Here is a 288,358-nt window from a genome sequence, read left to right as displayed (position 1 = left end):
GGCTACACATGGCTGCCCCTGCCCCCCCCCAATTAGCTGGGTGCTCAATTTACTAACCTCCGAGGAAGGAGGGCTGAGTCAACCTTGAGCTGGCTACCTGAGCCAGTCAGGATGAACCTCAAGATGTGAGCAGAGTCTTTCACGGCAGTGCTTCAGTGTAACCACTTTACCACGACTCATTGAAAGATAATCTGAACCTGTCAGAGATGATGCTGCAGTTGTCAGATTCTAGCATTGTCAGAGGACTGGACTAGATGAAAGCCAAGGTCCCTTCCAGCTGTGAAATTGTTTAATTCTATGATTTTTCGGCTTTGAATTTTTTTTAAAGAGTTCTCTTATCATTAACTCCCGCCAACCTAGCGGTTCGAAAGCATGCAAGTGCAAGTAGATAAATAGGGACCACCTCGGTGGGAAGGTAACAGCGTTCCGTGTCTAAGTCGCACTGGCCATGTGACCACAGAAGATTGTCTTCGGACAAAACGCTGGCTCTTTGGCTTGGAAACGGGGATGAGCACCGCCCCTTAGAGTCGGACACAACTGGACAAAAAAAATTGTCAAGGGGAACCTTTACCTTTTACCTTTACCTTATCATTAAAGGTGCAAAATGAAGGGAAAATAGAAGCAGTAATTTTCCTGTGAAATAAATTTGCTCCTGGCTTCTGACAATAGGATTACTTAGCAAGCACTTTGCAACTTTTGCCAACATTTTTTTTTTAAAAAATTGCCCTAAGGATATTAGGCATGAAATTACTCATATTTGGAATTTATTGGTTTCTCGCAGTGACTTGCGATGTCTCCTCCTTTGCCTTTCCCCTGCACTCCTTGGACTCCTTTGCCAGCGGAGTTATAGGGACAAGTGTGCTTATGCTACCTGCAAGATCCTCTGTCTTTAGAGATTTCACATCCCCATGCATTGGCCACACGTTTTTAAGTTCCTCTTTGCAAACATAGGCGCTGTAAAACCTGTCTGTATAAATGAAAGCTGGGATCCTCTGGGTGTTGAGTTTAGTGACTGCTATTAAGGGTACGCAACTACATCATTTCCCAGGTTTGTATTGTTTTCATGTGGGATCACTCAAATTCATTTCTTTTGGTTTCTGCATCAATTTGTGATTTAAAAAAAAAGCTACAACACTTAACATATTGTATTGGAATTTCTTTTTCAGAAAATATTCACTCATTACAAATTTTTACTCTAAACTCGTTAGTTTTGCAAAAGTGGAGTGCACATTGACATATTTTACTAGTTTTTGAGCTCAGAGACCACTGGTAATGGCACGGCTAAAAAAAAATCTTGTAAATAAATAAATAAAAACTAAAAGATGGTTGATGAGCATACTAGTCCAGGTAGTGTCAATCAGGTCAGTTGTGCCTTAAAATATGTGCCAAACAAAATCTTTTTAAGCATCCCTCCTAGAGATGGGCACGGGCTGCCAGTTCGGCGGTTTGTGCCGATTCATTTATTGACCCACATCTTCTGGCAGGTGCCTACTCAGAGGCAGCACATCTGAGTGGGGCTCTGCATCTATGTGGGCAGCAAGCTGCCAGAGGAGGCAGGGCTGGGAAGCACTGAACACCTGTTCGGCCAATAAACAAACCACCGAATCGGCAGTTCATGCCCATCTCTAATTCCTACCTACTTCCATGTTTTCCATATCTTGTATAGTATACAACTCTGGTTGGACTTCTCCCACGGGTACACCAAGTAAGAGTACAAAACTGTTTCAATGCCACTAGTGCTGCAGCTGAAAAACTAATTGTTAGCTCCAGGTTTGCTCCTTCCCAGCCATAGTAAGGGAGAGGGCCAGAAATGGATGTATTCAGGTCTACAGTTCTGGAACTCCAGATTTTTTTTTAAAAAAAAGGTGGCCCATTCAACGTTCCCTCTCTAAGCTGTACAGCCGTGCTGGTGCAAAAATTGCTGCTGTTTAATTACATTCAATTTTCCACCAGCAGAAATCCCACCCCATGTGCGCAAAGTTCTGGCCATTTGGCTGAAACCAAATGGGCTGCAGCACTGCCTGCACAGCTTGGAGGGAATGTTGGGCCCACTGCATGCTGGCTCCACAGGAGCGCTGGAACAGAACTTAAATGAACGAGTTAATTTATGCATCCATTATATTTGTATCAGAGCCTTTAGTAGCTGAGCCCAGACCAGACTGCATTGGGGAGTTCCCATTCAGGACAGAGATTAAGTAAAGGTAAAGGTTCCCTTTGACATTTAGTCTAGTCTGGCCTAATTTTATGAATATAACTGTACCAGGTATCCTCAGACCTGCAATTGACAGATCAGTTTCTTGTACTCTGCATATATTTCCTCTTTTCCTCAAGTATGCCCTGCCTGGGGAATAGGGAAAGGGGTTGCTTCTGTAGAAGGGCTCTATCTGGCCTGCCTTCTCTAACGGGGAACTTCCTTCCGGCTGCTCAACGTGAGTTAGGGTGGAAGCTTCCTTTTCTTCCTTACATTTAATAAGCCCATACAATGCCTCATTAAAGTTAATTGAAAGGTGGTGGTGATTGAGCTGGTGCCACTGTCTCCCGCCCCCACATAGGGAAGGGTGTGTGTATGTCTTTCTACCTGCTATTTTCCCTCCCCAGATTGCATCCAGATTCTTGCCTGTCTGTCTGTCTGTCTGTCTGTCTCAGGATGAAGGAGCATGGTCCTGCTGCTGCTCATATGATGGGCCTCTGTTGTCTAGCAGTCACAGCAAACCAAATGAAACTGTTTTCTATGTATGCCTGTAAGGGAGAGGTTCACCATTCCATTTCGGCCTGGAAGGTTCTCCCTGATGTCCACTGTTCATCTAAGCATTGGGTGCCATTTGGCGTACTCGTAAAAATGTGAACATATGCATGTGAGAAAGATGTGTTTACAGGAGTGTGTAGCAGACTCATGAGGAATCCACGACTGGCTGCAGCTCCTTGTTAAGTCTGTACTCCCGCTTTCCCTAGGCTGGCACCCTCCAGAAGTTCTGAACCACAACTCCCAGCTCCTGGATAACAGGTCATAGGAATTGAAATGTAAAATATCTGGAGAGCAACAGGCTGAAAAAGACTGATATATTCTGTGGGAAACCCATATTATCCCCTAGCTGTGGGGAACAAACCAGAGATGTTTATTGGTAACAACCATATTTCACCTCAGGGCAAGGTGAATGAGCATAGACACAACACCCAGCCATTTATGTGTTCCTCCAAGGAAATCAGCCTCAACTGCTCTGACTTAATTTAGTTGTTTGAACGGAAGTAATTAACTCTTGTGTCATAAAATAAACCAGTCCCAGAAACTGGGGGTGGGGGACATTGAAAGATAAGTTGAACTACAGGTGAGATTTGTCACCTTCCTTATTTCAGCTTCTAATCACGTCCAAAATGTCTCGTGATCTCAATCTCTTGCTAAAGACTTCAATGATGGAATGCACATCAATCCAGAAAACAAAAAGTAGAAAAAGATAAAAACGTGGTGACACTTTAAAGACTAACTTTTATATTTTCTAATGTGAGCTTTTGTGGACAAGTCCACGTCATCAGAAAATAAATACCTGTGCGTGGAAAACTGGCATGTTGGGAAGAGGTCCAGAATTCCTCTGCCTGATATTAGTTCCTATCTATAGGAATGTAGTTAGTTAGTTCTAAAGGAGGATTTAACCAAATCTTTCTTCTGAAATAGTTTATTCCCTTAGAATGCTTAGTTTCACTTAGCAAATCTAGTGATCATTCAGTATCGTGAGGAAAATATCGGTTTTTATAATTCAGTCTACCCCGGAACATCTAGTTAGGTTTATGGACGTACTGTAATTCAAGGTTATAAGGAAACATTAGGATAAATTTATATTCGTCTAGAAACACGCAGGAGTTCCTAGAGTGGGTGCTGCCACCTGCTGTCTCTTATTTCATTCAAATTTCTTTTTAAAAAAGGAGGGGGGGGAACAGTCTTGCCTGCTTTCTCTTCCATTCCCTCCATGTGATGACATCATCCAGATGGCGCCTCTTGCCTGAATTCCTTGTTTCACCCCTGCCTCCTTCCCCAGGTCTCCAAGCACTCCCTTTTGTGCCACCCACGCAACAATTTTCAGTCTTGCTTTCTGTGTCTGCAGAGCAACTCTGCCCTGGTAGTGGCTCTTGGCTCATACTTGAAAAAACAAATCAAAGGATTTAGGGGGAGACTGAGGGAGGAGAAGGAAACTCGTTTCCCAGTAAAAAGAGGCCATGTTGAAGAGCTCTTCGGATAGGAGCGAGTTTGGAAGAACCACTAGGAATACTAGTGGTGGAGACAAAATACAAGGTTCTTGGGCTTTGTGCTTGTTTTAAGGACTGCATTAAGGATCTAATTTTTCCTCCATGGAGCTTTTAAAGAATATAGGTGGGATGTTGTTACAGTATATGAAGGTTAGTTCTAATAATTGTGTCATAGCCTAAACTCATTCGTCTCAGAAGCCATGATGGGGTTCTGCAGGGGAAGAGATATGACGGAAGCAAAACTAGGTCTCTGTGGCTAGAACTACCAGGGGATGAAAGCAGGTTCTGTATTTTTCAAAAAACGCAGCTGAGGTGATAGCCTCCAACAGAGTTGGTCACCCTCGTCTTTCTCATCTGTATCCACTACCGGGTAGACCCTTAAATAAGGATGTAAATCTTCATATATCTTGTTCTGGATGGTGAGAATAAAGAATACCAGAAGCTTTTTCCTTTCTGGGTGAGGTGAAGAGAGCTTTGATCTACCTTTTTCATCTTTTGGATCTTCTTTTTGCAAAGTATTTAAGTGTTATTTGCTCAGAAAACCTGTTGTTGTTTGCAGAATCAGTTTTTGGTGAACAAAATACAAATTTGCTGTGCAACCCATCCTCTAAAATTGTTGCTAACAAAAGAAGTGCAGAAGTGAAAAATCTCTTAGTATTCTGTGGGGTGTCTTGATGTGTCAGATACCTTTTTGGGGGAGTCAAGGGTGGGAACATTTGCAAGCATTCATCACATCCTTTCATTAGAGCTTCCCAGCTTTGTGCTTTATTGTGAAGGATGACAAAATGGGCTTATGTATTTATGACATCCTTATATATAACATAAGAAGAGCCCTACTGGATCAGGCCAAGGGTCCATCTAGTCCAGCTTCCTGTATCTCACAGTGGCCCCACCAGATGCCTCTGGGAGCACAAGAGACAACCAAATACTTGTCTCCTGATACCCCTCCCCTGCATCTCGCATTTTGAGGTACCTTCCTTTTAAGCCTGAAGATTATACATTTCCATCATGGCTTGTAACCTGCATTTCTATGCAGTGGTGCCCCGCTTAACGATTACCCGACTCCACGACAAAATCGCTTCATGACAATGTTTTTGCGATAACTTTTGTGATGTTTAAATAGGAAAAAAAGTTTGACGATCGGTTCCCTGCTTCAGGAACCAATTTTTCACTTAACGACGATCAGAAAACAGCTGATTGTCTGGTTGCAAAATGGCTCCCCGCTGTCTTAAGGACACGGATTCCTCGCATTACAGGGACCAGAAAATGGCTGCCTTATGGAGGATCTTCGTTGGACGGTGAGGTATTTCGCCCATTAGAACGCATTAACCAGTTTTAATGCATTCTAATGGGTTTTTTTACTTTCGCTTGACAACGATTTTGTTGTACAGCGATTTTGCTTAAACGGATTATCATCATCAAGCGAGGCACCACTGTATAGTTATCAGTTAATATGGTGCCTGTTGTAATACAGTAGTATTCTACCAATGAGGAGTCTCCTTTCTGTTCAGAATTCCATTGTGAAGGCTTGTGGTTGCCTCAATCTCAGACTGTTGTAAACCACAGGCTGTGGAGCTGCTTTTCAGTTGGGGGGGGGAATATGCTGACGCCTCTCCTTGTTTTATTCATGTGAGCTTTCAGCAATTGACAGACTGCTGAGAAAGGAACTTTGAAGGGGTGGGTGCTGTACTTTTCTGCACATGCACTTTTAGAGCTACTTTTAATTCAATTGGGCTTTAACATTATCTGTTTTGAAAATTGCTTTTAAGTCCATTTATATCTTACAGTTACGTAATTATGTAATTTGGGGTTGTTGTTTTTCCCCCAGTACCTTTTTAGTTAAAGTTGTTGTGAGGTACCTTAAGTCCTGTTTCTGGAAGAAAAGCAGGAAATAATTTAATCCATCTTTTGGTCAGAGGAGCAGCAGGATGGGAGGCCACCAGTTACAACTGGAGTGTTGCTTTTGTTAATGTAGATGTGAGGAGGACGGGAAACAATTGGCAGTAAGGTAATTTTTAATATGACTGTACATTCTACCAGGGAGATTTAATTGTGAGACAGATTTCCCTGGCAAGGAATGGATCTTATCTGTGAAGCTCTGGAAAGCTGAAAACAGAATGTTCTGTGAATCTAAAAGGAATGTCTTTTAAGTTTAATAATCAAAAGATAAGGTACACCATGTTGTATTGGCCGATTGTGTTCTTCAAGAACATTATTCCTAAATTTGAGATGTTGTTACTCTGTATGCAAGATCCAGAAGCTGGAGCGTATGTTAGCCACTGACTTTGGAGTTTTCATATTCTCTTTCTCCTTTCCACAGCCTGTCAGCCAGGTTTCTACCGCCACACCCTGGAAGCTGAGCGGTGCTTCAAATGCCCCCCAAACAGCTCCTCCAGTTCTCCTGGGGCCACAAGCTGTCCCTGCCTCAAAGGCTTCTTTCGGACACCCACTGAAGACCAAACGGTTGCCTGCTCCCGTAAGTCCCACGCTGAGGGATGCTGTTTCTAGAGATTAAAATTGGGTCCTGTGAGTGATGAAGATCTATGCGTGCCTACCTTAAAATCAGGGCTTAGGAGAGTGATGTAGTCAAAAAGAGAATCTTTGCAAGGTCTGCTTAACATGCATAGACTAATCTTGTGGCAGGGCTGCAACATTGCACCAGCTTCTCTGTTCTGCTGATTCCCTCATTTTATTCATTAGGGTATTTTCAAGCCTATGGATAAGACTGTTACCTGGAAAACCAACAGTAAGCGTTATGGCATGTTGAGAGCAAACCAGTGTTACTTGGTTGACCTTTTTTAAGGACTTTGGGCAATTTTTCATACACAGGTGGGCCATGAAAATGTATGCCACATGAAACTTGTTAGCCTTTAACATGCTACAAAATGTCTGCTAAAATCCTGTTGAGTAAATTATATTTGCATAAGGAGGATGACATCCCTGGCAGGGGGACATTATGGGCATTTAAAGAGTTCCTCCTTAGGTCCCAGGGCTCCTCTGACTCACCTGCAATTTGCCTGCAGTCACTCTCATTATGGACAAGTTGGGTGAGCCCCGAGATCTGAGCAGGAGATCTTTAATTACTGTTAGTATACCACTGCCATCAGGAGAGAGAGATTGCTGATAATTAAAGAGTTCACATTTTGTTCTCGGGGCTCGCCTGACTCACCCGCAGTGGGACTGATTGTAGGGAAGTTGCAAGTGAGTTGGGGGATTCCCCAGGATTAAGCAAAAACAGCTTAATTACCAGCAGTCACTCCTTGCCAGTTATTCTTATAAAGGCATCATTTACTTGACTGGATTCTGACCCTATATTTCTGTTGTTACAACAGACAAACACAGCCACCTTTCCACCCCACTCCCTCTGAAAATATTACATGGCACAGTTATGTGTACAGTTTAACACATGGTAGACTCAGAAACCTCTTATTTAACACTCTGCCATGCATTCTTCTTCTTAAGGCTCTCACTGTCCTTTATGTACATAGGAATGAATTCAGCACATTTTGTTCATTGCTTTTAGCAATCTTTGCTCAGGAGCAAGGCAAGAAAAAGCAGAATAGCCCAAGAATCAATGGAGAACATTGAAGATATATGCTTTAATGTCTGTCTGAATAGGAAGACTGGCATTTTTTTTAAAAAAAAGTTGTCTACTTGTTTGCTTGCATGCTTCTTTGCAAGATCACACTGTTAACTCTCTCTCTCTCTCTTCTTTGCCTTTTCTAGGCCCTCCTTCTGCACCCCAGAATGTCACCTTCTCCCTTGTGGGGAGCCAGGTCTCCCTCTCGTGGCAGCCACCCATCGATCAGGGTGGGCGCAAGGATCTCTCCTACAACGTCTTCTGCCAGCGCTGCAATTTCCTCGTGTGTGAAGCCTGTGAGAGTGGCGTAACTTTTTCTCCCAGTGCATTCAGCCTCACTCGGCCCAGTGTGGTTGTAGATGGGCTGGAGGCTTACACCAATTATAGCTTCACCGTGCAGGCTCATAACGGTGTGTCCGCGCTGAGCCCTGCTTTACGCAAGAGCACCAGCTCTCCTGTCTGGGTGGCTGTGGGTCCCGCAGGTGAGTTGCTGTCGTGAATCCGGGGAAGGGACCTTTCCAACCTGAGGGCATGAGAGGCTGCAGTTGTTCTTGAACTGTATTTCGTATCAGCGTCAGTGTGTGTCCCGGTTACAGCAGTAGCCCAGTGGCTGCAGCCCCATCTCCTTGCTTGCCCTGCCACTCCGTGACTGAGCAGGGAGACTCGTCCTCCTGCCCCCTTGCTGGCGTGGCCGGGTGAGCAGGGAAATGGAGCTCCAGCCGCTGGACTGCTGCTGCTGCAACTGGTGATGGTGATGATAGTGATACCGGTCACACGCGCCACACTGGAAGCGGACCAGCAGGTTCTCAGGGTGGGAGGTCATCGGGTCTGCCACCAGTGCAGGTGGGCTTCCTATTCGTCTACGAATAGGAAGCCCCATCTCTATTTGTAAGGTATAGGAACAAAGATTGGATACATTCCTCTTTTGGGGGGGGCAGGTTCTAACTCCCAAAATGCGTCATCTGTACTTGAACAGCAGGTTCTGGGAGTTGGTTCGTCAGCCTTGGCTAATCATGAATCAAAACAAATCACCCTTTTTCTGATTCATGCCCATCTCTAGTCTATAGAGCAATAAGACAAGAAAGGAATTTCATTTTTGTTTCTGTGTCTACAAAGGGCTGCTCAGAAAGGACTGTACAATATCTTAAATTTGACCACAGTCATAAACACCGATTCATTCTGATAACGCGCAAACCACCACACACACACCCTTTCTAAACAAGCAGACCTTAGTTCGCCTGAAATCTTAATTGGGCAAAAGCCCTGCAGATCTGTAGGTAGGTCAGAGTTTGGAAATAATTGTCCGTGGAATGGTTCCTTTTGATGTTAACTAACCAAGCCGAGACACTAGAGTCATGACTAAGGTCCTTATCTTTTCCATAAACCCATTTCCCCAAGGCAGGGTTGCACCCCTGTGCTAACAGTTCTCCCTCCCCTGGCTGTTGTTCCTTGGCAAGGCTGTGCTCAGCCTTTAGGTCTCCATGGCTTCAGCTGGCATGGCTCCACACGTTGCCCATCCTCTGTCCCTTCATGATGTAGTCGGATACTTTTTACTCCTGTCCCTAAAAATCTGGGGTCTTAATTATTGCTCCAGTACATCACGTACAGCATCCCTGGAGAAGTAGCTACATAAGAGACATGGGAACTGCATCATGCCTCAAAGCCTTCAGCAAATGGTGCCCCCTTGTTTCGGCTTCATTTGGTTTTTTGTTTTGTTTTGGGAACAGAAAGGGGAGGAAGTTAAAGGGGAGGAAATGAATGCTGACGGATTGGGTCTTATCCCCTGTGGCTAAAATCTTTGGGTCCTCTACTCGACTGCCCTTGGGGCATCCAGAATCTCTTCCATTTGCGGGTAATCGCTTCACTTTGTCTCAGGGCAGCACCTCCTCTATGTAGGATTTTTAAAAGAAAGGATTAAGCCAGGGGGGAGCAATCAGCAAAGAGTCAAGAGAAACAATGACCCCTACAGGCTTTCTGGGGGTAATATGCATCCTGAATGGATTGTCGTCTAGCTCCAGAAGGGACGTCACACATTGACCCTTTCCCTTTCGTTATGTCTAGCCCCAATCATGGTGACTAATCTCATCCTGGATCGGCAGAACGAAAGCAGCCTGTCTGTGAGTTGGCTACCACCGCGGCACCGCAGCCACATCCCTATCACCTACGAGGTCATGTACTTTGAGAAGGTGAGGTGTGATCTTCTTCTTTCCACCTGCCCATTCTCCAAACTGTTCTCTCTTCCCCCCCCCCACGGCCCCGTTCCCTGCTTTGTTCAAATCCTAGAAGACCTTTTGATTCTTTTGATCCTTTTTATAGGGGGAAGAGAAACACTACACAGTCCAGCATCTTCAGGAGCCCAAAGTGACGCTGGCCAATCTGCAGCCTGACACGGCTTACCTGCTGCGTGTCCGTTCCATCACGCCAGTAGGGGACGGGCAGTTTTCCCAGGAGCAGGAATTCCGCACTCTTCCACAAGGTAGGTGGTCTTGGTTCTCCCGCCTGCTTTGAAGAAGAGGGATTCTTGCCAGGGGACTGGAGGGACCAACCCAGTGGGAACTCCTGTGCCAGCCGTGGCGCTTTTTTGTGGTTTCCCACCTTGCATTTTCTCATGGGGAAGAAGGGATATAATTTCCAAATTTAAAACTTCCTCTTTTCTGAATCTGATGTTTCCAACAACAGAGGGAACATACGTATACTAATATGTTTTTCCTTCCTGAAACAAATAGAAGAAGCCGTTTTACCAAAGAAAGGGTGCAGGGGAAAAGGCACCATTTAACATTGTGGCACCTTAAAGACTAGCTGCTATATTTTAAAATTAGCTTAGAATGTTCCTGATGCCTCAGTTCTTTGCTAAAAGGAACATCCGAAGCACCAGTGTGAATAATAATGCTTGGAGGCCGATTACCTAGGATGAATTAGCTTCCCTAATCCAGCAATTACTTGTGGTTGTGGAAGCTCTGCTAGGAATCTGTAAGTTTGGAAATTCCCCATTCGCAGCAGTGAAGAAGGCAATACGGTATCTGCAAAGGACTGTGGGTGTAGAGCTTTCCTCTCCATAGCAGGAGGCAGAGATACCCATTTGTGCCGGGGGTTAATGTATGCATCAGATCACACACTATTCGAGGGGGAGGACTTAAGCTATTTTTAAAGCTAAACAGAGAATGGTAAGTATGTTTTTCATGATTGGCTCGTTTAGTGGAAGATAATAAAATAAAATATTCCCTCAGTTCTAGAGCTATTTTGGTATGAAATTTTATTTGACAAACAATGACGTTGTTCTCTGTGGTGTGTAAAGACAAGGCAGTAGACAAGGCGGATGTCTTCTGAGCATACCAGGTAGAGACAAAATGACTGGCCTTCCCATCGGACTTCCTTTTCCTTTGCATCCATTTCTGTGCTTCCAGATAGCGGGAAGAATACAGAACAGGCTGCTGAGCTGAGGAATGTCAGAATGTAACAACAGAAGGGCCAGACGTGAATCTGTACTTCATATCTTGCAGTGCCCCTGGGGTGTTAACCAGAGCCTCTTTCTTGTATCTTACATTTCTGTATTACAGAGATGCACATCTGCAGTCAATTGCTTTCCTCTGTGAGAATTTCAAAGAACTGGTACAGATCTATGTCCAAAGGAGCCATAAATGTGTTTCGGACCATCTTTCTATATTTTGTTTTAGAGAGGGCTGAGAATGATTTGACTGCTGTGCTTTGAGCAGATTTTAGAAAGAAGGAGCCAGCTAAAAATAAAGGGTAGGGGACTCGCAAGACTAGAACAGAAGGTTGCTCTCTTAAAATGTTAAGAGGAAGTTCCTCCCTCCATGGCTTGATCCAGGAATCGCCTTTGAGAACAGACAAACTTTTCACACCCCACAATATTAATTCATGTGCATGCACATCTTTCCAGCCCCCACCTTCTCAGCTGATCTGTGCATGTCTAGTAATATTTACTATGTATTGCTCTTCCTAGAAAAAGATCTGTGAAGATGAGAAAATAGAATTTATACTGCATTGGTAAAGGCTTGCAGGTCAAATTTTCACTATCCACTATACAGGCAGGCCCCTTCTCATTACTTGGGGCAAAGAATAGTGTGCAGTATACCGTTCACCAGTATACCACCATTCACTGTGGCAGTGGCAAGGGGGCAGAGCTTGTCAAAGGATTTCGGCAGCCTGGACAGAGAACTCTTGTGGGTTACATCCAGACCACAGGCTGGAATTGCCCTATTTCTGAATGCAAGGATGAAGGCAGGGGCATTACATACTGGAATTCCAGTTGCTTCTAATTATGTCTCAAGCATATTGTCCCAGCAGGGGTTGCTGGATTTTATGGTTCCCATGTTTTGTTATGTCATCTTATTGTACCCCCTACATCCTTCCCAACTCCATGGAATGTTCAGAGGGAATATCATTCCATTTATTACTGAACTGCCTTTTGCAGGAATTTTTGTGCTCTGCACACTGTCCTTAAGAAGAATAGGCTGATATAACAGTCTTGTTAAATTGGTTACCCAAAGTACGGGGGATTTTGCTGATGGGCAATATGAAAATGACATGACATAAATAAATCACAAATGGTTTCCATAGTAAAAGCACAGCTTGGAGTTAACTACAGTGGACCCTCGACTTACAGACGGCTCGACTTACAGACTTTTCGAGTTACAGACTTCTCTGGCTGCAAAATTTAGATTCGACTTGCAGCCAGAGAATCGACTTACAGACCAGAAAAAACCAAAATGGAATAAAAATAGGATAAAAACCACTGGTTATGGGATTAATTGGTTTTCAGTGCATTGTAGGTCAATGGAGATTCGACTTACAGACTTTTCGACTTGCAGCCACCATTCCAATACGGATTAATTCCTTAAGTAGAGGGTCCACTATGGTTAAATATAATCGCTTGTATGCTAATTAGTTACCCCCTTTAACCCAACAAGACACTACTAGCTAATTTGTTGGTTAAAGACATTTGTTAGAGCTCAGAAACAAATAATTAAATTTTATTTCTTACATGTTAATTTATTTTGCTCTTCCCCCAGTATACTTCTTTAACTTGAGAAGTAAAGATATTAACAGCATCTGTGCTGCATCAAGTAAGAAATTTTGCCCCATGCTTCGTTCACTGTAGAGGGAGGCCTGAAGAGGAGGAAGATAGTAAGAGAGCACGGAGATTGTTGGAAACTGGAGGTGTCAGTCCCTAAATCTGGGTCCCCTGTGGCTCCTGCATGCAAAAGAGGTGCTCTAGTGACAATCTTTGTAGACCATGCTTCTTGATTCGAAGTGAGTGAGGAGTTAAAGGATGAAAGGATCTAGTGGTGCAGAATCCCTTTGATTAACCCATTCCCCCTTGTCAGAGATTTATGGTAGAGGCATTCTAGAGAAAACTGGACAATTATCCATCAGATCTGCTTTGATTTGGATTCCTGCCTTGAGCAGGGGGTTGGACTCAGTGGCCTTATTAGGCCCCTTCCAATTCCATGGTTTCATGATTCTAAGGCAGCCACTTGTTGCTGCACTTCACTATTAGCGCTACAGAGGACCATGGCCTGTAACTGGAGGCACTACATCTTTCCTTCTTAGCCTTTTCTAGACTTTTCAAGCAATCCACGGTGTTTGTAGTGTGACAAACAGCACATGCGTTGGTGGAAATAGAAGGAGATTGCTATCAGGAGCAAAACTTAGCTGGGCAGTTAGGGCCAGTATTTTAGGACAACCTTCCCTGACTTAATAGTTTTGCTTTTACAAACCCCATCATCCCCATCTGTCAATCAGATTGTAGGATTTGTAGTCCAGGGCCACTAAACAGTATCAGATGAGCAAGGAAACGTCAAAACAAAACAAAAAATCCAGAAGGAGTGCTTTTGTTCAGCCAGAACTGAGCAAAATGTTCCACCACAGGGGTAAAGGTGACAAAGAAGCCATTCTCTGAAAATCCCATAGTTCCCATAGTTTAATTAACACACTAATTCACAATAACATAGTGAATTAAACACCAATAGATCCTCAACCAGGGGACGTGGTGCCGCTGCGGGTTAAACCGCAGAAGCCTCTGTGCTATAAGGTCAGAAGACCTGCAGTTATAAGACTGAATCCACGCAACAGAGTGAGCTCCCATCACTTGTCCCAGCTCCTGCCAACCTAACAGTTTGAAAGCATGTAAAAATGCAAGTACACAAATAGGTACCACCACGGTGGGAAGGTAGCGGCGTTCTATGTCTAGTCGCGCTGGCCACGTGACCACGGAAAGTGTCTTCGGACAAACGCTGGCTCTATGGCTTGGAAACAGGGATGAGCACTGCCCCCTAGAGTCAGATACGACTGGACTAAAATGTCAAGGGGAACCTTTAGATCCACCAACAGGAACAACACATTAGTTTCTTCATTTCTATCTGCATTGATTAATTAAAGCATAATGTTTCAAGTTCTAGATAAAAGGAGTAATGAATTATTTTCAATCTGTGTTGCAAAAAATAAAAATGCATGCAGATGCATTCCCTTTTGTGACTAAGAGTTGTTTCACAATTTACACAGCAGTCATGTTTGCAGCTACTCTGACTGCTACGCTGGTGTTACTCTAGTTTATTTCACTTGTGTGTAAAGGGTAGGTATGTCCCAGAACTCCCTGAGGACGTGAACCTGTGATTTCTATGGTGTTCCGGTGCTTGCCTGCTACAAATTTAGGATTGTTTCTGTGCTTTTTCACACTTTGTCCATGGCCTGTGGGATATACGAGTGTAAGTGTCTGGAAGAAGCATTACTGCAGTGTGACAGTCCTTTTTGACCCATTTACGCCATCTATGTGGCAGAACGAATAAAGGACAGCAGAGACATTAAAGAAACAGGAACAGAGGAAATGGCCAGCTGTGGTTTCTTTAAAAGGAAAAGAAAAGAAAAGAAAAAATAGTGCAAATGATGTTAAGGGCTGGAAGAAATACATGTATATTGGAAAAAATGCCCACATAGTACTCAGTGGTGAGAGTGTAACTGGGATATAGCCAAACGATCCACTTGCAGGTTGTCCCACAGCTATTTTTAATACTAAATATAGCCTTTTGGATACATTTTGCCTTTAAATATTGAACATACACTTCATAACTGCCCATCACCTACAGTCCTTCTAATGACCTTCTAGGTAAGGAATCCATAAACAAGAACTTGCTGTTGAACGTTGGAGGGAAAGAGCACACCCAGAGTTGTCCTGCTCATTGTGTTGGGTTTTAACACTTGCTCTGCTCACAGGTATATGAAAACACATAGGGCAGCAGGATTGTGAGGTTCGCTTGTGCTATTTCAGGTCACATCCAACAGTCAAATAAAATAAAACAAAATCTGGCTCCCAAGAGCTCCAGTAATGGAAAGTCCATACTGTCTGTGATGTGAATTGAAGGTTATTCATTAGCCAACTACTTACACATCATGAAAAAGAGGATGAATGGGGACAGCCATCGGAATACAATTACATATACATTAATGTATATGTGCAAATGCAAAGCTAGAAATCATTCTTTAAAAAAATTCAACAAAAAACACTTTCAGAAAGAGAACTGTCCCCTGAGGATGGGAAAGATATACATTACAGGATATTTGGTTCTATGCAGTAAGGAAGCCTCCACGTTACACTCGGTGCCAAGTGGGCAACACAGAATCTGTGGCAGGAGGCCACATCCCCTTGGTCTGCCATAAATTAGTCAAATGTGCCTTTATCTCTGTGTACCAGTGGGGTGAATCTAATGCCAGAAAGATGCCTCTAACTGGTCCTCTGTCCTTGCAGATACTGGGATGCTCTCGGGAGGAGTGATTGTCGCCATCATCTTTGGAATCCTGGTGTCTGTTAGTGTGGTTCTAGGAGTCTTCATTTGTCGGCGAAGGTAAATATATGCCCTTGTTCAAGGGTGGAAGCAGTGCAGGAAAATCCTCTTGGCATTTTTATCTATTTTGTTCAGTTCTCTGGCGAAAGGTAGGGTGAGAAGAGTTTGTGGGCTTCATCCTGATGCTCTTTCTTGTCCCTTCTAGGCAAGCTCACCGTCGTGCACGGCCATGCCAGAAATACTCCAGCTACAACCGAGGTGAGACCCCCGAGGTCAGGTGTAGCAATTACACACACGAGCAGGTTGGGTGATCTGAGGTCCCTACAATAGGCTTGCATGCAAAGGAGGCAGAAGACCATATCGGGCTATCAAAAGGCAACTTGAGTGCAGTGATCAGGGAGGAAGATGATTGGAGAGGGATAGAGGTGCTACTCTTTCCTCACTGGTCCCAAGAATATTTGCAAAGACAGGCGCAGATTGGAAAGGTGGCAGAGGGCAAGGTGGGATGGGTGGATAAGGATTGGTATGCTGAAATGGGCCGTGGGAAAGTGAGGTGCCACCTCCCTTGCCATTTCTCTGCTCCTTTTTAGTCCCACCAGGAGCCGTGCTTGCTCTTCTGAAACAGTCTTAGATTTGCTGTTGTATACCTTTGGCTGGATAGCTTAGTGAGTTAGCTCCCTGACTGTAGAGCCAGAGGTTAGGAGTTCTTCTCCTGGAGGTCCACTGTGACCTCCAGGGGAGGAGCTAGCCTTGGTATCCTTGGGGGAACTGCAGAATCCCAGAGTGTCTCCAGAAGAAGGGACTGTTGAGTACTCTTGAGTGCCTAGAAAACTCTGGAAGGGATCACTATAAGTCAGAATTGACTTGATGGCATGTATAACTCTGCACAAGGAAACTTTCAGGAATTAGGTCTTTACTGATGTCAGCTACGTAGTTGCCAATTATACCCCTTGTAAGAGTGTGGAGGGCAGCCTGCATAAGCAGAGTGTATTAGTATTTGATGGTTATTAAAGTTGATAATGAGGCAGGCGGTGGGAGTAGCATGCCTAGTGGAACACTGGATGAAGTTGTGAAGTTCTCCTATTCCCCCCCACACACACACACACAATTGTCTGTCTGATATTCCGTTCCATTCTCCAAGCTTCACATCGTGCATCCCTGTGCATCGTTGCTTGAAAGCAGATTCTGTTTACCTCCAGGACATCTGCTTCCTTATCTATTCAGAATGGGGAAGTTATTTTTTTTTCTGCTTCTGAAGCCATGAACATATTCTGCCCTTCAATAGAAAACAAAATCATTTACAAAGATGGCTCTTATTTGCAGATGAGATCTGGTTGAAGCCTTATGTAGACCTCCAGCCCTATGAGGATCCCAGCAAGGGAGTCTTAGAATTCACCAAGGAACTGGACCCATCTGTTGTCAACATTGAGACTGTTATTGGTGAAGGTAAGTGTCAATGGGCCTTAATGTTTCTCTCTTGGGGAGTGCCATTTTGCTATTCTTCTATATAACCTTCACCCACCCACCCTTTTGTATATTCCATAGGAGAGTTTGGCGAGGTCTACCGGGGGACCCTACGCTTCCCAGGAAAAGAACGTATTGTTGTAGCCATCAAGACACTGAAGTCAACTTACTCGGATTCAACCTGGTGGAACTTCCTGCGTGAGGCAACCATCATGGGCCAGTTCAATCACCCCAATATTGTCCGCTTGGAAGGCGTGGTCACAAAACGTAAGAGCTCAGTGGCGATGCTGTGATAGTCTATAATCATCCATAGGGGGAATGGGATGGGAAAGGCTTGCAGCAAATAATCACCAAGGATTGTGAGGCTCCTGGAGATGAACCTACCGCAGCTCAAAGACGTAGATCACAAGCTTTGCATTCAGAATATCTGCTAAGAGGATCTCGGGTTGCAGATCCTTTTGTTTTGACCTTGAAGAGCTGCTCTTAGCCAGGAGATGTATCACTGTTCCTAGAGGGATGGATCTGTTTGATGGATGGGCACAGCAGGTTCACAGAGCCAGAAAGGGAGGGTGGTTAAAGCCTCTGCCAAACTGAAGGTGAGGGAAACTTGAAGAACCAAGTAGTAAAGTTATTCTCCCTTCCCCCCCCCAGGAAATCCAATGATGATTATCACAGAATACATGGAGAATGGTGCCCTGGACACTTTCTTACGGGTAAGAGGCTGGACTTTGGTTTGTTGCAGGAATTTGTCAGCTACTTCTTCCTAGTCTTATCTGAGCTGATATACCCATGCTTTGTCTATCCCTCTCCCATTCTGCTAGCATTCTATAAATGCAGCAAGTTTGTTTGCTTGTTTAAAAGATAGAAAACAGTTTATGTGTATCAGCCCCCACTCTCCTCTGAACAGATTCTACCCAGAGGCGATTTCACTACCTCAGTGAGAATGACACCTGTTAAGAGGGAAAGAAACTGGGTGTTTTTTCCCCCCTCACTGAATGTCTGAATGTCATCAGCCTTGTTTGGTGGCCCACTAGCAACTCTGTAAACTTCCTTGTGATCTGTCTGGTATGATCAAACTAAGTGGCCACTTACCAGGCAGATCACAGTCTGTGGATATTAGTACTCTCATCTTGTTTCAGTAAATCACAAATTGTGCGTGCTTGGTTTAGACGAAGCCTTTAGATGGTTCATATTTCTGAATGAATGACCTTCTTTTCTTGGGTAAGCAGAGTAAAGCATGAAACCATACAACAGAAAAAAAATATATAAATTACACAAAAACCTTTACAAGTTGCAGACAGCAAAGTAATACTGAAGAAAGATCCAGCAGCAGTATGAGAACTGAAAATGTCACACAGCTTTAAAAAGCCAAAATGGATCAGTGCCAATAAAAAGCCAGGAACATAAAAATGGATGGTTGCCAATAAGATTGCAATGCAAGCCTTTTTAAGGGAAGGCATGCCACAACTTAACTCCTCTTACATGTGACATTTCCCAGAATTCCGTTGGGATCTTACTTTACAGTAAACAAGATCATGGAAGTCAAATGGCAGCACATTGCAGCTAATTAACAAGGTGTCTGATCACATCACATCATGCATGCTACTGGCAGCTTGCTAATGGTGGCTGTTTGCCACAGTTTCACTTTCTTTGACATACAACTCCACTGGGATTCTGGCCAGTAATTCCAGAGGGCTTTTTGTGCCATGAAACAACCAGTTGAGCTCATTTTTGTGTCTTGCATGTATTTCAGGAGAACATGGACAAGTTCAGTGCAGTACAGTTAGTAACCATGCTACAGGGTATCGCCTCCGGGATGACCTACCTCTCTGACCGCAACTATGTACACCGGGATTTAGCTGCCCGTAACATTCTGGTATCTCACAGCCTTCAGTGCAAAGTGTCCGATTTTGGTCTTTCACGAATATTGGAAAATGATGTAGAAGGAACATACGAAACAAAGGTAATGTGGAAGCAAGCCAAGTGGGATGCTCCTTGCTGAAGGGAATATTGGCGGTGGCAGTCTATGCAAGAATAAATGAAAAATCTGTGAACTGAAGAGAGTTTGTTTCAGTTCAGTATTTTCCATCAGTTGTACCTTTCCAGAACCTAAATCACATAGTAAGGAAACAGCATGTTGGTCTCTAGTATGTAGAAAAATCGAAGTGAGAGAGTGGTCTACTGACTCATTTCAACTGATGTTTTCCTGTTGGCAGTTATACTTCATATACAAGAGAAGCATACTGCCTGTTCCCGTATGTTTTCATGTAGCAAGCCTTCCCTTAAATCGGGACAAAGACTTTGATATCCCTCTTGGAAATATCGATAGGCCACTGGGTTTCCTGTTCTCAGGTTGGGGACTAAATGTTGACTTTTCTTCACTGTTATGGTACAAAACTGGGTTTTACTCAAAACATAGGAAACTTTTGTTTAGTCCACCAGCATTTGAGGATAGCCCACAGAAGCCAAGTACTGTAGTCACTTCACAATGTCAGTATTGCGCAACTACTAAGCTTCTTGGCCCACAGCATCACATCCTGCATTTGAAGGCATCATGATGTCGTAAAGGCAAAGGCGTTTTTTAGTTAAACATGCTTTGGTCCCATCATCTCAGAACTGCTTCATTTCTGCTGTTGCTTTTTATTCTTAAAACGACTGATTTTGTTGTCTGGCTGCTTTTGTTGCATACTTTATTATTGCTCACCTGGGGCATTATGCATGAAAAAAAATGGGGTTATAAATTCAGTAAATTTAAAGAAAGAAATGGTAGCAGCCTCTCTCCTGCTGTATTCCTTTGAGCTTTGCAGTTTGGGTAACAGATGTACACACTGTCAGAGTGAACTCAGATTCAACCCCTTCAGTTCAAGTGGGCTTCTTGACTGCATACTTTTTTTGGGGGGGGGGGGAGGGAGCAGAATGGAAAGCAACATGTTTTCTCTTTTTCCCTTTATATATTCATTCCTGATATACCTCTAAAAGGGTTACGGAAAAACTGCAGGGTGGAGGAGGCAGGTTTGTTGTATCAAGTGCACAGGTGACCCCCCCCCCCAAATGATTATCCTCATTTCAGAAGTACCACAAGGATTAAGGGGAAAAAAAACACCACCTAAACAGTGTTATTCTGCTATTTCTGGAAGTGCTCGCCTCATTTTACAGTCAGTCATTTTACAATTTTACATTTCAGTAAAAAGACTGAAGAGTTGTATTTCAGTGGGGGTAGGACCCTCACAGTTTGTAAGGGCCACGTTTCCATTTAAAGAGACCGCTTTCCTTTCAATAGGGCGGCAAGATCCCCATCCGATGGACAGCCCCTGAGGCCATTGCCCAGCGTATCTTCACCTCTGCCAGTGATGTCTGGAGTTTTGGCATTGTCATGTGGGAAGTGTTGTCATACGGTGACAAGCCTTATGGGGATATGACCAATCAGGAGGTAAGAAAGGAAGGGAAACCAACAGCTGTCAAGCAGGCCAGAATGGGAATAAAGATAGATCTGCCTCAAAACACAGAATATGTGCTTTTGGTTTTCCACAGCCAAACCGTTGCCTCTTCTAGGTCCTGATTTTGCAGTGAAACATCCATAGTTGGGAAGCCCTACTTAAAAGATCTGCCAGCAATCAGTACTGAGCTTTGGGCAATTCATCAATAACTAAAGTTTCATAAATTTCCAAAGGATGAGCAACACTGGGCTTGGGTCTGCACTGAACATTTCCAAACAGGTCCACTCACAACACGTCCAAGGGTGGAATCGGAGGGCGGGGTCGTGACTTGCCAATTCCCTCTTCCTCCCCTGGTAGCCCCAAGCATTTCTCCCTCTCTTTTCTCAAGGGTCCCCCAAACTCCAGAAAAGCATTTTTTTTGTTACAATATCAAGGGAAGATGAAACTGCTGAAATCTCTCTTCCTCTGCTGTACAGCCAGCAGAAAACCTCTGCTGAATCGGATCACAAGAGACCTTCTGACCACAGAAATTTTGCTGGATCCAATTTGGTACTAGAAACAAAGAAACGTTGGGTGGGGGTGTTTGTTTTTTTCAGTGATTCGCTCATGTCACAAGATATATAATCTGAAAGGATGTGTTTTACCTTCTCAAACGCAGGTGAAGATGCTGGCATCGTGTACAGTGTTCACACCTATGTGTATAATTATTTTTAAATTTTACTTGGAAGTGATTGCAGGTTGATGACACCCTTTTTCTAAACTGATTTATCTGACTTATCAACACAACAGTGTAGCCCCAGTCCCAAAGGATTCCCAGCATTTTGACTTAACATGCTTGAGAAAGTGAAGCCTCATCAGGAATTCCAGCTTCCCTTTGAAAATGTTTAGGGAATAGCCTGTATAATTAAATTGTAAACCGCTCGGAGAGTGCTTGTAGCGCTATGGGGTGGTATATAAGTCCAAAAAAAAAAAAAAAAAAAAAAAAAAAAAAGCTTCAGTGATCTCTTTTCTTTTACCTGGGCAGGTGATGAAAAGCATAGAGGATGGATACCGTCTCCCCCCACCTGTAGACTGCCCTTCTGTCCTTTATGACCTCATGAAAGTGTGTTGGTCTTACGATCGGGCACGCAGGCCCCGCTTCAGAGAAATCCATGCTCAGCTGGAGCACTTTATTTGCAACCCACCTTTACTTCGAACTGTGGCTGACTTTGATCCTAGGTAAGTGATTCAACAGGGTGATCGGAGCAGTGGGAACTCCACCTTAAGAACAATTCTTCCAACAGCCTATAGTAATTATACTTAATTCATTTTCTGCCACTGGAATTCTATATATTATCACCCTCTGTGTTTTCCTGCAGTTTTGTAGAACCATACCTTGCCTGAAATAGCACTTCTTTTTAAGCCCTTCCTAGATAATGTGGAAATGAGACATTTTTTACGCATTTCCTATGGAGCAGAAAAAGATAAAAATTGTAGCTTCAGCCTGCCAGAGCAATGGATTGTCAATAGACAAAAAAGCACCAAAATGCTCTCCCTCTGATTAGTTTGAAGGGCCTCCTGGTCCCCTCATGCACACTGTTAACTTGAAACGGCATATTTGTTCTGATAATAGCTGTCGTTCTGTAGGGTGACCCTCCGTCTCCCCAGCTGCAGTGGGTCCGATGGGATTCCTTATCGGTCTATCCCAGAGTGGTTGGAATCTATCCGCATGAAACGCTACATCATCAACTTCCGCACTGCTGGCCTGAACACCATGGAATCCATCCTGGAGCTTTCTGCTGAGTAAGTGCGGGCCGCCCAGCTTGGGGATTCTGCTTTGCTAGCTTAGGAGAGAATAGCAAACATGGAGACTGCAGATAAAATGCCAGGGCATGATTTAAAATCGAGTTGCAAGGGCCTTTAGATGCACAGGATGAAAAACTTGTAACAATCTTTAGTTTCCTGTTCTTGCCACATTGGAAGGGTAAGCTTACAGTGAGATCCTTAAATGTGTGGTCCCTTCTGTGGCTCTTGCCCAAGCAAGTACTGTCACAGCTGTTCTTGCCACCTTCTTGCTGGCCCTTTCTATGCCTGAAACAGCAGTGTGATGCCCAGATATTCAAACAAGAGAAAACTTTTCCCAGGATGAATATAAGTGACTCCAGGTATTTTCGCTGCTTACTGAATTGTGGTTCGAGAAAAGGTGACAAGAGTAGTTTAGAATAAATAACACACACACACACACACATGAACATTAAACTACTATTGCACAGTCCTGTGAATATCTGAAGTCCTTCTAGCGATTCCATGTGCTCTGGAAATCTGCTTCTTGTTCAGAGCAGGACATTCAATCCAAGGGCAGCCACTCTGTGGAACAGCCTTCCGGCACCAGAAAGGAACCACCAAACACTATTTTTTTTGGATGCATATTGAAGACTTGCCTATTTTTAATAAACTTTCCTGGTCTGGCTCTGCTTCATCATCTTTTAAAAGAATAGTATGTATATTGTATACAGTGGTGCCTTGACTTACAAACTTAATCCATATTGGAATGGTGTTCATAAGTCAAAGCACCATTTCCCATAGGAATGCATTGAAAACCAATTAATCCGTTCCAGCTGTTTTTTGTCATTATGTCAAGGCATGGTTCGTAAGTCAAAGCATTAGCTCTACCACTAGGGGGAGAATTTTTTCTTTTAACCTAAGATGAACTTAGGTAAAAAAATGGACAGGCATTTTTTTTTCATTTGTAAGTCAAAGCAATATTTCACGTCCAGAGCTGTTCGTAACTCAAAACATTAGTAGTTTAGGGCGTTCGTAAGTCAAGGCACCACTGTATTTAATTAAGAACTACATGTATATAGTACCTTTATCTGTGTGTGAAACATCACTTTGAAATCTTCAATCTTAAGGTATTTATAAAATTTTTAAATAAATATCCAGGCAAAATTAATTCTCAGTAATTTAAACTGTACTTCCTTCTTAAGGCATATGCTTAGGAGCATGCCTGAATCATTAAAAAGAATGAAATATGCAAGAAATAATGGGGCATATCCGCTTGAAAAAGACCAATTGAAATAACTGCTGAAAGAAACATAATCACTTAGCAAATACCACTGAGTTAGTGGGATTGCTCTCGTTGGGACTAGCACTAGGATATGGTCTATTATATAGAAACAATACATACATATTTCTATTAAGGCCCAGTACATATCTGTCACATTTATTCAGACTAGAGACTAGCTATATGAAAGGCTGTGTCTCCCTTTATGAGCTGCCTGGGTTTTAAAATCAAAATCACCAAAGGAGGCATTTCTGCTAGTCCTGTTAACCTCACAGGAGAGGGCCTTCTCTGTTGCTGCTCCCAGACTCTGGAACTCCCTCCCACAGGAGGCCAGGCTGGCCCCATCTTTGCTGTCCTTTCTCTTCAGTCTGCCTCCCCCCCCCCCCCCCAATAACTGGCTGCCTAAGAAGGGCTATTAAAAATAGGTCTCCCTGGATTTTTTTAATGCATTTTAAAAACAAATTTAAGCTGTCTTTATCCACTAGTTTTTAATTTTAATCTCTTTTTTTAGCTTTTAATATAGTTTTACAGTAGTATTGTAAGCTGCCTTCGGTCCTCTTTAGAAAAAAAACACAGAATTTTAAAAAACTAAATAAATAATAGAAATGGGACACTTTGAAGAGTCTGGATTTTTGTTTTCTCCTCCCAGGACCCACTAGTGGCCACACCAGCCCCCAAAATAATAGTTATGAAGAAATTAAAACCAAATGAAAATAATATCAATATAACCACATTTGTGTGAGTCAAAAACTGTTTCAGAAATGTTATTTTTGTTTGTCCAGAATATTTGGAATTGGTTACAGATTATATACTATGACTGTACCTGAAATAAATGTCTTTTTTACTGGTTCGCTACTTTAAAACAAAACAAACTCGGCTTTCTAATGGTCTCACCCAAGTAAAAAACCTTTTGGGAAGGGGGGGTCTGTAATAATATATTTAGTTCTCTGAAAGACAGTTGTCTCTCTCCACTTGCAATGACTTTGCCAACTCTTAACTTGTAAGATAGAAAGTGATGAATTTTAAGTCAGTTTCTTCTTGGTATCAGATTAATTTTCTTGGAACAGACTTGAGTAGAGCAGCTTCTGCTGAACCTCTGGGCCCAGCAAGTGGGGACTGAATTTGGGCTATTAGAGAGAGTGCCAACGTGCTTTATATGTGTAATAGCCTTGTCCCCTCCTCTAACTAATCTTTCTCCTCCATTTCTTCAAAGGGACTTGAAACAAATGGGAGTAACTCTTCCTGGACATCAGAAGCGTATTCTGTGCAGCATCCAAGGCTTCAAGGAGTGATAGGTCTCACACGATGAAGCCCGTGCTAGGCTCAACCCTTGTGGGGCAGGACTTGGCACTGTGCCCTGCAGCACAACGAGAGGAGAAGAGGAACCGATGGAACCATCTTTGCACCAACTTCTGCAGGGGTCCATCTGGTTAGAAGTGCTGTCAGCCTGAAGCTGTGCCAAAAACAAATGCAAAAACAAATCACCAAAGAACTTGGCGGCAGACACTGCAGCCTGTGCAAATGGAACCATTCCCTACATCTGACAGTGCGCCTGCTGGGATCGGGACCGCCTGGGACAAGCAGCAGCAATCCAAGAGGCTCCCTTGTCTTGACTGCAAAATTGGCAGGTGCTTGAAAAGCAGAGTCTGATCCGTGCCATGCTGTCTACCCATGACTGTTCTTTCATTCCCGCGCTCCTTCTCTCGCAGATGAGCCTCTTTCCATTTCCGTCCATAGCTTCTAAATTTATACTATTATATTGCTTTCTTGAGCAAAAAGTTTAGCTATTCTGCCAGTAAAAGCCATAAGGATGCTCCCACCCTCCCACCCCAATCGTTGCAAAACCAAGATTTATCTGGAGGAATAGGAGGAGAGTCTTCCATTTTGTTTGCACAGTTCTTTGTGGGTGGGGCAAGGGAGGTGGAGAGAACATCCACTTTCTGTCCTGGCTCATTAGGCCATGCCTCTTTTTATTACACATAATTTCCACTGGTTTATTCCTTTGTTTGTATGCTTTGTCTCCTACTCCATGGGGCGGAAAGCGATTGTTTACAGCAGGGCATCACTTGCACCCGGGAGCTTTGCTTCCTCATGGTGAGGGCCTGCCTTATGTATTTAACATGAGAGGAAGAGGGCAGGGGGGGCAAAGTCCCAGGCCTGTAAATTCCCATGTGTTGTATGTATGATTTTGTAAATAAATTCATGGTACAGACAGGATGTGGCATTTCCCTGTTTCATTTACTGGTGTCCTTTATATGTTGGGAAATGATGTCTGCAGAACGAGTTTTCTCTAACGGAGGAATGAGCTAAATGCTAGCCGCCTACTATACCTTCTTCAGAAGGAAAGGGGATGGGAAAGCTGAAAAGGTCAAGAAACCATGATACAGGCAGCGCCCATTCAAACAGTTATGGGCAAGCCAAGAACAGAAACGCTCGCTGGGTGCCAGAGGCACTGGAAGGGGGGAGTACAGGAGGACTTAAGAACAAGCATCTGAGGCAGAAAACTTTAGCACCAGCAGAGTTCAGGCAACTTCACTTCCTCCCCCCCCCCAAAAAAAAAGAATACTTCAGTAGTCAAGATTAAGGAGGAAATCTCAGTAGGGATACTTTTGCCAGGAACAGGAGGTCAATTGGTGAACAGTACATTGGCAAACCCACATTGCTGCTTGGAAGATTAAGGAGGTGCTAGGCAGGCTGGCAGGGACTGTTAATGCTTCTTTCCTCCAGGCTGCTACTAAGCGTCTGGTACAAACGACACCCCATCCCCTCTCAACCCAATCCCCCAGCAGATAATAGCAGCTTGGGAGAAGGCAGGAATGGGGAAGGTTTGAACACCCACATCTACCTTATTAATCCTCCATTCTTCAGAAAGTTACATGAAGTTGCTTATTAAGGGCCAGAATCCTATTGCTTACATACTTGCACATTCAGCTGCATAAAGCACAGGGGGAGAACTGTGTGCTGTTAAGAAGGAGTCCCCGCTTGTATTCTTCATCATGCATCAGCTGTGTAATTTGGTACATGACAATTAGTACATGCAGCAATTCAACAGCAACTTATCACTGTGATAACCACCATTGTAGGCATTGCAAGTAACTATTAATATTCTGACCATTAAAAAAAAAGGCAGAGGAAAAACAAGCCGAGTTGTGAAGCTTCCAATGGAACAGCCCATTGTGCCCCTAGAGAGCTGAGCCAAAGGTATGGCACCATTTTGGAGCCTTTCTTTTTCACCATTCCTGGCAAACCGCTGGGGAGCAAAGACAGAAAGTAAACAGAAAATGAAGTTTACCAAAGAGTGCATGTACAAAGCCCAATAATGGAGCATGGAATTAATTGTTTTGAGAAGGTTATGCAAAACGTGACACAACAGCTTACTGGAAGCCCTAGTTTGAATTTTAAAAAAAAGACCCTCCAAAATATATTTACCATTTATACACAAGGCATGAGCTACTCTGGCAAGGGTTATAACAGGGAGGTGGGTTAATGTAAGAACATAAAACAGCTTTATATTTCCCTCCTATGCATATATGTAGATTTGAATCCCACTCTGGCCACTGGGGCGTACCCCCTGGCCTCAGGTAAGCATCAGCATAACTACAACCATTTGTATGTAGCATCTGTCTGACTGCCATCCAGACCGTGTAGAGGCACTACGATGGGTAAGCACAGACTTGGCTTTCTGTTGGATTTTTTGTTTAATGGAGTCCACTGGTATTAAATACCTGAATTACTATCATACTAGTTCCATCACTCTAAAGTTTCAAGGCCAAGCCTAGTAGGAGGACAACACAAGAAGACAGTAACAGTGATCAGTCCTGGAAAATTTACTAGTACTGAAGTCTCAATAAATCACATTGGAGAGCAATAAGTTACTGCCGAGCACATGTTTTGTTCTGCTGCTTTCTGGATGACCTCCACTAATTTTACTTCCAACATTTTCTCTTCCCTCTGATATAGGTAATGTGTCCTTGAAAAGAACGTAACATTCCTTGAAACTGTATTTCTTAGAAATGGCTGCTTGACTCTTGTGGTAACCTTCCGTGTTCAAGGATTCCAAATTAAGCATAGGTTAACAAGCTAACCAAAATGCTAAAGAAGCTTCCTCCTCAAAGCAAAGCAGGAAGATCCTGGTAAGATAAGCCAGAGATGTTTGAAGAATTGGCTGAGATGGATAGAATGAACCTGTACTTAAAGACTTGACTTGTCTTATGCAAGGGTCTCACCTAAGAAACCTGGTACAAGACAGCTAACTAGGTTATAGTTCTCTCAAACTCAAGGAAACATGCATCTGGCACCCAAAAGAATGAGCAATACTGAACAAAAGAGCAATTCATTCAAACAGGCTAGAAGCTAGGCAAATATTTGCCAGCTTTCCTCCACTTGAGACCTATTTGCAATATAGCAAATATATTTCCTAAAGTGGAGATAAAATGACTGGCACTGGCAGACAGCTGTGCTTAATCTGCCCCTCCGCCATGCCTGAGAAAGGAGGAAAGCCCAGAGGTAAAGCACCCTAGGAAGAACAGTCCTTTGTCAGAATCCATATTGGAGACATCAAATGAGCCTACAGACTGAGAATACAAAGCCTCTTGTAAGCCTGTTACCATGAAGGGCAAAATGAAGCTTTGATGAGAATGAAAGCCTCTGTGCAGTCTAAGTTCCCCTTTATGGATAAGGTGCCCAGATGTTGTGAGATCCACTGAGGTCGAAAATAAGCACGTTGATCTGAGCAGCATCCTAACACTGACACAGTTGGTTCAGTCCCTCCTCCAGAAAAGGTCTGGAAACTGGGTAGTATTATCTTAAGAAAGGTCTAGGTAACTGTCTGAGTAATATGTTGTCAAGCTGTTCCCAACCTCTATGAATCAAAGGCTTCTAAAAGGTCCTACCTAAAACAGCCCTGCCCAGGCTTGTAAGCTAAAGGCCATGGTTTCCTTTATTGCGTCAGTCCATCTCATGTTGGGTCCTCCTCCTTTCCAGCTACCTTCAATTCTTCCCAGTGTTGTTGTTTTTCTCAACGAGCCTTGTCTTTTCATGACATGCCTCAAGTACAGTACTTTGCTTGAGGATTTTGGCTTCTAATGAGAATTCAGGCTTGGTTTTATCTAGAACCCATTTATTTGTCAGCCAGTCCATGGCATCTGTAAAGCTCCAATCTCTCTCTCTTCATGTCTAGCTTTCACATTTGTGCACAGTAAATAGAAATACCGTAGCATGGATGATCTTGGCCCTACTCTCCAGCAACACATTCTTACTCTTCAGTATCTTTTCTAGTTCCTTTTGTAACTGCCCTTTCAAGACTCCGGCTTCTCCTGATTTCTTGGCTGCAGTCTCCATTTGTACAGATAACTAGTGTACATGGAAAAATTTACAATTTTGATTTCTTCATTGTCAGCATAAAAGCTGAAGCACTTCCATAGTTGTTACTTTTATCTTGCTTCCTATTCAACTCCAATACTTCTTCTGTACTTTATTTTGAAAAATGGTCATCTCAAGTCTCTACTGTTTTCTTACAAGTAATGTGGTGTCATCTGCATATCTTAGTGATGCTCTCACTACTATTTTAACTTCTCCTTCATCTGAATCTAGGGATTCTATGATATGTTTATGCCTATACCTTGAACACAAAGATAAAATGCACTCTTGTCTGACAGCCTATCAAAGTGCATTCTGTTTCTCCATGTCTGGTTCCTAACAGCAGCTTCTTGCCCAGAATAGAGATGGTACATCAGGACAATCAATTGTTCTTGTGCCCCTGTTTCTTTTAGAAAAAGTCCCTAGCTTTTCATGATCCACACAGTGAAAAACTGTACTGGAATGGATTAGCTATAAATGAAATTCTCAAACTGTTTAGCATGCTTCAGTAGCCCATGTACATTTCCTGTACAGTCTGTTTCCTTTTCTGAATTCAGTTCAAACATCTGTCAGGTCTCGCTCTATATATATGGTAAATACGGTACCTTTTTTACAAAATGCTGAGCATCATTTGGCTTGCTTAGGAAATTAATACAATTTGTCCTGTACTTCCTGTACTCTTTGGCATCTTCTTTGGCCCTATTCCCAAGCCTCCTTAGCTCATTCACACCAAGTATTACAATGGATAACAGTTCCATTTCTTCTTTTTGAACTTGACCATATACTTCTTACAGTTGGTGTTCCAATTACTGTGTATGTGTCATGCATCATCAAGACTTACCCTTCGCCTCTGTGCACATAAACAACTACACATCCTTTCGCCTTTATACCTGCCTCACTAAGCAACATGATTTCAGCCAGTGAGTCCCTTGTTAGAGAAAAAGAAAAAGAAAGTCCTGTGCTCCTTGCACACCATCTTTATGATTTGAAAGCTAGCTCTGTTTATGAATTTGTAGTGGTCTGATAATGGTATCACTCACTCTTCTCTTTTAGAAAAGTGATTATTTTGTTGCAGTTCCCTCCTCCTCCTGCTGACTGAAGCCATCCAACCTGTATTCACACAACAGTATTCTGTCACCAACAGATTTGAATTTCTTCCTCCAGTAAGAGGAGCAGCACCCATAAGATTGTGGTTCTAGTTCATGTGCTACAGCACTTAAACTTCTCATCTATCCTGTAATGTATGAGAGGGTCGGAGTCCATAACCCACAACAGGTTGGAACCAACATGCTTCATGCATCTCAGAGTCCCTGAAAGACGGTAAAATGCTGCTAGTACGTGAAGCAAATTGGAAAGGAAGACAGCTGGTTTTCAAACTGAAAAACTATTTGAGGCTCTGACAGGCCAAGAGAAGTTTATTAAAGGCAGACTGGGGAAAATAAGGAGGAACTGAGAGTCATATAATGGTATCTGCTTTTGAAAAGGGAGTGGAGAGCCACTAGGCCACCAGCTCAAAAATATTTAGACACGAAATGCTATGGAGAACATAATCAATAACCTAAAGAAAGGGGACGGGTGGGGGAGCTAAGAAGTACCTACTGTATTTTCTCACATCAAAATGGTATCTCAAGCTAAGGTAACAACTTTTTCTCCCACTGAGGGTGAGATTCCTTCAGCTGTACTATTTCACGCCACCAGCATGAACTTAGGTGAACAACCAGGGAATCTCCACCCTATGTCAACACTGACTCAGACCGAAAGTTGTAGATTGGATGTGTGGGTGACTTATCTTTAATAATTCTTAAGCCATGAACTATACAAAGTAAATATTTGAGAAATAACCTCTCTTCTCATTTCCTTCCCATGAGCTTCAAGGCAAGACATTAGAAAATGGATGATTGGTGCACAATTTAGGCATGATACTACCCCCAAACACACATCCTCCGTGTTGTTTTCATTCCTGTCTCTTTTATTGACCTTTAAGCAACTGAGTCACCTCCTCAAGAGAAAGGCAGCACAGAAGCACAGTAAATCCATCCATCCAGTACACACATACATGAATGCAAAACAGTGGCTGGGACAGGACAATATGCAAGATGGTCAAACATGCCAACCTAATTAATTTCAGGCTTTGCTTCACTTACTGAGCCAAAGAAATCCTACAAGTCGCCTAAACAAATAGCTGCAAATAAAACTCTCCAAAGAAGGTCTCTCTCTCATTCTCTCTCTCTCTCTCTCCCAACATCAGTCAAAAGCTGGCCTTAGTCACACTATCTCTCCCCCAGATGCTCTCTATGTCAACAGATGGACAGTCATATGACCAAGCCAATACTGTATAACTAACCGTCCAAAGTCCCATAAAGGATAAACATTGCAGAACAGAAATTGGAGAACAAAACAGAAGGAAAGTACTAGTTCCCCAAGTCAGGATCGAAAGGTTTACTTACAGTCAAGGAGAAGGGCTCGGGCAAGTGAGCCCTTGTCAGGTTTCATGTTGAAATGCTTCAATAGACTAATATGGCTACAAAAACTTGACAAAAGAAGTGACAATAGGTAAATATATATCGTTATATATCACCAACCTGAAGAGTGAAGATTCTTTCCCCAAGTAGGCAAAAGGACAGAGATTCCAGGGAGCTATCGCTTGTTCTTAGTCTCAACACAGGATACTGGAAAGCTCCCACATTGTAGGGACATAGATGAAAAAAGCAGTTTGGAAGAAATTCAGACTTGTGGGTGGGTTTTTTCCCTTTCCAGGATTACTTTATTAGTAAGACAGACAACTGTAGAAGTTATAGCAAAACAAGTCACTTTCCTGCAGTCTGTAGAATAATATACAGCGGCCAAAGTAAGGAGTTCAGGAAAACCCTGTTTTAAGAAAGGGGGAGTATAACAAAAAGGAAAGGGAGACCCTTGGGTAGGAAAGAAAATATATTGCCAGACATAACATGTTGTAGGTAGAAATGCACTATGATTTTGAGAAGAGGGAGGTGGGGTGGAGGGGTCATCACAAGAAGAACACAGAGAACATCAGTCTCATGGCTTTCTTCATGCGGGGCAGGAAGTGGGTGTGGGGGGGTACACTGATAGAATATGCTGGACGAAGGTCCTTCTCAGACAGCAGCTTTGACACGTGTGGTGTGACACTTCCTACACAGCACATGGCCATCGAGAGGGAAACAGCCATTGTCATCTGCTTCAATGGAGAGGGATTTCCCACAATCCTGAAAGGTGACAAGAGGAGAGGGAGACAGAGAAAAAAAGGAGGGGAAAACCATCAATGCCAAGGAGCTGATAACATCACTGAGGGATAGAGGGAGAGACAGGAATTTGCCTACCTCACATTTGTAGCATTTCATGTGGAAATTCTTTTCCAGGGCCACCACACGGACGGTCTCGTCCTTCCCAGGTTCTGGCATGATGGGCTCAGCGCATACCGAGCAGCGAGGGGCGTATTTTCTGGAAGCATGTAAGAGGAAAAAGTTTACAAGGGGATCAAAAGCTGAGGTTTCTGTATTTCAGCTGACAAAAGCTGAAGAGAACACAGAGCTATTCCGGTCAGTTATGAAGGACAAAGATGCTGTTGAAGAACGGGGCAAGAGCAGAGGCAGAAGCTGAGCAGAAAGGGGAACCTACCTATGATAATCATCCACACAGTGTGGCTGGTTGGCCTTGTCCACAATGAACGACGCTCCCTCAAGGGGTTTATGACACACCACGCAGGTGAAACACTGGGGGTGGTAGGAATTGCCTGTAGCTCGCAGCATCCTGTCTGTGATTGTCTGCTTACACACACAGCACTTCTCTAGGGTGCCCTGAAGAACAAAAGGGAGGGTCAGAGAGGAAGACCCAGCGTGCAACTGGTCATGATTGCAGTGATTTCTCAACTTCAGTTTTGGCTGCTGCTTGGTGGAGGTCAAGCGGTGCTTCACTAGACCAAAAGAACTGGGCAAGATAACCCGAAACAAAACCTGGTCACATCTTTTAACATGGAGACCTTAATGATTGTGCTCTGCAATATATCATGCACAAAAAAAAGTTGTATTATGTACACAATTGTATTGTGTACCAAAAAAAGGTCATCCTTCCGAGCTGAATAACTGTCTCAAAGAAATCATCTGGCCAACTAACTAAACAGGATAAATGGATTCGTAACTAAGAATTCCCTTAATGTAAGAATACCTATATTTTCTTTTGCTTTTAAATGAAAATTCTTCCCCTGGTAATGAACAAAGGCATCTTTGAATTCTCTCTTTTTAAGACATGATAGAGAACTAGATGTTCAAACCCTGGAAACTACCCCCCCTTTTTTTTTTTCTTGCCAGGCAGTTGGCCAAGGGAACAAAATCTTTGACAAGGCATTAAAGTCTTGCTTTTGGGCGAACCAATACAGGAAGTAGCCACATGATCACCTCAGGTGGCTCTCGTTTTCAGACACTACAGAACTGTTTGAAAAGGAGCCATGTGGGGGAAAGGCCTTCACCTTGCAAAGACAATAAAAGGCCTCTGACCCAGACCTCAGGCTGCAACAGTGCCCTGCCTGGGCCCACAAATTGCCATGGCCATCACCCTCACTCGACCCCTCCTTGTCATTTTACTCACAGCATAGCATTCCTCACAGAAGGGCTTTTCGTCCACATTGTAAAACTGCTGCCCCTGCAGTTGCTTCTCACACTTGAAACAGGTGAAACACTCCACGTGGAACAGCTTGTCCAGGGCACGGACAGCCGGCTGCGTCCGGGACAGGGCCCTGTTGCACAGGCCACAAAACTCTTCAGTAGCAGGAGGGGGGGGGGGAGAGAGAGAAACAAAAAATGTTTAAGTCCCAGCACTACGGATAGGGACCTCCCATGTAACATTGGCTATCATGGTAGTACAGGTGTAGGCAGCATGGTGTCCTCCAGGTATTTCAGACTAGAACTCCCATATGCCCCTCCTAGAAATGGGTCAGAATTTCATTTCAGTTTCATTTTTTGGTCAAAAGATACCAACATCTGTGAAACTGAAACGCGGTAAAGGTGAAAACTGATAGCTTTGTCTTTTTTTTAAAAAAAAAGTTTGAATTTCAGTTCAGTTTGATTTTTTTAAAAATTGGCCAAGAAGCTGCAGTCCAAAGAATCTGGATGGTACAAAGTTGTCTGCCTCCCTTTTGTCCATGCTATTTAGTATACAAAGCTTTTCTGGACAGAGAGATAAATGACCAAGAAAAAGCCCTGTTGAATGTCTAGCTGGATTGTTGCAAAACGTTAAGCATCCATTTTTGTAAAGAAAAGCAGACAGAGCAAGGTGGCAATTTTGGACTGAATTCCTGTACCTTGCCACCCACTGGGACCACACACACCCAAGTGCCCACTTACACATACGGACACACAGAGACAGACACACCCGAAGTAGATGCTTCCGCGTGGGGTGGGTGATCCATATCCTTCATGAGCTTCTGGGTGAGCAACTCCAGCTCTTCGACCTCCTTCATGGTCAGAGCAGATGTGCCCCTGGGAGGATCTGGTCCGGCATTTGCAAGGGATAAAGGATTGCGCTGTACAAACAAAACAACAAGTCACTGAGACACGTATAACACGGGTTTCCTCTTCTGTCTTTAAAAGGCCCTACACTCAAGATGATTTCATTTGGGTTAGTATCCCTTTAAAGTTATTGAGGAGAAAAGGGGGGGGGAGACCCTTCTCTTGTTGCCCACCCATGTTCTCTCACATTATTCAGCCTCCCTCTCTTCCCACAAATCCCTGTTCTACAGCTAGAGCAACCAGATGCTTTTGAAAGCCTCTTTACAACCTAAACGGTCATACTGGTGAATACACTTTCTTTTAAGGGGCCCTGTCCTTCTTTGGGGTTGTCATAATTTTGTTGTGGGGGGGGGGAAAGGATTCAACTATTGGATTTTACCTCTGGAATTTTTTTTTCAAGTTTCATGTTCTGGATGACTATTTTTTTAAAAAAAATCACAGCATCACCATACACTTTTGCAACTGGCTGGTCATCTTAAATTGTTAATGATAGCAAAGCTTGGGGGGGGGATGCCTCTCCCTTAACAAGAAGCTGAGCTTCATCTTTTGAAAAAAAGTGAAAAAAGACTGACATCCCCCCCCCAAACTCATTAATCCCACTAAGGCAGGTAAAGAACTGGCTTGAGGCTGCAGGCTGGATCCCCATTCCACTGACAAATGACCAGTAAGAGCTGTGACCACACCTCTGATGTCACAGTCACAGCCATGCCTCTTGTCCTGTTCATGGGCTCTCCCTCCAGACTGCTAACTTGTGCTTCCAGCTGATGCTTTGGTCAGGGACCCAGCTTTTCTCACCCCACCACCGCCAGCAGAGGGAAGGAGAAAGGGAAACAAAACAGTATGCACTCAAACAACACTTTGAGGGCTGGCTGATTTTGAGAGGAATCCAGCTGGATGTCAAAGTGCTGGCCAAGTGCCCTCCGCCCCATACTTGCCTTCCCCATGTGAGGAACACGAGCAGGGAAGTGAGTTGACCTCATGTTTACAGAGCCAGCCGAATCGCAAGGCTGTGATCCGGCTGGATCTCAAAGCGCAGCAGACTGTGCTTTGCTCTCCTCCTTCCCGCTCCCAGCAGGGAAGGCAATGGGGTGGCCAAGCCATGTCCCAGCCAAAGAGGTCCTGCAGTTTCACCCTGCCTCCCACTGGAGCTGGCATGGCAAATGAGGAACTTCAATGGCTGTGCTTTCATCCCCAAGGCCAGCTTTGTAGCCTTTAGAATACCCGTCAGATTACTGAGAAAGCTCTGGTGCCCATTTTCACTGAAGAGATCCTATATAAATACAGGATGGCTCTGCTCTGCACATCTCTTTCCTTCAGCCCCTTACCATGTCTCGTGGGGCAGGTGGCTGTGCAGCAGGATGTGGCTTCTCCTGAACCTGGGGCTTTTCCCGCTGCTGTGCATAGGTGAAGGTGGGAGGCTGCGGCTTCCCAGCCGGACCTGGAGTTGGGAAGCGAGACTGTGCAGGGGCAGCCTGTCTTGAAAAGCTTGAAGGAGCTCCAGCAGCAGCTGGTTTGGGTACAAACTTGGGGCCGGCGGCAGTGGGAGAAGGGGTGTATTTAGGGGCTGATACGGCTGGAGGCGGAGGGGCAGGAGGTGTCACTGGTTGCTGTGCTGACGGCAAGTCTCTGTGATGCTTCAAGGCCATCCATGGCGGAGGGACAGGAGTCGTTTCCCCTTGGGGTTTAGGTACATAGCTTCCACTGGGATTGGGGACAGCGCTGGAGGGAAAAGACGCAGGAGCGGAAACATCTGCGGGTGGTGCCATAATTTCTGGGGAGCCTTTAGAAGCTGCTCCTGCAGAAGCCACAGATCCGGGAGGTATCTGCAAGAGTAAATATGGTCATCCAAGATGAGAACAAGGGGCTAACATTAACAGCATCTGCTGCCATCCAGGTTCAGGATACATCGGATTCACCTGCTCTTGAGTGTGAACAGTGAGAACAAAGAGGAGATCTGAGGCCACAGCAGAGGTACATCATTTCAGCCATCCATGCATTGATACTTCTGCATTCAGCATGCAGTAAAATCCCCTTTAGTGCTTGGCAAAATTAATAGAAGGGTCCATCGTTAACACAGGGCTGAGAGCACCAACTAGAATGTTTGTTTGTCTAACAGTCCATCACAAAATCAGATTCCTTGTCACAAATTCAAGCACAAGTCTGATCCAATGCCCCCCCACAAAATCTCCTAGACCACTGTCTCAGTGCAGGGATGATCAACCACTCTTGGTGCTGCAACATTTCTGAGTCAAAGCTGACACAATTGAATATCCTATCATTAAAAACAGAGAGAGAGAGAGAGAGAGAGAGTTCCTTTTATATAAAAGGCTGGTATTTCTAGAAGGGTTCTAACCTATTCTTCTCCACAGCATGTTTGTTTCTAACGGCAGAGACACTGGAAAAGTCTAGGGACTAGCACTGGCTTCAGTCTAGGGGCTAGCAACGTGTGGTCTTCTAGATTTGATTGGAACACAGACCCCATCATCCCTTACCCCTACCTATGACGATCATCAGGGCTGACAGAAAATTGCAGACCAAAAATACGCGGGACATCTCAAGCTGCCCATGCCTGATCTTCAGTCTGAAATAACCAGACCCATATTGACTACCTCTATGAAACCTAGGATTTGGAATGGCCATCTTGTATTCAAATCTCACCCGGGATTTGAAGGGATCATTCTTCTCCATGTCATCCAGCATTGAAGACAAAGAATCAATCTCCAAATCAATGCTGCTCATCTTTCCACGGCCCTGCCCCTTCCACCAGGGAGGAGAGAGGAAGTTACATGTTAGAGAGGATACTAAGCCTTAAGCTTTGAGGCTATAAATGACTATGTTAGTCAGCCACAGACGTGTGTATCGGTGAAGTCTGGCAGTGAAGCAACTAGGTTTAGCAACAGAGCAAGCTGAAGAGATGGAGAAGGGCTCATTGTTCCATTTCACCATTTCCAGGAGACCTCCATTTCCATGGGTGTGTGTGTGTGAGAGAGAGAGGAGAACATCTAGCCAACAATCTTGTTAAGATGGACTAATCTATTCAAAGTGGACAGACAAGGGTGAAATCCAAAATTCAGAAGTACAAAGCTTACTACTATTATTTCCTTCCGGTGACAAACTGGGTATAATTAAGTTTCATTAATTAAATAATGTATATCTAACTAATACATATTATGTTACCCAAACGTAATTTTTAAAAATTTAACTGAACATTTAACTTTAAAAAATAAATTAAATTAATTTTAGGTACTGGTAGTTACTTTTAGGGGCTGGCTGGATATCTCAGTGAGTTATATATCTGACTCTGGAACCAGAGATTGGGAGTTCAGTTTCCCACTCTGCCTCCCAGAATATCCAGCCTGTGTGGCTTCAAGTATGCTGCACACTTCCAGGACACCCCTAGAAGAAGAGAATGGCAAACCACCTTCTGTGTATTCTCTACCTAGATTCTTAAAATTCTAAGTACTTTTAAAATGAAATTTTCCAAGAGCCAGTGAAATAATAGGCTTTTTAAAGGAGAAAGTCAGGGTAGAAATATTTTAAATAAATAAATAATAGAAAGAGGTGAATGAGACCCACTATCAATGCTCTCTAGAAAGAAAGCACAGAAGCAGAAATGTGCAGCACAGTAAAAAGCAAAGGTCACCAAACATTCCAAGCAGGCAATGCAGATGCTTTTATCTTTGCATAATTTAAAGCTTTGCAAATTTCTTGGTGCAGAATTTGAATTAAAGATAAAGAGGGCACAAGACACACAATCTTGGACAACCCCAGCAAGGTCAACCTCCATTCCCGAGATGGTCTGACTGCTTGCTTGCTCTACAGACTTGTGCCCCAAGGCTATTTAGCATAGCCTTATTGGAGTCTACATAGGACAAACATAATGGAAACAACAGCCCACTCTTGCAATAAAACCATGCCTCCCCACCACCACCACCACCACCAAGATTTGGTGTAGACTCACCTGGGGAGCAGGCAATCCACTCAGAGCAAGAGGTTCCTCTTCCTCCAGCATGGGAGGAGGAGGGGAAGGGAAGACATCTCCTGGCGCTGGGGGAAATGGTTCCTCAAATGGGGGAGGTGGTGGAGGGAATGCACTGTTGGAGGAAACCATCAGCTCTTCTCCTGGAGGGGGTGGGGGTGGCAGGGGAAGCTCTGCAGAGAACAACAAGAGATAGGGACCAAGTCAGGAGATCACTATAGGAATCTTGGATCATGACACGACCTATCAAGAGAAATCCATTTTCTCCCAGGGAAGAGGAGAGCACATGTCTCACAACATCTGGTAATGGCAGGCAGAGGAAATCGGCACTTGGGAGCTATTTCCACAATATGCATTTTTAAAGCAATCTTCCCCAACCTGGAGCCCTTAGATGCGTCGGCAACAACTCTCATCCCTCGCCCAGCCAGCCTAGTCAATGGATGTATTGGTTGCAGATAACGGGATTAGTGGGCAACATATCTGAAGGATGCCTGACTGGGAGAGGTTATCCTGTAGCCAACACCTTCAAGGTGTCCCAGTATATCACAACAACTCCTGTACATGCAGTAACACAACAAGCTGACATCACTTCCTTCGTGATTTATTTCATTTTATGATGTTCCAAGACACACTGGGAAAACTTCCAGCCGGGCTACAAATTGGGTTTAGCTTTTTAGCACCTTTAACATAGAAAGAAACAATATGCACTTAACCAGGTGGAAGGTTTTGATTTATTTAAAGCAATGCTTCGCTGCAATTGAGGTATATACTGACTGCAATTGGTCATTCCATGTATGTTTTGTTTACAAACAATTGATGGGTTATGAGTGCTACGTATCTGAATAAGAGAAGTCCAAGAGAGGGGAAAGTTGTATCTAACAAAGCCTGTCACTAACATGACAATTTTCATTGAAATCAGGTTCTATTCAAGCTTCTACAGATTTGTATTCGTAAAGGCTTTCACGGCCGGGATCTAATGGTTGTTGTGGGTTTCTCTGGCTCTTTGGCCGTGTTCTGAAGGTTGTTCTTCCCGACGTAAATACTATTCGACAAACACCAACAGAGCACGGACAGAGTTCCGGCTCCTGTCCTCTGAAGATGCCGGCCACAGAGACTGGTGAAACGTCAGGAAGAACAACCTTCAGAACACGGCCAAAGAGCCCGGAGAAACCCACAACAACCACTTCTACAGATCTGATTTTCCTTAGGAAAGACATTTTATTCCAATCCTATTGCACAGCATTTTCGAAACATTCCTTTAGCGGTGTGGGAGCACCTATGGATGAGGGAGAGCAATAACATATGTAAGGAGACTTTAGCTAATGGTACCTCATGCTTTTACAAGAATCCTTGCTTTTTCACAACTGAATCTAAACCTGAAGCCCAAGGAATCGGCCAGATGCTCTTAATGTACACTCTCCTGTTTACAAGTCTGCAGCATAGCCAAACAAGTCCTGCCACATTCCTGTACCATCCTGACAGGTAAAAGCAGCTTTGCCCTTTGGGGACAAAAAAAAGTGACCCTGCCTAGCCAAGGATTAAGACAAATTACAGTCACCGGTAAACAGAACCAATATATCGGAATGTACTTGTAAACGAAAGCGAGGAACCTAAGGGTTGGCCCTCAGAGCTCACTTCACGTAGGCAGCGAGTCCAAATAAGCTATAAACGAGTTTATTGTTTGGCTTTCCCTCTAGCCACATGGCTTAAAGATCGTTTTGCTTCACTTAACTGGGCTCCACTAGCCAAACTAGCCTCACCCGCTCCAACTGCAGTACATGGTGCTCCAGCCTCAATTGACTGGAGCTGATTTGTGAAGGGCCTATTCCTTCTTACAAGAGATCTATCAGTGCAAGTTATCCATGAGCCATGGAAACCACCTCCAATTTGGCAGTAGGAAACCACCACCATTATTTTAATACCAAAGTACAAATATCTCTGATGATTTCCAGGCTCCCTGCTTTCTCAGAATTGTGCCCCTCTTATCCAACTGCCACTGGTGGGTTCAAAAGGCTCTCTTACCTAATCTCTCCTGCATTTGAGGCCTTGGTCAGGCAACTACAGTACTTTTTTTTTTGAAAGGTTTGAACCAAAGAAAATAAAAGACTAGATTAACATCTGAATGGAGGACCCATTCTGAGTCAGGCAAGCAGAGCACTCTAACCCCTTTCTTGCCACAAACATAGCAATGAAGCTTTCGGTGTGTTTTGTATAACACAGCCATTACCTGGGCCAACTAAGGTAAAAAGAGAAAGAGAAGATGCCTTTTGTCTATGCATGAGCTCCCATGGGAAAACACAGCCCAGGCAACGTGTAGGAGGGAGTCCCTGGGTTGGAGACTACACTGGAAACATCTGGGAAGAGACTGACAGGTAGGCTGTGCTCCTAAAAAGCTGCCTGTCTCTTCCTCCATTAGGAGAAAATGAAGACTGCAGAATTGAACTTCCATGCCAAAACAACTACAGACCTCTTCCTCCTTGGGAAGGCATCAAAGTAATGCTTCTTGATTTTTTTTTCCAGGCATATTAAATTCCTGCTCACATACGAAACTTAACACTGTCCACAAATCAAACCCAATGAAAGTTTTCCAGCTGTGTTTAATCTGTGATGGTGAAATGTTTGCTCTTGGTGTTACATGCTGGCAACCTCTTTTATCACCCAACAGCCGGACAAGCTACTCATGATCAAAGAACATAGGACTGACTGCCCTGTCCTTGACAAGTGCCCAGCTTTTTCAGAGATACAAAATCACGATGGATTCCAAGAAACCTCACGTTCCACTTTGCTAGGAGACACTCCTTGTTTTGGTAAAACGAGTCTCTAAAAACCACAGCAAGCGCCTTCCAAAGACTCAAGAGGCTTCACAAAGGTTCAGGTTTCACAAGAGCAACTTGGCTACAATTTTCACTTTGCAGCTGAGCAAGGCAAGGCTTGTTTAGCAACTCAAGAGTTCATAGCCCAACCCACCTATCTGCAAGAATCTTATCTTCACATCCTTTCCCCTCCTCGAAAATCACTTCCAGATGGGAGTGGGGGTGGGGGAAAGGGGAATATAAGCTCAGGGAAGACCGCTCCTTTCCAAGGGGCTGCATACAGAAAAGCAGAGTTGCAGCATTCCAGAAAGGTGGGGTGGAAAAAAATTTTCCTTATATTTTTCTATGTTATTTTTTTCCATAGAAATTTTTCCACACCTATATACATATTTATCCATTATAATCCAGGCTGTTATACTGCAATCAATCATATTAGATGAGTAGTAGGATAGTGGTAGCTTTATTCAATCTCAATTTTGACAGGTGCCACGCCCCCTTTTGGGACCCTGGACCGGAAGGGGAGGGACTTCCGGCGCCTAGGCTGGACCCAGGCCCCTTCCGGCGGAAGGGGTGGTCCGAACGGTGACGTCAGGGGTTGTGGGGGTCCCCGTGGGCCTATAGGGGTCTTTCCCTAGAGGCCGGGGTCCCCCGTGACCCTAGGGGTGCCTGAGGATTGGACCCCGAGGGGTTGTGCCACCCCACGAACCCGTAGGCCAATGGGGAGCGGTTGGATGTCCTTGGCTAGAAAAGGGGTGGTCGTAGACCATGTCTCGGCTTGCCCCAGCCCCCTGCGTGACGTCAGGGATTTCGGGTGGGCCCGTGAGCCTATAGGAGCCTTTTCCTAGAGGCAGGGGTCCCCCGTGACCCTGGGGTGGCCTGAGGATTGGTCCCCGAGGTTGCGTGCCACCCCACGACCCCGTAGACCAATGGGGAGCGGTTGGAGGGCCTTGGCTGGAAAAGGGGTGGTCGTAGGACATGCCCCGGCTTGTCCCTAGGCCCTGCAAGGGTGGGAAAGCCCCGGGGAGTTTGCTGAGAGGCTATAAAAACGTGGTTCGGGGACACTTCTGCGCGCTCTGTCAGCTCTTTGCAAAGGTCCTGCGGTTTTGTAGACATGGCGGAGAAGGAGAACAAAGCTCCGGAGCCCGTCCATAAGCCAGAGGAGCAAAAGGTCACGGCCTGCATGACCCTTTCCAAACCCCGAAAGCGTTACATGAGTTCAGATTCCGACAGTGAAAACGGCCCTCCAGGAGCATTAAAACGGCTTGAAGAACCCGACGGACAGTGTCATCCTAGGAAAACATCATGTTATAATGAGAAAACTTCTGAAACGCAGGTAGGTAACCCCTGGGGTAAGGTGTTGATAGAGGAGCGCTATAGATGTTTATTACGTGTGCTAAAAACCCCTTTTTGAATTTTTTTTTTTTTTTTAGGAGATGCGGTACTTCCAAGCCGGAGGCTATTCTCTGAAAAAACACAAGGACATGCAGGCCCTTACAAGGGCCTGTCTCTTCACAATGCTAAAAGACGCTTTGTCTGAACATCTGATTCAAAGGTGCTATGGATGCCAGGAAGATCTGTGTGGGCAACAAGCGCACCCGTGCATAGGTTGGAACGATGCTGACTATTCCAAGATGTTGAACGAGATATGTTCGAAACTTTGCTATAAAAAAGTTATCCTTGTTATCACCATTACAGCTTTCCAAACTAAGAAGCTCTGCATGACAAATCGAACCTTGATCTACATACACAAGATTATTAAAAGCTTAACAGCTTCTGACGAGTCATATAACTTTTTAAAAAGACTATTGAGGTCGACAGATGAACAATATCTAGACATTGTTAAACGAACACTACAACAAGTATACGATTGTCATTTTTACTGTTGTCCAAACATGCGTGATTGAATAAAAACAAAAACAAAAAATGTATAATTTTTGTAATATACTGATTTGTTTTTAATAAAGAGCATTTATTGTACCATACATTGATCATATTAGTGCTAATGGCTGAGCAGGATGCACGGGAAAAATTACTGCACAATATCTATTACACACCCTCAGCAGCGGGGAGTTTTGGAGGTCTCAAGCCTCTCTTTAGGGAGGCCAAAAAACAGGTCAAAACCTTGAAGCTCGGAGATGTTTCACGATGGCTGTCTGATCAGGATGCCTATACGTTGCATAGACCTGCTAGAATTCATTTTAAAAGAAATAAGACCGTGGTTTCCAAAGTAGATGCTCAATGGCAGGCAGATTTGGTTGATATGCAACAATATGCCCGGCACAACAATGGTTACAAGTATATTCTGGTCTGTATAGACATTCTGTCTAAGTACGGCTGGGTAAAAGCGCTCAAAGGTAAAACAGGCAAAGAAGTGGCCAGCGCCTTTGAAGCCGTTTTCAAACAAGACGGGAGAAAACCTGACAAAATACAGACGGATCGTGGCGGTGAATTTCTAAACAAACCTGTAACCGGTTTATTCAAGAAATATGGAATACTGCATTTTGTCACCAATAATGAGGTCAAAGCGGGGGTTGTTGAGAGGTTTAACAGAACATTAAAAACAAAAATGTGGAGGTATTTCACGGCTAAAAACACCTACAGGTATGTGGATGTATTGCAGCAACTCCTTAAAAGTTACAATCATAGCATTCATAGAACTATTAAATGTAGGCCTGTAGATGTGAATCATCATAATGACCTGTTGGTCTGGAAAAGAGTCTATGAGCCCTCTGTTGGAACCAAAAAAGAAGTTTCAAAACTCAGAAAAGGGGACCTTGTGAGGGTTTCTAAAAGCAAAGGCGTATTTGATAAGGGGTATGAGCAGAATTTCACCACCGAGATATTTATCGTAGATCGTGTTGTCAAAGGTAAAGAGAGGCCTGTATACCATCTGACGGATTATGATGGGGATGCCATAATCGGTACTTTCTATCCTGAAGAATTGCAGAAGATCAATGACCGGGAAGATCGACTGTACAGAATTGAAAAGATTTTGGACACAAAAGGCCGTGGTCGAAGAAAACTCCACTTAGTGAAGTGGTTAGGTTGGCCTAGCAAGTTTAACAGCTGGGTGTCTGCCTCAGAGATTTCTAAGGTTGTTTAGGCGCTGAGAAGCAAAATGGGGGATCATGGTTTTTACATCACACTCCCGAGTAATGCCTGTAAGAAGGTTTTTCCTCAAAATACAAACGCCAGTTATACGACAATGTTGCCCAAACCCTTAGATTTGATCGGTGTTTGGGAAGTTGGTCTAGCAGAGATACAGTATCCTCGGAGTTGGTACACACTCCTTAAAAATACACCGTTTTCAATTTTTGAGGGGCCAAAGAAATGGACCTTTCATTTACACAGGGGCTATTACAAGGACATTCCTGATCTTCTGAAGAACATGAATGATACGATAAAACAAGCTATAGACCTACAAGAAACGTGGTTGACCTACGACACCGTCATGGGCAAAGTTAGATTCACAGGCCCTGAAAATTACTTATTCTCGGCGGGGACGGAGTTAGCCCACATTTTGGGGGCCCCTCCGTATGTGGCTGTCAGGAAAATACCGCATGCTGCAGACATTAACGGCGGTTTCAGCTCCTTGTACGTCTATACAGATATCATCGAGCACCAAATCGTGGGAGACCACTCTGTACCTCTGTTACGCTGCATCCCCGTCAAGGGAGAAACCTACGAATGTGTTACAATTACTTACGACAAGCCGCATTACGTGCTGATGAGCAAGAATCACATCAACACAATAACCATTGAAATAAAGACGGACCAGAACCAACCCGTGCCATTCACTCTGGGGAAAGTTGTTGTGCGGTTGCATATTCGCCCCCGAAAGGGTTGTGTTTAGAAAGAGAACAGCAGAACGTTAAAATGGTGGTGCTGAAAGACTACGGAGATGTCAATGTTTATAGGGCGTACTATAAGGCCCAGGCAGGGCGGGGCATCCCTGGCTTTCACGGATCTGTAAACATGTACGGGGCGGGGCTGGGCGGCATTTTTCGTGGATTGTTCCGAAAGGCTGTTCCCCTCTTGAGGAGAGGCTTTGAGTTCATTAAGCCGCACCTTAAGACCGCCGTGCATAATATCGCCGGAGACGTCGTGGGTCATGTTATGAAAAAAGTGAGACCCCAAGAAGGCTCAGGACTCACATACCTGAAAAGAAGGGGTGGAGTTAAGCGAAAAGCGGGTCATCTACGCCTAGGTCCTCCTAAACGGTTAAACAGCGGATTACCACCCAAAAAACGTCAGAAGCTTGAGAGCAAGAAGAAGAAAGCAAGCCGTAAGATTAGGGGTCTGAAGCGCGGCCGCGGAGACATCTTTTAAAATGGCTTTCATTCACAGCTCCTCCGAAGAGTGTGCCAAATCTGAATTGGATATTTTTCAACTATCGCCTACACAAACCAGCGTGGAAAGCTGTATGTATATAGAAGTCCCCCCTCTAGCGGCCATAACCCCCAACGGTCAAATAGAATTTTATGTAACAGGCAACAGTGAAGATTATCTCGATTTAAACAATACCTTGCTCTACGTGGTGTGTAAGATCACAAAAGCAAATGGGACAAACATCGCCGCGGATGCTAAAGTGGGTTTTGTAAATTATCCCATTGCAGCGCTCTTTAGCCAACTGGACGTCACCCTTGGGGACCGGCTCATCAGTCAGAGTAACAACTGCTACCCCTATAGGGCCATGATAGAGCTGCTTATGAATTACGGCTCCGACAGCATGAGTACCCAATTCGCGGCAGGCGGGTTTTATAGAGATGGTTATACAGCCATGGAACAAACCACCGTAGCCAACAACACTGGAAACTGGGGCTTTAGAATGAGAGCAGAACACACAGGGAACAGCAAGAAATGGAATCTGATGGGGCCGTTGCATAATGAGCTATTTTTTCAGGAGAAAATGTTACTGAACGGTGTAGATGTGAAAATCAAACTTACCCGTAGCAAGGATACGTTCTGCCTGATGAGTGGTGATGATGGAGAGAGGTACAAAGTGGATATTTTAAACGCCTCTCTGTTTGTCAAAAGGGTGAAAGTGTCCCCGGGGGTTCGCATAGGACACGCAGAGGCCCTTCTTGCATCTAATGCAAAATACCCCGTTGAACGCGTGGGAATGAAAGTGTTCAGTATACCGGCAGGAAGCCTTGTGTGCAATCAAGAAAACCTTTTTCTGGGACAGTTGCCGAAACAGCTCGTCATTACTTTTGTTGACAATGATGCTTTCAGCGGAGCCTATGACAAAAACCCTTACAATTTCCAACATTTCAATGTTAATTTTATCGCCTTGTACGTTGATGGGGTGCAAGTTCCAGCAAAGCCCCTCCAGCCGGATTATGCAAACGGCCTTTATGTCCGAGAGTACATGCAGTTGGTACAAACCTCCGGAAAAGCCATGAAGGACCAAGACATTTTCATCACCCCTAACGAATTTGGACACGGATACACCCTATATGCCTTTGATCTGACACCGGATCATGGCTGCTCGGAACATTATTCTCTGATCAAGACTGGAAATCTTCGAGCAGAGATCCGCTTTGCCCAACCCCTAGCGGCAACTATTAACATGCTCTTATACGGGGTATTTGACAACGTGATTGAAATCAACCATAGCAGAAACGTCCTCTTTGATTATATGTGAACATGAACACGCTGCAGCTATTAAGCGTATTACAACGAGATAAGACCTTTCTAGATGTCTATCCCTGCGACCTTTTACCAAGGGCCCTTGTTACCAAAAGACCTACCGGAATAGTGGTGAACACACACCCCCACACGATGCCTGGGGAACACTGGCTGGCCCTCTATCTACCAGTTAATGGTCCTGGAGAGTTTTTTGACTCATACGGCATAGACCCAGACAACCCGCGGATACCTGAAACAATTACAGGTTTTTTATGGCGTCAGGGCAATGAAATAATATTCCAGAAGAGACAGCTACAACACCCTTCGGCAGTGACCTGCGGCTATCACTGTGTGTTCTTTTTACAGAACAGAACAAAAGGCCTGAAGTTTGATCAAATTTTAAAGTTGTACTCGGATGATACTACCAAAAATGACCGCATGGTTGTAGAGTTTGTCAAGAACAGGAAAATTCAAAGAGCACCCCCCGCATGCCACCCGTTTCATCATATTCAAGCCTGCGGACCCCTGTGTAAAACATAAAAAATGTAAGCTGTGCATAAATAAAATAAAAGACAAACGTTAAATGTTTTATCTGTCATGGTTTTTATTAATGTATTTTATAAAGTGAGCCATTCAGGCTTCTTGACCACGGGTCTCCAAGGGGTTGTTGGAAGCTCCTTGACGCGCAGCCATTCCGGTCTCTTGAACTGTTTCTTGGGTCGGACAACAGCGGATGTGGCAGGCGGGGAGGAAGAAGACGGCGGTGCTGTTTTCAGCGCTTCTAATTGTTCTCTAACGGCTGAATTTCCCGCGATAGATGTGGGGATGTTCAGTTCGGCCAGAGCTTTAAGAAAAACGTCCCACCCCTTGGGTTTTCTCTTATCAGAAAGGGTTGTAGACTGGGTGATGCCTCTGACCAGGTCCAGAATATTAGAGCCAGGTAAGAGCTCCCCCCGGTACCGGAAGGCCCCTTTGTCATCCCATGAAGAGATGTCTTGATGTCGCCTTAATTTACTTAGCAAAATCTCTGCATTTTTCTTGTAACGGTTGGGCAGACTGTCTAACACCTCTTGAATAACCTCGGGTAGGGCCTCTTGAGGGACCGGTGACGAGGGGGGAGGAGCGGCGGGCTGTGGGGGCGGTTGCATTGTTTTTTCCATATCCTCCTGCCTGGTCAGCGTTAAAAACCGCTGTAGAACGCCATTGTAAAGCTTAGCTTTTTCATACTCTGACAAGTCTGACCTTAAGAGAATCTCTCTCATCTCAGAATCCAAGCGTCTGACCGTGGTGGCCCTGATGTTTTCTGGTACACCCCTCAGCTCTTGTAGCTGAGCACTGGGGACCAGATACATCTTTTCAGCATAATCCATTACTTATTAGTTAAAAGACTGGTTATTAGAGGGACAGCGATGCCCAATAAGGGTCCCAGGAAACCTCCAGACTGCTTCACCAGGTATTTTTTCCGCCGTAGGGGTACCCTCTTGTTACTCAAGGTTTTAATTAGTGTTCGTTTCTTCTTTAAAACACGTACCTGATTAGGCGTTAGAGCTATCTTTCCTTTTAAAGTATTCAGAGCAATCTCTGAAATGGCAGTGACCAGATCATCCGAAGCAGCACATAAAATGGCTTTTCTCTGCCGCAGGGGGGCCTTAATAAGGAGCTTCAAAAGTGGCAGGTTTCTCCTTATATGTTCAGACATGTTATCCGACTGCTGAATCGGCTTCAATGAAGAAAAGGGTTTCAAAGCAGCCGTCTTTTGTTGCCTGGAGCAGATTTCTTCAAGGTATACACAGCAGGCCAGTCCGGTGGGAAAAGGCCTGTTCTCAGTCTGTAAGGTTCAGGGGTATTGGCGTTTAAATCTACCAACAGATAACCGTGAGGAGGAGTTGTGGCATCTGCAAAAGCTTCCATGAAGAACTGTACATTTCGCGGATACATCTGACGGGCTAGTGTGGCAATTTGCTGCTTATCCCTGGGGTTTTTAAAGAGGACTAAAAACTTTGCGTTCAGACTAATGGATCGGGCAGATTTTCCCTGGGAAAAAATGTTCTGAGTAATTAAAAAAACACTTACGTTCCTGTGATGCACATATTGTGTAAATAACTTTTCCACTTCCTTATTATCAGAGGCAGACTGCATCAAATCGTCTAAAATCAAGAAGTTTATTTTAGTGGGGGGTAACAGAACATCATCATCAAACTTTTCCGGCAAGCCTTCTACAAAACGAATACAGGGATATTTACAGAGAAGAGTCTTATATACAGGTTGCCAGCATCCATAACACCAGATAATATTTTCAGGCATGTCAGAAAATACATTGCGCGCGTTGTCAAGCATATTCTTAATAAAAAATGTTTTTCCACAACCACTGGGTCCTGCTAGGATAGCTGAAAAAGGATGAACCCACAACGTATTTAGTTCAGTAGCCATAAGGTAGGGTTTTAAAGTCTTCGACAATCACTCTTTTGTCATAAACCACCTTTTGAGTTTTCCTTAAAAGCTTTGTATGAATCAACCACTGCCGCTTATCCCTGACAATGCCTGGCTGCTCTACCACTATTTCACGGAGCGAACCATCTCGGTTGTCAGAAGCGTACGTAAAAACCAAATCCTTGAGACTGTCAAAATTAATTTTTTCAGAGTTAGTCACATTCAGTGTGATCCCTTTGACCTTCATGCACGCACTACCGTCACAGATTTTATACCCGTACGTTTTTGGTCCTCCGGACACAAATTCTGTAATATGCATGCCTTCAGGAACCTCACTCGTGAGGTCCCCCAGGTAGTCCCCTAAGGAGGGTTTCCATTCACCCTCCCGTTGTACAAAAATAACAGAGTCAGTATCGTGATAAAGAACTCTATCCTGCAGTTTGTCAAGCAGGTTGTAAAGCTCAAGACGTGCATAAGCTGTGGTAAAGCAGGCTATGAATTCATTTTTCCTACCCTTGGTGGTTAATCTGTCAGTCGCATGTTTCCATGACACACAGACAGCATCATCCGCCAAAAATTCAAACATGGACACTTTGTAAGACTCTGAAAATAAGAGGTTGAAATATTCATCCGGATCTCTGACCACCTGAGTGTTAGGCAGATTCGTTCTCTGACCAAACTTACCCCACAGAGAGTTTAGAAACAGCTTGGCAATCTGTCTTTTTGCGGGGTTTACAGCAATTTTATCTTTACGTAGGGTTATACCCTCTTTCTGTTCATAATCAGCAATATATTTGTTTTTATCTGCCTCGCTGACACACCACGAGGGATAGCCTGATGCCTCCTGTTTGTGGCGAAGGTGCAGCTTCATGTAATCTGAAAACAGTTCATCCGATCTGTTTTCAAAATGCCATACCTCAAAGATTTTCACAACCTTGTACCCCTTATTTATGGCTACATTCAGTTCTATAGTACACCAGGTCCCCGTCAAAGCTCTCTCCTCATCGGTATGTTCACAAGGGGTTCTCTGGCTGCTTTCTGCACAGGCGGCACACAGCACAAACATAAGTTTTCCACCAATCCTGGCTGGCAAAACTGGAAAAAAGAGGCCTCTAGGTGGTGAGATTTTTGCCTTTACGATACCAAAGTAGGCAGTCACAGGCTCAAAATTCTCATATATGATTTTGGGGTGCCCCAGAGGGTACTCTTTAGTTTTGTTGACATAGGGGTAAAGGCTGGTAAAATCATAGTAAAGAATTTGCTCTCCCGGTTTAGCTCTGTAGTACAAACGGATCGCGTTTGTACGACCACCAAAGAGAGCATCCCTAGGTGCTAAGGGATCTGGAAAATCAGCTGTAGCAAGGTAATTTTTGACATCGTTGTCGTTTCTCACCATCTCTTTCCATTCGTGCTCCCAAATTGATCTGACTTCAAAGCCCTTGCTTCTCAAAACGGCTGTCCTTTCCTGTGTGGCATTGAAAAGAGCCCCATAGGTTTTCCCTAACAGAGGATTCCAATCCTCAGAATGGTAACAGAGGGCACAGCCGTGGAAAAAACACCCCAGGAACTCTAAACATATGCCCCTGCCATTAACAACCATATAACCATCTACATAAAGAGAACCGATACAAAATTCCCCACCATTCAAAGCATGCTGAACCCTGGTTTTTTCTTTATGTGCAATATAAGACAACCACTGGATCGATGCAGATGAGAAGCGCTTGCACTGGCGATGATAGTTGTCTGGGTGCGGGATTGCTATTTTATTTTTCGGCAGAAATTTGAACTTGTACATGCTAAGACACACACCCGCTAGGGTGGGGTATTGGAGAGGGTCTATGGCAAACCAATCATGTCCCCCATCGTACACTTTCACCTTCTTCTTTGTCAGGGTCATAATTTCATGGCGATACTTTGTGCAGGCCTGTTCCAGGATATTAACATCCTGCTGGCAGTAGGCAGCCAATTCACGCTGCAGGTTAAAGGTTTTTGTCTTATTCTCTTCATGCCATTTTAAGAAAGCCTTCTGCTCAGAAGGCATCATGTGCTGAACTCCATAAGCTTCGGGGGGTGGCAAGGGTCCCTCATACTGTTCGTTTTCAGGGGTGTTGAAGTAATGAGGGAAGTATCCCTTAGACTCCTGATTGAGCCCTAGACATTTGGGTAATTTTGCCAGGGCCATGGGGAGATGGCATAGAGAGTCCAGGAATTTTATATCAAGAGCCGGCACGGATATTGTTATGAGTTTACCCCCTTGAGTAATAAGTTCTACCTCCAGTTTTTCTTTGACTAGCTGGTTGAGAATGAAATAACCGTCATAACCTTTTGAATTATGGGCTATGAACGTTGTTCCCCCGAAAACACTCCCTTCTGTGAAAGTCCGAATGAATTCCTCAATGCAAGCCTCACCCCTAAACTCCCAGGATTTCCCATAAGGCCATGTCTTTTTCTCCTCAGCTTTTTTCTTAGTTTTCCCAGAGCCAGTCTCGCTACATGAACCGTCGTCCTCATCATATTGTTCACTATCCTCCACCCCCTCTTCCTCAGCATCCTGTTCAAGGATCTCCTTTATCCAATCGGGCATACTGCTTTTCACAGCAGCATCTTTTTTAAAATGCCGCACAGTCTCACCCCAAAAGGCTCGGGCATAACAGTAATTGGGGATGTGTAACCCCGTGTCTTGTCTTGATTCTATATCATAAAATATATAATGGGTTGAGATCTTTGGCTCTTTAAGTGGGCGCATGAAACAGAAGTGGTTTACCTCTTCTCCCCTAGGAGCCCAGCAGATATTACATACCCTGCCTATACAGTCCTTTGTGAAATGCTCTGCATTTTGAAAACGACCGCAGTCCTCACAAAACTTTCTATAAGTACAGGGTACCTTGTTCTCTGCCGCCAGCTTGGTGTGTAATTCTAAGCATTCTCTCGACCTGCATTTCATTTTGCAACACTTACACTTCTTCATGATGTTCACATTAGAAGCGCAATCTTTTCTTAGACAGAGTCTACAGAAAAATATACAGTCATGAATATGAGAGTACAATTTGTGGCAATATTGACAGTAATTACGAGCCCCAAAGAGTCCCTTTATATTAAGAACTCCATAAAAGTGATTATCATGGAGAAGCAACGTATACGTTTGTGTATACTTGTGTCCTTGTGGTTTAAACAAGCCCCAGCCTTTGTCGCCATAGTGTGCAATCTGGATATTGACCTGTAAGTGGTCCTCAAAAAGAGGGATGTCAGACAAAGAAACCTCTTTGTCTACAGGCCAGTGGACTGCCTGATACAATTGCAGAGCTCCATGTGCCAACTCTGCATCTGTTGGGACCTTTTTAGACATTACACGAACTAAGCTTGCTCCAAAGCATAGTTTACTGTTTACATCAGTGAAATCGATTAGATGTTTCCTTTTCTTATTTATAATTGCACTATAGGGGATAGAGCGTAAGGCTCTTGGGCGGCTGCCCCCCCTAGGAGGTCTCACAATGGTTACAACTAATCGTAAAACACCGTCTAAACAAAGTTCCATATTACTCTGCAAAAGATTTGCTAAGTTGGAGAGAAACTCGTCAGCGTCTAGAGCACCCTTGACCTTTTTCACTGAAAAGAGAGGCTTATGCATGTTCCCACCCTCAAATCTCAGCTGCACACAATCCCCCGTCTCCAAGCTTTCATTAACATGATCCAGTACCTCTTGAACAGCTAAATGTAATGCTGAAACGGCTTGTGCATAGCTGGTCACATGTTCTAGATTTACGAACCGGAATTCTTGCGCTATGTGTAGGGTGCTATATCTTTCATTTTCCCACTCCCACCTATTTGTGACTTCGGCATACACCGGAGGGTTCTCTGCCTCATGTTCAGGTGTCTGCAGGGCAGCGTCTGGAGATTGCTCCTGAGACAGGGCCCAGCTAGAAGGTAAAGAGCACCCTGGTGGGTATTCCTGCGACTCTCGGCTGTTAACCCCAATCGCCCCAGAGTTCTCTGGTGTCTGCAGGGTAGCGTTTGGAGATTGTTCTTGAGACTGTGTGCAGCTAGAAGGCAAAGATAACCTTTTCCTACGTGCAAGCAGTTTCTTGGCCCCTTGTAACAATTTAACAACTCTATTGTGCCAGTACAGTTTAGCTGTGCTTGGTTTCCTTCTTTTTCTCCCCCTAGACTGACGGCCAGGGTGAGCCCTTCTCATTGTATACTTCCTGTTTGTCTGTTTAACATCAGGATAGCCTAGGCCTGTTTGAATTTTAAAGGACATTGCACAAGAAAAATGATCCATTTTTTTAATAGCATCACAAATGGCATTTATATCAGGGACCTCGTCCATAATTTGGTTTAGACTTGCTCTGGCCGCATTAACCACATTGAAAATCATCATAAAATTTTTAAACCAACATTCAACTTTAGAGGTGTATACAGCTAAAGCCTTTCCATCAATTTCAACCAAGCCCTCTTTTTTCCTACCCTCCACAGCTTGAGGATTTGCAAGCTTTTTGCTACCATCTCCATTAGTTGACTTGGCCTGGGGACTCCACGGTTTGCTGCCGTCTGATCTTTCGCCATACTTTGGATCCATTGCCATCTGAGGGGCCGCTGGATTTTGGCCACCATTCCCGTCAGCAACCGGCTTGGGTCCCTTCAAGACCTGTGGGTTTGCGGATTTGATACCGGCCGGTCTTTCATGTATCTTGGGATCTGTCGTCATCTGAGGGATCGCTGGGGTTTTGCCCCTACCCCCGCTGGCAGCTTTGCCCCCCTTCAAGGCTGGGATGTTGGCTGATTTTCCAGGAACCGGTCTTTCAGCTTCCTTGTATCTTTTGGGGGGGGTCGTCATATTGAGGCCTAGAAAAGAAATAATGGGTCTTGTAAAGGCTGCATTTCAGCGCTCTCTCTCTCTCTGTATCTCTCTCTCTCTCTCTCTCTAACAAACCAACCCACCTCCCCCCCCCCACACACACACACGCACAAACTTGTTTTAAAGGGGAATGACCCCCATGCTGCCTCCCCTTCCCTCCCCTGTTAAAATCGCTGCTGTGTAAAAAAAGGGTCTGCCATGAAAATTACACTTACTCTGATTAGCACTTCTCTTAAAGGTATATCTATGAAACAGGGCCCTGTCTGTCCTTGGTATATTGTAGCTAGTCGATGGCACCACAGCTTGATTTTGTGTAAAAAATTCATTATCATCAGAGTTGCGAAAATATTTCTCTGAAAAAGAAACAGTATTTCTAAATCATTAGGGATTTTAAAAGTAAAAAAGTCCTCCTTAAACCCCCAATATGTTAATGAGCTTACCCAGGGAGTCATCGGATGCTGGGCTATTTTCCTTGGAATTCCCGGCTGTAGAGAACAGAAACATGTTAGGGCATGCCTGATGAACATTTGACATCCCTGTTTTTAAAAACTGCAAGATGGATGCTATTGAATCACAGCTGTATTGTCTGGTTCTAAATTATCTCAAAATTAATTGCAGAGAATCTGAAAATACAGAGGCTAAATCAGAAATGAGTCTTCAATTAAAAAATCTAGACTCTTTGATTCAAATACAATTGGAAGGAGACATAAAAGAATTTTTGGCGAAAATACAGATAAGCAGTCTGCCAGATGTTACTTCTGCAATTTTTTTAACTGGACAATACGTTTTTCAGGATAAAATTAATTATGGAAGAATTTTTACATTTTTATCTTTTGCATCATACATAATCAGATTTTTTCAGAAGAAGATACGGCTTTTGGCAGAGAATGAAATGGATTTTCTATCACGGCATATCATGACATGTGTAACTCAGCGACAAGGGAATTTGAAATTCATAACCGTAAGTATTGTTCCTAAATTCAAATTTAATAACAGCTTATAAATATCTATTCTATAAAATCATAAAATGCTTCATATTTCTGTCTCCTGCAGGAAAGAAGTTTAAATACCTTTCTAAGACAAGCTATGACCCCGCCATCAAGATGGTATTATTTATTCAGCTGGCTGCTTGCAATACAAAAAAAAATATTCTCTGCCATGCAGTAAATAAAATATATATTTAAAACTCTACGCAATGTCTATAAGTTTTTTTAAAAGAACAATCTCTTACCCATCTCGGCGTGTTGAGTTATTAATGCTGAAAGCCTAGGGAAAAAAAAAAAAAAGTCACATAATGAATACATATTTTAAAAAGGACAGGTCTATTTTTAAAAAGAATTAAATCTCATAGATGTATAAAGTTACTCACCTATTAGCTTGTCTTGGCAAGGGACAGAGAAGATCGGATAAAAGACAGCTCAAAACTCTAGTTTATATACCGTTTGAAAGGGAAGCAAAAGTTTTTCTGATCACGACTCATGCTGCTTCAGGAAACAACAGCCGATCATGATGTGGATTGAAAGATACACAATTACCGTGAAACAATGGCACCTCATTAACAACCCATTTGAAAGGAAAGGTAGAGAATACACATGCTGTCTTATCTATTCAGCTACCTGCTGAAGGATGTGACTATGTTAATCTACTCAAACAGATGCCTCCAGGCCTTTGCTTATCTAAGCCACAGATGTCCTGTTATTTTACAGGTCAGCAGGATGACCCCTATTCTTTCAGAGTTCAGTTTAGGAGTGGCATTTAGATCCAAAAAAAAGTGATTCTTTGATATTAGAACGCTAATCAGAAAGGGTAAATTAATAAAAGAACAGTGTATGGCGGATTTATGCTCTTTATTAAAAGGATGCTGTACAAATTTTTAGGAGCCTCAATATGTCTTGACAGATTTTCATTGGGAAACAGAAATGACTTATTTTTTCACCTTACAGCCAAACTGAGTTGCTTCCTTGTGATAAATAAAAATGTTTTATACTATTCTAAAATGTATACAAATACATAAACTGTTGCTGCTGTGACTTTGAGGTTCTATAACGTCTGTTTGCCGATCCAACCGCCTAATATGGCGGGGAGTTCGTTTGGAGTCAAATGCTGTATTTTGAAATTTAGTTTCACATGTATTTTTAAAAAGGGGCAACTTGTTTATCATTTATCATAACTTTTTTTTTTTCTTTTCTTTTAATTATTGGTTATAAAAATTTTGCGAAAATCCATGATCTTTACAGTCCATTTAAGGGTGAATTTCTGTATACTTCTAATGAAATCATCTGCTTTTTAATTCAAGCATTTTTACATTTGTGGCATAAATTTATTCTGTGACCCCTGCCTGTAAATAGCTGACCTGTGTTTCTGTGTGGTTAGCTGAGGGAAACAGCAGTCTACCCCTGCTGTTTTTCATGATTTACAGTGATTACCCATTATCTCAATGACACATCATTTGAAAAGGAAAGGAAGAGAATACACATGCTGTCTTATCTATTCAGCTAACTGAGGAGGACGTGACTATGTTAATCTACTCAAAACAGATGGGGTCTGTATTTTGCAGGCCGTCAGGACTATGTTTTATCTAAGACACAGAGGTCCTGTATTTTTTACAGATCAGCAGGATGACCCCTATTCTTTCAGAGTTCAGTTTAGGAGTGGCATTTAGATCCAAAAAAAAAAAAATGTGATATTTTTGATATTAGAACGCTAATCAGAAAGGGTAAATTAATAAAAGAACAGTGTATGGCGGATTTATGCTCTTTATTAAAAGGATGCTGTAACGCATACATTCTTAAATCACAGGGCTTTTAGAAATAATAATCTCAAAGAATTTTGAAACACACACACACACACACACACACACACACACACACACACACACACACACACACACACATACACAGAGAGATTCTAGGAATCTTCCTTGGGTATAAACACGTGGAAAACTTTTTTACTTTGAATGGTATTAAAGACATTTACTAAAACATGGGTTTTTTTTATACTGCTCAACTTATTGCTCTTCACTATTTCTAGCTTACTTACTAAATCTGCCTTCAAGCGTCTGAAATTTTCATTTGGGAAACAGAAATGACTTATTTTTTCACCTTACAGCCAAACTGAGTTGCTTCCTTGTGATAAATAAAAATGTTTTATACTATTCTAAATGTATACAAATACATAAACTGTTGCTGCTGTGACTTTGAGGTTCTATAACGTCTGTTTGCCAATCCAACCGCCTAATATGGCGGGGAGTTCGTTTGGAGTCATATGCTGTATTTTGAAATTTAGTTTCACATGTATTTTTAAAAAGGGGCAACTTGTTTATCATTTATCATAACTTTTTTTTTTTCTTTTCTTTTAATTCTTGGTTATAAGATTTTGCGAAAATCCATGATCTTTACAGTCCATTTAAGGGTGAATTTCTGTATACTTCTAATGAAATCATCTGCTTTTTAATTCAAGCATTTTTACATTTGTGGCATAAATTTATTCTGTGACCCCTGCCTGTAAATAGCTGACCTGTGTTTCTGTGTGGTTAGCTGAGGGAAACAGCAGTCTACCCCTGCTGTTTTTCATGATTTACAGTGATTACCCATTATCTCATTGGCACCTAATTTGAAAGGGAACACGACAAAGGGAAGTGTCTACACATCCTAAGATTGTTACTATTTTTATCTACTCAAACAGATGGGTCTGTATTTTGCAGGCCGTCAGAACTATGCTTATCTAAGCCACAGAGGTCCTGTTATTTTACAGGTCAGCAGGATGACCCCTGTTTTTAAAGATTTCAGTTTTTAGGAGGGTATTTAGATCCAAAAAATGTGATATTTTGATATTAGAAAGCTAATCAGAAAGGGAAAATTAATAAAAGAACAGTGTATGGCGGATTTATGCTCTTTATTAAAAGGATGCTGTAACGCATACATTTTTTTTTTTTTTAAAAATCACAGTGCTTGTATAAATACACAATACATGTTATGAACACAATAAAGTGAGTATTATGATATACAGTAAAGTCCATATTGTAACGCATACATCTAAATCTCAATGTTTGCAGAAAAGCACAATACAGTATATATCTTATTGGTTATTATGTTGTGAGAAATAATAATTTCCCTCCTGAAGCAGAGAAGGACATGACAGTGCATTAGATCTGCATTCTCTGATACCTGAAATCCTAAGAATGCAATAGTTACATCATTTGACTACCCCCGATGAGGGTTTACAATGCATATTTATTAAAAGCATACATCTAAATAACAGAAAATATAGGACAGGCATTTTAGTTTTTACAGAAGGTAGAAACACACAATACAGGCTTTTTAAAGGTTATATATTCATTTAGGATGGTTTCTCTCTTGAAACAATGAACCCTGATGATTCCAGATGAGCCGTGGGACCATAAAAGCAATCACACTCAAGGCCATCTTCCAAGATAAATGTCTTATCCTGTGTTTGGGAATGAAACATAATTTCAGTAAGTTTTAAAAGAACTTAAAGCCACATCACTAACATAGCCATAACTACCGGTTTTAAAACACCCCCCCTCCCCTCCCCCCCCCCCACCCCCTTATAACAGAGGTTTAAATGTCCATCTTTTAAAAAGAGAATTGTTCTTACCAGAAAGCTTGCATTTTCTTCAGCACTCTCAAAACCTTCATCAGGAGGCTGTGCCAACACTTGCTGCTCAGGACCATTGCCATGGACCGGTAAATCTCTTTTTATACCTTGTTCATCATCTTCCTCATCGCCCCACAACATGGTACAGGCCAGTTTTCTTGTGTTTTTCTGCTTCGGGTTCGCCTTTGCAGAAAAAACAAAAACGTCTTCTGCAAGCTTGACTTCTCTTGTTAACTTTTCTGGGTCTTTGGGTAGGCTATTCTTTAGGCTTGCCGGATTTCCTAATGGACACAAGGGGCTAGAGAACCCCACCGGTCCGTTGTAATAAGCTTTGGGCTGCAGGCGTCTCCTGGTTTTTCCCGCAGGCTTATGGACGGGCTCCGGAGCTTTGTTCTCCTTCTCCGCCATGTCTACAAAACCGCAGGACCTTTGCAAAGAGCTGACAGAGCGCGCAGAAGTGTCCCCGAACCACGTTTTTATAGCCTCTCAGCAAACTCCCCGGGGCTTTCCCACCCTTGCAGGGCCTAGGGACAAGCCGGGGCATGTCCTACGACCACCCCTTTTCCAGCCAAGGCCCTCCAACCGCTCCCCATTGGTCTACGGGGTCGTGGGGTGGCACGCAACCTCGGGGACCAATCCTCAGGCCACCCCAGGGTCACGGGGGACCCCTGCCTCTAGGAAAAGGCTCCTATAGGCTCACGGGCCCACCCGAAATCCCTGACGTCACGCAGGGGGCTGGGGCAAGCCGAGACATGGTCTACGACCACCCCTTTTCTAGCCAAGGACATCCAACCGCTCCCCATTGGCCTACGGGGTCGTGGGGTGGCACAACCCCTCGGGGTCCAATCCTCAGGCACCCCTAGGGTCACGGGGGACCCCGGCCTCTAGGGAAAGACCCCTATAGGCCCACGGGGACCCCCACAACCCCTGACGTCACCGTTCGGACCACCCCTTCCGCCGGAAGGGGCCTGGGTCCAGCCTAGGCGCCGGAAGTCCCTCCCCTTCCGGTCCAGGGTCCCAAAAGGGGGCGTGGCACCTGTCAAAATTGAGATTGAATAAAGCTACCACTATCCTACTACTTAGATGGACTAGTACAGGATATGAAATTCTATGTTATACTTCTCCTGAGACAAGCACTGGCCAGCCCTAGTGTTCAATTGCCCAGGGCAGTTGAAGGAGAAGCAACTGAAAAATAATGGATGACAACCTTTTCCTGTTCACAATTCAGTTGGCTTCTGACTTGGTCTGAACCGGACGTATAGGTAGTGTATTCATCTTCAATAGACTAAAAAAAAATAACACACTGTTCCATCTTATTTTTATTTCACAAAAGCTCTTGCTTCTCAATTAGCCACAAATATAAGCAATCAAGACAAAACATGGTAAATTGCCTGTAGACTCATGTCCATCCTTCAGTGAAACAGGATGTCCAACTAGTTGTACTGAATCAGAGATTTCACAACTTGAAATGGAACTGAAAACTAGTGCAAAGATTGAGTGAGTTAAACTGAAGGTACTACAGTTACTGTATATTGTCTCCCTGCTTATTTAACTTATTTGCAGAATGCATCATGAGAAAAGCTTGGATGAATCCCAAACTGGAATTAAGATTGCCGGAAGAAATATCAACAACCTCCGATATGTAGATGATGCCACTCTGATGGCGGAAAGTGAGGAAGAATTAAAGAACCTCTTAATGAGGATGCAAGAGGAGAGCGCCTAAACTGGTCTGAAGCTCAGTATCAAAATGTAAGCCAATAAAGCAGTTGCCTCACTTGGAAACCAGACAAAGGGGGAAGCAGCAGCAGGTAGGAACATTTGTAATGGGGCAGAGGTGTGTTTTTCTGCTTCTTAGCTGAGTTGTGAAACTAACTGGGGTGGGAGTGGGTCAGGAAGGAATTATCAGTGTCTCTAAATGAATACCTGCTTAGTCTGCCTCCCCCCCCCCCCGTATTATGAATATCCTCTTTAGTCCTTGACTCTGTCCATCAACCCAGTCCCACTTATCATTGGCTGCTATGCCTTCCAGTCTACCAATCACAATGGGCACAATACATGTGGTATTGAAACAGATACCTTGCAGAATAAGAGAGGGGAGGAAACAGTATCAATTTTGACCACTAAACTGATTAGAAAAGGAGTGAATTTCAGATGGCTGGTACCTGAAGGGATCCTGGTCAATTAGAACTCAAGAAGACACAGACTTGACTCCATCCAAAAAGCAAGAGAATTCCTTGAAAGACATATAACCTTCTTTGAAGCAGCAGCACAGGGACAAGATATAAATGAAGAAAAAAGTAGAAAACAGAGAGAGAAAACACCAGAAGAGGAGAGTGAGCTAAGTGAAGAAGAGAGTCAGAAAAAGGATACTAAACAAGATTTGAACAAAACAGAAAGAGAAAAAAGGAATACTGGGGCAATAAAACCTAAATACAGTGGTGCCTCGCATTACAATGTTAATTCGTTCCAGTGAAATCGCTGTAGAACAAAAATGTCGTAATGTGAAAATAAAAAACCCATTGAAACCCGTTTAATGCGTTCCAATGGGCGAAAAACTCACCGTCCAGAGAAGATCCTCCACAGGGCGGCCATTTTTGGTGGCTGTTTTGCAAGGAATGTGTCTCAGAAAACAGCAGGGAGCCATTTTATTTACCTGGCGGCCATTTTGAAACCGGCAATCAGCTCTAGGAAAATTGTCGTTTTGCATAGAATCGGTTCCCAAAGCAGGGAACCGATCATTGCAAAGCGAAAAAAGCCTATTCAGGACCATCGTTTTGCGATCACAAAAGCGATCGCAAAAACATCATCGTAATGCGGTTTCGTCGTAATGCGGGACAGTCGTAAAGCAGGGCACAACTGTACAAGTAAACAAGATGGAGAATGAAACTGGGATCTTCTCAGTGAATATTAAAGGTTTGAATGCACCAAGAAAAAGAAATCATGTTTTTTTCATAACTACAAAAAACTAAATCTGTCTTCAAGAAAAACACATTAAAAGCAGCATTACAAATATCTGATTCACCTGAAGATTGGGAAACTCTACTACTCAGCCACACAACCAAAAAAAAGAGGAGTAGCTTTATATGTGAAAAAAAAGTTAAACTCTAAACATGTCTATCCTGATGAAGAAGGGAGAATCTTAACGGTAGAAATAACAATAAATCAAAAAAAGGTCTTGATGATAGCAATATATGCACCTAATAGTAAACAATGGGCACAATACACCCCTTGGGGGGAAGCAGCAAGATAGGTTAAAAACCCTTTCTGCCCTCTGTGTCACTTCTTTCACTTCTTAGAAGCACCCATGACTTCCACTTCTTGTTTCTTTGCCTCTGTAGCCCTCCTGAAGGCCTTTCCAAAGGGCACATCCTGCACAAACACTGCTGTTCTTGCTGACAACCTACACATGCATCTATTTGTTTCTTTATGGATGAGACACAATGCCTGCTTCCCACAAGAGAAGGACGATGTCTCACAGGCAGGGCCCAACACTGCACGAAGCCACAGTTGCTGAGAGATGTACAGCTAAGCTCTAGATTTTAACTTCATGCCAGTTATCACTCCCACACACCTAAGACGTTGGCAGTCCTCGGCATGGCTATTTCCTGGGCCTCAATCCATTGCAGGGCACCAGTTCTGTTTCGTTTTTCTTTGGTCTGAAGTGATCAAGATACAAATAAGATCCTTCTGTCATAGTGATTTTTTTGCCAAGATACAACCTTCTGCTGAGGGTACATTTTAGCTAAAATGTCCTGTGCTTTCCAAAAGCTACCACTAATATTGCTACATATTGATCCAAAATTACTTATCTACACACAACAGTCACACAGTTCCTTTGGTGAGAACAGGAAACAGAAGATCCAGAAAAGTATACTTCAGACACAAACAGGTAAGAATGCCAAAGGGGCAGCTTTCTTTTTCTGTAGTCACCAAGGATTTGTGGCACCTTAAAGATCCAGATTGATTGTGATACAATGGTCGCTTGAAGGGCAGATCAACTCACACGGTACCAAACAGACAGCATGCAAGCAGAATTTTTTTTAAAAGCTCATTAAGCAGTGAAGCCAGAGTACCATGAAATGCAAGAGATAATGGTAAGTGCACCTCATGGACAAATTCTTCACAGTTTATAGAATCAAGCAACACTCTTAAGGCAATGCAGTCACCTAGTGGCACAACATTTTGGCTGGATTCCTCATTCCGAGTCAGGCTCTTCTTGGCACTCCTACAAGAATCCAGACACCTGTTCTCCCACAGAAAATGCAAGGGCTGGAGATAACAAGTTTGGAGATAATGACAAGAGACACACAAAATAGCTTAGCATCAAATGAATGGCTTAGCATTGAGGTTGCATTCCTAGTAGATGGCAACAGCCTACTTACTAAGGAAGGTTAAGCTACTGGTGAAGCTTACCGAGCACATCCACATAACCTATTCTGGACTTTGCAAGCATGCACAACTAAACTCTGGGCTCCTATGAGTGCAGAGCAAGAACAAGCTAGTCTGAATTTGTGGCTAAAGTAATACAGAAAGATAGTATTAGTAACTAATGAAGGAACCCATTTTAATATCTGTTAAAATGGTAAAGATATACCTTTTGTCACATTATGTGACAAAATTATGTGTTAAATGACTCATGATCTCCTAATTCTTTCTACTGTAAGCTAATCATTTTTCATTCCACTGTTAGTTCAGGCTAATGTAAGATTAAATCTGTTTTCTTCACATTGCTACAGCACCCCCAAAATGCTCTTCCTGTAATTGGGTGGATGGAGATACAAAGCTTCCCCCCCCTCAACACAGGTTTACCACTTCCTCTTTCTATCTTGAGAAAAAAGAACTGTAACATCATGGTAGAACTGCTGTGAAAGTCAAGGACACAGTGAGTTGCTGCCAAGTGTATGAGACAGAACCAAGAGAGCTCAATTTCTAGGAAGCTTTCGAACTGAAGAAAGAAGAAGAGTCTCCAGTTGAAGGCCATCTTTAAAGCCCACCAAGCCCTCTGGCAAAAAGGGGGGGAAAAACCCTAAATGGGAAGGGAGAAAGAAAAAGGAGGAAGTCAAGCGAATGCGACCTTGAAAAACATTGTGTGGGATAGAAACATGCATACCAGAAATGGGGACTCGGAAGGGTAAACAAAAAGGTAAATCAAAGTACAGTATGTGCATGCCTATCAGCTCTTGCAAACATACATTAAAGAAGCACAACAAAGAGCATTGTGACAGCTTAAAGGCAACAAGTTTAATTTGACATAAGCTGTACTACATTTCACCAGATACCCGGTACCAATAGCCATTTGATGAAGTGGGCTGAAATCCAGAAAATCTTATGTCAAGTAATACTTGGCAAAGGTACCACAACATGCTTTGTTTTTGTTTTGTTTTTGCCTGAACAGACTCACACAGCTGTTCTCATGGAGCAACATAATAAGCAATAACTAAATACTTCTGAGCACATGGAGAGAGCCTTTCACTCCACCACTGAAGAACTGGGATTCCTTCCAGGGCGGAGGCCAAGCCTCCCACACACAGGCCCTTAGCCTCGCCATCTCTCCCTTTTTAAAGAAATCCAGCATGGCTCCCACATTCCTTGCCAACATGTTAAAAGTAGAGTCCAAAAGCGGTTCTCAAACATAAGTGGTTCTGCTGAATCACCACTAAACAACACATCCCAGTTTCATTACTAATCACTTTCACCCCTGGTATGCTCAAGCTTAGCCAAGGCCGCCTGTTAAATTCCACATTAACACTCTAGCACGTCTTCCCAGAAAGGCAGTAATTTTATGCCAACCAACTGCTCCTTCTACAAATCTAAAGTTGCTCTTTTGAACCACATGGCATTCCAGAAGGTTCAGGCAGACACAGCGGAAAAGACAGACCTTAACTCTCGCTTCCCTGAGATTACTTCCTCTTCCATCACTTAGGGCAGTGGTTCTTAACCTTTGCTACTCGGATGCTTTTGAACAGCAACTCCCAGAAACCCCAGTCAGGACGGCTGGTGGTGAAGGCTTCTGGGAGTTGCAGTCCAAAACTCCTGAGTAACCCAAGGTTAAGAACCAGTGACTTAGGGGAAACCACATCAAACAGACAGAATAATTCCAGCTTGATTCTACACAAAACAGGCCCTTCCCAAGGAACTAGCTATAATTTTTAGAAGCGTTCTCCCCTCAGAGGTATCTTTTCTACATACCTCTATGTGAGAACACTTCCAAAATGAATGCAAGAGAAGCTTAGAGACTTACCTTCAAGGGGGAGTCCTGAAGCTATTGGGATTTCTCCCACCTTCCCTATTTGGGCACATGCCCCAGGAGGGGGAGGGGGAGGGGGAGGCAGTGTCTGCTCGGCAGCATTTTCAGGAGTGGTTCCACCTGCCTTGAAGGGGTTTACTTTGGGCTTGGGAGCAACAACCGGTGCAAATTTCTTTTGGGGGCTGTAGAAGCTTGGAGTGGAGATGTTGATGCTGACAGTGGAGGTCATACGGGTTCCTGGGGCTCCCGAAGAGGCCATCTTGCTGTGAGGCGATTCAGGGCCTAAGGAGGAAAACACACATGTTATGATCAGACAAAATGAGGTGAGGGAGAAAATATTGGCCCTTGTACTCAAACAGCATATACACAACTACAACTAGGGCATTTAAAGTGGCAAATGGGGGGGGGGCGGCAGAAGTGGAAAGGGAAGGTAGAAATGGGAGATGAGGACAATGAGAATGTAAGATAAGGGCAATCAGAGCGTGAGAAACGAATATGAAAAAGAAAAAAAACAGACAACCCCCCCCCCTCTCTCTCTTTCTCTCTCTCCCCTATGGAGAAGAAACAGCCAGGTTCAATCATATTTTCCCTGTGCACACTCTGCAGCGACTGAAGCTGCACTTTTTGGGGCAGGAGAAGGAGGGGGAAGATAAGATGGCTATTACAGGCGAAATCAAGTTCACACCACACAAAAGATAAAGAGGGCTGATCCTGAGGTAAAGTCAGCCACAGACATCATATATATTAATCCCTCCTGCCCTCACAAACACAAAGTACCTGGGGGGGGGGGGAAGAGAGGTTTCTAAGGACTGTGCTGAGTCCAAGCATTTGTTTCCATTTTAAAGCAAACTGGGAGAAGCCTGTGACAGAGAGCTTTTGGCCGGGCTACTTGCCCTTCCTCCACTCACAACATTCTCTACCCTCTATTTCAGGTTACCTCCAGGCCCCTGGCCCTGTCTTCTGATCAGCAGAGAAGCAGCATAGACAGGAAAAGCAGAACAAAAGGGAGCCTGGTAGATTCTTCAGTGGTGTCATCTGCGAATGAGCTGTCAATGGCATCCCTTGTATATATAGATATAGTATAAAAACAAACAGACTCTCTCTCTCCCTCTCGCTCTCTAAGGCGCATACAACCTCCTTCTGCCCACGGAAGCAGTGGTTCTGTCCTGCCGATCCTTCCTGTCACAGGGGCCAGGGACCAGCGTTCCTGTACAGCATCTCTGCCTGCTCAGCTCTTCTCTGCCTCGCCGTGCCGTTCTCCCGCCCTCAACCCCCCCCCCGCCGCCGCCACATGCGCGAGCACACACAGGAAGCAACTCCTGGACCCCGCCAGCCTTGCTGACACGTTCCTGGAGTCACACGCCTCCTTTCCCAGCCTGAGCTACATAAAGATTTGCCTGACAGCCTGCTCACTCTCTCCCCCCCTCCCGACTCCACTCCCAGCCTGTTTTTTTTAAAGGAGAACGCCAAAAGTACGTCACAGAAAACAGCACTCTGGTGTGTGTGCATAACAGATCACTCCAGCTACAAGCCTGACAAGGACATTTTGTTAGCAGAGAGATGACTTTGGATAAGGTGAGCCCACGGCTCCTATATTGGTGCAAACAGATAAAACCTAGGATTTGCAAGAACCACCTATCAAAAATTAGAACAAAAAAAACCCCTTGATGTGGGACTTTCTCCTGTAGTTTCCAATGCTGCAGCTATGGGCAAAGGCAGGAGGGCATGCACACACAGGCTTAAACATGAAGGGAAAAGGCTTAAATATATTATTTGTCAATATATGTACTGTATTATTTTATTACTTCGCTGCCATTCACATGATTCACAACTAAGCCTTTCTAGACCAGAGTAGTCATGTTCTCTGGAGCAGAAAGCCATTTTCCACATTGGGCAGCTTTTAAAGGACAGAGTTGAAATAGCTAAATGTAGCTAGAATCCAAACAGAGGGTACTCTGCCCTCCCTGTTCCACTTGCCTACCAGGGACACCAAATCAGCCATTAGAACCTCCACACCACAGCATGCTATACAAGAGAAGCTCACTTCAAGATATTCAAGAAGTTAAGAGCCACATTAATATTTTAAGGGGCCACATTCTGCTTTCAACATTCCCCTATTAAGTGAAGAACTTGGAAAAAATGAGGGAGGTTCGCAATGACCCAATGATTGAGTCAGAGGATCTGTCTTATCAGGCTTGGGACCCAGCACCCAAAGGGCTCTAAAGTGGGCTCAGGCAGAGGATGCACCATGAAGCCTATCATAGCCCAAGGATACTCCCAGATGCATCCATGTGCTGAATGAGTGACATCCTCACTGAATGAGTAACATCCTTGAAACCACACAGGAGGGCCAAAGCCCACAGTGGTTTGTGGGATCTGTGGCAGAATGGAACCAGTCTCTTCTGGAGAGACTGGTCATCAAAGTATTTTAGCAATAACCCATCTGTAAGAAATTGAGTAGAATAAGGGCTTCCCGCACAGGGACTTAAGTTCCGCAATGTTTTTGCTCACTGCATTCTGCCTTATGCAAGAGTAAGGCCAGGTAATCTCAAAACCAAATAATACAGTAAGACAGAGGGGTGGGTCCCCTGGATGATCCAAAAGATGCACTAACAGAAATGGAACAGATTAAAATGGAAGCGCAAAATATGGCCGCAAAAAGGCTTGGGCATCAGCTGCCCCATAAAGATGCTTGCATAGCAGGAGCAGCTGTTCCCATCTCCTTGACCCCAGAACAACCCCCCTTTCCTTCATGCTCTTTCAACAGCTTCCCACTTGCAGCTGCCCTGCCCATCTTCTCGGTCCTTTCTCTTCTCAGTGACCTCAGGCACACACACCCCCAGGCCAGTCAAAGGCTACTTCTTCCATCTCTTCCCTGAAGTGACGCTTGAAATAAAGTGTCAGCTGAAGAGAAAAAGATTCTTAGGGTCTAAGGCTCTAGACTGGGTGCCAGTCAAGCAAACCATTGAGCACAGTTCAAAACATGTGCAGCATGTATCAAAAAGGAAAAGGGAATTAAGGACCAACAGAAAGATAACCCCTCGTGTTCACCATGGGCAAGTAGCAAACAACAGCATCCATTGGGCAGGCTCCAACCTGTTATCAATCCTGCCCCAGGGAAGAAGACGTTCCCTGCATACTGTTGCAAAATGTGGTACACTCCAGGACAACTTTGGCACTCCCTCACCTTGCAGCTATTCAGGAGGGCAGCTGCAATGCTATCCCTAAGTATCCAACTGGGGCTTTCACGAAGCCAGGGAAAAGGATTAAATTCCAGGTCACATTTGACACAAAAAGGAGAAAATGGGAGAAGCAGGAGGCCCGAAGGCATTAGAAGAGGTCACAACCTGAAGAGATCATGCAAAAATGCATGTTTTTCTGTGCGGAAATAGCTCATTTTTAATGGTTCAAATTTCTAAGAAAATGCCAACACTGTGAACACATTCCCCACACCCAAAAGTGGCAAAACCAAATTTCTCCCATCCGAGGCAAACAGCACTCATAAAAAGCTGCATCTAATGGATAAAAAAATCTTCTTCCAAGAGTGTTCAGTCAACGAAAGGTGATACTATCATCTTGCATATACTGTATGTAATTCCAATTCCTATTTAATTGCTACAATTGACTATTCCCTGTTCTTACAGCTCTAATATCAGCTACCTTGAAGACTATCTCTCATGTGCTGAAAGGACAAGATAACATGTTCCCAACAGGCTACTGCAGCAGTCTGTTACAACAAGTACTGTATAGCAGTGATCCTGGCTAATGACAGCAATGCTGAGAGATTGCAGTGTTGAGGGAAACCTGTGCCGCCTAGGAGTTACCAACACTGTTGTGAGCCATTGTGATGGTCGCCAGTTTCCCAAGGTAACACGACTAATGAGGCAGGATGTGTTCCTGTGCATTTCTTGGATCTGATGATCCTTGGTTTCCTGATCACAGTTGTCTTGGGTCTTCTCTGGTAGGCCCGGTCTAACCCCCCCCTCCCGGAAAGCTGCCTCCGCCTTCCCTGCCACCTATTTCAGTTCCCAAACTGTTAGAATACTTTACGTGGTAATGGTGTTATGCCTCTGACTCTTTTCCCTCTTTGGAGTTGTCATCAATTGCCAGCCCTGTTGGTGATTTCGGTGGAGAGACACAAATGCAACATAAGCAGCAAGTTAGAATGAACTTCCCTGCCCTGGATCTCTTGCTCGAGGAAACGTCTTCTGGGGTCTTTTCCTCTCTCTCTTTTTTCGTTATGCTGACAGCGAGCCTCTGCTGCTTTCCAGATTCTTGTCTCTTGAGGACAACATGGCTCTACCTCAGAGAGGGGCAAAAAGTCTCTGCTGGACCAGATATTTATAAAGGTGATGAACTGCATCAGAAAGTGGGATGACAGAGTTTGGTCAAGGTATTGTTACCCGGCAGGCCAAACATGGGAGGCCTGCCTTGATTTTCTTACCGGTAGCAAATTGGAAACAAGGACACAAGTATACAGAAAGCACTTGTCTTTGCTTTGGAACCATCATTTTTAAAATTCTTTGGACTATTGGGTCCAAAGCCTGGAAGGCAGCCCATCTAGAAGAAGGAAAACTCTGATTTCAAACCTCCACTGCCTTGTGGCTATATCCACTTATGGAAAAGGCTTCAGGAGTTAACCTCAAGGTAAAATCCAGAGCTGGAGTCCCAGAGGCAGTTCATGTCATTCTGTCAACTCCTGCGACGTCGCTGAAACCAGTTGTATTGGCTCTTGCCTTTCCATTGGACTATTTCAGTGACGTGGAGAGGTGGGATTTGCTGCTTGGGTAACAGCCTATCCTCCATATTATTTTACCCAGGCTTCGTGCCCTGGGGAGGACACTCCAACTTCGCATACAGTGTCAAAACACTAGACGTTGTTCCAAGTCCTCCATACAGAGCATGTTACCATAGTCTCTCGAGACTGAAGGATGCCTATGATGCCTATGATGTATAGCAGACAACAACATCCTGTGGCACCACAAGATTCTGTATTTTGTTGCTGTCCTTTTGTTACATGGGGCTATATATTAGCTTTTTTCTAAACTCATGGCACTATGAATGGGGCTAGAGGCAAGTGCCTAGCCTTGCTTCCTCTATAGCAGCGATGACAAACCTATGGCACGTGTGCCACAGCTAGCACGCAGAGCCCTTTCTGCGGGGACACGAGCCGTAAGTCGCCTGATCACTACTCCCCCCCCCCCCGGCAGCCAAACCCAGACGGCCGATGCAGCTGCAGTGCTGGTGCTTCAACAGGCAGCAGACCAGGATCCGGAGTAGCTGACATTGGCAGCGGATCCAGAGTGGGGTCTTGAGGCATTGCTGTGCCCAGGATTCCCCCTTCTGTCACCACTTCCACTTCTGCCGCAGCCCACTGGGTTCCCCCCAGTTTGGGCACTCGGGCCCAAAAAGGTTCACCACCTCTGCTCTGTAGCAAGGGTCTCTAAACTAGGGCCCGCAGGCCACATCTGGCTCATCTTGCCTTTTTATCCAGCCCGGGCATAGGAAGAGGAAAGAAGGGAGACCCAAGTGACTCCCCCACCCCCGCTGTCTTTGCAAAGACAACAGGGGTGGGGGATTGCTTGGGTCCCCCTTCCCTCTTTCAGCCATCGAAAATGTGTAAAATATATGATGTGGCCCTAATACTTAAAAGTTTGGAGACCCCTGCTCTATAATAATGGTTTCCAACCTTAGGTCTCGAAATGCTCTTGAACTACAACTCCCAGAAATCCTGGGCCAGCTCAGTTTATGGTGAAGGCTCATGGGAGTTTTAGTCCAAGAACATCTGGGGACCTATGGTTGGGAACCACTGCTCTACAGGTACATTCTTCAAACTTCCAGAGCCAACTTGGAAAATGAGAGGTTCCTGCTGGCTTGTAGGTTCTACTTATGAGTAAGAGCCCTGGAAAATCTGGTTTCTTGCTCCTGGAGAGAGCTTACATGCAAGCAGAAGCTTCTCTTCTTCTCTTGCATTCTCTTCGGACTTGGCCCTGGAAGAATGGAGAACATGGTGAGGCTGGGTGTTCCTCTCCAAGTGTGTTCACGGCTCCAGCTTTAACAACACCTGAATAGAGCTATTGTTATATTTAATTGCTTGTTCACTACCAGGAGCTCCTGGAGAAGTTGTACAAAGGTATTTTAAAGAAGACACTGTTCCTATGTCCCTATTTCAATATAGAGTGTTGAAGGGAGGAGAACTGTATTAATCACCGTCAACCACAATTCCCGCGGATAACTGTAATCGCATAACACATCTTGTACCAAATTATGCAAGCAATAAAGTCAACACAGACACGCCCACTCAGTGTTTTGTAGTAAAAACAGCAATTGATACAACCCATTAGGAACTGTCAGGCTTTAGCCATGCAAGATGCAGATTTGTGTCAGAAACTATTGCCTAATGCATGATGTTTTCTACAGTAACTTTTGTGGAAGAGCCAATCATCAATGACATGATGGACAAGCTCCATCAGATTATGAAAACTATCAATAAAGGGATTAATACATGTACAAAGAATATGTGTGCTGGTCCCAGTATTTGGTCAGTCGGAGCAAATGTTAAAATAAATAAATAAGAATACTTCTAGGGTAGCACATTTCAGTGTGTGTGTGTGTGTGTGTGTGTGTGTGTGTGTGTGTGTGTGTGTGTGTGTGTGTGTGTGTGTGTGTGTGTGTGTGTGTACACATGCAGAGAGGGAACATATGGCTGTCTAAGTGCTACTGGATTGCAACTCCCATCAACCCCCACCTGCAAATCGATCATAAGAGATACCGGGAGCTGCAGCACAACACCACCTAGACCAGCAGTCCCCAAACTTTTTAGCCCCGCAGACCTGCTGGGGAACGTGAAGCACCCCCCTGTGCGTGCACACATGCACAAAGGAGTGTGCATGCTCTTGCACATGTGCAAAGGAGTGAGGGGCGCTCATGCAGGCACACTCATGCTAGTGCACATGCACAAAGGATGGCACAGCGCTCGTGCGGGCGCACTCATGCACAGGCGCAAATGGGCTGTGCAAGGGGGAGTGTGTGCAGGGGTGTGGGGGGAGGTCTATCTCCGTGGCCTGGCCCAGCTCAGGCCATGGACCAGCACTGGGCCGCAGACCAGGAGTTGGGGACCTCTGACCTAGACAACCACATTTTCCCACCTCTGGCACAGAAGGGCAAATGTGTGTGAATCATAGTGGGAAAGAGATATACATTTAAAATGGCCTTCTCTACATGTCCTGATTTTACCTCCTAAAAAAAGGAAATTCAAAAATTAAAACCATTATATATACTTATATTGATTCAGTAATAAAAAATTTCTGATCACCCAAACATTGTTTATAAACAAATCTGAACCATTTTCTAAAAAGCAACACTTTGTGACACTACAGTCTTAGCTAGACATGGGATATTTATATTTATATCCCTGGGGATACACAAATACGAATAGCAGCACCACAGATGCCTGAGAAGTCAAGACCTTCCTCCCGGAACTGGCAGGTTCAATTAGTGGTCACCATGTGACAGACGTGCCTGGCATCGTTCCCGTCATGCCAACCATGGAAGTACCCCAGCCAGCACTTCCCGCTTCCCCGCACAGCCATCTGCTCAACAGCTGAGCGGGGAGACTTGTCATCCCGCCTCCACACTGAAGTGGTCGGCTGTGCGGGGAGGCAAGGAAGTGCCAACCAGGCTACTTCTGTGATTGGCGAAACATCAGTCGTGCACATTGCATGGCGACCAGTAATTGGACCTGCTGGTTCAGGGAGAGGGACTGGACTTCCCAGACACCTATGGTGCTGATATTCATATCTGTATCCCCAGGCATATAAACACAAATACCCCATGTTTAGTCTTAGCTATCCATCTGGTACTCAGCAGAGATGGAGCCTGCCTAGGTTCTCTCAGGGAGGCGGCTCACAATTGGGATGCTACTGCAGGGAGGGGATCCATCTCTCTGGTACCCAGCAACCCAGCTTCTCAGGACAGGAAGATGCAAAAAAAAAGGGGGGGGGCTCATGAGAACCTTAAAGTGCAGGCAGCTGCATACAAAAGCATGTGATCTCTTAGATATCCTGGCCCCAGCATACTTAGGACATTACAACATACAAAACCAGTATTAACTCAACCAGCTTGAACTGAGCTCTGAAGCAAGCCGGAAGTCAGTGCAGTTGGTTCGAGGTGCATGTTATACGGTGTCTAAAACACATACCGGCCAACAGTCTGGCTGCTATAGTTTTTCAAGGTGAGCCCCCCACTGAAGTAATTATAGGAAGTAATTAAGGCATGGATCACGGCAGTCAAATAGGCCTTCCTCAGTTTTAATTTCTGCAGATTTTAACTGGAAAACCCATTGACAAAGACCCCCAAGAAATGTAAATAATAATAGCAGCAACCATTACTATTATTATTTCTCCCGCTGACCGTATATAACTAGATCTAACTCCTGCCACTCCCAAACAGTTTCCAGGAATACAGAAGGAATTATTTCCAGAGTGGTCACTCATGACTCACCTTACCAGGCATAGCCCACCCACCACATAACGCAGAGTACTAGAAGCTTGATTCAGCATCCTGTTAATGCCTGCCTGGACATGCAAAATCTAAAGGACTGTGTAGCCTCCAGCAAGCCACAATAGATGACAGCTGAGCAGACCAGGTGAGCACCCCCAGGTCTGCGAGAACCAGACACTGAATCCAAGAGATTTATACATTCGCCCAATTCTAGAAAGACTGTCTGGGGCACTTCCACACAGACAGTTCCTTACGTCATCCAAGCTGGCTTCTCTCCCAGGAGGTACAGTGAGGAATCAAACTCTCAGGGGCTCCAACAAACTGAGCTATCCAGCCATAGGGACCACTACACAGTTTAACTACTGGAGTGCGAAGAAGACAGCATGAGCTATAACCAGCAGGGAGTAAAACGGGGAAGCAGAGCAAAGAGGTTCTGTTTCTTAAAACGAGCCTACACTGTCCCAACTTCAGATCACGCTTGTATGCATTACTGCATAGTATTTCTCTTACATTTTGAAAGAAAACTTGTGCCTATGCTCTGTGCAATGAAAAGGGTGGCTCAGCCATTGCAGGCGACAGGCAAAGTAGTACAGAGCTTTCATTGATGCAGATGTGCGAAAGCATGGCTCTTTCAAATGGAGAACATCTCAGAACTTTTGAGAAATTCGGTCAGTCGCCTCCTATCACATTCTAGTATTCTGCACTGATAATAGAGCAACTTTCCCAAGCCTAGAGTACTCCACATGTGTTTGCTGATGGTGGCTAGTGGGAGTTGTAACCCAGCACATCTGTACAGCACCACACTGCGGAAGGAAGAACTGAAATCATCTGTGTTACATTGTGACGGTTGCTTGGGGGTGGGGGGGATCCAGCTATGCTTTTTCTACTGTGAGCAAAACGATTCCTTTTAAACTTGTAGTGACAGAGGATGGTGTAACACAGCTTTCCCTGGCTTGGTACCCCTACCCATTTCGAACTATGACCTCGAGTGCCCTGGCTGTCACTTTTTCCAAGGGGTCCTCCTTCAGATGTTTTAGATTACAATTCCCATCATTCCTGATCAGTCTGTGGTCCAAAACAAGTAGAGGGTATCCTATTGGGGAATGGCAGTATCACTGCAACATCCAACATCACACAGCAGGATGCAATCAAAGGTTATGTTGGTTATGATCAGATTTGAAACAAAAGCCAGTCAAGACACTGCACAGAAGGAGGCCACAAACATGGCACGGTCCTCTTTTCGTGACTGCCAAAGCATTTTATATTCAAAGGTATACTGCCTCTGGCCGAAGACTCTCTCTCTTTTTGCTGTTGTGGTTAAAACTGGGCAAGCTTCCAAATAGGAGAAACAAAAGTTACAAGGATAATTCTGTAACACATTATCTTATTTCTTTCCCTTGTGCAAGTCACCACTACTTATCTTGCGCTTTTTGGCTTGGCCTCAACAAAGAAAGAAAAGACAGTCTTACAAAGGTCCAGCACAAAAGTAATTTCCTGTGAAAGTACTACAAAGTCAGCAGCAAAAGTAACAGCGAGGCCTATAAGTGGGTCTAGCGTCCTTAACAAGCAGCTCACACTGAAAACCAGAGGACTAAAAGACAACAAAAAAAGCAGAAATCTCATATCTCCCTGCGAAGAAAGCAGAGATCATACAATAGCTGCATTCCCGCAGGAATTTGCAGATTCCCCCCCTCAACCCAACCTAAATGCACACATCTGGAAAAATGCTCGGAGAAGAGGCGAAGGCAGCGCGCACACGACTTGCTTCGATGCAAAGCAGGCAACGACTCCCAGTCCGCATCTCAGTTTTCACCAACTGCCAGACTTTTACAAGAGAAAGGAGGAGACTGCCGCCGCCGCCGCCGCTGCCGCCAGAGGTCCGTTCCCTGAAGTAGGGGAGGAGGCTCGCCAGAGAGAGCAGGGAGGTAGCCAGCCAGCCACCGCGGCTTGTCGCCCTTTTCCTCAAAGAGGCGCCGCTGTCACCCCACTCCGGGCGTCCACCCCACATCTCGTTGAGTCAACCCCACAGAGACCGAGCGGGCTTCCCAGGGAAACGCGGTGGCCGCCCCCCTCTCCCTCCCGGCCGCCTAGAGCCGCAGCCCCGGTCCCGCTCTCTCTCCGCGCCCCTCACCTGGGAGCCCGCCCGCTCCCCGGACAGGGCGCGCGAGGAATGCCCGCGCGAACACCTGGGAGGAGAGGAGCGCGAGGCGAGCCGGAGGTCGGCAAACGTGGCTTGCCACCCCCACCCCCACATACACACACAGCCACCAACCCGTGACCGGCTGGGAGAGGGGGCTGGAAACCAGTGGCACCCGCTCCCCCCCCCCCAATAAAGCCAGGCGCCTGAGGGACCTGCACAGTTTTTAAAAAAAGAAGCGCGAATTGGCTGGGGCGAGATTTTTAGAGGGCAAAGAGGGAGAAGCAGGGCGTACCTTGGGTCCCGGAGGCGCCCGCTTCGAAAGGGAGCGAGAGGGCGGCCGCTCTTCGACCCCGGGGAACCGGACTGAGCAAGGGGTATGACGGCCCCGGCGACCTCTCCCTCCTCGCCGGCTGGCTGGCTGGCTCGCGCTCTCTGCCCGGAGGCGGCGTGCGGCTCGCAGCCTGGTGCGACTCCTCCTCCCCGCGGCCGGGAGGCTCTCCTCCTCTCTTTCTCTCTCTCTCCTTCTGCCTCTTCTGGCCGGCGCGCAACTTTCCGGAGCTGCCAAGAGGGGTGTTGAGGAAGTTCGGGCGGGGAGGGGCGAGAGGAGTCGCCGCCGGAGCCCCAACAACTGGGGGAGAAAAGGCAAAGCCTCGCCCTGCCCGGGCTGTTTGACCATAAAAGGAGAGAGGCTGCTCTAAGCTAACAGCTGAGCTCACTCAACGCGGAATGTGGCAACGAGGGGAGGCCGGCGACTCGAGGAATGGGATGGGGAGGGGAGGGGGCGGGGCCCCCCCGCGAGGGCCCGAGGCTGCCTCTCCTCCGGAAAGTTGGGCTTGCGGCCCATCCCGACCTCCACGCCGCGCGCGGGCGGAGGGCGGGGATGCGCCCCCTCCGCCCTTCCTTCCTCCCCCACCGCGAGCCCGGGCGCGCGGGGGGGGTGTTGTTTACTCTGGAGTCAGTCCTCGGCCCGCCCCCGATTGCTGTGGGCTTTGCTCCGCCGGAGGAACTGCATGCCGCCAGGCGGCCAGCCCCGACGTGCGCCTCTTCCTCTTGGGGGGGGGGGGAGTTGGCCGGGACTTTTACTCCCCGCCAGTAAAAAAAAATGGGGAGAGGGGTTCACTCCCTGATGGCGGCGCGGTAGCGACGTCTTGCCAACATGATGGGGGGGGAGTTGGATTCCGGTCCTAGTCTGTCGCAACAAAAACAACCAAAGAGTCGTATCGGGGCGCCTACAAAACCGAGAGATTTTGTTTTGCAGAAGCTGGGGCGGATCGGGGCCCCCCATCAGCACTTGCCTCGGGCGAAGCGGGCTAACCCCCCTCCCTATTAAAAAGTGGCCCGTTTTTAAAGTGCCCCCCCCCCGCGACCCTTTGTCGTTCAAGGCCCACGGAGGTCATGCTTCTTATTGCTTCAGATTTATTTAAAATCTTTCTATCCCGGCTTTTTAAAGGACCCAAGTCGGAGGGAGAAGAAGGGTCGTCCCAAGTTCGCTGCGCTGGCGGCGCGCCCGGGTCTCTCCAGGCTTGCGCCGAATTAAATCTCATCGGAGTTCCGTCGAGTTTACTTTAGGAATGCCTGAGACGGAAAGAAATGGACGAGTCAGCAACTAGGTACTGAGTTTTCCGCTTGCATTCCACCCCCCCCCACGCGCCCGCCCCGCCGGCTCTGCCCGGCTTTGGTCGCTTGATTTCCCCAAGCATCGACTTGCTCCCCCCCCCCAAAAAAAAGCCTTCCCCTTGGCCCAAAGCCCTGAAGTTTATGATATGGTTTCCTTCGTGGCTTTGCTGGTCTCCCCTCCTCCACAACCACCTTAATCTTGAGCTGGCCTCCTGCAAACCCCCCTGCCTCCCTCCCTTGAAGTGACTTCATTTCCTTTGGAGCCCCCAGTCAGATCCAAAGAAGCTGCTCTTGATGAGTCAGGGTCTGCCTGGGCCTCTTCTCCACCCCGCCACCCACCCATTGGCCTGCCTGAACCAGCGGCAAGAGTCTCTGACTCAGAATTTCCTCTTGAAAAAGATGAGGAAGTTTGTGCTTTCCACTTAAAAAAGAGAGAGAGAGAGAGAGACCCCCACAGTTTAGACTGGCCCAAAAACAACTTTTGTTCCTCTTGGTTTTCTAATAATGGGATTTCATTCCTAACAGGAATGGCGACATTCAGAAGATCAAGAATACAGTAATGTAATTTTTAAAATAATACAGTTATCTGAATTATACATGCAACATTCCCAATGTATAACTATGCTCTTGATCTCTTTCCCATCCCTAGTATGGGATGGCCTTTATAGACATAGATTAATTTCCTCCTAGAAAGAATTCATGGAGACCTTGTGTGTTTCCGTCTCATCCTAGAAGTTTACTAGATGTTATCTGAAGAACTGCTGTAGATTTCCTGTTGTCTCCTGCAGTATTCAGATCAGCAAGAAAGACATACAGAGTGTGTCCATTACACTAGATGTAGCCCTGGTGGAACAGTTCCAAGATAACCATTATGTGTCAGATCCGTTCCAACTCACAGCCACTCTCCAATGGTTTTCTGGAGAAAAAGTCCTGTGAAGTACATCAGTGGTCCCCAACCTTGGGCCTCCAGATGTTCTTGGACTACAACTCCCAGAAGCCTACACCACCACCTCTTCGGCCAGGATTTCTGGGAGTTGAAGTCCAAAAACATCTGGAGGCCCAAGGTTGGGGACCACTGAAGTACATGACCAGACCCTCCTTTTGATGGCGCTCTGGGACGTTCAGCTTGCCCAAGGCCACGCAGGTATCTCATAATAATCTCATCAGCCATGCATGCTAGTCCAAATGATCTTGGCTAGCCCCTCTTCCAACAGGCACAGTGTAGATTCAAACTCCCAGTCCCTGGAGCTGCAGCCAAGCACTCCAACTCACTGAGCTGTGTCAGCTCAAAGATACTTTGGAGAAAAGCACAGAACACAGAAAAGACAACCATGGTGTAAAAAACAAATGGCACCTTCTATGGCCCTAAGAATGTTGCCATATCTCACCAGGTAGCAGGGTATTTAACCCTATCATGTCCCAGTCGATCTTTTCCCCCCCTGCTGTTTTTTTCTTTTTTCTTTATTTCAACTACAAACACACATCTAAAATACAATACAAACACCCCCAACCCTCCCCCCCCCCACTTTGAGGACAGAGATTCAGACCTTCTTGCATTCCAACTTTCTCAAAATCCAGTGAGCATTGAAAGCAAAAAAAAGAAAAACAAAGCCCATCAATCATTTTGCCCAATCTTGAAGTCTGTCCCTGGACCGAAGCATGTATTAAGTTCCAACTTTGTTTTGCATAGTCTCTCAGTTGATCTCGTAGTGCTTCTGATAATACATCTAGTTTGTAATGTCCAACAGCTTCTTCAGGAGCTCCTCCCTTGTAGGTACATCTTCACTTTTCCATTTTTGGGCCCAGAGTAACCTAGCTGCTATCAATATATACATCAAACAATATTTGATTTTCTTATCAGTAATTTCTGGCATAATATTTAATAATCCTATTTCAGGTTTAAAGATTAATCTTTTTTGAATGATTCCTTTTATCATTTCCCACAACTGTAACCAATAAACCCTCGCTTTTTCACATGACCACCACATATGGTAATAAGTTCCTACTTTTTTTTTTACATTTCCAACAGATATTACTGCTACCTTCTGAATTTTTTTTCCAATTTTATAGGAGTATAATGCCATCTATAAAACATTTTGAGGATATTTTCTCTTAGATTTACTGGCTTGATCATTTTATAACAGTCTTTCCACATCATTGTCCAGTGATCAATGTCAATATTATAGCCAAAGTCCCTTGCCCATTTTATCATTGTCTGTGTCCCAGTCGATCTTGAGTGACTCATTTGCCAGATGGTGAAGTGAGGGATTCAAACCTCCAGGCCCTGTCTCTGCAGCCAGACACTCCAACACATGAAAATATACCAGCTCTGTGCAACCAGTTACGGATACATAAACATAATTTTGCCTGTTGGGGTTGGCTGAACTGAGAGGCCCCAGTTTTCTGTGACTCATGATGCAACACCAAGAGGAAGTGAAGTAGGTTTTTTGAGGGCTGAGGCAAAGAGGGAGGGGATAGTGATGACGATGGTGGTGGTGATAGCTCTGCAGAAGGCCTGTGGAAAGGGACAGATACATTGTGGGGTTGCAAGCTAGATCTCCCAGCAGGGCAACTGCACCTGGGCAGTGATTTGATGGACAACACAGTGGAAAGTTCAGCTCTCTGCTGGGAGCATTTTAACCAGGGGCATCATTTTCTGATGTGAAGCATGCAGATGTCCTGAAGCCTGGCTGGAACAAGTAGATTAACCACTCTAATTGGGAAGGAGGGGCGACAGCACTTTAATTAGTGCTATCAGACATGGGCTGGATATTCCTGCGTGGAGCAAAGAACAGGATGGATCCTATACCTGTAGTAAACAAGCAGAGATATAGACAGAATATGTATCCTCTGGACATGAGTGCATAGGAAGTGCCTGTGGGAAGAAGTGAAACTGAAAAGAGGGAAGGGTGTCACCTGAGAGCCCCACCCCCAGGAAGAAAGGGGGAACTGCCGTAACTGAAGCTCTGCTTCCTCTTTCCAGATTGTAGTAAAACACCATGCATGCATGCATGCGCTTGATCTCTGTAGATCCAAACAGTAATTCTGCAAAACAAATATGCCAGGAGTTGCAAAGGCTGGAAGAATCCTTATGTGTGGGAGATTCTGTTCCGTGTTCTTAAAGGAATAGACACATGACAATGTAACTCACAGAAGACACTGTATTCATATACAAGGCAGGGGGTGTGGAGAAACATATGAGACTGTCACAGCACACATTGCACCAGAACCTAATCCAGCTGCGGGAGGTCTCCATCCAGCCTGCAAAGGGCCTTCCCCTAAACCTGCCTTCCAGGCCACATCCACTGGATTGAGGATGCTTTACTATACACCCCTGGCAATCCTACTGATATCACTGATCGTTGATTGGAGATGATAAGTAACTTTCACCCAACATTTTTGTTCACCTTGCAATTGAGAGGGCCAGTGGTGTTGGAGGACGGGGTATCTAGCATTGTCTGCAGTAAGATATTAGAGATAGCAGTGGGTGGTCTTTCATGGCCCCATCTTCCCCAAAGATGGACCAAAAAAATCTGCATCAGACATAGTAGCTATAGGAACACACAAGGTGGCTTCACTTGCCCTTTAACTTAGCTTCCAAGGAGCCACCAGTGCCATACAGTGTAGCCACATCTCTGATCATGGCTACACTTCTGGACATCATCTGGGCCCCTGAAGGCTCAGCAGGAGACACTGATCAGAATTAATTATATAAAAGTGCAGAATAAAAATTAAAAGTTAAAGACAAAAATGTGGTGGCAAAATCCAATTATTTATGGCTATTATAAGCCCAGTGGCACAAAATGCAACTGTGAATTTCTGCTAATTAAGGAGTTGATGCTTGTGTGCTTGTGTCAAATCCATCACTACTGGCAATTTGAAACAGTAGTTTATGCCATTGCACTTACACTGCCATGCACAAGTAACAAGATTCTGGGCTAGACAACCAAATAATAAAGACCCCAAGTCCTGTATTACAGCAGAGATATGGGCAATGGGAGTTGGCCCATCAGGGCAAGCAGCATGCCTGCCCCACCTCTGGCTATGCCTAGCCATCCCATTCCTGCCTGCTTCTTTACCAAAGGGGGAGAGTCTGTATCCTCTTCCTGCTGAACTAGGACAATTTCTGGGGGAGAGATGAGCAGTGTGCAATTGACTTAGGGAAATAAACTTGCAGCATATCTGTGAAATACTGCAAGCTCAGTTTCCTAAGGCAGCAGTATATCCTGCATCTTACAGGCTTAACAGAACATCTTCCAAACCTAGCATCACTTCAGCTGGACTATCTGCAACAGAAGAGTTAACACCCTGTCTTGCAAAACATCACCTCCTTGGTGGCAGTGAACCACCATCAAGAAATACCAAACAGGTCAGCATGGAAGGAATGTTCTTTGGATGCTGCATCCCATAGTTGCCTTGGGTGCTATCACTGCATTGCAAGGCACCAGCTGGTGTGCCATAAGAAAGAAATGAATTCTATATTTATAATTATATAAATATATTATATAAAGGCGGACTCCCCTTGTAGATCTGCATGGGCTACTGTACAAGGTAGGCTTTCTTTACACTTGTGGATAATTCTGATACCCAGTAGCTTCTATGTGGCTAGGTTTTGTGAACTCTACAAGCAGAGCTATTAAGAGGGGAGTCTGCCTCCAATTTTAACTTAGAAAAAAAAATTAGCCCCAGTGATCAGAATGCTAAGAAATGCTATCCCACAGAAGCTAGTGTATCCAATCACTGTGCAATAAAATGCCTGAATGGAAGATACTTCCCAGAACACAGTTTCAGATTTTAAATTAGGAAGGCAAATAATGCACTAGTTTAGTGCCTGTAGGTAAACATTTTCTCCCAGAATGATGACTACTCCCTGTTTGTTATCTTGAGGCTCTAGCTGCAATCTATACAACTCCCGGAAAAGGGTGTGCTTCCTTGGATTTATACTATGTAACTCTTTTTGCAAACGTAAAACATGAGACAATAGGTTAATGGACTGTAGCCCCCTACCGGTCAATGTATTCTGTTATTTGAAATATTGTGCAATTAAATCAAGGGTCACCGTTGACATAAAAAGGGTGAAATGTGATGACAGATCTCTTCTGTTTGTTTATCTCTTGATTCGCGGCCCCATGCAGCTGCCTTAAAGATCAGGAAACAGTGCTAGAAGATAGTATATGCTTTACTATTGCCCTGTTTCTCTGATCTGACTCCTTGTCCCATGAAGCTGCAGACAGCAGATTGGGGGAAATAGACTGGTTTTAAAAGGTGGAAGGGATGGACAGTTGCTTGAGAGAAAAGTGTCCAGAAATGCAGGAGTATGTCCACATTTTCAGATCAGCAACAAAGCAGTTGAAAAAGGCATCATTGTGCTCCAGTGTTTGGGGAGTTAAAAATCCTGAAATCTGAACAAAAATGCTTGGCACCCATTGCTGTGGTGAGAGGAGGAGGTGCCAAAGCAGAAAAAGCCTGAAGCCCCAAGGATATACAAAAGCTCCCTTGGAAATTTCAACCACAGTGCCCCGACCAACCTCACCAGACGTTCACTCCTCAACTACCCAACCAACGATGTTGCATCCAGGCATGGAAAAGGGAGGCTGATATAATGCTTACAGTATTACACTGGCTGCATTCTGGCTGTAATACTCCTACTTTTTCTTTGAAGCAGTTACACTAAATCTTCATTGCATTTAGGGCTGAGTGTGTGAGTAAAGATGAGATGAATGGCACAGACACTCCTGTGCAGGCTTTGATCGGACAGGTCAGTGTCGCTCTATAGGGATCCATCTTTCTCCCCTTCTCACTACTACTGGCATGTCCTATTTTCTTCTGCTTATTTAATGCCTGCTGCTAGCCTTTGTTTGCAGAACCATTTCTTGCTGTGGGTGCCTATGTGTGTTCCTGAGTGGTTGTCCAATGCGTAGCATTGCTTTGGGCTAAGAGGCGGTGAGTGGGCTTGTTTGGGAAGCTAGGCTACTGACTGGGGACACCAGGGGACCCCCTTGCCCAGCAGAAAATCAGTTTTCTCTTATTTTTCTCCTGTCTGAAGCATTGCAAGAGTACTGCAGAAGAAACATCTGCCCGAACTTAGTTGCCTCCTGTTTTTTCCCATGATATGGGGCAGCCTCTCATGTGCTATTGCCACCTGTGTGTGTGTGTTTGTGAGAGAGACAGAGAGAGAGAGGTTCTTGCTATGGATGCACATATAGGTCCCAGAGTAGGTGGGTACCAAAAATGCACTCTGATTTGGACTAGGCAGTGAGTGGCAACACTTGGGCAACCCAGGCTACTAATTAGGGACACTAAGGGGACATCTGCCCAACACATGTCCTTGAACATGGCTGCCAGAGGGAATAGAAGAAAGGAAGCTGGCCAGAATTTGTTCTACACATGGAATAGCCGCCACATTCCCAAAGTGGATGGAGCTACATAGTCCCCTCCACCCCCCCCCGCCAGCTTCAAAGCCTTTGTTTTGCACATTTGCAGTCCCCCCCCCCCCCAAAATCTGGAAACGTGCAAATGTGTTCAGAAGCCTGGCAAGAAATCATTTCAAGGCCACTTGCAAATCAGCTTGGGAAGGGTCAGTCCCAATTTGTAACTTGGTTACAGGTTGGATCATACAAGTATATCTGCACCCTTGTAAAATATAGATATACCCCATATCCTGTATTCCCTAGCAAATTCAGCCCCTTTCCTTTTTTAAAAAAACAACTTCCATTGTTACTCTTCTCAAAAGATTGCAGGGGACATGATTGTCTGAAATGGATGCAGATCAAGTGGGGAAGTTGTAAGCATCAAGTCTATTTCCTTAATTGTCTCCTCCTACATGCCTCCTCTCCAGTCACTAAAGAGCTACCTGGGTTACCTCAGGTTTGGCCCTGAGCGGATTGACTTGGTTTTCACACTTGCGGCTTGAACATCCTCTCAGCTTCTTTCACGCTGTTGGTGTGTATGTGTGAAAGACCCGTTCTAAATGTGTTTGGATCAAGTTGTCAGTAAGCTGATAGTCATGTAAGGGGGCGGATTCACAGTTACGTTGCAACGTTTAGGAAAGAGCTGTATCCCTGTGCTTTCGCAGATGCTTTGCTTATAGCTCATCCTGGGTTAAAAACCTCACAGCAACTCCCTGTAAAGCAGAGATGGGCTCTCATCAGAAACTCTGCAGATATGCTGCTGATCAGTTAAGGCAACAGCAAGACCAATGATCTACCTTCTTCTTGGACTATATATATATATGTTTTTCATGATTTAATTTCCCCCATGTATGAGGACATCAGCCTCAGGTGATGCTAACAACATTTTCCTCCAGCCCGACGGAAGAACTGGGCCATATTTCTATTACCTTCTTTTCTGTCTGCTGAAACAGACAAACCTCAGGAAAGAAAACGCTGCCAGTGTCACCAGGGCAAAAGCTGTTCTTCCCTGTCCTGCTGTCTTTGCTCTCCATCCCATGGCAGCACAGAAAGTTAAAATGGATACCTTCCCAACTCCACCCAAATTTTGTTGCAGGCAGGATCGCCTGTCGATTAGAGAGGTGGGGGGAGCTGGGAGATTGTGCCGTTCAAAGAAAGGGAAAAGAAGCTGGAGTGGTAAGTAAAACACCTTGAAACACTATAACAGCACAATTGCTTCCGTAAGGAGCCACCTTCGTTTTACTACGTACCTGAGCTTGTAGCAATTTCAGCATTCTCTCTGATGAAGACTGCTGTGTTACTCGAACTTTTGCCGCTCTGCATCTGTAGATGCCAATCTTAGGCGTCGTCTATCTTCTTTAGCTGTAGGTTTCAAAGGTGAAGTGTGGCCCTATTGTCTTGGGAAAAGCTGCCTTGCAAGGTCATCTCTTTGAACTGGCTCCTCTTGCTTCAGAGGCAGCTGATACTGTTTGTATACTAAGGAGGGGAAGTGGGCTTCGGCGTCATTGGAGTTGGATTTCCAAACACTCGTGCATTGTTTGCTGGGATTAATTCCTTCCTTAAACCACTTTCAGTGGGGTGCTTTTGCAACAGATTTATAAATCTAAAGTATTATGAGTAGAATCTGTTTAGAAGAGGTCAGAAAAGAGCAGAGGTAGGCAGCCACCACTTGTGTGTGGTATGTTTTGGAATTTACTCCCATACTCCTTTATCATTGGACTGGGGCTGATGGGAGTTGGGGTGCAGGAATTCCTGGAACCCACCACGTTGCCTGTCCTTATTGCTGTGGAATCCAGGCAACTCCATTGGACCAGTTTTCAAAAAGGCAGCAGCACTGGTCTGCTTCAGCACATGTAGCAATGAGACATCTCATAATGTTTGTCCTGAGCACAGCTTTTTGAACTCGTGCCCAGATGACAGCAGACAGCAAGGGAACTGGCCAAGCCTAGCAGAGGTATAGGACCCTTGGTTCCTGAAACAGGAATAATTTTAGCTCACTTCATGTGTAACTTATTTGTAGTAGCAGTCATGCTGAACCATCTCGGTGCGGACATTTTATGAAATAGTCAGGTGCCTCCTTATCTCCGTAGCGCAAAAAATTCAGCTCTGGCTGGATACGGCTCCTGGAAGGTTCAGTGCATGATGTAATGTCTTTAGATTTCATGCATTCCTGGAGAATCTGCAGTTTCATTGGTTTTGGAAAAACAAAGACATGAAGGAAACTAACAAGGAGCCAGAAACATCAGTGATTCCTTTTGACTGCTGGAACAATTCTCTATGATGTTTCCCCCCAGTTATTTGCAGACCAAGTTAGTCCAGGAAAAAATGTCTTCGGTTCTTGCAAACTGCAGAACAGCAGGGAAGGCTTCAGAAGATCTAGAGAATCATAGGATTAAACTGAATTTGTTGGGTAAGTACCATCACAAGCGCTGCAGTCTATGCAGTAGAACACATATCTGATGGCTCTCTGATTCAAGTGGCAGTGAGTTCCAAGGGGGGGAAACTTCTACAGAATCTGTTTTCTTGTGAGCAGAGTGTTCTGCCAGCTTAATGAAAAATCTTGTACTCACAGTATGCTAGGCTGAAGTTATGCTGCCACTGTGCCTGCAGTCAGGCATGACATTGCTAGCTGTGCCACAGGAGTTCCAGTGGCACAGCCAGCAGCTACCACCCTGCTTCTTCCACTACTCAGGCATTTCTCCAGCTATGGGCTGCAACTCAAAATCCCATTATGCTCCTTATCACCACTATTTCATAAACAGAAGGGACAGAAAGGAAGGAGAAGACATAATATATATTTGCAAGGATTCCAGAACCTCTACAGCTTAGAAATCTCCTAGTCCTTGACTCTACGCCACCCTACTGTGCTCGCTCTCACCCTCCCTCCCTCTCTCCCTCTCCCTCCCCTTTCTCTCTTTTCCATTGCAATCTCTTTATCTGTTGCTGGTCTGCCACATCTCTCCTTATTCTGCTTTTCCCCTGCTCATTCTCTTCCCTTCCCCGTCGTTAAGCAGGGAACATTTTCCCTTTCTCACTGTGGAGCACAACCCCGTGCAAGGTCCTTGAAAAGAGAAGTACCCCTTGAAGCTGCTCAGAGGTCATCTGGAGGAATGAATATGTCAGGCTTTAATGCAGGTTAGCCTTTAGGGACACTTAAGAGCCTTCCACCTAATGACTAAAGATAATACTGCAGGCTATAGGCAGAATTAAATGAACTTAATTTTCAATTAAAAATTCTCTTGGTACTACCTGTATCAAGTTTGAGGGCTCTAGGTTTCATGGAGCTACATAACAGACAGACTCAGAGGGTAGCTTGACAGTGGACCATCCTAGCAGTCCGACGCCGCTTTAATCTCTCTTGGGAATTCTGAGATTTGTAGTATGGTGAGGTGCTTAGAATTCTCTGTTCTTGTATACTTCCCTGAACTACAGCAGAGATGTCTAAGCACAATACCAAACTACACTTCCCAGAATTCCACAGGATAGAACCGTGACAGTTAAAGCAGAATCGAACTGCTCTAACTACAGTATTCTTTGGTTCTTTCCTAGGGCGTTTCCAGTCGTGGGGATGCTAACACTATATTCAATGACAGATACATGCACACACTTTTCTTGTTCTTATTATAGATGGCCTTCTTGGGTCAGGGGTTTTATTTTCAACCTACAGAGGGCAATAACCTTTTGTCAAGAGCCAAGAGGACACACGACAAGGGGAGTCACAGGCACATACTAACAAAAGCAACTTCTGCTAGTGCTTTGCATGGGGGCATATTGTGGGAAGCAACAGAGGGGAAAACTTGAATTTCCCAGGGAGAAAGGGACATAAATCCAGTACACCTACAAAGACTTTAAAGGTGTGTTTGATTTATGTTCTCCAAAATATAAATCAAACAAACCCATCTAGCCTTCCAATGGCTGTTGTTTCTTAGTTGAGGAATATGGGTAACTCCCACCTAAGAAATGTTCCTGGTGACCTATAAAACCTACATGTCTCCTTCCCCTCCCTTAATATGCCAAACCTCCCAAGTAGCATCCCAGCAGACCTCAGGTCCTCCATCCGTCAAGTCATTAAACTGAGAGGAACCAGAGCCGAGTTGATGGCTCCTGGAATGGTTGCATCAAGTGATCCTGTCATCCATCTGGCAAGAGCGTTCATCCTGTGTCAGGAGTACCTGCACCAGGTCCATCACTGTTTGGAATAGAGTGTGCCTGGACCAAAGCAGTTTAACAGCCTTACTAAGGTACAGTCAGGAGCATCCTGCTAACAGCTGCTGGCAAGAAAACTTATTCAGACCACTTCCCTACCTGGCTGGCCCTTGCCTCGCTGGACTGAGACAAGCTGTGACGGTCCAGTCCCAAGCCAAGTAAACTCTTGGGTCCGGATATTGAGCTGATAAGCAACGGTGGGCTTGGTACAGTTGTTAGAACCTGCACCTGTACAGACTGTGGGATGCTGGGCATTGCAGTCCCCCTCAAACCCTACTAAGTTTCCCCGGCAGGAATTCAGCGTTCGCTGTCTCCACCCCAGGCTTTCATCCTTGCACCTTCCACTTGGGCCCCTTGCCTTTGGATCTTTGATTGTCCTCATGGGAAGGGTTTCTCCTTCTTTTCCAAACTTGTTTTTCAAAATCTGGAGTCCTGGTTTGCCCTCCACTCCCGATGGGCTCTGCCGTCGTGACCTCCATCTTGCTTCTCAACACAAACTCCTCGGTATCCTTTGGTTCTTTCCTGGGGTGTTTTCAGATGGGAGTCTCCCAATACTATTATTCCTCTTTCCCTACCCTGCCCTTCTCCCCTCCCCCAGGATACTTTTGGAGAAAGAAAATAAAAGAGGAATAAAATAAAAGTGCTAGGAAACCAGAGGACGGTTATGAATTGGATTTGTCTACGCTTCCTTTTGTAATTCTGTAAACGAGGCAGGGTGCTGATGCAATACATCTGGAAGCACCCTTGGCAATTTCTTGACCCCACTTAATTAAAAGCATTGTCTCACAGCTGCTGGGTCCTACTGGCTCGTTTCAATCCACCAGCTGCCCATGGCACAACTTTGGTAGTTTCTTTTCATATATACAGGATGAACTTGCACCAGATAGGCAATACTAGGGTGGGAGCAGCATCAGTTCTCTAAATGCTACTTAAATAACCCCTTGCCCCTCCCCACCATGTAGTGTGTGCCTTTGCTAATAACACCAGCATCAACTCTCCAATGTTTTTAGTGAATATTACAGTAACACATTTGACTATTGTGCTTGGCTTATTGTTCCTTGATTTGCTACATGAATACATCACCTTTGTGCTCCTGTGCTCAAGGCCTCCTCTGTATTTTAGCTTCACAATAACCTCCAGCGGTAGTTCAGGCTGTGAGGGCATGCCTGGCCCAAGGCCACCCAGTGAGCTTCATGGCCAAGCAAAGATATGGACCTCAAGTATCCCTGGGTAACATCCTAGCCACTCCACCCCACGGCTTCAGTGTGACACAGTGTGTGTTTTGGGCCCTATCTCATTCCAAGGATCAGGTCGAGTTATTAAATGTGTCCTGGGCACAGCAGGGTGTCACATGTCTTTTGGAGCACAAACATTATCTTAGAGCAATCTTTTTTGAGTTGTGACCCCCCCCTTTTATAATAGCCAAGCAACCTGTGACACCCCCCAGCCACATTTGCTTAAAAAGGCATTTTAATAGGGTAAAGAAAACACATTAAAGCCGATTTTTCAGAATATCGCCCTAATAATTAATATTAATGTAATAATGCAACATTGTTTGGGAGGTTGTCAATCTGATTGTACAAGATTTGGGAAGGAAAAAAAGTCAATACAACTTCATTTTTGGGTGTGTGTGTGGAAATGACCCTTCATATCTCCTCCCCCAAAAGCCCCCTCAGTGAAGAGCCCCTTCCCCTCAAGCCCAAATAAACACCCTCTCCATGGGACCCCCTCCATGCCTCACCCCCTCCTTGATTCTCTTCCCTCACCCTTTTGCCCCTCTTGCCTTTCTTCTCCATGACATCGCCCTGTTCAGGTCTCCCTCCCTTCCATGCACTGCCATTTGCCACACCCAGATGAACTGGAGACTCAGGTGGAATGAAAGGTGCCACTACCAGGGTGGCAACAACTTTTCAATCCTGCCGCTACCTTAGGTATCAGCATTCCTGGTGTGCACCATGTGTCCGCCTCATTCAGGACTCTTTGAGCTGGGGTAACGCTCTGGTCCAAAGGGCTGACATTAGTTCTCCAAAGGTGGATGTGGATGACCATAGAGAAATTAGGGAGAGAAACTCTTTTGGAGGGGGCAGGGGTGATGTGCAGACAGAAAAGGAAAATCCAGCCAAATGGGTACAGAAATAGAACTCTAGGTTGCCTGCAATTCCGGTTCAGAGTAAATGTATCTATCTGTGGGCTGAGACAATTAAAATAAAACACAATTGTGCATACTATATTTAATATAATAGATATAAAAATAATTGCAACTAAAAATAATCATGCCTTGTTGTGGCGGAGGGGCTTGAGTAATTCAGAGAAGCTATGGGCTGTGCCGGGCAGAGACATCCAAGACAGACCGGTCATAGTGGAGAGTTCTGCCTAAACACGATCCACGTGGAGCAGGCATTGGCAAGCCACTTCAGTATCTTTGCCAAGAAAATCCCATGGAAAGAAACAAAAGGCTAAAAGATATGATGCTGGAAGATGTGCCCAATAGATGGCTACTTTGGCCATCTCATGAGAAGACTCCTTGGAAAAGACCCTGATGTTGGGAAAGAGTGAAGGCAAGAGGAGAAGGGGACAACAGAGTACGAGATGGCTGGACAGTGTCATCGAAGCTACCAACATGAATTTGACCAAACTCTGGGAGGCAGTGGAAGACAGGAGGGCCTGGCATTCTCTGGTCCATGGGGTCGCAAAGAGTTGGACTCAACTAAACGACTACACAACAACAAAATAACCATGACCCTCTTGGGGGTCCTGACTCCCAGGCTGGGAACCCATTTCTTAGAACACTTAGATAATACTCTTTTGTGATAAATCAGTGGAAAGCCTAGGCAGTAATAAATCTTGTCAAGTCTGGAAGATATGACAAGATTGTTTTGTTTCTGCAAGAAACTGACATGGTTATTTTGTAGACCAGTCTTTGCCCCGGCCCACTGTGGATTCACAAGAGAAGGAGGATAATGGCTAACCTAGTAATTTCTCCCCCTGTGACCGATGAGAAGGCAACCATGTTTGATTTCTATGTCTTTGCCATTTTTTCACGTATAAAATAAGGGTGTGGGCACATGTCTGACTTGGAGGTCAAATGGGACATGAAAACTGGGGGAGCTGAACCCCTCCTTATTCCTACCCTTATCTCCCCACCCTTTAAATCCCCCAACCTTTCTCCCTAGGCCAGATCTAATATCAGAGAGAGGTGGGGGGGAACCCAACAACACATGGAGTGATAAGATCACAAAGAAGGAAGGCATGTAACAGAAATTCAGCTGCCTCTTTGATATAAAAAGCCCACATGAGCATCAATGCACACACACTTCGTATATGAGCAAAGCAGAGCAAAAACCCAGCAGCAAGATTGCTTATTCATATCCACTTTGGCCCTAAAACCTTGGGAAGTACAACTGGTCCAATACAGTGAGGTTGCCTCCACCATTTGGCCATGATTGTTGCCCACAAACCTATTCCTCTCTATGATGTGCACGAGAAGGCACTCAGTCTTCATACTCCAACAACACTGCAACACTTACTTGAAGGAGAGCATTGGAGCTTTAAATAAACAATATCCTGAGATGGCAGGGAGGGATTGCTAAAGAAATCCTGCTTCCACTGGTTTGCAAAGAAGTCCTTGAAGCTTGCAGATGACTGTTGACTGAAATGCAAACTCAACTGCAAGAATTTTTAGCTACACTGTCATTTCTAGGCTGCTATACATGTATCTTCTTTAGGAAAGAGGAGTGCATGCATATACATAATTATGTGTGAAGAAAGGAAAAAGAAAAGAAAAAGATCAGATGCAAATTCTACCAAGTGTTCTTACATTTGGAAGCTACTACATGCAACACACACTTTATTGTTTTTATGCTTGTATGTAAGGCTGCCGTTACATGTTGAAATATTCCTGGGTTTGCATTGGGTTGTATACTTGAAATCGATTTTAAAAGATACATTCGCACAACTTACATGAATGTGATTTATTTTGAATACTTTTTTTTTATGTGTGCTTACCTGCGTTGGAGTAAATTGATTTCCAGGCTACAGGGGAACCTTCTAGTCCAAACTGCTTTTCTTCCTACCTGTAACACTGATCTAGCACTACCCCAGTTTGGAAAAAAATAAATTAAAACATGACAAGGGACCCAGAAAAAAAAAACTTTTAATGCCCCCTCCAACCTGTTCTTTCTCTCTCCCTCCAGGGAAATGGAGCAACTGGGGCAGCTGGCTTTGGATGAGGAAGGTGGGGGGGAAGGAGAGTAACCTTGCAGTCTTATCTTTTATATTTATTAAATCTTTAATACTGATCTAGTGCTATTCTGGTTTGGAAAAAAAAGAAAACAAATATTTAAAAAATCACACCAAAACAGAAGAACATGGCTGTGGTCCCTGTCACCCAAGTCAGTGCAAGGACAGACGGATGCAGAACAAAAGCCTCAAAAGCGGTTCCAGGACAATGTGCAAATAACTAGAGTTTCTCCTTGTAGCTGCAGCAGTGCAGGGTTTTATTTTAGGTTTTTCTTTCTTTGTTTGTTCGTTTCTGATGCAGACATTTCACTCTGGGAATGCATGGCCTCAGGAGGACAAAACACAGGAAGTCGGAGCCCCCGTAGTGCTAATTTTAAAATGATTTTTAAAAGCCCATGTCGCCCCCTCAACTGAGATACCATACCTATCACACACAGGTTGAAAGTTGTCCTGAGAGGGCACACCCACCCCAACCCCAAAACCACAAGACTTTAAATGGACTTTTAGAAAAAAACCCAATCCAGTTCCCGATTTATCTAAAGCATCTAGCCCACTCCGAAATTCCTACAGGGATTGTCTGTATCCTGCTTCCAGTCCCCTCCCTCAAAGGCTTGAAATGTATGGTGAATAATAGTGGCAAACTTGTGAGGGGGAAGGCCTAAGATTAAAATGCCTGCCACTTTCAAAATCCAGTGTACATGATTTGATGGCTGAGCCTCTCCATTACACAGCAATTCACCTTTCACATTACATGCAGTCTCTACCCACACAAGCTTCTGTCATCTCCCTCTGCTGTTTACTATGATTAGCTTGGAAATCCTTTGACTTCTCTCTCTTTCTCCCCCACCCCTTTCCCCTTCCTGGGTCCTTGGAAGACGTCAATGGTCCACCTCCTCCTCAATTTTCTAGACATGCCATCTCCCAAGTGTCAGGATAGCACTCTGTTTTTTTGGCTGTTCAGCTTGGTTTAAACTTGTTTCTTATCTATTTTCAATTTTTTTCCAGCCACCTTCACTGCTGTTTCTTAATGAAAATGCAACGTACGAAAACTCTCAGTCAATCAATAAGCATGCAGACTTGCCCAGCCCGATTTCATATTTCTCCATTCTAATCTCAACAAATCTTGATTTTGGGGCAGTCTACACATTCGACCAAGGAGCTGGAGAGTAAACAGCTCAACAAAAAGAGGACTCTGGTGATGGGGGAGGAGTGGTGGTTAACTGGTAGTTAGTCTCTTCTTCGTTGACAATTAATCTGCAACTCATGCTCGGGAGTTAAGGACAACTGAGAGGTGGTGCCCAATACATTACTGAGTTTTCCACGGTGGCAAAAACCTCAAGGCCCTGGGCAATCTCCAGAGGCAATCTCTCTCTCTCTCTCTCTCTCTCAGGTAAAAGGTAAAGGTTCCCCTTGACAATTTTTGGTCCAGTCGTGTTTGACTCTAGGGGGCGGTGCTCATCCCCGTTTCCAAGCCATAGAGCCAGCGTTTTGTCCAAAGACAATCTTCCATGGTCACCTGGCCAGTGCGACTTAGACACGGAACGCTGTTACCTTCCCACCAAGGTGGCCCCTATTAATCTACTCGCATTTGCATGCTTTCGAACCGCTAGGTTGGCGGGAGCTGGGACAAGCGACGGGCGCTCACTCCGTCGCGTGGGTTTGATCTTACGACTGCTTGGTCTTCTGACCCTGCAGCACAGGCTTCTGCGGTTTAGCCCGCAGTGCCACCACGTCCCTGCAAAAATCTCTTAGAGATGGGCACAAATCAGAAAAATGGTGATTCACTTTGATTCATGATTATTCAAGGCCGATGAATCACAAACTATGAATTTACAATTTGGGGGGGGGGATAAAGACTGAGGTTCAGATATCCAAGTTATACATCCACAAAGTGGGTCCCTTCAGGAAAGTGCCCTTTAGCAGCTGGCTTGGGGAAACCCAATATCCACCAAATTTGGAGGGATTGTAGAGGAGAGTCAGAGGAAGCTTCCCTGCAACGTTGATGTCTCTAGGTGCCTTGGGGGCTGTTTGATAGACAAAGAAATTGACAAATCACAAAACGTTCATTGATTCATGATTCATCAGGGGCATTGATTTATACACATACAAGCTGACAAATTAGTGATTTTTGAATTTGTTTGGTGATTTGTTTTTTTTAATTCATACCCATCTCTACTCTCTCTCTCTCTTTCTTTCCTTGTCCTGGCAGCAACTAAATAAATTCATTTTTCAATAAATATATGATTCACTTTCGGTGCCCAGAGTAATTTATTGATTATTATTATTGGGTTTTGGGCTCAATGACGTGTTTCGTTTAGTAATCGTGTTTTAGTGATGTATTATGTCTGCTTCTTTAATTTGTAAGCCACTTTGGGACATTCCTTTTTTTTGGAAGGAAAAAGCCAGAGGTACATTTTTGTATAATTAAAATACATAGGACTGTACGCCTGTGTCCACTGCTCCTTTGTCTGAAGCAGTCCTCCACTGGAATAATGGACTCTCCTCCTTCACCAGAAAGGCTGAGTCGAGCCTCTTGCCAAGACCTTGCTCATATATCAACATTACCTAGGTTAAATGCTCTGTGAGCAGAGAAGCAGGGAGGGTCACCTGAAACAATAGGCTAGACTAAGTGCTTATACAGCAGTGTCCAGTTCACTGGGGAACAGCAAGCAAAGGTCAACGGTCTCGTGGGCCATGCCTCTGCATGAGGCTTCAAGGGAAACCTGCACTGCTCCAAATGTAATGGCAGGGGGAGGTGAAAATCAAACTTCAGTGGAAAAAGCGCACCCTTTTTATTATTTTCGGCCATTGGGACTGGGAAACTCCTCAGCCTGGGCAATTTCTGTCAGCCAGATGTTGTTGGCCAAGGACGTCAGTTTCGCATGCTCCCATCCACTTTCAACCTATCTCTGGAGATCATACTTCATTGGTTATAGGAAAACTGGGTGGTCCACTGATCTGTTGAGCCTTGCCCAACTTATTTTCACAAGCAGCACCTTACTGAGATCTGTGACTTGCTGATGCTGGAGATGCATGGGTTTGATCCTGAGGTCTTACACCTTTAAAACATGGACCCCACTTTTGAGCTCTCTTTGCTCCCAGCCCGGCAAGGGATGTCAAAACAGGGCGATTCTTATCTGTCCCATGGACCCCTGGGAAGGCGGTGTGAGCTGAGCGCAGGAGCCACATGGCCTGATGGGATCCAATGGGCAGAATGAAAACTGGAAAGGAAGGAAGGGAGAGGCAGCTGTGCGATTTGCTGCCAGGATGCCAGCTGGCACTTCCCCAGGTTCCACCGTGGTGCTGTCAGATTGATCTTCTTGATTTCGTGGCTAGATCCTGTCACTGCAAATGGACAGAAGCCAAATGTAAAGACAGGGAAGGGCAGGCAGAAAACCTCCAGGATCCTTGAGTTCTTGTGAATAGTACCATCATCACCAGCCCCCTTTGTTCTTTCTGGGTCTGTGCCATCAAAAGCAAAAAAAGCAAAGTGTGCTCCTTATAAACCACCCCGTAGTGCTTAAAGCACTCTCTGAGCAGTTCGCAGTTTTATTATACAGGCTACACATTGCCACCCCTCACCCCTCCAGTGAGCTGGGTATTTATTTTACTGATTTCAGAAGGATGGAAGCAGGCTGCCTGAATCCGCTGGGGACTGAGTGCAGGCCATGAGCAGTTTTGACTGCAATACCACAGTTTAACCACTGTGCCACAAGGCTTCCTCAGCAACATGTTTTTGTTTTTAATGTTTTAAGGATGCTTACTTGATGTCTTAGAATCATTTTCTACTGAGGGGTAAGCAACTTGCTGCCATCCAGATGTTTTACCACTTCTTCCTCCACCCCCAGCCAGCATGGCTAAGGTTAAGCATTATGGGAACTGCAATTCTAAACACCTGGAGCGTGCTCGGATAACTATGTGGCCTTCAGAAAACAGGGGAGCAATCTCCTTACCTATATGTTCTTCCTGGATTCCAGTTCCCAGTATTCCTAATCATTTGCTATACTGGCTAGAAGGGGTGATCTTTAGACTCAAGACACATCTGGAGTGCTACACGTTGCTTGCCCTTGCTTCAGGACATGAATGGGCAAAATGCAGCCTCCAGATGTTGCTGCATCACCAGCTCCCCTATTCCACCTCATTGCCTGTGTTGGCTAAGGTTAATGGGAGTTAGAATCCAACAATATCTGGAAAGCTGCACTTTGCCCACCTGTGCTAACACTTTCCTGCTAGGCTGAAAGCATGGCAAGGAAACTATCTGGAGTCAGATCTGCACTTTAAATTTGGAGGCAGGTAGAGAACCATGAGATTTCAGCTGCAATTATGAGGAGAGCCAGCAGCACCTTAGCAAAGCCCCTGTTTTGCACAAAGAAGTTCTGAAGTTTAACTCCTGGCATCTCCATGTAAGGCAGGAAAAGCTCCCACTTGAAATGCTGGAGCACAGCTTTCAGTCAGAGATCGAAAGTCCTGGGCTACATAATAATAATAACCTTTATTGTCAATGCACAACATGGACCAGCTGTTGGACAGTCTAAGCACATTTCTATGCTAAAGTTTTGGAGGGTGGATGGACTGAAACAGTAGCTCCCTGGAGATCAGACACAAGGCCTGCAGTCTGGCCAAATTTTAAAGAAGGTGGTTTGCTTCCAACCTTGTTGACTTTTGACTTCTAAACCAATCAAATTCAAAGAACATGTGTCACCTCGTGTAGATGGCTGGCTTCCCTTGCTGTATACGGGGTTTAAGATCACTAACAAATGGCTGTAAACCATGCGGTACAGAAAAAAAAGGAACAAGAGAAACACAGTTCCATAGTCAGGCTGCACACCGACTATTAAAAGGCAAGTTGTAATCAACATGATACTTAAGAGAGGGCAGTGTGTGGCTACTGATAAATATCACGAGAGGTCTCAGCAGAGAGCAGTAAAACTGGTGAAGGCCAATGGCCATAAAACACCAAATCCAGCTGTCAAGGGTATGTCAAAGGGCTGCCAGTCTTGAAAATTCCTTTTATAATGACAGGAAGCTCAAAAGATCTTGGCTGACCATAAAATCAAGGCTAATGTTGTTTGCACTGCCCTGGCAACATTAAGAAAACAGTTACTCAAAGCACGCCTCTGCAGTAACAAATGTTCAACACAGGACAGCTTGATCTGTATGGGGTGGGGGAGCCAGCGCTGGAGAGAGTTGTGTGCCAAATTAATTGTGCTGAATGCAACCAATTTCATATAAGGGGGACAGAGTGACCCTTGCTGATAAGATATGAAAAACATCTAGCAGACATTCAGCACGATGAAATGCAGTCAATGCCATGGCCAGTACACGAGAGAGATAAACATGATGGCAGAATAGCCCCAACACAGACTTCGATGGAGCGAGATCTTTGCAAGAGACAAATCGAAGATTGAGTGGTTGAACGCAGAAGGTTAACTAAAATAAGTGATGCTGATCTTTAATGGCATCTAAATGGCAGGTGCTTCAAATCAAGCATCTCATCCCTCCTTGATGTAAAGTGTCATGTTGCATTCCATCCACGTGATTGAAGCAGATGCATTATATTGTAAGCTGAGCTCCCACCACTGTTTTGGTTGGGCTTTGTTTCACTGAATGTTAGGCACACCAGCTTGTCACGAGTTTGTCTGTTTGCCCATAGGATTGGCGATGGATGCATTGCATCACCAACATACTCGCTTTTATGAATAAATATTGCAAAACCATTAGGAGTGCAGACTGTATGATCAGTCACCAGACCCGTTGGGCTCTTTAAGTGTGCTCGGAATGGCAACCCAAGTCTCTAGTGGTCTCTCTCTCTCACCCAACGAAAACCAAACACTTCAGGACATCCAGAAGTGGCGCAATCCCCACAAATAGCCTGTGCGAGAACAATGCTTTTGCAAAGCATTCTTGATTGATAAAAGGTTTTAGGGATTTTATATTACAGTACTTTTGAATTATCCTGAGCATTTTACAGAGAGGCCCAGCTATGTATTTTCAAATAATGCACAGTCAAAGTGGGGCCATGACGTTCTGGGCAGCCTCAATCCTTCAGTGACTACTCATGAGAAACAACATATAAGAGAAATAAGTAGACAGAACATGCACAAGATGGACGGGAACACACACACACACCTTGTCACCAGGGAAGATTTTGCTTTTATTCAGGTGAGTTCACACACCCTTCATTTTTCCCAGTAGATGATGATGGAACTGGGACACTCTGAGGTCTCCTAGACTCTTCTGTCAACTGTGGAAGAGGCTATGGTGCACTAGTGTATACCAACACCCAGCAATAAACAGCATCCCCAAACTTCCAGCAACTCTTATCACTAAGTTGGGCCTATGTACAAGTTCGGCAAAATGGATGCCTTTCTAAATAGCTGAGCCTCATTTACCTACGTTTTGTGGAGTTTAACGCAGCTTTTGGTTTATTGATCCTAACCTGCAAAAACAGGTCTCTCCAGTAATCGTCAATGTTGTTGAGTCTAGAGCAACCTTTAACCTTGATGGTGCTCCTCCAGACCTGCAGAGAAAAAGCCGCAGGGGCACTTGTTCTCTGTCCCTTTTGGCAACATCTTTTTGGCTAGAGTTTCCAGCTAAGCAAACTTCTGTCACGATCCATGTGTTGAGGTCTTGAAAGCATCAAATGCCTGCTCCCCCCCCCCCCCACACACCATTGCCGTACAAGGCGGCTCCTCTGGGTCATGTGTAAATACGGAAGGCTTCCCTCGGGTCATGTGTGGAGCTTTCAGCTCCTTCCCCTCCCCCGGAGGCCCCGATCTTCATCCTTCTGCGGACAGGCCGCTGACCCTTGCGCCGGCAGGGCAGGGTAGGTGGGTGGCTGGCGCCCTTGGGCCACCATACACGGTGGCGCGGAGGAGGACGCGTTCTGCAGTCTTGACCCGCGCCTCCCTCGCTGCCCGACGTGGATCGGCCCGTCTCTCTTCCTCTCCCGCCGCTGCCCTGGCCGCCTTCGCCGCCCTCCGGCTCCTGGGTGCCCAAGCTTTACCCCCAAGTCGCCGAATCCTCCTCCTGTCTCGTTTGCTCTCCGTGCCCCCTTCCTCAAGCGCTCGCCCCGTCCCGACGACGGACCCGAGGGGACACGCAGGCAGCACGACCACCCGCTTCCCTCCCCTCCTCACCCGCCTGCCCGCCCGCCTACTCGCCAGAGTCCGGGCACTGCGGTGGTCGCGCCGGCGGCGAGGCGCTGCTGCAGTTCCCGAGGGCCGACGCCAGAGGGCGCTGCGGAATTGGTCCCCTCCTGGCGCCGGAGAGGAGGACCCACGTCCGAGGCAGCCTAGGCGCTGGAGCAGAAAAAAGGGGCTCGCTTGCGGGCGGACGACGCTGCGGCTTCGGGCAACGGGCAGGGACGCAGAGCGGCGGAGTTGCTTCAAGCCTCTTGCTGGGCCTCCTCGTCGCGGCTGTGCTTCCTCTCCTGGACTTTGGTTCACAGATGGCACCGAGCCGGAGATCGATCGGGCTTCGTGGCGGGCAGCCGTCGCCACCCTCCCCGTGTCTCTACTCACCTGGCTGGGAGCAAATCCCACGCAGTTCGTGGAGTGCCCCCTTTCCACGCTCGCCCTTCTTCCCCTCCCTGCGACCCGGCGGCGGCCCTTGTGCGCTTGAATTGCCCAGCCCTGGCGGGAACACGGGCGCACTCAAGGTCGCCTATACCTCCGCCCTCCTGAGCGCCATCTGTCCCTCTGCCGTGCCGCAAAATGACCCCTTTTAAGAGGGGAGATGGCTTCCTGCGCCGTTTTCCCCGTGGGGAAAACAAGGCGCCCACTTTGCAAGGTCCCTCTCCTCCTTCTCCCTCCCCTGCCCTCCCTAGCGTGCCAAGGCAGGTGGTGGGCGTGTGCCCTGTGCGTGGCAGGCGAGCGGGCTCGTTGGTTGCTTGCTTGCTTGCTCCGGCGCTCGCTTGCAGCCTCCCCCCAGCAGCAGCAGCAGCAGCAGCAGCAGCAGCAGCGCGCGCGGGGGTCTTCCTCGCCGCCTCGCGCTCCTCGCCCGCTGCCTCCTCGCTCCGAGCCGCGGCTCCGGCTCAGCCAATGGCAGCGCCGCGCCCGGCGCGAGAGAGCTTGTTTACCCAATCTCGGCTGCCTCCTCTCCCTCCCTCCTCTCCCCCCCTCCCCGTCCTCTCCTTCGCGAGCCCCGGGAGCATCTTCCGCGGAGCCTGGCAGAGAGAGAGAGAGAGAGAGAGAGAGAGGGAGGGAGGGAGGGAGGAAAGGAAAGGAAAAGGGACGGCGGCGGCGGCGGCGGCAGAAGCAGAAGGAGGCGGAGACCCCCACGGGTCTGGCCGCACGACCGGGAAAGCCTCTGGCGTCCCTCCCTCGAGGCGCCGCGCGCCGCCCGTGCCCGCGCGCAACCCTCGCACCTGAGCAGGGGGGGGGGATGATGAGCAGCCCGCCTTGGCCCCCCGCGGGCCGCCCTGGAGACTGGCCGTGAGGGGGGGGGGGGAACTCCGCTCCGCAGCCTTGCTGCCGCCGCCGCTTCTCTCCTGCCTTCCCTCCGCCGGCTGCCCCAGCGGCCGCGGCCGTTCCGTCCACCGCCGCCCTTTCGAGGCTGCCTCCCTCTCTCTTGCCGCCGCCGCCCCCTCCTCGCGAAGGGAGCCCCCCTGGCCGGAGGAATGGGCTGCATCGGCTCCAGGACTGTAGGTAAGGAGGGGCGGGGAAGGCCCCCCCCCATATGCCGCCGCTGCCGCCGCTCTGCGCTCTCGAGGCTCTCCTCGGAAGCCAGGCGGGGAAGGGAAGGGCCTGGCGGGCGGGCGGAGAGGCTCCCGGCGCCCTTGCGGTATTCCTGCGGAGCCCGGGCTTGGGCTGAACGGAGAGGGCCACCGCCTCCCTCCGAGCGAAGAAGGGAAGAAGCGGCCCGGGTGCTCGGGCGAAGGGAGCCGAGCCGTTCCCGCGCCCGCGCCTTCGCCTCCTCCCTGGCGCCGCCGATGGGGCGTGCGTGGGGCTGGCCGCTCCCGCCTCGGCTTCCCTTCGCCTGGACGGGTCTCCTTCGTCACCTGGATGAGACCCGCAGGGCGGTCGGGCGGGCGGGCGGGGGAGTTGGTGTTGGTACGGAGGGATGGGCGGCAGGAGGCACCCACGGCCGCGAGGTGTGTACTTCCCTTGTGGGATGACGGCTTGCCAGGTGTGTGTGCGCGGACGTGTCACCGCCTCCCCAGGGACGCCCTTCGCTAGCTGGCCAGGGTCCCATGAGGGGGAGATGGGGTGCCGGAGATGAGATGGATGGCATTGCATCCTGATTGGGGCATCTGAAGAGGAGAGTCAGGGAGGGAAAGTGGGTGGTGGGGTTGCATCCCCACCTCCCCACCCCCACCCCGCCACGGAGCTTGGCGTGAGGGGTTTTTTTTGGGGGGGGGGAGGAGGTATTGACAAGAGCTGCGTGCCAGCCGATGTTCCCTGTCCCTCCACCCCCTTCCTCGTCGCTGTTATTGTTATCAGAATCTCCCTATCACTGCAGTGATGGCTGCACATCCCCTCCTCCCGCCCCGTGGCTGCCCACGCCTCAGCAGAGAGCAGCCTCTGGATCCCTCCCGCAAGAGGAGAGAGCTGTGCCAAGGGCAGCCCCCCCGCCGCCGCCGCCCGCCGCCCCGCGCTTCTACTCTGCCACTCGCTACGACCTCTTGACAATTCAGCCACCTCCGGTCCCCATCCGTGGTGATGGGACTGCTGGACTCGGGCAGTTCATGCCTTCGCGGAAGAATCACAAAAGGAAAATGGCCCCCTTCTCCCACCGAATTCTCTCCATTTCCAAAGGTGGCCCTACTTCTGTACTCAATGTACATGAGGCACATTGAGGGATGGGGGGATAATAAAGAGTTAGGAGGAAGGTTTATTTCTTTCTGTGTGGTACAACCCACTTGGACATTTTCGTTCCATGAAACAGAAGCATCAGAAATCCCATGTCATGAGGCTTGCTCTTGAAAAACCTTCCTCAGCTGATTGTGCCCCAGGACATCAGTTAGTGGTGCTGCGGCATGGGCAGTTGGGTCTACTGCTCTTGACACCAAAATGTTTTGGCACAGGCGTTGGCTTCTTCCTCTGTGTTATGCCCAGACTTCACATAAATTACATATGAGTTTATTGTTTTGCATTTTTCCCTTGCCAAATCTCCAGGGCTTATACAGTTCATGTTGGTGTGCCCAGGATATGGGCACACTGACATGCACTATATATACACTGAAACATGTCATGTTCCAGTGTATCCAGACATCGTATCCAGACAATTGTCATTGTTCACACTAGAAAGTAAGTCCCATTGTGCCCGATAACTTCCAAATAAACAAGCTAGTATTGCAAGCATCAGTGATGTACTAGTTGCTCACCCAAGGAACCCCGTAGCCTGGTTGGAATTTGAACCTGGCTCTTCTGTGTCTTGACAAATTGTCTCTCTTTTGCTTCCCATGTGGCGAACGCTCCGCACACTCAGTTAAGCATATTTCAGTAAACATTGCAGTGGTCAGACTGTTATTCCCCCCTCCCCTCAAGTGAGCTGTCAAAGTGGGGGATAATATGTAGATACTTGGGTACTAAGGGCTCCGAATACCTGACTAATAGATACAGTATTTGTTTCAAACCAGTATGCCTAATTTGAGCAAAACAGGAAGAGATACATCCTCATCCAAGGTTTCTCCTCCTTGCAGTACTGTATAGCCACAGGATCTACATGTATGTGCACACATACAATGTCGGTGTTGTGAACATGATATATCATCAATGCCAAAAGTCCATATGCTTATGCCGGTGTGTCTGATTAACCATTTCTCCTTAAAAGCAAAGATGCAGACACCTTGTCGTTGTTCCATTGTGGGTGGATAAGCAGATGGCGTACTGGAAAAGAAATGGTTAAGCAGCCTTTCAAGTGTACCAAGTAACTGTTTTAATCAAATTTGTAGCCTTCCACAGTTGCATTTCAATAAGGAAGCAGTGCTGGAGAAGGTTCGTGGATCCCTTATATCAAGCCTAGTTTTACATTGCTTAGTGAACAAATCGTAGATGTTTGGTGGGTGCAGTCCTAAGCTATTGACATCTGTGGGTTTTGTGACAGAATTTGATACAATCTTAGTTGCACCCTGAATTTATTTGTAATGGTGGAGTTTTCCTCCATCAGTGCTTGTTTGGCTGTCTCAGTACTCCACACGTTTTCCTTGGAAATGAGATCTCAGAACTTTGCTAGTTTATACTCAGTTTGGGCTTTTACTATAATGCAGCCACCTTACGTGGCAGAATATGATATACCCATTGATCTATAAATTGTGCCACGTAGGAAACACAGGAGTTTCTGTATGAGCTCCTTTAAAGTAGCTGGGAGCTGTTCAGGAGGGTGATGTTGTTGCGTAGCATCTGTTCACTTTAATTAAGCTTGCATTGGATAACTTCATAGTGGATTGTGTTCCATGCTAATTAGTGGCATGGGGTGTCATCTGGAATTTCTGCCTGGCTGCTTCCAATGCTACAACTATCTTGACCTTGGAATCCTTTGGAAAAATATAATGTTGCTGTACTAAGTATCTGTACAGTACTTGACAGGCATGTTGATTTTTAGGGACATAATTATTTGGGGTTTAATTCTAAGTTTTGCTGCCGGATCTCAAAGGAGACTCTTGTTTATTAGCATGTTGAGGTAGTGGCTTTTGTGACAATGCATTTATTAGTTTTTATATGTTTTAGATAGTTAGTTTCAGTGTAACATGCTAAGCAAAAAAGACATGAAAAGCCTTTGGGCTGCTGCCTGCAATCAAAATTATTTGGGGAAGGGTCCATTTGTTCAGTGGACTTGTATTGAAGTATAATCCAAAGCAAGTCTCCTTTAGCTCTATGGGAATTCCATCATAGCTAAATGTACGTAGATGTAAACATTACCCGTATATAGCTACATTTCCCATGCATAGGGATGGAAATGTACAGGGTGGAAAGCACTGGGACTGAGGGAGGGTGGGTGGGGGGTACATACAAAGTAGGCCCTTCTCACTCCCAAAGTACCTTGAAGGTTTTAGATAGGTATAGTTGGCTCATATGGGGGGGGAGCATTTGATTGCTCAATGAATATCAATTGACCAGGCAAATATTTCTGAATATTTGACTACCAACAAGAGTAGTTTAAAAAAATGAGTGTTGTGAAATGAACAAAGAAATTAATTAACATATATTTAAAAAAAACACCTCAAACTCAGTAACAATTACTGTGACATAAAAGATCACAGAATTATTGAATACTAGGGCTGGAAGAGACCTCAGTGGTCACTGAGTCCAGCCTCCCACAAAAGCAGGAAATCCTCAACTGAAAGCATACAGGTCATCTAGCCTTCATTTCAACACCTCCAGTGCTGTGGCGTCTGTCACCCTGTGCAACATTGTCAATCAACTCTCACATATTCACTTAATTTTTATTATTTATTTTATCACATTTTTCTTTTAAGGAACACAGAGTGGTATACAGAGTCCCGCCCACATACTTTCTCTCTCTCTCACACACACACACACACATACATTTTATTTACACAGTTGCAACCATCTTGTGAACCTGAGTTGCATGGTTGACTCAGAATCTGAACCTACATTTCCCTGGTCCCTGTCCAACATGGTAGCCACTGGGCAGTGGCCTTTGTTGCTGATGACTGACTGTGAGTCTGTTGGGAGATGAGTCCAATGATGCAGCCATTGGGTGGGTTTTGCCATGCTGTTGGGCTTGCTCCTGACTACTCTTCTTTTTCTGCCATAAATAACAAATAGAGTAACACTGTACAAGAATAAAAAGAGTAAATTGCTAGCAATACAGTGATGTTGTTAGGATATTTAAAAACAACTGACTACGATCAAATATCTTTTTTTCATTATTTGTGTCAGGGCTTTACACAATTTAAAATTATGAGTGTATATGAAATATAGTAAAGTTCAAACGAATTTAACATATTATAACAATTAGACTATTGCTTCTAATAGAAGGAGCCTCCCTAAAGAGTGGTGTCCCCTGGGCAACAGCATGCAGCTGGCTAATCCTTCCCATCCAGAAGCATTGTGCTGTAAACTTGCTGATGAGTCAAATAATATGTGGTCATTGTACACTATTTGATCAGTCATCACTGGTCATTTGGCCTCTATTTAAGCACCTCCAGTGCTGTGAAGCCCGTTATCCTACAAGACATTGTCAGATAGATCTCACATATTCACTTATTTTTTGCAATTATTATTTATTCTATTACATTTTTACTTTAAGGAACATGGAGTGTAATATACAGTACTACTCGTTTGCTCTCTCCCTTACGCACACTTTTTATTTACACAGCTGCCAGCTCTGTGTTTGACCCTAAGATAGTTACTTTTCTGGAATATGATCTTATTTACTTTGTGTGAAATTATTATACCTGTTTACTTTCCAGCATTTAGTGGAAGAGTCTTTTTCAGGGACCTCCCCTTCTTTCTTTATGTGCTAGATCTAGAAATACTTTTAATAAGGCATTTCCCCTAAAAGGCTTCTAGTATATCTGCAACATGACAGAATTGTGACATCTTTGGGGTTGCTTCTGCCAATAATCTCTTAAATTGATCTGATACTGATACACACTTAAGGAGGGCATGTTTCAGGTATAATCCCTACTAGACTCTTCTCACTCTGACAGGAAATGTCATGACTTCTCCGGGTCTGGAGACAAAGTCTTTATAAAGCAGAGCATTGATAGCCATCGTCTATGTTGTGTGCCAAACATGACAGATTTTTTGGGGGGGGGGGGGCGATAGAGCCTCAAAATTCATGAATTCTTTGCAGAAGCAAGTGAATACATGCAGATGTGGGTTTTTTGTTTTTGTTTTTTTTAGAAAAATGGAGCATCAAATTAATACATGTTATGTTCAAAGCAGTAACAGATTTATGGTAAATGGGACTTTCTTGACTGAAGACAACAGGAGAAAAAAAAAAGAATGACTGTCAGTGTTATTAGCAGTGATAGCTCTGTTGTGCCGGGAGCAGGGAGCAGAATGTTAGTTAGAGTAAGATACATACTGAACATCTGGTAAAAACGGAAGTCCACTGTTTTGTTTGTTGCCCTTCGGATGCAGAATTACGGCACTCAGTTCCTTGAAATATCTGTGGTGAAAGTCCACTACAGTATTTTCAATGGAAAAGCACAGAATTTTGGGACGAGAAAACAAACATGGTGAGGGACTACGACTTCACATTGTCGATACGCACCTATTGCTATAGTCAAATGACTTTGAACTGTTGTGTAAATTGTTCCTTGTTTCTGGTTCTTAGATACTTTCTATCCTGTTGAGGAGAAAGAACCCAAACCTTCTTAGGCTGGTTCAAAATGTACTCTGAGGCAGCATTGTCTGAATATATTAGCCATCAATCTAACCTGACCAAATTCAATCTGTTTTCCAAAGCATACTCCCAGTTCTTTTTCTCACATATGAATTCACAGTATCTGATAATCTTCCCTTCCATATCACCCACGCGTTCTCCTGAAATAACAGATACCATCCCCAATGACACCCACTCGCAGTTGGGCAGGATTTTGCTTAACTACTCATTGTGACTTGTTTAGAGACTTTAAGGCAAACTAGGACCAAATGGCAGAGGGAAAAATTATTGTAGGCATTTTGCATGGCATGTAGTAGCCATAGGGCTTAGTGACAGTGGTAAAATTCCCTAGTAAAATCTTGCTGCTGTCTTGAGCTGAGCCTTAGCTTCCCAACCTACTATTTGGAGATAATAATGTTGATGTATCTTACACAACGGTGGCTCAATTTTTATTTATTTTTCATTCATTCATTCATTCATTCATTCATTCATTCATTCATTCATTCATTCATTCAACTTAGATATTGCCACTTAGTGCAAAGCACTCTATGAGTAATTCACAGAATAAGCATACAAGCAATAAAGAGTAATACAGTGCAGTATACAGATACCTATATCAAACAATAAGATCAGTCAGTTGATAAAACTGCTGAGGCATATAAGTTAAATAAATAAATAAATAAATAAATAAATAAATAAATAAATAAATAAATAAATAAATAAATAAATAAATAAATAAATAAATAAATAAAAGTGTGCTGCTTATATACCGTCCCATAGCGCTTCAAGCACTCTCTGAGCGGTTAGGTAAATAAACAGTTAACATCGAACATCACAGGTTACTAGCACTAATAAAAAGCAGTTTTAAACAATTCTGTTTTAACTAAAGATCTTAAAACCTGGGAGCGGAAGGTACCTCACGAACCTCTGTTGGAAGCTTTTTCCAGAGGTGTAGAGCCACCACTTAAAAAAAAAAACTGGTTCCTGATGTTCCCTCTTTAGTGGCCTCCTTTAGTGTTACCATATTTAACATCCTGGAGAATGTGTAGGACATGTAACTGTTCTGTGGGAGGGAGATTCTGACAGTAATCAAGGTCCTAAACTGTTTAGAGCTTTGTAGTCATGCAACCTCTCTTGGGATATCTTCATGCTCCTTGGTGGGGGGCATGCACACCACTATCCCTTGGAGCTGTGTCAGCTCACTCTCATCAGCTAAGGCTTGTAACAGTTCTCTAGTCAGCTAAGGCTTGTAACAGCTCTCTAGGGTTTCAGCAGCATTATTTGCTAGTTCTTCATGGACATGTCTGATATTCCCATCCACTAACGAGGAGTGACCTCACCTAACTTCACAAATCAGGAAATACTAGTATATTCAGGGTGTTATGATCATAATTAGTCTGGTGATTACCGATTAGTGTGGCAGGGCAGGCTTGCTAAATGCCTGATGGGTGAACTTATCCTCATAGAAATTGTAATTCGTTCATAAAGTTACAAATTTGTTAAAAATTCTTAGTTTTTTGTTGTTGAATAAATTTGTTTATGGATAAATGTGTTAGCACTGACTAACTCAGGTTTAGATATATGAACAATTTATACCATCTGGTTTTTTTTCTCCTACCCTCAGATTGGTACACAATAATAATCTGACTCAAGCATGAAGATTTGCCTTGTGCTGGTCTCTGTACTTGCTGTTACGAGGCATTCTTGGTTCTGCATAGGTAGATAGGGATAAACCTGTACTTTCATAAAATGCAATGCCACTGGGATTTAATAGCACAGAATAGTATGAGTACCTATTCTAGTCAAATAGATAGGATTTAGAGGTTGCTGCTATTGGTGAGCTGTTACTTTTTGTCATCATCATGAGTCTCATATGCAGGGATGATCAGGGTCAGTGAAAGGCCAGAATGTGGAGGGAGAAGGCCTGCAACATAAAGTGGCACCTGGTGATATACTGCAGTTCTGTGCATGTTGGCTCAGAGATACATCTTGCTATACTCAGTGGCTGAAATGCAGTAGTACATTGCAACTATAGTAGGCCCATTGAATCAGCATGGATTTGATGAGTCAGTGTCTCTGTAAGTTCCATTCATTCAATGGGCCTGCTCTAGTTGCAGTTCACTACTGGATTTCAGCCAAATGAGTCTTAGTCGTAGGGAAATAAGTATAGCTGTAACCTTTGTTGGATTCTGATTTTTCCCTATGTTTTAAAATAATGTATACACAGTACCAAGGGTACCAAATACAATTGCAGCTTAGCATAAAATGAAGTGAAATCATCACATTTTCTATTACTGTGTAAGTGAGGCAAAGGAAGAGAAGAAAATGAATCTAGGAAGTTTTACAACATGTTCAGTCAGTGCTCATTTTAATGATGGTGAAGGCAACTTTTAATGAAACGAGCAACATGTCTGCAAAATCCAGCTGTGGCTTCTGTGTACAGTAGAATTATACTGTGGTGTTAATTTAACAAGGGCTGCAATCTTAGGCACACTTGGAAGCAAATTGCATTGAACCGAGTAAACATGCATAGTATATTAAGAGTTCCAACACTTTTTAAAGCCATTTCATATTCTTCAGATTGTCCGTTGCCCGTGTCAATTTGGCAACAGTTAACACATATACAGCAAAACAACTTCCGAATTTGTTTATCTACAATGTAGCTTTAGGCAGTTAAGAGGGTGTATTGTCAGTTACAATACTAACTACAGTAATTTTCATGAAATATATTAACCACAATTTTCAAGAATTAGTGGCGCTTTTCTCCATTTAAAAAACAACAACCTTTTGGTGGCTGAATGGTGTCAATGTCTGTCTTTGGCCACCATGATGCATTCTGTTGCTGCCGCAATCAGCAACTCCTGGCATCTTTATATAAATCATTCCAGTGTATATTCTGTGCCACACACTCTCACACACAAACACACATCATACCTACTCCACACTTTGTATTCACTTTGCTCAGTTTTGAGCTCCTATGGAATGTCAGTTTCATGTGGTAGCTATGCATATAGCCTCCCCCACCCCTATTCTGCTGTTGTTGGCTGCCACAATCCACTCCCCACTGGGTTGAAAATTTGTGGATTAGTTTAATTAGTTTTTAAGAATTCCAGAATCAGAATGGTCACAATGATGTCTAGCCTCCAGTAGGAGAGGAATGGGAAGTTTTTTTAAAAATCTTTTTTTCTGCACTTTGGAAAATATGTCATTATTAGTATTAGAAGTGTCCATGAAAAAAAGATATTCTAAAGCTGTGACACCACCACTGATAAAGCCCTTTGCCCAGTTATCATCTGCCTCATTTGAAGGCCAAAGGGAAAGCATAAAGAAAGGCCATGAAGAATGATGTTAGTGTCCTGGCAGATCAAGGTAAAAGCAGCAAAGTCGATATCAACATCAAGAAATAGATCTTCATAACTATTTATTCATTTTAGGTAAGCTAAATAACATAAAAATGACAATCCAGATTGAAAAATTAATCATGAATTTCAGAAGAGACAAAGGACATAGAATAAATGTTGTCTTCATATTAGTCTCAAATTATCAACAACGTATTTATCAACAGTTAAAACATTTTTATCAGTTAGACTTGCATGTTTACATGAGCTCTCGTAACAGTTATGTTTCTAATGAAAATTTTCTTTTGCAGGGAAAAATATTTTTTTTTGTTCCTTTCTTTCAACTGCCAAGTTAGTCTATTTTTATGATGATGTCCTGTCATTTTTAAAATACCAACTTTTTTATTTTCCTAATGCTTTTGTGAAGTCCTACAATGTTGGCCTTTTGTTGTTCCAGTAGAATCTAAATATTCTCCCTCATTGGCCAAAATTTTCCAAGTGGTAAACAAAAGCTCAGTGTTCTTTTAATTGAGAAGGATGAAGGTAGGGGAGGAAATTGGCATCCTACCAATGAAAACTAAATACAAAAGTTGTTCAGAAATAACTGTTCAGGGGACTAGTGATCCCCTAGTGTGTCATCCATAGGGGTTTGCTTAGCTTGCTGGGTCATAACCTGTGCAGGCCTCTACAATGTTAATTAGGCATTTCAACACACTTCCTCATCCCCACATACATTTGCTGTAATCACAGTGGAGGAGAGAATGGGGTGGTTCGCTCTATTGTGTCTTGTTCAATTGGCCTCTTAACCCTTCTTATTCCCCTATGTCTTTGCACATTGGAAGGAGTCTGAAGCAGGGATTCTGTATTACATAACTTGCCTGCCCAGTCCAGAGTTGACTCACCAATCTTGTTGTATTATACAGGTACTTGAATTCTTCTGTGTAAAATATACCTACATCTACTTCATGGATATTATCTCTCCAGCTTAGTGAAAGCCATGAGTGCACAAAGAAACTGCACATCACATTTTAGATGTAGAATTCATTTACTATCATTCACAAAGTGACACCAAGAAAGGGGAATTCTCACCATATAACTCCCTTTTTCATCAGTTAACCACTTCTCGCCCAAACACAAAGCCATTGTCAGGGCTGCTTTTCAACTGGTGTGAATGGTAGTGAGCTCAAAAGGGGAGCCCATTTTGACTTCTGTCACTGGTGTTGTTAGTGTGCAGGCTGCCCTTTGCTGTGTAAAGCTTGTAAATATTTTTTTCCCTGCTGGCAACGTGGGTAACAACATCAGGCTATTTTCTGAATTTTTCAATCATTGGTACAGAGGAACAATATTCCACATTTATAAGCCAGAGGTCTTTTGAAGAATTAAATTTTCTGGCTTTTTAGAAGGGAAGTTTAAGTATACATATACTACACACAACTTCCAACAGAAACTTCACTTGTGTAGAATTACGGAGTGCAAGAGGATCCCAAGAGGAGATGGCTGGATAGCTGTTGGGGAGTTTGATGTCCCACTGCACCTCCTGTGTGTAGAGCCAGCCTATGTGGCCTCGGACAAGCTGCCCCCAGAAGAAGGGAAGGGTATAAACCATTGCTGAGTATTCTCTACTTCGAAAACCCTAAAAAAAGATCACCGTAAGTCAGAAGTGACTTGACGGCAGATGTTGATAGGATCCCGGAAGATGAGCACATGATCTATAATGTGGTTGCTGGAAAAATATAGAAGCAAGAACAGCTGGGATGTGGCTGCACTCACTCTGCCCCAAAATATTTTTAATGGCTATTTTGGACTTAATGAAATGGTGAAGCCAAGTTGTGAATAAGTGCAACACATACAACGGAGAAACATGCATACCCTTTGACCTTTCAAGTAAACTGATGTTGGCATGACTCTTCTGCATAATGCAGACTAGAAAGCTATGTTTCAATTTCCAAACCCTTTCCTTGCGGTTAGCAAGCTTGAAGAGAAAAGCTATATTGGCCCAAAAGCTCTACAAACAGGTTGTGTGGCATGCTTTCTAAAATATGTCCCCTTGACTTTTGAATTTTTTTTAAAATGGGGGTCATAATTAATAAAGACTGCCACTGGAATCCAAGGTCAAACATCGTCCATACTATGTAAAAGAAACACAGTGAAGGAGAACTGAGAAAAAATAAACCAAAAATGCAGAAAAGTGGATGCTGAAATCAAGTCAAGCCAGAACTCTAACTAGAGCAAAAATGAGAAAACGGAGGCTATCCTACAGTGCCCGTATAATGAAAATACAGAACTGAGTGGAAAAGTCAATATTGTTGGGAAAAGTGGGATTGAGGAGAGCAGTAGGAAGAGAGGAAGACATGATGTGGGACATACTATCTCAGTAAAGGAAGTCACAGTTGTTGGTTTGCAACACCTGAACAAAATTTACTGGAAATGACAGTATTTCTAGGAGGCAATCCTGTTCCACACATGCTCAGTTTACAACAAAGTCACTGTTTTTCCCATTTAAAAGGCCTCTTTTGAGGATCAATTTTTCAACCCCTGCAGCCTAGATTCTTTCCAAATTGAAAAAAAGCAGGTGGAGCCAACCATTCTCCTTCAATATTTTTTTAAAATTTATATGATCTGGGGAACTTTATTTTAAAGCTGGGGACATTTAAGGTCACCTATTTCTGAATGGGGGGGGGGATAGTTTTACTAAAAAAAACCCTCAAAAACCCTTTGCCCAAACATCCCCAAATTTGGTACATAGCAAAAGCAGACTGTTATACCTGTACCAAATGTGGCTGGTTTCAAAGTTATAATTTTTTGTTTAGGTTGCCTCCATTTTTAGAATTACCTTGTAGAATATTGATTTGTTGTGCTTCAGCACCATAACATAGCTTTGCTATCGTGCAGCTATAATGTACTAGGCTACATACAGGATAAAAATGAGCAGGTCCCTGCCAGCAGGCACACAATCTAAATATAGTCAGTCAAATGTTATATTGGAAAGGAGCATTTTTATAGAGGAGATATGTGAACAGAAAACCCAGTTCCTGATTTTAACTGGATCTCCTCTGTATGTTTCATATCCTAGTGAAATGTGAAGATAGAGCTGGCTTTCTTCTGCAATATCAGAAGTCTTGAAACAATACTGGGAAGAGGATGTTCTAGGTTGAGGGGCTGAAATAGTTGGGAAGCAATTGAAATGCGAACAGGAGTTTCATATCAAAATATGTTCATTTATTCACAGGAAATGTAGGACACTTAATCGGTTTGCACATCAAATCTGTACCATGTGGAATACTAGTGAAATCTATCACTGAATATGGCAAGGATAGCTTGTAGACTGAGGAGCAGGACTTAATCATTCCCAATCGATTCATGAAGTACTGCTGATAAATAACAGTTTTTATTCAAACAATAATCGCAATGATACTGAATAGTTCGATTTGCATGATTCTGTTTCCTAAGGATGTTCAAATAATGAGGAAGGATGAAAGTTAAAGAAAACTTAAGAGCTGTGGTTTAAAAATTCTTTCATGTTTTGACATATGCAGTTTCCAAGTTTTGAATAGAATGGTAAACTAGTGTTAGCAAGGGGCTTTCATGATTTATTCTTGCAAAGAGGCTGCATGCATGAGCAAAAGACTTTCGGCTTATATCTTGTCTTAACAAACTGAGATTTGATCATGTGGCAACACATGAAGGATGAAAATTCTGCAGGGAGAATCAGCTGATGGAATCTGACATTGTTAAAGGAGCAGAGTCAGGCACTTAGGCTTCCATAACACATTCAATTTGATAGGTGAGGCAGGACCAAACCATAACAGCCCTCAAACTATGAGGAAGAAGAGGAAATGGAGTCCAGCCAAGGAATAGCAAGCCAGCAGGACTTATTATACAAACTAGCTATGTTGAGTGTGTCATGGCAAGAAGGTAGAAAATGCTGGGTATGAAGAAACTAGAAAAGAGAGAATTAACTCATTCCCTTTATGTCGGTGAAAGTCTGTACTTGACAACTGTAGATGAGTTAGATGGGTGGAGGGAAGCACCTTCATATTAGGAAGCCTAGTATTACCTGTGCAAAAAAGTTTTATCAGTAAAACCTACAACAACCATTTTATCAGTAACCTTGCAGTATGATGAAAAGCCCTTCTGTTTAGATTCTCATGGTACCAAAATTAGTGGCAGCTATGCTATTTGATGAGACTCACTTGTAGAAGTTACCAAGTAGTTAGTTGGGAAAGGACACTATATGATTGGTTGAAAGTGTGGAACCATCCAGTGAGGCAATGATGGGATATAAGGAGAGCCACAAGAATTGTTCCTTTAAGCACTTTCATACAGCTTCTGCTTGCTTGCTTGCTTGTTTGAACATGCAGTTGCAGCCTGTTATTCTGCTGAACTCTGCGTGTGCATTGGAACCATACTACAGTACTTAGCAAGTACAGATTAAGATAAGTTAGCTGTTATTGTTTTCTGTGGGTCTGACTCTGAAGTGCCTAAGTCTCTGAATATGTTTCATATTGCTTTTTGACTTAGAACTACTTCACACCATCATTATTCCTTTAAAAACTGAAATAAAATGAATAAAATAATTTTTACAACTGTGTTTTTACTCATATAGACTAAGGGGCTAGTGGTACTAAAGAACAGTGGCTTGCACGTGGAAGTTTGAATAATTTGTGGGTGTTTGATGTTTTCTACCTTGCAAGATTGGTTTGCAGCCAAAAGCAACAACCTCCCTGTGGGGAGCAAGTTGGCTTAAGGGTGTTAGGCAGCTTTTCCCAGTCACTTAGCTCACTAAACTCACCTGACAAGTGTCCAAACCAGGTTAAGCAAGGGTAGTGGATCTAAGTGGTCAGTGGACCCTCTCTGGGGCGACCCAGTATCCTTCCCACTGGGCAACCCCAGAATCTAAATTAACACTGGCATCCATTCCTTGTTTACGACATCAACCTACTGCATAAGATGTCTGAAGCGAAAGGGAAGCCTTGTGAGCAGCAGCTGGTGATTTTGTTACAGTGGGGTCTTGACTTAAGAACGACTTGAGTTAAGAACATTTTGACTTAAGAACCACTCTCATAGGAAAATATTGATTTGACTTAAGTACTTAGATTTGAGTTAAGAACTGAAAAAAACCCACGTGGGAGGCAGGGAAAGTGCAAAATTTGAACTTTCGGTTAACTGTTGGCCAGTGAAAAGGGTGCCTGTCTGCTTCCTCACTCCTCCCAGCGTTTAGAGAGTGGATTGGGAGTCTTCAGACTGCCTGGTACTGCCTGGGCTGTATTTTCCCTGCCTTCCCTGAACCTTTCTTGACCTAAGAAAAAAAGAAACAAAATATCCCCCTCTAGTGGTCGAAGGCGGAATAGCAGCTTCCCATTAGTTTCTATGGACGGAAAAGAGCAGATACGGATCAAATGGTTTTCAATGCATTCCTATGGGAAATGCAGATTTGACCTGAGAACTTTTTGACTTGAGAACTGCCTTCCAATACGGATTAAGTTCTCAAGTCAAGACCCCACTGTATTGTTACAGTGTCATCAAATTGTCTCCAGCTTACAGAGATTCTGTGAAGGAGTGATCTCCAAATGTCCTGTCCTCAACAACTTTGCTCAGCTCCTGCAAAATCAAGATTGTGGCTTCTTTTATGGAGTCAGTTCATCTTATATTTGGTCTTCCTCTGTTCCTGCTGCCTTTTCTTAGCATTGTTGTCTTTTCCAGAGAGTATTGCCTTCTCGTGATGTGGCCAAAGTATCACGGCCTCAATTTCCACTCCAGATTTGCTCAAGCGCCCACTTGTTTTATCTTTCTGGCAGTTCAGGGCATCTGCAAAACTCTTCTTCACCACCGTATTTCAAATTAATCAGTCCCTCCTCCCCCGCCCCCCCCCCCCGTCAGCCTTCTTCACTATCCAGCTTTAACTGGATGTATCATCTATTCGCAGTGACTTAGAATACAATAGTGTGGTTGAGCATGGCCTTGCTCTTCAGTGACACACCCTTACACTTTATGATCTTTTCTAATCTCATCATTGTTTCCTTCAAAGTCTTCTGATTTCTTAGCTGCAGTCTTTGTTTGGATTGATGACTGAGCCAGGGTATACAAAGTGTTTTAACAATTTCAGTTTCTTCATTATCAACATTAAAGCTGTGTAGTTCTCCTGCAGTCATTTTTTTTGTCTTAATGTTTTACTGCAGTCCTGCTTCAGCATTTTCTTCTTTCACTTCTTTCAAAAGTCATTGTAAGTCATTGCTCCTTTTTGCCAGTAACATAATGTTATCTGCATATTTAAAATTACTGATGTTTCTTCCACCAATTTTCACCCCTCTTTCATCTGAAACTAGTCTGGCTTTCTGTATGATATGTTCTGCATATAGATTGAACCAGATGGGGAGATAAACCTTTGCCGACAAGAAACCTTTCCATATTTTGCCCTAATCGTAGTTTCTAGTCCAGAATACAGATTACATATCAGGACTGCCAAGCACTGAGGCACACCCATTTCTTTTAGAACAACTCATAGCTTCTCATGATCAACACAAAGACTTTGCTGTAATTTTTATACCATAGACTGATCTTCTTCTGAAATGTTTTGGTACATTCCAGCAGCTAGTGGACATTTGCAATATAAGCTTGAGTACCTCTTCCTTTTCAGAATCCAGCTTGAACAGATCATCTTGCGAAATTCTTTGGTGTGCTCCAGTAGCCAGTGGATCTTTGCAATATGATCTTGAGTACCTTTTCCTTTTCTGAATCCAAGTTGAAAATCAGGCATTTCTTGTTCCATGTAAGGTAAAAGCTTTTGTTGCAACACTTTGAGCATCCCACAGGAATCAATCAGATCATTGGCCTTACCCATGCGATTTCTGCATCCAAATATTACCAACATGGGATGGGAAGAAGGCATGGTGAAATGGCTCTAAACCTGTTCAGCTATTATACTGTGTTTCCCTGAAAATAAGAAAGGGTCATATATTAATTTTTGCTCCAAAAATGCACTAGGGCTTATTTTCATGGGATTTTCCCCATGTACAACATTTAGTCAAATACAGTCCTATCATCATCTTTTGGTTGCTGCACAATGGTGGCAGGGTTTCACTTAACTGGGGCTGGTTTATTCCTGTGGGAATATTGCCATCCCTCCCATTAACAGGATGTGTGAAATGACCCAGGGGAAGTAGCTTTCATGCCCTTTGTCTCAGTTGTACGTTAACAATTCTAGGTGGGCTTATATTACGAGCATCCTGAAAAGTCATACTAGGGCTTATTTTCAGGGAAACAGGGTATGAATAAGTCTTGAATAGGCAGAATCCAGTCATAGTCAAGGATTTCTCAGCCTCAATGATTTAAGCTTTAAGCATATGAAATTGGGGGGCTTCCCTCCCAATCCCAAATATACTTACTGAAGAAGAGGATAATATGGGAAGAAAGGCAGCATAGTGTTATTGTGAAGGAAAGCTGGAGGAAAGTGAGCCGTCCTCAACAATAGAAACAGCTAAAGAGGAAAGAGGGAGTTGTAGGATGGAGACTTCAGAGGAAAAAAGAAATCTTAATAAAGGGAAAGATAGAAGAGATGAAGGGGAAAGTAGAAATCTGCCTAGTAGAAGAAGGACAGAAAGGAAAAGAGGAGGAGCTTAAGATATCAGTTTGAGAGGAGGGTATAAATACTCAGGAGGAGATTAGGTTAGATTTGAAAATGAGGGAAGAAGGTGGGAGACAGAAAGGAGACGGAGACAAGTTATGAAAAAGCGTGCGGTCTCCTAAAAGATTTTCTGAACTTGAGAGTTGGAGGGTTGTCGCCTGATCCACAGCCTAAGAAGGAAGGAGAGACGGTGTACGAGACCCAAGAGTGGACTGTAATTGTCTTCCGGAGGGGCGAGGCAAGAAGGTGATAAGACCCGATTCTACCTGTAATATACCACCTAAAGAAGGAGATTGGGCGAGACACCCATGCTGCGGCACCATATGTGCGGTGAGGAGTTCCCCTCTACAGACCCCACCGACCACGAACATTTTGGCCCAGCACCCCAACGAGCTATCCAGACTTTCAAAGAGAGTTGGCCTCATCTAGTTACAGCCCATTACCGGATTTATCATGTTTTGACCTGGTTGAAATAGTTGTTGAGAAATCAAAGATCAATAAAAGCAAAGTTATGAATATTGCAGACAAGTCTCAGTCGTTAATTCCCGCCAAAAGTGAGGAACTGCCATAACATTCAAACGAACCTGATCACAGTTATAATCAGCCCCACTGATATTAATGACTGCGTTCTCCTATCTGTATGCCAGTGAAGTGTTCCCCTCTGGCTAATGCCCATTCAGTCTGATGTCCAGTCCTTTTCTGCACTGCTAATATGATTACTTCTTTGCTCCAGACGTTATTTCACTTTGCGGCATCTTAGAACTTGCACTGCCTGTTTCTTCTCAGAGCACTGTCGCCCAGGAGACACTAATGTATCTTTTTAATTTCCCATCCCATCAGGAATGCTATCTTCCATTGCTTTGTCTCTGGCTGCTACTAGATCAACACAAAATTATCCCCTCTCATGTCTAAGAGGGATTCTGTCTAGTAATAATCTTAGAATTGTACAGCTGGAAGGGACCCTGTGGATCATCAAGTCCAGCCCCCATCAAGGAAGCACAGTGGGGAATCGAACTCTCAATCTCTGGCTCTGATAGTTAAACCAGCATATGACACTGTTTTGTTTGTGTAAATCAGTTTTTGCTGCAGTGGAACTATTCTACCATTCTTATACTTCTTCTACTGGAGCTGCTACTATTGCAGTTACAGGTACTAGCATTAAGTGAAGTTTCCTCCCACTCTCAGCTATCTCTATCAGACTTCCTAACGAAGCACATATTTCTCTTGGTATCTTCTATATAATGAGAGAGAGAGAGAGAGAGAGAGAGAGAGAGAGAGGAATTTATATTTCCATGATCTTGGAAAACATACTTTTCTGGATCACAGCTCAAGGCTCCCTGAACCAACATGCTGTCATCCAAAAAAGTAACTTTTCCATGCTTTGTATTTTAGTTATGATATTGATCCATTCTTATTCATCATTAAGATCCTAGTATCTCATTCTTCAATCTGAAGAATTCCATAGTTGTATTCGCTTACACAAATTAAGAACAAAAGCAAACTACTGTATCAAAATCACTAAAATTAGCAAAGCAGGCAGACACTAGCATAAAAACAGAGTTAAAGACTAAGAAGTATAATGGTCAAGTGTGGAATGAAGTTGCATTGATAGTAGCAGACCACTTTGATGTAGTATCTCTGTATTCCAGTGCAAATTGAGACATCTTCAGTTTTAAGGAGGACAAATAAGGGTTATTCCACTTGTCAGGTGTCAGTTGCACAGATAGTGGAAGCCCATTTTGCCTTGCTAATATTAACTCAGTCTGGCAGGGAGACAAGGCAAATCAGCAGGAAATGTATCACTTTGGTGAGTCCATTTCGGAGTGTGTTTCTCTTCAGAGTAACTAGAACCAAAAGGTGTCATTTTAATTTTTGTCAAAGTGGTAGTCATCTTAGTCTGTTTCAGCCTGTACAACAAGACCAATACAAAATGGAAGCATTTATGACACCTTTAAGATTAATGGATTTATTCCGTTGTAAGCCTTTTTTAAAAAAAAACGTTGCAAATCATTTCCTCATAATTGGGACTGAGAAAGTAGACCGTAATCCACAAAAGCTCACACTGAAATAAATTTGTTCATCTTTCAAGTGCTATGAAACTCTTTGTTTTGGCTATACCACACTTTTTAATATGTCTACACAGCAGAATAACACTGTATGCACTGTGTAGTTTAAATGTCTCCTTTGCAGTCACTAAATTAGAAACAAAGGAAAAGCGGGTTGGAAAGTGAATGAAACATGCTGGATGAGGCCTTCCTGCCAGACTCAGCGTAAGAAAATAAATGGGTGAATAAGTTCCTTTCTTGTAGAATGGCATGTTGATTCAGCAAAGTTATGTTCCTAAATCTGCATTTATAAAAGAAACATGGACATAAAAGAAACATGGACAGGGGGGCGGGGCTGAGAAGCATTTGTTGGGAAAATGTGCTTAATACAGTATTTAAACCAAAGTCTCTAAGTATTATGAGGTCAACTTGAATCTGGGAGTCCTGGGCTTTTACAATATGACTTTCTCAGACATGAGAAACTAGAGCATGGAAGGATTTAATGCTAAATGTATTTAAAATATATAAATAAAATCTCCTTTACTTAGATCAAAGGAAAAGAATAAATTTTTAGGCTAGTAATTTTTCTGACAAATTTAAAGCAGGTAAAGCAGAATCCTGTACAAAACAATATTCAAAACACAAGTTCTTAATTTTGATAAATTCTCCCTTTTTAAATTTCCTCAAATGGATTTGCACCAAACCAAAAATTACAAGACTCTTCAGTCCTCCAAAAAAATAAAATAAAAAACAACTAGATTCTAAGCATGCCCAAGGGGGGGGGGGACTGCTCATTTGGGTACAGTGAAAGGAGCTGGGATGGCTTTCTTTGGAGAAAGTAAAATAGAAAACCTGATAACGTTTTTGCTGTTTCGGACATTTTGTAATTTGAAAGGCTGCTATTAAAAACAAAACAACAGAGTGCAGATCCTGGAGCACAAGAACTGTGGACTCAAATTGCAGTAAATCAGATTTAGGGTAGATAGTGGAGCTTTCTAATTGCAAGGACAATGGAACAAGCAGGATTAAAAACCTGTAGCACTTCTTTTTCTAAAGATTTGTACAAGGAAAGCTGAATAAGCTTCTGTTTGAAATGGTTATAAAGTCCCAGGAACATTGTCACTGAAGACAGGGGAATTGAGTGGACTTGCATTGAATTCTTTTGTTTGGCCCACTTTTAGTGAGGTCTTGGCTGCCTATAAAGTACCCAGCTGTGACGGATCTGCCATCAGATTTTAAAATCTATAGACCCTGTGCTATTTGCCAGAGTTAAGAGTAAAAAAAAAATTAAGTTTATTGAAAAGCTCAATAAAGAGCAGCACTTGAGAATGTTATTTTTTGAACTACAAATCCAAAATTCCTCAGTATTCTGGGAGATGTAGTAAAAAAAATCAATAATTATTCAACTCTCTGGGAAAAAGAACAATCTCTGTTGTAAAACAAAGCAGGTCTGAGCTGGCCGTATTTTTAAGAAGACCTGTAGAAAGCAAGAGAATTCTGAATTGAATTAATACCCAGTGAATCTCTGCCTGTTCCATAAACTGGATTATTTGCTTTACTTGGATCTAACCTACTTATATTTGTCATTTGATATTGTTGAAAAAGACCAGCAGGGCAAAATGCATCCATCAGCTGTGGCTGTTTTTAACAAGCATTTTTATGAGGAGAACAGAGCAATCTCCTTTGATTTGTACTCTTGTAAATTGATTGACCAACATGTGTGTTGTTATTCCTGTACCATCTTACAGTACAGTTTATGGTTACTACCCTTAGACAGATCACACAGGGGAAAAAACATAGACATTTACAGTTCCCAAAATTTCAAATACCTTGTAAAAACATTTGACATTAAAAGACCATTTAAAATCTAGTAGCTAGCTACCATAACATTTCAAAATTTCAAGTGCTTCGTAAAAAACATTTGGCATTTAAAACAAAATTTAAAATTAAGTATCCAATTACCATGGAATTTCAGAGGCCTGAATGTTGCCATACAAAATCTGGCTGTTTGATAAGTGATCTTCGGGTCTATATCAAGAAACTGAAGTCTATTTTTTTCTTTGATCAGTGGGGTGATGATCTCCTTATAAGCCACCTCATAATCAATCAATTATTTACAGTCCTTAGACCTATCATACAAAGAAGTGGACAACTCAGATCCACACAATCTCTGCAATACGTAAAAACATCAAACAAAGACATAAAACAAACAAACAAGTATACAAGTATGTTATTCCTGGATAAAAACATACACAGGTTTTATAGGAAGCCACCTTGCATTGAATCATACCACTGGCATCTGCTATACCAGGGGCTGTGTGCATCTGCACTCATATGTAGGCTTGCACACATGTAACATGCCCTTCTCCCCATTTACACACACATTATTTAAAACAGTCATTCTCAACCCTTTTTTTTGCCATGACCATAAACACAATATGAAAGAAATATAGGGCAAATCAGGATTGTATCAGTTGTGTAACAAACCTTACAAGGTGGTATGTGAAGAATTGTTTCCAGACTGTGGCCCCCTTCAAATGTGCCATGGCCCCCCAAGAGATTATACAGCCCTCATTGAGAATAGCTGATTTATAACACCAACATCATTTCAGAAGACAGAAATGAGGAGGTTTAACTCATTACACCTTCTATGCTAAAATTACCCTTTTCTTCTAACAACTTGTGGCCCCTTCCATGTAAGAATGCAACTGAAATGAGGAAAATGGCACACAAGGATATGTGTTGTCTTCTCTATTTCAGTGCTTGATTGTCAAGAATATGACTGTGCTGGAAAGCATTTGCCAGGATGACTCAGCACAGAAGGCCTCTGCAAGGCCATAAGCTGCCCATGGGCCATGGGTTACCTGCGTGTGGCTTTACATTTCACTGGTAGCTGGCCATAGGCCTCGGCATTTCCAGGCAGGACTGTTTCCTGGATCTACTTGCAGAAGCCTAAGACACGTGTCGGGTATGCAAAGCATGAGCTGAGCTGCAGAGTTCAGCCCCTTTTAGCAGCCTGCAGAACCATGCAGCATTTTATGTTAAAATGTATATATGTCCTTCAGAAGCAAACTTCCAGTGTGGCCAGCAATCAATAAGAACAATTAAAACATTCCAAGGTAACAAAATAAACATATTGAAACAACAGAGGCAATAAAATATGAGAGCATCACAACAACAGTATAAAAATAGGTTCAGATCACATTTTAAAAGGCCTGGGGAAACAAAACAAAACAGAAAGAACTGGCTTGTTTTGGTGCCAGAAATTGCAAGGATGCGTGTTAGGTAAACATCACAGAGAAGAGGTCCCAAAGGTGAAGACCACTGCCGAAGGGAGTCCTTCAGGGCGTGCAGGTTTCAACCTGCAGAGAGCTTTAATGGTAGGCACTAGCTGTTTGTAGGCTTCATTCAAAACTGATCAGCAACCATGATAGTTGTCTTCAGAATGGCAAGATACATTCCCTTTTGCTGGTCCAGTTTAATAGCCAGGCAATTGCAGTTTGCACTAAAGAATGAACAGATATTCCGTTTCAGTTTTTCCCCAACTTGGGTCTTTCCGATGTTTGAAACCACAACTAAACTCCAAAGGTCATGGCCAGTGTTGAGGGAATATTTATTTATTTATTTAATTTTATTTATGTTACTTCTATACTGCCTTTGTTCCCAAGGTGGCCCACAACAATTATACAATTATACAACTATATAATGGTCATCATAATTTTTAAAATTGCCATTAAAAACAAACATTTCCAATATTAAAACCAAGATTAATAGCAATTAAAAAAGACATTTGAGAAACATTTTAAAAACATGGGAGTTGCACTCTAAAACCCCAGAAGCGCCATCATCTTAGGGAGGGCTGCTCCGTAGCGTGTGGTTTTTGAATAAAACTGGCATAGGGTTGGGCCCCAAGTCCCAAATATTTTAAAGGAAGAATTTATTCTTATAGCACTCTCACCTGCATCTTATGTCCCAGTTGAGCTTCTGAATGACTACTTTTTAACCAAAGGTTGAGAATAACCTTAGAATAATAATAACCTTAGAACTCCAGATCTGGAAGGGACCCTATGGGTCATCAAGTCCAGCCCCTGCCGAGGAAACACAGTGGGGAATCGAACTCCCAACCAGATTTAAACCATTGAGCTATCCAGCAGTTGGACTGAATGTGCTTTAAATTGGAAACTGCACTGAACTTTGTATGGGCAAGTGCTTTTGATGTTATTCTCGTCTTATTTCTTGGCTATAAACTCAATTGCAATCTACGGCTGTTGCCTTATTGGTCGCTGCCTGCAGGCAATTCTTACTTGTCACATGATTGGCTATTGATAAGTGTGTTCAGAGTGGAGAGAAACCCATAGAATAGGAGGAATTACACAATTTCTTAAAACCCATGAGACTTATAGAACACAGTTCAGTTTAGCTGTGCGGTTTATTGTCTGACCAAAAAAAAAAAATCGGTGTGTGGTTCAGACAATTTGCAAAGCATTTCTACAACCAATGGGGGCGGGTCCCAGGAAAGATACTATCTTTTACCAGCTCTGAATTTGGAGTATTTGAAGAAGAGCAAGTAAAACAAATGAGTGGAACATTTACTGGAACCAAAAGGCATAGGATAAGCTTAGCAGTATAATAAACACTTTGCGGGAGCCCTTTTTAAAATGGAATATATTTAGAATGCAAAAATGAATAGAGATTTCCAATGACCTGTTTCAGAAACTAGCAATAACCTGTGGTGTCCAGTGCTAGAACTGTTGTGCCGATTCTTCATAGCCGGTACTAGAGCTGTTAAGATACAGAATAACAGCATGGGTCCTGCTCTTGACAGAGACTGCAAAAATATCAAACAGTGGATCAAGTAGGTAAAAACCATGTGTATTGTGTTTCTCTGTTGTGCTCTCCTGAAAACATAATATTGAAATCCAGGAATTATCTAAAACGCTAAACACTAAAATCAGTCAAAAACTGTGTAATTGAGTGGATTTTTATCATACTTGTGGACTTTTGGAACACAATGTCTTCATATATAAAGGCACAGTGCTGTTGCAGAAGGATCACCAGTCTTTTCCATTCTTGTCGCAAGGACCAGGGCAGTCAAGGAAGTAGGATGTCTATACATCCCTCCAGTATCCACATCCAAGTTTTGTTTCCATGGCATGCAAGTTGGTTAAGCTCAAAATATTGGCTGAAGTCCTGTTGCTTAGTGTAGTAAATCACAACTGCAGTGTTTCCCCGAAAATAAGACAGGGTCTTATATTAATTTTTCCTCCAAAAAACACATTGAGGCTTATTTTCAGGAGATGCTTTTTTTCATGCACAACCATCTACATTATTCAAGTACAGTCATGTCATCATCTTCTGCTTTCACTTAACTGGGGCTTATTTTGGGGGTGGGGCTTATTACGAGCATCCTGGAAAATCATACTAGGGCTTATTTTCAAGTTAGGTCTTATTTTCGGGGAAACAGTGTAGATTAAGCCCATTGATTCAATGTGGATTCTGAATTCTAAGAGAAAAGCAAACAAAAGCTCCCTTTGTTCTCCCTCCTGTCTCTTCCTGCTTCTGGGAGAATGCTTTCTATTTCTCTTTTACTTTTTTAAAGTGATGCAGCACATCTGTTTTGTCCTAATATACAGTACTTTTTAAAAAATCACTTCCTTAGCCTCTCCTTATAGCCAAGGAAGTGTTTCATTTGCCAGTATCCTGAAGTGGCTCTCTTCCTGAAGCCATTTCATGGTGTTGGCAAATTGACAGTGGGCTGCTGCGGACCAAATTGGGTCACATGAGTTCCACATGCCCTTTGGATGTTGAAGATCACAGCAAATGGCAAAACGTATCTCTTACAACCCCTTCCAGTTACGGGTGATATTTAAATGCAGCTGTGCATAGCTCAGTGGGCTGGAGCACCTGGTCACGCAAGATTCTGCACTGCCTTCAGGGGAGAGAGCCAAGCCAAGTTGGCCCAGAGAATTTGTGCCTAATGGGATTTATATGCCCTACTCCGCATGTGTGGCCTTGGGCAAGTTGTAAAGTCCCAGAGTGTCACCAGAATGAGGGACAGGACTTTATACCGCAGAAAAGCCTGGGAGGGTCAGAATCAAATTGAAAGTATGTAATTATAGTACATAAGTTCCCAGAGAGATGATGAATGCACTTTAAAATGGGAAAAGACCTTGCCACTTACCACCAGGTGTTTAAAGATCTTCCAAATGTAAAGACTACAGTGGTATCTAACTCATTGCGACTGTGCTGGAAAGACATTTCCTTGCCGCCTTTGCATGCACAGCATCCTGCCTTCTGTTCTCCCTCATACACACTTGAATGAATTAATGCCAGGAAGCCATTCTTCCTATAAAGTCCAGGGAAGGGCTTCAGAACACATGGATTGGGCCCATCGTATTAAGCTCTTTTTCTTCCATCTCGTTTTTGTTTTGGATTCAACCTATTTCTTCTTTCCTGGTTTCCAGTCTAAGAATACAGAAATCTGCCAAATAGCTGGCGGGATGATTTGTCCACTGGGCTCCAGATAAGTCTACGCAGACGGATCACACTCTTCAAGACCTGACAGTGAATCTTTACCATCCCATTTATATGACTGTTTAAGAAGGAAATGCCACAGATCAACCACGGGAGCTTCTACATGTTAATCAAGTGTGCTCGGAGTTACCGTCACAGCACACGGCTTCCATTTTGAGAGACTGCAGAAGAGATGGCCTTGTATGCAAGTTACTACTTCTAATACCTTTTTCTGCCTTGTCAGCCAGTTCCTGAGAATAACCTGTGTCATCTCTTTCTGGCTTTACCTTCAAAATTACCAAAGGAAATGGAGCCTTTGATGGGGAGGGAAGACTTCTAAAAATAGAAAAGCAGGACACTAGTGTGTGCAGGGGTATGTATCTGCCTGCCTGTAGAAACAACTGGGGTATTTAAAAAAAAAAAAAAGATGCCAGAAATGAATGGCAGACCCCATAAACCAATTGTTATGTTAGGAAACAGAGCCTCTGGACATTTTGAAGCACTGCACATGGGGTTAATTTTATTAATTGCTTTTAAAAAGAGCCTTCATGGGTGCTTCTTGATGATCATGTTTTTTTCTGCTTATATTTGGTTCCTGTTGCTATAATTGTAGCAACGTAGGATGTGTGCAAATGTACTGCTGTGAGACTACTGAAAGGAGTGATGTGGCTTTGTGTAAACGAGCATAATCCTTCTTCTTGGAGGCACATTCATTAAAAAAATGTTCTGCACTTTTGCAACATGATGGAGCTTGCATTGGGACGATGTCCTGAGGACTGGCTCCTTACGACATCATGAACCGGCAGCCATGTTGTAACTTTTTAAAAGACAGTTCTGCGTTTGCATGTATATTTAAAAAATCAGGCAAGTAACTAGTAATTGAGACCAGCCAAGTGTTCTAGTTTGTCATGTTGCTGGAGAGGAAATGATATAAGAGCAGGAAAGAGATTTCTCAGAACGTAGGCCCTAAAAGTCATGACATGGAAGGAAAAATGGGATCAGGAAGAGGAAAGAAAACAAGCAGACTCAAGGTCCATGACTTAGAGTTGAAGAGACATTATAATATCTGGCTGAGATGGAAACGGCTCAGGGACGGGAGGACTCAAAGGGGGCTGATGTCTTAAAAGAGCTGATGCTCTGGCCCTGTGTTGCTTGCCTCCTCCTGCTGTGGGCTGGTAGAATGGGCAGTTGAGCAGAGCCAAAGGCAAACTGTTGGTAACTCTACTGGAATGGCCCTTCTTCCCTCCTCTCCTTCTGCTTCAGATTCAAAGTCCTGACCCCAAGCCTGCTAACTGTTTTGGATTAGTGAGCCAGTAAATTGGCCTTCTGTACGGTCCCAGATGCTATCTGTGTCTACATCCCCTCACTCATTGGTCCATCAATGGTTGAAACCATGGCTTCACCTTCTTCCTCTGATCTGTGGGCTCTCCCCTGTCAGCCTTTCTAGCTGCAGCTAACCTGCAGTCTGTCCTGCTATTCCCGTTCAGATATTTAAAGCCTGCTAAGGAATGCATCATAGTCAGAAGGGGCGGGGGGGGGGATGCCCAGGCTTCAAAGTAAAAAAGGACGGCAGGCAAGGGGGGCCCTAGCAGTTTGTTCATGGGTGATGTCATTTTATTATTTATTTATTTATTTATTTATTTTATTTATATCCCGCCTATCTAGTCGATAGACCACTCTAGGCGGCTTACAACATGGGATAGCACTATAAAAACACCAAATTTACATAATAGAAAACTTTCAACCATTGGGTTAAAACATTAGGAAAGAAAAGAGAAGGGGATCACTATTATCATAGTTCTTCAAAAGTGGCAGATACAAAGCCCAAGAGAAAAGAGAGATGTACGTAGGTTGAATCACACTGTGATACTTAACTAGAGCTGCAAACTTTCAAATGAGCCACTGTGGTTGCCCTTTTAATAGTGGTCTTGATCTGTAGAAATTTGCCAGGGACAGTATTTATCTCCATGCTGCAAAAGGCCCCCTTAGTTTATTGTTAAAGGTCAAACCACTGTTACAAAGGAACAAACAATTCTGTTTCACCACACCATTGAATTGCATAGGTATAAAAAAAGAATAGGAACAGTTAGGGCACCTGTAAAGACTTGTTTGGCAGATTAATGATTCAGCATCTCTTTTCCCTCTAAGCTGTAGCTTGCGGGATGGAAAAAGCGGTAGGACCTCCAACCAGAGGAATGCAACTAGGGGAGAGAGTTGTTCACACTCCCTCCCCATACTGATTGCTAAGCCTCAACCTGATTGAAAGGTTAAGGCCAAGTTGCTCAGCAATGTTACAGAACGGGGGCGGGGGGGCTGTTTAAATCTGTTGCTCCCATGCTACGTGCCCGTGACACAGAGTTTAGAACTGAATATGTGCCAAGTGGTTCCCAACATGGGATCCCCAGGTGTTCTTGGACTACAACTCCCAGAAATCCTGGCCAGCCCAGCTAGTGGTGAAGGTTTCTTGGGAGTTTTAGTCCAAGAACATCTGGGGGACCCAAAGTTGGGAAACACTGTGATAGAGTGTCAGAGTAAGACTCCAGAGATCTGTGTTTGGATCCCTGCTTGACCATGGAAACTCATTAGGGAGTGTCAACAGTAAACCACTCTTTATGCATCTCACATGCCTTGAAAATCCTATTAGGATTACTGTAAATCAGAAGCAACTTGACAGCACATAACATAAAATAGGAGGAACAGTTTGCTCCTCCAAGTGCTACGTATCTTGTTTCTCTTTTAAAAGTCTTTTGTATGTTTTGTTTCTAACTGCAAAGGAGGCCAGCCTAATTAAGCACCTGTCCAGTGTGAAGCAGCAGGATCCTGGGCTTCTCGCTACGGAGTAAAATCTGACCGGGTGGGCTCCTGTCTTCTATTTCTGAGAAAAATCCACTCAATGTAACAGCACAGCATCACCTTTTCTCCTACAGAGAACGTTTACTGATGGGTAGGTCTACTGGCAAGGGGGAGCAGCTCTGTTATCCACTGAAGATCTTGCTAGTCCATAAATCTGCCTGATAAATGGGTGCTGGAAAGCTGCTGGAACTAGTTTTTCTTTTTTCAAGCAGGGAATGGGACTCTTTCTGAGCTGGCAGATCTGATGGTCTCATAATGTTTGTTGTATGGCTTTCATTAATTAAATAGATAGTATACCAAGTGGAACTATGAATCCCAATCCCCTAGTTTAATTTTTGCAGCTTCAGTGAACTAACTATTTAGTTCCATTGAAATAAAAGGGAGCCCCCTGCTCGGTACAAAATACAAATGCAAGAGTAGGTGATACATTTATAGATGACTAAAAACAAAGTCAGACAATCGGCAAGCTTTCATGGATCAGGATCACCCAATTCGTCAGGCATGTGCCAGTGTGAAGAATTTAAAGTCCAAAAGTTTGTGGCAAGATAGATTCTGTTCGGTCAGCGATGGCGAATCTATGGCATGCGTGCCACAGCTGGAACGGAGAGCCCTCTCTGTGGGCACGCAAGCCGTAAGTCGCTGGATCGCTGCCCCCAGCAGCCAAACCTGAGGCGGCGGCTGCAGCCACAGTGCTAGCACCCTGACAGGTAGTGGGCCAGGATCTGGAGCAACTGGCGCTGGCGGGCCTGTTGAGCTATACGTAGTGGTGGGGTTGGGCACGACGGGAGGTAGATCCGGAGTGGGGTCTGGAGACACCTCCGTGCCCAGGATTCCCCCTTCCACTGCCACTTCCACTTCCGCCACCATCCAATGGGTTGTTCCCCCCCCCCCCCCAATTTGGGCACTCGGGCTCAAAAAGGTTAGCCATCATTGTGCTAGGTAGTTTAAGACTATGCAGTTGCGTGAAATGAGGTCCCCAGATCTTTAGGACCTTAGTTCCTATAATCTTACGCTTGACCATGGTCATAGGAGCTTAAATGAGAGCTCCCTTTCAGATCCAATAATAACACTAACTTACCTACATACCTGGAAGTAGGGATGCGAGTCTTGCAGCCTCTATCACTCTTGAAAGGGAATTCTAATAAAAGAAACTGTTATTTTGTCCTTGTACTGAGATTTTTCTATGTGAGCCCCCCCCCCAACACATCTTGCAGGAAATCCAATAGGATTCCTTGAGATTTGGGAATAATTTTTTTTTCTGCAAGAAACATCAACCTGCATAGGATTCTTAGAATTCCTGGGCAGAATTGTATCTTTCCTGTGCAGGGTTCAGGAAATCGGCGAGAATGAGTGATTTAGTGAGTACAGTACTCTTCATATCCTTAGCTGTAAGGGTTACGTCTTTGTAACTTGTATAAGACTTTGAACATTTGAAAATGATGTGAAATGTTTATTATTGCTGTTAAATAATTGTTGACTGGACTCAGTGTACGTATGTGCAAAGTGGTTTAGTTTATCAGAGCGATTTCTTTATAGGTTCAATTTTTTTAAAAAAAATTGCTTAATTGCTTCATTGATAAAATATTGCAGCCCTGCTGATGTGTCATAATTGATCAATGATTCCACTCTGGAATTAATGCCAGTGTCATCGACTGTATTTCATACCAATCTGCGTAGGTGTGGGTGTGCGGTTGTGGGGAGACTGATCTGAAAGTTCTCTATGTGTCCTCGTCATCCTGCCTTTTAGTTTTTATGTTTTCTGTTATCATTGGAAGCTTAACTGCAAAAGCTTCTTTCCTGTGTGACATCTAAAATGTCAGTAATACCCCTCAATTTTCTGGTTCCTTCTGGCTTCACTAATAGCCAACACACTTAATGAGTCAGAAGCTTTCTCCTAATCAGTGGCATCTATGCACATTAGCAATTTGTACTGCTTACTTCTGTGCAATAATTCATGACCAATGTGAAAATTATCTGAAGTGTTGTAATTGCCCTTTTCTTAAAAGAAAACTAATATATTGCAGTTTTAACGGGTATAGGTTGACTCTCAGAGCCCATTACTTGTGTAATCAGACCACAGACAGCTTCATTTTATACTTAACCCCTGTCAATTGTTTTTCGTGTTGGAAAATCAGCTGGGTAGGGTAGACTTAGGAAAGGGACTTTGTAGAATTATGCAGTCATGCAGTCTCTGGGAAGTTCTCTTGCAGAAGCCCCAAGGTTATTAATGAGAGTGTCCAGGTATGAGACACTTTGTTGGACAAACTCTATTTATATATATTTTTAATACAGTTTGTACCACAAAGTGTCTCAGAAGCTGGAATCCTGGGGGTGCTTCTAGATAAAACAGAGGTAAAATGCAGCCCTCAGTGGCAGTTCTTCCAGCCTCCAGTACTTCCTTCTAGCCTCTGAAGGAGGATGGGCAATGTGTCATAAGCAAGCATGAAGAGCCTGTCAGTTGGGGGGTGGGTGGGAAGATGATGATCTTTTAGAGTTAAACTCATTTTTTACTTAACAAAAAAAAAATCATGATTTTTTTTTAAAATAAAGAATAATTTTGGCAAATGTGATACAAATTAGACTTTTAGTCACATTCTTGTCCTGTTAGCCCTTCCTGCTTGGGAGTGTGGACCTTGGCTGCAAACAAGTATTATATTAGCTGAAGAAAACACATTCCTGGTAGGAAATAAAGGTATTGTGGAAAACCCAAATGTGACAGAATCTGGGCAGGGTCCCTTTCTATGGCCTCTCTGACCCCCCCCCCGCTCTTTTTTCTTCTGACGTGGGTAAGCCCAAGGAAGTGATGGTGATGGCTATGGAGCCTGACAGAGACCATTATAGTCTTAAACACTCCACTCTGGCAGGGTCTCCAGAGAGTCTGAAAAATCCACAAGACTAAACACTGAGACACAAGGTGGCTTCCTTGTAAGGGTAAAGCTGCTACCACAACTACACACAAACACCAAAATCCAGATAGCTTGGTCAAGGAAACACTTGGTTTAAGTACCAGTATCATCTCAGCCAAAAATCCAGCCAGCTGTATGAAAGGATATTTTTATTTTTATTAAAAGAATGTCTGTGTGTGTGTGTGGGAGGGAGAAGATTAAAAGGAGAAAAGTTCTAAAATGTTAAAAGAGGGCTGAAAAAGATATCTGTAGCAAAATACAGAGACAGTCTCAGGCAGTTTAAGAGAATCACATCCAAAACCCCCAAAGGCTAATCTTATGTACCTAATATTAACTATCTAACAGTTTTTCCCAATTCCTTTTATACAAGCAATTGGACCATCACACACCTGTTGCCATCAACATCTTAATTCCCTTTCATGTTCTTTCAAGACAAAATCATTTTCCTACCTTTCTCCTTTTACTACAGCTGGAATCTGCATAACTCCCAGGGAAGAAAAGGGGACTGGCTCTTTTCAAGTCAAGAGTTAAAGGGAAAGTGTTAGATCTCTTTTGGGGCTAATTTAATATGTTCTACAACAAAAGATAACCATAGAAGCAACAGTTCTTTTCTCAGTCCTTTCTTTGAAGTGCCCATTAAATGGGAGGCAAAATGAAGGTGTGAATTACCCCTTTACAGCTGACCTCTTGCCTGTTTGGCCAGCTTCCTAGGCACCCACATCAAAGGTTCCAGTAATGGAATTCCATAGTTCATATTCCCAGGTCTTAAGTTTCTTCACACCGTATTGCCATCTTTCCCAGAGCGACTGGATAAAAGCCGCACTCTGTAGCAGCAGGTGACACACATTGAAAAGCCATGATTCTCATGGTATTTATAGAGAGCTCATGCTCTTGTACTCTTTTATGCTGAATTCTGCATTTGCTAATGTTTAATGTCAGTTGCCATTAGGTAAAAACAGAGACAACGGCTATCTTAAGCCTGCCCTCATCTTGCCCCAACTCTGTGTGTAGGAGCATATTTTGGGAAGAATAAACAGAATGCTGGATTTGTAAACATTTGAGAGGACGATTGTGTGATTAGCAGCTGCTGTGTCAAACGAACCTTATTCTGTTCTATTCTATTCTAATGGTCGATTCAGCCTTTTTAAGACCATCCGATAACCGTTGTTCTCTGCATAGTTTACAGAGGTGCCTGAAAATATATGTGTAAAATACAAACAGTGAAACAAACACACCCAAAGTGGCATGTAATAAAATTATCAGCAAAGAGTAAAGACAGAGTAGCGCATAATCCCAAAATAAAAGCAGCTGTGGAAATAGAACGAGTGCTAGGATTCTGAAGTATGCAAAGCTGTTCTTAAAAAAGCCTGGGAGAATAAAAAGCTCTTCACATGATGCTGGAAAGACCACAAAGTAAGCCCCAGGCAAGCATCTCTGGAGAGCAGGATGCTGTAGACAGAGTGTGAAATGCTCTGGGATTTTTTTTCTCTATCAGTGAGAGGCTTATGTTCTCAGCTGTTTGTATCACTTCTCATACGGAGCAGGTCTTCTCAGAGCCGTGGTTCCCAGCCTTGGGTGACCTAGGTGTTCTTGGACTGCAGTGCCCAGAATCCTTCACCACTAGCTGTGCTGGCCAGGACTTCTCAGAGCTGCAGAACACCTGGGTTACCCTAGGTTGGGAACCACTGCTCTAGAGGAAGGTTTTGAATAATGATCTTAGAGCACAGTGGGTAGACATGCAGACTGCAGGCCACATGGAGCTCTGACATAAACACCTTTTTTCTGCTTGCATCCTTTGAACTGCAGAAAGCTCCCCACCACCACCACCAACTGGGAAAAGTGCTGAGCTGTTTCAGGCCTAGAAGGGCTTTCTCCCTCAAAAATGGAAGTGATTCTCCATCATATTTATAGCAAGTCTCATGAATATCTTGTATTTCCAAAGTTTCTCCCTAGCCGGGAAACTGGTAACTTGGTGGTTTCTCTGGAAAATTTGTGATATAATATTAACAATATGGCTTTCCTTAAAGATACCTTGCATGGCTTGGAATCCCCTTGTTGCCATACTTCAAACTCTGGCAATATTTCGCTGATGATTCAGATTAACCATAATTTTGTATTTTGTCTTGTTTTGAAATGATAGAAGCAACTGGTTGAATCACTAACTGAAAAAAAAAGTGTTTAAACACTAAAAAAAAAAATAAAGGACCCCCATTTTTACAGTGTTTCTTTCTAAACAACATTTCAGTCATGGGCTAAAAAAAAAACAAATTGAGTTTGGCCTCTTTTAGGATCTCTGCAGAGAAAGTTTTTTCCTCTCTCTCTCTCTACTGTGTAACTGTAAGAGTTGTATCAGGATACCGTAATTGGTGTTTACTCCCCTGAGGATCTGACATCTATTGAAGTAAGTACCTACTCTTTTTTTAAACATTCCCAAACAAAACTTATTTGTACACATGTTTATTTATGAAGCAAGGTGCACCCCAGTCCTAATCCACAGACTGTCCCTGTTTGGCTCTAGGATTTGCTTACTTGAATACTTGGCAGCAGCCAGCATTCTGTCTGGTTTCTCTTACAACCAGCTAGGGAGAGAATCCGGTATCTGAGTTTCTTATCCTGGCTTGTGGGGGCACTGCCTGCCACTAGGTTAAATACTCACCGTTCGGCTGTTCCCACAGCAATCAGGAGCAATCAGTGGAGTGCCACAGTATGCTACTGGTCCTCCACAAGCCACACAGTACCTGTGATTCTTTTGGTTATTACGATGCCCCAACAATGGCTGATGTGGTACAGTTAGCTGTAGATTGAAAAGGATGAAAGTGGGTCAGGCAAGAAGATCTGGTGTCATTTTTATGGTCTAATAGGGCAACAGTAGTTAAGAAAAAAATGTCATAGAAAATCTTAAGAGTCCATGCTCTTCTAGACAGCATCTGAGAGAGAGCAGGTTACCCACATCATAGGTATATGGCAGCCACTGAATGATGTAGGTTATCAAGATGTGACCCATATCAGCATGCAAGAATGGATCAAAGAAACAGTAATAAGTGATCCAAAGATAATCCGTGGTTACTGCAGCAACACAAGTCTTGTAGCCAGGTCAGTGCACCCGTGTCATCCATTCAACAAAGTTGATGATTTATTTATTTTTATTTTAGTTTTACAGTAGCCATCTTGTACTGACATATTCTCTTTTGAGCTTTTTTAGTTAATCTGTAAAAAAAAGTGTGTAAAGAACCACGTGGATCAAACTAAATGTAGCAGTCAACCCAGATAATGGGAGTGCTATTGATGTTAGATACCATCTGCCATGCTGGGCAAAGAATGTCATGCATGTATTCCTCCTACTCACAGGTATATACCTAAAAAAAAATCTACAGCCTTCAAAGTAGGAAAATCTGCATCCTCTGAATTCATCAGTTTGTGACTCTGAATAAATATATTTCTTAGCATGGATGTTGCAGAAACTGCTTAAGAAAACATCCATGCAGTGACTAATGTGAGCAGTCCATCTATATACCAGAAAATACACATGGAACAACAGGAAGAGAGTGTTATCAGTGGAGACTCCACAGCTGCCACATATAAGCAAATAAACAATTGTGAAAGAGGCCTGTAGCTATGCCTTTGTGACATCCAAAAACATTAATTAATGCATTGACATGAACGAAGAATTTCTATGGCACTGTTAAGGTAATGCTACTGTAAATAAAAATAATTTTAGGGCTACGTTTGTGTAACAAATAAAGAAGGCAAATCCACCAGTCCTTCCTTTGCGGGCTTGACAAATGTTTTTCCATATGGTGAAAATGTCTAGCTATGCATTACACTTCTATATCTGGCAGAGACATAGAATATATTGGTGTTGAGTAATTTGTGGAGTTTGGTCAAGGTGTCCTTTTTTAAAAAACCAAAACACAGTGCTTTAGGACCATATTATTCTCTTGAACATGTGAACCAAAATGACCAACCTGTGACTCTCTAGATATTGTTGGATTGCAACTTTGATCAGTGATGGCCAAGACAGCCAGTAGTGAGAATTCATGGGATTTGCTGTACAAAAAGATATGGAGAGACACAAGTTGCCTAATGTGATGTTTACCCTGGAAAATGAATAGAGTTCTAATTGGCCTTCTAAGAGTTTCATCAGTTCACTCCTAATTCATATGAACAGCACCTGCCATGGCTGTTTTTGTAGCCCAAGACAAAATAAATGGCAAGTGTTATTACCATGCAGTGCCATGGATATCATTAAAATGCCAAGGCTTTTTTAGAATGACAGGTGCATACTGTAGTCTGGCTTGTTGATGTGCATGAAAGTACAGCAAATACATTCAAGGACAAAAGCCAATAGGCTTTTTTACACAGTATGACAAAGGTGCATATGGGTAACAAGGCGAAAAGACATGTAGGACATAAATGTCACCAAGCAGATAGACTGTACAAGGAGCTTGCTGAAATCTCTTAAAAACAAAAAAACAGCACCACAGTACCACCAGTATGTGGGCTTCTAAGAAGAGGATGAAGCTTTGAAATGTGGAAGGCAAATTCTGAGACTGGAGTTGTGACACTACACCCTAAGATACTAGAAATGAAGGAAGGATGTAGATTGTGAGACTGCTGTTAATTGCCATGTCTAGACTAAGCCTATGTCTGGAGAGTACAGTTATACACTTGTCACAGTTCTGCACATGTTCTTGATTGCCTTCTTAATACTTATGAACAGAGGGTGTTTCACCCTTCTTGAGTCTGATGTGGACAATTTACCAGATACATCTCCTCCCACAGTGAGTCTCTGTTTATCCAAACATATGAAGACCTGGATAGTAATTACCTGTATCAGTTACAGCCCAGCTATGATTTCTGTGATGAAAGTTAAGTTCTGTAGCTACGACATTGCAATGTCACTGAAATGTGTTACTCATGCCAAATGCATCATAGCTGTTGCCTACATGGCAAAGACTATACAGTGGTGCCTCGCTTAGCGAATGCTTCGTTTAACGATGAATTCGCATAGCGAGGGGGTTTCTGGGGGAAACTACTGCCTCGTATAGCGAGGCAGTCTATGGAGGAAACTCGCATAGCGATGTTTCCCCCATAGGCCCCCGGCGGGCGCTTCGGAGCGGCCGCGGGGAGACCTCTCCCGCGGCCGCTCCAAAGCGCCTGCCCTGAGAATGCCGGCTGGCTGGCCGGCGCTTTGGAGCAGCCGCGGGACAGGTCTCCCCGCAGCCGCTCTGAATCGCCGGCCAGCCTGCAGGCATTCTCCGGGCGGGCGCTTTGGAGCGGCTGCGGGGAGACCTCTCCCGCGGCTGCTCCGAAGCGCCTGCCCTGAGAATGCCGGCTGGCTGGCCGGCGCTTTGGAGCAGCCGCGGGAGAGGTCTCCCCGCAGCCGCTCTGAATCGCCGGCCAGCCGGCAGGCATTCTCCGGGCGGGCGTTTTGGAGCGGCTGCGGGGAGACCTCTCCCGCGGCTGCTCCGAAGCGCCTGCCCTGAGAATGCCGGCTGGCTGGCCGGCGCTTTGAAGCAGCTGCGGGAGAGGTCTCCCCGCAGCTGCTCTGAATCGCCGGCCAGCCGGCAGGCATTCTCCGGGCGGGCGCTTTGGAGCGGCCGCGGGGAGACCTCTCCCGCGGCTGCTCCGAAGCGCCTGCCCTGAGAATGCCGGCCGGCTGGCCGGCGCTTCGGAGGGGCCGCGGGGAGGCCTCTCCCCGCGGCTCCTCCGAAGCGTCAGCCAGCCCCAGCTGGTAGCCTGCCCGGGCCGCCTACCCGAGCCGTTCTCGGACGCCTGGACGTCCGAGAACGGCTGGGGTAGGCGGCCCGGGCAGGCTACCAGCAGCGGGGACAGAGGGGGGGGTATCCGGAAGGTTTTCAGGTGAAAGCCTGGAAACCTTCCGGACACCCCCCCCACCCTGCAGCCGCCGCTTGAAGCCTGCCCAGGCTGCCTACCCGAGCTGTTCTCGGACGCCTGGACGTCCGAGAACGGCTGGGGTAGGCGGCCCGGGCAGGCTACCAGCAGCGGGGACAGAGGGGGGGTATCCGGAAGGTTTCCAGGTGAAAGCCTGGAAACCTTCCGGACACCCCCCCACCCTGCAGCCGCCGCTTGAAGCCTGCCCGGGCCGCCTACCCGAGCCGTTCTCGGACGCCTGGACGTCCGAGAATGGCTGGGGAAAGCAGCGCGGGGAGGCTTCAAGCGGCGGCTGCAGGGTGGGGGGGTGTCCGCTCCCAGCGACCCCCCACGGCTTGGATCCAAGCTGTGGGGGCAGGCTGAGAGGGTGGTGGGATTGGGATGCCTTTCAGGCATCCCGGGTTTGGATCCCACCCGCCGCCGGTTACCCTAACCGGCGGCGGGTGGGATCCAAGCCCGGGATGCCTGAAAGGCATTCCAATCCCACCACCCTCCCCCCGCGGCTTGGATCCGAGCCACGGCGGCTACCCCAGCCATGGCCGGACTCTAGGGAGTCAAGCCATGGCTGAGTTAGCCGCCGTGGGTCAGATCCAAGCCACGGGGGGAGGGAAAAAACCGGATAATCCATTCCTATTGGAACGGATTAACCGGTTTCCAATGCATTCCTATGGGAAATGGTGCTTCACATAATGATGTTTTCACATAACGATGTTTTGTTTGGAACCAATTAACATCGTTATGTGAGGCACCACTGTACTAGGATCAAGCATGCCTCCCTAACACGAACAAAAATTAAAAGAAAGGTTGTAGCAGAAGAACGTTGACAACTTTGACAAACAGCAGTGACATGTGGAACAATAGTTGTAGACGCTCTTTGTCAACTGGTTGACCTAGGGAGTGCATAAGAAGCGGATATTAAAAGGATGTTTTACGCTGTTGGCACAGTTTCAAAGAAAATGCTACATTCACTCACCCTGATATGGACATTACGCTGCTTCATTGATACATCATATCCCCACAAGCATACATTTCTAGAACTGGGCAGAAAATCTGGAAGTTCTTCTAATCTCTTATTTTTGGTTCTTTAGGATCAAGCATGAAAAGCTAGCTTTTCCATGCTTTTATTGGTTGCAGTACCACAGACAGCTTTGCTAGTAAAAGCAAGTGTTTGTTGTTTTTGTTGGAAGGCTTCATTGTAACCAAATGAACATACTTTAAAGGTTGATACTGGAAAGGAGCAACATCATAAGATGCTACAATTGTTGCATTAGAACATTTTGTGTGCAAACTGTTTATGCCCATCTCGACTAATATTGGGTATGTCAGATTGGCTATGTTCCAGAAGAAGACTGCTGATTCAAAGAAGATGCGACTGGCACAGTCAACTTACTACAGGCACATCTCCGGTGGTAAAATTATGATAGTACTAACATGGACAGCCTGTATCCTGAGGCATGAGGCAGGAGGTTATTCTTCAGTTAATGAAGTCTTCATGTAGGGAGATCCGATATGCTCCTAAACTTCACAGTTGCTTCCACCATGGATGTTTAGATATGTGAAAATGGAGGGGAATTACGTTCAGAAGTATGAGATCAGATTGTGGAGGACACATCAGACAATGATACTGAATATGACTGATACATATAAGGCTTCCAAAACAAACCAACAAAATTCTGCCATATATGTTGGCTCACTGTTAGTGGATTTATTGCCCAAACAATAACAACGAGAGGTGCTGTTTCTTTGTAATCTGTGAAGATGTTGCTTTGTTCGTCTAATGAGTGTTTTGTTTTGTTTTGTTTTGTTCCATTTCATTTTTATGCTGCCCATCCCTACGTGATCAGATAATTTGGGAGGGATGAGATGCCCTTGTAGTGATAGTTATGGGTAGAAAGATTTTGGCGGTTTTATTTGCATATATTGGGAGTGGGTCAACATTTTAACCTCTGTTCCCTCCTGCTATTTTTAAAGATTTCTGATCAGAATCTGAAGTATCACTCAGAAACCCAGATGTGTTAGCATTAGTCATTACCTTTAAGAATTCCTAACGTGTGAATATCTTCTGAGTATTGCTGCATAGTAACGAGTTAGAAAGTTGTTACACATCATAATTTTTTTACAAAACCTTAACAATAGAAATGGGTTCTAAATCTTTCAAGGGATCCTAAATAAGTAGTGGCTAAATGCTGCTCTTTAATCCACAGTCATAATCTTCTGATGTTAAAAGGATTGAAACTAGTTAAATCCCATAGTTGCACCAAAAAAGTAACACTACACATGTTCCTGAAACTTCTATGAGTAATATGTTACTTCCACATTCAGTTCCTGGTTATCTTATTTTATCCAGCTGTCCACTGATTTGCTGCGTTGCTCCTTATCAATCCAAAGCCCAATTCCTATCTGTCACCCTTGGAAAAGCTTTATCTCACCAGCCACAGTGTGTAGGAATTGGGGGGAAATTATCTCTACCAAGTGTGCCCATCTGGATAGCTAAGACTTCAGTATAATTTGGAGGACTGGAGATGGGGAAACCGTTGTCATCTGTAGGAGTTCCAACTCCCTTTCTTCCTCTAATTTGTTTGGGTAGCAAAGTGGAGTGTTCCTCTATTGTGTTGGTCTCTTTGGACCAGTGGTTCTCAACCTTTTCTAAACCGCAGACCGGTTTGGAGGACAGCATCCATGCATGGGATGGGGGGGTGGGGCACCTGTACACATGTGTGGGATGGGCGGGGCACACATGCATACATGTGTGGGTGGGCAGGGCACTTGTACATGCAGTGCATGTGGGCAGGGCACACATGCATGGGGGCCGTGCTTGTGAGCATGCGTGGAGGGGCGTATGTGTGGGGGGGGCAGGAGATCTGTCTCTGCAGCCCAGTCCTGCCAAGGCCATGGCCCAATAACAGGTCGTGGACCGGGAGTTGGGGGCTCCAGCTATGAACGGAGCAGGACTGCTACTTAACAGTATCCCTATCAGAGGTGAACGAGGTGAGCTTAGCAATGGTGTTGGAGATTCCAGCACTGCTATCCCAGGGAACTCCAACTTCAGTGTACAGGCCAGCACTGCTTTTCCTTCTAGGCCATACAGAGCTCGAGGTAACAAAGCAAAATGTGTAATCAGAGCCAAGAGAAATAAGCCTTTCTGTGTAACTAGCTAATGAGCGCAGCCATCTCAACTTTCACAGAGTCATGCAGATTTATAAAACAAATAAGCTGGGTAGATGTTGCAGCTGTGGGAATACTTGATACCTAGCTGGTGTGCAAATAGCTGTTTTGCAAAGTTAACTCCAAACAGTGCTTAGAAAGCAATGTAACTATAGCAAAGAGTGCCAGCTGAGAGATTAGAAAAGGCATAATCCCAAAAGTAACATTTCAAAGCTCTGATATTATTATGTACCTGCTTGTGGCCAGAGGATGGACTTAATGGTGCTCTAGATGTCTTACAAATATCATAAGTATCTCTATTTCAGTTTACTTATACATATATCTATATATGTAAAATCTCTCTCTCTCTCTCTCTCTCTCTCTCTCTCTCTCTCACACACACACACACACACACACACACACACACACACACACACACACACACACACACACACACACACACACATCATAATAAGATAGTTTTAGCATAGATCTAAGTATGTGTTGTTCCCACTGTTCTTCTTTGGGAATTTCAACACCCGTTTCAGCCAAGGTGTTGAAGGCCAATTTTCAGACTGGCTGGCAGCCTGAGGGCTGCAATCATGAAGGGATGGGACTTCGGTGGTGGGGTGGGATCAAACAAGCTAATTTCTGTATTTTGAAATGTTTAGTTGTTTTTTTTTTGAAATCTGCATTGCTGATCAAAATTTATTTTGCTACCTATTCCTCATTGTATGGGTGAGGCTTGCATTCCAAAATACATGATCTTTTTGTGCTATTTTCCTTCTCTTTTTGTTGTTTAGTCATTAAGTCGTGTCCGACTCTTCATGACCCCATGGACCAGAGCATGCCAGGCCCTCCTGTCTTCCACTGCCTCCCGGAGTTGGGTCAAATTCATGTTGGTAGCTTCGGTGACACTGTCCATCCATCTCGTCCTCTGTCATCCCCTTCTCCTCTTGCCTTCACACTTTCCCAACATCAGGGTCTTTTCCAGGGAGTCTTTTCTTCTCATGGGATGGCCAAAGTATTGGCGCCTCAGCTTCAGGATCTGTCCTTCCAGTGAACACTCAGGGTTGATTTCCTTCAAAATGGATAGGTTTGTTCTCTTTGCAGTCCAGGGGACTGTCAAGAGTCTCCTCCAGCACCACAATTCAAAAGCAACAATTCGTTGGTGGTCAGCCTTCTTTATAGTCCACCTCTCACTTCCATACATTGCTACTGGAAAAAACATAGCTTTGGCTATGCGGACCTTTGTCAGCAAGGTGATGTTTCTGCTTTTTAAGATGCTGTCTAGGTTTGTCATTGCTTTCCTCCCAAGAAGCAGGCGTCTTTTAATTTTGTGGCTGCTGTCACCATCTGCAGTGATCATGGAGCCTTCTTCTCTTAGCAGGAAGCATTATAGTGATTTATCTGGTGCTATAACCAGATATATAATTGTTTTGAAGCATAGTATTTATGTTTCCGGTTTTAAAATATTCTCTTCTCATTATGAATTTTCCCACTCCATAAAATACTTTTCCAACTAAGACTGATAAATATTTTACCATCATAATTGTATTCGAACAATTAATTTGGACAGGTATCCCTTCTCAATATTTTTTAAAGTTAAGTGTTTTTTCGTCAATGAATTCATAATGAGACTGATGATTAATTTTGACAATTAATTTGCAACAGTGTTCCCAGCTCCTGCTGCTTTTCTGAATATATTGATGGAGATTCCCACAACTTGCACTTAAGCAGTGGCAGCAAGAACCACAGAGAATCACAACTCTACTGTTATATTTTTCACAAAACAACCCTCATGCCGGAAAGACGAGGAGGGCGGAAGCAACTAGATAAGCATCAGTTGAAACAGGAAGCATAAATGAAATGCAGAAAAGGAGAGATACTGATTATATCTGCAAACAAGGCAGATTAATAATGATTTAAGGCTTTTTTGACATGGTGGCGCAGTGGGCTAAACCGCAGAAGCCTGTGCTGCAGGGTCAGAAGACCAGCAATCATAAGATCGAATCCACACGACGGAGTGAGCGCCCGTTGCTTGTCCCAGCTCCCGCCAACCTAGCAGTTCGAAAGCATGCAAATGCAAGTAGATAAATAGGGACCACCTCGGTGGGAAGGTAACAGCGTTCCATGTCTAAGTCGCGCTGGTCATGTGACCACGGAAGATTGTCTTCGGACAAAACGCTGGCTCAGTGGCTTGGAAACGGGGATGAGCACTGCCCCCTAGAGTCGAACACGACTGGACAAAAAAAAATTGTCAAGGGAAACCTTTACTTTTACCTAAGGCTTTTTGACAAATAAAAACCATTTAAGGAACAACAGGTAACCCTTTTCATCTTCATAATAAAACTTGAGAGAAGCAGGAGAAACCAACCAGAAGTAAACTGTGCCACCAACTTTGGCAGCATCGTTTTCTGCAGTCTCAGAGGGGTGCAAAATGCCTTGGGAGCTGCATTTTTGCAACCCTTTATAAATACTTGAGTGAATGAATATATATTTGGAGAGAGTTTTAGTTATATATTCTTCAAATGGAACAGAGTGGGATTATGACTAAAAACATTTATTTATTTAAATTATTTGTACGCCATCTTGCTCCCCATAGCAGACCCCAAGGTGGCCCACAACAAATAAAATTAGAAATTTTAAAACAATATATATCTGTGAGGAAAAAGTGGACAGGGGAGAGACAGGGAGGCACGACCCTGGGAGACCCAGGTTTCAAGAAGTGTAACCCCTTTTGACGTCTTTGCCTCAGGGCAGGATGAAATGGGGAGCTGAGAACCAAAGGAGTCACTCAAATTAAAAGTTGAAAGACACAAAGGAACTGATAAAGACACCCAAGCTGTGAAGGGAACAGCAGGCATGTGGGGTTTCTCACCAATGTCTGTTAATGGTTTGCCCATTGTGCCTAGTTTAGAAGTTTGTGGACTCCAAAGAGGTGATTGTTGAAAGTCATTATGGAGCTATGAATAAAACAGTTGAGTTGAAAGGGGGGGGGAGGAAGTGTATCTTTCTGTTATTGGAGGTGTAGATCACAGTGGGAATGCAAGGGGAACCCTTCACAATATAACATTTTTAAAACAATTAAACATATGTTAAAGTTAAAGCAATCAAGTAGGGAAAAAAACCAATTAAAAACCATTTAAAACTTATAAGTTAAAAAAACTAAGCATTCCTGAGACAACTTACTGAAGAGGAAGGTCTTTGTCTGACGACAACAGGGAAGGGCCCAGCCTGGCTTCTCGGGGACATGTAAATGTGATACAAACGGGAAATAGACAGATTCACTTATCTCCCTTTTCAGCCATTTTGTTTCACTCTTATTAGTCTGTATATCAGTTGCAACTGGGAAGTCATGTTTATGCTGCATCAGGACAGCAACTTATGGGAAGAGCACATTTACTGCTCTAGCCACTAGAATGATCTTCCTATTTAGGTGACTTTTTTTTCTTTTTCTTTCCCACTTTCTCCAAAGGGCTTTCAAACTTCTATATATGTTTGAAAGCTCTCTCTATATCTAACATTTAAAGGTGTTAAAAGGCATGTCGCTTATACATGGGCTGGAACTGTTGCTATTAGTTTTTTAATGCACTATTGGAACCAAATGCTGCACTTTTCCCATGTATAACACACCCCCAATTTTTACCTTTTGAAGCCCATGTGCCCAAATAAGTGGGCTGCCTCTGGGCCAGCGCATCCTCCAGAGCAGTGGTCCCCAACCTTGGGCCTCCAGATGTTCTTGGACTTCAACTCCCAGAAATCCTGGCCAGCAAAGGTGGTGGTGGAGACTTCTGGGAGTTGTAGTCCAAGAACATCTGGAGGCCCAAGGTTGGGGACCACTGCTCCAGAGGACAGCTAGGGGACACCTTTCTCTCCTCCCCCGCCCCAATATAGGCAGGGCCTTTGCCCGGGCTTCCTGCGCTGCGCTTTGCCCTGCCTCGCTCACTCGCTCTTCTATGGCACTGGAGTTGCAGTCAATGGGCAGCAGTGATTCTGTGCCAAGGGGTGGCCAGGTGCAGCTCCTCCTCCTTCACCTCCGCCTGTTGCTGTTGCTGCCTGATCACTGCGTCCAGGGCCACCTGTGGGCTTCCTTCAGGGGGTGGAGAAGGCAGCAGTGTAAGCTTGAGATGAGCTCTGGCACGAGTGGCACCACACCATGCACCAGGTTGGCATGGGCAGCAGCATTGGCATGGCTCACATGCCCACAGAGAGGGCTCTGCGTGCCAGCTGTGGTACACGTGCCATAGGTTTGGCTTACTTCCGTGTATAAGACGACCCTCGATTTTTAATCTTAACTATTTTAGGAAAAAATAGCGTCTTATGCACAGACAAATATGGTAGTTCTTCTTTTGAGTTCTCTTCTGCAGTGGTGGTTGAAAAATGCTGAACAAAATCCTGTTGAGTAAAGGGAGGTGATACCATTCAAGTAGGAGTTGCCAATAACTGAAGCCCCAAATTCCCTTGGCTAGTTACAGTGATATAACACAAACTGCATAACCTTTGGAGGTAAATTGTCTTAAGCTAAGAAATCACCATAGACATTATTTGTTGCATATGGCTTGTGTGACTCTGGGTGCAAATCTATAATTGCTATGGTGATTTCTTACCTTTGGGTGATTTGCTTCCAAAGCTTAATGCATATGCATAGCTACATAGGAGGATTTGGGACTTAGAGTTCTTTCTTTGCTTCTGAGCTCAGACAGGAACTCTTGACAATTCATCCTGCCAGATGACATCTTCTCCCTTATGTCACAATACTTTACGGAACAGGATTTTGGCCACTGTCGTAAAATTTTTTCTTCCTTTCATCTTGGGTTCAAATGTATTCTCAGTTGGTCTCTGCCAAATATAACCACCACTACTGTTTAATTGACCTATTCTGTAGAGTTCATTTTAATAGTATTTAATTAAATATTAATTTTAATATTAATATCAGTTTTTCCATACTGTCCAATTACTTTTTTTCTTCAAAATGCCACGACAATCCTCTTATGTGTATGAATGAATGAATGTATAGGTTGACTTGCTGGTATATATTTTCATGATACATTATTCTGGTGAGCACCCTATATCTTCAAATACAGATTATAAATCTGTACAGTTAAGCATCACATTAGTGCTGATTCAAATCTGTTTGTCTGTAGATTGAGCAATAATTGTGTATAGAAATCTGCTGGTTGGGTTTTGGTATCTGGCATTATGATTGCATACAGCTCTACATTCTTTAACCAGTGGAGCCATTGTGAAAGTGCACTCACCTGTTTTGGACCAAGTTGTGCCAATTTATAGTGGAGGTTGCTGTGTACAGCACTAGATTCCACAAAGCCACCTCTTTGTCATCTTTAGAATTGCATTACAGGTTTTTTAAAAAATGAATAATAAAAAAAGAATGCCAGACAACTTGTTAATGTTTCAATGCTGCTTAAACATCAACACTGTGCTTTTAAAAATAAAGAAGTTGGACAGCCAGTCTGGAGAATATGGGGTGGGAGAAGAAGGCAGACAAGTGATATATCCTTGTTTCAGTTGCTGTTAAAAGCATGGGAGATGATTTGTGAAGGTGGAGAGAAAGGCATATTTTGTGGGAGGAAAAAGAATGGCATTGACAAGTTCTGTTTATCTTCAAGTACTGTTGGATAGGGTATGTTTTATAATAAGTGTTTAATAAACTAGATCTAAAACAGAACATGTAGATTGTGTATATTCATTATTTGCTAGATGATGTGGGCCCAGTCAGTTCCATGGTTTTGTTTTAAGAACTGATTTATGCTGTGTCTCTCAAAATAGAAGACATACACATATCTGAGTGTTGAGTACAAACCATTTAGCCACACTGCCCAAGCTTTTCCTAGTATACCCCTCCCTCACTTTCATTCACTCTGCCTCAGTGTTCTAGGGCGTTATCAGAATTTACAAAATTGACCATTGTAAGCTGCATGCCTACTCTGCCAGGTAGGAATACCAAAATGCCCACAAAATATATGGAGTCCGATAGGTGGCCAAGTTAAGGCTTTTCTTTAGTACCCCAATCCTCTTTTCTAAAAATAACTAAACTGCTGTAAAAATTCATTACTTTTATTGAAAGTGTGGCAAAATAATTCAAAAGAATAAAGCTCAAACAGTTTTAAAAGGTAGTTCCAGAATTTCCAAAAACAGTTAAAGAAAGGTGTGGAACAAAATATTCAAAATATATTTGAGGCCAAGACAGCTTGAGAACACTTCTCACAGAAAATAAGAAAGCTAGCTTTTCTAAGCTACTACTTACAATACAGCAGAACTTCAGTATGGTTCTAGAACATGTGCAGAGTACAATCAGTTAACAAAACAGCATGTGAGCATAGCATTCGTCTGAGAGAGACTAGGCTAAACTAAGCAAACTCTCTTCCCATTTTATATCCACCATCCTAAATCTTTTGAGGGAGCCTTGTGATGCAGTGGTTATACTGCTGTACTGCAGCCAGAACTGTGCTCAAGAACCCAGGGTTCAATCCCAGGTAGTTGGTTTAAGGTTGACTCAATCTTCCATCTTTCTGAGATGAGTAAAATGAGTACCCAGCTCAGTGGGGGTGGGGCAATGTGTAATCTGCATAATTAACTTGTAAACTGCCCAGAGAGTGCTTTAAGCATTACAGAGTGGTTATAAGCAGCACACTTTGCTTTGCTTTGCTTTTGAGGGAATTAACCAATCAGGCTGTGAGTTGCACCAAACCTTCTCAAAGAGAGTAACTTCTCCCAAAGTAACTTCACTCTTTCCCCTTCCCTTCATTTCAGCTGAAACTTCTGCCAACTCAGTTTTCTTAACTAGCTGATATCAGGAGTAAGATTTGACCTTGAAGTTCCTTCACATGTTGAAAAAGCAGAGCTGACAAAACCTTCCAATTAATAAGCCATTTCTCCCCTCTTTTCTAGCCTACCAATCCCAGTACAGTCTAATGAGTCTGCATTTCAAAAGCAACTGAAACCATTTGCCCATTATTTTCCAGTTATGTAACAATGTTTTTTTCTTTTTTGCTAAATATTTGTGTAATTGATAGATCAATAAACTCCTCTCTCTCTCTCTCTCTCTCTCTCTCTCTGATACGTAAAGCCAGCAGTGATCTGATGTGTCAAAAACTTTCCAGTCACTGGCTGAAATCCTATGCAAAGATGATTTTACTGCTAGCAACCAGTTATTGCCAATTAAAGACTCCCACCCCATCTTGTAGTTCAAACAGCTTTGTCACAATGAAAGGGATCCTAGAGGAGCCTTGAGACCTTTTTTGGGGGTTGGGAGATTGGAAATATTTAATTTCTGAAAAACCACTGCTGGTGGTGATATCAACAGCCTCATGCAATGTAAATTTAGCTATTCAATTTCAGCTGGTATTTTGCAACATCTAAAGCAAAGTCATTTTTCCTTGGGCCTAGATGGTGATTCTGTACTGATATACATTAATCCTGATTTGCCTTCAGTGGAAGGTGAGCCCTGGGATTTTTGGGGAACCGGTTCTTCCTAGCTTTTTGCAGTATTTCACCCAGTACTGCAAAGCTTGTAAGATTCTCAATTATAATAATGTTTAATTTGGTACCACATATCAACATCAGTTCTCATTTTAATGCAAGTGATAGTTATTGCCCTGAATGGATTGGATGCTCTGAAAACCCTATTGAATCAGTAGTTCTTGTTGGGGCTATTGTGGCTTCAATAAACACAGCAGACATTTCTGTGCAAAACCTACAATGAAATCTACAATGATAACAGCAGGAACATTGACTATTTTTTTGTGTGACTGCAGGAAATGAGGTAATTGCTGTGGACTGGAAAGGGCTTAAAGATGTGGACCAGATCAATATGGACAGCACCAGTTCACTCCATGGCAGCAGCATCCACCGGCCCTCTACTGAGGTGAGCATCCATTCTAGATCCACGAGGATCAATTACTGAGACAACTCACTGGCTAAAGCAATGGAACCTACTAAAATAATCTAGGGTATTATGCATACTAGAGATTCTACATCTCAAATGGTCCAAAATTATTTGCTTTGTTTTTAGCACAATAAAACAGTCTTCTGAAACCATTATTTCAGGTTGAAAAGACAATTTATAAACCAAAATATCAAAAAGAACGGTTTGAAAACTTATGCTTAAAGAGATTCTAGGTATAGGAGATTTTACAGCATCTCAAGCATACTCCATTAAAATGCTCGAGGCAATCTGAACAATATGTCCCGTGGTTAAGATGAATCTCATTGTGTCGTTCGCCGTTGTGGCCTCTGCTTGTCTTTCCCTCACTTGTCTTTTCTTCTCACTGCCACCAGTGGATTACCTCAATCCACAATATAAATGACGTTTGTCAGAAAACTTCTCTTGTGAACTGATATAGAACTTATTTACTGGAGTGAAGCAGATTGAATAATAACAGAAGTTCTTCAGATACACATTATACATAGGCAAATCATCAACAGTTCTCTCGGTATATACCTCTTTTTTCTTGCTATATCATTACCATCTTCTCTACCTATTTTTCCTAACCAGCTCTATCTCTCTCTCAGTATCTGTTCCCTCCCTCTCTCTCTCTGACTAACCAGCCCTATCTGACTCCTCCTTCTCCCGCCAAGCCACATGTGTGTCTTCTCTGCCTGTTCAGTCTTCTCAGAGGTTCATTCAAATCAGCTCATGAATATGAATGGCATGAGTGACGTGGGCAATTGCCACATTCCTCACCCCTCGGAAAAAGTTTGTTTCCTGAGGGAAAACCTTACAGTTTATCCTCATGAACAACGGAACATACAGGGAACATTACATACAAAACACCATCATAATAATATGCTTACCAGTTATGTCCTAAATCATATACCATATTTCAACATATAACACATTATATTTGCCATATACTTATACATACCTTACACTTCAATTTTCTCTCTCTATTACTATGTTTACTGGATCAAACTTATTACTTTAAATGATTAAAACAATAAATGCAATTATAAACATTTGCACTACTCACATTAATACAAATTACATTACCTCTACATTAATAACGTTACTCACCATTATTATTTCCCATCTCTATACACCGCTTATTTCATCAGCATTCAATGAGACATTGCATTTAATTGCATTTCATAACTAGAGCACAAACAGAATATTTAATACAACATTACACTCTTTTATCCACCCATTAGTCATTTGGCCTTCGAGACCAGGCGTCAGCAACCATATTCTGAGTCCTTCTTATGCTGTGGCTCCCAAAGTCAAAGTCCTTTAGGTTTAGCATCCATCTTGCAAGCTTATTGTCATTGAATTCACAGTCTGTAGCCTCAACAAAGGGAAATGGTTGATGACTGTAAATAACGAATTTCCTTCCCCAAATGTAGGGCTTCAGTCTTTGCAGTGTCCAAACAATCAATAGGCACGCCCTCTCGATGACAGACAAATGTCTCTCACCAGGTTGGAATCTCCTGCTGATCAGAGTCATCGGGTGTAGATTCCTGCTGTCCTCTGCTTGCACAGCACGGCTCCCAGACCCACGCTTGACAGATTGGTGTACACGTTGAACGCCTGGTCTAAGTCTGGTGCAACAATGCCAGATCTTGAAGTCCGTGCTCTCTTTTGATGATTGACAGTCACCAGGCACTCTGATGTCCACTGGATGTCCTTGGCTCGCCTCTTCTGGGTTAAGCCTGTTCTCTTACTGAATAGTAGCTTAATTTTCTCAACTGTGGGAAAGTTAGGCAGTTTCTTCCCCTTCTCCAGCACAGCATGACCGTGTTCTTCCTTGAGATCTTATTGCTTATGCCTTCCTCCTCGCCAACAAATTCACCCACAGGTACATTTGTTGTGAAGTTCTCCATATGTGGGGGGCTACTATCATGGGTCACCTCCAAATTCACAGGCATCTTTCCTTTAAGTGTAATCTCAAACACTTGGTTTATTTTACATGCATGGAGATTTTCATCATCTGGTTCTATATCTTTAATTGGTTTCTTAAGTAGGGGTTTGCATTGCAAGGCTTTAAGGGCTTTTGCAGCTGCAGAGTGACTTGACTCCTCAGCCCTCCAGCTCTGCTGCAACAGATCCACAGGTTCTGACCCCGCTAACTGCAATTCACTCCCCTCTATGGGTCTCAGCCTCACCACTTTGTCCTAAGGACAGAATGCTCTTTCCTGGGCCTTTTTCATTTCCATGAGTACCCCCTCCAAGCTTGGCTCTGTTACTTCCAAGGACTTCTCCCTATATAACAGGTGTTTATCAACTATGAACCTCTCTGGATGTTCAGGAGATAATGGGAAGGGAGATTCTTTGGCTTTCTTTAAACACGGAATTAGGGTGGTATCTTCCTTTGGTTCTAAAATAAAAGAAATATTATTAGAATTTTCCAGTATAACCACCTCAGCCATTTCTACTATCTCAGGGTTTTCTTCTAAACTGGGGCATCGTTCAGGATTTTCAGGGTTCAGCGGAATTTCCTTAACTTGTGCAAAGCATTCATCTAAGGTAGGGTCTTCCTTTTGTTCTTTGATGAAAGATAGAATTTTAGGGTTTCTCATAGTAACCAGATTAGCCGTCTCTCTCACTTCTCTTAATTCAGGAAGATTTCCATCATTTCCTTCAGTGGCTTCAGTTTGCCTTCCCTGAGAGCAAGTTGTCACAAAAACACTCTGCACATGCTCATCTAAATCCAGACCTATTAAACACGGGGCAGGAATTTGATTGGATATGACCACCTTCCAAACTCCTGACCATCCCTTATATCTCATTGGTATTTTTGCCATGGGCAGCACCACTATTTCAGAACCAATCCTTTTATTAGAAATATTTTCATAGTCTAACATATTTTCTTAGGGACTATATCAGGGTGACATACTGTAACTTGTGAACAAGAATCTTTGAGCATTAGATACTTATTATTATCAACATAGATAACATCTCCTGAGCTGCATAGAAGAAGATTTTGATTACTTTCTATCAGAAAGCACTGAACAACCCTGGCCACAGGGGGATCTTGGCTCTCTGACCTTTCTGTTACTTGTGTTGCTGTGGAAACAGCTCCATGGCAATACAGTACTTGACTTTATTCTTATTATAATTTTCTGTTTTCCCATATTGAGCATTACTAACATTATTGTTTCGAATTGTTTTAACTGTTTATAATGTTTAATGGAACCCGCCCTGAGTAGACTTTGTCTAAAGGGGTGGGATAGAAATCTAAGAAGTAAGTAAGTAAGTAAGTAAGTAAGTAAGTAAGTAAGTAAGTAAGTAAGTAAGTAAGTAAGTAAGTAAGTAAGTAAGTAAGTAAGTAAGTAAATAAATAAATAAATAAATAAATAAATAAATAAATAAATAAATAAATAAATAAATAAATAAATAAATAAATAAGGCTAGCTTCAGCTACAGTCTTATCTGTTCCATTATGCTGTACACAAAACTCCTTCTTAGGGGGACTAGAATTTAGTCCTTTATACCTTTATACTGATTACAATCCCTAGTCTTCTGAGTCTCACACTGAGCCCCAAAATGACCTTTCTCCCCACATGTATAACACCGTTTACTGGCCTTGGGTTCAAAACAAAAGGCCTTATTAACTTTTCCCGCAGGACTATTAGGTTTCAGATGACTGTCCTCTGGAGATGAGGGTCTGTCTCCAAAATGGCTTCCAGTAGCTTGGGTACTTCTGAGATAATCTCTACCGGGTGGAGGTCCTCTTCACCTGTCATCCCACACTTTTCTACCAAATTTTACCTCAGAAAATCAAGAATTTCTGATCTCACTAATGGAATCAGCAAATTGAGATGCCTGTAATATATTTTTAGGATTTTTGTCCTTGACCAAATAATGCAGTTCTGGCAACACTGAATTAAATTGTGCTAAACCAACAACATTTTTCATTTGGACTAGAGAAGTGACATTTTCACGCTCCATCTATTTGTCCAAACATTGAATCACTTTAGCCCCTAATTGGGCATAAGATTCTTCAGGCTTTTTGGTAAGGGATACAAAGTAATCCAGTAAAGCCAAAGTTTAAGGGTAAATTTTCTGGAGTCGTGGGTACCTTTTAGTCAGAGATCTGTGGTGAAGAAGTGGGTGACCTGCTAGAACTTTTGTGGAAAAGCTGAGTGGCGGGGCTTCTGAACACAGATCTAGGGGAACTAAAGATAGGGAACCGACTCTAAAGGGAAAATTATTTTTTGTTACCTCAGGATTTGAAAGACCCAGTGGGCTAGCTTGAAATTCAAGGCTCTGAGAGATAAGGGAGCACTGGTGGATAAAAAGTGGAACCCAGGTGTGACAAACCCAGACCTACTGGGATCTGCCACACGTTAACTAAGCTGCCACCAACCATTCCCTTTAAGAAGTCACACAGACCAGGGATGGATTTTTAAACAAATAAAAGAACAAGGTTTATTTAAATCACACACAGGGAAAATAAAATGATCAGGTGAATAAGATATAGTAACGTGGCTTAGTCTCATTCATACATGCATACAGTTTGGTTCACACAGAACCCTTAACTTGAAGCACAGACCCTGAACCTATCAGTTCTGGCTAACCAACAGACACCTGAACCTATCAGGTTGGTACTCTGACACACAGTAGTACCCTGTCTGACACACAGACTCCCACACCAGCTTCTTCTTCCCAGCTGCTGCTTCTTCACATCCCAGCGTCTCCACTTCTCCACACACGCATCACATATATATACAGTACAGCCCCTCCTCCTGATGTCCCGCCTTCCACTCCCCATAGGATGGAACTTTCCCTCCAAACCCATGACAGACAGGTAGCATCAGTGCTGTATGTAACACCTCCCCTCTTTATAAGTTGTTTTGTAGGGGGAAAGCTAAGGTGCTTTTTCCCAAAAAACAACCTGGATAAAACACACAACAACAGTTATACATACAATATCATACTTACTTATACTTACATTCTAAGTTAACCATAGCAATTAGGCATTTAAACATTTACCATATACATTACATCAATTTACCTTTATTCATACAAACCAAATTTAAAAAACCAGGTACATTTAACTTTTTGTTCCCCAAAATATATGCATAGTCCATGTTTCTTTCGCCGTCTTCATTCTTCAGGTCTTCTTGACAAGGCGTCAGCAACACAGTTCACTGACCCTCTGACCACCTTCACTTCAAAGTCATAGTCTTGTAGGTTTAAACCCCACCTCATAAGTTTGCTATTGTGGGTTTTCATTGTCTTTAACCATTGCAGTGGTGAATGGTCAGTGCACAGAACAAAATGTCTTCCCCAGATGTAAGGCTTGGCCTTCTGGATCGCGTAGACTATGGCCAAACACTCCTTCTCCACGGTTGCCAAATGTCTCTCACCTTTTTGAAGTTTCCTACTCAGGTAGGACACTGGATGCTGGTCACCATTCTCATCCTCCTGGCACAGAACTGCTCCTACCCCGCTGTTAGACGCATCGGTGTAGATGATGAACTCCCTGTCGAAGTCTGGAGCACGCAGCACTGGATAGTTGATTAGCGCCTGCTTCAACCTCTGGAACGCCTCCTCACAGTCGCTGGTCCACGGGATGCGGTCATCAGCCTTTTTCCTCGTCAGATCGGTCAGCGGAGCCGCAATCTCGCTAAACCTCGGGATGAACTTTCTGTAGTAGCCCACCAACCCAAGAAATGATTTGACTTTTTTCTTGGTGTTGGGTCTGGGCCAATCACGAACAGCTTCTATTTTGGCCTCCAGGGGTTTTATCACTCCTCCCCCTACCATGTGACCCAAGTATTCCATTTCTGGGCTACCCAGCTGCAGTTTGTTCTCTCTGCAGAGCCTAGGCCAAAGCACTTCCTCCCCTGGGTTAAAGTGCCTCTCCCTGCCTTCCTGGTCATCCCAATCTTTCTTTCTGACCTTTTGAGCTTGCAGGGTCTCTGTTGCTAGCTCTAGGTTTCTCTTTAGGCCCTTCCTTAAAGAGTCTATATATGTCACAACGTCTTGTGGGTCATCCTGGGTGATCTGCTCCCAATTTTGTTTGATCAAATCAAGGGGCCCTTTCACCCTTCTCCCAAATAAAAGTTCAAATGGACTAAACCCGGTACTGGCTTGTGGCACTGATCGATAAGCAAACAAAAGGGATTGCAGCTTCTGGTCCCAATTGTTTGGATTCTCTGCCAAGTAAGCCCTAATCATGCGCATTAGAGTCCCATTGAACTTCTCAGTTAACCCATTACTTTCAGGTTGATAGGCAGTAGTTTCCTTGTGCTTAATTCCACAGATTTGCCATAAGCGTTTCATGAGCTTTGATGTGAATGATGCTCCCAAATCTGTGATTATTTCTGAGGCAAATCCCATCCTGGACATATACCCCACCAAGGCATCTGCCACTGTGTTAGTTTCAATGTTAGTCAAGGGTATGGCTTCAGGGTACCTCGTGGCATGGTCCACAATGGTGAGAATGAACCTGTTCCCCCTCTTTGTGGCCTTGGGCAAAGGTCCCACAATATCCACCCCTATGCATTTGAACGGAGTGTCAATCACAGGCAAAGGGCACAACTTTGCTTTGGTCCTGTCGCGGCTATTCCCTTGCCTTTGACACACATCACATTGTTTACAGAACTCCCTGATCTGCTTCCCTATGTCAGGCCAGTAAAAATTCTGTGTGATTCTCTGCTGTGTTTTGTTCACCCCTAAGTGTGCAGCAAACATGTCAGAGTGCCCCCTTTGTAAGATCATGGGGCGATACTTTTCAGGTACCACCAGCTGACTTCTGATCCCATCTCCCCCTTTTGAGATATTCCTCAGGGTCTCTCTATACAAAATCCCCTTTTTCTCTAGAAATCTCACTGGGGTTTCAGGTGTTAGCTGGGCGTCAGTCACCTGTTCAAAACACTTTTGGAGAGTGGCGTCTGCCTTTTGCTCTTGTCCAAATCTGCTGTCTGTGGTTAAGGTTTCCACCACAGCTTCTGAACTCCCCTCTGCTTCCGTCTCTGGCTCATCATTACCCCCCTGAACTGTCCCCGTGGTGGCTTGTGAACGTGTAATCACTAGCACCCGTTTCACATGTTCAGCCAGGTCATTTCCCACGAGCACGGCTGCTGGCAGAGTCGATGAAATTGCTAGCCGCCAAACTCCCCTCCAGCCCTGAAAGTTCACCGGTACCTCCGCTACTGGCAGGGAGATCACCTGCCCCTCAATCCCTGCCACCTTCATGCTCTCATTTGGGATTACATACTCCCTAGGAATAATATCTGGATGGCACAGGGTCACCTGGGAACAAGTGTCCCGCAGCCCCCGATACTGATGGCCAAGTATTCCTACGTCCACCCCTGCTGTCTCAAACAACTGAGAATCTGTTCTCACCAGCAGGCAGCGCCTGACCTCTACAAGAGGACCATTTTCCTCAGCCTGATCAGCAGATGTAGCTGTTCCAGATTGAGTAGCCATGGCAACAGGCTCCCTCAGTGACAATGAGCCTTGCTCCTTCTGGACACAGAACACAGCTTTTGGCTTGGTTCCACTCGACTCCTGAGGCACAATTCCTTTTAGCTGCTTTAATTTCTCACACTCTGAGATTAGATGGCCCTTTCCCTGACAGAAATAACATTTTCTGGTGTATTTTGATTCTCTCTCATCTTGTTTTGGTTTTCCCTCCAAAATCTGGTTTCTGGACTGGCTCTGCCCAGAAGTTTTATCAACAAAATGGCCTCCCATTTTTGGCGGGCTCTGAACTAACCCTTTGGAGTACTTAGGGTCCCATGTTTCCCTCATGTTTTCTTCAGAATAATTCAGGTTTTGTTGTGCCTTAACCTGTGTGCCTTCTTTTGGTTTCTTTTCTAGCTCCTTTTGCTTAGCCTCAAACTCAGCCCTGATCTGTAAAATTTCTTCCTCAGCCCTAGCTTTTATCTCTTTCACTTTTTCTTCAGTCTTATCTCTGATTTCTTTTAATTTAATATCTTTTTGCTGATTATATTTTTCAAGATCTTGCTCACTTTGTCTGGCCTGAGCCTCATACTTTTCTTTCTTTGACATTTCTTCCACTGATAAATTGTTAATAAACTTATTTAGGAACTTCAATTCTAATTGTACCATTCTAATTTGGAGTTTCAGTTCCATCTGTTTGATCCTCATGTCCATTCCCCTTTTCTTGGCATCTGCCTCTGCCTGACTGATTTCAGCTCTTTCTTTTCTTCTGATTTCCATTTCCCTCACCCTCAGTTCATGCTGTTGGGCTAGGAGCATTTTTCTGAGTTCTGGGTTCTGCTCTCCTGTGCTGTCACCCTGCACTGAGCCAAATTCATCCTCAGAACCTTGGTCAACCTGGGGGTCTTTCACTTCACCCATTTCTGCCACTTGGCTTCGAGTCAAGGGCATAATCCCCCCTCAGAACAAGCTGCTTTAAAAAGTCAAGCCTCAAAATAAAACGACCACTTTTTTTTTCTTTTGCCTCAGAACCAGCTTTCCCTATAGATTGCTGCTGTCCTTCAGCACTACTTGCAACAGTAGCGAGTTAGAGTCTACCCCCCCTCTGCTGGGCCTCTCAGCAGGCAAGCTAGCTCACTTCTATTTCACAGTTTTGCCTCAGCTTTTTTCCCGCCAAAAACAGGCTGCCTCAGAGCACCCTAATCTAGTCTCCCCAGTTGGCACGTTCTTCCACTAGCGCACCTCCCCCTGAGGTACACCTAGAAGATTACCTACGCGCCTCCGATTGTCCCTGACTAGACCCCCCTTGCTCTGGGCACACTTGCCAAGGCTTTGCTGGACCACTGGACAACTGGACCAGTCGTATCCCACCCGCTGGACACCAATCAATGTGACAAACCCAGACCTACTGGGATCTGCCACACGTTAACTAAGCTGCCACCAACCATTCCCTTTAAGAAGTCACACAGACCAGGGATGGATTTTTAAACAAATAAAAGAACAAGGTTTATTTAAATCACACACAGGGAAAATAAAATGATCAGGTGAATAAGATATAGTAACGTGGCTTAGTCTCATTCATACATGCATACAGTTTGGTTCACACAGAACCCTTAACTTGAAGCACAGACCCTGAACCTATCAGTTCTGGCTAACCAACAGACACCTGAACCTATCAGGTTGGTACTCTGACACACAGTAGTACCCTGTCTGACACACAGACTCCCACACCAGCTTCTTCTTCCCAGCTGCTGCTTCTTCACATCCCAGCGTCTCCACTTCTCCACACACGCATCACATATATATACAGTACAGCCCCTCCTCCTGATGTCCCGCCTTCCACTCCCCATAGGATGGAACTTTCCCTCCAAACCCATGACAGACAGGTAGCATCAGTGCTGTATGTAACACCAGGGTCAGAGCGGATCTGAGGTGATAGGAAAATAAAAAGCAGAGGCTTGAAAATAGAATTTGTTTTGTGTCTGGAGGCAAGAAGGTTGTCTCAGACCAAGAAACATTGTGGCTTCTGTGTGCGGCCAGAGAAAGTGTAGCCATCTTTAGCTGCCAAGTGGGAGCTACATAGGTACCCCAGAAAAATACTGGGAAAAGAAAACAGCAGCAAAAGTGTTTTTAAAAGAGGCCTGACTAACTCATCAATAGAAATCAGTTCCTTTTATTAAGAAAGTACATGCAGAAAATAAACAGCATCTCAAGCATGCTCCATTAAAATGCTTGAGGCAATACCAATCTTAACAATATATCCAGTAGTTAAGATGGATGTCATCAACGCTTAAGACCCTTTATGTTATCTCTTTCATCTTCTTGCACCTTGCATCTTCTCAACCAGAGAAGATTCACCTGGTTTTCTGTAAATTCACAATCAAATCCCAACCATCTCATGGCCAGGCAGTAATTTGTTTAGCCCATAAAGACAACTTGTATGCCTGAGATCTCACCATCGCATTTCACTCTGCTACTCAGTGGTTTGGTAGGTTGCATGAAGTGTGATTTAAAGGCAGAAGAAAGAGAGAAACAGTCATCTCAGTGTCCGCCCTGCCCCCGGAATCACATACTTTCAGTTTTTGTCCTGGAAAAAGTACTGAGCAAAGCTTTTCCCAGACAGCAGGTTGTGGGAGGCACTGTGAGATAGGAGTGCTCAAAGAGGGAAGATTTAACCTCCAACTCCCCCACATGTTAAGATAAGGGGAGTATGTGTATCATGTATCATGTGTGGTTATCCCAACTTTTGGCCTGGGAAGAAGGGGAAGAAAAGCTCACGATTACTGCACGTTGTTTGCCTGTCTCTGTTTGGGACCTGATGCACCATTTATAGATTTATAAAGAAAGTAAAGTACTGTAAAGGAAGCCTGATGGTATTTTTGACTGGTCTCTTTTTTTAACAAAAAAAAAACTTTAATCAAGTATGTTATTTTGTTTTTATGATGCTCCTTTTGTTTTATACAGTGTAAAATGCAAGAAGATTAATGTGTTGATAACTTCCCTGTTCCTAACCCAGAGATTCTAGTATTCTAATGAGGATGACCAGGATCCAGTTGGAAGCATAAGCCAGTGTAACTCCATTGAGTTAAATTTCTTTGAGGAATTGCCACAGCTTAAGGGTGCATAGACATTTGCCAGATATTTGCCACTGAAATTTACATCAGTGGAATTATACCAGCAGGATAACAAACAGGATTCCAGCTAGTCTTTAAAAAAAATACCAAGTGTCTACAGCAGTAAAAATAAATAGATAAGTACCCTGGTCCAAACAGCTGAAGATATCTGTCTGCACATAAGCAGGTCAGCACACACAAGCACTACTTCACCAATTGTAGATAAAGTGGGTGTTCATTCAGATACATATTTAAATGTGCACCTGTGCAAGGCTGCCATCCTCTCTGCATAGCTTTGAATGGGGTGTGCATGCTAAAGTGCTTTTCAAACATTTATCCCTGTTCATATTTGCCATGCAGCTGGTTGTGTATTAAGCATCTTGTGTTTACTCATAACAAGAGTAATATTGGAACTGCATCTTTTGCCTGCAAGATTACAGTCTAATGTACACATATATAAAGGAGAGAGCACAAAGGGAATGTAGGGGTTGAGCTAAGATGCCAATAGGAGAGAAACAGTTTGGTTAGCCCCAACTATCAGGAGGGAAGCTGGCTGGATAGCTCAGTGGTTCCCCATTGTGTCTCCTATGAATACAGCCAGCCTGTTTGACCTTGGGCAAGCTGCACAGTCCCAGGGCACTCTCAGAAGAAGGGCATGGTAAATTCGTTCTGAGTATTCTCTACGTGGAAAATCCTGAAAAGGGTTGCCATAAGTCAGAATTCACTTGACAGCACATGATGATGATGATTATCGGGGGGGGGGGAAGCATGAAAGAGATCCTTTAAATTTTAAGGTGGAGCACAGAGCAGAAATGGGGAGGGAAGGAACTACAATAGAAAATGGATAAAAAAGGGAAAGAACAAAAGGAAGGGGGATCCCTGGACGGAAGATCTTACTACCACCAGAGCTAAGGGAGTAAGAAGAAATGTAAAAAGACAGAGGAGAATCTTGCTTCAGTCATCAGTCCAAAAGGAGACTGCAGCCAAGAAATCAGAAGACTAAGACTTGAAAGGGGAGCAATGAAGGAACTAGAAAAGTTCATCAGGTATAAGGATTCGTCACTGGAAGTGAAGGCCAAGATCATCCATACTATCATATTTCCAATCACTATGTTTGTGTGTGAAAGTTGGACAGTAAAGAAAGATGAAAAGGGAAAAAATTATTCATTTCAAATGTGGTGCTGGAAGAGAGCTTTGTGGATACCCCGGGTTGCTGGAAAGATGAACAAATGACCAAATCTTGAATTATCTCTGGAAGCAACATTTTTGAAACTGAGGCTGTCCTGCTTTGAGTACATCATGAAAAGATAGAATCCCCGGAAAAGACAATAATGCTGGGAAAGGCTGAAAGCCAACAGGAAAAGAGGAAGACCAAATACGGGATGGATTGACTCCCTGAATGAACCCACAGGCTTGAGTTTGCAAGACCTCAGCAGGGCCACAAAGGACGAGACATCAGGGATGTTGGCAAGTCTTTAATATGAAGTCCCAAGCCAGAGTCCCTATTAAAACAAGCTTTTGTCCCCAGAAAAAAGGGAATGGGTGGGTGGGTTCCAAGTTGCAAGTTGAGTCGTAGTCATTGGGAAAAAAAAAACAAGTTGAGTCTGAGTCAAGTCACTGATGCAGCTTAAGTCTGACTTGACAGCAAGTCCCGCGACTCAAGTCCCCATCCCTGCAGAACATTTTGGAAATTGCTCGTTCATGGGGTTGCCATGGGTTGGGGGACCTTGACGGCACGTAACAACAATAAAGGGGGGTGGGGAAGGAAGGTGGAATCCTGGAAGAGAGATCTTAGAACCAGCAATACTAAGGAAACAAGAGAACATGAAAAAATGCAGAGGGGATAGGAAGTGGGTAGGGTGACGGGGGAAGAGACGTGGTCCCTGGCCATATGCTACATAGAGGGCTGTGTTATTTCTTTAAGTCTACAGTATATGCATGTAATCATCAGTTGCTTCTGTGAATAAGCCTTTGATCTCGCACATTCATCCCCTGTGAATGTACACCTGCTGGTGTCAGAGATCTGGTATTCAGCCACAAAAGACCAAAAGGTTTGAGCGCAACAGGACTCCTGTTCCAGAAGAGTTATATACAGTATATGTTTCACATGCCTGTGTTTTTATCTCTCTTTTTTTTGTCCTCCTTTTTCTTTCTGTGCCTTTTCTGTTCTTTATATAATAAATGATAGTGCTGTGCACATCACTGTGGTCATCAGGAGCAAAGTGGACTAGGTGTTCTCTCCAAAAAAGCATATGTCCTTCCCACTAAAACTTAAAGGAGCATCCCATATAGTAACCAGTAGGGCCAGCAGCTAGCGAAACATGCCTGGTGTATATATACAGTGTGCATACGTGTATGATACTAACTTTTTGCCTTCTTTCTCTGCAGCAAACCCGGACAGATTTCTCCTGGGATGGAATTAATGTAAGTACAGTCATCATCCCTCTAAGGTGTTCTTGGGCAATGAGCCCAATTTGTGAATGTTTTCCAGGTTTTGAAGAAGTGCGTTTGCTGTTAAATAAGATGCATGAATTAACAAGCATTGATCTTACTAACAATGTATGTCCACTCCGTGGATTAACACCCAGGCAAGTGTAAATGTTTTAAATATGATTTCCTGGGTTTAAGAATGCAGGACTTGGGTTATGAGGATGTATTTGTAGTGTATTGGAACTGTAATTTGCAAGCAGAATCTGACAATCTTTCTCATTGTGATAGATCTTGTGCCAGAAGAAATGGCACTTTTTGGTTACTTAGTTTTTCATATTGCATTGTTACTCTTCCAGTGTGAAGACAGTACCCCCTTTTTAAAAATGTAAGCATTTATTTTGAATTTTGAAATGTATACCAAAATGTGTTACTCAACTCCCTCTCCCACTGGAGGCTGGATGTCATTAGGGTACTATTGTCACATTTTCTAAATGCAGGTATAATTTCAAACTATGGTTTGCATTAGCAATAGCTCATAAAACTACTGTGTGACTTTCCAAATATGCAGCAATCAGAATAAGTTGTTACTCTGTGTTGTTGTTGTTGTTTTAAGTTTGTCTTCTCAGTGTTCAGTGTTATAAGTTCCTTCCTGTCTCCATGGGCCAGAACACAATGAGCACAAATCATGATTAGCAAACCTGCTTCAGTTCAGATTTTTAGGCTCTAGTTTACTGGTGTACTGTATTGGAAAACAGAATTGGCTTTATATTTTTGATGGTCTCTGATTGCTCATGCTACTGGGCCAATTCTGTTCTTCAGTAAACCTCTTTCCCTCCATTTAGCTCACATAAGCCTTCCTTCCTTCCTTCCAGCCATCCATCCACCCATCCACCCATCCATTTAAGATAAAAGAAGCCTTGTCTAAAATTACTCAAACATGCTTTCTTAAAATTGCAAGTACAGTTTTGTAAAAGCAGCATGAAGTTTTCTTTCGTTTGGAACCTCTTCACTGCCAAAAATTGTGTCATCACTCCTAAATAGTGTCTTTCGAAGCTTCCACTGTCAAAAGCAGTTACTAAAAATGTGACCAAGACTCCCAAATGTCCAGGGTGTGAAACTGATCTAGATTATATGCCAAAGGAGCCTTCAGAGGTACTCACTTCAAGTCAGAAATGGCAATCCTTGATCCCAGCATGCTACATAGTGCCCCTGAAAGGTCACAGGTATTGCTTTGCCAAAGGTCCACTTAGCAAGCTTCAATCTATATATAAATAAGAATGACACAAAGTGTAGTGGAGAGAGAGGGAGAGATTTCTTGCTTGTGTACTCTGTTGAGCAAGGAAGACCAGCGTTTATTGTAGCTGGAGAATTCCACACAAGCTGTGCATGTGTGGAATTGACCCACTTAATCTTCACAAAATACTGTGCAGTAGGGTATGTCTAGCACTAAGAATCTCTAGACATCTCCAGGCCTCTCTTGGGGCTGGCATCATCACCCGCCCAGCCTGAGATGCATGGGTAGGAGGGGCAGTCCCTCTTGGAAGGAGGTGTTTTGAGAAAGTGCATATCACATTAACCACACTTTCAAAAAAGTGTGCATGGTGCTGACTAGAGATGGGGGTATTCATATACAAATACGAATACCCCACACATGTGGACATAATGAGGGACCATCCACTCACCTCCTGCTGTTGCTACAGGCTCTCTCCGGAGCTCATGGTCTGCAAGATGATCCTGGCAGGAGGTGGGAGGACAAGCCTCACTGCCAGGTCAAAGAGTGGCTCGCTGAGGGGTTGGACCCTCGTTATGTCCACCTGTGCTGGGGTATTTGTATTCGTATATGGATAGGAATGCTCCCAGCTCTAATGCTGACTCCTTTATTTGGAAGAAAAGCAGCTGAACGGAGATTCTCTGGTCCAGCATCATACTTACAATACAGATTGGAGTTACCATCAGTTTCGTACAAGAAAACCCCTGCCTGGATACTGTTTTCCCCAAAATAATGCTGTTTGCACTAAACAGCACAACTCAGACACAAGCAGTAAAGAAGAAATACATTTTCAGGGAAAAATCCAATGGAGAAGTTGATCCAGGCCAAAACTGTCACATTTGATCTGGACTGCCTTTCCAGTGAAATAAAAATGGCAGCATTAAATGTTCTTTTGAAGAAGCTTGATTAATGTGACGTTTTGTTAGCCCTCAGTGAGTTTGGTAGGGTTACTTCCAGATGAATTTAGGTTTGCAGGCCAGCTTTAATTACAATGCAGCAGTCCATCAGTTTCTTCTCAACAGTCATCTGGGGGAAAGAGTACTGTGATGAAAAGGTAATACTGTGGTGTACGAATAAAATCATATTGCTGCCTGAAATGGTGGACTAGACAGATGGTTGCTGTTTTTCTCTTATTACTAGTGTCAATCAGAGTAGTTTAATGAGAGAAATAAGAGTAGTTTTCTCTTATTAGTAGTGCAAAAGGAAAGCAAAAAAAAACCCAGACCCTACAAAATCTTGTGCCATAATAAATATCTTACTCTTTATGGTAGGTACTACAAGTCCCTTTATAGTTGCTTGTAAGATGTTCTCACCCCAGCTGTCATTCTCATAATCTTCCTTTGTTAGTAAAGCTAAAAAGAAACTGGAAAAGAATAAGGATGTTTTTTTGGAGTTCCACTTATTGTCCAATTTCACGGATTTGCCATAACCATAGCACTAATGTCTCCAGCTATTTGAAGTGAGGACTGGAAAGGAGAGGGCAGTTTTTTTTCACCTTGCATAATGTCAATCAGGTCACATTCCCATGGAGATATCTCAAGGTGGTAATAATCCTTGGGCAGACTGATTTGAAATTTCAGCAGCACTATGGTATCAATAGATTTCCACAGACTCAACAACAAAACAAAAATGAATGAATGAGAATCATATGAGGGTGACCGCACAACAGGAAATCATGAAGTTGTCATTGAAAACAGCAGCGCCTTATCAAGTACTCTCCCTTTGTAACGAACAGTCCTACTTATGCCATGCCAGGGATGTGAAGCAGAGAAACAAATGGCATAGTGACATCAGGATGTGAGTGAAGTTGTCTTAAATATGTATGGGGCCAAGCTGAGTTTTGAACATTTGCTTTAAAAGATACCAAGGCTACCCCCACCAACAACTACTACTTTATCACTAACATAGTTCCAACTTGCAAAAAGTAATTCTTCATTGGGAAATCAAAATGGACTTAAATAGTTACTTTCTATTACCTTTTAAAAATCAGGATGCTAAACACTAGTGGTTCAAAACATGTTTGACTAACAAGGCCACTTCCTGTAACTACAGAAGTAACTAGTCGTCATTACGCTGGCCAAAAGGTGAATCTGTCCCTTGTTATACTATTAGCATAGTGTAACCTAGGCATTTGTACTTGTGCCGTTCACCCTTGTGGCACCTGCATGTTTTGCCCTTACAAAGGCTCACATCGCATTTTCCTCTCGCTGCCACCAGTGGATTACCTCAATCCACAATATAAATGACGTTTGTCGGAACACTTGTCTTGTGAATAAAAACTTATTAATTGAATTGAAGCAGATTTAATAATAACAGTTCTTCAGATAAACATTGTACACAAGCAAATCATTAACAGTTCTCTCAGTACATAATTTTCTCTTGCAAAATCATTACCACCTTATCTACCTATTTTCTTAACCAGCTTTATCTCTTAGTATCTGTTCCCTCTCTCTCTGACTAACCAGTCTTTAATCTCTATCTTGATCTCAACCCAATCTCTGACTCTCCCGCCAAGCCTGATATAGCTGCTGACTCCGCCTCTCCAGTCCTCTCATAGGCTCATGCAAATCATCTTATGACTATGAATGGCATGAGTGATGTTGGGCGATCATCGCAGTACTTCTATGTTTTGCTTTATTTTCTGTCCCTTAGGTACCCTGCTGAGTGTAAGTTGACTCATATAAAGTGCAGAACTATAAGTTACAGCTATAGTTCTGTCAGTTATAGTGAGCCAACTAAGGATGAACTGGCCAGAATCTTGTTGGTGTTCATGTAAATTTTACATAACTTGCTGTGGCTAATTGTGGCTAATTGACTCAATGCCAGGGCACAATCAGATGTGTTGCCATACATGCATTCAGTACATACCCTGACATCTCATTAATTAAGTGCAAGTAGGAGCACCAAGTTACCCAAACATGATGCAAACATCATGGAAATAAAAATTGTATCCTAGTCCGGACACACATGTTTCAATTTTGACAATAGTTTTCTGATTTCACCCCCTATCACTTCAGTCCAGTCTACAGCAAAACATTATTAGTATTCGGTCTTCTCATTCATGCTCCTTTGCTTTATATAGACAGCTGTTTTGCCTTTATTTTTCTGTGTCTCATATATTTTAGCAAACTGATAGTAAAAATGGCAGAAACCAGCCACTAAATAAACAGATTGGGAATGGCTCCAAATTAGAGATGGGGACGACTCACCATTATGGTGAGTCGTCCCGCTTCATGAGTCGTCAAAAGCTGATGACTCACAAAGCACGAACTTTCCCCATGAAGTGATGAATAACAAATATGTTCATCGATTCATGGGTGAGAGTTATTCAAAAGCACACACCACCTCCTGCTGCCACTGCCACCCCCCGCTGCCACTGCTGCCACCCCCCCCGCCTGCCTTAAGGGAATCCAGGCTGCCCTTTGCAAAGATGGCAGCTGCAGCTTCCCTACCCTAAATGAAGCTGCAGCTGTCATCTCTGCAAAGGGCAGCCAGTTTCCCTTTTTACACACCATGGCTGTGGAGGCCTGATGGAGACCTCAGCAGCAGCGGATTACAGTAAGGGGGTGTCAGCATGTGGGGTGCTAAGACAGGGAGAGGAAGGAGGTGGGGGTAGACTGTGGAGGTGGGTGGCTGCCTATTGGCCAGTCAATGAGTTGATCAGTGGCCAGTAGGCAGAATGGTTTTTTAAAAATTATTATTATTATGAAGGGATGGATAAAATGGGGAAATATTATCCTTTCGTATTCATGGGGTTTTTTGGAACCTATGAATATGAAGGGACAAATATTTAACGGATCAGCAATTTTCCACAAGTATCACAATCATTTTTTTTCATTCCCATGTCTACTCCAAATATTTTGATGCTTGAGACAGAAGCCTCCAAAATGACAACGTATTCAAACAGCTCTTTCATTGCTTAACTAATGTGTGCAGGTTTTTCTGTCAGTGACTAATCTTCCAGCTTTGTCTATTCCTTCTCATCCAGGTTTATTATTCTTCCCAGTCTCTTATCTTCTTAGAACCCCAGACTGGAATGTTTCCTGTTCCTCAACCACACCCACCACACCATGCCCTTTCGCTCCTTTACATAATCTGTCTTTTCAGCTCTCTATGGAAGATACCACCTCCATCCTTCCCAAGCTGAAGCGAAACTCCAATGCCTATGGGATCGGAGCTCTTGCTAAGTCATCTTTCTCCGGTGAGGATCACAAACCCTTGGATGGCACATCTTTCTCATTCCTTGCTGATCTTGATTATACTCCCCTATTTTTCACTCCAAAGATCCTCCAGAACCCCCCACAAAACTAAGCTAGGGTGATGTTCAGGTTTTGGTAAGCCACATAATTATTCCAGGCGTCCCTGTGTCTCACAACTACTTTACCTCATTATTTATTAGTTAGACATTTTATCTTACGACCAATTTCCTTATATGAACGATTTAATCTGTTGTCATGTGTGAAGGGCAAAACTATGTCCTTTTCCTGTTGAAAAAAGTATATTGTGCAGTGAGGCAAAACACATTTATGTCGCCTTTCACATTGTACCAGACAGATGTTTCTGCCAAGACTGAGATTTTCTTAATATAAAAGGCAACATGTGAAAAAGCCCTAGTTTCCCCCTCAGTCACCATCCTTTCTGCTCCACCTCCAAATGTATAATTTACCCCTGTGTTTTATTCAGAGCTGCCTCTTTTATTTAATGATTCCTTCCATAGGAAGGGAAAGATGGAAAAATTATAGCAGCAAATATGGTGATTTTTAGAAATATTCCAAAGACCTCCTAGCATTCTGACAGGGTGTCAGTGAAGGGCAGCAATTGACAGATCAACCGATTGTATCCTTTGTAGCTTGAAAACACTCCAGAAGTACACAGTTTCAGCTTCCTTGAAAACAAATGTTATAGCATGTGAAAGGAGCTTGATAACATTTAAGATTTTGAATACTTGAAAGCATTACCAAGAATTGTGATTCCAGGTTGTTCCAGATTCATAATTTGTATAGGCTATAAATATTTGGGGAACTTTATAAGAATATGTTGTTCACTCTACCCCCCCCCCCCAGACTACATTAAGCGGAATGTGATGTCTAAATAAATTTAAATAAGTCAAGTTACCAAAAAAAATGTCTTTATGGAAGGAGATAAAAGGATGTGCTTTTGTGCTTTTTCAAAGAGTCCTAACTTTTTTTTCGGTATGGAAAGTGCTGTAGGATAGTTCATTGAAGTGCTGGTTTAAATCATTTCTGTAGAAAACGTGGCTGCAGAGCCTCAATACTTTCTGAACTCCTTAAATCTACAAAACATTGGAAAGTTTGTGATAAGTCAGAATGAACTTCAAGTTCAAGTTCATTAGTTTATTTTAGTTTATTAAGGGACTATCGTAGCTATGAGGCTTAGTGGTATATTTTCCAGCTATTTTAGGATTGTTTTTTTAACGTGCCTCGTGACTTTTTCTGCTGATATGAAATCCAGCCAAAGTTGGTGTATGGACCAAGGGTGGAGGAGGAGCTCCCACGGGTGCCAATGAGAACTTCATTCACAATGCAAAAAAAAAAAAAAAAAAAAAAAGTTTGGGGAGGGGTATCTGTGACATCCGTCAAGAGTAGGATGTCCTGATGTTTGCCCTATGGCCAGTATTAGATCCTTTAAAAATAGCATGCATGCTAGTTGCTAATGCATAACAACATGACAGTCTTTAGTAACTGATGAATAACTAATTAAATAGTGAATTATATAAGCATTGACTAAATACATGTGATTAATTAACCCCTTGATGTCCAGTTCATTTTGACCCTCTGTTGTGATGAATGGTTATAGTGGCCTTTGTATGCAAGATTGCAATGAGTGGAGTTATGAGGTTGACCTTTAGTGCAGTGCTCCCCAACCTTGGGCCTCCAGATGTTCTTGGACTTCAACTCCCAGAAATCCTGACCAGCAGAGTTGGTGGGGAAGGCTTCTGGGAGTTGTAGTCCAAGAACATCTAGACACCCAAGGTTGGGGACCACTGGTTTAGTGGGAAGATGACAAAGTGACAAAGTCATTCCACTAAGTGACAAAGAGGAAACTAAGCCAGCAGTCCCCAGCATTTTTAACTCCTGGACCAATTGGGGAAGGCAGGGCACCCCCGCATTCATGCACATGTGCGAAGGAGCTGGCTTGCTTGTGCACATGCATGAAGGAGCGGGAGGATGCTCATGTGGGCAGGCACATGCTCATGTGCATGCACGAAAGGCAGCATGTTGCTCGTGCAGGCACGCTTGTGCACATGCGTGAAGGGGTGGGGGAGTGCTTGTGTGGGTGCAGCTGCATGCGTGCAGGTGCAAAGAGTCTGTGGGGGGAGTGTGGGCAGGGGGGGAGGTCTGTCTCTGAGGCCTGGTCCGCCTCAGGCCACGGACAAGCACCGGCAGCAGACCAGGGGTTGGGGACCTCTGGACTAAGCAGTAGAAACAGGCCCATTCGAGGATGATGTGACAAAGGGCTTGGAGCTGTATAATAGCCCCTTCTTGTTTTCTTAATGTCTGGCGCCTTAGGGATATCTCGCAGCATGAAGGATCATGTCACGAAGCCCACTGCCATGGGTCAAGGTCGGGTGGCACACATGATTGAATGGCAGGGATGGGGCAAAGGCAGCAGCCAGCAGCAGATTCACACTCATGAAACGGTGCGGAAGGATGCAGACGCTTACTCTGACCTCAGCGATGGGGAGAAGGAGGCCCGGTTCCTTGCAGGTAAGACCACTGCACTCTTTGTGGCCCATCAGCCTATGCTTCTTTCATGGTGGAAATAGACAAGGAAGGAAAGGATGATGGGAAGGACTGTATGCATTGTTGTGTCTGCTAAAATTATCTCCTCTACTTAATTTTTTAAAAATTAAATGTTTTGTTACTTAACCCAGTTCTATGCTGTGTGTGAGGAGAAGAGCAATTTGCCTCACCACTCTCCACTTTCATCTACCTCAAACAGAAGTGGATGCCTCTGAAAATGAGACAGTCCTATTCGCAGGGAGGTTCGCCTCATGACAAGAACTTCAGTTTTCCTACTCACGCGAAGAAGCCTCCACAAGAAAAGGAACATTTCATATTCAGACATGTTGGCTTTTGCCTGAGAAAGGCAGTGATGAGAAAGGGTCAGGGCTGTAACGTCTTCTGTCTCCCTTTGCTCAGAGCACATCTTCTCTCTACGTTGTGGAGGTGGGTTAAAAAGAGGGATAAGTAGCTCCTGTTGTTCCTCCCTTGGCAGGAATAAGTTTGGACATGGGGGCCTCTGAGCACATACATAGCCCTGTCTCTGCTGCAGAGCACCCAGGGGTTGACCAATCTACCTTCTTTCACGGCTGATTTACATTGTACATTGCCCCAGTTCTATCCGATAGTGCTGGCTGCTGCTGTTGCAGGTACAGGAAAAGTTTGGTGCAGTGGTGTCAAGACTGCAGAGGTGGAGAGGAAAACACAACACAGAGCTACCATTTTAGCTCCCCCCCCCCCACAGTGCTTTAGTAGTATGCCAACTACCTTAATCAGGACAATTAAAGCAGCAATCTCCAGCGTTTTTCAGTTTGCAGACCGGCTGGGGAAGGCGGGGCTCCCCCTCGCAGTTGTGCGCATGTGTGAACAAGCATGCGTGCTCTCTTGCATGGGTGCGCACTGGGTGCTTGTCTGGGTGCGTGCGCACTTGTGCGCATGCCCAAACGGCAGCACACCACTCGCACAGGCATGCTGGAGTGCACGTGCAGGCGCAAACGGACTATGCGGGGGTGAGTGCGTGTGTGCGGGGGTTGGGGGCGGGAGGTCTGTCTCGGTGGCTTAGGCCACAGACCGGCACTGGGCCGTGGACCGGGGGTTGGGGACCTTTGACTTAAAGGATTTCATTTCTTCCCATATCATTCAAATGTATGTTCATGTAGGAATTCGATGTGTTTGTGTTTCCTTTTTCGAATATGAAGCTAAAGTATGGCAGCTCTTCTAGGAGAGGGCTGCCTGTTATTAAAATATTATACTCTGCCATCTGGCTAGGTTTTTGGGTAGTGCCTCAATAAATTGGGCCGAATGAGCTAAGAACACAGTCTCAGTTCTTCAGGGATTCACAAGGATTAGTCAGTAAGGCAGACTGGAATGAACCAGCAAGCATACACTATTTATTTATTTATTTTATTTATTGCATTTATATGCCGCCCATCTAGACATGGTCTACTCTGGGCAGCTCACAACATACAAATAGAAAACAATTTAAAATATACACAATTTACATAGATAAAAACAGAAAAATATATAATCAAAGAACTTACAATTTTAACAAACAATCACTAACGACTGAGGAGAGAACAGAGTAACCCCATCCACCTCTTTTCTTCTGGTCTCTCTCTTTCTTTCTAACATAGGGGTAATGGAACAGTTTGCCATCTCAGAAGCCACCCTCATGGCTTGGTCTTCCATGGATGGTGAAGACATGAGTGTCAATTCCAGTCAGGAGAACCAGGCTGGCAACTACAATGAAAACTATCAGGAGATGATGGAGAACCAGGGTGAGAATGTACAGGGTGAGTAGGGTGCTTCCTGGGCTGCCCTGAGGAAAATCCAGATATAAATCAAATAATAACAATGTGCATTTTCCTCTTAGATTTCTGGGAGATGGGTGTAGACCCATCGGGAAACAGGAAATTTTTCTAGCAAGCTGATAAGAATCAGCCTCGTGGCTTTTCTAGGGAGACCAAGGTTATAGAATTGCTGGATATCTCAATGGCTTTAGCATCCGGCGGTGGAGCTAGAAGTTGGAAATTTAATTCCATGCTGTGCCTCCTTGACAAGGACTGGACTCAATGATCCATAGGATCTTTTCCAGCTCTGCAGTCCTAAGAGGATGATACATTTGTTTCTAGCTGTAAGATGAGTTGGACTGCAAATGTTGCTGGGCTGCAGCTTCTAGCTAGCCAACATAGACAGTGGCGAGGGATGAGAGGATTTGTTATCCAGCAACATTTAGAGGGCATACCCATGCTCAGCTCTCCTCACTGCTGCTGTAGTATATACTGATTAAAAGTATGGGTTATCTCTCTCAAAGTTCCTGGTTTAAATAGTATGATAATAATGAACACTTGAGGAGGTCTTAAACAAGCTATGATCAATATGAGCACCTTTCCTGTCTCCTACCCTGTCTGCAATAGGGTAATAATAGTAACATTAGAGGGCTACAGTACAGGGCTGTTTTAGGAATTGCTGAGGAGAGAATATATCTACCCCTTATGAACGTGTTCAAGCACTAATTTTTTAGCTAATTTATTATAGTTATTACTGCTTTGATTGCAACCTGGGAGGGAATTATGAGTCTTAGCACCTGTAATAAACAAGAATTTAGGCCTGGTAGGTACTATCTAAGCTATGCCATTTCATACCACAGGTGGGTGCTTATAAAGTTGAATTTTCCTCTGGACCCTCTACAAAAGAAATCAGACTTAGCCTTCTCTCTAGCATGCTAATTATCTTGTTCTGGTAGTTTCTTGAGCATGGAGGAACATTTCGTAATGTGAGCCCCCCCCCCACTTCCCACCTGAAATGCCACATCCTAGGCACCATTTTATCCGAGTCATGGTTGATTGGACCACAGTGGCCATTCTTAACAAGACTTGTTTAGAGAACCTACAAATTTCCTGATGGTGTCATGGAGCTGACGGACTTCACCTCCTATGTTATGGACTTCCTCCATTTGTTATGAAAGTCACTTGCTTTAAAGTCTTCTGCTCTGCTCTTAGTATTTGTCTCCTCTGGTTCTCTCCTCTTTTTACCTTCCTTATGTTTATTTTCATCCTTTCTCTCCACCTCACGCTCTCTCTGCAGATCACCTGACCCAAGCGCAGTATGACAGTTGGCCTCACTCCTATGTCTCGCAGGGCATGTACTGCCTAGGCTCATCTGATGCGTGGGAAACCAGTGACCAGTCCCTCATTGCTTCCCCTGCTACTGGTTCCTACGTTGGCCAGAACTTTGATGAATCCCAACCTAACTTGCAGGAAAGTGTTTTAATCCAGAACAACCTTATCCAGCAACACCAGTTGCTGCAGCTGCAACAACAGCAACTTCAGCAGCAGCAGCTTCAGCAGTTTCAGCAGCTTCAGCAGCAACAACAGCAGCAGCAGCAACAACAGCAGCAGCAGCAGCAGCACCAACAGCAGCAGCAACAGCAGCAGCAACAACAGCAGCAACAGCAGCAGCAACAACAGCAACAGCTGCAACAGGCCCTTCTCCCAGATACTGGCCTTGTAGACGTGTGGCCTGCTCAGACAGTTCCTAGTGGAGGCGGAAGTGGTGGCGGCGGCGGCAGCAGCGGTGGCAGCGCTGAGTCCAGCACATTTGTAGGAGTTCACCCAGGGGAGGACGCAAATCCATTGGTGGAGAAGGCTCCGGTGTTGAACCAGAAGCCCTCGCCAGAGGAGGATGATGCTGTATGCAGGGACCTGGAGTCCCTTTCTCCCCGGGAGGAGCCAGAGCCTACTGCCCTTAGCCGCAAGGTCTCTGACGTTACCTCTTCTGGGGTGCAGTCATTTGATGAAGAGGAAGGCGAAGCCAACAACTGATGCTGCCACTGAGGAACGCTTTGCCCTTATGCATGGGAAACACGGGTGGGGAAAACTGTTAGGGAAGTCCCTCTCCAGCTCCTAAATCTCCAGACACGCTAGCACACTTGTTTGTTTTTTTGATTTATGGGAAGGTAAGCCAAGGACCCAAAGTGCTAGGCTTTACTAAGTACCCTCCATCCTTCCTGCACATGTTGGACTGAACCTTTAAGACCTGTGGCCTTGGACACACAGGCCCAGGTTGCTCAGGGAAGGCGAGATGGTGGCATCACACAGACATTGTTGGTCATGGATACAGTTTGTGCTGGTAGCAAGAATCTGGATTTTGGGATAGAGATTCTGTCTCAGTGGCGCAACTGAGAGGATGCTGCTACACACTGCTGCAGAGATCAAATGTAAGGTTATAGGGAAGTGTTTGCAATTGTGGCATGACAGAACAGGAGAAGTAAGAATGGAAGGAGTAGTAGCAAACATGGCAGCCATAAGATGGCTTTGTCATAAAATCTGCTAATGAAAGAGAAATGCTATCAGAAATGAAGCTCTGCACTAGAAGCCTAGAGGACATAATGTGAAGGGAGAGTTTCTTTCGGTGCAGAGTATGCACTAAAATCGGGAGTGAGGTTCCTGTGGATACCAACCGTCCTATAATGCAGACAGAGTTGCTCTGTAAGTCTAGTCCAAACCTAATTCTCCAGCACATATGCATTGACTGCTGCAGAAATCCTCCTTATGCACCCCATTCTCTCTGCCTGCCTGGGAGCTGGAGCGGGTTTTCTCCCCCATTTACTATTGGGCACTGCATGCAGGGTAGGGAAAGAGGGAGGGGGGTCATCTGCTAATCTTATATGTTATGCAGACACAGAGTCCTCTCTTTCCAGTTGTGTGCAAGGAAGACACGGAAAGCCAGCATCTATGGCTTCATATCACAGTTTCCCAGTTTACATTAGGGCCTTCATTATTACTTTTTCCTTAAATTTTTATATATCCAAGGGACAGTTATTTTAAGTAATGGCTAACAGAGGGAACAGTTTGGAGGCCAACCTAGTGTGAGGTAATATTCCTTTCCTAGGATCATTGGATCCTCTGTAGTGCCAAAATACTGATGAAGCAGTCACCAGGAAGAGGATGATTCTTCTCTCTTTCCATTAATGCCTGTCTTCTGCTCTTCCTTTAGTTCTTCTATTTTTTACCCATTGACCTATAAATATTCCTCAGGCCTCATCGTGGTCAAAAATGGGGAAAGGATAAGTGGATCGATTTTCTCATTTTGAGAGAGTTGTTTATTTTTTTTTGTTTTGTTTTTTATTGTTTGTATCAATAATGCCATGGCTTCTGGGCCTACACAGTTTGGTGCCTCTTGCTCCTTCGCCATGGCAACCAAAGGGGGCTGCAGTAAAATAATAATCTTTTTTTAAATCCATTCCAACTCTCCAGCCTTCTGTGCAATATCAAAGGTGGGAGAATATAATGAGGTGGAATACTTACATTTGTCAGGGCAAGCCAAAAGCAGGTGGTTATTAGCAAGTGACAGGCAGTTAAGTGAACTAAACGTCTTGCCCAGAGGAGACTTTAAGTTTGCCAAATAGCTAGGCGCCTTCAGGAAATGGCCCTGTCTCCTCCTCTCTGGATGTTACTTCTGCAAGCTTGATATGTTTTGTTAACCTGACATTTAGAGGTGCTTTGCCACTAATCCTATTTTCTGCGGAGCTGCTGCTGGCTACAAGATTGAGGAGTAAACCATACTGCTTTGCTTACCCAGACGTGGAGCCCTTCATGCAAGGAAAGAGACAGCATGTTGGGTCCACAATGTAAACTCGGATTCACCTTCAGATGCCATCACTAAGGGGAGAAGTAGCGGGACACTTCTGCCCCTGCGGTTTTAATGAAGAAGCAACAGAGAGCTTCAGTTCATGGATTTCAGAAGCCAGGAGGCTCTGTCTTCCCTTCTGCTGCACCTTCTTTGGACATGTTGTCATGACAAAGCTATCTGCCAAAGGTCAGGCAGAGGCAGTCACCACAGATGCATGAAAGATAAACCTGTTGTCAACCTTTTTCTTCCTTCTTTCCATTTCCTTCCTCTTCTGGGCTCCTCGAGTAGGGAGGCTGCTCAGATTCTGAGCACTGGGGAGCTAACCTCTCTTTCAAAAATATGTTTACATGCTATGGTGCCAGCCTCTAAAGGCTAAGAGGGTTGGATATAACACTGCTCTGAATATGAGGGTGGAACCTCATGTTCCTGTTTTTATCTTGGTTTCTGCATTCTGGCTGTCTGTAGCTTATGAGAGAATTCTTCTGGCAATGGTGTTGTATGAGGATGAAAAGTGCAGAGGGCTCTTCACTGGAAGGAAATGTTTAATGAGATTGTAGTCATCCCAACATAATTGAGCCTTCAGGGTAAGGTGAAAGTTATGAGATATTCCCAGTATTGTGATGGTTGGGGGTGTGCGTGTGTGGAGATTCAAGCAACCTGTTGCTTCTTTCCTCCAAACTGCTATGTTTCATGTGCCTCTCCAGGACCAGGAGTAAACCTGGATGTTTACGGTAATTATTTTCCAGTGTAAATATATCCAGCTTTCATCTTGGCAGTCTCTGGACTAGATACAAATAGCTCATCTTGTTTGGATCTGTTCTTCTACTGTCTTTCTTTTTTTAAGTTGCAAACAACTTGTGCATTTTATAATATCACATGTCACAAATGTTTGGGAGATGTATTTTGCTTTTGACTGGGGGACAATGTAGAAGGACACATCATGTAAAAAAAGAGGAAGAAACAACAAGGGAGAGAGGCAGATTAATTTTTATGGAGATAAGGGACAAATGTTATGAAATGATTCTGTGAAGTGAAATAGAGAATCACAATTTCACTGTGGAATTCTGCATCATTTTACTAGAAAATCGTACTAGACCATATTCCTTATCAAACCATTCAATTACTGGGGGTAGTTTCTAAATAAACCACATTATTTCAGAACACTTAGGGCATGTCCAGACAGGCATTTGTCCCCCTTTTTGTTGCTTGGCTAGGGCAGATCAGTCCACTCTTTTTTCTGGCATCCACATGCCATGCAGACCAGTTTGCCCCCAGGGCACTCCAACCTGCAACCTTTTTTGCCCCTCTTAAGGCTGTCTGCTTTTTTGGTGAAGGTTAGTGTGCTCTAGTTTGGTCTGTTCCCAGCATGTGCAGTTTACACCACACCAACCTGCCCCCAAAAGGCCAGTCTAGACATGTCCATAAACTTCACTTACTTTTCTCACCTTTAAAAAAAATCCCTTTCCTTTGTCAATGATGGTGGTGGTGGTTCAGGTACCAATAAGGTTTATGAGTAGAGGGAGATTTCACAAGGGTTGAGGGGCTCCCTTTATTGCGTCAAACCTTTGTTGGTCTGTTTTTTGGGGGGAACACAACAGAAATCTTGTGGCACCTTAAAAGAGTAACTATACATATTGTGGCATAAACTGCTGTATAAGCACAATTCAAATGAATGGGGGCAACTTGAGAGTGATCCCTGACAGATTTGTCAAATTTTACCGTCAGCAGAGGGACTGTAGATATAAGCACTGTTTAGATAAGCTGGAAGAATGCACAAGAACAGGGTTGTGTCTTTGGGTGTACATGACTGTCAGTAAATTCTTAGGTGAGGATGGCTGTTCTGTGTTTGTCCAATAGAGAAGCAGGAGGTATGAAGGGGGTAGTGAATCCACCCCCATTGCTACTACTTCTTCACTCTTCTTTCTTTCTGCTTTCTTCGTAACAGGATTTATTTCTCACTTTGGAGAGCTTGACTGGGAGAAAAGTGGACCAGAGAGCAAGGCTGCACAATAAAGCTCTGTGCGTGTATGTGTGTGTGTGCACGCACATGTGTATGTGTGTGATTCTCCCAGTTAGCATCAGATGGTTCCATGTTCCACTCCCGCCTCCTCAGCTGAGAATTGGTCTCCAGATCTGCTACTGAAGGGTTGCCAGAGTCTGAATACCCTGGCCTCATGGGTACTTCTCCCCAGAGAAAGCTCATACAAGGAGAGGAACCTTGAACCTTTACATCTTAGGAAGAGCAAACATCTAAGGCACCGGCTGCCATGTTTACTGAATTCCAGTGGTTCTGAATAAATGTATGCACGTGCAGTAATGTTTTTGTATTTTGCTGTGGTGGAGCCTCAGTGCAGCGTACCTGCATTGCATTTGTACTGTGCATGCAGTTGTTCTCAGTTGCTTGGCCTCTTGTTAAATATATGCAGTGAGATTGACTGGGCTCCCAGTGCCAGCTTGAAACCACACCATTCAGGTACGCAATTCAGACATGACACGTGGCAAATGTATTGTGTGTCCCCATCTTGTGTCTCTATATTAATAGGCAATGGATTTCTAACTTGTGGGTGCTGAACATAATGAATGGCATTTAAGTTGCAAAGTGACATCAGTATAACTTAACTGTTGTGTGCTAATGTGTGAGATCATTGTTGCCAGGTGCCTGAAGACTTACGTGCATAATATTGGCCGCGCCACTCTTGTGTATGGAGGGCTTTCCCTGAAATCTTTAGTAGTCAGTGTCTCATAATGCCGTGAGATCTGGCCCAGTATTCTCCTGACACACCTGTTTTCTGAAGTCATTTTTAACCCTCTGCTGCCACTTATTGGTGCCTTTGCACGAATGCAGCAATGCCAGGAGATACAGCCTAGTGAACAAAGAATGACCAAACAGTTTGCTCTGATGCAGTATGAAGATGGTTGCCTGCCTGTCTATGTTCTAGCCAGCTTTATTCCAAAATCCTTTGGGTTATTTTATAAAATTCACCTAAGCAAGCAGTTAAAAGATTTCCAAAGCGTTGTGAAGGGGACTACTCCATATGTAGTGTCACTGCAATGAGTGGGGTTACTGTCTCTCGATAAGTGAAGGACCGTGTTGGCAAAGCCAAGCAGAAAGGGGTGGCATGTTTCTGATCATGCAGAATCTTGATGGGGGGTGGTGTTTTGATGTTGGAGTAGCTCTAGGCTCCTGGATTTCTTTAGGCATGATAAAATTGGGGGTGAGGAATTGAATTACCTCCAAAGGAAAGCAATACATTTCTGTCCTTGACGTCTGAGGGCCAGGGTAAAAGTAATTTTCAGTATTTCTTTGGAGTGTGTGGGGGGGGGAATCTGAATTAAATCAGAGTGGGATGGGAGCAGTGATTGACTTGCCCTATGAAACCGGTCAGTTAAATTGACCCATCTATATACTCTTTCCTTGGTGAGAGAAGATGCTACCAATCAATAAGGTGATTTTTTCCTTTTTGAAGCAAGCCAGCAGGCTATGGGAAGGAGTTAAGCACCTCCGAGGGTTCTAGTCACTTCCAAACTATTCTGTAAATGCACTAGTTTTGGTTTTTCTTTTCATTTGCTTTTGGCATTTTACCAAGTTTGGGTCTGTCTGCAGGAAACCCTTCATTCTCCATTTCTTATCAGGGACTGTGTGGTTGAGTAGCTTGACATCATCTGTTTTGTCTTGTGAAGAGCAAGTAGCTGAGCCAAGGCACTGCTGTTTCCTGCCAATAGTGGACAGGTGCAAGCCAAGGTGACTGGAAACCTCATGAATACCTCAATCCATAGACTTCTCCCCAGAATTCTTACGGCACTTCATATCCAGTCTCTCTCTCTCTTAATGTATCTTATTTGGACATTTTAGAAGAGGCAACCGTGTTAGTCTGTGCTAGCATACCAGGCAAAAAACAAAACAAAAAACAAAAACAAAAGAAAAAGAAGACAAAAATGTTGTGGCACCTTAAAAACTACGGTAAATGCCATATTTTAATGTGAGCTTCTGTGGACAAGTGGATACGAAACCTCGCATGAAAATATGCCAGTTAGTCTTCTATACATTTTTGTCTTTCTTTTTTCTTTTTCTTTTGTTTTTGCCTTATGTGGATGTGTATATCCTGCCTTTCAACAGCATTTCACTGTGGCTGACATGGTTAAAGGATACAAGGAAAATGAAATGTGTTTTTGAGAGAAGTCGGCCTCCCAGGCTTGGCTGGATCAATAGGGTTGAGCACAAATAGGCGCTGTGAGCATGGCCGTTTCTTCCTTTGGTCCAGCTGCAATGTTTAGCCCTGTGGATGCTACTGTGCTTGAAATGGTGGCACAAAATCATGGAGGCTTAGCGTGCCATCTCATTTCTTGTCAATGAACATAACTGAGTTTGGTCTAATTTAAATCAAAAACATCCCTCCTCCTTTTTCATCCTTTCCTCTCAATTCAGGATTGCTCATAATGCTGAGCAACCATCCTGAGTAAGTGGGGAAAGTGGCATATTGCTTCTGCTAAGTGGCTAATGAGGGTGACTGCTGAAAACGGAGATGTTTCCTGCACTTTAAAAAAAATTACTTGTGTGCCACATTGAGTCCTTTAATGAGGAGAAGGGCAGCATGCAAATGAAAATTGAAACAAAAATTCCATTAAAATAACCAAGATAATGTAAGAGCGTAGTGGTACCTACACGCACCTATGTTTTTCTAATAGATCATGTCCGGTGTTAATTTAATAGAAAGATGCCACTTGCATTTTTCCACTGCATAAACCAAAGTATCTTGGACAGATCCAGTAAATGCAAAATATTGTCCCACAGGGGTTAGAAAGACATCCCCCCAAAGAGTTGTTTCCATAAAGCAAGAGAGCTAGGCATATGAATAGCTGCTATGTCCCATAGGTATGTGTATTGTGGGCCGTTTCACCACAAGAAAGACTAATCTTGAGGTTGGATTTCAATCTTGGATTTCAATCTAGTTTCCTTAGTTAAGAGGAAACCCCAATGAACTCAGCTGGACTTACCTTTGGGTAACTGTTGGTTCCTCTTGAAAGCAGGGTACAAAATATATAATGAAAATGAATGGCCAAGTATATGTGTAGGATTTTTTTTATTAGTTCGTTACTCTCCCTTTTGGTGTTTTTGTGAAAGCAAAATTAGTCCCTCTACATCTGTCACGGGGGGTAGGGAAAATGAAACCCCAATGCTGTTTCTCCCAACTTTTTTGCTGGCAAAAAAGGGAGTAAACAGAAGTCCTTGGAGACTGCTAGGAGAGGGGGTTCAACTTTTAAATAGCTCATCAGTATCCTCTGCACTATTTACCTCTCTCAAACGCCCATTTTCTAGAACTGGGGATATCTATGGTACACGGAACTGGAGCATCTTAAGGACCCGGGGGGGGATCCACCCAGAACTGGCAGAGTTGCCCACCCCCATCAAATAAGAAGTAGATGCCCACACTAGATAATTTTGTATCTGTGAAACAAATATGTGATAAGGAGGCAGATGGAAGTGGGTGGTTTGGTGGCTATTTTTAAAAAAGATTATTTTTACCCATATTCCACTTTAAACAATGGCTTTTTATCATATCAGCTCTGGCACCAGATTGCTTGTTGCGGTTGTTGTGAGCTTAATGGTGTGCTTTAATGACAGGGAATTAACTGAATGTCTTATTTTCTGTACATGAGAACAGTGCAAAAGTCTGGAACAGTGCAAAAGTATCTGGAACAATCACTGACACAAGCCCTTAATTATGTTTACATTTATGTAAAAACCAATAAAAGAGTCTGTAGGCAAGTTTTAAGTGGTCAGAATCTTATTGGTAAATAACAACAGTCTTAACTGCAGTGGCCTATTGATTTTCATTCATATATTGCTATGTGTATCCTATGTTGTGTACCAGTCACATAAATTGGTGTGCCTGGAGGGATTGATGGGGCAACTTTTCAGCCAGCAGCCCTGTGCCACTGCGGTTTATACTGCTGTATTTATGTCAGCATAGCTAATCATATTCTAACAATTGCCCATATGGCCAACAAAAAGAATGAGAGCTGGAAAATTACTTTAGAAAGCAGAAAGTTACCGGGGGGGGGGGGCAAAAATAGTTAACATTATAGTTAACATTTGTTATTTCTTCAAAAAAGAAAGAAAGAAGAAAGCCACCATTTTTATTTCTTGTAAACGGAAAGCTGAAAGCTGCTGGCCCTTGGTACAAATTGTGCTCTTCTCCTGTCTACTTCATCATCATCTGCCACAGAACAGGAGGCAGTGGCATGAGGCAGCAACACAAGGTACCGCATGGACTGGATGTTGAGCAGTGTGTAATGCCTTTCCCACCATTTTAGTGTTTGCACCTCTTGACACTATAAAAGCAATTTAAAAGTTACAGGTACATAGGAAGATAAATTAAATTATCCAGTGTTAAAATTGCAAATGCAGTGGTCCTTCTGAGAAGAAAGGCAGGGTAAAAATATTTTAAATCAATAAACAATAAATAAATTGCAAGCCCCCCCCCCCGGCTAATTGCAAGTAAGTACTTACTTGTTATTTTCTCCTCTGGAGAAAATTAATGTGTAGAATGCACCATGTCCTGTCTATGCAAGAGGTATGTGTATTTATTGCTGACATAACTCATGGGTTCGGGTGCAGGCTTAGTTCAAAATAATCCATGGGAAGGTTAAAGTGGGAAAGCAAATGGAGGTGGGAGGAATTTTGTCAGTTGCCATCCCCACCCCACCTGATTTTTCACTGATTATTTTTCTCTTTGACGGTCACTACATCTGGCCTTATAAACACAAGAAGAAAAACAGCAGGACAAATTCATTCAAATAGAGGGCAACAGTGGAAAGATTTCATTCTTTGTTAACTGCTTCTCTGCGTTTTCATGTCAGCCCTACTTTACACGAATTTGTGTAGCAAACCAATTTGTAGTACATTTGGTCAGTACACTGCTGTCTAGTGTACTTAGCCCTTCTGGCCTAGATGTCAGTGCATGTGTCTCCCATCTGAGCCACGTTACTTCAGGCTGTTTGTAGGGGTTCATGTGTTGGAATGCTCCTCTGAACAAACCCGTTCTCTGCCTGTAGAACATTAGACATGATGTGAGATTGCCGGCTCAGTGGCATACCGTTCCCTGAGTTTTGGTAACTCAGTTCCCTGATATGTGGTAACTCTGGATGACTGGGGTGTGGAGGCTGGAAATGTTCTCTCTAATCTGTTTTCTGTATGCGGTAAAGTTTTTGGGCAGAAGAGCATTCTAGTCACATATGCTGCAGATGCTGCCTGAAGAGGTACAGCCCATAACTATGTTGGCCATCTCAGTGGTTAAAAAAAGTCCAATTGTAGGCATTCCATGGAATCCATTGCACCTCCTCCTCACAGGTTTCAGCCCTATGTTGCCTGCAGCTGTTGCTTTTGACTGTATGCCATGCTTTCCCATGGGATTTTTCAGTTTCTTTTTCTCTGAAGATCAACAACCACTTATGTCTGGGTTTTATCTGTCTGGGCAATCGGAGAGCCTTGGGCATAATTTACTCTGCTTTCTACTGTTGTTTCCAGGCTGTGGGGAAGAGACAGATTTTCCCCCCTGTCTGAATATAATCTAGTATTCTTCAATATTTCTCTGGCTTATTTGGTGCTGCGTATAAAGTGGTGGTATCACCTAAGAATGCATAGAGTCCCCCAAGCTACAACATGAGCACCATATTTAATAAATAAATTTTGCAATCTGCAGTACTTTTTTAAAAATTATTTTTCAGGAGTGGTGTGCTTAGGACAGAGAAAGGGGGTTACTCAAAATACAGGAATATTATACGAAAGAGCCATATGGACTGGAATAATGAAACATATTTAAAACTAACCAAAGGTTGAAGGCATATGGCTTGGGGTTTTGTTTTTAGTTTTTTTTAAGCTACACCCAACTGCTTTAGCATAATGAGAAGAGTATCAAGACCTTTCTTTACTCTTAAGTTTCTGAACAAGGGATGGAACTTAGATTCTTCCCATCCTTAAAGGATGGCATTTATTGAGGTCTATGACTTTTCAGGGAGAAAGGAGGGAGTGGGGAAAGAGCAGGCCAAGATGTGAGCCTAACCCTCTCACCTTCTTCTGTCCTGGGGCACCCTAACAGAGGAAAACAGGAAAGAAAACATATTTGCCTTTGGTCTTCCAGCTCCAAAACGTTGTTGCTTGAAACTTTTCTGCTGGTTATTCTGCGCATGTTTTGATAATGTGACTTATGAAAATATATCTTCTATAATATATATATATATATGTACACACACACCATATATATAAATGAATATATATATATGTAACTATACTTATAGATAAAAAAAAATTATATGGCATTTCATGCCTGGTCATGGTAAAAGTCACTAAAAGAAAAAGGGAGCATCGCCACAAAGGGGCATGTAAGAAACTTATGAAGTTTATTGTTATTAAACAGCACGTGGTTTTGCCATTGTGGTTGGTGGAATTGTGTTTCATTTCTACCAGTAGGTTTTACTTGACGTTATTTATGTGTGTGCTAAAAAGGAGATCAAAGTGTTAGGCCAGTGAATGAGAGAAAAAGACTGGGTCTCAAAAGGCATCTGAAAGTATATCCATGCTCTTCACAAAATGACTCATTTTGCAAAGACAAAGCATTTGCATTCTTCACCAGATGAGAAATGGGATTGTAATGTACACAGCCTTCAGAGTTAGTGTGAAGTAATAGCTGGCACATATTTAAATGGCAAAAGGGCAGCCAGTTGGGAGCCAAATGAGCATATTTATAAAAGCACAGTTGCCAATTAAAACAGCAGCCAGGCATATAGGTCTGTCATCATGGGTAGAATTTACTACATGTCAGAATGTGACCCCATTACCCAGCCAGCATCAGCCAGCTAGGTAGGAGCAGAAAATGTAATGCTGACATAAGTCTATTAGATTGTATGAAAGGAGGTTGGAAAACAGATCCATGACTGCCATTTTTGGTAGACAGTACATGTTTACAATCAGAGGTGTGTATTTGGGACCTTGGTTTAATAAACCTCTTAAACATCTTCATTAGCCATACAACTATATACTTCAAAAAGGCAACATTTGGTATTTCTGTTCTTTAGAGACACCCCACTGACATTTTAAGATGGGGAAAGTCTCCCCCCCTGGCTTCGCTGCTTTCTTCTTACGCCATGAAGTTTAAGGAGATGATTTTCAAACATTGCCTGTACTAGTGAGAGGTGATGTGATTTGTTGCAAGCCTTTTTGGCTACACAGCTTTGTGCCTGGGGTAACCACCCTTGTCTCTTTCCTTCCACTTGCAAGAAGACTGTTGGGGCCAGGAAGGTAGGGAATGAAAGGAATCTATACAAGAACATGGAACAACCCAGGAGTACCCTCTGGAGTAAACACGGACGAGGTCAGAAGCAGAACAATGGGAGGTGGCAAGCTTCAAGGGACACAATACTGTTGCATCCTACTCTAAGCCTCCAAGTCTGAAGACAGAGACGATTATCCTGTTCAAGGATAAGAAGAATTTATCCCACCGGCTCTTCCAAGAACACTTTGACAGGTACTTTCTGTACCTTTTGGTACAATTCAAGGAATACCATCTGGTGAAACTGTTGGTCTAGAATGACAGAAAAAGAATAGAAGCTGAATTCAGACAAAGTTAGATCTGTGACAGATTGTTCGAAATAGAAGAAAATAATGTGCCTGCTTATTTTTATGTGCAAGGAGAGAGAGAGAGAGAGATAAAAAGCAATATGCTAAAGTACAAACTATAAAATTTTATTAAATTCCGCTGCTTAAAAATAAGGCCTAATTGGCATGTTGGTGAATAGCTGGGTTGTGCTAGGTCAGACTTCAAATAGATGCTTGCATGATTGAATGGTCTTCCATGGCAAACAATGCTTCCACATAAAAAAAAACTAGATGATAGGGAACGAAGAGTGTATGTCAGCCTTCTCTACTGCATTGTGATTTTCTAAAGGTACATTCAGTGATAGAATCCCCCAATTGCCATCTAAAGTGCTATGATCTGAAAATGGGCTGCACCACCTAGTAAGAACTAGACTATATTCTATAAAGTTGAAAAAAAGTTGCGAGTGAAGTAATTATATTGACCAACTGGTTTCTTAAATCATGTGTATTAATACATATTTTCTATGTATTATAGCTTGGATGTACATTTTGGCAATCTTTCTGTTTAATGGATTAGAATGGTGTCCATTGGGAATTGTGTACATCAAAGTGTTCAAACCCAGAATGGTTGATCTTTGCAAAATGCATGAAAAGCTTGATGGTCTAATGAATGGAAGCCTAGTAAAGGCCTCAGAAATCCCACAGAGCTCAGTGTTTGAGGTGATAGCCTCGTTTGTCCTATAATAGTCAATCTATGGCTGTGCCATTTTAGGTTGCCCAAGGGAGATCCTGTGACTAACTGTCCTTCCCTAGAAGGACAAAAAAATTCTCTTCACATATAATGGCGGGCATGCCAGAAAATGTCTGCCTGACTTTTAGTCTTTTATGTACAGGACTTGGTGTGTTTGTTTTCTTTTTGTTTTGGAGAAACATTTGGCGACAAAATTCTGTAGTTGAAATGCTGGCACAGCTTTACCTCCTCAGTGAGAACACAGCTTTTAAGGCCAGAGCAATCCGTGCAGGAAATATGCTGTAGCATATTTTAACCTTTCATGCCTTATATTCCATCAATCATTCTGAGAACTTGGGTCTCACCATGATACCTTTCTGATACATAATTTATATGTTTCACAGGCATTGTGTTATGTGTATCATGTATGGCACATTTTGAAGATAATAAACTTGCAGTGATGGGAATAAACATGCAGAGAAATAGAATAATTCCCCTAGGAGAAGGGTCAGTAATCTCCTGAGATCCTTTGTAAAATGCTATGAGGATTGAGAGTGTGTGACCGCTTAGTAATTGTTATGAAAACTTAATGCCCCACCTAGACGCTTTCTGCATCTAGCTGGTGGAACACACATCAATGTTTGCCGATCACTGTGCTAACAATTTTGGAAGACAGAATGAGCAGCAGAAGCTGCAGAAGAACATTTGTTACTGCTTTGCCATTTTTATAGCTTGACTGCATGCAGACACCCTTGTCTTTCTCTCTCTACCTTTAAAATTATAGACCTTCGGAAAAATATATGGCTAACAGAACCATAACACAGTGTTCTGCAACAGCTGATCTGTCCATTTTGGGCTAAAAAAAAGAAAAAGGAAGAGACAAGATAGCCCTTGAATTGTAGAAATGTCTGCTGATACCAATTCAGAATCACACACACCAGACATCTATATTAATACCGTTTGAAAACCATTTCCGCAATAGTGATGGATTTATAAATACAGTACTGTACTAGAATCTCTATTCTGTTCATGCACCTTTCATATACATGTGGGTGTGCCATCAAAAGATGCAGTTGGTTTCGTGTTGTTTATCCAGAGCATGCTCTTTAGGGCATGACAGACAGAAATGCAGTAGATGATATTTTCTTCCATTACAAGGTGGGAAAAGCTTTGACTGGTATCCTCTTGTTCATGCACTGAACAGAAAGTCCTCCCAGCATACTGATCCAGGTTTTCACTGCTTGCAGAATTGCTGCTGTGAAAGCAGAAGGCAGATTTTCTTAATGGAGATCCCTGCCAGTGCAATGGCAACACTGTCAGAAGCAACGACATATTGCATTATTTCTACTAGTGTTCTCAGTATTATCTTCCTTTTGTCCTGGTGATTTCTACTTGCTTCATTTTCTTTTCTATACAGAACAGAGGTCGGAGAATTTAGGGGACCTTTAGTAATGGGTTTTTAACCATTTTTATTCAGGCAAGACCAGCTTAGCAGAGAAGCATTTTTAAAATCTAGTCTAGTGGTATTTCTCTGCCTAAACCAAGAAACCCCCTCAAAAATCCTTGTATAGACTCTTCTCAATCCAGCAGGGAGAATTCTGCTCAGGGGTTGGCACCTAAATAATGTAGATGCCTATAATGAGTGTGATTGGAGACACAAGCTCTTGATTTGAAAGGAAGCTTGAGTGCATTACTGGGAACACTTCAGTAGATGTTGCAAGGCTTAAGCCAAAGGCAGGGACCTTTCTGTGCCTTGGCTTGTTTGTTTGTTTGTTTTTTGCATGGGAAATATCTGCATTACATATGTAGACTGGAAAAAAAAACATGCACTTAAATTTGCCTTGGGCAGTGTAGTTTCTATAAAAGGATGGTAGAATTTTAAAAAAACAGAATGTTCAGTACCCCCTCACTAAACTAAGTTTCCTTGTGGGGAAGACAAGATTGTTACACTGGTACAAAACATACATGCAACTATAATATAAATGGGATTTTGAAAACAGCAGCTCCTCTATATTTCCCTGGTGTCACCCCTTACTACAGTTGTTTTCTTCTGAGGATTTATTGGCCAATATTTGCACATACAGCAGAGCGCCAAATGCACAGGGTGCCGCAACAATCTGATAATGTGCCGGTGCTGTGTGGCCAGACACACAACCAGCACTTTATCAGATCACCATAGCAGCTTCCACAGCTGGAATTCGACACGTGTAAAAGACTTACTGGCCCTTATGTTAAGACAACAGTTTTGTACAGATTTTCATGATATAGTTGTAAAGACGGTTAAATGTGAACATTTAAGACTTCGGCAAAGTATTTTGGTAAATTACAGTCTTAATTAAACTCTTGAGTAAGTATAGCCACATTCAAACTCTTGAATAGAGGCACCTTTCTAGTTTTGTTACCTTGCATGTAATCTTCAGATAAGCAGTAGCATCCTGATTCAGCTGGGGCTACTCCGTGTACCATTGAAGACCTCTTTGGTAGGAACACACGTGCAGCTTTGCACAATACATATGGTTCTTCTTTCAGATACAGAGGCTGGCCTTACACATGCAGAGACTAGTGGCTGCTTAGGGGTCTGGATTCATCCTCTTCACTCCAGTCAACCTCTTAGTGTCCAAAACCCAATAATTTGGCTTTTTAAAAGCCATTGCAAATGAAACACTGGTTGCTCATTGTGTTGGCCCAGGATTGTGAGGCTTCTGTTTTCACATCTCAAGAGTTCAAATACACAGATCAAATAGTACAGACTGCCTTTATTGTTCAGCCCATTACTGCCTTCCTTACTGCACTGTTTAATTTTTTTAATGGGTGGGGCAGAGATATTGCCCACAATACAGAATGAGTCCTGTAGTCTTTTTTAAAAAAAATTTGTAGCCAACAACATATATTTGTGGAAGACTTCAGAATGGAGGATTTCTGGATTGGAATCCAGTAATAGGATGGGTCTGGTGGATCACAGAATGAACAGAAAGGTTAAGACTATAGTTAAAAGTGGAGAGGGACTTAATTTCACACTTAAAACAAGGGGTGGTGGTTATTCTGCAAGAAAGGGCACTGCAAGAATGAAAATAACCCCTCATACAATAAACCCTTGTTTTCTTGATCTGGACCTGTTCCAACATTGGGCTGGATTCTCTCTATTGCTAGGCTGATCTTAGGTTAAATCTGTCATCTGCTCCCTCTACAGAGCAATGTTTGATTAAATTAGGTGATTAAAATGGTGCCATGGCAGGCTGGTGGGTGACAGGAGAAGGACGAAGAGCGGGAGGTTTATTTTAATAACAGGTTGCTGCACAGTCTGTGATTGAAATGTGCCTGTAGTAAATGAAGCATTATGGCACTTGCTGGCCACAGTTGTCAGACGAGAATAAAACCAGTTCTTTGACTCTGTTGGGCTCCATATACCCCACCACTGATGGTAGCAGAAGGGAAAACAAGTCCAGTGAGCCAAGGCTCTCCAGCATGGATTAAGTACCATCCGTTGGTGCCAGAAGGGCAGACCACAGCCTCTCCTTACAGCACAAGTATGGCAGGAATACCCTGTTGACAAGTCCAGAGGGATCATTTTTTGTATAATTATAGTGGGACATAGTCATCGTCATCATCCTCATCCTCATCCACGTCTGTAGAGTGCAGGTTGAGATCCTTGAGGATGTCTGAGATGTTCTCAGCAGCAGGGCCAGAAAGCTCAATTTCTTCCAGTTCCGCATCAGCCACTGAGGTGGAGCGTGCCCGTTTTCCTTCACTGGGGTTGGGAGACGGTTTCAGGGGAGGAGCTCCGGGAGACATTGTGTTCTCTGTCCCCGAGTCTCCCACGGGCCCCTCAGGTACTGCACCGCTGTTCTGCTTGCTCCACGTCTGTGTGGCCCATTTGGACTGCCCTTTGTTCCTCGTCGTGTCACGAAAGCTTGCAAGGGGAGGACGAAGATGGACACCAGACTGTGTGGAACCCTCAATTGCTTTCTGGAGCTAAGAGTTTTAGAAACAAGGAATTAACAAGACCGCTGATCTGATGCTATCTCTTGCTCCCTCCCTCCACAAACATTTAAGAGACAGGAAGGATCACACCATGCTTCTGGTTGTGCAGATATGGTCTTTTCTGAGGCAGAAAAATGCTTAAAAGAGGCAGGCATCGAACGCAGTACCTCATCTCAACACCACACAGGCAACTGGTTTAACAATTACTCTTTCACCTTAGGCAGAACCCCTGGAATGGTGAGTTCTGCACAAGGCTTAACCAACCTACCACAAAGCATTTTGATTAAATGATTCCCTCACCAAGCTAGAGCACCCATGATTCTTTGGACCTGATCCACTGAGGCATCATCATTAGTGAAGCATGAATTAGAGGACTGAAAAGGGGATTCGTGCTTTTGAAAATAAACACTAATCACACTGTCATCTCTGGTAAACACATTTTGCAAGTTGCAGCATTGTTTAAAAAACATGCAGAACATTGAGAAATATACAATGAGATGAAAAACATGTGTCTGCTCACAAAGGACAGGGCTACTTCTATCAATGGCCTTCAAGCATGATGGCAGATGATACTGGCAGTGGCACAGTAGGCAATCCTAAATTTATTTATATCCAAATATGCACACAGGCATTTTCACAGAGAAGCATGAAGAGAAGCATTCACCCATACATGTAGGGTTTTCACTCTTGAAAGTCTCTTCCTCTTCATTTAGTCCACAACTCAGCTGAGGAGCAGAAATTAAAAACACTCCTATCTGCTTATATTCCCCATCCCTGATATCAAAGCTGGACAGATGATTTAGGGTGCAGTCACTCCAGCCAGAAGAACCCCAGTTATATTGGTTCTGCCATTATTTGAAACTATAAATATCCATTTGCAAAATGCAGAGGTGTTTTTCCCCATCTCAATGGCAGAGCCTTTTAAAAATGATCAGATCCCTGTATCACTCTAATCCTTACCATTTTAGCCGGTGTGAACACTGCTGTCAATTTAGTTACTTTACAAATGGTCTGGGGTTTTGGGTGCCATGGCATGGACACTGTGCTTTTACCCTTAATTAAAAAAATACTTAGTGAAAAATTGCTTATTTTTTTCTTTTAAATTTTTTTCCACAACAGGTTTTACCAATGTATCACTTAGCTGGTTTCTTCCCTATTATAATAGTAATCAGTGCTTTTGTGTGGTTTATAGTTAATTTTTCCACCCCAGCTTTTCAACAACAATTCAAGTCCTTTTCACAAATATGAATATTGTTTTATAGCCAGTCGGGCTATACACAAAAGCATAGATTAATGCTGCCCTACATTTATCAAATAACATATCCCACCAGGTGGCACATCGACTAACAGCTGGAAGTGACAGGAAAATGACATGCATATGCTGCTTTGGTGATAGATAATGAATTATTTTTTTAAGAAAATTCTAGGGCAGTGGGGACCCAGAAACAGGATGGAAAATTAATCAATTTATATGAGATGGCACATGTAGGCTACAGAACTGGTACAAATAGTAAAAAATGTACCAATTGAACTGACAGCCATGTGAACGGGCCCAGCAGTATATATAAAGGTAAAGGTTCCCCTTGACATTTAGTCCAGTCGTGTCCAACTCTAGGGCGTGTGCTCGTCCCCATCTCCAAGCCGTAGAGCCAGCGTTTGTCCAAAGACAGTTTCCGTGGTCACGTGGCCAGTGCGACTAGACACGGAATGCTATTACCTTCCCACTGTGGTGGTACCTATTTATCTACTCACATTTACATGCTTGCGAATTGCTAGGTTGGCAGGAGCTATATATAGCACATGACTATACAAATATACAGATATAAAGGAGGAAAAAGAAATGATTCCAATGGTCCGTGTGATTAGCTCCTTACATTCATTCCCTCCTTTTCTTTCTCTCTCCCCATCACTGTAAGGGGGACAGAGTATTCACACAGAAGCTGAGGTAAGCTAGTGGGAACACCGGATCAGCGGGGGGGGGGGGGGTGATGAGACTGAGGATTGGCCTGAAGAGTGAAATATGGTATTGCCTTGTTTCCCCTCCCTGGACCAGCTGGTGCTAACTTTTATTTAAAAACCTCTTTTCTCAAAGCAAACCCAAACTACTCTCCAGTCTTGCCTGGTGAAAGTGCAGATTTTACTGCTTCGGAAGCAAGCAAGCGCTAACTAGCTAAAGCACTCTTTTGAACAGAGCACCGAATTTCAGTGTGTAATGGCAGAGATATCAAGGTAGCAAAGGCCTCATTTACCTCTTCCAGGGCAATCACGCCTCTCAGCTTCCCCATACTGGTTACATAGGCATGGCTGAGTCCCAGCAAGGAGAACAAGGTATGTGTCTGTGGGAGTGAGAGAAGAGAGTTTCCATCAGTGAGGAAAGAGAACAGGCTACCTTTTGCTTACAGAGAATGTGAGGCAGATGGGTGGCTGACTTTTTGCACCTGAGCCAAGTAAAGGAAATTCAGAGCCAGAAAAGAAAAAAGGAGCTCTTCATGCCTTGGATTTTCAGAAACTGAGGTAAGGATCTTACCCACCAAATAATACAATGCCTTATTTTGCTGGAATTGAGAAAAAAGTGCAGCAAGTCAGCTGATTTTAAGTTACATAACAATCCATGATGAATACTAATGAACCCTAGGTTATGTTTCCTTGTGAACAAAGCTGATTTGTTCTGCAAGGAAAAAAGCAAGGAAAAGGCAGTGCAGTCCCTAAGATTACACAAATATAAAAGAGGGTCACCAAAACAATAATAATCAAATTGCAAGTTTTTGTGGAGGAATCCCACTTCATCAGGATGAGCACAACCCCGTCATGGATAGTGCAGCAAAATGGTAGACAGGAGTCCCCTTCACGAGCCATCCAGTTCAGCTCAGCCAACTTCCATGTGCTGGTTTGGCCAGGTGCTCAACAACATTTTGGTTTTGCAATTCCGGGCAGGCAACAAAAGCTAGCAAGTGGTGGTCAGCTTTATGAGCCCTATGTAAACGTTAGCTAACTACGTGTTTCAACAGATAAATACTTTAATTCCATTTATGCTTGTCTTAGAAGTGAGCCCGGGTGTATTCAGCAGGCTTTACTTCTGCAGTAGATCTTACTTGTCACAAGTTTGACTTTTGCATTGGACTGCACTGTGAATTTCCTAACTAATTGCTCTAAAATAAAATATAACCTTTGCTCTAAAATAAAATATAACCTGCACAAGTCTTTGCTGGCAGCACTTTAGAAAAGACCAAGGCTTTTCCTCTTGTGGGACAAATAAATGGGGTGGAGAGGGTTAGTTCTCCTATTGTGAAGCCCGCCTTCCTTTTGTGCAAGACATTTTAAAAACTGTTACTTATATAGTTACCTAAAAAATTAGGGGCAGAATATAAGATTTTGAACTGAGTGATCCACTAAATATTACCATCCAAGTAAACCATTGTGAAAGCTCCTATATTTATGGATGTGTCATGTTCACAAAAAGAACTGCTATGATGAATTTCTACTGCTTATACTTGGGGCACCTCCACCTAACGACAAATTTGTCACAATGTCCTGCACAGTAATTCCTTCGTACTTTCATAAATCTGCTCTTCCTAGACCAGGCATGGTCCTACCTTTTGGGCAGGCGGGCCACCCCCCCCCCAAAATACCACCCCCCAATCAGCAAAGGTGGCCGTATAAGGTGTATTTAGATGCAAGGGAGAAGGTTGGGTAGCCAGCCAGTTACATTTGGTTGCTCCTGTCTCTGGTGATCCCATCCTCTGCCCCAGGTATTTTAGAGTTGTTGCCAGGATCAGCTGAGCTGACTCTTAACTCTGAATCAACTCGAAATGATGGCATCCATTTTCTAACAAGTGTTACTCTGTTATTTTAATGCACCTTTTGATGGGATACGGAAGAACCACAGTATCTACAGGGGATCGGCTCCAAGCACAACCCCCATGGATGCCAAAACAAAAACAAAAAAACAACAACCCACAACTATAGAAGAACACTATACAGTACTATACATTGTATGGTCTTCCCCTCATGGCCAGTTCTGGTAAATACATTCTGAATATATATATATATATATATATATATATATATATATATATATATATATATATATATATATATATATATATATATATATATAGGGTTTTTTTTTAATTTAGTATCTTCAGGCAGCGGGTAAGTGAATCACTGGATAGTGATCCTATGGATGGGGATTTCTACTGTATGGCATTTCCCCACCTGATCTATGAACCATTCCTGCTGTCTGGTAGGAGAGGCTGGTAATGCAGATGCTAGGACCTATTCTCTCTTGGCACTAAGACAATAACATTTTTTAACTTTTAAGTTTGCCCTTAATGGTGTTAAGGGCAAATTCTCTAGCCACAGCACATTCTCTAGCCACCTAGTGTTTGGACCTGATTCTGCTCTTGCAAAGCAGCATCCAGAGAGGGCAATCCACAGAGAAGTAATGGTTGATGTGTGTGTGTGTTTGTGCTAGGTAAAGGATAGATCTAGTGAAGAGGGGAAATGAGTTAGATAAGAGAACTGCAGAGATACCTTATAAAGAAAGGGTTTAGGACAAGTCTACAAAACATATGAGCACAGTTCACCAAATTTGACTGTCAGCCCATGAAAAGGTCCAATCAGACAGCACTTTATCTTGCATTTTGGACTCCTTTAGGAACAGGCTGATTTGCTTCATTTTCCAGCAACCACATAACATACAGCAATCACAAATCAGCCCAAGTTTTTGACCATGCCTATCTGCACCCTTTTTGGTTCCTGGAAGGCCCCTTTATTTATTTAATTTATTTAATTTATTCATTCATTCATTCATTTAAGCATGGGTAGGATGGCTCCATTTTAATGTGCCATCACCGGTGTTGAACCCAAACAGCACTGGGAGCTGCTTCCCCCAACAATGCAGTGCTGTGTCACTTGGGTGGCAAACCAATAAATGGGAGGGGGGAATCCCACTGTCCCCTGCAGTGGGGAAGACAGGAGAGGATGTGGAAAACATCTTTCCCCCCTTTCTTACAATCTAGATCTGTTTTACTTGGGTGGCAGACCAATGAAGTAATATGTAACTTACCAATATTTTTTAAAAATAGTAAAATCCAGCTTCCCCATACTCTTCATGGTGGGGAGACAGAAAAGGAAGTGGAAAGGAATATCTTTTTTGTTCTTTTCCTTTACAACCCAGTGCTGTTTTACTTTGGTGGCAAGACAATGCAATGATGTGCCACTTACCAATAAACAGTTAAAAAGACCATCTTTCCCCTGCTCCCTATGGAGGGGGAGACAGGGGAGAATATGGAGGCTGGGAGGAAAGATTGGACTAAATATGGCTGCTTTGAGGTGGAAATCATCCAATCCTTGTGTGTGAATACAAGGATTGTTCTAAATCTCAGACTGCATTTTCAGGCAACTCTGTTTAGCCTGATTCAACCCGGGATAGCTTCTGTATCTAGCTGCACCCAATTTTTCACAAAGCCTCCCCTTTCTGGTACCTTCCTGAAACTGCAACATTGAAGAGAAGAGAGTTTTGAGGCCTCTTTCAGACAACAACAGGGCTGGTGACTGTATGTTTTCAGTAAGCCACAGAGATGAGGGGCCAGACCCTGATCAGGAGAAGGGACAGCAAGCAAGGACAATGTCTTCCAAAGAGAGACACTCACTTTGTGCAGAGATGTCCTCTCCACCACCTGAAAGGGGGAGGGGTCGATGCGGCAGCTGTCAAAGCACACGTCTTGGTCTAGCTCCTGCTGCTCCCAAGCTTCTATCTGACACAAGGAAAGAAGGGTTCACATACGCAGTTTGTGCATCAACCTCTACTCTCCTGCTACTACTTTTGTCCTGTGGACCATGCATGCCTTGTCCTTCCTGGGCCATTCTGGACAGATCCCCGAAAGTCTTACAGCATTCAACATTCTAGTACAGGGGTGGGCATCTGATGAGGGATGAGGAGAGTTATAGTTCTATCTTTATCTGAATGGTCTTAGTTTGCCTAAACTTCTTCTCGTGCTCTGGGAGTGCTGCCACCCATAGGGAGAGATGCTGCTCGCTGGAACCATTTCTACCATGCATTTGAATTGCTCTCCTTCTCTCACTGGAAGCAGCAGAACACTGCCCTTTCTGCTCTTTATTCTTGGTACTTTTCCTTTCCCTCTCTTTTTTAGGTTCTTTCTCACATCCTTTGGTTTAATCTCTTAATGTAATAACATGGAGCTGAACTGAAAATGCATCTCCACCTCCTTCTAGCGTCCGCTCCATCTTGCTCCCTTATGCAGTATAGTTTTATATTCCTTGTGTAAGAAGTTGGCTTCCTGTTTCTTGCTCCATAAAGCACCGTGTTCATTCACAGCAATACATATAAGAACATAATTTGGGTGGAAATGAAGGATGGCACAGAAGGAATAAATGCTCTTGTGATTTGTTCTCAGAATAACCATCTGGACATCCAGCCACAAAACTGCCTGGGTCCGATCCCCCTCAGCTGCAACCCTTCTCCTGCACCCAGACTGTATTTCCAAACATACCTCCTCTGGTGTCATTGGGTCCTTAACCTCTACTGGCTCCTAAAGAGAAGAGTACAGTAAATTAAATCCCAAGATCAGAAGAAGGAGAAGTCAGGTCTGAGTCCACATCAGATTCTCACAGCAGAAATATAGAGAGAGAGCCACTCTCCCGATAGGCTTGAGGGCAGAAACAGATTTAAAGACACATTTTCCCCTTCTGCAGTCAACTTTCAGGTGAATCAACCCCATGCTTATTTCCCCATGCCTAGTCAGAAATGAAAGCAAACTAATTTCTCTGGAGTACCACAAACTCCCACTGTCCCCTCAGGGACCCACAGTTCCATACAACCCCAGTCCAGTGATCCTGCTGAAGGACCCCTTCAAAGACGTCCTCTACCAGACAGGCTGGAAGGAGCTCCTCCACAGCATCAACCCCAAACTCTTCCTGCCCTGAATCCCTAAAGTCTTCTTCTCCTCCTCCTCCTCTTGGTCTTGATCTCCCCCTCCCCATCTGTCCTTTCCAGCTTTATGGCCCCCAGCTGCCCAGAGAACCCAGCCCCCGCCTGGTTTCCCAGGTGCTTGTCTTCATCCTGTACAGCTCCCTCCTTCCCCGGGGCGGGGGTCTGATGGGTCCCAGCACCCATCTGAGGTCCAGTGGTCTCTCCATCCAATGGGCCTTCCTGGGGGTGCCAGGTGAGATTGATTGATTGATTGATTGATTGATTGATTGATTGATTGATTGATTGATTGATTGATTGATTGATTGATTGATTGATTGATTTATTTATTTATTTATTTATTTATTTATTTATTTATTTTATACCCCACCCCTCTAGACCATGTCTACTCAGGGCGGCTTAAAACATAAAATAAATGAATATAAAATATATATAATCATAAAAATACAATTGCTATATTAATTAAGACAATTAATTTAAGAAAGGATCAGACAATCTCCTCGGGGCAGCAGCTGAGACCTCCTCACCATCCAGTATCAAGCTTCCAGCTAAATGCTTACTGAACTATCTTCATGCAGACTCAGTGTCATCTTGTCACGGAACACACGCATGTGTTTACCATCCATAGTCCTGCTGAAGGCACTTGACCACCCAAGAGGTTCTAAGTCACGTCAAAAACTACCTTGTTTCTGGAACAGTACAACTCTCATGAAAGTTGGCCGAAGTACTTTTTCTAAAGATTTGTACCCATATGTTCCTGAACCACGGGGTTGTTTTATATATATATATATATATATATAAAGGATTCCAGTAATTAAATGCTTCTGTTTTTCTTCTGTTTTCAACTCAGATGCTGTTTTCTTAGGCTATAATAATAATAAACTTTCAATATTAGGTACAGGAGAACCTTCTTGGTTCCTCACCTGTCCGGCTGTTGTCTCTGGCTGAGGAGGAGGGTGGTAAAGGCACAGAAGCTGACGCATCAGTCTCCTCAAGCACCCACATCTCTGTCCTTTGAGGGAGGGAGGGGAGAGAAAGAGAAAGAGAAAAAGAAAGAGGGAGAAAGAGTAAGATCACCAAGATACAATGGTTTACCCTTTCTCTAATTCAGACCAGGCAAATATGCATATGTTACACTGATGTCTAACTACAGAAAAGTCTAATAACTACAGAAAAGTCTAATAGGCCACAGTGGACAAGACTGGAAGGTGCCCTCCATTATGAGACAGTATAAAAGCTTGTTTACTCTTGTCAACCTAATAGTGTTTCCTAATGATTGTTTCACAACACGTTTGTGTACACATGTACCTCTTTAAATTACAAACCAAATTTTAAACATTTAAAAGTTACTTCTTAAAAAAAAACTTCTTATAATACAAGACAAGAACAATGCAACTAAGCTTACCTAAAAATAGGCATTGTCAAGGATTGGGTTAGAGGACAGGCAGTTGAGACTGCCTGCTGGTCTAGTCAATTTCATAATGGAATCTAATCAGGCAGTCTGCTTTACATTCTTCTCTAGAGAGTTTCAAATCCCTCATCACAAAATTTGTACGCTGATTTTCCTCAAAATAGTCAGTTTGAGAGCCCACACTCAAGTTTCCTGGCTTGATTTTTTCCTCCTTGCTGGTCACAATCTGTGTTACAGGCTGAACTTGCAATATATGGCACAGAAGAAGTCTGAAACCAGAAAGGTACAACATGCAACAGAAAAGAAGGAGCACAGGTAGCTGTCCGGACACAGGACAGCTACTCGCACTGTGCTTTAACCAGACTTTTTCCTATCTACCCCTACAAAGGATTAGGTTGCTATTTTGCTTTTTCTCTCCTTAACAGACATTTCTGCAGCAAGAAAAAAAAGATGGAAGAAGTGGTGAAAGGGACAGGAAGATTACAAATGAATAAGCAATAACATGTGGCTTTCCTCACCCCCAGCCCACAAAACTGTGTAAACGACACACAGAAACTGCACATTTAAAAGCTCCACCCTTTGAGAAGGAAAAAAAGCACACTCTTGCAAAATCATAATAAATCTATAGGCTTATGCACATTTACTTGGGATCAAGCTCTACTGAACAGAGTCGGTTCTGGAATCAATCTATGATCCATGGATTTGTGTGAGCTACTGCCCTTCAGCACATCTTGTGGCAGTGAATCCCCAAAATTCAGTGGGCACCTTTTGCAAAGAATTAGACAGGTTGTTACTCAAGTCACAGTTTGGATACCAGATGCTTCTCAGCAGGGGCTGAAAACTCAATCTGATTCTGATGCTCCATTTCTCAACCTGCTGGTATTCTAGCATCCTCAGGATCATTTCACGCAAGGGAGGTGGTATGGTATCTCTCCCAGAACTCCTCCCCACAAGAACCCAGCACTCTGCCGAGCATAGCTCCCGTTTGTCGCATACATACTTTATGTGTGTATGCATGGAAAATAAAAAATCATTTCCGGCATGCACCTAAAACTGTAATATTTAAAGCAGCCTGCAAGTGATTGGTTCTTGCCATCTACAACTTTTAATTCCCGCAGCAATTGCTGCAATCCTGTTCAGGTCCTGAGTTTCTGGACTAATCACCATCACTACTAGTTGCAGTCAATGCTTGGAAGGCGAAGATAAAAGAGACATTAACAGTCAACTGTCAATTAACAGACAACTGGCCTGATGAGAATGTCGACAAAATAGGGGTCGGCAAGCTCAGCCTGATCAAGGCAATTTTTTAGATTTGCTGGCAATCACGACACAAAGGAAGAGAGACTAAAGGGGGAGGGGATATGACCAAATAGGTCAATCTGCATATTGTGGGGGAACGGATAAAGGCTGAGACAACAATTTTTTGTTAGCTGAAAAAAATGGGCTTAAATCTTTAAAAATATATTTATATGGGAAAAAAAACACCTTGAACCCTCTAATGGAAACATTTTAACATTACAATTGGGGAAATATGGAAGGCGGAGGAAGTGAAGATCCTTGGAACAGGGTAAATTGAACCCCATGACTTCCTGAGAAAAAATAATTTTTCCTCAACAAATGTTTTTTGGAAACATTTGGGATGTGGGGAGGCCTGGGGTGGGGGGCACTGGGGACTGCAAAAATGATCCCGGTGACCACATAGAGCTCACAGGTTGCATGCGGCTCATGTTTCCAATATCTAGAATCTTAGTGGATAAAGGCAAGTCTCTCTAGAAGTCACAGCTTGTGTTTTAGCTCAGAGATCTGCATTCTGAGTCATCAGGAGGCAACTGAAATTGTGCTCTGCTCACCTACAGAGACAGCGGCTCCTTTACCATCACTTCACAGGCTGACATTCCCCTCAAAGAGAGGTGGCAGCAGAATTCTCAGCCCACACTCCAGCAGCCTGCAAGTGGTCCCTATTCCACCTGTATTCCCCACAGAACAAGCAGGCTTCTCGCCACTGGCCGAGATGTTCCCCAGATCCCAAATCCACAACATCAGGCTGATTACGTACTTGGATGTTCCTGAGGCACCGGTGGCTTATGTAGGGTCACTGGGCCGTTGGGTCCTTCAGGGTAAGTGGAGATAAACACCGGTTGCTGAGGAGGCTGCAAGAGAAAGAGCAGCTTAAGTATTAGTTCTTTTAAGGAAAAACTTTGCCTTGATCTGCTGCTGCTTCCTACAATGTTTCACTGACATCGCATAAACAGTCCTTATAGGAATCCTACAAGAGAGATAGTCATTATCTTCAGAGAGCAGATTAAGTGGAGGTCGGGCAAAGTTAGCTGGAGTGAGCAAATAACTTATTTAGGTCAAGCTGGAACAATTCAAGCAGGCTTTTCCTGTTGTGATATGTTCCCTTTTTGATATGTTCCTGTTGTGATATGTTCTTGTAAAGATGGGGGGGCATGCCCATAGGTGAGGTTTCAGTGATATAGGCAGTTGAGGTGTGATGATCAGGCCCAGCAGGAGGACATGCAAAAGCAAAGCACCATTATTTTAATGTGGGGGATCGGGTGGTAGTCCTGAGTCCTATCAAACATACTGTAGTATGCTTTGGATTATGTGAGAAGGTTTTTTTTATTGTGAAGCAAAGTCTTAATGCTGTTAATTACTGAACCCGCAGGTCTGGGAAAGGACTTTAAAAGTTTATCATGCCAATAGTTTAAAACTATATGTGACCAGAGATGAGGTAATTCCTGCACGTGTTATTAGAAAGTAAGGGAAAATGGTAACAGATTGGAAGGGGGAGTTGGTGATCTCTGTTATGGAATCATTTTGACATTATATTGTTTTTTGTAAAATTACTGTTCAGATTTTTGATCTTCTGTATCAAAGAAAGGAAGAAGAAAAAAAAACAGGGGCTGCAGACTAGAATGTAACTTGCATTGCACCCAGTATGAAGAGTGAACTCCCAAATCCATCTGCAGCCCCTGTGTGAGCACTGATTGCTATTCCAAACATGATATAGGTTGCAAATCAAAATCCAGAAAATCCAGTGTAATTGCACCCTAAGAGTGTTTGTTTGCCTTAGAGGTGAGATTCAAAACAGCGATTTCCAGGTCTACATCTCTTCTTAACTAGCATGTTACACTAGCTGTCTTTTTTTTTCCACCCCTGCTTTCCTCCGTGTTACTCTTTCCTTCTCACTTCTCTTGGTTTCCATTCTCTCCTCTGTTTCCTTACCTCCATTTTCTCCTCTTCATCCTCATCCTCATCTACAAAAGCAAAGGAATCATGCTTCCACCTGTGCCCATCATACGGTGACTCAGACAGCTTCTGCTGCATCTCCTTGGCAAGGTGCAAACGTCTCTCAGAACTGAGGTGCCTGGACAGAAGGGCCTGTAGCTCTGTTCGTTCCACTGAGCCCATGAGGATCATTGACTCTATAGGAAGAGAAAGAAGAACAAGTAAAGGTAAGGCTAGCAGGGCCTTCCTATGACATCCATTGCCTGGCACTTTTGTTACTTTAAAAATTATCCCATCTGTCTTCTGAGAATTTCACAGTAAGCATGTCATTTGGACCATAAATCCAATAATTCTCCATTCTTGGAATTCTACCAAATAGACAAATACTTACGAACATATAAATGTGTTTCATTTGGGGGAAAAGCACTGAGGCCCAGCTGGGCCTAGCTCTCTGTGCAGAAAGGAAGATCCCAGCTAGCACTGAGATAGCTTCCTTTCTGCACAGGAAGCTAGGTGGAGCTAGGCCTAGCTAGGCCACAAACCCTTCCAGATTAGGCCTTATTCTCAGGTGAGCTACATTTAGATGTCTATAGGCATCTGGCTGTCTGGTGGAATTCCCAGAATGGTCATTATGGGATATGTGGTTAAAAACAATCTGAAAATCTTATGTCTACAAGGCAAGATACAGGGTTTTTCTCCTCCCCCATTTTCATCCTTAAAGTCATGCTGAAAGGTACTAACCAAAAGTCATCCAGTGGAGGATTGAACTAGGGCTCCATTGAGCCCAGGAGGTTCATGCCCTCCCCCATCCCATTGAGGCACTGGTCACAAACCTGTATGTAATTTTAGGGTTTAAAATTCCATCTAAGAAGGTGACTTTCAAACTTACAGGAAGAAGAGAAGACAAGGTCTCTGTGGAACTGCTCCTAACTTGTTCTGTCTAAGAAGCCCAAGAAACAGACTCCAGGCATATCACAGACCAGATGTCATCTTGAGGCATACATCTGATTCTTACTGACCTTCCCTACAAGTTCTAGAGCAGCTGTCTTCCACCTGTGTCTGGAGAAGTTCTGAAAACTCTTGGAAGATTTTCTATAAAACCAATAGCAATGGACAGACCTTCTAAAAGGTAGCTTCTCTTCCTTAACTGATCTTCCCCTGTAATTTGCAAAGTCAGTATAGTACTCCAGGGCACACCTTCCTTTCCGTAAAAGAAACAATACATTATCTAAAATATGCCCTCCTTGGCAACCTGTCTCCATGGTTGACAAGTTGACATGGGATGTATTTTCTGAAAGTAAGAAGAGTAGGATATTTGAAGGTAAAATTGGAAATGTTATGAAATATTTAGGGATTAATATCGCCTGGAATTTACAAGAAATAATTAAAATAAACTTGGATAGATTAAAAACAGAAATAAACGGAAGGATAAAAGAATATCAGAATCTAAAGATTTCATGGTTTGGAGTGGCATTATGCAAAATGAAAAATATTTCTAAACTGAACTTTATATTTTGGATGCTTCCTATAAGGATCACAGAAAAACAACTGAAAGAGTGGCAGACAATGATAAATTGTTACTGCAACAGAAATACAGTAAACAAGTGAGGATCAATAAAAATTATGGTACGTTACACACAAAAAGGGAGGTCTTGGATTACCTAACATAAAATTATATAGCAAATCACCTTAGACATATCCCAGATATAATTAAGGGTAATAAAAACTTAATCTGGACAGATACAGAGATGGAGGGTATGCAAGAAAGAGTGGAGGGTAAGGGGTATACACCGAGGGAAGAAACAATGAAATTTTGGAGTGAAAATGGATTGAATGAAGTTTAATGCTGGTCCTGAAGGTGATGGGGGCACATGTGTAATTGTATCTTATTTTTTATTGTTTTTTGTGTGGTATTAGGTTTATGTTGTATTAATTAAAAAAATTTTTAAAAAGAAGCGTAGAAAATGCTGTTTGTTCCAGGTCTTACCAAAATCAAGACCTTTCTATTATTTATTATCAATTATCATTTATTAATTACATTTCCATTAAAAGATAGCACTCAAGGTGCATTACAAACTTTTAAAATAACAAAAACAGATAAACTCACATGTAAAAAAACAACTCAGAATCACATTAACCAGCTGCACTGCAAAAACGTTAAAATTAGACAAATACATTTAAATCAGCAAAAGATGCAGATTAAAAACAACACAGCAAGGTGGGTTAGATAGTACATGCTAGTCTAAAAAGGTGAGTTTTTACTCCCTCCTTAAAATCAGTTGGAGTGGAAACAAATCACAACTCAGAAATGACTGCATCCCAGTGTCTGGGAGTCACACAGGAGAAGGTCCTCTCCCTCCTGCTTGTTATGCAAGCTTCTCAAATGTTGTTATCTGAATATCTTAACTTCTGGACAGGCTCATAACAAGACAGGTGGTCATTTAGATAGCCAGGCCCCACACCATTTAGAGCTTTAAAGGTTAACGGCAACACCTTCAATTGGATCCCATAAAATAATGGCAACTAGTACAGGTCTTTGAGTATTGGGGTCCTTTGGTCACAATACTATGTCCCAGTTAGCAGCGGCCACACGTTGCACCAACTGGAGATCCCAGACATTCTTCAAGGGTCACTCCACACAGACTGCACTGTACTAGTCAACATGTGGTGTAACTAGGCCATGGATGATTATTGCTAAGTCAGTTCAGTTCAAAAATGGTCAAAGCTGACACACTTACTGGAATTGTGCAAAGGCACTCCTTGTGATCACTGCCACCTGGGAGTGCAGAATCAAGGATACATTCTCAGACTATGAAGCTGACCTGGCAGGGAGATTGCAGCTTTTTTTAGAACAGGCTGAATCTTGGTTCCAAAATGTGACTTTCTACTGACCACCACCAGCTCTTTCTGATCAGGGTTTAGTTTTGCCTTGTTGACTCTCATCCAGTCCATTCTCAAGCTCAGGCAAAGTTCAAGGGTCCTGACTGCTTCCTCAATGTTGGAGGACAACGAGCAGTAGACCTGGATGCCTTCAGTTTATTGCATGTCAAGTAATACAGGCATATAGATGTTAAATAGTATAGGGATAAGGTGGGGCCCTGAGGGATGCCACAGACTAAAGCCCATGGTGTTGAACTGTGTTCCCCTAATGCCACCTTTTGTGTATGTCCTGATAGGAAGGGTTGGAACCACTTCAGTGCAGTGTCTCCAATATGCAACCTAGCCAGGTGATCCAATCTCAGTCATGGGCAATGGTATCAAGTGCTGCTGAAAGATCCAGGAAAACTAATAAGGCTGCATTCCCCTTATCCAGTCTCTCAGTGTGGGTCATTTACTAAAGCGACCAAAACAGTCTCAAAGCCCAGCTAAAAGCCTGATTGAAACGGGTCCAGATAATGAATAGCAGGAGTGCCAGGTAGGACTGTGTTGAATAGGAAAGGGTGGGGCCTGCAGTGTTTGGTGTGAAAGTTGTAGACATCATACTTCACCTAGGAATGTCCACAAGGTCTTGGTTGTCTTCACCAGCACTATTCATTCATTCATTCATTCATTGATTCATTCATTCATTCATTCATTCATTCATTGATTCATTGATTCATTGATTCATTCATTCATTCATTCATTCATTCATTCATTCATTCATTCATTCATTCATTCATTCATTCAGCAGAACAACCTACTTCTTGGCTCTCCACCTCAACAGAGCAAGTCTACTCTGATGCAGTATTGTCCAGCTCTGCTGTAGCCCCTCTACAAATAAATCAGCCTCCGTGCTCTTCATAAATAGCAGGAGGTTTTCACACACAGTGAACAACAGCTGCTGTGTATCTGACACCAGACTACTGTAGCTTCCTACCCATCTCACTCAAAGCATCGGTCAGGAGTGCCAAGTGGATGATGACCAAACTCTGCTGCCTCCCAGGCCTTCTGTTGCCATTTGCTCTTCCTGCAGCCAAATTCTCTGAACAGTTCCCCACCCCCAGCCTCCTCAGTCTTACTCGCAGAACTGGATAAGCCATCAAAAATGCCAAAAGGGATCCCTTATCAACAATAGGTCATGCAAAACACAAATGCCTTTAGGAGATAATCACTCTTAAATTCAGAGCAGACCCAAGCCCACTTCTGTGGTTATCTGATTGTTGCCCTGAAATTTGTCCTTTCGAAACAAGACCAGGACATGTTGTGTGAAAAACCAATGATTTTGAACAGTTTCACTCAGGAGACACAGAGTCCCCAAACTAGCTTTTCCCTGAGCTCTTGGACCTCCGAGTCTCGCCTGGGGACTGCAGACTTCCTCAGATTTTCTGGTTGTGTTCATTGGATGCCCACAAGGAACAAAACGGTGGATGAAGCCATAGCAATATCCACAAAACACAGCAGACACATGCAATGTGTTAAATGGAGTATTGTGCTATCAGAGAGGAGAGAGAAAGCAGAGAAGCAGTGAGGTGGGCAGAGTAAATCTGGGGAGGATTACCCACTAAAAAGGCTCCATTAATACATCCAGGTCATGCAGGAAAGGAAGGGATCTAGTTTTCCATACAACTCACCTGGTGAATCCACCAGAGGAAAGGTTTTGATATTAGTATTCTGGAGTAGATCCTGCAGGTCTCGGTATTTGCAGTTAGAGGAAATGAATTTTACCTCAGACACCATAATATCTTCAACAAAGATATTGAACTTGCTTGAGTGGGTAGAAGTTAAGAAACAAAGAAAAAGGATTAAATGAAACAGAAGGAACAGCCATACATTCATTCTTGGCAATGTATATTCTGTCTGAAGAGCACATATGTAGCTGCCATATGTGCAATTACAATCCAGTCCAAGCAATGAAAACAGAATAACAACTTACAATGATATAATATAATGAATAAATAACAGTAAAGGCCATGTCAGAATCAATTCCACTTAACATCAGGTGCCTGATAAAAGTGCTTGGAAAGTGGACAAACCAGCTCAATCTCTCTTAAGGAGAGCACTCCCTAATGAGGATGCCGTTGATGCTTGAGTCTGCCTGCAGGATATCAGCTTAGTTGGCACTGGAGCAGGGCCTCATCTAATAAGTGATGCCCCCAGGAAGTGAATCTTCCAGGAAGAGGCCTTTCCCAAGATACTCCAGACACAGGGCATGTGGGCCCTGGAAATCCAGAGTCCACACTTTAAATTGGAACGAGAAATGAACTGGAAACTGTTGCAATTCTTGAAGCTCAGATGTACAGTAATATTCTTCTAGTGGATCACTCCCATTAATAGAGAGGGTCACACATTCTGAACCAACTGGCATTTTCAGCCAGTATGCAAGGTCAGCCCTCTTACACTTTCTGGTGTGCTTGTCTACATATCATAAACTTAGAGATTTAGCATCACCAGATATTTAATACTGGAGGCATTTAATACTGGAGAGAGGTTTCTCGGGGGAATGCCCGATAGCCACCTGAAATTCCTCCTGTAAATTGTATTTAACAGCAGTGACATGCAGGAGGTGTGAGCTGAAAGACAATTCCCAAAGAATTCTTGACTGGCAGCTCCTACCTCTGATTTGCAAGCTAACACCAAGGTGAACCAAAAGAATCCAAAGTTTTCTATGAGGCTCCATCCTATAGAACTCATAGGTGTTACTACTCCTAAAAACGGTTCAAGCTGAGAGGGTGATAGCTATTAAGACAGTGTGGTAGTTTGGGGAGAAAATTCAGGAGGCATTTGGGAGGCAATAGTGAGTTGAAGAAGGGGCCACCACAGGAATTACTAGTCCAGTTTTATGCTACATCAACTGATATCAATAAAAGCATACAAATCTATGAACAAATCTGGACCTCCACGAGAACTTCCACTCTGAATATAAATTCTTTTAAACTGAGATTCAGCCAATTCCTAGAAGTGCCAACTTGGAAGGGAGGACAGAGTCCCTGCTATCTCCAATCAGCATATAGGGGGTTCCAGTTGTTGTCTCCAGTCTCTGACTAAAGCCAGTGAGGACCCCTCTCTTTGCCAAAGTAGATTGATCCCAAGTCAATTGGAAAACCTAAAATTAACTTCTCTATCTGGGCCTTGTTTTTTCATATGCAAGTTAGCTCTACTAACCCTATATGGCAATGCATTTGAACTAGCATAGAACACACTAATTTATATGTCAGAATGCAACATACTTTAGGCAATACTTTGAAGTTGCTGTTGTTTTTCTGTGCTGCCAAGTCACCCTCAACATATGGCAACCCCATGAATAAACATTCTCCAGAACGTCCTGTCAACAGCCCTCCTCAGCTCTTGCAAACTCAAGCCTATGGCTTGGCTTCCTTTAGGGACTCAGCCCTTCCCATATTGGGTCTTCCTTCCTCTTTTCGTGCTGCCTTCCACCTTTCCCAGCATTATTGTCTTTTCCAGAGAATTCTGTCTTCATATGAGCCTCGTGGCGCAGTGGTTAAAACGCTGTACTGCAGCTAAAACTGTGCTCCCGACCTGGGGTTCAAATCCCAGGTAGCTGGCTCAAGGTTGACTCAGCCTTCCATCCTTCCGAGGTCGGTAAAATGAGTACCCAGCTTGCTGGGGGGGGGGGGCAATGTGTAGCCTGTATAATTAAAAATTGTAAACCGCCCGGAGAGTGCTTGTAGCGCTATGGGGCGGTATATAAGTCCAATAAATAAATAAATAAATAAATAAATAAATAAATAAATAAATATGATGTGCCCAAACTGAGACAACCTACTTTAGAACCACTTCTTAATTTATTTGATTTTTTAAAAATCAGCTTAATCATCCTGCCACTTCATGCTCCCTCCCTTCCAGCCCCTCTTTGACAGCTCTTTACCTTATTTGATTCCAACCCAGGTCGGGCAGGTAGGGCAACTTCTTCACTTGGATGATGCTGTCGTAAAGGCTTGGCTGCAAACTCTGGGCCACCATGTTGGCAAGGATGACGGCCACCATCATGGGCAGGATGTGAGAGATCTGACCTGTCAGCTCAAAGCAAATCACTGCTGTGGACACCGTGTGGCTCACTGCGCCTGTCAGAGCTGCCGCTCCTTTCCCAATTGCAGGACACGGGGAAAGAGCAAGGAAAGTTAGCACAATCTAGACTGCAGCTGGAGTTGAAAATTCCAACTAAGGGAAAAGGCAGGAGGGCTTACCAATCACTGCATAACCTCCAGGTAAGATTTTGTAAACAATGTCATCAAAGAGAATCCCATCAGGGAAAAGCCAGGCCATGATTTCACCAACAAGGCGTCCAAAGGCAGCCCCTAAAAGCCACAGTGAGATGATTCAGTAAATACCCCCAAGCCCCCAAATGGAAGTGCACCCCTCGTTGTTTTTAGTCATCCTGCTGTGTCTGCTAGGTCTACTTAGAACAAGAGAATAATCTGCTTTCAGAATTGCTGGTAGGCAGGAACAGTCAACACTTGTAAGTCAGCAGTAAGGTAACAGAGGTCAAGAAGAAACCAAATTTTTTTTGAGCAAATAACCTACATTGTTGTTGTTTTTGAAGACAATGTCCAGACAAGAACAATGAGTTCACTACTTCTATCTATTTTAGAAATTACTAAAATAGTAGAAAATGGCACAACCCCCAATATTCCTCAAAAGTAATAAATTGAATTAAAGCAAAATGTTAGTCTTTAGTTAAAAATGAAACACCACTAGTGTTTAACGGTTAAAACAATCCATTTTAAAAATCATGTGTTGATCTTTTAAATGAATTATTTCCATAATCCTAGTCTGTCTTTTTCTTCTGAACACCTGTGATTTACCTAGCCAAAGGAAGTACATAGTGCAACGAGATAAACAGGAGCAGTTATGGGTGGAACATTGTTTGTGAGTTTGTGGAAAGTAGCTGGAATGTAAGGAGAAGGGAATGAATAGCTGGCAGTTAGGGGAAATGTTAAGGGATTCCCTAGCAGGCATTCATGGGGAGAAATGCTGGGGCTTTCATCATTTTTCAGAAGCATCATTTGATAGTAATGTATCCAGTGGTGGGATTCAGCAGACCAACAAACGGTTCTGCAGAACCAATAATACATTAGCTACCGGTTCTGTAGAACTGGTGCGAACCTGCTGAATCCCACCACTGGCCAGGATCAGTGGTGGGATTCAGCAGACCAACAAACGGTTCTGCAGAACCAATAATACATTAGCTACCGGTTCTGTGGAACTGGTGCGAACCTGCTGAATCCCACCACTGAATGTATCCCTTTTCCAAATCTTTCTTCTGTTACAATTACAGCTGTTAAAATCCTGTTCTTAGAAACTGCAGGAAAATAGTGAAACTCACCCAGCACAAACACAGGCATGAAGCCTCCACAGGGTATTGGCATGGTAGTGGCAATGACAGACATCCAGAACTAAGAGAGAGGTGACAACAGCATGATTACTGGATGCTCTTAGCTTCTCTTGCAGCTTCACTGAATTTGGTCAAAAATGGTTTGAGGAGCCTGACAAGTATAAGATGCAGTCTTGACTGTCACAATTCATATTTCTGTGACGTACCTACCACCATCTTCTGACTGCTTCTCCGGGTCCCCTTCCCCAAGTGCCTGCTTGCCTCTTCCTTCCTTCCTTCCTTCCTTCCTTCCTTCCTTCCTTCCTTCCTTCCTTCCTTCCTTCCTTCCTTCCTTCCTTCCTTCAAGTGTCATAAATAAGCTATTTGGCACTTAGTAAAATGTAAGAAGCCAAGGAAAGAAATTCATGTGGCTATAAATTACAGAGCAGCCAAAACAACAACAAGTGACATAGAATAAACCATCTGCCCTGAACTTCTAATAACCCCAACATCTCCCAACTGGTAGACAGACAAGTTTGCCAGATCTTAGGTTCTGGACTTGAGACTCAGATTTTTAGTATCCATCTTCCAGGTCTCAGGCTACAAGGAACTGGATGGTGCCAACCTGGCAATCCTAGCCCTTGAGCTTTGTTCAGGCTTCAGGGCATGCCATTTAGCATTGCTGCCAGAGGGCCCATCCCATGGCATCAAAAGGCCTGCTCCTTGGTCTCAGGCTTTGGTCCTAAAATCTCAAGAAATGAGATGCAGTTGCCCTGGCAACCCCCTATAAAGAAGACTCCGTTGGGCCCCTTTGTGGTCTCTCTTGTTTTCACTCTTGTTTTTCCCTCCAACTTTGAAAATATGATGGGGTGGTGGTGGTAATATTTTTTATGAAACTCACCTCAGGTAGAAGAACATGACTACAATGAGTTGTGGACCACATACTACAAGTTTGCCAGCCCACCTCATTCCTCATTCTTTTCTATTTAACCTATCTCAACTAGATCAAACACCTGGATGAGGAATTCTGAAACCTCAAAGGCTTTCACAGCCGGGATCTGATGGTTGTTGTGGGTTTTTCGGATTCTTTGGCTGTCTCTGTGGCCGGCATCTTCAGAGGACTGGACTCCAGAGCATGGACAGAGTTCCTACTCCGGTCCTCTGAAGATGCCGGCCACAGAGACTGGCGAAAGATCAGGAAGAACAACCTTCAGAACACAGCCAAAGAACCCGAAAAACCCACAACAACCAATTTTGAAACCCCGGAAGATTTATTGTCTCCACTGCAAGAATAACACAAAAAGTGGTTCCCCCCCCCACAAGGTTTCTGAAATCTGTCTGAAATGTCTCTGAGGCACTCTTTGCAAAACTAACTAGCATCTTTTCCCTGTGGGAACCAAAGCACACCCCTCCCATACACCCACCCACCCAATGCAAGACTAGAATGACTAGATGATTGTTTTAAAAGATACCAACAGCCAATCTGATGCTTCAGATCTTTGAAAGTCCTTGAAACAAGAAAAGGATGCATATAACAGAAGACAAGTATTTCAGGGTACCAGAAAACCACAACTGTTGCGTTTGAAAAGCTCAGTACCCGCCAGCCTGTGAGTATTCAAAGGCCTTCTTGAAGGGGATCAAAAGAAACAATCTGTGCAAGTTTTACCGAGTCCCTAGGCCAGTTCACAGCTGACCAACCTGTAAGCACTGCAGCTGCATTATAACATGCAGAAATAAGCACAAGCCAAGTTTGAACAGGATGGGAGGATCTCAGTGAATACCCTGAGAATGAAACATTATGTTAATGCCATCATCTGGATTCTACACAGAAATGGAGGTAATGTGTTATGCTTATCACATACTTAGTCCTAACTAAAATACAGTAATCCCATTGAATTAGTTGCTAGAATGTTGAGTCAGCACTCCTATTAGTTAGGAGTGAACAGGGGAGAGTTGCCTTCCTATTAATTCAATGGGCCTCCTGTAGCTGAGAGTCCGCCAAATGGTGTAGAAATGACACTGCCATCAAATGCTCTTGTATCTACATTCATTGCCTTCTAGTAAAGCCAGTTCATTTGCCTTGGACCAAAAGAGCACATCTGGTGATATAGCCCTATAAAATGACATTTCTCTGCTAGCAACTGAGGATTTTAAAGGTCTACGCTCCAGCTAAAGGGAAATGAATGCAAGGGCCTCCATCTAGCACAGCCAGGTGATCTCTGTACCTTCATGAGGAAGAAGAGAAGAATGATGACAAACACACTGACTTTGGGGTGGATCCAAACAGCAGACTTTCCCAGGATCTGGGGGTCTTCTGTATGCTTTACCCAAGTGTAGTTATCAAAGAGGCTGCTGATGGCTTCCCTCGGCATCAACTGCAAGGGGAGAAAGCAAAGAGGTATGAGTTTCTCATTGCAAACAAACAAACGTTTTGTTTGGAGGGAAAGGAAAGGACCCTCAGCCTCAAAGTAAAGCAAACCCAACAATAACGGCAACAGTTGTGACCTGTGCCAATGGCAGCACCACAATGGCTGTTTCAGTTTCTAGTTTTACTGTATTCTTTTAGGTTTGGAACTGATCTATTTTTGGATCAGGCAGTCCCCAGGAATCTGACACCAGGAAGATATGTTGGAAATAATATGTAAACATAGAAACAAACAGCAGTGTTCTCACCTCTCCAGCCATAAACTGTCCAAACCCTGGGGGAAATGTCAGAGATGCTATCAGAAAGGTTATTACCCCTGGATAGACAAGGCGACTGGAATAGAAAAGAACACAAGTTAAGTGGACAGCCATGTCACGGCATGTCAAACTTTAAAAGGAAATTGAAGTGGGGGATACTAAAGAGAGGAGAAGGACGCCACCAGGGAGGAACTCTCAAGAAACACAAATGCTTGAGATGGATGTATTGTCTCCCTGAGTCACTTGAGTTAGTGGGATACTTCAGCAAGGTGGGGTGAGAAAAGTGGATGGCAAAGTGTTGTATTTTGTGTACGCTGTAGACTGGGATGCTTTGAAACCTCTGTGTGTGATAAATGCAAAATTACTGAGCAGACAGGCAAAATTAATTAATTAACATCTGGGAGTATGTATGTGTGTATATAAAGCTATAGCTATAGCTATAGAAATAGATATAGATACAGTATAGATATAGATTCATATTATAGGGGATTGGAATGCTAAAGTAGGGAGTCAAGAGATAAAAAGAACAACAGGTAAGTTTGGCCTTGGAGTTCAAAATGAAGCAGGGCAAAGGCTAATAGAGTTTTGTCAAGAGAACAAGCTGGTCGTCACAGATACTCTTTTCCAGCAACACAAGAGGCAACTCTACACATGGACATCAGCAGATGGGCAATACCGAAATCAGATTGATTAGGTTCTCTTTAGCCAAAGATGGAGAAGCTCTATACAATCAACAAAAACAAGACCTGGAGCTGATTGTGGCTCTGATCATCAGCTTCTTATACCAAAACTCAAGCTTAAACTGAAGAAAGTAGGAAAAACCACTGGGCTAGTCAGGTACAATCAAAACCAAATCCCTTATGAATACACAGTGGAAGTGAAGAACAGATTTAAGGAACTAGATTTGGTGGACAGAGTGCCTGAAGAACTATGGATGGAGGCTTGTAACATTGTACTGAAGGTAGCAACAAAAACCATCCCAAAGAAAAGGAAATGCAAGAAAGCAAAGTGGCTGTCCAACAAGGCCTTACAAATAGCAGAGAAGAGAAGGGAAACAAAATGCAAGGGAGATAGGGAAAGTTACAGAAAATTGAATGCAGACTTCCAAAGAATAGCAAGGAGAGACAAGAGGGCCTTCTTAAATGAACAATGCAAAGATATAGAGGAAAATAATAGAAGGAAAAACCAGAGATCTGTTCAAGAAAATTGGAGATATTAAAGGAACATTTTGTGCAAAGATGGACATGATAAAGGACATAAATGGCAGGGACCTCACAGAAGCAGAAGACATCAAGAAGAGGTGGCAAGAATACACAGAGGAATTATATCAGAAAGATCTGGATGTCCTGGACAGCCCAGATAGTGTAGTTGCTGACCTTGAGCTAGACATCCTGGAGAGTAAAGTCAAGTGGGCCTTAGAAAGCATGGCTAACAACATGGCCGGGGGGGTGATGACATTCCAGTGGAGCTATTTAAAATCTTAAAAGATGACACTCTTAAGGTACTACAATCAATATGCCAGCAAGTTTGGAAAACTCAGCAAGTGGCCAGAGGATTGGAAATTATCAGTCTACATGCCAATCCCAAAGAAGGGCAGTGCCAAAGAATGCTCCAACTACCATACAACTGCATTCATTTCACACGCTAGCAAGGTTATGCTCAAAATCCTACAAGCTGGGCTTCAGCAGTATGTGACCCAAGAACTCCCAGAAATACAAGCTGGATTTCAAAGGGGTAGAGGAACTAGAGAACCAAATTGCTAAAATGTGCTGGATTATGGAGAAAGCCAGAAAAGTTCCAGAAAAACATCTACTTCTGCTTCATTGACTATGCAAAAGCCTTTGACTGTGTGGATCACAGCAAACTATGGCAAGTTCTTAAAGAAATGGGAGTGCCTACCTTATCTATCTCCTGAGAAATTATATGTGGGACAGGAAGCAACAGTCAGAACTGGATATGGAACAACTGATTGGTTCAAAATTGGGAAAGGAGTACAACAAGGCTGTATATTGTCTCCCTGCTTATTCAACTTATATGCAGGATACATCATGCAAAAGGCAGGACTGATGAATCCCAAGCCGGAATTAAAATTGCTGGAAGTAATAACAACCTCAGATATGCAGATGATACCACTCTGATGGCAGAAAGTGAGGAGGAATTAAAGAACCTCTTAATGAGGGTGAAAGAGGAGAGCGCAAAAAATGGTCTGAAGTTCAACATTGAAAAAACTAAGATCATGGCCACTGGTCCCATCACCTCCTAGCAAATAGAAGTGGAAGATATGGAGACAGTGGCAGATTTTACTTTCTTGGGCTCCATGATCACTGCAGATTATGACAGCAGCCACGAAATTAAAAGACGCCTGCTTCTTGGGAGGAAAGCGATGACAAACCTAGACAGCATCTTAAAAAGCAGAGACATCACCTTGCCGACAAAGATCTGCATAGTCAAAGCTATGGTTTTTCCAGCAGCGATATATGGAAGTGAGAGTTGGACCATAAAGAAGGCTGACCGCCGAAGAATTGATTATTTTGAATTGTGGAGGAGACTCTTGAGAGTCCCCTGGACTGCAAAGAGAACAAAACTATCAATTCTGAAGGAAATCTACCCAGAGTGCTAAATGGAAGGACAGATCCTGAAGCTGAGGCTCCAATACTTTGGCCATCTCATGAGAAGAGAAGACTCCCTGGAAAAGACCCTAATGTTGGGAAAGTGTAAGTGCAAGAGGAGAAGGGGATGACAGAAGACGAGATGGTTAGACATTGTCATCGAAGCTACCAACATGAATTTGATCCAATTCCGGGAGGCAGTGGAAGACAGGAGGGCCTGACGTGCTCTGGTCCATGAGGTCACGAAGAGTCGGACATGACTTAATGACGAAACAACAGCAAAAATAGATTCACAAATATGCTTACTTGCACTCTCTCCTATTTTGTTTCACACTGTTTTTATGGATTGGACACCGTAGAAGAAAAAAATCGACTTGCGTAAAATGCACCTTGTCCTTTCCATTTTAAATAATACATTATTTATGAGTTCCTTTCAGGTGAGTAGGACCTCTTGCCAGCAATGGAAAATGCTGAGGAGGGAAGATGTGTTTGTGTGGTGGGGTGGTATCAGACATACTAAAAGGCATCATTTATCCCTTTCGCTTACACTGATCCTGTGCCTAAACGCATATAGCCGCAGTGGAACGGAAGCCATCTGTGCTTTTAAAAATCATAGCATGTGCTGTTACTACCATTAATATTCTCTTAGCGTGGAGAGAATAAAAAATTAATTCCTTAGATGATGTGGACTAGCGAAGAAAGACACATCAAAGTTGTTTTTAATCAATAGTAGGTAGGTATGAGACTGGTCCTCAGTATTGCTGTGATTGATTGGAGGATCTCGTGGCTAGCCAGCTGCCTCTGGGAAACTCATTAGCACCGGATGCGATGGCGATGGATGATCTTTTCCTATTTAACTGCAGGATCAGAATTATCTGCCTCTGAACAGTTATCCTATCCTCTGTGAATCTACCGAGACCATTTCTTAAAAACAACCACCTCTAAACAGTTGGCCAGGGATGACCATATCTTAAGGCTATGGCGTTATTTAGAATCACAATGCTAGCCTGTTCAGCCTATTTATTGTGTCCTCTGACTGTCCGAGAGTCTCCCACACTTCAGGTCAAAGTTTCTTCCCAGACCTGTGGCTCAGATGGAGATGCTGTGTCTGAAACTCAGACTTTTGGCATGCAAAATATGTTCTAACGCTATGCAGTGTCTCCACAATTCCATTATAACTTACGGTATGTGTATGTATTCGTTACTGGATGAGTGGAGAAAAAGTAGTTACTTACAGATATAAATGAGCTATTGGTGTTCAAATGAAACAGAAAAACTTTTCACTGTATTTCAGACCCAGTGTTCTTCAACTGAACCACCATCAGAGGTTAATGGTCCCCATTTAGCTACTGTTAGTTATGCTTGTGTCATTAAAACCAGTTAAGCACATTAGTCACAACAACCTCCTCTTCACAAATAAAAAAATCAATACCAATTACTTTTCATTTTGTATGTTCAGTGAAACACTGAACTTTCTTTGTATTCAAGGGTAAAGGAGTCAGGAAATCCATGCACGGGATTCTGTGCATTGTTTTCAAAGTGGTAGTAACAGCAACATTTTGCATGATGAGTTGGAGAGGTTTTAGATTATTAATGCTGTGCTGCAGCATCATTTTCGCTTTGCACGAGGGCTGCTTTGAACCAAACAAAATCGCACTGCTGTGGTACAAAAGGCCATATCCTGGAGGAATCCCTTGTCCGATTCTATCCAAAGAACATTTCTGTAGTTTCTGATGCCTGTCTTTTCTCTGTTTGTTTCTTAAGCCTAGAGGACTTGGACCGCCTCTCTAGCGCCACTTTTACAATTTTTTCCTATAGAACAAGGGATATTTCCATTGACAATCTCTCTTAAATTTATTCTGAAAGTAAACTGAATGTCACAAAAGCCTTCTTATTTATTATTTCCATCAAGAATATTTCTTGTGCCATATTTCCGCCACTTAAGACAATCTGAATTAGAAAAAAAAATCTTCTTTCCAGCATGAGTATTCTACTCTGGGGGCTGCTATGAAGGCATGCTGGTTCCAAACCAACTCCATAAATCCGCAACAATGCCACTGAGGAACACTGCAGAGTAGGGTCAATGGTACATTCCAACTGTTGACAAGCTTGGATTCCAAACGAGCAGAGCTTTGTAAATACTCACTATTTAGTTAGGAACTGACTGAGGGCAGTGTGTCGACGGACACACAAAACAACTTGCCGATTGAAATACACAAAAAACGCTCCTAGGAACCCAGAGCAGATCCTGTAGAAAAGGAAATGAGACATGCAAACAAAAAATTAATTCTGAGTATTACCACATGGCTCAGTTATCCCTTTATTTGAATGTACTGTATGTACAAGCCGTGTCAGATCAAAATCAAGAGACCATGTACAGTATATGCCACATCCACTGTGGCTAAAATGGTCTTTCCGGGCTCTTCTAAGCACTAACAAAATAACGAGGGGGGGGATCTATTGTACACATACTGTAGATTTAACTACAGTGGTGCCTCGCATAGCAATTGCTCCGTATAGCGATGAAATCACTTTGCGATGGACTTTTTGCCATTGCAAAAGTGATCGCTTTGCGATGGTCCCTATGGGGGAAATTCGCTTTGCAATGATCGCAGGGAAGCGATCATCGCAAAGCCCCCATTTTTGGCCAGCTGATCGGCGGTTTCAAAATGGCCGCCCGCTGTTTTCAGGCACAGATACCTTGCTTTAGAGGCACTGAAAATGGTGGCACTATGGAGGATCTTCACTTAAAGATGAGTTTTTATCCTATAGGAACGCATTAATAGCTTTTTAATCCATTTCTATGGGCTTTTTATTTTCGCTTAGCAATGTTATCGCTTAGCAGCAATTTTTTCTCTCCCTGCCATTGCTACCTGGGGTTATTGTTCTCTTGGGGGGGGTTGCTTTTTGGATTATTTGTGGATGGGTGGGTGGGGTTTGTTTTGTTATGTTTATGTTTGTAAACTGCCCAGATTAGTGCCATGCCACTAGATGGGCAGTATAAAAGTCAAATAAATAAAATACAAACAAACAAATAACCTGATGAGGAAAACAGATGCTGGGCTTTGGAATAAGCAAAAAAAATGTGCAGAATCATGGTATCATTCACTTCCAGCTCAACATGTAGGTAACCTAGGGTGGTTGTATCCAATTGTTATTCAACTAGCAGATAGCTTCCAACCCATGCAGGGTTCGTGTCCTCGTCCTTGTGCCATGTGGAATCCGGTAATTTGACTCCACTAGCTCACTGTATCCCACAATGCATGACAAGCCATGTTCAGGACCTCTTCTTGTGCAAAGCTTTACTGAAGGTATTGAATAAAGCATCCCACAAGACACTGCACATAAAATATATGACTTCATGGGGCTACATCTTGCTTGCATTAGTTGTGTCGCAGTTCCCCCTCATCCTGTTAATCGCTGGACAACTTCTTGCAGAACAGCCGCCCCTCTTGTAATCTGTTGGCACTGAACACAACCTAGAATTTGTAATGGGTGAGTTGAAACCACTTCAAGTGACTTAAACTGCCTTCAACTGCTTACCCCAATAAATGAACAGCCACTCCCAAGGCTGATAGAAAGTATCCTTTTGGAACAGGTGAGGGTGATTGGGTATACAGGGGGCTGCTCAGCAAGGCTCCTGCACCCTTTAATACCATACACAAGAAGATTTGGGCAGATGCAGCCCTTCCCCATCTTGAATGACAAGTGCCATCTGCCAAGAGGTCACTCCTTGGCACCATCTTTAAAAGCACAGAAGCCTGGCCATGGCAGCCGTCCTTTATAGCTGATCGCCCTAGAGCAAACCATGACGATCCTAGGGCTATGTTTCTAGTCTGAAACAAGCCATTATAAGGAAACTAATAATGGGGCTGGGGCTGTGTCAGGACTCAGCTGGAACCTCCAGAAAACTCTTAAGCAGGGAGCTATTCTGCTTTCTGCAAGGACTTTTCAGCATGGCTCACCCTTTATCATTCCTGCATTGCAATTAGCCGGATCCCTGTGGGCTTACCCTATTACAGCAAAAGCTGGCAGCTCCTGCAGGTCAAAGGGAAAATCCATACGAAAGTTGGTTCTGAACAAGGCTGTGATGGTGACTGTAAGCGGGGAAAAAGAGATGGGAAGAATTACTAAGAGAAAGAAAAAGGACGTGACAGAAATTGAAATGTGCAGTGCTAAAAACAGGAGCCCAAGGCAATGGAAGGTAAAGGGAAAAGATGAGATCTCAGGGCATACACCAAAGGCATGGCATGAAAAGCATTCTAGAAACCTTCCCTTTGGCTCTGCTTGAGTTCCGAGCATCTCATTCTAAAGAACTCATTAGCTTAATGCTGTTTTTATACATTTTTGGACAGGAGTGAAATCTGTCCAGCCTCGAGGACACATCAGTATGAAAGGTCTTGCTGCTTCTGCTGCTACATGAAAAGAGTTTAGATCCACAAAATTATCAATAGGTGCATCAGCAACATCAATTGGTGTAACACTGGGGTTTCACATCTTTAGCTGTTTTTCCTCTTTTAATAAAAAAAGATAAAGCAAAAATAGCTTGCTGTTTTGCTATTGCTTTTGCTTGAACTCCTGCATTACCCCTATGTGTGCAACCTTGTAAATCCCTGCTTTTTGTAAACAAGACAAACAAATCAGCAGATAATCTCCATGCCCCCTAGACCTTCTAAAAGTACTAAGAAAACTGGAGACAAATAGAATGGAAGAGAAGAAAGCACTCTTCCTGTTACTTAAAGAAATATACTCGGTTTTCTGCCCCGATGTAAACAGCAGTGGTGGGTGAGGAATGGAATGCTTCATGATGAATTGGCCAAGACTGAAAGCACAAAGTGCCATTTGCCAGTTCAATGTTAGATAAGTGTCTACACTAAAGTCACAACACCAGCTGGGGTTCTCCCCCACCCCAGTGAACAGTTCGCTTTGGAAGCTGGTTTTGCCCTCATTGCAGGTTAACACCTGGAAGAGAAGCGGAAGGAATTTTTATCAGTAATCTCAAGCTACGGGTTAAGCAAAGCCAGGCAAATAAAAGCTCTGCACCAATGTTAACGCTTGGATTGCTTTAGAAAGCTGTCTCTGTTGCCCTCACATTTGCCCCTGAATTCCAACGTTATGGCCTTAGCACATAGCAGTATGAAGCAATGGCTTCAGGAAACTGGTTTTTTAGAGGGGACACCACCTTCTTTGTTCCTAGCTTCCACCTCTGTGTGTTATTGACAAAATGAGCTCCAGACCAGAGCAAAGTAGCATAATGCTGAGTTTTTCCTTCAAGCAAGGAAACATCTTACAGTGGTTTCTAGAGATGGGCATGAACCGCTGGTTCGGCAGTTTGTGCTGCTTCGTTTATTAGCCGAACAGGTGCTTGCCACTTCAGAAGTAACTCTTCCATCTCTGGTCTGTCATTTAGGTGAAAAGGCAGTGTGTAGCTAAAGAGAGATGTAATGTTTTCCCTATGTTTTTTCCACACCATCCCCAGCAGAAGCTGTGTGGAAGGGGATCTTCGGGGGTGAGGAGAAAGACATTGTCACAAGAGAGACTGGGAAATGGTGTCCCGCCCTACCTGCGTCTTTGTTCCAGACGGCAAACACCCGGAAAACAAAGGCACTGAAAGTGGCTGCAAAGAACCCACGCCAGTAGTTCCGAACAGCAAAATAGGTAGAAGTTACTTCAATGCTAAAAAGAACACCTAAAGGGGGAAAAAGAGATGTTCTCAGCAATACATGACAGCTCTGTCTCTCTCACACACATGACTTCAAAATATTTTGTCACAAATATCAGTCATCACTCCCACTTGCATGAGTTGAGAAAGTCTGTGATAGTGAGGGTTCAGGGGTGACACCACATCTGGGTATAAAGAATGGTCACCTTCACCTCAAAATAATAGTTTTTTTCCTCACATAAGAGTTGAGGTCACAATGGAAATGGGGTAAGCACGTCGACAGTATACCAATTCACATTTTAATCTGATCATATCAGCATTGAAAGGATTGTATATTCTATCCAATTCACTGTTTTTCCCTGTTACCAAGATTTGCTCAGATATACAAGCCTTTGCTATCAGACTTTCAAATTATATTGAGTTTACCTTCCAGTGCCCAATCACAAAATAAAATCTACTAATTGCTAGATATGTTGATGAAGAAATTTAGGTGCTGAGAAAAATACATATTTCACTATTTGGGGGAACAAAAAATATATCAAACATTAAGTGTTAGAGCAGCACAAACAATTATCTCGAGAGGTGGTGAGTGCTCCAACACTGGAGGCATTCAAGAGAAAGTTGGACTGCTCTCTGTCAGATACACTTTGATTTGGATTCTTGCATTGAGCACGGGGCTTAACTCAGTGGCCTTGTAGGCCCTTTCCAACTCCATATGATTCTATGAGTATTGTGTAGTCAGTCCATCCGTGCAGTGATTTCTAAACGTTTGGCGTTGACAGAACTCTTGCTGTTGGATTAAATTCTACACTTCATTTCAGAAGCAGGTCTGGTGACAACAATTACATCTCATTGTTATTCTGAGAGAATGGAGGGAGGGGGACCACAGAACATCCCAACAGTCCCCCACATCAACACATTGGAGAGATAAGGACCCTAGTGACAAACAAGCTGTTTTCATGGAAACTTGTTCAACTGAAGAAAATGTGCTGAGGTTCTCCAGAACAAAGATTTGAAACTACTTTCTTACTGGAAGGATAACTGCTCCTCCACGTTACACCCCCCCCCTGTTATTATAGCAACACTGTGCCTCTCAGAAGTACAGCATCAGCTCCACTCACACGGCTTCACGAGGAAACATGTTACTGGAGCAGCATGAGAAGAAGCCTGTGGGAATAGCTTCCATGCCATAAATGCAGACAGTGTGCTCACATCTAATTTGAAAACAGTTGTCTTTAACAACATAGACAGCCTATAGCTGCAGAAAGAGCTGAGAGGATGAAGATTTGAGCATAGGGGCAGGAAGGAAGAACGTGACATTTCTGAGAAAAACAAGGCAACAATCAGCGGCCACTTGCCTCCAAGCGGTGTCCCGAAACAGCAGCCAACCCCTACAGCACATCCCACCGTCAGGACATCGGTGTAATAATATGGCTGCTACTGGTGGAAGAGACATGAAAGAGAAAGAGAGAGAGATGCACACAGAGAAAATAAGAGACCGGAGCAGGAAAGAAAGGGAAGAGTGAGTGACAGAATTTGAAGCGAGTGCAACAGGATGGTCTTACAGATGTTATCTAACTACACATGTTACACCTATTACATTAATCCACTCCGGAAGCACTACAGAATTGCTTCTGACACAAACAAAGACAAAGAGTTGTCAGAATCTCTCTGTATCTCCTGCCCTTCAATGTGATTATCTGGCCCAGAGTGGACACTTATAGGAGGAGTGTGGGACAGAGCAGTAGCCGGCCTCACACTAAGACATGGGGCATCTTCAGCAGACCACCTGTCATGAATGTGCATGTTTTGAAGGACAGAGCTTGCCACCCAGGCAAAGGTCCACTTCAGGCATTCACTTGGGGTGATCATTCAAGGAGTGCAGCTGTTACCCACATTGATACCTATCAGATCTACCAGGGACCCAGCCAGGGTGTTGCCTACAGAGAGGGGACAACTGGATACCACTGAGATAGTTTTTTTTTTCTGTAACCCAGCAATCTCCAATCATCTTAATTTAAGAACATAGACAATATTTTGCCAGATTCTATTCAATTTTATTTTGGACTTGTTGATTCTCCACATATTTGATACCATCTAACCCTGGAAAATGTTATGTTTAGGGACAGGCACTTTGTATTCCTATCTCGGGGATATGAATATGAGGGACCCAACTGCCTCCCCCAGAACTGGCTGGGGGGCTCACTGGGATCCACATGGCACTGGGGCCCTTGTTTGTCATCACTGCGCCAATCCTGGGCTGAGCCCGGCTGGCCCTTCCCCACATCCCTGTTTGGCCACTCACTCACTGGCTGAGCAGGGAGACTCGCCGTCCTGCTTCCACACCAAAGTGGTTGGCTGTGCAGGGAGGCGGGGAAGGACCAGTCAGGCCCATGCCAGGATTGGCACACCACCACTGCAACAAGACTCCGGCATCATGCAGAGCCCAGTGAGTCACCTGGACAGTTCTGGGGGGGGGGAATTGGGCCCCAGTGCCACAGATCATATTTGTACCCCTGAGATACAAATACAAAGTGCCCATTTCTAGTGTAATTCACTAGGTTATTTCTTCTTTTTTCCTATTGTGCTGTCATCCTAAGATTTTTACTTAGATTTTACCTTAGCAAGAGGTACATGAAATATTTAAGGAGTGGTTTACCTTGTCATCCCCGAGTGAGTTTCCATGGCTAAGCAGGGACCTGAACTCAGGTCTCCTACTCTGAGACTCTATCCACTATACCACACTTGCTCTTACTTTCTTAGTGATCCAATAAATACATCACCATTGCAGAATGTTCTGTCTATTAGAGAGCTCTGTGGAAGTTATACTACTCAAAATTACCTGGAAAATTAAAATGTATAGCTGCAATATATACATGGCTTTAATCTTATAAATTATAGACACTAGGAATTCTAGGAAAAAAAGGTTGTAAAATCTTTAAAAAATGATTGCCTTCAAATTTATAAATATGGTGTTTTTTAAATGTGAGAATTTAAGACATTTCCACTATACAATGAACTTCTAAATTACAGTATATACTGTATGGAGAAAACACAGGACACAAATGCTAAAGTTTTGACAAATTATACAAAATTCTATACAATCCAGATGATGTGTGATACAGTATGTGCATAAAATGTACAACTATTAACAAATAACCCCCACCACACACAAATCCAGCACAAAAGATCCTTCTTTAAAGAGTTTTCAAAGGTTTCCTTAATGTTTTTGAAAGAGTTGTGAAAACAACTGATCTGCAAAATAGAGTGGTAGGATGAGTCCCCACTGAAAAGATTTCAAACCAGAAGCTTTTGATCACAGCACAAACCTACCTCCTTTTTTAAAAAACTCAAGCACAAATCATATTAAATGTATTTCTTCAAGCTTTTAGAAAAGTTTATAATTAATTCTGTTCAGACGAACTCTTAGTTGGCTGATATTAGAAGGAAGAGTAAGAATGAAATACAGGTACACATCATTTTCTTGGCTGTATTATAAAGAACCATTAGTGAGTTGATTGAATTAACTGTATTCCTTCGTTGCCTGCATTACTTAATATCACAGTGTCTTTTCCCAATCAAATGGATACTGGCAGATAACCTGTACTTGCACTGCCTCCAACATCTTATGCCTTAAAACAGGGATATCTACTTCTAATACTCTTATTCCCACATATCAACAATCACTCCTTCAGAGAGCCACACTTACATGCTGCATACATTATTACATGTCACTGAAGGGTTTTTCTCTACTTGCAAGACACTATATTCATTTATCCTGCAGTAGTTTGTGCTGCACTGGTTTCTGATGTGAGATGTGTTAGTAAAGAGAGTAAATTAAATCAGTATTATTGAAAGGTATCATCTGTCAGTGGATCTATCTTTACTTATTATAGAATAGCTGCTGGAAGTGCAAATACAAGCGAATCATTTTCTGTGATAATTAACATTTGGCTAAGCAGTTATGGGAGGATGGAATGCAAGCGAGCCCTGGAAAGTGGAATTAGAGCATAGGAACTCATGATCTAAGTCGTTTCCTGCCTATCCATGAGACATCACTTCCTTGTAGTACAACTACATCCTATTTTCTATAGGATGTCCTTTAGTCCCTTTTCTATTTTTCAGTCAGGTTACGTGAGATTAAAGTCTTGCATTGCCACACCACAAACAATAATAATAATAATTTATTGTCATTGTAAGTATATACACAGTATACCCATACAACGAAATTCACAATGTCAGTTGCGTAGCAAACGTAGTCCTCATTCCAGGAATGTTCTCAGCCCAGAGCAGAAATAGGTATAAATACAGGAATGCACTTGCCTCCAAGAGGAGCCCCGAAACAACATCCAACTCCAACTGCGCAAGCGGACACCAGGAGGTCGAGTTGCCTGTGCACATTCTGGAACAGAAAGCCCAGCCACAGAGAGAGGCATGCCAGGGTTAGAGGAAGCATAGCCCCAAGGTTAGTCCCCCTCCTCCGCTCCCAAAGCAAAGCACACAGCTAGTAGCAGAACTGGCCTTCTCTTTCTCAAGAGCACAGGAAGCCAGCCTTCATTACAGTGAACAAGTCCAGTATCAAGATCTGGTCCTGGCATGCAGTCAGCGTTGTCTCTGGGTCAATCTGTGTATCACCTACAGTATGTGCCAGTTTCCATACTAGCCTGGCAGACCTTCATTCATTCATTCATTCATTCATTCATTCATTCATTCATTCATTCATTCATTCATTCATTCATTCATTCATTCATTCATTATTAAGATGCATCTGATTCTTTCAAAATAAATCCTTTTGGCGTTTGCTACAGTTTATTGGGGTGGTACTTTATAGCCAGCCACTGCTCCCGAGAGCTCCCACCCCTCTCAGTTTAGAGAGTTAGAGTTAGACGAAGCAATGAGATTCTAGAGCTACAGCCAGCCTCAGAGCAGAGCAGCTTATAACCACCAGATTAGTAGTTTCCTTTTAAAAATTAAAAATATCTGCCTCTCCTCTTGATACTTGCTATAAATACCGTAGCCTTGATTAAGCCAATTGTGGGTATGTACAGCTACTCAGCCAACATTATATAGGGCAAATGACTACAGTCAGGAGACTAAGTAACATATGCCATACTAATATTCCATTTCTGTTTAAAGGAAGCTGAAATCCTGCAACTTCAGCAATTGCAAAATAAAGCTAATGGAACAATTAGTTATAAATTTACCTTACAGATATAGCAATTAACATTTTCTATTACAGTATTTACAAAAATAACTATTTAAACCCTCTATATGTCATTTTTAAAGTTCCACACCATTCTGTTATCCATCCTAAGTGGCAAGGGAAGTTTTCATTGATTTTTGTATGTATTAGTATTTCTGTATGTATTTGCAAGGTGCAATATCAGAAATGGCCATTAATGGGAGATATAGAGTAGTTTTCCTATATTTTACTTCATCTAGCAACTACAGCAATGCATCTTCACAATGTCTAACACTATCAAGCACTGACCAAAGCAATGATAAATCATGCTGAATGCCCAGCAGTAATGAGTAATTCAGAGAGTTCCTTTCTAAAAGTAACATGGCAAGCTCTGAGAAATATATTCTCACAAGGGAAAAGGTAACAAAGGGGAATGGAATGGGGTATGGACATCAGGGACGTGATGGCGCTGCGGATTAAACCGCAGAAGCCTCTGTGCTATAAGGTCAGAAGACCAGCAGTCGTAAGATCAAATCCACGCGACGGAGTGAGCTCCCGTTGCTTGTCCCAGCTCCTGCCAACCTAGCAGTTCGAAAGCATGTAAAAATGTGAGTAGATAAATAGGTACCACCATGTTGGGAAGGTAACGGCGTTCCATGTCTACTCATGCTGGCCACGTGACCACGGAAACTGTCTACAGACGAATGCTGGCTCTATGGCTTGGAAACGGGGATAAACACCGTGCCCTAGAGTCGGACATGACTGGACTAAATGTCAAGGGGAACCTTTACCTAGACATCATATGATTATAAATGGCAAGTTCACCTTGGGCAGGGGAGAGGACTCCCAAATGTCAAAGACAGCCATTCCTGGCTACCAGAAGCCTTGTTTAAATCACCTTCAATTTCTCATGCTTCATGAATGTTCCTTATAGCATTTTCCAGCTATTATGATTTATAGAATCAATTTTTTTGTTGATAAAAGAATCAACAAAAGATGATAATCCTGTCTAGAATATTAAATGCTTCCTTTGGACTCCATAGCTGTTGGGACAATTATTCCTGAAGGGTTCCTTCATATTATGCTGCCGCTTTTGTCATTTCCAATACTATTTACCCATCTATGCTCTAATTTACTAATCTGTTCCAATTTACTTATTAGTTCGGGTTTCAACATCCATATTCTAGGCCTCTAATGCTCCTTCCCACCAAAACATCTCTCTCACAAATCAGATGGAGTGTGCAGAACACTTACCTCATAGACACCACAAAAAATGGACATGAACTTGCTGAGGACAGCAGCACAGATGCTAGCAATGTGTACAAAGGGGCCCTGCAAAGAGGAAGGGGGAAAGAAGGGTGGATGAAGAGGGGGGGGGGAAAGGTCAATTTTAGCCCATACTGGCTGAAGAAATCTGAAAAGCATCGTCTAGGATACCATTTTCCCATTTTTAACCACCACTCTGATAGGCTTGTTATAATTTCCTACTTGTGTGGGAAGTATCTCTGCATCTTTTGACTATCACTGTTTTTCATGTCATTCAAAATTACACATTGAGGAGATCCATCTGTAGTGAGGAAAATCAGAAATGTAGGAAGAATAATAAGGTGGCACAGGAAGTTTTCCGTGACAGAGAAAAGGACATGCCTACAGTATTCCTCCAGAGCATGAGAGGGAAACCAGCAGTCCATGAACTGGCTCTCTTCCTGCCTGACACTTCCTCTTCCTCTCCCCTCTCAAGAAGCAGTGGCTAGTCTCTTAGGGCAAATGGAGTGTTGCCCCACCTCAGGATCAGGATGTAACCTCCTCAGCAAGGTGCTGCCTGTATCCCCCTCCCGGTGAATGCCCTGGCTCATTATATCCCATGTGATTGGGGGGTGAAAGGAGCAAGGTCAAGCAGCAGGAGATGGTCATCCTTGGCTTCACCCACCAGTGGCTGCTCGACCTTGTGCCCCACCGACCCTTGTAGGCACCAGACACCACTGCTCTCTTGGGCCTGGACCTCTTTTATCGGGGCTGCTCCTTCTTCCAACCCTGCCTCCCAAGGCCTCCCTGTTTCCCTTGGCATATCTGAGTGGTGGTTAAACCCTCTTCCTTTGTCCACCATGCATCAACTACTTCCTGCCATTGCCATCCTTTTCTCTCCAGCCCTCTATTAATTCAGAGTGAACGAGCCTATCACAGTCAGAATCTAGACCACCCATGCCACCCCAAGCCCTAGGACAGTGGCAGCGAACCTTTTTGGGCCCGAGTGCCAAAACTGGTGTGTGTGTGTGAAGGGGGGAACCAGCAGGCGGCGGCAGCGGCGGAACTGGAAGTGGTGGCGGAAGGGGGAATCCCAGGCACGGAGGTGCCTCGAGACCCCACTCTGGATCCTGGCCCACCACCTGTTGAACGCTTTAACTTGAAGCGCCAGCACCGTGGCTGCAGTCACCTCTGCAGGTTTGGCTGAGGTGGGGTAGTAGCGATCCGGCGACTTATGGCTCACGTGCCCACAGGAAGGGCTCTGCATGCCGTCTGTGGCACGTGTGCCATAGGTTCGCCATCGCTTCCGTAGGACATTACCAGAAAAATGACAAAATCAGCCTCCTCATCACTCACCACAGGCCTGGCCCTCACCTCCCGCTACCCCACACAGAGCTAGACCCACCTCTTTCCCAACGGGTATCCCGCTCCCCAGGCCCGCCGTCAGGCTTACAACTTTGGCCAGAAAAGCTTTAGGCGTGAGGTACTCCTTGAGGACCACTCCCCGCATGATTGTTTTCAACTCGGGGATGCCAGAGCCTGAACAAAAGAGGAAAGTCACAATGTACAACAGTGGCAAAGAAGACAGAACACAACCCTAGCCAAGGGAATGAGGCTCAAGTCACACAAGACAGTGCTGCTGCCAGGCCTCAGGTTGACGTCAAAAGGGAATCTTCTATTGTTTTCCTTGCCTTCACCTAATCTCACCATAGCTTCCCAACACCACGTGTCACCTTGGGCAGGAGCTGAGAGAAAATCACCAAAGGCCAAGCGGAATCAGGGAGTCTTTTGGGGAAATACAGGGTGAGGGGTTTGAAATATGATTGGGACAGACCTGGCTTTAAGCCATATCTCCCCCCTCACACAATTTTTGTAGTCCTGCTAGTTGCTCTACATTGGCTTTGGGCCTCTGAATTTTGGCCACATGGCAGAAACAAATGAAAACGGCACACTTTTAACTTTAAACAGCACATGTGGGAAGCATGCACCTTGTTTTCAGCTGATTTGCTATTCCAGAATCTTGCCAGAAGCACAATTTGACCTAAAAACACACAGATGTAGTATACCTTGGTACAAAGTGCAAATGTGGAGGTTTGGTCCTACCCATTAGCACCAAGAGGGAGATGAGACCCCTGACACGCTCAGAAGCTCCTAGGGTGGCCGCCTGCAACCCTAGAATTTGGCCACATCTGATTTAAACAAATAGATCTGCTGCTGTTGCGTAGTTGGAGCCCACAGCTAGAATTAGATGAGCTTTGTAATTACGAAGGGATAAAACTTTTTGTATACAAAGACACAATCATTTGTAGCTCCCAGGATAGAGCAGTGGACTTGCAAATTATTCCCATGCTGCGTTTATCACTTAAAGAAACACAGTCTAATTTGCAGCTTTTGAAAAGGGAGAAATCTTGCTTTAAGACAAGCAAATGAATTTAACCCCTTAAGAGAGCTGGGCTATGAATGGCATGAGACTGTCTGCTGTAATCCCTGAAGACAGAGATAAACAGCCCTCTCTTCCCCTCACTTCCTCTCACCTACAGCTTGCGGAGAGACAAGCTGGCAGAAGAGGGCAGCAAAGAGGATAAGGATGAGGGGATAGGTGACCCACGCTAGGAACTGCATAGGGATACTTGGGTGAAGCTCTCTGTACATCCACTTGTACGCTGTAGGGAAGAAATAATAAACATAAGAGGTCAGTAATGACAGAACCTGGCAGCCTTAAAATAACTATGGCGAAAGAAGTTACTGGCTAAACTCTGATCAACACAAATAGGAGCACCCAGTCTTAACAGACCACACTAAATGGCGCATAGATGCACACAGTTCTCCTGGCTACCCACCATGTCTTTGTACCAAGAAGGAGCTCCTTAACCCTTTAAAGAGTTGTCACTCATCACAGCTACCTTGCCACGTGTGTTGGAAAGCATACCAGATCTTTGTGGTCTTTTTACCTTTGGAAATGCAATTTTCAAAGATTGTAAAAAAGACCTTTTTCTACACACTTCTGTTTCATCACTAACATGGCAGACTCCTGCAGATCTTCCTCAATTTTGATTTGCTCTTTCATAGGAAGAGAAATAGTTTCTATTTCTCCTACAGTATATGTAGTTTGGCCCCTAATCACCCTTATTATATGGCTGCATTGTTTATTGACGTTAGCACCGGGGGCTCTGAACACAGTGCTGACACACACGACTGCACCTGGAAAGCAAGGCTGAAGTGCCCACCCAGCTATCTTTGCAATTTCTGTGTTCACTTGAATTTTTTTTATTTAATAAAAGCTGTTCTTCCTCCTTCACCCTGCTAAGGGCCCTTGAGGCAACAAGGGTGGCCATTTCCATTCCCCCTTCCACCACTATTCCTCAGGGTAGTTCCCCCTCCCGAGACACAAATCAGTGGAGAAATTCCTGAATTCATTTGCACAAAAAGCAGAAGAAGTGATGAGAGAGACATTTCAACATCCATATAGGGCATGTACTCTCCTACTCACAAGCAGAGTACAGGGGCACTCCTGTATTTTGGTGCTTGATCACTCTCACTCCACAGCATCCTATTCTTGGTGGTGTGCACAGGGCACTTTTTCAAATTTCAGTCGTGCTCACTGATCACAACATTTGGAGATCCCTTGTTTTAGAGTGTGAGCCACTTACCTTGAAGACTTTTAGCACTGGCATAATCTACCCCCCAGCTCACCAGGGCCATGACGAGACCCAGGAGGATCAAGAATATCCAGTCTTCTCCTAACTTCTTGGTCAGATATTTCTGGAAGCTTTTTGCACAGGCTGTGGAGGAAGAAGGTCTTTTAGACAGCCGTCTGAGCCACACACAGCAAACTTTCTAGGCATGAGCCACTGGAAGTTCAGCGTTTTCGTAGCCTTATTGATTTCATCGAGGAGAAACAACAGGCTAAATCCAATGTTAGTGCTTGATTGAGATCAACGATAGATTCACCCCAGGTGTTTAAATCTCTCCCCCTAAAGTCAATGGATCTTAAAAGTGCTTCACTGATGCCTGATTGTGACTTTTCCATCTTCTATGGATGAGCACATGTCTTTAACAGGCAAACAGTCAATTCTATGTTTGAGAGAAGCTGAAGGACATAAACCCACTCAGCCTCAATGAATTCAACAGGAACAAATTAGCTTCAGTCCATGTACTTCACTGGCCATGGTCTGTGCATTTAGTGGTGGGGGGGAAATGAGCAAACTCAGTGCAACCCTTGTGTCAGCACCAATTCCAATTTCAAATATAATACAGGCTGTGAATCAAACTGCAGCAAAGCCAAATGATTGTGATTCCACTTTCCAGTACTGTATAGTCACACCCATAGTTATGTCTGCCAGTCTCAGGGTACTCAGTGAGGTTTCCCAGGGTCTCCAAGCAGGGAGACACATTTCAGGATGAGCAATGCTGGAGAAAATTTAATTTTCAAGTGTGAGACAGATTTAAGTAAGCACAAGCACAAGTCCTGGTTGGAAATGGTGACAAGCATTTTAGCTGCTAGGTACACAACGCTGTCTGCTAAACTGTAAAAAATAAAAAAAATAATTGTGCCCTCCCTGTTCCTGTTCTCTGCTGTCATATTATTTGGTCAGCCATGCCAATTTATTTATTTAAGACATTCATATTCTTTTCTATCTCCTGAGATCTCTGGAAGGAAGACAACAATAAGAACAATATAAGATATAAAACATTAAGAGTGACCTATATTAAAACAACAACAGTAGAGGGGCCTCCACACCAGTTAAATCCATGATCCTTAATTTTAGCATGACTTTGGCCCATTTAACCAGTTCTTTTCCACCACCATTTGCTGACTCAGAAGCCATTTCATTCCACATCTCAGCCCTTACCCGCCCCACCTTTGTGATCACGCAAAGTCCCACTTGCTGGCATCAAGTCTGGCCAGCGACTGGAAGACTCCTGATCTGTCAACCCTAAGTACAACATTGTTCATAACTTCATGCAATGACTACCTGATTGTTGGTAAATCTATAATGGCTACTCCATTACCTAAATTGACATGGAAAGTTTCCCCTCCTGTATCAGATGCAATCAACCTATTTCCTGTATTCTCGAAGGCTTTCATGGGATCCGATGGTTGTTGGAGGTTTTTTGGGCTGTTTGGCCATGTTCTGGAACTTTTTCTTCCTAATGTTTAACCAGTCTCTGTGACTGGCATCTTCAGAGGACAAGAGTTAGAACTCCTTCTGTGTTCTCGTGTAGTGTGTGGGATAGTTGAGTATTTGTAGCTGTGGGATCAGCTTTTTGTCCTTTTCAGGAGATTGGGTGATTATGGTGATCAGGGTGCTTTTTGTTATGGGTGTATTGTTGTGATAAGGGGGAAATGATCAGTCACTGTGATTGATGGGTGTCATTAGCTAGCCTATTGTGGTCCTTGTGGCTGGGTAGAGTTCATTGACCTTTTTGCAGGCTGTATTTTTCAGTGCTGGGTGCCAGGCTTTGTTGATTTTTGGACTTCTTTTTTGTTGAAGTTGTGCTGATGTTTGTGGATTTCAATGGCTTCCCTGTGTAGTCTTAACATAATGATTGCTGGTGTTGTCCAGTACATCTGTGTTTTGAAATAGGATTTCATGTCGAACTTGTTTCAAGGCATGTTCAGCTACTGCTAATTCTTTCTGCTGTTTTAATCTGCAGTGTCTTTCATGTTCTTTGATTCTGGTGTGGATGCTGCATTTTGTAGTTCCAATATATACCTGGCCACAACTGAAAGGTATCCGGTATAATCCTGAAGAGATGAGGGGGTCCTTTTTGTCCTTTGCTGACGGTAACATTTGTTGCATTTTTGTGATGGGCCTGAATACTGTTTGTAGGTTGTTTTTTCAAAAATTTCCCCATGTGGTCCATGACCTCTTTTACTTTATTTGTGGGTGGCTGTTTTTCTTCTTCAGTTCTGTGTTGTTTTCTTGGTTTGATGACTCTTGTGATTTCATTTTTGGAGCAGTCATTTGCCTGTAGAGCCCAATTCAGCTGGTTGAGTTCAGTGCTGAGAAATTCAGCTTCACAATTCCAATTTGCATTGTCTACCAGTGTTTCGACTATGCCTCTTTTTTGTCGTGGCCACAGAGACTGGTGAAATGTTAGGAAGAAAACCTCCAGAACACGGCCAAACAGCCCGAAAAACCTACAACAACCTATTTCCTCTTTATCCACAAAGAACAGTATACAGGCATCTCTGTATAAACAGAGGGAATCTATGGCCCTCACTGTGGCCTACCATGACATTTGGAGTAGTGTTCCTTTTTCAATTCAGCCTGAGTGCTGCTCCGCTTCAGGGGACCCTGGCCATTGTCTTGGGACTTCTTTTCTCCTAGAAGTACAGCTGCTTCCTTCTGGGACAGATTGGGGAGCTGCTCTGTGTACTGGCCGTAAAGCTGGGAACACGGGAATGAGGAGTTAATAGACAAGTTGCTAGCAAGAGGAGACAGAACAACAGCTGCAGAAAGAGCAAAATGCAAAACCCATAGATTGACCAATCCCACTTTGAGGCATCTTTAATTCACAGTTTCATTGATAATACAGTATGCGGCTGGAGTGTAGACATGGTAGCCAGAACTGCATAAAAGTAGTCACAAGGTCGGCTACAGGGGAATTTATTGCATTCTGTAGGCCCCTGTTAGAACAGTTGGGATCACTCTAAAAAACAATGACTACACAATCTGTTCATTGTACCAAGCTTTCCCTAATGTGGACCAACCCATCCCAAATTGGTCTAGAGTTGGAGTCTACTATTTATTTGGTATGATTAAGGATCAGTCCAAATAAAAATATTTTCTTGATATGCAATTGCCTAGATTGCTCTAGTGTCAATTTGCTAATATTGTGAAGTGGCTTAATAAGGGAGCCACTTCTGGATTTTGGCAAATTCATCACTTCCCCTGCTTGGGAAAACGCAGCAGAAGATTTTTTATTTTTTTATTTTCAGTGATTTTTTTAAAATTAAAAATTTCTTTGCCTTTCCGTGTTTCTCAACCAGCAATGCAGTTAAAATATTTGCTATAACTGACATATTGCATCAGTGATAGTCTTAAACAGAACAAAAAAACTTTTTTTCACTTTCCCTACCCTCTGCCAACAGGGGAAGTGATAAAGTTGCCAATATCCAAAAATGGATTGTTTATTAAGCCAATTCACAATATTGGCTTTGGAATGGTTAAGTTTGATCAGAACGATCTAATCAAGCCTGACCCTTCACTTGGTAAAGGCAGGAGCAGAGGCCATTTCCATGTGAATGGTGAACAGTCAGGATAGCTTAGATCATTCTAATCTAGCCTGACCATTCCAAAGTGACCTGGGCTAGATTGCTCTTGGACACTAATGTAGCTGTACCCAGTTGGCTTTGGTTTTGCATACTTCATGATACTGCACTTGATAACTAGTACTTAAAGGCATAAATGAAATCTACTAGAAAGCACAAATGTGATGCTCAAAACAGACATTAGAGGCAACTCATAATTAGACCTGAAAGCATTGTAATATTGCAAAGAGGTGACTGGCAATCTTTTTGTGTTTGTGAAATCAGACTTCAAATGAAACTGAGGCTTCAGCCCTGCAGACCAGTCACCAGACAAAGCAAACTACTACAGTATACATAATTCCACAGGTGACAGACACTCATTCAGACATTCACATTGATTATTAATCACCTTTTTGCAGGCACTGGCTATCTCTAAAATCTGTTTCTGAGCTGAGATGGATGTTCTGTCTCTCAAACAAGATCTGTAACAATCCATTCACACATGCAAGTCACTCTGTTAATTCCTGTTACAGTAGCTTGCGTGCATACAGATGCACAGCCATTTATGCATTGTATAATACACAATCCACAAAGGCACCAAATTTGTAGAACAAATTTTGAGATATTGCAGCATATGGCACTGCAGTTGTGTACATATGTACAGCTCTTTGAACTAATATTTTTATTTGAACATGATATGGTGGTGCAGACAACATAATCCCCAAATTTAGATATTTTCTAAACTAATAGCTAGCTATGATTTTCAAATGATGTGGCACACAGGATTGCATATACATGGTGATATAAAGCCTACTGAGCATTCTATACCACAGTGACTAATGACCAGAGATGGGCATGAACCTCCATTTGGAGACTGGTGCTGGTTCATTCCCTTCCACCACCACCCACTCACCAGCCGGCATGCACTGCTCTTCTCCTGCTCTTTGGCGAGTGTCCAGTCACAGCAGGAGCCTGTGTTTCCATCCACCTTCTCCAGCAGCCGCCCACTCAGATGAGGAGAGGGGCAGGGATTCCTGCTGTGCTGCCTTTGAGTGGGCGGGTGCTGGAGGAGGCAGAAGAGGGAAGCATGAGCTCCTGCTGCAAATGGACAATTGAGCAAAGAGCAAGAGAAGAGCAGTGTACGCCAGCTGTTAAGAGGGGGAGATGGCTGGAGGGTGAGGGAAGGGAACAAATGGCATCTGTGATGCCATACTGATGAGCCAGCACAAATCTCTGAACCAAGGTTCATGCCCATCTGTACTCATGACAATTGTAATATTTTTATAAAAGGACTACAGTGATGTTGCCACATGAATTTGCCTGTCCACTCCATCAGGCATGCTATAACAGATAGGGACATGCACAGCTACCATTACTTTCACATTAATAATAATCATGATAATTATATTTCAGGTTTTTTCAGGTAAAAAACATACACAGAGGTAATTTACCATTACATTTATCCCTCCAATATGGAAAATCTCTGATATGAAAAAGTACTATATTTTACTGTGTATAAAACAATACTTTTGTCTAAAAATTGAGGGTCATCTTATACATGGAAGTAAGCCAAGGAGAGAACAAAACGGCCCATACCTTGCCTCTGCAAACAGGTTTCCTTCAGTCATGAGGCTTAGCTTCCTACAGTGAGGAGACTTAGTTTCCTCCAATCACAAGCCTTGTGTAATTGGCATCAGCTGATGCTGAACAAACCAATTGGAGCACACATCATTGGCGGAGCTGTAGACAGTGCTCAGATGCTACAGGGACTCATAATTTTTGAGCATTCTGAGCCCAGAGGCTGAATACTCAAAGCTAAGATTTCTTAATTTCTGGGGTAAGAAAGGGGGGGGGTCTTATACATGGAAAAATACAGTATAGGATCCTTATATGAGTTATTGTATACACCATGCTTTGTATGCACATGTATTAGTGTACACAATATTCTGATGTAGATCTACAGTATTTCCTAGAGTCTCTGAAAAGTAAGCACTATGCCAACAATCCTAAACTGGCCCAGTGTCAACTTGGGTTCCCCAATATGCACCACAAACTTAAACTCTTTCACACAACAGTTTGTCTAGTTGGAACTGGTTGGCTCTTTTGTCCTTCAAGTATATGGTTAAGAGAATGATAGATTAAGCTGATCAGTAAATTCCATTTTGTCGGGTAAATCATTGACTTCAGAAATAGTTGGTATCATGCTCTTAGAGAAAACAGCGGCTAGTGTCTGTTAAAAGGTGGGTTGCTTTTTTAAAAATTCAATTCAGATTTCTCAGAAAGTGAGGCTTTGCTCTCTCAAAAAAAATCTTGTAAAGAAAGTCCTGCCTTCCATCTACAGAACATCTACAGATTGAAAAATGTGGTGTTTGGTTCAAGAACAGGACAAATGCTTAAAGAACACACTGTTCTAGTTGGATGTGCATGTGTGTAAATGTTATACATGTGCCTACCTCCTTTTGGAAAATGATCCTAGAAAAGAACCTAGTTGCTGCCTTCTGTTTATGTCCCTGCCTCTGTGCATGCTCCCTGAACAGCTGGGCTGTAGGCACTTGCACAAAGGCAGCACGCCTGGTTCTTGGAAGGGAAACAGGCCCATTATCTCTGATGATGGGGACAGTGGCAGAAGCAGGAGCAGGGAGGCAGTGGGAAGGGGATGGGCAGGCCTTTGTTTTGCCAAAGGAGAACAAGCGACTGAGGGGGGAAAAGTTCAGCACTTTGTTTCATTTTGGCAAAACAGGATCCCTAAACTGGGTTGTGAACCAAATCATGAACCAGCCCGACTCATCAGTTTTGCTGGTTTGTTCTTCAGTTTGTGCCCATTTCTATCTTGAACTAAAACTCTCAAAAGTCTTCATCATTTGTTGTGCTGGCCAGAATTTCCAGGAGTTGTAGTACAACAACATCTGGGAACCCAAGTTTGGAAACCACTGAATTAAGTGGCCAGATCACCATGGCCAGATCAGACCTCTCCAGGAATGGACACAGTTGGCACAACTAGTTTTAACCATGTTCACTCTTGGCCACCATTGAAAACTTTGCACCCAGGCTCGGGGATAAATCCAGAAGCACACCCAAGCTGTGCACTTGTGTAGTCAGGAGGTGTGCAACTCCATCCAGCACAGGGTGAGTCCCTATTCCCTGATCTACATTTCAACTGATCAGGAACACCTCTGTCTTGTCTGGATTCAGTTTATTCACCACCATCCAGTCCATTACTAACATCAGACAGTAATCTACAAGTGAAACAGCCTCCTCAGATTTACATCAAAAAGGGAGACAGAGATGGGTGTCATCCGCATACTAGCGTTACCAAACTCCAAAACTCCACAGACAACCTATCCCAGTGGTTTCATGTGTATAGGGGACAGAACTGAACCATGTGGGACACCACAAGCCAATGGCTAGGGTGTCAAACAGGAGTCCCCACCACCACCTTCTGAGTTTGCCCCTCCAGGAAGGACTGGAGACACTGTAGAACCTGAAAAACCCACAACCACCAAATCCCATCCCAGAGAGATGGCCCAGAAGGACACCATAGATGATGGTATCAAAAACCACTGAGAGGTTGAGCAGAAGCAACAGAGGCACATTCCCTCTGTCTAGTTCCTAGCATAGATCATTCGCCAAAATGACCAAAGTGAAATGGATCTAGAGAATCTACTTCATCTAGGAACCTCTGGAGCTGAGACACCGCAGCATACTCCAAGACCTTGCCCAAGTAGAGATGGGCACGAACCTTTCTTCAACAGTTTGGGCCAACTCCTGCACTGCCTGCACAGGAGTTCTGTGGGTGCCTGGTGCTTGCCTGCCCTACCTCCTCATCTGAATGGGTGTCCACCGGAGAAGTTGGAGGAGGGAAGCACATGCTGCTGCTGAGTGGCTGGCCACCAGGGAAGGCAGGGAGAAAAGCGTGCTGCTGCCCATGAGTGGTCAAATGCATGAAGAAGGTGGGGGAGGGAAGTGGGAACACCCAAAGAACACCTGTATGGCCACCTCACTGAACTGGGCCAAACAGCTGAAACATGGTCCGTGCCCATCTCTATGCCCAAGAATGGAGCATTAGAGACTGGCCAGTAATTATTCAATACTGTGGGATCCAAGAAAGGCTTTTTCAGCTATAGTTTCTTTATTGACTCCTTTAAGCATGCTGGGATCCTATCTGCTGTAGGGAAGCATTCACCACTCCTCCTACCCATTCAGCCAGTCCCTTTCTGGCAGCTTTTACAATCCAGGAAGGACAAAGGTCTGGCACACATATGGTAGCCTTCACCTCTTGAAGGGTCCTGTCCACATCTGCTAGGCTGCAAGAACTGAAATGTATCCATTAATACAGGACAAGCAGGGTGCCCAGTTACATTCGTAGGACCTGTATTGGCTACTGCATCCAAGTTACAGCAGACCTGAGACTGCAAAATGTTGTGCAAATTCTTCATAGCAGGCTATAGTATGGCTTTGTGAAGGAGCAGTAGGTCCCAAGGCTAAAGAGCAGAGTGAGCCATCCCCTCAGTTAGAGATGTTGGAACAGGAAAAAGTTATAGAAATAGGGAAGACAAAAGAAATTAAGGCGTCAAAAATAATAGAAGGAAAGAAAGAGGAATCAAAACAGAAGGAGGAGAAGACTGAAGTATGTCTGGTGGAAGAGAGCGAGGGAGAAGAGGGGAAAGAGTTAATTCTACCCATGTGGGAGGAGGAGATAGGGGGGAAAGTGGGAGGAGATAGTTCAATATAAGAGAGGAAAGGAAGAAGGGGGAGGAAGAAAATTATGAGAGAATACATGGTTTGCTAGAGGAATTTCTGAATTTGAAGGTAGGACGGTTATTACCTGATCCAGAAAAATCTAAAGAAAAGAAGACCTCGGTCAAAGCCCTACAATGGACAGTCGTGGTTTTCCCTCAAGGACAGGGTCACTCGAGGAAGGTGATTCGACCAGACCTGTCCTTCAACCATCCACCTCCGGAGGGAGATTGGGCCAGTCACCCGTGTTGTGGGACAAGTTGTGCAGTCCAGAGTGCTCCATTGAGGAAGCCCACAGATTGGGAACGTTTTGGACCAGCCCCGCAATGAATCTTGTTAATTTACAGACCTGAGTTATCGTCTTCCCAAATTGAACAGTTATGAGATCTCAGTTGTTTTGAACCGTTAGAAGTTATAATAGATTCACAAAATGTCAAATTGAATAAATGTGTTCATGTTCAAAAAAAAGACTCAGTCGTCATTTCCCACCAAAAAAAAGAGGAACTGCTCCCGACTTTTAATGAACCAAGTCACAGGCTTGCATTCTCTTCTGATGGGCCACCAACGATACTATATGCCCTTGGCTACTTGGAAGAGCTCCAATGGACAGACAACCCTGTGCAGATGCAATGGGAACAGAGAAGAATAACTTCTTCCCTGCTACCACTGCCATGAAACAGGACTTCCAATGGGCTCTAGCCCATGTTTCGTCAGATTTTGCCCAGGTTCCCACTTTCAGACACACACATTCAAACCCAGAAAACTGGATGATATGACACCTGGTGAAGGGGATGGAATCATAACAGACCACTGCAACTCCATCTCCTCACCCTACCCTCCAGGTCTTGCCTGCTGCTGCACAGAGAACCCTGGTGGATCAAGCTGAATGCATGTGTCCCTTTTATTCTCTGGACCTCCCTCCAGTGTCCTCCAGCACCTTTTTAATGCTCCCTAACCTGAAAGTAGCTCTAATCTCTTCATATTCCTCTAAGTGACTTTTATCTGAGCTTGCCTTCTCCCCCTCCAGGGCCAATTGTTCCTCCCCAAATGTGCCTTGAAACCAGCCCTAGCTGGGCCTCGATGCCATGGGTGGGGACTGACAGACTGCCAGGGGTGCCAGCAGTGATGCCCTCACAATGCTTCTTCAGGATGGGCAAAATTATTGTCTTGTTTGTAAAGTTTATTCTGTGTTTGAGCAGACATCCTGTGTCTAGCAGCAACTTTCTGGTTTTGGAGAAAGCCACGATCCAATCTGATAGAGGCATAACTAGTTTCTTTTTCTCTAAATTAAAACATATGAAAAAAGCAGTGTTTTATAAGAGGACTGAAAGTCACATTATGAGAAACACCTTTATTTTGTTCTGATGCCATCTCTCATAGGACCAGAAAAAACAACTTGCGTAATCCTCCATGCTGCCTGGGGGATTCTGGGAGTTGTAGTCCAAAAATCATGATTTCAAATTTTTAATTCAAACAATATGCCTGCTGCAGTGACCTTTGACCATGGGGACCCAAGGGGAACTGTGCAGATGAGTCTGGAACAGTCTGGCTCTGTATTTATTGAACAACAGTACAGTAGTGCAATTAGGAGCAACAGACCAGTTGGGGCAGGGAGGACTACCTAATGCATTGACTTCCAGCCTTGGGTCCCCAGATGTTCCTGGACTTCAGCTCCCAGATCCTTAACCACTAGTTGTGCTGGCCAGGATTTCTGGGAGTTGTAGTCCAAGAACATGTGGGGACCCAAGGTTGGGAACCACTGGCCTAGTGTTTTCCCTTCCTTCTGTTGCCCAATCAAAACTGACCCAACCCCAAACAGTTACAGTTCCTTACCCATGATTTGGGGGTGAGGGAAGAGAATTCCTGCAGTTTTTCACCAGGAAGGAAAAAATCAGCTAGAAGGAGGCAACTTTAGAGTACTGTACACAAATGGCAAAGAGGGGAAAAGGTTAAGCAGTTCTCCAAACCCTCCCCCCCATCATTCAGATGCAAAACTGCCCTCCTTCCACTTTTGCTTTTAAAGCTGGGAGGCTCTTCAGCTGTCTCAAGAATGCCTTACTCTGGCTCTTTGCCACAAAGCTAGGGTGACTTTGGGCCACTCATGACAATCTTTCAGCGTAATCTGCCCCACAGGACAACTCTTACAGTTTAAACCTCAGTCAGGGCAGGATTAAGACCTTTAGAAGCCCTAAGTACTGAAAAGACAATCGTGCCCCCTACAAATACAACATGCTGCAGGCTCCATGGCTTGAAAAACACACACACATAATCCACATATATGCAGGAACATACTGCAATTTAATTGTAAAGCATGTGGTAAAAAAGAACCACGTATTGTATACAAAATCATACCTACAATCAAGTTCCAGCCAAATCTTGCGCTTTCATGCTTTGATTCATGTAGACAAATTTTGTCAGAATCTCTAAACTGAAAAGTTCAAACAAGAGCTTAGAATTTCTTTGGGGGGTGTTTTAAACTGTGCATGTTATTTCTTTGGATAGTACATTTAGTTTTTACTGGTCCGTACTCAATTACAGTACTTTAGGTAGGGAGGTATTTTCTTGAGCCTTTTGAGGGAGCGAGCGAGAGATAGGAAGGATTTGGGTGGATGGACCACAATCCATAGTAAATTCAGCACTGAAAAAACACTCTGTGGTGCCCCCTTCCCTTGTTGATGCCCTAAGCATGTGCTTATTTTGCTTAATGGTTAATCTGGGCATGGCCTCAGTTATCCCACCTTTAGCTCTTTGCAGGGAAGAGCGGCACAAGGGTGAAATGTGACAAACTTATTTTTAAGCATCTGAAAAAACAATAGGATAACTTGGTGTCCTCTGTCATACCACTCTTTCCCACAATTACTATTTATTTATTAATTAATTAATCTTAGCCTTCTGAGGTAAGAAGCCATTAACAATGGCAGAGACTTAGATCTGACTATCTTTCAGCACCTCTTACTGAGTCCTTGTTGAAAACCATTATTGATTCCAAAATATTACAGTGGAAGAAGGGATCCTAGAACGTCTGTATCCCACTTTTTGCAAGTCATTGTAACACAATTAGACCCTAAATGGGCACAATGTAAAATACAAAAACAAACGAACAAAAAAGGCAGGTTGCCCAAACTAGATAATTCATTGAAAAAGAAAATTCTCGCTAGTAATAAACATGAAACCCCATCCTCAATATGCTCTAAGTTGTCCTAGAATCCCCTAGGAGCAACATTAGTCCCCCAAATGAGGAGAAAACATTAAAACCAAATGTTGTTGGAACTCAGCTTCTGGTTTCACTTTTGTGGGGTTGGTGGCATTATGTATCCCCATGTTACTGAAAAACCATGATTCTTAGAGCTTTCCAGAAATGAATAAGGTGAGGTTGTTGGTTTTTGCTTGCTTGCTTGTTTTTTGGACCTTTAGGCATCCGAGGGCCACAAAAATAAGGCAGGAATGGAGAAACACAAAAGTGGGTCGGAGAATGTCCTTTGCCCATCTCTGCTCTACATCAGTGGTCCCCAACCTTGGGCCTCAAGATGTTCTTGGACTTCAACTCCCAGAAATCCTGGCTAGCAGAAATGGTGGTGAAAGTTTCTGGGAGTTGTAGTCCAAAAACATCTGGAGGCCCAAGGTTGGGGACCATTGCTCTACATGATCCTATCACCACATCACCCTATCCTATTATTGTACCTTAGACAGAATAAGCAGTTGCAACTTTATTTCTGAATTAAAAGTACTAGTGTTTGCTGCCACTGCAAAAGAAACCAGACAGTAAGAGATCAAGCTGTTTTCTGCTAGACTGATAATGGAGTGGAATTAATCACTTGGGAATAGCCTTGGCTTAGGTAAAAGTTATTCTCTTAGAGTTCTAAATTGCAACAAAATTAAAGAGAAAAGTAGTTAGAGAGAAAATCGCTATTGTAGCAACAGAAAGGATTGTTTGCCTGTTCTCCCTCTTTTGCTTTTTCTCTCTCCGGTTACTTCACCTCAGGAATGCAGTGGGTTGGGCCTGGGGCTATCATTAGCATACCCTGGGGTATTCATACAAAAATGTGCAGCCTAGGTGGGCTGGCGCAAACTGCAGGATGGTGTTCTGTTCTCAAAGCAATGCAGACTTAACTAATTGATTCCAGATTCTGGCCAAGTCGATTTCTGAATCTAGACTTCCTTCCCCCTTTCCATTTCCCCACCTCTCTCAGTGACTATGCCCTGGGGAGTGAGGGATGTGCTTGAGAACACAAGCTCCTGACCACATGTCCTTCAATAACCCAGTACCGTAGGCTTTAACGATTTCCAGAAGTTCGTGTTCGCCACTCCTCCAGCGCATGTCCCGAGAGCATAGCAATTCACACCTCGCAGAACACAGCCCTCCTCCCCATCTCTTGCCCACACATGCTTCATTAAGACCCGCCAAGAGCCAGGGGGAGGATGGGCTGTGTGCTTGGATCAGCAGAACAAGACACTGCTGCTAGGGAAGCACAAAGCATCGCTGGAGGCCTTGAGCTAAATAAACTCCGGCTGCTCTGCTCTGCATCTCCTAGGAAAAAAAGGGGGTGGTGTGGGGAAGACACACTGCATATCAACACATGTGACAATAAACAGGGATCTTGCAGGAGAAGGAGGGGTGTTGGGGTGATTTGAGGTGGAGAAGCTGTGATTAGAAAAATGTTGAGCATATACAAATAAACTCTGATGCTTCATTCTTCAAGTTCTCTTCACAGCTTCTTTTTTGAAAAAAGTAAAAATAATTCATGGTATGTGGTATTAAAGAATTCTCAGCATTATGTGTTGGGATATTCCAATGGTGGGACACTGCTACAGTAGGCTTTTTTTTTACACCCCTAACATGTATCCACACAACTCACTTAAAAATTCAAACTTTTTCATTTTTACCAGAAGCAGTTATACTCTAAGCCCTCATCTAACATGGAACAAAGCTAAATGCTAAGAAATACCATAGGTAAAGGTAAAGGTAAAGGTTCCCCTTGACAATTTTTGTCCAGTCGTGTTTGACTCTAGGGGGCGGTGCTCATCCCCGTTTCCAAGCCATAGAGCCAGCGTTTGTCCGAAGACAATCTTCCGCGGTCACATGGCCAGTGCGACTTAGACACGGAACGGTGTTACCTTCCCACCGAGGTGATCCCTATTTATCTACTTGCATTCGCATGCTTTCGAACCACTAGGTTGGCGGGAGCAGGGACAAGCGACGGGCGCTCACTCCGTCGCGTGGATTTGATCTTACAACTGCTTGGCCTTCTGACCCTGCAGCACAGGCTTCTGCGGTTTAGCCCGCAGCGCCACCACGTCCCTTAAGAAATACCATGGTACACTCTATTTGGAACTTTGTCCTGCCAGGAGATACCAAAAATGCATCAGAGACAATACACACTGATATACAGTGGTGCCTTGACTTACGATGACGATGGTCATAACTTGAAATGGTTGTAAATCGAAGCACCATTTCCCATAGGAATGCATTGAAATGTGATTAATCCATTCCGCCCAGGGGGAAAAATCACCAAAAAATCCCCTGCAAGACCCATCAAAAACACGATTAATCCAATCTGGTTGAAGGGGAGGGGGGAACAAAAAAGAAAACAAACCCTGTAAGACCCATTGGAAATGCAAAACAAAAGCCAAAAGAGCAAACAAACCCTGAAAGACCCATCAGAAATGGGGGAACCCCCCCAAAAAAGAAAACCAAAGAGCAAACAAACCCTACAAGACCCATCAGAAATGGGGGGGAAACCCAAAAAAAAGCAAAAAAAAAAAAAAACTGCAAGACGCATCGGAAATGGGGGGAAACACCAAAAACAAACAAATCCTGCAAGACTCATCAGAAATGCGAAAAAAACAAAAAACCCAAAGACTGCAAGACCCATCACAGCACAGAGACAAAACGCCCCCAGCTCAAAACCACACTGCAAAACCGAGCCAGAACAGGCAGTTTTTAAAAAGCAGAAAGCAGCACCTTACCAGGCAGTCCGAAGCCTCCTCAGAACGCACACTCTCTAACTGCTGGGGCGAAAGAGCTACAAAGAAGCAGCCTCTTCGCCAACGGTGAGCAGTTTGAATTCCCCGCCTTTTCCCTGCCTTTTTTCCTGATCATAACTCAAAGCTCCTGTTGCAAGTTGAAGCTGGTCGTAACTCGAATTGGTCGTAACTCGGGACATTTGCAAGTCAAGGCACCACTGTATCAGGGGTCTCCTATCAATTCTCCTCAGACTGAAGAAGCTACTTGGATAAGTAGCAAAACATTTCAACCTAATAAGGAAGAAGTCCAGTTGCCATGACTCAACGTCCAGATAACCTCACCTGGATGACTGAGAATCTTCACAGGTAGGTGAAAATGTTGTTGTTATTGTTTTATACAAACTATCTTAATTTTTGAAATTCCTCCATAAATTCAACAGAACAGGTCATTTTAAAGAAATGAAGTGGGAGAAAGGGACATTGACAAATTTGTCCTTAGAAACAAACAGTTTCCATTGCTTGCTGGTTAGAAGTCTGAAACCCTCTGTATAATTAAGCATCTTGGGGTGCTTAATTATGGTTGCCACTTCTGCAGACACAATATGACTCTAGAGCTGCTCAGCAGTTACATTTCCAGAGAGCTGAAAATTCCATTCGGTTCATACTTTTTAAAATAAGAATTCATCAACATTTATGTGGTTATAGAAGCTAGAGACCATAGTAGTATGGAGTTAATTGGTTGACTAATAACAGGGACTTAAAAAATAATACTGCTATTCCTAAAATTTCATAGTAACAAAACAAAACAGTAAGGACTACATCCAATTCAACAGTTAATTCAATAAAATAATCTCAGTAAAGAACAATGGCAAGGTTTAAAAATAATCAAAGCACCTCAATAAAAGAGTACTCTTTGTCTGGTTCTAAAAAGCCACTGGCAATGGTGCGGCTAAAAAATATTGTAAATCAATCAATCAATCAATCAATCAATCAATCAATCAATCAATCAGCAAGGAGGAGATGAATGATCCTCTCAAGAGAGAGTTTCAGGGCTGTATGGCTGCAGCAGAAAAGGCTCTGCTAATAGAAGTTAATCCAGTCTCTATATAAGATGGAACTTGAAGCAGGGTCTCATTAGAAAGTCTTATGTAGTAGGCACAAGTATCACATGGATAAGCAAAGCCTTGAAAAAATAAACACTCAAGGGGTTTATGGCTTTACAGTTCAAAGCCAGAACTTTGGATTTTACAGATATTTTGTAGCATTTAAACTGTCACATCTTGAAATGGGTGTGATGCAGACCATCAACAACATCCATCATCCTGCATGATGGAACATTTACAGGGTAATCTTCTTCATATCTCTTCAGAAGGAAGAATGGGATTACAGTCATGGTATAGGTGTTTCAGAATGTGGCATGTCATCTTTCAAAGCTTGCCATGAAAACAGACGCAGTCTTCTACAAGTTTCTATCACCAAAAAGCTGGCTTTGCTGAATAAAAGTGAACAGTTATCAGTTTTTCTGTTAGCCAACTTTGTAGAAGAAGTTTACCGAAATCAGAAGTACTGATTCCTTCTGACGTGAGCAGAGAATTTGCTTAATAATGCTTCTGAACAAGCAGCAGCATTTCTGTTCTTCTTTCATCACACTTATAGCACGTACAAAACTCAGAGTAAAAGGTGCTTCATCTCTAATTTATTTGTTTTAATCTTAAAATGTAGTGATTCTTATAGATACAGTTTCTCGGAGCAATTAATACAAATAAACTCTATGTACCTTAAAATAAGGAAGGCGCAGACATGGGAACAAGCAACTGCAAAAATAAAAACATCTGTGTTTGCTACTGAAAATATATCACTACAGGTGCTGGATCAGTCTCTCTGGGGAGGGTATTCCAAGTGTGGGGAGGGTAGTTCACACTTCAAAAGGCAAGGGTCTCCCACAGTGATCTCAAGGCTAAAGATGGTAGATACGGTGCCTCTAAGCTATGAATAACTTTGTAGGTTAACACCAGACTGTGAATTGGGCCCAGAATCGACCATTTCAGATTAAACAATACTACCTTAATAAGGCCATAATACCCAGTTCTAGTGCACAACTTATCTGCCATGTTTTGTACTAACTGATGCTTCAGGACTGATTTCAAGGGCAGCCTCACATATAATTAATTGCAGTAATTTAAATGGGAGATTGCTAGGGCATGGATCACTGAAGCCAACCAAAGTAAATTTGTAGTCTAAGCTGGGAAGAGGTGCTCAATATAACAGAAGATGATTGTTGCTCTAAAAGCAAGGACAGGAATCCAACCTGCAAAACTGATTCCTTGAGGGGGACTGGAATCCAATTCAGAACAAGCTGAATGCCATTCATCTGGGCAGATGAACCATCCCACTAATGCCACTTTCCATTAATGTGGTCAGGCATCATTTCATTATTTCTACTAGCACACCTGAAGCTAATGAAAAAGCTCCATATCCTCAGTATAGTGATGACAGTGCAGTTTTGGACTCTGAATGATCACACTCAGTGATTTGATATCAGTTTAAAATATCATAGGGACAGGGTGAAACCTTGTGGAACCCCACAACAATATAAATACCATGGGGCAGGGCAGAAACCCTCCTGCATCATCTCCTGGAAAAAGTGTGAGCAGAACCAGTGCTAAACTGGATGGCCCATACACAATTCATACAAACTGTCCAGTGTGATACCATGGCTTGATAGTATTGAAAGTTGCCAGAAAGTTCAGAAGAATCAGCAGGGTCACATTTCACTTGCCTTTCTCCCCGAGAAAAGCCTTTCTACCTTTCTACCCAGGAAAAGCCATCCCACAGGAAACCAGCTTCTGAGTGAAAAAATAGGCCGAAACCTCTGTTAAAATGCATCTGGAAAACCCGTTTCATCCAAGATTGAATCTGATCAGCCACCACCTCTGTCTTGTTGGGATGTGAATCAAACTCTTGTTTGCTTTTTATGTCGAGAACACATTAACAAAATGTCACGTAACCACCAATTATTATCTGGATGCCTGACACATCCTGAACCATCTTACCATGGCTCCCACTACAAGCATTAGGGCTTTCCATATAGAGGAATCAACTGGATTAGGGAGATCAGCAGGATAAACACGAGGCTCCCACAAGCCTATAAACCAGAGGTTTCCAGACTGGGGTATCCAGAGACATCAACATCTCAAGGACTTCCTGGAGCATTATATTCCCAAGTGCCAGTTCCCCAGCAAAGGCATTGTAAAAGTGCATAATGACTCAGAGGTAAATAGGGCAGGGCAAGGCTCATCATCAGGAGCCTGAAGATCCTTTCTTTAAGACCCTTACCTCTTCAGAAAGAGAGTGGAGGCTGAGGGTAATGGGTTCGCCAAGAAGAATCAATGGCTCCAACTTTCAGCCATCGTTATCAGAGCTGCCTACTTGCAACTATCCAAAACACAGCAGATCTAGTCTGACATCACCTGCCATATGTCTAATTTAGCCAACTTAAGGCATTCACCATGCTTTGTGGCCTTCCAGTAGTGATCAAGACTGGACATACCTGTTTCTGATCCAATTCCTCTTTTCCCCCTACATTTCCCCTTCTCTTGGTCCATGCATAGCACTTGCTATTGTTAATACAACCAGCCATATATGCTACTGTAAGAAAGAGACTCTCCCTTGCAGACAAGTCCCATATAATACCTGCACATTTGCCATACTTAACATGGCACCAGAAAGCTCTCTGCTGGTTTCTGCTGCTTCCAAGATATATTGTCTTTTTAAAATATTTCTTCCAACACAGTAGGGGTAGGTAAATTTTAGCATGAGTCAAGACTCCAGTCACTAACCATTTTCTTTCTATCAGAATCTCTTTGGGTCTTGACTTGCTGAGCCCTTACAATCAATCAGTGAGAACATCCCACAGAAACATCATTTATCACACTTAGAGATTAAATAGCTGGTCCAACTGTGATACAACTAGTCATGAGCAACAATGAAAAAGCATGAAGCCACTTCTTAATTTCAACATAGCTTAAATGAAAGAACGCCCTCGAGGACTGTGCCCTCTGGATCAGATCTGCCCATATGCCACTCTGCTGCCCTCCCTAGTGTGTTAACAGCAGCTAGCAGGTTCAAGCCTAGCCATTATCATGCATTGCAAATTTATAAATTTGTTCAGTGCAAGGAAAGGGTTAATGTCATAAGATGTCTAATCAATGATGATGATGATAATGGCCAGAAGGATTTGGCCAATCATAGTAAGTGATTGATTATGAAATTAGCAAGAAACTGTACTTTTTTTGTTTAATCTGAAAATGATAGCTGCCCTTAAGGAACACAACAAACATAAAAGACATAGTGCTTCCCTAAAGGTATAGTATTAGCTTTAGAGAACAACTGCATCTTTTATGTTTTTTTATTGCTGTTTGACAGATAACTCTTAAGGTGCTTGTACATGAGTCTTGCCCAAATTAAGCCAATGCTCGGGATGAACTCTGTCTGCATATTGTGCTCATAATATGCTTTTTAGAGTATGATGCAGACTTTTCTTTGGATTTAATAAAGGTCACATACATTCTTTTTAACAACCAAGGCTGACCCAGCTCTATTGCATATTTATTTAGCTTCTGATTAGGAAGGGAAGCTTTCCAGAAGCTTGGATATTTAACCCAATCTCCTAGCAGTGAAGGAGGAAAAAAGGGGGCTCTCACCACATAATTTTTTTCTGTGCAGGGGAAAAATGGGGAAAATGGGGAGTAGAAACTGGTGGCAGCCCACCCAGAGTTCCTACCCCACTGCCTAAGGCATGGAGGGCTTGGAAAGATTCTTGGCAACTCTCCTCTCCCACTCTCACTCAAGAGTAAGGGATGGGGATGAGTTCTGATGCACAGTTCTCCAAGTGCACAGCTTGACATTTGCCTGTTGCTGGGGCCTCCTCCACACCCAGGACTTTCAAATGGAATGTGCTTAAATTATCACTGTATCTTTATCCAATATATGTCAGTGGAAATGTTGAAATATTGATATTATACAAAGCCTTTACTCAGTTTCTTCCACTGCTGAAGCTGTTATACCCATTTTTAAGTCTACTTGAGTGTTCTTGTTCTTCACAATAACTTGATTATTTAAATCAGGATTTTTTTTAATGCTTCAACATATTTTACAATCCTCACTGTCTGCTGTGGTAAAGCTTTTCATCTTAGCCCAACTCAAGACATAACAATTGGGTTCCAATATACCAAGGTTTATTACAGGACTGGGTAAATCGTTTGTGGCCAGGCCATATTCTCTTATGGAAATTCCCTTATGGAAAGGGCACTGGGGTGGCCTACAGCAGGGAAGGGCAAAGACATACAGTAACTGGTTGCGTGACAACCAAGTGTGTGCAAGGCATCCATTTGCTCTCTCCCTACCCCTATAACCAATCAATGCATGCTCCTCTCTCATGCACACACACACACACACACACACACACACACATTTTTTCTCAGCAATGCACACAAGTACAAAGACATCCCCCCTACACACACACCACACCACCCGGTCCCTGCTGCTATAATACAGGCCACCTAGCTTGCTCTGCTCCTGCCCTCCCTTCTTGCCTTCCTCACATTTATGGTGTCAACATATGGGAGTCTCAAAGACTGTGTGAGCAGCCACTGAGATGCCTGGCTATAGAGCTTACCAGACAAATGCTGCAAAGATGCTCTACCTGGTGCTTGTTGTAGTCCGAGAACCGCTACAAGATTAGTCTGGCATCTGCATTCTCAGAGGAGTCAACTGCAGACAATGCCAGGATTCTACCAGCAGAACCAGCCTTCTCATTACTGTCCTACGCTCCTGGAGAAACTGGCATGAAGGGAATTGGGGGGGGGGGGGGTTTGGTGTCAGGACACTGAACTTCTCTGCAGCAGGACTGCTAATATCAAAACCTGCAATTTGAGCAGTGAATTGACAACAGGAAAATAAAGATGGTAATCAAGAAATTTATTGGGCTGCAGGAGACCCCCGCGTTTATACTGTGATTTGCTGGACTGAGAATGAGCTTTGTGCCTGTACCATCCCACCTTGCTCCTTCTCTTCCATCATTCTGTATCATGGCTCATTTCAGTGAAGCTGTCACAGTCCAAGATATCCTAGACAGCCTCTCACCAGGGGAAAGGGCACCAGGACCCAGTCCATCATGCAAGGTATCAAGTCCAAAGACACTCACTGCGCATTGGGTTGTGACCAAGCAGAGGCAGAAGCACAGGAATGGGAGCACAGGGCTGGAACAAGGTACTGAGATGCATGAGGCCAGCAGGAGTAAGCAGGGAGCAAGACAGGGGCAGGAAAAGGAACAGATGCAGGAACACTGCAATGCAGGGATGCCAGAGCTCAAGAGCAGCAAGGCACTAGGAACAGTAAGCACAGCCAAAGACTTTTGTTGCTGAGGCAAGTTCTGGGAGGGAGAACAACTCCCTAAATACCATGTTTCCCCAAAAATAAGACACAGTCTTCTGTTAATTTGTGCTCCAAAAAACACATTAGGGCTTATTTTCAGGGGATTTTATTTTTCATGTACACCGATCTACATTTATTCAAATACAGTCATGTCATCTTCTTCTGGTTGCTGCACAAGGGTGGAGGGTGGGGTTTCACTTAACTGGGGCTTATTTTGGGGGTAGGGTTTATATTACGAGCATCCTGAAAAATCCTACTAGGTCTTATTTTCAGGTTAGGTCTTGTTTTCAGGGAGACAGGGTAGGTATTCCCTCCAGGTTTCCAGGTGAGCCTCATGAGTGACCCAGCAACTGCTACAAACACCAGGCCATTCCTGGGCCAAGCTGGCACTGATCCTGCACCTGCCAGGGTGGTGTGGGCCAGATCCTGACAGAAGCTATCTTGGTTCTCATGATGTCACAGGTGGGCAATGGCACTTTATGAGCTATTTACCTAGGAAGATGTCAAACCAGCCCCTGTGAATAAAGCTGAATCAAGGTCCAACCCAACCTTCATGCTTAATTCTTCATAGACTGTGCTTTCCTATCTGGATGAACTTGCAGATATTAAAAAGCACGGAGGACAACATAGAAACCCAAGTGGATATGGAAGCATTTGTGCCAAGGAGCTGAGCAATTTCCACCTTTCTGAGATGGCTGTTTACACAGGCATGAAGGACTGAATTCAGAATTGTCACAAAGTAGTGCCACCCCCATAATTCCTCCAGGAAGCCTGTTTTAGATGATAACAAGGTACTGTAAGTGGTCCTGAAAGCCACTGGGATTCCTGGTATATTAACAGGCTTATGCCTGATTGAAATGGATCTGGATGGTTAGTCTCATCTCAAGGATCATGGAATTGCCCCCAGCCCACCATTTTTTTAACATCATCATAGACTCTTTGAAATATAGTGACTAGAAACATATGGCTGCAGAAGCACTCCTGTATACCAGAACCAGTATCCAAGGAGGCCTTAAAATCAAGGGGGGGAAAAACCACTTCCATCAGTTTAGGTAGGAAGAATGTTGGGAGCAAGAGTGACTGGTTCACAAAGCTTATGAGCCCTCTACATAGGCAAGGCAAGAACATAGAATGAACCCTCCCAGTCCAAAAGCCTGGAATGGAAGATGGAAGGTGTACACAGCATAGCAATTTCTTCTTTCTGACCCACAAATATGGGGAGCCATTTTACATATATAAAATTCACTTTCTTTCTTTCTTTCTTTCTTTCTTTCTTTCTTTCTTTCTTTCTTTCTTTCTTTCTTTCTTCCTTCCTTCCTTCCTTCCTTCCTTCCTTCCTTCCTTCCTTCCTTCCTTCCTTCCTTCCTTCCTTCCTTTCTTTCTTTCTTTCTTTCTTTCTTTCTTTCTTTCTTTCAAAATGTATTAAATTATTTTCTTATAGGTTCATTTTAAATATATGAACTGTTTTTAGTTTTTCATGTTCTTTATTGACTTACAAACCCATTCCTGTTATAAATATACCATGCCCTTAAATCCTCTGATACAACATTTCTAGGTTCAACCCGGAACACATATCTCAAATACCTCTTCTGATCACTGCTGAAAAGCAGACCCACCAATGCTAATTGCACACGCTAATGAAAGAACTTGAAATTATCGTGTTTGCCCATGAGGTAGGCAGAGTGCCAGAAGGGCCCTGAAAAATTACAGGAGATCCTGAAGAGCAGCTGGAGAATTTGACCTGAGATGAAAGATTAAAAGAGCTATCTAAACGATGACTAAGAAGCAATATGATAACTGCACACAAATATCTGAAGGGTGTAAACATAAGGCAGAGAGAAGCTGAAATGCTGAGTATAGTAAATGACAAATAATGATAAATACATGCTTTCCTACCCTACACAGAAATCAAATTTTTAATATTATGCAACAAAATCACAAAGAAAGTCAGGGGAAGCCCTGGCACTTGACTTCATCCCAGTGTGGCCTTACATTATAGTTTCTGTATACCATGATGATCTTGCAAGGTTTTCTACTTAGTATTCTTGTCTTAGACTACAGTGGACCCTCTACTTACGGAATTAATCCGTATTGGAATGGTGGCTGCAAGTTGAAAAGTCTGTAGGTCGAATCTCCACTGACCTACAATGCATTGAAAACCAATTAATCCCATAACTGGCAGTTTTTATTCTATTTTTGTTCCATTTTGGTTTTTTCCTGGTCTGTAAGTCAATTCTCCGGCTGCAAGTCGAATCTAAATTTTGCAGCCAGAGAAGTCTGTAACTCGAAAAGTCTGTAAGTCGAGCCGTCTGTAAGTCGAGGGTCCACTGTACATACACAGCAGTTAGTGCGCTACGTTCAGGCATCTTTTCATTATCCTCAGCTTCAGGCCATTTTTAGATACTTAAAAAGCTTTGGCATACAGGCCCATAAGACCACCTCTCAAATAGTTCAGTATGTTAACAATTTGCAGAAGGTGTAACAGCTGAAGGATTCTAATGTGCCAATTTATATGTATAAATGTAAATTCTGAAATAAATACTAGAAGTTATTTAAATTTCATAGAAGACAAGTCAATGAATTTCTCATCCATTTCTTTGCAAACTTTTCAATTGTTTATTACTTTAGATCACCCCAAATCTTGAGTCCTGTTTCAACTGATTTAGTCTTCCAAGTTAACTTTACACACTGCTCCTCCTCCAAATCAAATTTCCTTTCAATTAATTATTCCCATTCACCATAAACCCCCAAATCACTGCACAGGTTAAGCTGGACAACTGGACAACATAGGGTAGTAATTGGAGAAATTAAGTGACCCTCCAAATTGCACCACTGCTGACAGGACTTGCACAGTAAGAAGGCACGTAAGCTATGATATAACTGCTCCTCTCTCTACTTTAGTCCAAAAAGCAACATGAAGTGTGCTGCTTATATACCACTCCGTAGTGCTTAAAGCACTCTCTGGGTGCTTTAATTATCCAGGCTGTGCATTATGCCCCACCCCACCCCCTGTGAGCCTGGTGCTCAATTTATTGACCTCACAGGGATGGAAGGCTGAGTCAACCTCAAGCCAGCTGCCTGAGCCCAGGATTGAACTCAGATCATGAACAGAGTCTTCACTGCAGCACTGCAGTTTAACCATTGTGTCACAAGCCATCATAGGCCTAACATTGACTCACCAAAAAGCTAGAAGCATGGAAAAAGGGCTGGGGAGAGAGTTGGTGGAAGCATGTACAGTGGTACCTCAACTTACGAACTTAATCCGTATTGGAATGGCATTCTTATGTCGAAAGGTTTGTAAGTCGAGGGAAGATTTCCCATAGGAATGCACTGAAAACCATTTAATCCATTCAGGCTGTTTTTCGTTCGTATGTCAAGGCGCTGTTCGTAAATAGAGGCATAGGAACTAATGCAAAGCCGGTTAATCCGTACTCTACCACTAGGGGGAGAATTTTTCTTCTTTTATCCTAAGATGAAGTTAGGTAAAAAAAAACACAGGCAGGAAAGGGTTGTTTTTTTCGTTCATAAGTCGAGGCTCCTTTCGCAACTCGAAGCAACATTTTGATCACCATGTCCTCTACTGCTTCCCATCCTGCCTGCTCCCCACTTTTCTCCCCTTAAATCTGTGGGTGTAAAGGGAGAACAGTCATAGATCTAGCAACTAGCTGAGATTTGGAGAGTCTGGGGTTTTTTGGCAAAACTCTGGCCTCCTCACAGCCAGTTTTTTTTTCCTTTTCTGATAGCAGAATTTGTGACTTCAGCACTTCTCTCTTGTGTTCTTTGATTAAGACAGCAATCACCTTCGACATCCCCTTTTGTTTAGTCCTCACTCCCACAGTTATGGGCACTGTATACATGAACCAGTGACCCCAATAGAAGTGGAGTGTAATCAGTGACAGCTCACACTGAAGAAACATGTTGGCTTTCAATGTGTCAAAAACGCTCTCTCTGTGTGTGTAAGAGAGAGGAAAAATGTATCCTAATTCTGAACTCTTCACCACTTGAAAAGCTCTACCAGAGCCCTCCAGTACAAGGCAGTATGAAATACAACCTTGCTCCTTGCTATTTCTGTCCTGGGCTCCCCCTACACTTCTGCCAAAACTCTTGGCCTTTATTGCTTAATCCTACGTGAGCAATGCAGAGTCTGCAAGCTTCCCCTTGGACGTGAAAATCAGAATGGGTAAGTAGGTTTCTCATATACTAAACCCTAAATCAAATCTACAAATTGAGTATCTGAATAATGTTGTGACTATGCTCTCTATTTTTCCTGCTGTATTTCCCTGGGAAAAAAATCACCTCCTTTCAACAATTTCCTCACCACTTCTTATTCTTTTTGTCTATGTGTGGTAGATGGGTCTCTGTGACCTACAATTTTTCGCACTTCTAGCTCAGCAAAACTTCAAGTTATTTTTCATTCAAGATTTTAAAAACAGAAATTAGCAACACCAAGCAGAACAAATCAATCCCCCCTCAAAAAAACCCCAGGTAATTAAACTGTGTGGATGTTCACTTTTTGAAAAAATCTGGTTGAATGTCACTGTTACCCTTTTCACATACTCTGGTAGCTAATAATTAGTACCAGCTCACTTCTGCCTACCCCCCACCCCCAGCTGCAGCTATTTTCACTCTGTAGGATCAGTGGGATAGATCATTATTGACCACACACTGAATGGGATGATGTCATAATACTGCACACAGAGCTGACAGTGTAAGCCATCACTTTGGCAATGTATGCTCAGCTGTTGAAAAAGTGAAAAACATTTTACAAGGAATGCTGGAAATATCACTCAATAGAGTGGAGTTTCTTAGCATGTTTGCTGCTTTTTTAACGAAAAGCAGTTCCTTTATCTGCTTGTGTTGTGATTCCGAGGGATACATAAATGGTTTTGAATACCAAAATGATGTGACTTCAAGGAATACATACAGCAGTGTCTCGCAAGACGAATGCCTCACCGGAATAAAAACTGCCAAGACAAATGGTTTCGGCAATGGGGTTGATGACTCGCAAGATTAATGTTCCTATGGCCGTGCTTCGCAAGATGAATGTTTTCCATTTTTTGTTCCTGCCTCATGTTTGCTGATTTTTAAATCTTTTTCTATGATGTTTAAAAAGTTAAAGTTTTTTTGACTGAAATTTTTGAAATCATCTGCACAATATGTATGGCTTCAAAGATCACTTAATAAACCCTTTGTAAACCAAATGTGACTTTGTTCTGACTCTTTTGCCCATAGGAATGCATTAATTAGATTTCAATGCATTCCTATGGGAAAACACATTTCGCAAGATGAATTTTTCACAAGACAACATTAATCGCGGAATGAATTAAATTCGTCTTGCGAGACACCACTTTACTATATAGATATAGATATGGATATGCATGCACACTTGCTGATTTTATAACATTCCTAGGTTAAATACATTTGATATCTACTATGAGGGCAGCCAGCTGACCACCAGGAGAACTAGATCTGTTTTGTATAATACACTTTATGACTGATGACTATTTCTCTCCGTTGTGGACTAAATCTAATTATTAGTCCATAGAGTCAATTAATTGAACCAATGGGACTTACATTACTGTTGACCTAACAAGTCCCATTGATACAATGGTATAATCTCGGAAAATAACTGGACTTAGCTCTGTGCATGAATTGTAACATTTTGAAACACTATTTATGATTCCCAGTAAATGGCTAGTGAATGTATAACAGTAAGGGATAGAGATCTTTGACTGTCAAAAGACTGTTGCCTAAACTCTTTTTAAGAGCATTCAAATCCCTTATTCACAAGAATTGCCACATTCTGTTCCAAAAATAATTGAAAACATGAATTAAGAATTCCCAGCTCTCCAATTCATACAAAATATTCTATGGAATCTTTTCAAACAAGTTCCAAGGGGTTCTATATGACCAATATTCATACATGGCATTTTAATACTATGTACTGATTTCTTGATTTGTAGAATATGCAATTCCCAACCATGAACTTATCATCTGAACAAAATTCACTCAAGGCCATAAGTCTAAAACAACACCTGATATGTTGATATATATTTTTTCTCTTCCAACTTGTATTTCCCAAACTTCTTTTACCTTTTAATATTGGCTCATCTCCAAAATCACTACAGAAACCAAGGTATCCTTTTGGACCAATATATTCAACGTGAATGCAGGAAAACAGCTCCAAATCCTTCACATAGGCTAGGAGGCTTTGAAAAAGGCTCTATCTCTCAGCTAAGATTGCTATAAAACTGAAATATCATTGAGCCTATGGAAAGAAGAAACATGGAAACAAAACAAAATAAAATACCACTCATCCCTCTGTTTACAAAATGCTCAGAAGCAAACTGCATGCTGGATGCAAAGGATGAATAGATGGATGTAATGTCCAGTAAAGAGTATGCAACACCTTCTTACAATCTTCTCCTCAGGCCTTCTACATGGAAGAGACCCCCTGGCATGGCTAGTGTTCATGCAGAGAGAAATAGAACCAGTGATTATGATTTTAATTTCTGTCTAGATCCTAAAAAGACCATGGCGATTGCACTACAGCCAAACACCCTTCCCACAAAGTATTCAATGCTGGAATCTGCAAGAGTTCCCAAAGTCCTAGTACTTGTTTTGTATACACAGGAATAAATCCTTATGTCAAATATAGTTGACATGAGGCCTACATCTGCAGGTTCCCTATCTGCCACTTTTCATGGAATCAGTCTGATTGGTTTGGATGTTACAGTGAAAATTATTACAACTATAATCTGGCTTATTTCTATGAGAGACAGGTGTCTTTCTCATGTCCCACTTTGCGTACCTGTGTGTTAAGCACATTTTTGTCAAACTAGGGATGAATATATGTGCAATGCGGGGGGGGGGCGGAATTCCAAGACTCCATCTGGACATACAAGCTTACTCCCTACCCCCATTGCCCACCCTACCTGCATGTGGTTGAGGGCTTTCTCCTGGAAATGGACGTCGTCCCCAGTCCCCCCGGTCTCGTGCCCTGCCTCAGTTGGGATCCCATAACTGGTGCAATTTTCATAGTGGACATAGTCGTACTGGGGGGCACCGCCCCACAATGTTGTGTCCTTGGTGGCATCTCTCTTGTGTTCTGAATGATCCATAGCACGTCACTCAACTTTTGCAGGGCTGGGGCAGGGCTGTTACAGGACAAGCAGTGCGTCCCTCTCGTCGATAGGCCCAAGGCATGGCCCCTCTCTCTGTCTCCCTTTCCCTGTTCCTTATGACTTTCTTACTTTCTTGTCTTCCTGCCCCCAAAGGCGTCTGGGGCAGTGATCGCAAGGTTTAACTATATTTATAGCAACCTCCTTCTGTCACATGATCCCCTCCAAAGCCACATCTGATCTGAGCAAGAGGCATTAACTCAGCCAGGATTGAATATCAGGTGTGGGACAGGAGGGGACCCTGAAGGAGAGGAGCTGAGAAGGAACAAGGAAAGACGGAGGAGGAAGAGGCAGCAATGAGAGCGGGAAAATTATTTGGCTGTTATGAGCCAGCAGTGTTCAGAATTCTCTGTCTCTGTGTGAGTGGGCTTTCCTCTCCTACTTTATATAATATGCAACAACTGAAATTGTTTAACACCTTTATTGACAGTTATCTTGGCCAGTCCCGTCCCAAGGTCCTGACTAGTGAAAACCAAGCAATGGCACAACATAAGAACACAAGAGCTGGCTGTTAATTCATCTCTGATCACATTTACGCAATCCTTATTGAGGTTTTATGGCTGCTCCAAGATTCAACACAGACTGCTTGTCATTAGTTTCAAAATGCCCTCCAGAACCTTCTTTGCCCTCATCTTTTTTGCTTTTAGATCCCAGTACATCCCTGCTAATGACCATTGCTTTTCCAGCTCTACCCCTCATCTTGTGGTTCCACATGCCTGGCCTGTCTCCAGAACACCAGTGTGACTTCACCACATTCTCTTACTCCTTTTGATTCCTTGTCAAATCTAACTTTGGCACAATTCACAAGTCCTCATGCTTTAGGTGCAGTATCTAAGCCTGTCAAAGAGTGAAATAAAGATATTCTCCCAGTGTTCATCTGTTTTCTTTTCCTTTCCCTTTTTGTCAGTGAAGGATAACCACAGGTAAATTATAAAAATCCCTCACAGTAGATTACTATAATAGTGCAGAATAAGCAACACTTCTCAGCTAGCAGGAAAGTGTGTGTGTTTGTGTGTGTGTGTGTGTGTGTGTGTGTGTGTGTGTGTGTGTGAGAGAGAGAGAGAGAGAGAGAGAGAGAGAGAGAGAGAGAGAGAGAGAGAGAGAGAGAGAGAGGCAATGCACTGAGGAAAGTGGCACATTTGTAATCTCCATCCTGTCCAGTCTCCCACTAAATCTGTGGTCACATTGGCAATTTGAATCAATTTCAGTTCAGGCTTCTTTATAATCAGGTTCAAGTCACCAGTGGCTGCGTTTAAATGCATTGAATAGGAATCAATTTATTTCTGGTGATTTCAACCAGTCTAGGCATCTATGCTGATGAAATTGACTCATTTCCACAAAACTGCATTAAATTAAATCAATTTTAGAAGTGAAGTATTTATAGCCCGTAGTTGAAAAAAAGCTCACTTTAAGCCCATATGAATCGATATCACCCTTGCTTTGTGTGAATGAAAAAAATCTAAATTGATTTTAATGACAATTAAATTCAGTTCTTATTGTCAGTGCGACCACCTGTAATAAGTTTTTAAATTCGTTCTCTGTGCCAGGAGTTTGACTAGATGACCTTGAAGGAGCTTCCCATCATTCTGTGTGGGTGGTATTGGTTGCTAGTTGGAAGATGTATTTAGCTGCCCAAGCTCCATGTGCCTATTCTAGTGACAATCAACACATTTGTGATTTGGGTCCACCACTCTCCCACTGACAGCCATCCTGCTCTAAGATAGCGGTGAAGCTGGAACTAACAATAGCTGGGGATCCCGGATGATATCCATATTATTTAAACAATGCATCTGTTAAGTCTGCAGCCTTAAGACCTGCCATTTCCAAGCATTTTAGGGCTCAAATGAACATGGAAAGCCCAAATAACAGTGTATTAAACTCAAAGGCTTTTTGATAATGGAATATTCTTGTCTTCTGCCCAAGCAGTGTATATGAAGTGTGTACTGGCAACCAGGATGGCATCGCTCCAAAACGCTAGGCCCTATGACTCTCTGCTCAAAGCAGAAGCTCCTGTTTAACTTGTCCCTCATTGCCTGGTTTTAGGTTTCCCTCTGTGGTGCAACTGACGCTCTCTCTCTCTCTCTCACCCACTCACTCACTCACTCACTCACACACACGCACACGCGCACACACACACACACACACACACACACACACACACACACACAGAGTGTTGTCTGCCCTCTATCCATTCTCATTCCACTCTGTCTATAGCAGCCAGGCAGGGATTCACTCCCTGATCTGCCTAGTTGTGAGAAGAATGAGGGGCACATTTTTTCCCACACTGATGGCACACTGACAGCTCTCAAACCTGCTCATGACTTGGCCTGCTAATAACCACAGTGCTCTTATAATAGCATTTAGTAGGAAGAAAAGAGGAAGTGAGGGTGAGGCCCTGGATCATCTTGCAACAGGAATCGTGTACAGGCAAACAAAAACACGCATCTGTTGACAAGCTACTGACAATACCCTTTCTTTTACTCTAGGTACCAAATGAGGTATAATTTGATAATAGCAACACATATTATTTTGTATTGCTATTGTCAAATTTTGTTATCGCATTTGTTTTCTTAAAGAAAGAAGAGGTGGGAACAGGTTAGTTGACCTCTGGTGCTGCCAGGCGTAAAATGCAAGTGAAACATAAACCTCTGCCGTTACCCAGTGATCTTTCAAAATACTATAAATGAGCTTTTTTTGCTGAAGAATCTGGCTTACAGAGAATAGATTAAATAAAAACTCTTACACATTCCTCATGCAAATCTGGATAAGAGTCTCTGTATATCTGTTTGCTTAATTCTCACCCCAATCTACATAACATTAGCTCGCATACTGCAGAGCCTAAAATTTTCATGTTGCTCATTCTTTTATGTGACAGTTAATATATATGGAATTGGCCAGTTCAGGGGGTATCCCTGTAAGAACAACGTCAACCAACCAACCAACCAACCAACCGACCAACCGACCAACCAACCAACCAACCAACCAACCAACCAACCAACCAACCAACCAACCAACCAACCAACCAACCAACCAACCAACCAATCAAACAGGTTACTTTGCTGCATAATCCCAACTGTTTAGAATCCTCATACTGGCCAGAATCATATTAGTTTGTTGTTCTAGCATCAGTGCAATGGCATAAACTGCACTGGTGTGTTGCTGGTAGCTAAAAAGACACCACCTGCATCACTACTGCATTGAGTTGGTTCATGACAAGGGATACAAATGGTGACTTCTTAAGTAGCAATTTGCTACAGAGATTTATGCCATTGTCTTTAGGCCAGCAGGACTAAACAACTAAAATTCTCGCCAGAGAGTACGATGACTTTGGAGTGTCATCTAGCCAAATTATGTGGCAACACCAGTGACAGGAAATTAAATCCTCTTGTTACTTTGACTTTCATATGTATGGATGAAGGGAAAGATCTGTATTGCTAAGGCAACTAGGCTGAGGCTCCCAGGCTTCCCTCCCTGCATGGCAATTTCCTTGCCAGCTTTATACTGCCATACGGCATTACTGTCATTCTAATCCAGTTTTAGTCACATGCAGTTACACACAGCAAATGTGGGTAGTATTGGAATGGAATGGGGAAAGGAAGGGGCTTTTGGATGGGTATCTCACTAACCATTCCATCAAAGGTTATGCCATGTGGATGGATAGCATTGACATTTGGCTATACATCAAAGTACAGAGGCATGATCCTTCTGCACTATATTGCTTTCAATGGGATGCTCATTTGGATGGGCTGATGAATGTACATTCCCATTTGTATTCTTCTCCACTTAATAGAATTCATATGGCCAGAGAGGACTGAAAGAGGGTTGGCTCCGTCAATTGGCAGCAGTCCCCTTTTAAACAGATTTGCATCCTCTCCTGAAAGGCTGCCACAAACAAACAGGCAGGCAGGAGAACAAGTTTCATGAGCAGGTTGGAAAATCCAGCATTCTTCGGCATTTGTGCATGTGTGCATGTAAATAAATTCAGCTTGCCTCTGAAGAACAGAGACATTACCTGGCAGTTATGGAAAATCATTCCTCCTTCATACTCATTCAAGCGTTTCAAGAGGAAAACATATAGATTTTCAGGCTTTGCTGGAATTTACATTGGCTTGAACTATACAATGCCAGATGTCAGCTTTCTAGGTTATACATAGCATACTGTTTTTGTGTATTAAAATAATTAAGGTACTTTGACATAATCAAGAAAATTAAATCTGTGTGCATGTAATCTGAGATGCTCTGATTACTAGAAAAATTTGAAAAAGTCTTTCTCTTTTTCTCTCAAAAAGTTGACATGAATTTGAATTTACCAAAATGCTGAAACTACTGCCATGCCATCAACTGAATCTGAGGAATGTCCAATGGTTTCCAGCCTTGGGTTCCCAAATGCTGGACTACAACTCCCAGAAATCTTGGCCAGCGTAGCTAGTGGTGAAGGCTTCCAGTCCAAGAATATCTGGGGACTCAAGGTACTAGACCATGTGTGCAAGTGTTTAAAAAGACAGAGAATGAAAGGTTCAAATGAAGGGTAGGGGAGATGGAGCTCACCTGCAATGAAGGCTTCTTCTGGACAGTCATATCTCATTTGAGTTTTCTGTTTCTACCACTTCAATCCAATTCTTCCTCTCACTTATTTTGCAGGATGACAAAGTCAACTATTCAGACCTGCTGTGCTAATATAGTCCCCATTTTCTCACTTCCCTCCCCCTCCCCCTCCCCCTCCCCCTCCCCCTCCCAGCTGTGTTATCATAATGGCAGAAGCCCTGAGATTTCCCCTCACAATCCCTGCCTCAGTGGAGAAGAGGAAAATACACACACTGACCTTGGGTGCCAGTGCCTCTCTCATGCCTTGTGCCAAAGGGGAGATTTATTACCTCATATCCTATAACCATCTTATCACTGAGGGAAGGATTGATTCTATGCTCCCTTATCCCCTTCACTGCATCTCTTTGTTTCTCTAGTAAATATCTCTCCACAGGTGAAGTAATAAAAGGACTATGATTTTCCAGGTACTGGTCTCCCTGGAGGATGTGAAAGTTAATCACATTTGCTTTGCCATAAGAAAATTGAGGGAGTGATGGATGCTTAATATGATTGTAGCAAAGTTTAGCAGGGCAAGGAAGGCAGTGAAGTGTGGCCCAGGAAATGCTGACAACTGGAAAATCAAGTAGGGCACAGAGCAACATCTTCATTCTGGGGGCCTTACCAAGATGGATTTTCCTTCCTTGGGAAGTCTGTTTCACCTCCTATCTGTCTATCATTTACTTCTTAGCTGGCATTATTCAGACAATAACTGATGGCTGATGTTTTAGTTGGTTTTCATCTATATGGGAAGAGAAGAATAGTAGAGACTGTTACCAATTAGGACTGGTGAGATGGAAGGCATGGCATTCAATAATGTGTGAGACGAAAGGTGAAAGGCAGACCGAGGAGCAAAAGTGGGTGTTCATAAATACACAATCATTCAAACAGATACAGGCAAGTAGCCCAGTAAGCACTTACATTCACATACTCGTACACAGAGACAGACACACTTGCATTAAAACACAAATTTAACACCACCCAATCTGTTCATCAGACAACTTATTAGCTTAGGAACATAAAAGCACTGTACACACACACACAAAATGCAAGGCATTTTAGCAGGAGGGGAACATAGAAGGTCCCTGACTTGCCATCTCTGGCAAAGAGGCAGCCAGGCATGGACAGGACACAATTAAATTAAGGGCATGATTACACTGCAAATTAGAACTACTGCTGATTCATATTAAGAAAAAGTAACATCAATTTAAAATAAGGTGTCTCCATGATGTAAATTGAAGCATGGATTTTTTGGCCTGGGAAGGGGGTATTTTTGTGTGTGTTTTGGAGGGGGGGTTGGAAGGTGAGGCAAAGTGTTCCTCTGCTGGAGGGTTATTTTTTTCTAAATTGCATTCCAATCCAGATTATTTGACTTGGTTTGGCATAAATAAACCCCTCTGTCGGTGTAAATTGCATCTTACTGGCAAGATGGGAGAAATGGGAGTGGAGAGGAGGAGGACCAGCCATGGCAGAGGCAGGAGGAGAAGCAGTAGGGTTCATTGCCTGGATCAGCTGCCAGTCCCCTCCTGCACTTTGCCTGCCCAAAACATCAAGGTGCTCATTCAAGCAATTTCATTCTGTTTTTATAACTTCAGCCTTTACTATGTAAGACTGTCATTCTCATTTTGATGTTTTTCCAAACTCGTTTTCTGATACCTTCCTTGATGCCTACCTCTCAGTCTCTCCATTATAAAGAGAGAAAGATTGGGTGGAAGAACATACGGTGGTGGAAAGGGAGGAGAAGTTTCAAGCTTCAGCCGTGGCAAAGACAACTAGGAATACTCTTGGTTCTGTCCTATTTAAGATTTCATTCTCTCCTCTGGAGTCCCTGAGAAGGAAATTCTCACCTCTTGGGTCAAATCCTGAGGCCTGGCACACTTCAAAACTGAATGTATATGAAAATATAAAGGGTCCCAATTCCTAACTAAAGTAGGGCATCGTATGTTTGGTCTGCTGAAAAGGACTGGAAACAAGGAAAGGATTTGGATACAGACTTGAAAGGGACAAGAAGAAAGTCCAGGCAGGAATCCTAGGGCATGAAGGCCAAAATAATGACTAGAGTCGTTAATAGGGGACAAAAAAACAAGAAGTTAAGAGAGCAGATACGGTTTTCTATTTTGATGAGGCAGTTTATGATACTAGGAAAGAGGGAAGAGAAGGTTAACTGAGGCCAGAAAACAGACATTAGAGATAGCTTGTAATTAGAGCTGAAATTATGTTCATGATATAAAGAGGTGACTGACGCAGTCTTCCATGTCTATAAAATCAGACTTCAAAGGAATCTCATGCTTAAATCACGAAAAGTCACCACAGAGAGAGAGAGAGAGAGAGAGAGAGAGAGAGAGAGGAAGCTAACTTGTATAACTCCAGAAGTAAAAGCAGTTCCCGCTGTGACACTCAGCCACTCACTGTAGTTACAGATTTCTCTCTTGCATTCATGGGCTGTTTCTGATGTCTGTTTCTGGTCTGCGAGGAAATAACCTGGGCTATATGGGAGACAACAGAATGGCAACATGATTTTGTGGAGTAGGGTAGAGTTGGAAGAACTGGAATAGATGTACTGTAGTAGGAAAGAAAATTGAGGCAAAATTGAAAAGATGTCAAGACTGATCTCACTGGGATGTCCACAGGGAAGAAGAGATGGGAGAAACCAATTAATGGTAAATTGGAGATGCAGTCTGCCAGTAAAATGTACAGGGTTTGTGATTTTATAATATACACACATTGTTTTATTCCATGCCATATGCAGAATTAACATGCCCATCTGAACTGACATCAAAACTGGAGTCATCTGTGAGGAACGACCAGTTCCCAGTGCTTATTCACAGAAGCCTCAATAACAAAGGGTTTCAGGACTCTGAGGTTCTTGTAGCCATAAAAATCACAGCTGTATTTTGGAGGAGTTTTAATTAAAAGTGGAAGCAATTAGAAGCAGTATGTTGCAATCTGCACAACCAATCAAAGCTTAACTATTGATCCCCCCCCCCCCCCGGAATTCTAATATTTTGAAGGGGCTCATGGCTACTCTAGATTATTCTTCCTCAGCAGAGATTGATTATATATATTCTTTATATAAGTACTAAGTACAATGACACAGACAATTCATCTCTAATATAGTTTACATCTGATTATGCAAACCTATGAATGAATCAGATCTCCCCCATGTGAGTGAAAAGTGAGGTGCAATCTCATGAGGGGTGATCAAACTTCACGAGCCATCCCAGTCCTTGTGGAAAGGTCCATATTTGTAACATATTTTAGTGTTGGAATAGGGAGAAATATTTGTGTGAGCGTTAGTGGCTCAAGATCTACTTTTTAGACACTAGTAGTACAAATAAGCATTCCCTCTCTCTCTTTCTCTGACACGTGTTTCCATTCCTTGTGTCTGGAGAAGTGTTTTGATCCACAAAAGCTCACACTGGAAAAAAAATCTTGTGGCAACTTTTTGCTTTCTCTCTGTCTCCCCCAGCCCCATTTTCTTTTTCCCCTTTAGCTTTGCCCACATTCTGAGATAGAGTAACATGGCTACCTCTTGAGAAAGGGAACATGGGGTTCCAAACCACAATACTTTATCCACATATCAAGAGTACCTTGTGATTACTGCCTTCCCAGATTGTTTCCAACTAACCCTCCTCCACAGGGTTTGAAAGTTGATGCAAGCCCTGTCGTCAGGAGTGGCTTGAGGATGGGACGAATGATGCGAGTAATTCCACCACCACCACTCATACCCACTCATGCCTCGCAGTAAAAGGTAAAGGTTCCCCTTGACAATTTTTTGTCCAGTCGTGTTCGACTCTAGGGGGCGGTGCTCATCCCCATTTCCAAGCCATAGAGCCAGCATTTGTCCAAAGACAATCTTCCGCGGTCACATGGCCAGTGCGACTTAGACACGGAACGCTGTTACCTTCCCACCGAAGTGGTCCCTATTTATCTACTTGCATTTGCATGCTTTCAAACCGCTAGGTTCGAAATGCCTCGCAGTACTTGCATTCAAACATGGCTTTGTGAACAAACATGTAGTTGGAGTCCCACATTTCATAGCCTCATGCATTGAAACTTCTGCTTAACTGGCCTGTTCAGCATGTGTTTGTTTGAGAGCAATGTCAGTACCAGAATAAATTTTGTACACATGCTCAGGCCATAAATCACTGCAATTTTAAAAAATATATTTAATATCCAGAAAACTGGCCAAGAGGTATTTTCCAACAACAAAACAAAATAAAATCCCACCCTTGCCACCTTCCACTCTCTTGATCAGCTGGCAACTTTAAGTTCCACTCTCACCTGCTGATGAGACCTAGAAATCCAAACCAAGAATAGTAAGCCTAAGACAAGGATGATTCCAAGACAATCTTTTGCCAACACAGGCTGTAAAATGCAGGAACCCATCTAATGCTGGCAGCAGGGGCAAGAAAAGCCGAAGGCAACATTTCTATGTCAGGAAGATATGATAATACTCACTTGAGGGCTTTGTACATAAGGCTTATGCACTCTGCTCTTAAAAACATAATGAGAATTAGAGCCCAAGAAAAGCTGGATGTTGCACACTGAATAAAATACATACAGTAGTTGGAACAAATTTGCATCTTCTTTGCTGATTTTTCACGCGCCAATCTATTTTTCTGCTCAGGGACAGGCAAGGAACTATCCCATCCCAATTACAGGAAAACACTTTCTCGGCCTGCACTGTGCACATTTTCAGGCTTGCCTGGACAAATGCTCTAGAACAGTGGTTCTTAACCTTTTTGAAAGAAACACCCCCTTGAGCCATTGAGGAAGTTATCATCGCCCCCCTCCCCGCGGTGATGATATCTTATTTATTTATTTATTTATTTATTTATTTATTTATTTATTTATTTATTTATTTATTTATTTATTTATTTATTTATTTATTTAAGACACTTAAATCCAGTGACACCTGAAAACAAAATTCAATTCCAAGAAAATGAAATGCCCCCCAAAAGTAACATTTAATGATTTAGTTGCAAGCGAACTTTAAGACAGAAAAAGAAATATAAAAAAGCATAAAAACAAACCTCAATGCAGGAACTAAAAATTTCAAGACGAAAACTCTGAAACTAAATTAAGATTAGAGGAAAATATATATTCATGCACATTGTAAAAAGGTTGCAGCCATCTTCACAGGTTTGGCTTGCTCCAGTGCCCCCCTACCGCCCCCCTTCTGCTCCAGCGCCCCCCTGCTGCCCCTTTTCGTTCTACCGCCCCCCTGAAAAATGAAATCGCCCCCTAGGGGGCATTATCGCCCACGTTAAGAACCACTGCTCTAGAAATATGCATTTTAAAAAAGAGAGGAAAACCAGGATTCTGAACCACAGCCAGTAAAAAGTGTTGAGTCTTTCCTGCATTTTAAATATCAGTTACAGAGTGTGCATATTTGGTTGCAGGATGGTAGGAAAATGGAGGCCTCACTCCATTGCATCCAGTCAGGGGCACCTCACTTGCTCAGATTCAGGGCCAAACACTTCATGAGGGTCAAACACTTGCACCTTCACACCAAGCCAGTGAGCCCTGGAGCCAGCTCGAAATGGGCATCCACAGCTTTAAAGTTGCCTCACACAAAAGTATCCAACTTACTTCTCCTCCAGCACCTCTGAGGTAAATTTGTCTCCCTGCCTCGAGGTGCAGGGCAGCATAGCAATTCCTCACAGGGGCCCTGACAGGTGTCCTTGGGTCAGTTCTTATCTCTTCACCGTCTCAATGTGTTATTATGAGGGCAAAAAGATCTGTTATGTTTCCCTGAGCTCTTTTGAAGGAACATTGGAGGGCAACTCTGATGAACAGAAAAGCCAGAGGATGGAAAGAAAAACAGCCATAGTTATTACCCATTCTCTCTCTCTCTCTCTCTCTCTCTCTCTCTCTCTGTGTGTGTGTGTGTGTGTGTGTGTGTGTGTGTGTCCTGCACTACCCCCTGAATTCCCGTTAAGGATACACATGCTCAGGCCCTCTCTGTCCTTCACAGATGTTCGCTTTAATCTCAGAGGGAAAGGGGCTTCCAGCCTCACCTTGCTCTGGCCTGGTTTCTAGTTCCCCACCCCTCCACATCCCCTGCAGTGTTTCAATTACATCATCTTCAGAAGCTTCAGTTTTATGAGCTTCTCCACAGGGAAGGGGCCAGGGCCAAGAAGACGTATGATGCCAGAATCAGCCCTCCCTGCGCTCCCCCAGTCTCGACTCCACCAAGTACAAGTTCTCCTGAGCAGCTCCCCTGAAGTCCAAAATATTGACTGAAGGAGAGATGGCACCCTCTGGGCCCTGTAAGGATTACACGGTGTTTTGCGGCCGTCCTCTTATCAGTGGCCCAGGGACGGTTCTTTTATAAGACCCGTAGATTACTTTGGCCTTGCCTGTGATGGATTTATTGTTCTTGGCAGTCTCGGGAGCATTTTTTCCTCTCTGCTTCCCTCATTTCTCACTTCATGTCATATCACCAGCATTGTTCCATCATGGGAAACTGTACATAGACTTTTTTTCTAGCTCAGTAGTGGCCACCCATTTCTGGCAGAAGTGCTATCTAAGTCCAGCAGGCCAACCATGAAGGTTACCTTAGATGTGATGGAAGCAGATTGGTGCATTCAAAGACAGAATTGCCCCAGTCACGGGACAGGGATTTGTTAAAAGTCATAATGATCTTAATTTTCTCCATATAATTGTTGTAAGCCACCCAGAGACCTTTGGTGCCATATAAGTTAAATAAATAAATAAATATAATACCTACTTCCCATAGTCATTCTTCACGTGTTTCTTGTTCAGCTGAGCAGACCTCCATTAGAGGATGTCAGCTGATGAGAAAAACACTTTGGAGGACACACTCCAGATGGTAAGCCTGGGATGAGGGGTAGAGAGAGGGTCTGCACTCCTCACATGAGTATCCCTTTCCTTAGTAAAAATTGCCCTCACTGCCTTTTTGCACATGGCAGCAAAAGATCTATGTATAAAGACACAAAACTGCCACTTTCATATTCACTTTGACTTTGATCGTGTGATGAGAGTGCACACTGGCCTCCCTAGGAAGTTGTTGGAGAGAGAGTTATAAATCCATTTATATTGTCCCCAGTCCTTAATGTGAGTTTTACCTCTAGACCAGCGGTCCCCAACTGTTTTGGTTGGTGATCCAAGTTTTTAGACAATATGGACCATCTAAAGCAGAGGTTGTCAATCCCTGGCCCACGGCCCGATGCCAGTCGGTGGCCTGAGCTGGACTGGGCCATGGACATAGACCTCCCACCCCCCTGCACGCACTCCCCTCCCCACAGCTGCTTTGCGCACACGCATGTGTGCCAGCACCGGCATGAGTGCTCCACCATTCCTTCACAATGTGCCTGAGCGCCCATGCGAAGGAGCATGCGGGAGTGTGGGCAGCCGTGCAGGCTCTCCTGTGCATGTGCAAAGGGGTGGGGGAGTGCTCATGCTGGCACTAGCGGGCGCACGTGTGCTCCCCCACCGCTTTGTGTGTGTGCCCAAGAGAGAGAGTGCATTCAAGCAAGTGCCCCGCCTTCCTCAGCAGCTCAGACAGTCTGCAGTCCCAAAAAGTTTGGAGACCGCTGATATACCGTATTTTTCGCACCATAAGACGCACTTTTCCCCCACAAAACGGGGGTGGAAAGTCTGTGCGTCTTATGGAGCGAAGAAAACAGATTATATTTTCCTGTTTTCTTCTCCTAAAAAATTGGTGCGTCTTATAGAAAGGTGCATCTTATGGAGCGAAAAATACGTACTAAAACCTAACACAGGAATCTGTTAGATGCTCACCTAAACCATTGGTTTTCATCCTTTTGTATCTTATGTCCCAACATGGACACTATCAAAATCTGGGTTCCATCATGGTAGAACACAAAATCCATTCTGAAAGGTTTCATATTTGTTTTAGTCTAGCCATTCATTAAGGGACGTGGTGGCGCTACGGGTTAAACCGCAGAAGCTTCTGTGCTGTAAGGTCTGTAGATCTTCAGCTATAAGATCGACTCCACATGACGGAGTGAGCGCCCGTCGCTTGTCCCAGCTCCCGCCAACATAGCGGTTCGAAAGCATGCAAATGCGAGTAGATAAATAGGGACCACCTCGGTGGGAAGGTAATAGCGTTCCCTGTCTAAGTCACACTGGCCATGTGACGACGGAAGATTGTCTTCGGACAAACGCTAGCTCTATGGCTTGGAAATGGGGATGAGCATCGCCCCCTAGAGTCGAACATGACTGGACAAAAATTGTCAAGGGGAACCTTTACCTTTACCTAGCCATTCATTATAACACCAAAAAAGATGACATCCATCATCAGAAAGAAAGACAAAAGGGGACACTGCTTCGCCTAAAATTGCACATGCTAATTTTTATATGCAGATACTAAATTAACAGTTGCTTTTATTATTTTAATAGAATTACAGTGCATCTCACTTGTGAGGGGAAAACTGTGATCAAGTGACCATTGTGCCTGCTGAGTTTGCTGGCCGGTTTTTGCCGTGAATGGGCACCATCATGGTCTTGGATTTCCCTCTCTATGGTTCTTTATCCTTCCACCTGCCTCGAACTGCACAGCCCTTCTAATGGAGGGTTGTCGTTCCCAAAACAGGACATGTGACCACTCTAACATGTGTATGGGAATTCTGTTATCATAGTTACCATTTTTCCCATCTTTAAAGGCATCTAAAAATTGTAGCAGTATTCTTGGGCTGAACATGAACCAAGGCAAATAATAACTCCAATATCAGGCCTATTTGTGAGGGATGAAGGGGATGAAGGCAGAGTGAATACTTAGTAATGTCTCATCCTGACTACAGCTGCATCCCACTGTTGTTACACATCATGGTGGCTGAGGACCACTGAGGTAATCCCATCCCTGTCTGTGTCTCCTCATATATGAAATGTGTAAGTGCAACTCAGTTGACATGAATGCCTGACAATCATAATTAACAGGAAGCCAATAATGGCAGAACTTACCTGCAGATTAAATGACCAGCACTCTTACAGATGGCCATTAAGTGATGTCAAGTGGACAAAAAGGCAAAATTGTATATATTTTTTTGTAGTTAAAAACCAATTTTCCCTTCCTTCCCAGAACATCTTATTTTCAAAGTCACCTTTTTCTTGAAGGCCTTCCATTGTTTTCCCAGTCTTGATGATCAACCACATCAGTCTCAAAGAGTGCTTTTCATACATGAGGCTTGACTTGCCCTGTGCCTCTTGCCCTGTTAAGGTATTCAAATGAAGAGGAAGAGGTGGAAAGAGAGGCCATCTAAATGTGTTGGACAACTATTTTCATCATGTAAGAGTAAGGTTGCTAGGTCTGCAACGGCTTGGTCAAATATCAATGGATTGGCGCCAGTAATAAAACTGTTACAAGTCCCAGGGAATCACCATGAATCTCCAGGACTCCAGATGGGGAGACAAATCTTAGGATGAGCAGCACTGAAGAGAAGGGGGGAAATCTTTCTGTCGTGTGTAATGCAATCCCATCTGAGGCCAAGGCTCATTGGTTAGGATGAAGGTGTTCGTATGTACACATGAAAAGCAAGAAAAGAGGGGAGAGGATTGGAAAGTGAATTGATGAGTGCATGCAGTTTGGGCCCATTGTGTCATTTGGAGAAAAGCCAGGTGTGGAGCACCAGCACAGCCATTTTGTGAGACTTTTTGTTGCCTGCAATCTGGTATCAGAAGTGCAGGGTACGGAAAAATATTCCTTGTGGGCTGGCAAGGGGTCTTCTTCAAGGTCCAGCAGCAAAGTGGGTCTGGAAAAATTCCTGACTCCTTGCCAGCCATGTAGTCCTGTAGCTAAAACCAGTAGCAATGTGAGTCCTGGTGAGAATAGCAGCAACCACTGCAGCTTCTGGGTGCATTTTACTGCCCAGCTGTCTGTCTCACAAAACACTTCTCTTTCTCTAGATTGCCATATCACCTAACTAGCTGGTTTTTATCCAGGTCCAGTATGGTGGAAATTTTACTGTACTCCACATACCTGGATTGAGTATTGTGCTCCATGCATCTGAAAAAGCAGATTATCATTCATGAAAGGTCACAGTGAAATACACTTGAACAATGCTGGGGTTAGGGGCGGTGGACCCCCATGCAGCTCAAAATCCATGTATATCTCTTATGCCCCAAAAAACATAAATACAAAGCATGAACAATTGATTCATACACACACACCAGATTAGTTTCCTGTACTAACTGTACAGCACACCCCAGCACCCTCCACATGGAGCCGCCAGGAGAAGGGACTAGCCAGGCCGTCACCATCAGACTGGGGGCCATCTCACAGCTAAAAACAGAGGGCTCAGTAAGTCTGCGATCCGCCTCTAGGCCACTTCCTGGAGATGAATAGCAGCACAGTATTTATTGAATATTTCTTTATTTATTGAAATATTCATTCATTCATTCATTCATTGGGGAAAAATCTGTGTATCAACAAAACTGTGCTGCTCAAACCTGTGCAATTCCAGGGAGAAGTGTAAGTCTCTTAGTGTTAAAAGAACTGGATGCATAACGGCAAGAGAAAGTGATGGTTAAATGTTCTGCAGACTTGAAGGCAAAATACAGTGGTGTCTCGCAAGATGATTGCCTCGTGGGGCAAAAAACCCGCAAGACAATTGGTTTTCGCGATCCCTATGGTGCTTCGCAAGACAGTTTTTTCTATGACCATGCTTCGCAAGACGTTTGTTTGCTTTTCCCCCGAGACCAATGCTCCGCAAGACGAATAAATTTCATTCGTCTTGTGAGGTTCCCATAGGGAATCTTGCAATACGATTTTTTCACGAGACGACAATTTTCACTGAACAAATTAAAATTGTCTCGTGAGGCACCACTGTACTTTGGTTCCCTCCAACCTGCGCCATCCTTTAGCTTGCATACCAAAGAAGCTGTAGACCTAACATTGTACTTCTATGAATGTGCTGTTCCTCCATAACGTTTGCCAGAATGCTCTTTTAGAAGAGAGCAGAAGCATTATGTTACCAACATTAGATTTCTCCTCAAGAATTGATAAAGATAGCTTTAAAAGGTATTGAAATAAAGGTGGCTATATTGATCTCTAAGAACAAGATAAAATCTGCACTCCATTTAATGAATAGAGATCTCTGCCCCTGTTTGCCTAACCTTTTCCAACTGGAGACAAATGTAGGTTTCTCACTGGAGTTATTTTCACAACAGGTCCCCCCTAGTGAGGACTTGCTGCTTTTGCTACATCTTGGAAATACAGTGTTCTATAGTGGGCCTGCACAATTAAACACAATGAGACAAATGCATGCCATAAATAATCATTTTATTAAACAAGGCATTAATAAAAGCAGGTAAGAGAAGCAGAAGAATTTAATTCAATGCAGTATGTTTCTGAAGCTGTTACTGTGTTTTTTTTTTAAAGGTTGCCTATGAGACTGAAATAGAAGCAACCCTGATGAAATACAGAAGACTACATATGTTTCTGCACTATGTGGCCATATTTCTGTGTACGTCATGAAGAACTTTGGAAAGCTGCTGCTTTTCTCTAATTTTGTTGAGCACTTGAAAAACCAAGTGGCTTGACAGCAAACCATGAAAGGATTGGCAGAGGTGGGAACAGATGAAGGAAGGAAGAGAGGGAAGCTGTGGGCTGAAACGCCAATTGCATAGAGGAGAAATCTAAATCAGTCCACAGTCCCTGTGTGATCACTAAATGCAAAGTGAACCTTTCAATGGGCTGTGAATGAAACTGCAGCAAAGCCAAGGGCCTCAACAAACAAGCCATTTGAATCATTTCCATCTCCTACTTCATATATACCTAGTAGTAGTAGTTCAGTCGTTTAGTCGTGTCCGACTCTTCGTGACCCCATGGACCAGAGCACGCCAGGCCCTCCTATCTTCCACCGCCTCCCGGAGTTGTGTCAAATTCATGTTGGTTGCTTCGATGACACTGTCCAACCATCTCATCCTCGGTCGTCCCCTTCTCCTCTTGCCTTCGCACTTTCCCAACATCAAAGTCTTTTCCAAGGAGTCTTCTCATGAGATGGCCAAAGTACTGGAGCCTCAGCTTCAGGATCTGTCCTTCCAATGAACACTCGGGGTTGATTTCCTTTAGAATTGATAGGTTTGTTCTCTTTGCCGTCCAGGGAACTCTCAAGAGTCTCCTCCAGCACCACAATTCAAAGGCATCAATTCTTCGGCGGTCAGCTTTCTTTATGGTCCAGCTCTCACTTCCATACAACACTACAGGAAAAACCATAGCTTTGACTATTCGGACTTTTGTTGGCAAGGTGATGTCTCTGCTTTTTAAGATGCTGTCAAGGTTTGTCATTGCTTTCCTCCCAAGAAGCAGGCGTCTTTTAATTTCGGGGCTGCTGTCTCCATCTGCAGTGATCATGGAGCCCAAGAAAGTAAAATCTGTCACTGCCTCCAAATCTTCCCCTTCTATATATATTTGTGTGTGGTCATTGTGGTATATCAATTGCTGGGCACATTCACATGACTGTCTTTTCTTTTGATACATTTCTTGATCTTTTAACAGGTTTTGAAGGCTACACGTGCCTACCCAACTAAATCAACTCATTTTCCATCCTGTTTTAGAAGCAAGAGCACTGCTCCAAAATTGCTTGCTTTTTTTTGGTTAAAAATACTTACATGATTAAAGCAGCATCTAAATTCATGTGAAAAACTTTAGAAGGCAACATTGGAAGATGTTTCATAACACAAAGTTTTCCCCTGGCAGTTCTTCGGTTTTGGGGCCCTTTGTTTCTCAAAGGATACTACTAGGTGGGGTGTTTCTTCATGTTGATAAAGGAAGGGACAAGCGGGGATGAAACAATAAGGAAGTGATGCAGTGGTAAACCCTTGGGGGAGAGAGAGTAATACTGATACATCGCTTAGCATTTGAAAAAAAATTTTTTTTGAGGGAACAAGCAGTGCCCGTGGCACCGAAAACACAAGTGCGTGCAAAGTAAATCAACAGCAACATTCACCCATGCTAGACTGATGTGGACGGAAACGATTCAGGGATCGGTTCATTTTTAAAAGCCCATGCTGGCCAAGTTGGAAAAAAAAAACTGGTTGTCGAAATGAATTGATCTTGCCCATGCATCATGGGAAAAGAAATTCATAAAATTATTCAAATAATGGCAGGATCAATATAATTGTGATTCTTATGGTCATTGTGATTATGACCTGAATCATTTCAATTTGACTTGGCAGTATAGTTGCAGCCTAAGACATGGAGGTCAGTATAAAGGATGGTTACAGTCACTGAGTGATATTTTTGTGATAGGAGGCTACAGGCTATCTGTTTTCATATATTATCTTTAGACAAATTAAAAATGAATTTTTTTGGCTGCCAAACTTCGATCAGGATTTATGCTGTATAATTTGAGAATGAGGCAGAACAGCCATTCAGCAAAGCATCAAGCACTGAAGATGCTATAGATATAACAGGGCAGAGCACTTTCCCAGAAAAGTACTATTAAAATGTTTTTTACTTCAACTCCAATTTTCCCCATGCTGACTGTCATAGTGGGAGTAATAATACATCTGAAGGGAAGTGGACTGGAGAAGGCCATTGTACCGTAGGTCATAGCTGTCCCACCTCAAACCCAGTATGAATATCCAGGCAGGTTTAAGAGCTGGATTTATTAGTGTAAATCTGTCATGACCCTTGTTTATCTTATTATCTACAACAGGTCAACAGCTGTAATTTACACAAAGAGAAGGTTTGGGAGAGGATGTAAAACTGATAACAGATGAACTTTGTTCAGGTTTTCCATTTCTCACCTGAGGATGGGCCTGCCATTCAGGTAGTGTTAGAACATTAAAGTTGGAGCATTAAGGCTTTCCCTAGAGAAGAGCAAACTGCCATTGCCCTGGGATGGCATATGTTCTGAATAGGAAGTAAACCATACAGAACGTCCAGGGCACCCTGCATCTTGCTAGCCATGTGGACTGGCAAGTCCCATCGAAGCATCCTTTGTTAAATATTGCCTCAGGCAATATGCTCTGCATTTTGTAGAAGACTTATGAGATTTTTTTTTAAATGTAGCATGGAAATATTGGAATGGTTGAAGAAATGAATGAATAAGTAATAATAATGTATCTTTAAAAATAGAAAGTTTGTATTTCTGAATGCAGCAGAAGGCCTTCTTTTCAGTTTAAATTAATTAATGATGTGTCATCAAGTCGATTCCGACTTATGGGAACCTTTGCCAGGGTTTCCTAGCTATAGAGCTAGCTATAGAGTAAGACGTGGTTTACCAGCCCTTCCTTCATGGACAGGGGGTGGTTGGGCACTGCAGCTTGCCCAAATCTAGACAATCTGTTTCTACTCCTGAGAGGCACAGTGGGGAATTGAACTCCTAATCCAGACTTGGGCAAAGTGCGGCCCTCCAGATGTTCCTGAACTGCAAATCCCAACATTCCTCACTGTGTGGGCTAGGCCCAACTCTCCTCATACTATTGGCTGTGTGGGCTAGGCTCAAATCTCATCACTATTGGCTGTGTGGGCTAGGAATTATGGGAGTTGCAGTTCAGCAACATCTGGAGGGCCGCTTTTTGCCCCCCCCCCCGTCCTTATCCTTGGTCCTGCAGCAGCTGAGTGCTCCAGCTCACTGAGAAATCCCACCCACCCCTCTTAGTGCCTAATAAAGGTATCAATTAAAAGTGAATGTTTATTACTTACACATACTTGTGTTAAGCAACCTAGGTTATAGTAACAAGTTGCCAGTATTTTTTTTAAAGGTGTTTATTTTCCTCATCACAGACCAGTCATATAGCTTGGTACACAATGGCAAGTAGAAGAGTTGACTTCTTAACTAGTTGCAATTTGCTGCTGTGCTTTTCGCCATTTGACTTGTGCCAGTATGCGTCAATAATAATATACTATACAATACATAAATCAATTTACTTTAAAAAAAAGAATAAATGTGACAAAAATATTAAAAGTGCTGATAAATAAAGAAAACTGAGGAATAAATGAAAAGGCCTAAGAATCCTGTTACCACAACATGGATTGAGATCTTGGATTGTAAGAAAAGGATTTCATGCCCCTGAGATGGATACTTGAATCTCTGTGGGTTCATCCTTCTAGCACAAAGTGGCCGCTGCTAATTTGCTTTACCTGATCCAGCAGCTAAGATCATCTCCAGTCTTGACAGAGCAGAAACTATTTCTAGTCTCTGCTCTCTTCCTGCCAAAACATCAGTCAACCATGCAATGGACAGAGGTTGTTTCAGGTCTCTAAAATTCAGCATTGCATTGCTTTTTATTACCTTCCTTGTTTATAATAGAACTAGTCACCATTCAAGGTGAAATTTAAAACTTGTTGAGCCTTGCTTTAGCAGCTGCAACTTCCTTCCTATCCTAAAGCAGTACACCAATGCCATTCCTTTAACATCAAATTCTCCTCCTTTCTGCTTTCTGTAACATTACATCTCACAAAGGGGTATTTTGTGCTGAAAATCTACACAGAGAATTTTGCAAAATTTTAGTTGGCCTCATAGAGGTGTCGACCTGTATGGGATACAACTCCTATAACCCTTTGTCTTAATAACATGTCCTGTGAAACAGTTAACTCTGTTGGAGAAGGGAGTCTGGAAAGTGTATTTCAAAACAGTAAGCTTACCAAGCTTTGCTTGGTACTCAGTGCAAGGTACTTCTATGCAAAACTGTAGGCCAGCATCAGTCATCACTAGTCATCATGTCCCATGGGAAGAATCCTTGTATTTATTTACTTTATTTATTTAAAATATTTTAAACCCACCTTTCTCCTTAAAAAGGATCCAAAGCAGCTTACCTCGTTAAAAGACAATATTTAAAACTAAAAACAATGAGTAAACAAATATTTTAAAGGATCAAACGAATACCTCTCTGAGAAATGGCAAACAAAAGCAATACTAAAAACATATTCAAAGCAGTAAAAGGCATAACAATCCATTTAAAAAGACCACTCAGGCAGCCGTCACTTAGGGAAAGCTTGCCTGAAGAGAAAGATTTTTGCCTGCTTGCAGAAGGAGAACAAAGATGGGGCCAGCCTAGCCTCCTGTGGGAGGGAGTTCCAAAGTCTGAGACCAGCAACAGAGAAGGCCCTTTCCCATGTCCCCACCAAGTGTGCCTGTGAGGGTGGTGGGACTGAGAGAAAGGCCTCCCCTGATGATCTTAACTCCCAGGCAGGCTCATAAAGGGAGATGAGATCCTTGAGACAGCTTGGACTCAAGCCATTTAGGCCTTTATAGGTTAGAACCAGCAGTATTGAATTCTGTCAGAAAATGGATTGACAGCCAATGGAGACACTATAACAGGGAGGTTCTGTGACCCCTGTAAGCAGCCCCAGTCAGTAATCTAGCTGCTTTATAATCCCGCCACCATGCGTCCTAGAATATCTGGAGTCTCTGACTCTTATGGAATAAGTAGATATTTCTGGCAGGAGACCTACCTGCTGTTCTACTTGCTACAACTTTAGGGTCTGCATTTAGAGAAGAAGGAAAATACTGCTGTTTATTGACTATCTGATATGAGTAGAAACATTTGAGGGGATGTCTTTTCTAAATTTTTTATTTTCTGTCTGAGTGCCATAATTAAACAATAATTACACAGAACAATGTATTTAGCACAATTGTTGTTACTGCTGCTTCAGATATGTTATTTTAATTAGAGTATGTTCTACAGAATTTGGATTTTCATTTTTGGGGAGGTGTCAAGAGTTTGGTGGAGAAAGGATGGGATGTTAAGGAGGCACTATTTTTTCTGAACAAGCAAAAGGTGTTGATTGAAGCTTTGAAGAAGAGGAATACATGGCTATATAGAATAGCAAAATCACAGCCCCAACTAGATATGCTAATGGGAGATTACTCTTCTGCATCTGTCCTGTCCTTCTGTTACTCTCAGATTTTAGCTAAAACTCTGGCATCCTTTGTTTATCTGCCGCAGGGAAGTCTTTTTGCTTAGGTTTAGGGAAAGAATAGCCTGATGTAAGAAAATGGGCTCCAGTCTCTTTTCAGTCAGAATGCTTGATGTTTTCTGCATTGTTGCTTTAGTCAATGTCTTATTCATTTCTTCACTGCCAGCTCCCTAGAAAACCAGGAGGCTAATTTGGCTCCACTCTGTGGGAGTGCAGCAATTGTGTCCACCATCTTGACTGTTTTCCTATTCCAGTGACAGAATTGCCTGCTGGGTTAACAGGAAACCCTCCAAGAACCATCAGGAAACTATCTGACACTGTGAGACTCCGGTGGCAAACCATCTTAACCCTCAGGCTTCCAAGCCTCCAAGCCTCTTGAAGTTCTGAATTCCAGTAAGTCTAAATCCCATCTGACCATAACTACTACATTCCTCTACATCCAGATCATCATCATTCTGCCTCTCCCCCGCATACACAAAAAAACAGATCCAGGATGTACCTTGCAGCATGACTGGGAACAGAAATGAGTTGGGTCAGACCCATGCTTGTCATGGATGACATGTAATCCTGAGCCACCCCTAACAAAGCAACCTCAGTGTGAATGTTGATGTCCAGGGACTCTCACCCAAGAAACCTTAGCAGCAGCACCCATGACTAGTTCAACTAGCTCAGGAAAGTAGACTGTTGAGCAGAATGTTGTGTGGTACAAAATCCCTACTTTTCAAATATAGGTACTCAAACCCAGCAGACTGGAAGATGAGGCACCTAGTGAAAGGAAAGGATTCACAATAGACCACTGCACCTGCGCCTCCTTGCTCAGGTTTTGCTTTCTTATGCTAAATGAAGTAAAGCTAGGGAAGATTGTCCCTTCCCCCCATAATTGCACCCAAGTCGGTCTCTGTAATGTTGACCAGGCTGGCGCATTAATCTAGGATCAGGTCTGGAATGGTGGTTGTTTAAATGTTTATTGACCTGACCTTTCCAACCCAAGTGAACTCTCTTTAAGTGTATCTAGGGTATCCGATTGAGAGAGGGGGGCACTCCTTGTTCAATAAGTTAGGGGAAGGTAGCAGAAGGACTCTTTGGTTTGCAGCCTTAGTGCTTTGAATTTAGTTGTATCTTAAAAAGTCTGTCAAATGTCCATTTTGTGGACTGTTATGAAACTAAATAAACTTTCTTTTAAAGATGGCCTCTAGAGCTTTCTTAGTTTCAAAGAGCCTCAATAGCCATCTCTGAGCTGTTAGTCTTATGCCCTCTGATATCACAATTTGTATATTAGTAAATATTTTATTTATTATTTATTCATTATTTCCAGGTTTTGACTATTGTGTCTTTGTTGACATGTTAAGACACATTCAGCAAACTCTTGGGGTGTGTCCACACAATAGTTATAGCAATTTTGACATCACATTAACTACCGTTATGACGTCTTACAGAAGCCAAGGACTAGTGGTTTGGTGAGGTACTCAGATTTCTTTGTTAGACAGCTCTAGTGCTATTGTTCAGTGAATTCTGAGTACCTCACCAAACTACAGCCCTCAGGATTCCCTAAGTTAAAGTGGTATCACCCTAATATAGCTGTATAGTGTAATTACACCTTTGTATAAAGCTATACAAGGGGTTCCATGTTTACCCTAGGCAAGGAATAGAAGGAATCCCTTTGATCCAGAAAAGTACCAGAGAGAGAAGGAAGGATCCAAAGTGGAGTTGCAAAGAGAAAGGGCTGCACAGAAGAACATGGAGTTTTTGTCCTAGCACCTATCTCTAGCAATCCACCTCTGGTTAGTCGGTAAAGAGTCTGTTTAGTTGAGGTATGCCACTCAATATCAAGACCAAAGAGTTCCCAGATACTTGCTTTGTTTGCAGTTGGGCTGGTTTAAGTATCCCAACGGTGAAATTAATGTGATGTTGGCTATGACAGAATATATCTCTAATACAGTATGTATTATGTTTGTTGCTAAAACAATAAGAGTTGGAGAGGAATGAGAAGTTGATTGAGTTTTTAGTGAAGGGGAAATAAGTATTCTTAAGTATTTTCCGTACACCAGTTCCTTAATAAAGATCCTCCTCTTAGGGGTGCTCTTAGTTATGGCAGAAAAAGGAATACACACAAACATCTATTGTTCCTGTATATTTTGTTTTCTATTAGAGGCGGTTGGGTGGTAGTGGGGAGAAAATAGGTTAGACACACAATCCTGCAACAACACTCACCCCCAACTAATAAAGGAGATGGTTATGGCTGCTTTCAAGGGAAACAAAAACAAGTGCCAAAAATGTTGTTATATATCTTTGGCATCAAGTATCTTCCTTCCCCCCCCCAAAAGTGAACTTTTCATCGTACACATTTCTGACATGGGCTTTTTTCTCGCCATCTAGCTTAGCTATTGGTCCAGTTGTTCTTTTCAACATGTGGGTAAGGAACACAAAATCTTACAATCTGAAAGGCTCATGCATTTTAAACTTGGGCTCTTAGCATGACCCTGCTTGGCCATCGACTTCATAGGTAGGCCGACTCAGGGAACATGGGGTCCAAATTAATAAACTGAAACATATTTCCTCTGGGCACTCATAAGAAAGATTTCTGTGATCAAGACAAGAACAAAGTATTAAAACATACATAGCGGTGTTTTGCAGGTTTCTGTGTTTCTGTGCTATATCTGGTTCGTAGTTAGATTAGCACACTCCATGTCAGGTTGACTTCTTTCTGCTTCTTCTGTCTTGCAGGAACAACAATGTTTGGAAGTATCTTAGCACCAGCTGGTTAAAAAACTGTGAGTTACTTAGCAGCCCAGTTTCTTAGCAACCTTAAACACATTTCTTCCCTGACCCAACATTGCTTAGGGCTATAATTAGATAACCAATCCTGCTGGTGCCTGATTTGGATCCTGGAGATGCCTGGCACTTCCTGACGTACCCTGAATTTAATCAACAAAGAAACTTGCTCTGTGAAGGGAGAAAGTTATCTTCTCCCCTCCCCAACACTACATTTGCCCAGGTTGCACCAAATGCATTCGGAGCAGCGAATCACAAATCCCCACCCCTGGTTTGTACAGAGTCAGATTACCTGCCCATCTAGGCTAGTTGTGATGATCCTACCCAGCTTTGGTCAACCTCAACAGGGTTTCAGTAAGGATAATTTCCTAGCCCTATCTGGACCTTCAGTATGCAAAGCAAGTCATCTAGCACTAAGCAGCATTCAGCAAAAGGAACCCGAATGGTTCTGTGGAAGGTCCATACTTAATCACCTTCGTTCCAGCTATGAGAACATTATATGTGTTGGAACTAACAGGACAGGGCAGGGCAGAGGAAGCCAGTTTGACCCTTTGAATTTAGGTGTGAACAAAGCAGAGAGTTGGCTGAAGCAGAAGCATTCTTGGGGTGCAGTTCTTCTCCTTGAGAACCATTGTTAGTTCCTGGGCTGTCTGCTGAATTCCTTTGCTTTTTGCTTCCAAAGTGCTCTGCTTTTATAATGTAAATAATGGAACAGATTCATCTCTCTCTCGTTAATACAGAATGCTTGACATTACTCAAGGCACAGGCAGCAAAGCAGTACACATAGTTCTGAGGAAATGTGTCATATGCGTAAGAGATGTTGGCAGGCAATGACAACTAGCATAAAGTACAGCCTACAGACCCTTTCTGGGGATGTGTTGAAGGATCCAGGTCAGGATAGTGTCCAAAAATTGCAGAGCAGGGTCAGGGTCACCAAGCATGTGGCTGGAGTGCTGGGCCAGTCTTATGCTGGCCAGAGCCTTTGGTGATGAGGGCTTGACAGCAGAAGTGCTAGTTTGAGTACGATGGGTCCTATATGCTATGTGTCAGCTGTTGGCATGTTCAACCCTTCTTTGCAAGAATGGTATAGATTTCAGTTATTGAGGTATCAGTTAAATATACAGAATAAAAAACAGAGGAACTGGTGGAAAACAGATAACTGGGGGAATGGACTAGAAGCAAGAGGAGTGTAAATCCTTCTCTGGGATGATGCATTGATAGATGAGAGAAAAAGGAAATGGGAAGAGAAACAGAGTCCATTTTGCGCAGACTCTGTGGTTGCAGGGCAGGCCTCAAGTTTCTTCTGTGGATGACTGTGGTGGAGCCTTTGGTGATTTCCAAGATACTTGCTTTCTCAGCTTTCTTGGGGAGATTTCAGGGGTGTTGAATACGCACTATTATATTATCTCATCCAGAGGACCCCAGTCTGTTATACTATTCCTGGAATGTCTCATCAGTCAACAAAATGGAATGAATGCCTAATTTTTGGATGTAAGCATTGGTAAATAGGTACTAAAGGCGTGCAGTAGAGAAGTATGGTTGAAAACATCTAGAAATCCTTGGAGAGATTATCTTGGGATGTGGTATGTTGTTATGCTATGTGCCATCAAGTTGAAACTGACTTATAGTGATCTAATAGATGAGTGAGATATTTAAGGAGTGGTTTTATCAGCTCCAGTCACCTCCAGTGAGTTTCCATGGCAGAGGAGGGGTTCAGACCTGAGTCCTAATCCATCACTATATCCTTTGTACCACACTGAGTTGTTTTAGGATAAGAACTCCAAAATAATGAGACCAATTGCAAGCAAGTTCTGAGAACCCTGGGATTGAAGCAGGACCTCTTTAATTACTGGCAGTCTTTCCCTGCTGGTGATATCGTCAGCTCTATGGTGGCATAATTTTCTCAACAGGATTTCTGCCATAAAAATGTTCTAGCAAAGAAATCTGCTGTTTTTGCCTTGATAATATGGAATGATTCATCTGTTAGCAAAAGCTTCTGAGTAACTTGAGCCCAAACTGAAGAGGCTCTTACATGGATATGAAGACACACACAGAAAGAAAGAGAGAGTCACACAGCGTTGAGAGTTAGAATGTGTAACTCTTATTTGAAAGAGAAAGCAAAAATTAGAGAGAAGCTTTTAGTTGCCATGTGGTTTTTAGACAGCATCATTTTATATATGTACCCACGACTGTTAATTAGGCTTGCACCCTGCACAATTTCTACCAAATAATTGGATTAACAGCTGAAACTCTGTAAGAACACAATTATCTGTAAAAGGTCAAACAAGTTTAATGGTGAACTGGAGAACTGGAAAGTTGCAAATAGATGGCGGCTCACCCAGTGTCAAGTAGATGGCGGATCACCCAGTGTTAGTGAGCCTTTGCCCATACTACAAAATTGTCCTAGAGTGTAAGTTGTGCTGCCTGTCACATATAGAATCATTCCTGAGCATCTCAAAGTGAAGGAAATGTACAATATATAGCATCCCTAAATGTATGCTGGGGAACTGGCACATGATATATGGCTGATGCTGCTCAAGTATGAATAGGACTCTAACCATGCTGGAAGCACGAATGCGCCTTCAACTGTGGTGGGGATGGGTGTGTGCATAAAAGCTCCTTCCTAATATATAGATAAGTCAGACCTTCATGCTTTTAGTGCAAAGGTCTAAAATGTAGCTTGCATGGATAGCTGAACATGCTTAGATAGCTCCTGAATTTTGTAGCCTGCCTTATTGGGGCTTCTGATCATGAGAGCTCTGTAAGTTCATTTATTCAAAAGCACTTTCAAGTCCTCTGTGCATAGAGGCCTGTCCTACCTCTGGTTTGCAGAAGGGTGTGATATATGTCTGTACTAGACATGGGCACAAATTAAAAAATGTATGGCCAATCTCCTACAAAAATTGCTAATTCATCAATTCATATTCATATGAATCAATGCCCCCGACAAATACAAATCAATGAACTTTTAGTGACATTTGATTTGTCAATTATTTGGCCTATAAAATATAACCCCACAGGCACCTAAAATTGCAGAGAAGCTTCCCCTGATTCTCCTCTACAAACTGTCCAAGTATAACGAAGATTGGATTTTGGGTGTCTGAGTTATACACCCACCAAGAAGAGCCCCCCCCAGGAAAGTTCTCTCCAGTCACCTCCTAAAGACACCAAAATTGTAGAGACTTCCCCTGAGTCTCCTCTACAATCCCTCCAGGTTTGGCGAATAATGGTTTTCTCCAAGCTAGCAGCTAAAGGATTCCTGAGAGACCCAATTTGTGAGTGTATAACTCGGACATCCAAACTCCAAACTTCACCAAGCTTGCAGGGCTTGTAGAAGAGAGTCAGGGAAAGCACCTTTGCAATTTTGGTGATCCTAGGTGCTTGGGGAGGCATTTTATAGGGTTTTAAATGCAAAAACAAATCTATGAATTGATTCATAGATTCATTAAAAAAACGTATATTTGTTGTTTGTGATTCGTCAGCCTTGATGAATCATGAATCAAAATGAATCACCATTTTTCTGATTTGTGCCCAACTCTAGTCTGCACTCACCATGAACTCTGCTCTCACATTCAACAAAAATCCTGAATAAGTCTTGCATTGTATGAAAGGAACTGAGGACTAGTTATTAACTTGAGCCACTTCAGATACTAAAGGGGACACCAAGACAGGAACATCAACCATAATGTACTAATTTTAATCTAAAATGATCCAGTTTGTGCTGCTCTCCTTCCATATGTTCGTCTCTGCCCTGGGCACACTGCCAGTGCAAAAGCAAAAGGGACCCAATGGATGTATATGTGGCTGGGTTTCCTTGGGAGTAGATCATGTATTCCTGATCGAGTGAGGAACGAGGACTCTGGAGAACAGGAGTCAAATCCCCATTTGGACATGGAAACCAATAGGGGCAACTGATAAAACCACTCCTTAAATATCTCACTTACCTTGAAAGCCCTGTTAGGGTCTTTATATGTAGGCTCTGACTTGATGCCTCAGAACAAGAGAAACTAAGACAACCGCCTGGCAGATATTCTTTGATTTGTATTTCTGCCTCAGGCAGGGGGTTGGACTTGATGGCCTTATCGGCCCCTTCCAACTTCACTATTCTGTGGTTCTATGATTCTATGAACACAGAGAATCATAGTGCTTATGTATTTCCCAGAGGAGATCTGAAGTCCTGCCTCCTTCCATCAGCAAGAGGGCAATTCATAGTCTCTTCTCTACTTTGCCTGGCACCAGCCAGAGCAAACACCTGGCATTTGTTTGTATCCCTGTTTGCATAATTTGGCCCAGTGTTCATCCGGCTTGCGATTCTCTCTCCAAGGCTAGAATTAGTAATGGGATCCCCTGTCAGTGCTCTTGCTTGATCGGTCTTCCTCCCTCTCTCAATTCTATTATGTGGGATTGAGAGGGAGAGAGAGAGGGAGCGTGAGAGAATGAGAGAGAGAGCATGCAAAGTGCCAGGGAAGTATTTTCCATATCCCTTAGAAGCAGAGTTGAGTAAAATATTTTTAGAACTGAATCTTGCAGGCAAGGGGAAATACAGCAGTGAAAGATTGAGCGTGGGTGTCAAATTCCTTGGGAAAAAGAGCTTGAAGGATGATGTGGGCAAACCATCCATCCAGGGATAAAGAATAGAACAGACTGGGTGAAATTGAAATGACCAAGTCTGGTTGCTGTTTTTAATATACACCTTTATGAGGAAATGCACAGCATCCCTTTAAAGGAAGAGACCATTGGGAAGGGTGTAAGCAGGAAAGGCAAGTTTTTCTCAGTCACCTTCTTTGGTTTAAATTGTTGCTGACAGTCACAGATCTCGTTCTCCTCCTCCCCCACTGTCCCCCCTAAAGGCCAGACTATATGGTACAGATAAGTCATTATTGTGGAGGGAATACTCTAAGTGCTGGCTTTGAATCATGGTCACCACAGAAACTTTTCTCACCTCTCCTAATTTGCATTTTGTTTTGCTTTGTTTTGCAACTAAACTTGCCCATGCTGTTTTGCAAACGAATGTGACATTTTAACGCAGTTGTGTTAGCTTTGTCCATTCTGTTTTGCTTTGTATCTCTGGACAGGTGGTTTATCCACTTCATTCTTCAGTCTGTCTCCCTCTCTCTTCACTCATTCATTCATTCATTCATTCATTCATTCATTCGATTGATTGATTGATTGATTGATTGATTGATTGATTGATTGATTGATTGATTGATTGATTGATTGATTGATTTCTATACCACCCACCTGGCAGCCAAGGCCACTCTGGGCGGTTTACAAAAAATAACATAAAACAACAAAGTAACAAAATAGCAAATAACAACATCAATACATAGGGGCAAAAATTTAAAAAAATTCATAAAATGCAATAAGGATAAAATTACAATACAATAAATACAATTAAAATCTTGAAATCATGGTAGTCTGGCAAGGCGAAGACACTATAAGTTAGTACCCAGATTTCCTCTCCACTCAAAATCCAACCAACACTTGAATAGAATTTTATGTATTTTATGAAAAAGAAAAGCAAAAAGCAAAAAAGGATTAAATGGTTACAATTTTTTTAAAAAAAGTGAAAGTGACTCAATAATTTTTTGTAAAATAAAACATACTTACAGGAAGTTACAAAACTAATCTTCAGTCACCTCATAGAAATTACACCCTTAGAAAAACCAGAAAGTTCTAGCTAACCTAACTCTCTTACTTATTCCTCACCTATGCTTTTACCTGCACA

At 43.3% G+C, this 288,358-nt stretch overlaps 4 protein-coding genes and 4 long non-coding RNA genes across 15 annotated transcripts in view; 4 read left to right on the top strand and 4 right to left on the bottom strand.

Moving 5' to 3' along the window:
* The window catches only part of EPHA1 (EPH receptor A1), an 86,396-nt gene extending 60,614 nt beyond the window's left edge, over positions 1–25,782 (top strand). The window contains exons 5-18 of the mRNA XM_020815522.3: positions 6,560–6,715; positions 7,966–8,301; positions 9,881–10,005; positions 10,136–10,295; positions 15,585–15,681; positions 15,827–15,879; positions 16,945–17,067; positions 17,167–17,352; positions 17,737–17,798; positions 18,839–19,048; positions 20,366–20,515; positions 21,547–21,740; positions 22,149–22,304; positions 24,779–25,782. Of these exons, the coding sequence (XP_020671181.3) occupies positions 6,560–6,715; positions 7,966–8,301; positions 9,881–10,005; positions 10,136–10,295; positions 15,585–15,681; positions 15,827–15,879; positions 16,945–17,067; positions 17,167–17,352; positions 17,737–17,798; positions 18,839–19,048; positions 20,366–20,515; positions 21,547–21,740; positions 22,149–22,304; positions 24,779–24,857 (2,087 nt within the window). The 3' untranslated portion in view covers positions 24,858–25,782. The remainder of the gene's footprint in view (positions 1–6,559; positions 6,716–7,965; positions 8,302–9,880; positions 10,006–10,135; positions 10,296–15,584; positions 15,682–15,826; positions 15,880–16,944; positions 17,068–17,166; positions 17,353–17,736; positions 17,799–18,838; positions 19,049–20,365; positions 20,516–21,546; positions 21,741–22,148; positions 22,305–24,778) is intronic.
* Positions 25,783–31,664: 5,882 nt separating this feature from the next.
* ZYX (zyxin) lies at positions 31,665–76,339 on the bottom strand. Of its 6 annotated transcripts, none has more exons than XM_020815526.3 (10): positions 75,952–76,339; positions 65,012–65,299; positions 38,407–38,597; positions 37,104–37,202; positions 35,771–36,268; positions 34,309–34,459; positions 33,526–33,695; positions 32,560–32,738; positions 32,262–32,382; positions 31,665–32,147 (listed from the first exon to the last, which is right to left on the bottom strand). In XM_020815526.3, the coding sequence occupies exons 2-10, from the start codon at positions 65,274–65,276 to the stop codon at positions 32,037–32,039; spliced, it is 1,785 nt and encodes a 594-aa protein (XP_020671185.3). In that variant the 5' UTR covers positions 65,277–65,299; positions 75,952–76,339; the 3' UTR covers positions 31,665–32,036. The 6 variants fall into 6 exon arrangements, with proteins under 6 accessions (XP_020671185.3, XP_072847931.2, XP_078240890.1 ...); XM_072991830.2 differs by lacking the exon at positions 75,952–76,339 and adding an exon at positions 65,955–66,283; XM_078384764.1 differs by lacking the exon at positions 75,952–76,339 and adding an exon at positions 66,152–66,257.
* On the bottom strand, positions 54,421–55,518 carry LOC144586472 (uncharacterized). The gene is made up of 3 exons (XR_013541319.1): positions 55,385–55,518; positions 54,594–54,638; positions 54,421–54,506 (listed from the first exon to the last, which is right to left on the bottom strand). It is a non-coding gene; the product is annotated as an uncharacterized LOC144586472 (long non-coding RNA).
* On the top strand, positions 55,005–55,342 carry LOC144586473 (uncharacterized). The gene is made up of 2 exons (XR_013541320.1): positions 55,005–55,114; positions 55,207–55,342. It is a non-coding gene; the product is annotated as an uncharacterized LOC144586473 (long non-coding RNA).
* Positions 58,033–59,221, bottom strand: LOC144586471 (uncharacterized). The gene is made up of 2 exons (XR_013541318.1): positions 58,771–59,221; positions 58,033–58,599 (listed from the first exon to the last, which is right to left on the bottom strand). It is a non-coding gene; the product is annotated as an uncharacterized LOC144586471 (long non-coding RNA).
* A 23,991-nt stretch (positions 76,340–100,330) lies between the features above and the next one.
* On the top strand, positions 100,331–183,747 carry FAM131B (family with sequence similarity 131 member B). 3 transcript variants are annotated; one of them, XM_072991827.2, is made up of 7 exons: positions 100,331–100,779; positions 148,529–148,638; positions 161,625–161,660; positions 167,044–167,137; positions 169,467–169,664; positions 171,314–171,457; positions 172,767–183,747. In XM_072991827.2, the coding sequence occupies exons 1-7, from the start codon at positions 100,752–100,754 to the stop codon at positions 173,501–173,503; spliced, it is 1,347 nt and encodes a 448-aa protein (XP_072847928.2). In that variant the 5' UTR covers positions 100,331–100,751; the 3' UTR covers positions 173,504–183,747. The 3 variants fall into 3 exon arrangements, with proteins under 3 accessions (XP_072847928.2, XP_072847927.2, XP_072847929.2); XM_072991826.2 differs by having other exon boundaries at positions 171,314–171,472; XM_072991828.2 differs by lacking the exons at positions 100,331–100,779; positions 167,044–167,137 and having other exon boundaries at positions 148,570–148,638; positions 171,314–171,472.
* Positions 148,648–160,770, top strand: LOC144586469 (uncharacterized). Its single transcript, XR_013541315.1, has 2 exons — positions 148,648–153,019; positions 158,038–160,770. It is a non-coding gene; the product is annotated as an uncharacterized LOC144586469 (long non-coding RNA).
* CLCN1 (chloride voltage-gated channel 1) lies at positions 179,150–261,087 on the bottom strand. Its single transcript, XM_078384078.1, has 23 exons — positions 258,174–261,087; positions 233,083–233,239; positions 230,495–230,626; positions 229,379–229,507; positions 228,250–228,383; positions 226,854–226,931; positions 221,776–221,854; positions 220,319–220,444; positions 218,768–218,852; positions 216,902–217,003; positions 212,138–212,222; positions 211,690–211,839; positions 209,477–209,546; positions 208,338–208,448; positions 208,019–208,232; positions 205,764–205,897; positions 201,211–201,410; positions 200,039–200,132; positions 197,495–197,646; positions 196,135–196,173; positions 195,274–195,378; positions 191,869–191,955; positions 179,150–189,610 (listed from the first exon to the last, which is right to left on the bottom strand). The coding sequence occupies exons 1-23, from the start codon at positions 258,357–258,359 to the stop codon at positions 189,218–189,220; spliced, it is 3,042 nt and encodes a 1,013-aa protein (XP_078240204.1). The 5' UTR covers positions 258,360–261,087; the 3' UTR covers positions 179,150–189,217.
* Positions 261,088–288,358: the final 27,271 nt, after the last annotated feature.

This window comes from Pogona vitticeps, chromosome 2 (genome assembly GCF_051106095.1).
Source record: "Pogona vitticeps strain Pit_001003342236 chromosome 2, PviZW2.1, whole genome shotgun sequence".
Classification (NCBI taxonomy): Eukaryota; Metazoa; Chordata; class Lepidosauria; order Squamata; family Agamidae; genus Pogona; species Pogona vitticeps.
The sequence above is the reverse complement of the archived record's forward strand: the minus strand, read 5'-3'. Positions and strand labels throughout refer to the sequence as shown.

Coding starts and splice junctions, on each gene's coding strand:
- CLCN1 (XM_078384078.1), bottom strand. CDS start 258,359: ATGGATCATTCAGAACACAAGAGAGATGCCACCAAGGACACAACATTG. Junction 233,240..258,173: donor AAGCCCTCAACCACATGCAG/GTAGGGTGGGCA, acceptor CCGTGTTCCCAG/CTTTACGGCCAGTACACAGA. Junction 220,445..221,775: donor TTTCGGGACACCGCTTGGAG/GCAAGTGGCCGC, acceptor TTCCCCCTTTAG/GTGTTCTTTTTAGCATTGAA.
- ZYX (XM_020815526.3), bottom strand. CDS start 65,276: ATGGCCTCTTCGGGAGCCCCAGGAACCCGTATGACCTCCACTGTCAGC. Junction 34,460..35,770: donor CACCTGCCCCACGAGACATG/GTAAGGGGCTGA, acceptor TTGTTTGTACAG/CGCAATCCTTTATCCCTTGC. Junction 33,696..34,308: donor CGCGGAAGCATCTACTTCGG/GTGTGTCTGTCT, acceptor CTGCTACTGAAG/AGTTTTGTGGCCTGTGCAAC.
- FAM131B (XM_072991826.2), top strand. CDS start 100,752: ATGGGCTGCATCGGCTCCAGGACTGTAG. Junction 161,661..167,043: donor TCTCCTGGGATGGAATTAAT/GTAAGTACAGTC, acceptor CTGTCTTTTCAG/CTCTCTATGGAAGATACCAC. Junction 167,138..169,466: donor TGCTAAGTCATCTTTCTCCG/GTGAGGATCACA, acceptor CTGGCGCCTTAG/GGATATCTCGCAGCATGAAG.